This window comes from Jaculus jaculus, chromosome 1 (assembly GCF_020740685.1).
Source record: "Jaculus jaculus isolate mJacJac1 chromosome 1, mJacJac1.mat.Y.cur, whole genome shotgun sequence".
NCBI classification, from domain to species: Eukaryota; Metazoa; Chordata; class Mammalia; order Rodentia; family Dipodidae; genus Jaculus; species Jaculus jaculus.
In genome coordinates this window covers 69,953,157-70,241,514 of record NC_059102.1, presented here as the reverse complement: position 1 = coordinate 70,241,514, position 288,358 = coordinate 69,953,157, and the positions used below count along the sequence as shown (strand labels likewise).

The 288,358-nt window shown below is 39.7% G+C and overlaps 1 protein-coding gene and 1 pseudogene across 4 annotated transcripts; one reads left to right on the top strand and one right to left on the bottom strand.

Moving 5' to 3' along the window:
- LOC101605294 overlaps window positions 1–15,716 on the top strand; it is a 15,910-nt pseudogene extending 194 nt beyond the window's left edge.
- A 120,982-nt stretch (window positions 15,717–136,698) lies between these two features.
- Tle4 (TLE family member 4, transcriptional corepressor) lies at window positions 136,699–283,421 on the bottom strand. 4 transcript variants are annotated; one of them, XM_045153242.1, is made up of 21 exons: window positions 283,268–283,421; window positions 282,614–282,711; window positions 281,508–281,571; window positions 280,331–280,375; window positions 252,885–252,947; window positions 233,479–233,553; window positions 216,716–216,829; window positions 206,867–207,071; window positions 205,480–205,496; window positions 155,011–155,130; window positions 154,105–154,158; window positions 153,447–153,599; window positions 152,162–152,294; window positions 151,453–151,646; window positions 150,921–150,997; window positions 144,059–144,308; window positions 142,718–142,965; window positions 141,305–141,452; window positions 140,784–140,934; window positions 140,345–140,421; window positions 136,699–138,367 (listed from the first exon to the last, which is right to left on the bottom strand). In XM_045153242.1, the coding sequence occupies exons 1-21, from the start codon at window positions 283,310–283,312 to the stop codon at window positions 138,260–138,262; spliced, it is 2,439 nt and encodes an 812-aa protein (XP_045009177.1). In that variant the 5' UTR covers window positions 283,313–283,421; the 3' UTR covers window positions 136,699–138,259. The 4 variants fall into 4 exon arrangements, with proteins under 4 accessions (XP_045009177.1, XP_045009184.1, XP_045009189.1 ...); XM_045153249.1 differs by lacking the exon at window positions 216,716–216,829; XM_045153254.1 differs by lacking the exon at window positions 216,716–216,829 and having other exon boundaries at window positions 206,867–207,068.
- Between the last annotated feature and the right edge of the window lie 4,937 nt (window positions 283,422–288,358).

Genomic DNA, 288,358 nt, shown 5'->3' with positions numbered 1-288,358 from the left:
TGTCTTGCAGAGCTACATCTCCTTCACACCCTTCCTCCTCACCACAACATGCCTCCCTTTCCTGTATCTCAATCTCATAATGACCAGTTTCTCACCCTGATGCCATACTTCTCTTAGGACCAATGCATAGCTGGTCATGGTATTTCATTACCCTCCCTTGATCTCAACCCAGTATTTACACTCTACTCCGTATCAGAATGTTACTCTCCCTACTAAGTCACTGGACTGCCAGATGCACCTCTCACATCCATGCTTAATACTGTGCTCAGAGCACTTAATCCCAAACCCACTGCACCCTGTCCTGGGGTATGTTTGTCTATCCCAGCAGCTCTGGTTGGTTGGCCCCTTCTCTCACTGCAGTCCCAAGCATGGTCTACTCAGTCCGCCAGCTGCAACTTTCTCTCAAGCATAGCCTTACATGGAGGTGCCCACCCCGCCTGCCCCCTGCCATTGTCTTTCAAGGACATTTTCCTTTCCACCCACCACAGGATTCTTTCTAGTTGACCCTACAAGTTTGTGTGTGTAGAAGCTATGGGGTACAAAGTCTATGATGTCCAAGAGAAGCTGGAAATAAGATCTGTGCACATAGGGTGCCAAGATACTGGGACAAATGTAATTCTGGGTGTGTTTGAGGGTGTTTGAGATGTAATTAATATTTAAGTTAAGGGGCTTGGGAGATAGCTGAGCAGTTAGGGTTATTTGCTACTTAAGCAGAAGAGATACGTGGGCCTAAGACCACAAAGTCCAACTCCCTAGAGCTTACCAAAAAAGCTAGGTGTGGCTATGCACATCTTTAATCCCAGTCCACAGAGGTGAAGACAGGAGGGAGAATCATAAGGGACAGATGACCAAAAGAGCAGCTCTGGAATGGAGACCCCACCTAAAGGAAATATGCAGTTGAGCTGTACAGAAGTACACCCAACATTCTCCTCTGGCCTCCATGGGTACACACTCTTGCATAGACCAAGAGCCTTGGCAATGACCTGTAATGTTTGGGGGACATCAGTGACCTCCCTGGCCAACAATTCACCGGATGGTATCGCATCTCTGGCATTGAAATTTTTCCCAGTAACAATCTACGGCTTCTGGATGCATCATTGTCTGAAAGAGGAGGCTTCCATATGGCTTATTCATGCCCTCTTAAATTTTGACTAACCCTCTCCCCATCCTTCCTTTACTCAATTTCTTCTCCTGACCTCACTTAGGCCATTTTACCCCCAATAATCTGTTCGTCTACTTACATATATACAATACCATCTCCTTAAGTCCTCCCCTCTCCTTCGTTCCGTATAGCCCCTTTCTAGCTTGCTGGCCTCTGTTACCAATTTTTACCCCATCTCACATAAAAGTCTAAACAATTGTAACTAGGATCCACATATAAGAGAGAACATATGGTGTTTAGCTTTCTGGGCCTTAGTTACCTCACTTAGTTTAATTCTTTCCAGTTCCATCCATTTCCCTACAAATTTCATAATTGCATTTTTCTTTAGTGTTGAATAGAACGCCATTGTATAATCTTCATTATCCATTCATCAGATGAGGGACATCTAGGGTTATTTCATTTCTTAGCTATTGAGCAGCAATAAATATGTATGTACAAGAATCTCTAAGGTAGTGAGAAGAGTCCTTAGGATATATGTCTGGGAGTGGTATATCTGGGTCATATGGTAAATCTATTTTTATCAGTCTCAGGAACATCCACATTGATTTCCACAATGGCTGTACGAGTTTACATTCTCACCAACAGTGTAGAAGTGTTCCTCTTTTTCCACATTCTTGCCAGCATTTATTGTCATTTGTTTTCCTGATGATAGCCATTCTCACAGGAGTAAGATAGAATCTCATAGTAGGCTTGGTTTGCATTTATATTTGTTTTTACCACCACACACACACATGCACACACACATACACACACACGTGTTCACACACACTCACCATTAATTGATAATAACTCGCTACTATGTAGCATACTGCTGCTGCTGCTTCTATATATATTTTTTGAGGTAGTGTCTTACTCTAGTTCAGGCTGACCTGGAATTCACTATATAGTCTCAAGGTTTCTTTTTGTAAATGAAAAAAAGTTCCTATCCCCTATTCTTTAAAAGTACTGTTACATGTAATCCTTCACTTCCAGCTCTCCTGACTTGCACATCATTATGTACATCCTATTTCTGTAACCTTCAACCCTACTCATTAAACAATACTGTAGCAGACAGCTTCAGGTTCACTGAGATGAACTTTCAGACCAGACACAGTTATGGAGAAAGGGATATTTATTGAAGGTTACAGATCCAGGGGAAGTTCCACAATGGCAGAAGAAACTGGCCTGCCTTCACAGGTCCAAGCAGAGAGAGAGAAGTACAAACCTAAAGGTCAAAAACCAAATAGCACATTTTAGGAACTCCAGCTAGGCACACTTTGCATATCTTTAGATTGAAATGTGAAACCCACCACCACACCTTAAGATCCACCCAGTGACATTGCCTCCAACCAGGTGGCTGCAGACTACAAACAAATAAGCAACTGAATATATTGGGGGCCATCTATTCTATTCAAACCACCACAAATACCATGATTGCTCTACACCTCAATTATATCTAGGTATATTATTTCATTGTTCCTTTCTTGGAAAGATCAACTTTTAGGAAGTCCTTTTCAGTAAAAGTTTATTATTCCTAGTTTTTGACTCCCTAAAATCAAGTTTTAAATTCACTTTTACTCTAAGATATATTTTATCTGGAAACTCAATTTGGTATTAATAGAGAGGAGAGGTTTTTTTTTTGGTTCACAGTTTCAGGTGGATTTCAGTCCCTTGTGGCAGGAGGGCAAGGTAACCAGGGCACTTTTGTCCTTGATAGTGGGAGCACAACCACAGACTTCTTCCATAGCAGGAGCTAGGAGCAAGTATAACTTTCAAGGCCAGACCCTAGTGCCTTACTTCCACCAGCTATGCTTCACGGCCTCTGAACTAGTGCCACAGGCTATGGACTGAGCATTCCGAGCATGGCTCTATGAGGGGCATCTCAGATAGATTCATCCTACGTATTCCTCCTCAAATTTCCGTCATTGCTTCTGAACCATTAGCTCTTGTGCAACCCTTGTCATTTGAAGAGTTAGCTGTAATTTTTTTTCTCTGAATGCTTTAAATTTTCTTTCTTTCTTTATGTGTATGTTTGTATGTGTATGGGTGCATGCATGACACAGCATATGGGGAGGTCAGAGGACCACTAGATGTTTGTGCTTCTGTGCCCCCTTCTTTGAAACAGGGTGTCTTGTCATTCCAAATGAATGCCAGACTCTGCCCCACAAGCTTCTCCTGGCACCTTCTTCCAATATTGTAGGTACATTAGAACCACACATGCATCTGGCTTTATGTGGATGTTGAAAAACTGAACTCTTGTCATCAGACTGCAAGCAAGTGCCTTTAACTGCTGAGCCATATCTTCAGCCCTTCTCTGTGTGTTTGTAACATTGTCTCTTTGTCTTTGCTGTTTTTACATTTCTTCTGTAGCAACAAGACTGTGGTTTCTTGTTACTTGTTTAAAATTTTTATTATTTTAAAATCTTTTGCTTCTCATTGGAAGCATTATGATACTCTATATTGAAATGTTTAATTTCAAAACTATTTTTATTCAAATGTTCTCCCTTAGTAGCTTATTTTGATGTCTTTTGATGACTTTTGGTTGTGAATATTAATCTGTGTTTTCCCTTTGTTTTTATTGGAAATGAGGTGATTTTCTGTTTGGGACAATTTTTTTCCTTTTCATGTGTTGGTTTTATAAAGGGGTGGGTCAGATTTATTACTTTGCCAGTAACCTGATATTAATTCAACTTATCTGATGTTGTTAGTCTTTTCCCATCTAAAGCTTACCTTATATTTGGTTGTCCTTCATTGTTCTAGTCTCAATCTTGTTTGGGGGGGGGGGTTGTCTACTTTTAGATGTTTAAAAATTCCTCTATTTCCTGGAAGCCCAGGGATGACTCCACAAGTAGATTTAATGCAGAGTCCAAGTGACAGCTCACTAAATAGCCTGGAGGATTCTTGCTCCACTCCACCTCACTGCAACACCTGATCCCTTCTGAGTCTTCAGTCTATGGATATCATTACTAAGGTACCTCCTGGCCATAAACTACCGAGGTTCTGACACTAAACTCCTAGAAGCACCTTATATCATTACTCTGACTCCACATCATGTGATCATTTCTGTTCTTTTCTAGTCTGGAAGTACATTCACGGTAAGTATGCCATTGAAAAAGCCCCCTCTGCCAGGCATGGTGATGCACGCCTTTAATCCCAGCGCTGGGGAGGCAAAGGTAGGAGGATTGCCATGAGTGCAAGACCACTCTGAGACTACATAGTGAATTCCAGGTCAGCCTCAGCTACAGCAAGACCCTCAAAAAACAACAAAAAAAAAAAAAAGGAAAATAAAGCCCCCCTCCACCCGCTGTACCACCTGGAAAGATCTCTGGTGGAATGACTCAGGCCTGCAGTGCCACATGATTAAAGTTTTACTACAAAGCACTTTTAACCAGTTTTCAGTCAGCCTAGCAGGAAATAGTGTGCAGTGCATTCAGTCAAAGCCCAGTGCTCCCCAGTTGTGGTTCTTCTGAAAGTAGGTCTGATTCTGAGGCAGCACCTGTGGCCTGATCTCGTCCACACCCATAGGTGTGCTGCCACTTCTTATGCTGAGCACCAACTTCCAGCATGGCTGTGCAGTGCTCTGTTTGGTCTGAATCTTAGCTGTGACAGTGTCCAAGTTCTTTATCTTGAGGGTCCTGATTGTTGCAAATACCAAATAGTGTAGCTTTAGCATTTAGTAGACAGTAAATATTGGAGGAGATGAGAATGGTCCACGATATGTATTTATTACAATGTAATATTGAAACCCATTAGCTTATATGTGGAATTAAAGACATAATTGATTCATTTTTGAAAGCCACTAGCACTACTACTTTCCCAGTCCTGTGGAAGATCTTAGTAGAGAGAGGGCTGATACATAGGCAGGGACTTCCTGTCCCCTCAAGCATTGTGTTTACTCCCAACAGCAGCCAGGAAACTGAGCAATGCATATGAGTATATCATCTGAGGATTTTTAAGCCAAATTGATTGATAGGGGACATATTGCCACATGACATATGTGTAGATTAATTATATGATGACATATTTATCTGCCCTTGTTAAGACACTTTTAGATATGACAGTAAAATAAGGCTTGTTTTTTAAAAAGGAGTACCTCCAATTCAGAGAAACTGTGTGCACATAAATATTCCAAAGTGAGCAATTAACCCTGAAAATGAACTGAGCAGTTGTTGCAGAGTATTTTCATAATGGATAAAAAAACCTCACATACCAGTGCTCTTCTTTTTCTCTGAAATCAGAAAACTGGATACATAGAAATGTCAGTCATTACATCTTCAACAATTCATAAGCATGATTCAGATCATTACAAGTTTCTTGCTTTTTACAAATCCAAATTCAGAGAAAAATATCATTACATATTTATTTACAACTTTTATTGTAGCTTCATATTGGTGAAAAGAGTTTTAGAAAGGAATGAGACCCATGTTTTGGTGATGTCGTTAGCAGGACTTAGAAGGCTTCATTGGGATGATATTTCCATGTAAATTCCTCTGTCTCAGCTATGAGAATTTTTTTTTCCCCACAAATCAAACTGACTTAGTACTTTTGGTACTTAGTACTTTTAGGAAGATGTTTTCTCTCTTCTTTTTCCTTTGTGCACCAATGCTCTTTGTGATAAACACAAAATAGAAAAATGAATTTTTTAAGTGCTATTTTTGTCTTTTATCAGTTCTTAGGTAGGTTGTAAATAAGGCAGTTGTAAGGCCAGTATTGGCATGCATTTTTAAGGTTGTGCCTGTAAATAATGCCAAATATACAATGGCTAAGTTTTATATTTTCAAACTTTAACAAAAAATTTTAAGTACAAAAGCAAAGCTAATTTGATTTTGTATCTTTGTAATTCTTTTATATAAGCAAATTCCCTAGGTAAAAACCATCCTTTGACATATCACATTCATTAACTTAGACACTGTGACCATCTTCTGCAACAGGGCTAATTCTAGTCTCTTGTCATCATTTAGCAAAGAATACTCCTGCGATGCTCATGTAAGTCTTGATGAAAATTCAAGAACTTCAAATTTAACTGGGAAACCAAGTTTGAGAATGAACATTCAAGAGTCATGCCAGGTACTCAAGAGACTTCCTGTGGCTCCTTCAGTCAATGCAATGGATGGTTATGATATTTTCTGTGAGTGTAATAAAGTGTAGATATTATTCTGTGGCTGGCTTTTATTAAACTTGTCACAAAGGTTAGACATAGATTCACATTATGTGATTTGTATTGATTGTCAACCTGACAGTATAGGGCCTGGCATCCCTCATGAAATGACATGCTTGTAAGGAGCTATCTTGAGTGGATTAACTGAGGTGGGGACCACTTTGTGGTGGTGCTGCTCCTCAGGCTGGGGTACTGGGCTGTGAAAGCTGGTGGAGCGGCAGCGTTTATTGCTCTCTGCTTCTTCAGTACGCTGAATGTGACCAGTTGCCTCAAGCTCCTGCCACCATGACCTGCCCCACTTGATGGACTGTAACTTTGAACTGTGATCCAAAGTAAACTGTTCTTTCCTTAAGTTTCTTTTTTCAGATATTAGTTGTAGCAACCAGAAGAGTAACTAATACAGTTCAGCTTTCCTTCAGCTATATAGCAGGCCTTTGTGTAAATGTGGCTCACTGGATCTATTATCCCCTTTAGATGAATTCATTTAGATCACATTCATGCTTAAAGAAGCATCTATGTACAAGTGGTTTGCAGGTCAAAATGGAAAGAACAGGTCTTGCCCAAAAGACATGGAAGTCAAAATGAAGAGAATAAATAAGTAAAAACTTGTTCTAAGTAAACAAAGCCATTATGACAATCATGTTGTATAGAAAAATCTCCCCCATTACATTCCAGTTTACAAGCAGGGACATGAGAATCCTGAACTGGCACTGAGAAGCAATGCCCTTCTTAAAGACATATTCTGTGTTCTTTGGTACTAATGGGCTCAGGAGACAGGCTGTGGGGGAAATGTACAGGGAGAAACAGGTCAAATACACAGGAGAGAATAGAATGGGATAAGAGAGCAAGTATTATTCGGGGTCAGATTTAACTTTGGTTTGAAGTTCAGCTGAGTAAACATTAATACTTCAAACTTGGTGAGCCTTAGTCTCTCCATCTGTAAAATGGGGATATTTTATACCCACTTCACTTTACTGAAGAGGTCCAATAACCATGATGCATCCCAAACTTGCTACAAAGTAAGACAGTTAATGAGCATTCTTGGCAAGTTCTCTAAGTCTCAAAGCAAGTCTCTCACTCAACAGAGAATTTTAACAGTCTTAAATTAAAGAAGTTGAATAAGTCACCCAGAATCACACATCTAAGAGTGGTATTAGGATTAAAGTCACAGTTATCTGCTACTCTAACAATTGAGGAAGACATTAAAGGAAATTTAATACATATGCCACAAAATACATCATTTTAAAGCATACATCTCCATGTTCTTAATATATTCAACACCCTGTGCTTGTCAAGCATAGTGGCACATGCCTTTAATCGCAGCCCTTGGAAGGCAGAGGTAGAAGGATTGCTGTGAGCTCAAGGCTATCCTGGGAATACAGAGTGAGCTACAGGTCAGCCTGGGCTAGAGTGAGACCCTGCCCCAAAGAAAAACAACACCAAATAAATAATCCTGTGCACACATCACTAATGTCTAATTTCCAATGTTTCTAATCCCTAAAAGTAACATTTTTCTATGACCAGTCATTTTCACATCACCTTCTCTCCCATCTAATCCACTTTCTGTCTCTAGGGATTTCCCCATATGGATAATTTTTATAATGGGATTTTACAATTATGTGAACTTTATGCTTAGTTTTTTACATATAATGCTTTCAACATTTATCCCTTCTAGTTGCTAAATAATATTCCATTGTATGGTTATAATACATCTTGGCTATTTGGCTATCCACTCATCTGTTGGTAGATATCAGAATTATTTTCACTTTTGGTGGTTAAAACAATGAAGCCATGAACTTGCATGTTTTGAAATGACAGGGTTTTTACTTTTCTTGGGTATATGCCTCAGAGTGACATTTCTGGGTCATATGGTACAATATATCTGAAAGGTCCATGTGTTGCAGGCTTGGTTCCTAGCTTGTGATGCTATTTGGAGACTGTGGAGGTCTTTGAGGACATGTCCTCAAATAGGATTGTATGACCAGGGTCTCTTTGTCCCTGGCTTGCTCAGCTGCCAGAAGCAGCTTGCTCCACTTGCTCCCCACCTGTGCACCCCACCTGTGCTCCCCACTATGACACACTCAGTGCCTCACTGCAGGCTAAAAAGCAGTGGGTTAAGCCAAACGTCCAGAACTCACAGCCATAGTAAACCTTTCCCCATTTGAAGTTGGCTGCCTAAGAACTTTGTTCCAGTTAGAGAAAGCCAACCTGTTGCAGTAATTGTGTTGAATGCTTTGAAGAAGCTTCTGCTGTATTTCTGAATAAGCAGTGTATAAGGCTCTGGTGTTGCACTTAATTTCTATCATAGGAATCCCAGCAAGTGTGTCTTGTTTTTAATCAGGACAGGTGATGGTCAGTCCCATTTTAGGTGCTGATTTACCATTGGTATAGTGTCAGAGAATTGTGTGTTCATATCTGCAGTACATTGAAATTGGTTTTCTTTCTGGTGTTACATTGTCAGAGTTAATTGTTTGTTCCATTGGTCCCTTATCTGATACATGATGTATGACATTTTCTCCATTTTTTTGCATTCCTTCTTGCTTTCCTGGTACTGTCACCTGTGGCCAAATGACTTTCCCCATGATCTACTTGTCATTACATCTGTTTTCTCTCTGATTTCTTATGCTCCTAGAGCCATCTAATTTTTTTCAGTTCTTTTCATACTACCCATAATCTAAACAAGATTAGCTGTGCCAGGCACTTGCTACTGCATCTGACATATCATAGAGTATCTATGAATCTAACTTCCTTCTTTCCTTGCTCAGAAAGCCAGGGAGAAGAGGAGGAAAAGATCATGACATCAAAATAAAAGAGAGACTGATTGAGATGGGGAGGGGATATGATGGAGAATGGAGTTTCAAAGGGGAAAGTACGGGGAGGGGTATTACCATAGGTTATTTTTTATAATCATGGAACTTGTTAATAAAAATTTGGGGAAAAAAAAGAAAGCCAGGGAGAAAAGGAGCTTTGGTGAACAAATATCTGAACTCAGAAAATTAAGAGAAAATGTAAGTGAGGAGAAAGGAGAAGGTTGTAGAGTGAAGTGAAAAACCATGACAATGATCAGATGCAGGGCCAAGGTACACACAGCTCTCACCATTTCCCAGATCTGATCCTTTGCAGAATAGAGCGAGGAGCAAGACAAGTCAACTTGTGATACAGCTGGGGACCAGTCACATATTTGACAAGGGACTAATAGAACAATTAAAGGACTCTTACACCTTAACTTTAAAAGAACTAACCAATTGCAAAATGGGACAGATGTGAACATCTATTTCTCTGAAGCTATAGGAATGGCCAGTACATCAAAATAAGTAGACCAGGACAAAGGAAATTAGAGATTTTCTTAGGATTTTGAATCTGCAAGGTTTTAAACTGTAAAATGATGAGATATGGATGAAAACATGAATAAAGTTGCACCATTGTTTTTCCACCACAGTAAAAACACAACCAGTCATGATTCCTCAAGTCTGCATGCCAGATATTCCCACAGAAAAGTCAAAGGTGAGCAGGCATCAATGAGATTGTGTGGCCCCTGCAGGTGCCAGCATACAGTGAGATGTCCTGGAGTGGCTATTTGGCTTCTGACATCCAAAATCGGTGTTGAGTGGAGGCTGCAACAAGTACTAGAATGCTCTCACATTTCCAGAGTGATCCTGAGGGTGGCTTGGGTATGTTTTTGGCTGCTCTGATTCTGCCTGTGTTCCTCCTAGCTGTCTCCCAAAAGTTTCAAAGTTCCCCAGGACACCTTTCCTAGAAATACATATCATAAATTTCTGGTGAAATACCAAGAATAGATTCTGTTATTTGCCACTAATATTGTGACCCACATTTAACCTCGAACATGTGGTGAAATAACTTTTCTCCTTGTGCATCTGTTTCTGACAGACTTGAAAACAGTGGTTGCTTTGGCCTCAGACATTTGTTACTACAATCAGAGGGGAGGGTGCTACTGACACCCCCACTGGATAGGGTCAGGGATGCAGCAAAATGGCCTAGGAGCACAGGAGAGTCCTCCTCAACAAAGGATCAGCTGACCCAATGGCACTCAGAGTGCACAGAGTCAATAGAGCTGCTCTGGGGTAACTGCAGTCAGAATTCCCAACTTGGTTGTCACCCACCATGTATCCAAAATTGTAACTGGCAAGAGGGAATTTGATGAAGGAATGGATGATGAGAAAAAGCAGTATGCATTGCTAAATGCTGCCATGCAGAAGTGGGTGGAAAGAAAATTCCCCTTCCTGTGAATTTGTCCTTCATAGGATTTCTTGCCTTCCCAATCCACTGAATGTTAGAGACAGATGGTTGTCTCTTTGGCCTTTTTCCTTTCTTCTCTTTGATAGCATGCACATCACAGTGACTAACAGGGGCATACACACCACAGACGCTTCCCAGCCCACACTACATACCTGGACTCCCACTTGCCTCCAGCCCCATTGTCATGGCCTGCTTGACTGTTCTTCAAATTCTGTCAGGTCATAGCGCACTCTGCCTGAAAAATTTCAAGACCATGCAGATGAAATCCAAGCTTGTTATGCTTATAATGCAAGGGGACTTGGGAGTTTGCCTCTACCTGGCACCCAACCCAGCTGTGTAAACTTTTCCTTGATCACTGCGTTTCTCTGGGTATGCTGCTTGCTTCCTGCACCTGAAAAGCCCTCCCACTCACTCTCCTCTTGCTGTGGGAGGAGGTATGCTTCTCCTCACTGGTTGTTATGGACAGTGTCCCCTTAATTGAACATCAAGAGCTAGTTATTCAATAAAGCACTAATATGGGGGTTACCATGGAGATACTTTGCAGATGTGGTTAACATCTAGAGACAGTTGATTTTCATGAGGATGATTATCTTATACAATATGGCTGGGCCACATCCAAGCCTTTGAAAGACTGTAAGTGCAAAACAGAGGCTTCCACAAGGTTGATGTTTTCCTGTGAACCGGATACCAGCACAAAGGGGAAGGAGATCAACGCAGAGAAAAATCAACTCCTACCAAATCAGAGAGCCAGAGCCTCAGAGGCCCCCAACACCTCAGCACTGAAGCAGACCAAAAATGAACCCAACATGGCTCAGGGAAATTTTGCGGAAGAGGAGGCGGAAAGAATGTCAGAGTCACATGTTGGGTCATGATTTGCAGAGACATTTATCATACCAATAACTGGGGGCTAACGCCACAATGCACGACCCATTTTCATTAAAAAGGAGAGTCTAATGGGAAGGGGTAGATCACAGATGAGCCTAAATAATGGGACCAAACTGCCTGTATTTACTGAAAAGAAAACTAATAAATTAAATTAAAAAAAAAAAAAAAACAGAGGCTTCCAAAGAACAGAAATGTCCCCTGTGGCCTGTAGCAGTATTGCCCACTAGTGCCCAGTTGCCCTCCTGATAGCCATACCCAAGACACTTCTAGAACTGTGGGATTCTCATTCGAAACACATGGTGCTGGTTCTATGTCATTATTGGAATCTTATTGTATGTACTAGTCCTGCTCCTGACACTCTCTGGCATTCTACACAAAGGAGGAATTATTATAGTGTATATTTTCTCTCTCAAACACATACTCAAACTTCTATATCTTACTCTTTCCTGAGGGAGAAGTAAGACCAATTTAAATAATCAAAGTCCAATATTTAATAGTCTACCTTTTACTTGGGTGGAGTTACTGTATATTGTTTTATAATTTGATATAAGATTGTCATTTTCTTTTGAATCCATACTGAGCATGCACTCATGTTTATAAGTTACCTTTCTCATTGCTGAAACAAAATGCCAGACAAGAAACAACTAAAAAAGGCTTTATATTAGCTCACAGTTGGCAGGAAGAGAGGCCAAGCTTACCCCCCAACATGACCTCTTTTCCTCAGCCAGGCCTTACCTCCTAAAGGTTCTACAGCCTCCCACCCGAACCAAATAGTGCCACCATCTGGAGATGGTGTTCATACCTATGAGACTGTATGGGACATTCCACATTCAAACCACAATAACATGGATGGAACCTTCACCTGCCTTCTCAGGCAAGCTGCTAGTCCTTGCATATGGAGCTGGTTGACTCAAAAGACCTACATTCATTGACCACGTTAGCATTGGCAGGATTGTCATGCCTCTGCAGCAAAGCTGAGACAACATCTTCCTTTTTCACTTCCTAAAATGCTTCTTCCTAGATTTAAACGTTCTAGTGAATAGGATGCAGGCCATGCTCCTCTGTAGTTCACTCACTACTCAGGGTGGAGAGTTAAGGCAACAGGCCCAGGCTGAAGAATCTGATCATAGCAACCAAAGGTCCCAGCAACTGAGAGCCATTTACAACTGAAATGTGGCCACAGGTGGCACCTCAAGTGAGCAGGGGTCTGGTGTGGAGCCAAGGTAAAGTTCTTGTTTGAGAAGGGTCATCTCATTTCTTCAAGAGTTCAGGACCTTCCAGACTCTTCCAAAGCCCAAGGGCAGCAAAGAATTTCCTAAAACTAAGGAAGATACACTGCAAGAAAACCCAGAGATATGTGTGGAAAACTCATATCATGCGATTTTTGGAAGCTGGAAGTGTGACGTATGAAAGAAGGTGACCTGCTTGGTTTCCCCTTCGCCTGCTGTTGATGGTCCTGATATAGTGAGAAAGAGAAGGTTAATAAGGGATTTTGTTCCACTTCTTGGATCATTTATAACTCACTCAAAGCTGGGAAAAATAAGAAAATGTACAGAAAGTAAAGCTTTGGAGGTCATTTGTTCTCAGGAGTCTTTAAGGCCCAGGTTTTCAGGATTCCAGTGGGAAAAATAAGCTAACAAAAATCAAACCACTGGGAGAGGTGTGTGCTTCTCCTTAGGCTTCAGAAGTGGGATTCTTCACAGCACCTCAGAGGAAGCTCTGGCCATATGAAAGGTTCGGGGAGGAACATATGGGAGTATGTTGAGCCTCATAATGGAAAATTTCCCCAACTGAGTTTAAGTGAACATGTTGTATACTCCAGAAAGCTGGCAGAGAGTAACTGGCATACAGGCAAATCCAAAGACAAGATGATTTTTTTTCTCTTCATACTTTTTTCTCTGTGCTACTTCCTCCACAGAATAACACCATCTCTTTGCTTTGCTTCACTGCTGGCTCACAGGGGGTGGTGGTGGGGGAGGCACATGGCTTCTATTTGTGGCAGTCCATTGCTATACAGATCACATGTTTGATCAATCATCTTATGAATCAGGGTGACTATTTGACTTTTGGGGAACCTGGAGCCATCAGATCTCTGAGATGTGATGAGTTCACCTACAGGCGGAGGTAGCAGCTGGCCTGTTTGCTAACAAGATGGCACAGCCTGCAGGAATGGGATACCACTGAGTCTGGGAGCAAAATGAGGAAAGGGGTTATTTTAGAAATAAGTTTCTTTACAAGAAAAAGAGGGCTTCTTTTAAATTTCCTTTTTTAAGCTCTAATTTCTTCTAGGATTTTAGTAGTGGGAATAGCTCACGGATCATATACCAACAATACATGAGTCTGAGCTGCTCTATCACATCAGGCTAGATATTTTGGATAAAGTGCTTGAGTATAGTTTGAGGAAAGGTTTCAACAGAAAGTTCAACTCAACCTTGGAAACAACTTGATGTCCTTGCACGATCCTTCCCTATCCTATCTGGGTAAAAGCTGAAGCACACAGCTCACTGATGCCAGGAGAGGATCTGATTCTCAGAGCAGATCAGGAGCTGGACAATGGCCCTAAAGCAGAAACTGACATCCTGATGAGCCACTGGCTGCTCCTCTCCTGGGACACCTCATTCTTGGCTGACCACAGGCATAACCACTGGTACAAAGACTTGAGTGACAACAGAAAGCTGAGGAGGATTTGGGAATACTGGGTACCTAGAGATATCTTGCAATGTGGAGAAGGGCTGGCAGGTTCTCTTTCTCTCTCCCTACACCTTTAGTTACTGGGCATTCAGGAATGTGCAGGCTGTTAGCTGCCTAAAGGGCGAATATCTGAGATTACACATTTGATCTTTTGCATTGGGAGTCAGAGACTGCAATTACTGGGCCAATATTTCCTCTCCCCAGGAATGGGGTGACAGAGCAGGTGGTGGGAGATGGTAAGAGCATCCATGATCACTATGAGGAATGTTCTATCACTATATTTGTGGAGATGAACTATAAGAACAAACTGAGGGAATGAACTATAGGATGAAATATGTGAATAAATATGGGAAAGAACTATGGGAATATTTCTTGTAGACCTTACAAATAACCTTTTTGAGATTGTTGCAACAACATGCTAAATTTCTTACTTGTAACTTGCCCTGAAGTTGATCTTACAACTGTGTAATTCTCTTGCTTAAAGCAATGTGATTAGGTTTCCTCTGCCATTGTGTACCTTTGGCCTGAACAGCACAGATGACCAATATTGAAAAGAAATGTTTAGAGATGCTGACTGGTCTTAAAATATGCTCTTTGCTCTGTTTCTCCAAGGCCTGGTGGGAGTCTTGACTTTAAGAAAATATACATGCATAAGAAGTGCTGATTGCTCTCACCAACTCTTGGATAATTATCCAAAATACTTCATATGGGTGCAGACGGTGGAGCTCCAAGCAGATGCAGCAGATCTGCATGTCCCTTTGAGGGAAGGCCATGGTGCTGATGGGCAAGAACACTATGATGCCCAAAGCCATCTGAGAACACCTGGAGAACCACCCAGCTCTGGAGAAACTGTTGCCTGATGTCCAGGGGAGTGTGGGCTTTATGTTCAGCAAGAAGGACCTCACTGAGATCAGGGGCATACTGCTGGCCAATAAGGTGCCAGCTTCCACCCACGCTGGTGCCATTGCCCCATGCTAAGTCACTGTGTCTGCCCAGAGCACCAAGCTGGGGCCTGAGAAGACCTCCTTCTTTCAGGCTTTGGGCATTACCACCAAAATCTCCAGTGGCACCAATGAAATTCTGAGTGATGTGCAGCTCATCAAGACTGGAGATAAAGTGGGAGCCAGCAAGACCACCCAGCTGAACATGCTAAACATACCCCCCACCCCCGTCTCCTTTGGGCTGATCATCCAGCAGGTGTTTGACAATGGCAGCATCTACAAACCCGAAGTGCTAGACATCACAGACCATACCCTGCATTCTCGCTTCTTGGTAGGTATCCGCAATGTTGCCAGTGTTTGTCTGCAAATTGGTTACATCAGTTATCCTACCATTGCCTCAGTGCCTCATTCTATCATCGGTGGGTCCACATGAGACCTGGCTTTGTCTGGGGAGATTGAGCACACCTTCCCACTTGCTGAGAAGGTCAAGGCCTTCTTGGCTGACCCATCGGCATTTGTGGCTGCTGCCACTGTGGCCGCCACCACTGCTGTTCCTACTGGCCCTGTGGCCCCAGCCAAGGTGGACACCAAAGAAGAGCTGGAGGAGCCAGATGAGGATATGGAAGCCAGTCTCTTCAACTAATCACCAGAAAGTAACCAAAAGGCCGGCTTTATTTGGAAAACATGGAAATAAAGGCTTACTTCTCCTTTTTTTCAGTACTGATCATAACATTGAAGTCAATGCAGTCAGTAACAATGAGCCCACATATCTGTTGAAGGCAACAAGTGGGTTTAATGTGATTGCTCTTGTGATCAGAGTGCCTGTGTGTTCTGCATCAGCAGAATCCAGCAGGTCATACCCTTAAATCCTTTCATTTAATAAATGTTTAAGGATTAGCCAAAGTCAGAAATTGCTTACTCTTTGCTAATACAAGGTACTACTTATTTACATATTACTAGCTCTTGGATGTTCAATACAAATGCCAATGAAGAAGCCATATATTACCAACACACTACATAATAACATCAGAACAGCAGTGATGTCAGATGCAGCAGGCCTTACTAATGGCTTAAACTAAACTACTCTTCAGTTTTGTTTTGTTTTGTTTTCCTTCAGGAAGTTGCTAGAGGCAGCTAGACCACTCATTGGCTGTGTATACCAGGAGTTAGCTCCCTCACCTCCCAGGCTCTGCTCCTAGAAGCAGCTTGCCCACTTCTGGATCGGAAAGTACTGAGTTTAGTCTTATCTAAATCCAGGATTGTGCCCCCAAACAGGGCAAATGGTGCTCCAGTCATCAGCATATGGTAAACATAGAAGCAGAGGACTTTGGGTGGTCCTTTATTTTATTAATTTATTGTCATACATGTGAAGCATGCGTGGTGTGGTGTGGATATTTGGTGTGCTTTGTAAAATGTATAGCATGTACATGTATATGTACAGATACGTGACACTGCACACATCTGAGGCCAGAGTAGAATATTGGGTATCTTCCACTGTCATTTTTTCATATTGTTTTTTTGAGACAGTGTCTCTCATTGAAACTGGAACTTTCATTTTCAGTTAGACTTTCATTTAATAAATATGTAGCTGGCCAGTAAAGCCCAGTAATTGTCCTACCTGCAGCCCCCATAGGATTTGAGTTGCAGCTATACATAGTCACAATTCAGCTTTTTATATGGCTGGAGATCAAACTCAAACCCTATTAAGCCCTCACCATTGTCAAGGCAGGAAATTCACAGTGAAGGGACCCTCAGGTTTGGTTTGAGCATTCTCTCTCTCTCTCTCTCTCTCATCCCCTCTCTTCTTGGCTTACAGGTGGCTACCTTCCCATTATGTCATCATGTGGCTTTTTATCTGTACACAAACCCTTAGCTTCTCTTCATCTTTGTTCTTGTTTTCTGGAATTTTTAGAATTATAATTATTAATATATGTTAATTGTACAGAACAGTGGGAGACACTGTGTTATTTCCATACAGGTACACTTTGTCCAGCAGTGGTAGGTGAGAACTTGCTACAGTTTGAATATGACTTGAATGTGCTCCTGTAACTCATACATGGAAACCTTTTGTCCAGTGTGATATATTAGGAAGGAGAAATGATCCAACATGTTTAGAGAGGACCTTTGGGCAGTGGTTAGGATTAGATAAGGTTGGAGTAGAGCCCCAAAGATAGAAGCCTGGTTGCTTCATAAGAAAGGGGGATAAGGATATCAGAAGAAATATAAGGTTTTCCTGTGTATTATCTGGGATACCTTATGTTAGCCCAGGACTTAGCAACAAGAAAGCCATCACCAAAGGCCACACCACGGAACTGTCCAATCTTGAACTTAAACCTTCAAAAACACAAGCTAAATAGATGTCTTTCTCTTGTAGGGATATGTTACTAGTAACAGAAAATGGACTGATAAAGAGTGAGTCCAGCCATTATGACTTCTTAATTGCCTCTTTAAAGATCCTACCTACCAATACGGTCATAGTAAGGATTAAGGTTAGTCAATTTTCAGTGAGATTTCCAAATTGAAAAATAAACTGTAAGACATTCTTCCTCCAATCAGAGTGTAGCATGAGCCAAGCTTCAAGGCATGAGGGAGTTAAAATACTGGCAAAAGTGTTACTGAAGTGCCTTTCAAAACAAGGCATATAGCTGCCTTGAATACTAAATCAATCTGTTAAACTGCTTTCCTTGTCAGTTGTTCAAGACCAGGGAACACCTCCTATGACATTTTAGGCATTCTCTATCCAGGTGCTCTTCTTTTGAAAGTTTACATTCTCAGAAGTTAGAGCCCTCAATGACTATGGTCTTACCCTATGCATCTTTTTTAAAAAGTATGTTGTTTTCATTTATATATATATTTAAGAGACTGATAGAGCGAGAGTGAAAGAATGGGCACACAAATGAACTCCATATGCATATGCCACCATATGCATCCAGCTTAAGTGGGTCCAGGGGAATTAAACCTGGGTCCTTCAACCTTACAGGCAAGTGCTCATTAACTGCCCCTGAGCACCCTTTTAATATTGTTCAAGTACAGTGCACAAGATTTCTCTTTAACAGTTCCAGGTGTTTCCTTAGCATGCCTCTTGTGGGAATTTTTAAATTTCCTCATATTCTCTTTCTTGCTAATCTTCACATTTTTCACATCTTTTTACTCCACTTGTCTCTTTCTGTCCCCTCGGCCCCATTATAGATCTGAGTAAGGGAAGTCAACAATAGCCATCTTTATCTTGACTGTTATCCTGCCTTGAATTTCCCTTTGCCCCTAAAAAGAAAAAGATGAGTCCATTACCCTTCAATTCAACCTCAGGCAAGTTCTCAGAACATGGCAGAGTACAGTTCAATTTTTTTTCTACAAAATATCGTACCAATGGCTTCTAGCCCAATTCCTGATAGAGTCCTTGTTCCCTTATGGAGCCCCATAATGACTAATAACATCATACTCAAAATAGAGGACTTTTCTTTGTTCTTGTGCTGAAAAGGAAGACAGTAAAGTGACAATTTTAAGAAATAAGGATTCCAGGTGCAGTTCAAAAGTTAGCAGGTGTTAATGAAATTTCATTTTTCCATTTTTAACAATCAGAAGTGAAAAAGAAAAATAAAGGCCTATCTTCTACATATCAAAACAGCCAAATTTGCATCCATTTATCTGATTGTCAAGAGTTTCAGTAATGGCACCTCAAGCACATTCACTGGGATCATTCTCTTTGGGGAGGAGGCAATCCTTTTGTCCAAGTGAGCCATTCACCTTCCTTGATGCTCCATGTGAGGAAGTGGTGGGTTTGCAGGTACACTCTTAGGAACCAGCATGGTGTGATGGCTTTGAGCACAGGCCTTGGCTGTGGATTGTGTTGGATGCTGGGGCTGTACCCCTGAAATGCTGAGATGGGACTAACAAAATGCAGGGTTTTTTATGCCAAATATTTTCACCATGGCTAAGTGCAGTGCACACCTCTTCAACTCCATCAAAAATTCCAAAGACTGCAAGCAATGCACTCAGTTTCCACACTGTGAGCCACTGTGTTGTGTTGAAATGCTTGAATGCAGGTGCAATTCTTGTAATGTGACTTTAGTGGCATAATATTATATGCAGAATGACAAGCCTTAATATACTATGTCTCTCACAGCCAGGCTTAATGTGTGACAAAGGAGTGGACTAATGCAAAAACAATAGCTCCTGATGAGTCTAGACCAATTCTAGAAGAATTTAATGAAAAAGGTGCTTTCAGGGAAATAGGTAAAGTAGAAAAGTGGGCAGTTGCTGGCATCTTTGAACATCCGCAGAGAGCAGGAGTGTTGAAAGAAGGAAATTTGCTTCCTTAAGGCTTATAGTGGGAAACAATAGAGCATAACTACTAAAGGTCATTTTGGAAAAGACACAACTATGGAGACTGTAACAAGAGTGGGGGGAAGGGGTTGGGAAAATAGGACTGAACAGGCAGAACACAGACACAGAGGTTTCTTAGGACAGTGTAGGATACCACTAGAGGACATCACAGTGGAGATTATGTGTAACTGTAAATTTGTTCACACTCATGGAATGTATGGTGCTAGAGAGAACATTAATATAAACTGTAGACTTTGAGTGACTTTGATGTGTAATTGTAGGGCCATCCGTCCTATCCAATATACTACTCTGGTGGGGAATGCATAAAGGGGGAGGCTATGCATGTCTGAGAAGGCAGAGTCAGTTTTTCCAGGAATATAAAAACTTATCTAAAATAAAGTTAAAGCACTAAAAATAAACCAAAAAAATGATCCTTTAAGGAAGATTAACCTTTCCAGTGGAATAGAAAACTCCCTTTCCAACCCTTTTCCCTTTTTTATTAGTACCTACTGTTAGCATTTTCCCCCTAGATACTTGCTAGGCATAGAAGATATAGTTAGTATACAACAGACATAAAGATTTACTATCATCCAGGCTTAAGGCTTGGTGGAGGCTCACAGAAATCACTGGCTAGCCAGCTTTTGAACCTGAGTTTGTGCCCTGCCTACCACCTGAAGAGTGGGAAGAAGGGGGAACACAGAAGATTTATGACTATCACTTTTTCTGGTGGTTTCTAGTTTCATATATATATATATATATATATATATATATATATATATATATATATACATCTTCACTGCATTCTCATTAATGAATACCACATGGATTTTATTTAAGGCTGTTAAAGCCAGGCTGCAGTGATGGTCCCTGTGAAGGTACTTTTTTTGTGCAGAGACAAGCTTATCTGTGAGCTAACTTCTTAAAAGAAAATTCCTGGAGTGAAACTTGCACATATGTATTTTTTATTTGAATAATCAGGCCTCTTTTAGGTTCGAAGTGCTCTCACAAATCAATTAGTAAATTGTAAATAAGAAAATATTAAAGTAAAAGAGCTGGTAATTGGCAGGAAAAAGCATAATTGGCTAATAAGCAAATGAAATGATAGAATAGTATTGTTAAAGAAATAAAATTTTTAAAAAAAGAAATAAAATTTAAACCTAGCATTTTGGTATATACCTTTAATCCCAGTACTTGGGAGGCAGAGGTAGGAGGATCTCCATGAGTTTGAGGCCACCCTGAGACTACATAGTGAATTCCAGGTCAGCCTGGATAGATAGAGACCCTACTTGGAAAAAAGAAAATAAATAAATAAATATTAAAACAAGATAAAATTTTTGCACAAAATTTGTGTATATATATATATATATATATATATATATATATATATACACACACACACACACACACAGACACACACACACACACACATATAGAGAGAGAGACAAGATTCAACTTTTCTGCTGAGTTTGAACAGGACTAAATTGATTTCAGACCGGAACTAAAACACTAAAAAGTCTTCAAACATGTCTAATATGTTTAAGGTCTTTCTAAACAAAACACACTTCTGATGTTTCTTTGTGGACCTTAAGTATGGCAGAGTTCTCCTAAAAGGGTGTGTGTGTGTGTGTGTGTGTGTGTGTGTGTGTGTGTGCGTGTGTGTGTGTGTGTGTTCTCAGTGCTGATGTTACAACCTAGGGCCTTATTCATACTCAGCCAGTGATCTCCCATTGAGCTTTATGCTCAAACCCAGGAATATTCCATATGTCTATGACTAATTTAAACCCAGGATCCATGAAGTCTACCTCATATTCTCATTTATCTACTCATCCATCTCTACTATAAATCCTACCTGATCTGTATAAGCCAAGAAACAAGAAAGAAGAAAGACAGTGGCCTAAACCTGCACTGAAAGCATCTCTTAAGTGTGATGTCAGAGGAATTCTCTTGACACTCAGAGATGCTCAAATATTCTTCCAAAGCCCAGCCTTGGCTGCAAGTGAGTTTTCTGGTACAGCACACAACTTCCAATACAATGAACCAGAAGGGATGAATTTAGCTGAGCCTAGCAATAAACATGATGCATAGTGCCCAGAAAAGAAAGATAAGACAAATAGGTCCACCTTAAAATAGAAAGATATGCAGTTTCTCCCCTGCTCAATGTTTAGATAAGAGGGGTCATGCAAAATTCTAATAATTAAAGAATGAAAAAAATACAATTAAAATATGTGTAGACTTTTGTTGCTATAACATTACTGTTTTGGTTTGTGGGGTTAATGTGGATCAACAATAATGAAAATGAAATCTGTGTTTAAAGGGTTAAAAATTAGATTTTAAATATCCTTGTTTCTCTACAAGAGTGATCTAAAAAAGTAACAATTAAGTACTTACTTTATGTGCTGCTAGAACCCCATTCCCAAAAAGATGTATGTATGTAGTCTATCAATGATATGTCATGTCACTGAAGATGCCAGGGGAAGAGAGAATTGCATCTCTCCCTTCATGCTAGCAGAGGCGTCAGAAATGTGTGCTCAAAATGAAATAATCAACCCCTCAGAGTAGAAGAAACAACACTGGAGTACTTCAGTCTTTCAGTTCCTTATGTTCAAATAGGATAAAAGCACAAAATTAGAGAAGGAAGGGAAAGAGAAAATGCTAATATAATTTGATTGTGATGACAAACATGGTATGGTCCTTGCAGTGGTTTGATTCAGGTGTCCCCCACAAATTTAGGATTATGAATGCTAGTTTCCTATCTGATGGATATTTGGGAATTAACTCCTCCTGTGGCAGTGTATTGTTGGGAGCAGGCTTGTGGGTGTTATAGCCAGTGTCCCCTTGTCAGTGTTTGGCACACTCTCCTGTTGCTGCTGTCCACCTGATGTGGGCCAGGACGTGATGTACACCTTCTGCTCATGCCATCATTTTCCTCTGCCATCATGGAGCTTCCCCTTGAGTCTATAAGCCAAAATTAACCTCCCCAACCCCGTCAAGCTGCTCTTGGTCAGGTGATTTCTGCCAGAAATGCAAACCTGACTTCAACAGTCCCCTCTGTCCATGGCTTGGCTTGGTATACTGGGGTAGAAAGCAGGGCAATTTTTTTCCAGTTCTTTTCTAGAAAGGAACACACATTTCCCAGCACACAGGAGAATCACCTGGTCTTCCCACAGTAGCAAATTCTACATTGAAATTCTGATATTGTTGCTTGTAGGAAAATTTCTGTTCTGTTATTGCATGAAATGAGCTCTGGGGTAATCAGAACCTCTTGGGAAAGGCTGAAAAATTCCATTCCCTAGAGCAAGTATCTGAGCTGCTTTAAACTGCATTACAGGATTGATGTAAATCATGAGATGTCATAATCCATATGGGCCACAAAGCCTTCTTCTAATAGAATATTTACCATGTTTATCCTAAGAAATGAAACAAACAATTTTTGATGAGTATATTGGGCTCCAAGTGATGTTTTACTGTTGTTCAAGGTAAAGCATAAGTTTCATCTTAAGCAAAATGACAATATGTAGACTACTACTTTTGCTTAGTATTGTTCATAATAGCTGGGAAGAGGAACCAGCCTATATGTCCCTCAACTGATTAGTGGATACAGAAGATGTGGCACATTTATACAATGGAGTTCTACTCAGACCGTTGTTAGAAAATTTTTGGCATGTGATATTTTTAAGTAAAATAATAATATATCAAAAATGCTTTCTTGAAAGTTTAACTACCAGAAGCATTCATCCAGGTAGCTTTGCCCCAGCTTGATTGGAGTACTTGTTTGCTTCTAGACCATTGCAAGTGCTTTTGATAAAAGAAGCCCTTTGCAAGCAGCATTTTCCTCCTGTCCTTATAAATCAAATAAATAAAAATAAAAACTTCTGGCAAGCCATATGCTTCTGTGCCTGTCCTTCAGTTGGCCTAAAATAAAATAAGATTATCCTTCTGTGATTTTTTTCCTATCCCTCTTCTTGAAGAGTAGGGGGCAGCTAGAGAAAGGAAGGGAGAAATCAAACAACTGTCTAAACAAATCAATCCAACATTTCCAGTGCTTTTGACCTGCAGCAATGTCAGTCTTGTTCTTCTTTTTCTTTTTCTTCCTTTGAATCAACATAACCTATCATTCTGATCACTCCAATATGTCAGTGCCTGATGAGGGCACACTTTATTGTTCATAAAGCCCTAGATAGTAATGAAAAATGAGCAAGAAAATGATAAATTCATCAAAGTTGCAAGAATATTTGAGGAAAAAGAGAATTTCCCAAGGTAACTGTCCTTGACCTGGCTCTTTAATCGAGTGAAATTTCATCACTTTATCTAATATCATGCTTCATGCTTCAGGCTTCAAGCAGTTCTATTTTAGTGCGGTCTGATGGGCAGCTGACACAGCCAGTCAGCAGCACACTGCGCAGTTGGAGTTGGCCTGGCATTCTATGTGCAAGCAGCCTGGGGGGACAGGGTGCTTCCTGCCTCACCAGGGAAAGCACCCTGACTGTGGATTCAGCTTCCCACACAGAGAACTTCACAGGTGACCAAGCCTAGGGGTCTTTAAGTCAGTGATTTGGGTGGCAGTGCATCTGTGACTTGGTGAAGGGTTGGGAAAGCCCTGGTTATGGTTGTCTGAGATCTGAATCTAGCTAGTGTAATGGGGAGTGTCATTCTAACTGCTTTGCAGACAGCTCTTCTCAGAACCCCTGACTCAATTTGATATTCTGAGGTTAACGTACTGTATTGGGCTTGAAAATAGGAATGCACACCAAAAGCTTTTATACTTACTCAGTTCAGTAAGCATGGCAAACTCATCAACAGCTATTTGTACACTGTCGGCTCAGTGGGAATTACTTTGATGTTCTGATTTATGCTTGCTTTTCCCCACCCCCAGTATGACTTTGGAGTTGAAAGAACCTAAAAAAAGCTGGCTTTTCATATAATAGCTGAGGATTAATTATAAATGAAGCAACACACATATACACATCACCCACCCCCCCCACACACACACACACGCACAGAGAGAGAGAGAGAGAAATATTAGTCTTTGGCTTGAAATTTCCAACAGACACCTACTTCAAATTTTCCTAGAAATACAAAAGACACAAAAGAGATATAATAGCTATGAAAAAATGTGACCCTGGTTTGAATTTAGTGCTAAAGAATGAAGAATACTATAAAAGGTCTTATTAGGATATCTGATAAAACAGGAGGCTGTAGATTGGAGAAAAGCCTTGTATCAACGTTAAGTTTCTTGAGTTAAAGAACTGTTCTGCTTATGTAACAGAATGTGTTTTCTTAAATAGTTCATACCAAATTAAAGGTATTAAAGGCTCTATGGGCATGGCGCATACAAATTACTCTCCGAAGGTTCAGAAAAATTTAATTAGAGAAAGAGGAAACGATAAAGGATATGTGGCTAAATATTAAACAGTCAGTGAACCACCCAAGCAATGCAAAATAATTCTTGGTTCGAGAGAGCAAATAAATTCTGCCACACTCAGGTTCATGTCATCCTTTGCCCACTTGGGAAGAAGCAACTTCTGCAAACATTTGCAAATTTGCTTCAATATTTCTGATCAATAAGTGAACCTTTGAGCTCAAAATAATACTCACTAGTCTCTTTCATTTAATGATGAGATGAAATCCTTCACACATGTTCATTCTAAACAAGATGGATGAATTGGACCAAATAGTAAAGACTGTACAATTTTTAAACCAGTCTTGTGACATTTCTCTAAGCTTAAAATTATGGCAGATTTTTAAAAAATCTAACATTATTATAGACAGTAATAACAGAATAACAGTGGATGGGTACAAGTATAAAATTGAAAACATGTCATATGTACATATTATACAGAAATGTGCATTGCAGGAGACATTGTGATCAGCCTAGAATCCCAACAATAATGACACTGAGTCATAATAAGTCTGACACTTCCATGGCTCTGATCACAACGAAGTTTTATGGTTTATGGCCTCATAGCACCCTCAGATATCTACCTAGCTCTGTCTAAATACTACGTCTTGCTTCTGCTCCCATCCTTTGTACTGAAGAAACTGGAGTGCAGCTACTTTACAACTCAAAGAGATTGAATTTGATTTCCAATTGTCTGGGATGGTTGTCTTTGGGGAAAGAAGAGACATCACAAAGGGTCTGGCCTAGGAATCCCCATCAAGAGAGGGTGTCTTTAATCAGAAAACACTAGTGGTTGAAGCACTTAGAGAACAAAATGAAGAGCTGAGATTTTATTGTCTCACAGACAGAAACAAGGACATTTTATCACTGAGGAAACAAGGGCATTCTTCTGTCTTAAATGCCAACAACAATACCACAATTTTTTTATTGTTAAATATGTCCTTACGAATAGTCCACTCCAGGGCTGGAGAGATGGCTTAGCGGTTAAGCGCTTGCCTGTGAAGCCTAAGGACCCGGGTTGGAGGCTCAGTTCCCCAGGTCCCACGTTAGCCAGATGCACAAGGGGGCGCACGCATCTGGAGTTCGTTTGCAGAGGCTGGAAGCCCTGGTGCGCCCATTCTCTCTCTCTCCCTCTATCTGTCTTTCTCTCTGTGTCTGTCGCTCTCAAATAAATAAATAAATAAATAAATAAATAAATAAAAACTTAAAAAAAAAAAAAAAGAATAGTCCACTCCAGGGCTGGAGAGATGGCTTAGCAGTTAAGTGCTTGCCTGTGAAGCCTAAGAACCCCGGTTCTAGGCTTGATTCCCCAGGACCCACATTAGCCAGATGCACAAGGGGATTCACGCATCTGGAGTTCATTTGCAGTGGCTGGAGGCCCTGGCACGCCCATTCTCTCTCTCTCTCTCTCTCTCTCTCTCTCTCTCTCTCTCTCTCCCTCTTTCTCTGTCTGTCACTCTCAAATAAATGAAAACAAAAAAAATTTAAAAATATAGTCCACACCATAGTCTCCCTTTAGTATCCAGCTTTGCTTTCTCTGGAAAGTGATTGTGACCAGCATTCACATCATAATAGTTATACTGAATTGTGGACATGTTTTTCACCTCCCGATTTTCAACACAAGGTACCACAAGCTCCATTTGACAGGTAGGTACAGTCAGGTGCATGGAGGGCAAGCAGCAGGTCCAAAGACAAATGTACCCAGCAGTGGCATAGATGAACTTGCTGTAGGGGAAATCTGAATCTGCATTCATGATGCTTAATCCCCCCACTGAAAAATCACTAGAACTGACGAGACAAGCTTATAAATTACTCTGTTCAAAGATTGAAGGAAACATTACACATTAAGTGCTCACAATTTGGCACCATCCATGCTTGAAGCCACATGTGATCTGAGGCTGGTGCTTCGTCCTGCCCACAGAATAGCTGGTTCAAATAAAGCCCATGGGCTATTTAGAGCAAAGAGTGAAAAAAAGGGATATTTACGTAAAATAGGTAAAGTTACTAAGAAAAGGAAAGAATAAAAGGAGCTACTTCATTTTCCATTTGGAAGACTTTTTTAAACTCCTTGGCAAGACCAATACTTTCTTAGACTATAAAACAAAACTGGCTGCCAAATTCTAATACACTTCAAAATGAAAGCTTTAAGTGTTGTTTTAGCAATAGTAATAAACCAGATTAACACCTTTTCAAATAAATAAATAATTTTATAAGTGAAAAATTAATTTACAGTGATTTTTGCCAGTCAAATCATAGTTTAAATATTTGAGTCTGCTATTATAAATTATTTGACTATGTCTGAAACATTAACTCTGCCCACCATTTGCTGTGAACTCCAATTTCCTTTAGTCACTGGAAAATATCTAGTCTCATTAATGAGAAATCTGAAAAGAATATTAGTGAAATAAAATCTATAAAAAATCAACTTTAGGGTTCTATTTTGTCTCCTGTCCTGGTAGTTTCCTCAGTCAGCTAATGTTTATTGACTTCAGCTCAGATTTATTGACTGTATTGATATGTTCCTCCAGACACCTGGAATTAAAAGGTAAGGTATATATGAATAGTTAGCTCTAAACTAAGTAGCACACAATTATAATAAAAATCACATCCTCTAGAAAACTGTGTATTTCTCACTCTATATGATTCTTCCATGTGGAACCCTACTCCTTTACCACAGGAACAACCGTGTGACCTACACTAGCCAGTGAGAAAATCCAAAGTCACAAAAAGAACAAGAAAGCCAAAGTAAATATATGCCACAGACCCAGACACTCAAGTCCTGTGTTAGGTTGATGTAAGAGCCATAAAACAGAATTTCTCTTCTAAGACTATAAACCTAGGGCTCCTGAGGACCACGATCCTACCATGCACAAGTGGAGAGATTCCTAAGACTGAGATCAACACAGAGAATCTAGGTCCAAGAGATACAAGGTGAGACAGATCCTTGAGAATACTTTCCCTCTGTTCAGCATTCATCCAGTTCACCTCACATTTACTTTGTTCTTTTATCATGATGTGTTTCTTTCTGAAAGCAAAATTATCTAAGATGATAATGCCTGGAATAAAACTTGGTGTGAGTAAGGATTTCCAAAACTGGAGAAGAATAGGATTATTCAGGACGAGGAATGAACACAAAAAAAGCCAGAAATCTGAAGGCACTGGTACTTTTGGGTGACTCATTGGTGCAGAAACACAATGTCCCTAGTGGCACGAAAGAAAAGGTGACACTGGGATGCACACAGTCAAAGGGCTGGAATGTTGGCCAAATGGCTCAGAGTTTATTATGTTAGCAGATAAACAGCACCAAAGGCTTTGGAAGAAACAAGCATCATTTGGGAGGAAATAGTCCTGCTAACAGAAGTATTTAAAGATACAATTAAATTATGAACGACTAGGACAGAAGACAGCTCAGGACTTGGTGACAGGCTTGGTGGGAAGTGTTAAAAAAAAATAAAGTGCCTAAAAGAAAGGATTAAAAAAGATATTATAGAACTAAAATAACAGGCTAAGGTAACGAATGTGGACCCTTTTGAATAGTAATGCCTTTGGACAGAGAATTTTTACAAAGAAATCATGATCAGATAAGGTTTTGATGAAACAGTTTTTCATGGTTTCAAAACACAATCTTGTAAAGTGAGCTAACCTTTGAGAAATGCCTAGAAATGCTCCAAACCAGGCAGATGCACTGTGCTCGCTCCAGTATCAGGAAGTGGAAGAATTCTACTTATAAGTTTTGACTTGATAACACATTCTAAACTACAGACAACTGCGCTGGCATGGAAGAGTCACAAGATGAATTGCAAGTTGGATGGTAAGTGATTCTTGCTTCCTCTGGGTTGTTATGAGGTCAGGCCTGGACTGGGGACAGTAACCAAATGTGGATGCAGGCTGTCTCTCTCTCTCTCTCCCTCTCTCTCTCTCTCTCTCTCTCTCTCTCTCTCTCTCTCTCTCTCTCTTTCTCTCCTTCCTCCAACTTTCCTCTTACTCTCACTACAATTAAATTTTCAGTTAGATTTAGAAAACAAACCTTCTTTTCTGAATGGGAATAAATCATTATATTATTTAGAAACAGCAAGGGAAAATTTAAAAATATGTTTTAGAACTCAGTATGCTTTTCAATTTTAATTGCACAAGAATTGCAGAACACAACATATAGCAGACACAGCTCAGGACATCCTTTTCCACTAAAAGTTGCCATTTTTGAAACTATATGCCTCCAAATTTCACATAGAGTTGTGATTTTTCTAATTTAAAAATTGTGATATTTTTCTTTTTTCCTTTCAGGAAGATTATCCTTCTAATCATAATAGGAAATTTTAGGTTGACTTCTTTCCTGGATTGATCATGTATGCATCTCCTTCATTATATACAAATGTTGATTTCAACTATAACCTCTCAGAGAAAGGATATAGTTAGGTTTTGCCTGTCAGCTGCATCTCAATTATTGGTTACTGATACTTAATTAGATACTGTACTTAATAGTACACTGCAGTAGTCAATGATGTGTGTTTTTGACAGAGGAAGAGCAGCAAGTGGTGCATGCAGCATGATGGTCTTTGAAGATGAAGAAAAGAAAGGCTGCCATAAATCAGAAGGCACTCCCATTTTATCCAAAGAGCTTCCTCAGTTACTTTTTGTCAATTTTATTATTACTCTTTTAATTAGCTTATGAAGAAGCAGACTTCCCTATGGCATTTCATACTTAGTTTGGGTTGCTCCTCCCTCATCTCCCTCCTTTCCTCCCCCATTACCCTGTTCCCCATGCCCCCTAAAGCCCTTTCACCCCCAGTATACCTGTTCCATTTTCAAATCGCATGTGTCCTGCTCCCCTCCCACCCTGCTCCCTTAAGATCTCTTTTTCCTCCTCTCATGAGTCCCTTTCTAGTTTCCGGGTCTCTATACACACTCACTCCTACTTAAGTAAAATTATATAAAAATTAAAAATTAGAACATAGGATCCATATAGGTGAGAGTGCTATTTGTCTTTTTAATCCTGGATTACCTCACATAATATAATATTTTCCAGTTCCGTACATTTTCCTCCAAGTTTCATTTCTTATAGCTGAATAAAATTCCATTGTGTATATGTACCATATTTTCATTATCCATTAATCTATTGATAGATATCTAGGCTAATTCCATTTTCTAGCTGTTTTAAATTATCTCCAGGGTATACCATAGATGCCTATTGGGATGTGCCCAGGAGTGGAATAACTGGATGATATTGTAGTTCTATTTAATTTTTTAAGAAACTTCCACATGAATCCCATAATGGCTCTATACTAATTAACACTCCAACTAACAGAATAAGGGTTTCTTTTTCTCCCACATCCTTTCTAGAATTTATTGTTATTTGCTTTCCTTGTTATGTTATTTGTTTTCTTGATGATAGTCATTCTGACTGGCATTCTGGTGGCACATACCTATAATCCTAGCACTTGGGAAGTAGAAGCAAGAGGATCAGGAGTTCAATATCCACTTCAGCTATAGTAAGTTCAAGGCCAGCCTGGGTTGCATGAGACTCTGTCTAAGAGAACAAATTATTTCACTACATATCTAGGGGATATCTTCTATCTATTACACTGGGCATATCTCTTAGAGGTAGAGCATTTGCTACCCTGCACAAGACCCTGGAATCCATCTCCAGCACCCTCCCCACCAAAAGAAATATGACTGGGGTAAAATGGAATCTGAGTAGTTTTAGTTTACATTTCCTTGGTAGATAAAGATGTTGAACACTTCTTAAAATATTTACTGTCCATTACTATATATGTATATGGAGAACTCTCTACTCAGGTCCTTAGCCCATTTTTTGCTCAAGTCGTCATTTTCTTGTTTGAGTTCTCTTTAAGATTTTTTTTTTTTTTGTATATTCTAGATATCAATTCTTTGGAAGGTGTATAGCTACCAAAGATTTGGTCCCATTTCAAAGGTTACTTCTTCACTAGGTCAGCTGTTTCCTGTCCTGTACAGATGCATTTTAACTTCATGAGGTCCCTTTTGTCCATTATTGGCCTTATTTCCTGAGTAATCAAAGTACTTACCTATGTATATATCTTGAATGGTTTCCCAACTTTTTTTAATAGCAGTCTCAGAGTTTCAGGACTGATATTCAGCTCTTTAATCTATTTGTAGTTTATTTTTGTGTGAGGTAAGAAATCAGGGTAGTTTCATTAGCCAACTTGTAGGTGCCAGTTTTTACAGCAACATTTGTTAAGGAGGATACCTTCTTGCAGCAATTCCAAATGTGATTATTTCCCCAGTTTCTTCCTTAGCAGGTTTGTTATTGGTATATAGAAAGCCTACTGGCTTTTATGTGTTAATTTTGCATCCCGTCAATTTTAGTATATATAAGTTCTAAGAGTCTTCTGGTGGAGTCTTTGGGGTATCTTTTAAATAAAATCATACCATCTGAAAATAAAGATATTTTGATTTCTTCCATATTTATCTCCTTTTCTTGTTTCATTGCTCTAGCTAATACTTCTAGTACAATAATGATGGAGAAAATGTACATCCTTGTCTTATTCCTGATTTTAATGGAAATGCCTTGAGTTTCCACTGATTTAGCATGACATGGGCTATCAATTTGTTATAAAAATTTCATTGTACTTAGATATGACCCTTCTATTATAAGTTCCTTTGGGACTTTTTTATGCCCTCTCTTTTTAATTTTTTTTTTTTTTTTTTGAGACAGAGTGGGAGAGAAAGACAGAACAGGCATGTCAAAACTTCCAACCACTACAAACGAACTCCAGATATATGTGCCACCTTGTTACATGGGACCTGGGGAATGTCCTTAGGATTCTCAAGCAAGCACCTTAACCACTAAGCCATCTCTCCAGACCTCTTTCAGACTTTTATCATGAAAAGATGTTGGATTTTTGTCAAAAGCCTTTTCTGTCTTTATTGTTATAATCATGTTGATTTATGTCCATGAGCCCCTTTTGTGATGCATTACATCTGTTCATTTGCATGTGTTGATTTCCCTTTATCTCTGGAATGAAGCCAACTTGATCATGATGAATGCTGTTTTTTTTTATACAAAGAACTGGAGAAAAAAATAATTCAATCTATTAATGGACCAGTGAAATAGAAAGACAGCTCTGAAAAGATGAAATACAAATGGCCAGCTTGTCTTCAGAGAAATGCAAATTAAAATTAACTGCAACTCCATTTCATCCCATTTAAACGGAAGTCATTAAAACATTGAATAACAAATTTGGTGAGGATATAGGCAAAAGGAAATCCTGATACACTGCTAGTTAGAGTGTAAACTAGACCAGTCACTATGGAAGACATTACAGAGGTTTCAGGAAAAAAACTAAGGAGATTTTCCATATGACTCATCTATACCAGTCCTGGGTATTTACCCAAAGGGCTTTAAGTCAACATATCACAGAGACTCCTGCACATCAATGTTTAGTGGAGCACAATTCACAATAGCTATTTGTGCCTAGGGGTTCAACCAAAGAAAAACGAATAAAAAAAATGTGGTATATATGCACAATGAAATTTTTTAGCCACAAAGAATAATGAAATCATGTTATTTGAAGAAAATGGATACAAATGGGGATAAATTTATTGAAAACAATAAATCAGTTTCAGGACAAATATATGCTTTCTTTCATATGTAGTTGCTAATTTTCTATAGGTATATAAAATCATGTATATAGATAAAACATGAAAGTAGAAATAAAACTGTCTAGGAAGATAAGGGAAACTAATAGGGGAGAGGGGAGAAAAGGGAGGATGAAAGGATGAAGAGAATGTGTTTGACATATATTTGTATAAAACTTAAAAAATAAATAATCTTTTTTAAATGAAAGATGTATTGCAGTTAATTAAGCATAACTAACTTTTCTAATCTTTAAAATGAATATGTTCTCATAATTTCCTTCTTAAGTTTGATTAGCCACTAAACCTTCAACAGACAGGAAATGGAAAGAGTAATCTGTAATGTTTATTGAGCTTTCATTTTGTTAACAAAACAAGCATGGAATGGATGTGTTTTTCACGATTACTTAACCTGAAGACTCAATATTTTGTTCACTCATCTTCTGAAAGTTTTAAGTGGCAAAAACATTCCTGGTTTCATTTGCAGTATGGAGGAGTAATTCACTGATAACAGTGACATTTGAAATATTTGAAATATTTGTGGTTTTGTGCAGCATTTCCACTGAAGATTATAAATAAGCAAAAAAAAAAAAAAGTGAATAATGCAAAGAGGACCTTCCTTAAGGACCACAGAGGAAACAAGATCCAGTGAAAAAGGCCATTTATTTTGGCAGTGTTGCCTCATTTATATGACTCATATTACCTGGGCCTGGGATTTTTGCCAATTAATTCACTAATAATAAATTTAATTAAACATCAATGAATCAGTTTCTAAGTCTCCATTTCTGAGCTAATAACCTTGTCTGGCAATAGTAAGATTCTGGGTCATTTCTTTTTTAAAAAAAATATTAGACTTGCATAGTTTCTATATGTTCACAGAATATAAAATGAATATCAAATAGCTTCTACATTTTTAAAAACTTTTTCCTTCTGTTAGCCAACGTTTCAGCGTGGGAATTGGGAGTTGGTGTAACATATCCTAGTTGAAAGAACTTTCATCCTAACTCCACTTACATCCACTCTGACTACACATAGGTATATTTAAAAGGTATAAACACAGTATAACTTGATTTCTGAAACTAGACATTTTTAGAAGAGAAGCATTTATTCTAAACTCCTTTACAAATTAACTAGACCACTAACCATATTGTCAAAATACTTTAAAGGACTCTTTGTAAAAGTACTAGCATTAAGTTCTCTCCTTTACTTATAGCTGCATGAATTAAACAACAAAAAAAAAAATTCCCAAGCCAATACATAAAGTGAAAGACTTCAGAATTCCAAGAGAAATGATCCACATTTTAAAACAATACTAGATTTGAAATTAAAGTCTTAGCTAATGGTGGTTTTGAAAATTGATGTGTTCTGCTTAAAGGCAAGCACAATATTTGTAACACAGTTCTGAAAACACAGTGCATGCTCAATAAATTGTGTTGACAAAATTTGTATTTTTCTAGGGCTTTCCTTCAATCTTTAGAGTATTCCTATTCCAGAGTGGGTTACATTAAAGGGCAAGGAAATAAGAAAAAGATATGTATGAAAGGATGTGAATGAGGGAAGTTAGAATTGGCAAAGACAGGAATCACATTTTCATTTCTATACTCCTTCAGGAAAGGTCAGAGAGGACCACTTTGTCCCCTGATTTTAATGAAGAATCTGATCTAGGTGAGCTCAGTAAAGGACACCATGTACACAATAGACACCATCTAGTGCATTCTAAGTTGTTTTTCAATGTTTCTTAATACTGTTTCTTTAATCTTCCCCATGATATGGAGGAAAATCAAAGAAGAACCAAAGATCTCTCTAATTGTTCTACTTGGTCTAGGAAGTAGATGGATGAAAGATCAATTCCTTCCAGATTTGCATAATTATTGACTCATTCAGTCCCTTCACATCTCTAGATCCTTAGATGTAACAGGAAATAGCATGAGAAGACAGAAGAGCTATCTGGGAAACTCTTCCCTGTTACTTAATTTCAATACAAATGGCCCCTTCATGGCAAACAGATTGTACCATACATGAACTTTCTTGGTAGGTGCAAAAGGTGTAACCCTGAGGAAACAAAAGCACAGAGAAACTCCATGATTACTGAACAAGATGAAACAGAATCAGGCGCTTCCCTAGAAATCAAGGACTCCACTCTCCAAGACAGCTGCACAAGCAGGTAGATATTGCATGCACATTCCCTGCACTCCATACCTTAACCTATTAGCTTCCATAGCTTTTTAAGCATTACCATTAAGCAGGAATGCCACTGCTTATGAAAGAAAGCTGTGAGTATTTAACTTGAAAGCAAGATTTAACAAGGTGACCATGTGATTTACTTTCCCCCCTTAATTACCAAAGGAATTACCCAGGGAGGAATTGGTATTATGATGATCATTTTCTCTGTTCACATGACCACATTGAAGGATTAGAGCTGGTGCAAATGTCTTGCCCTTTAGCTACATGCCCCATTCCTCCACAGAGTACTTGGAAAGAATACCAAGCCACAGCTAAAAACTTCCCCTGGGAGGGTATGTACTCCAGTAGATGACACCTCACTCCACCTGCTCCTATGGAACTTCCTCCCTCCAGTCTGAGTTTCTATCATGAGGATTTCTTTGTTTTTAAAATAAGACATGTTTGCATCCATGAATGAAAAAACTTCTTATAATGGCAAACAAAACACTCTAAGCAAATCACATGATCTGCCTGAGTAAGTCTTCCTTTCTGTCAAAGGGTAATAGATAAAATTGTTTGGCCTTAGCCAAACATATGGTTAGAAATGGCTCAGAATAGTACATATAATGTAAGCAAATGACATAAGGTTCCTGGTGTCTAGTCACTTTTCTTATGACTGGTATAAAATATCCATGAAGATGTGGAATGAGAGCAGAGAGACAAGAATGGGCTTTCTCTGAACAAAGTATGTAGAGAGCAGACTTTCCCTAAATTATGTATGGTACAGAGGGGCTGCCCCAGAATAAAGTGTGTTGCGTCCCCCAGCTCCACGGGATATTCTTTGAACTTTTCTGCACCTGGCTGTGAAGCTCAGACTCTAGAACACCAATAGTTGGCATAACAAACAAAATCAAACCCCCAGATTAGGGAAGTTTTATAAAGTAAAACTTATAAAACTGGTGCCAAAATGTATTTTACAAATGCAGAGAATTAGTGACACCAATAAAATAAGGCAGCAGCAGACCATCTAGGATATATCTATAGCATGAGCAACAGGAAGATACATTTTCTTCTCAATACTTTTTTTCAACAAGGCTCTGCTGACCAGCTTCCAAAAAAGCCACAAAAAGAATCCAATTGAGTCTTCAGCAATAGGGTCTTACCACTGGCCTTTGGTGGGTCATCAAGTACTCTGACAGAAGTCTGTCATTGTTTTGGGAAACCTTGTAGGTTTCTCTGATCAAAAGCTCATTGTGGATGGTAGCCCTAAGCTGGAAGTGGGGTTACAGGTCAGTGCCCACTAAGAAATTGAGGAAAAACATAACTAATATACAAGAGTTAGAGAGAGGGGAGAGGGGAGAGGAGGAGAGGGAGGGAGGGAAGATGTAGAAGATTTAGGTTAGTCTTGATCCTAGCCTCTACAGTGTCTTGTGGTTCAGGTGTTTCCTGTAAGGGTCCAGTGAAGGTTCAGCCATTTGGTCTGTCTTTTAGGAAGTAGAATTTTATGGTACCATTGCCATTTGGGTCCAGCTGACACGTAAAATGTAATGGCATGGCTGAAAGCCAGGAGAGAGTCAGTCCCCAGACAGTCAGTGTGTCTAGCGCCAGAAGGTCTGTCCAAGCAACTCATTGTCTATCCTAATTAGCAACTAATAACCTGATGTGATGCCCACACAAGTGCAATAGTGGCACACAGCTATGGTGGGGAACCAACTGCTCTTGATTTGGCTAACTGATCCCCTCAGTGGTACGAGACCCATAGCTGGAGCTGGGAAACAAGTCAGAACCATACCCAAACATAAGCCCACTCTCCAATATCAAGCTACCATCAATCATGGGGTACAAGAGGGCCTACACCTATCAAACTCTCTATCAAAAAAGTAAGTGTTATCTCAATTTTCGGGGTGCTAACTTACTCTCCGTTGGAGAATCTGCTTCTCTTTTTCAGATAGATGCAGATCCTAAGGACAGAGCTGCCCCAACATACATCAAAAGGGGCCCAACCGAAGCTAAGGACAGTTGGCAAAACAACCAAGGGTGATGTTTTCCTGATGAACTGGATACCAGCCCAAAGGGGAAGGAGACCAACAAAGAGAAAAATCAATTCCTACCAAATCAGAGAGCCAGAGCCTCAGAGGCCCCCAACACCTCATCACTGAAGCAGACCGAAAATGAACCCAACATGGCTCAGGGAAATTTTGCGGAAGAGAGGGCGGAAAGAATGTCAGAGTCACATGTTGGGTCATGATATGCAGAGACATTTATCATACCAATAACTGGGCTAACTACACAATGCACGACCCATTTACATCAACAAGGAGGGTCCAATGGGAGGGGGTAGATCATGGATGAGCCTAAACAATGGTACCAAACTGCCTGTATTTGCTGAAAAGAAAACTAATAAATTAAATTTAAAAAAAAAAAAAAAGAATCCAATTGTCCCGGAGAGTAATTACTTCAGAATATTTGTACTTGTGTAGACATGAGTTTTGTCAGAGCAAAATCTGAATGCTGTGTTCTTTAGCTGCTTGGATATTTTCCTGAGAATGTACTGGCCTTTGTTATAGTGCTGCATAAATGGATAATGAATGCATAATATACCTAATTAATGTTAAAGTAATTAAAATTAAATAAAATTAAGTTGTGTGTCATTTGGTCACACTTATCTCATGAGAAGGATCTAATGGGTTCAAATGGCTAGTGGATACCTGAGTAGACTAGACAGGTAGGGGATTTTCCATCATAGACAGTTTTACCAAACGTTTTTAAAAATAAAGCTTTACTGGACTGGAAGTAGGTCAGTGAAGGGAGCAGACACTATCAGTCTTAAGCTTGGACTCAATTCTGCTTTTTATTTGAATAACATGATTTAATTCCCTAAGACTCTATTTCTTCATCACTAAAGTGAAACCAATAACCATGCCACTACCTTGGGTAATTATGAAGATGAATACGGACAATGAAAGTAAAGTTGCTGGAATATTGCATGTACTCAATAAATGTTATTTACTATGGTATTTCATCAAGTTGAAGATGAGAACTTTTCACATTTTAACATATCTCAAGTTCATATGTAATTTCTGATCAGTGCCAAGAGAAACTTGGCAGAGGGGGAAGTAGTGACATAGAAGTCAGTACGGCACATGTGCCATTCAGCATGTGTGTGGAAGGTTAGAGATGAAGTGAGTCTCACCTAAGCTGAGATACAAGCTTTGCTAGCATGGAGTTAAAATATGTTAAATTTGTATCATAATTGTCATTTTAAATGTCTTTAGAAAGGGTATATTAAATTTAACCCAGAAATAAATGATCATTATTTTTACAGAATATTGTGACATCCTATGCAATACTATTAAAAGCACTAGACATTGTCAAATCTTCTGAAATGGTCAAGTGTTTCTCAAAACTAAGAAAGTTTGATGATGTCCATTTTCCCATTTTAAGTAACTGTTATAGTGATTATACATATTTATGGAGTACAGTAAGACATTTCAATATATGTGAACAGTGCAATGATCAAATAAGGTAATTGGCATATGCATCACGTGAAATATTATTAGTTTACATTGAGAACATGTAATATCCTCTCTACTTGCTATTTTGAAATGTACTAGTGACCACTGTCAATGGTAGTTATCTTACTGTGCTATAGATGTTATCCCTTCTGTACAGTTGCACCTGAATCATGTTAAAGGATGTCTATTCTTAAATGCCCAATGACTCAATCTGATATCATCATCAACTTACCAGAAACTTCTCTCTAACTTTTAAAAACTGTTCAATGTCCATCAATAGGTAATTCAGCCAAAAAGAAGAAACATAGGAATGAAGAGAGTCTCAGAGTCCATGTAGGTGGGGTGTTCCCAAAGCAGGGAGTGCCCACCTTAAAACTGCAGGTCTCCACAGTCAAGGAATACCACCCCTCAGTCACAAGCCAGACATCCCACAGACATCCAGCTTCTCTCACACGAGCCATCCCACCATCCAATATGACTGTTCTGACATGGTTCACTTATAAAAATATAACCACAACATTGCACATATGCACAAGTTGGAGCATGGTCTGAAATTTGGTTGCAGTGGCTGGAGACCCTGATGTACCAGTTCTTTCTCTTTCCCAATCTGTCACTCTCTCACTCTCTCTCATAAAGAAAAAAAAAACTGTACTAAGTTTGCTTTTTGTTTGTCTGTTTGCAAGATGCATTTGCTCATTGTAAAGAATTTAAGGAATAAGATAAAAATTAAAAATATAAAATAAGTCTCCTAAAATCTCATCATTGGGGCTGGAGAGATGGCTTTGTGGTTAAGGAGCTTATCTGTGAAATCTAAGGAACTAGGTTCCACTTAAGCCAGATGTAAAAGGTGGTGGTGTGTGTCTGGAGTTTGTGTGCAATGGCTAGAGGCCCTGGTGCACCCATTCTCTCTCTATCTCTGTCTCTCTCTATCTCTCTGTCTGTCTCTCTGCCTTTTCACTTTCTCTCAAATAAATAAATAAATAAATAAAATGTTTTTAAAAATCTCATCATTGGCTGGGCTTGGTGGCACACACCTTTAATCCCAGCACTCTGGAGGCAGAGGTAGGAGGATTGACAAGAGTTTGAGGCCACCCTGAGACTACATAGTGAATTCCAGGTCAGCCTGGACTAGAGTGAAACCCTACCTCAAAAAAAAAAAAAAAAAAATCTCATCATTTCCAGCAATTTGATATATTTCTTTTGAATCTTTTTATGTTTATTCATTGAGTTCATATTGTATATGAAATAGTTATTCCTGTTTTCACTTGATATTTTCCAAAACCATTAAATATTCTACAAAAAAAGAAATAATCCATTAGGAATCACTTTTATATTCAAATACCTTGATTTCCATACTATTTTATTAGAAGGAATATATATACTCTGCCACAGTTCACTGTGGAGATTTCTTCCAAAGGGCTGATTGTCAATTTCCAGTATTATGCTATAAGTTCTTTGATCTTTCCAGAAAACATCAGAGGATATATGTGGGTTTTGTTGTTGTTGTTGTTTTTTTTTTTTTTTTTTTTGATATTCTTCCATGGATGGCCATTGTAATTATCAGGAGATTATGGCTAAAAGTGTAAAAATGAATTAATCATGTGTCCAGCTCTCCATTGTTTTTGTATGTCTTTCTGCACTATGACTTCTCTCAGTGTACAATCATAATAGAATCTTTTTAATAGAAAAATGAAATAAAACAAAGCAGCAATGAACGTGACTCAACTACATGATGATGTGGATATCCAAAGCAAGGTTGCATGTGTTGAAGTAATGACAACAGTGTCATAGCTACCTGCTTAGAAATTTTTCAATGCCTTTGGTGATAAAAGGTATCCTGAATTCAACTTGAGAAAGATGTTATTAAAAAAATATATTGTAAGCCTAATGTGGTGGCACATACCTGTTTGTGAAGTCTGCCAGCCCAGGTTCAATTCCCTGGTAGTAGCATAAATTCAGATGCAAGGAAAGTGGCCCACGCCATTGGCAAGATGCCCTGGTACACCCATTCATATCCTTTCTCCCTCTCTTACCTCCCCCCCGCCTCTCTCTCTCTCTCTCTCTCTCTCTCTCTCACACACACACACACACACACACACACATTCTCTCTTTGCATAAACAAATAAATTAATTAATAATTTTTTTAAAATAAAGAAGCTGGGCATGGTGGCGCACACCTTTAATCCCAGCACTAGGGAGGGAGAGTAGGAGTATTACCAAGGCTTCAAGGCCACCCTGAGACTACATAGTAAATTCTAAGTCAGCCTGGGCTAGAGTGAGACCCTACCTCCAAAAAAATAAGTAAATAAAATAAGGAAGGAGGAAAGGCACTTTAGCATTATGCTAATTAAACATATATGAGACAACATTTATTCCTTCATTTTTCAGGCTATAGATTAATTACAGTCTGTGTTCATTTTATTTTGTTTTGCTCTGTCCAATCTTGAGTATTGTCCATGTCACTTATAAACCTCCACTAGCAGAGTGAGAAAGTGAGACAGATGTTTCTCCTTGTCAACAGATATGTAGATTGTGGAAACAAACAGCAGAAATTAAATATTGAGTTAATTAACACAAAGAGAGCAGTGTGTGGGAATTTGGTTTCCTACATAGCATGCATCTTGCCCATACATTATAGGCCTAAGTTCATAAGGTCTCAGCTTGATAAAATGTAACAAGTGTTTTAGGAAGATATAAAATGTTTTTTTTTTTTCCTTTTATCAAACCCACACGTAATTTTCTTATCTTCTTTTGACAAGGATAATTTTAAATTAGCTATTTGCTACTTTGTTCTCATAAAAGCGATTATAGGATGTGACTCACTGAGGCCTAAATTATATGAAAGTGCTAGAAAGAACTCTGCTGAGCATCACTGATCACTGTTGGGGATCAGTGGCATTTCAACCACAGGAGCAGGTTTCCTTCTACTATGGTCCAGCCCAGGGAAGGCAAAACTGTGTAAGCAACAGACAGGCTGTGAGCTAATGGAGCCATTGATTTAAATGCAAACCCAGCCACTTACTAAAGACACAAGCTTGGGAAAACCTTCCCTGTTCCAACCTGCAAGCTCCAGTGTGTTCAGCTGACAAGTGTGTAAGTTGATGATGCAGTTAACTTCTGCATTTGTTAAGGATCAAAGGAAATAACACACTAAGAGACTTAACATAGTGCAAAGTCCCTTAGCAAATAAGAGCTATTCAGCTCTGTCTGTCTGCTCTTAATACCAAAACCAACAGTAAATAATAGTACCTGAGCCCACTCTTTTAGGATGTATGGATTTGAATTATGGCATGGGGTGCAGTAGACCCCCACTCTTTTTCAATTGATTTCCTGATGTTAACATTTAGGAGGTGAAGTTGGGAGGATGGACTTATGTATATGGTCTTATTCTTTGTTAAATATATCTTTATGAGAAAGGGGTGGGTGTTCCAGGGCATCCTTCCAGTGTACATTAGTTTAAGAGGCATTCACCACCTTATGCATTTGGCTTTATGTAGGTACTAAGGAAATTGAACCTGGACTGTCAGGCTTTGTATGCAAATGCCTTTCACCACTGAACCATCTCTCCAGCCCATGCTTTGCTAATTTATAACATTGTAATGTAATGTGCTTCAAGGATCCTAGTATCCCCCTCACTTAGTAATTCTCAACTGGGGACAATTTTGTCCCCATAATGGTTCTGAGGAGACATTTGGAAATTTTACATAATGTGGAGTATGGAAATACATAGTATGCACCATTTTATAGTTCTCTGTACCTAAGTTGTGGCCCACCCACTTGACCCAACACCACTGAAGTCAAAGGCAAGTAGCAGAGAGCTGGAGTGAGCATAGCTCAGATTCCTTCAGTAGTTCAGCAATAGCAGCAGATCCCCTTTTCCACTCTAGTCAAAACACTAGGAGCTGCCTCACTGGCTGTTTCTACAGCACAAGCCAACAGCAGAATCGACCCCCACCACCACCAACTACCACATATTTCACAACCCTTATTATTTGAAGAGCTTGAAATCGGAAGCCGTTTTTCCACACTGAAAATATTTGAATGGGCTGTCAAAAAGCCTCTCAGAAATGTACCCGTCCAACAGCAACAAACCCTGTGCAAACAAATCAAGTAGTGCAGAAATCCTCCACATGAGATGGGGGAGGACTCCATGCTGACACTGTAGGCGAGCCAAGTTTTCATGTACTTGGATGGCTGACCTCCAACTTCTGACATATTCATTATATTCCAGCATGTCGGCTGCGGGATGCATTGAAGTGATGACAGCTACAAGACAGCCGACGAGGAATATGGCCACTCTGGCAACAGGTGGCCTTTCACTTGTACAGGCAAAGCTAATCTAGTTTATCATCAAAGTATATTATGTCCGAAGAGTGTCATGTTTTGAGAGCTGTGGTGACAGATCAAATAGAGAAAGCATTCTTCCATAGAACCTGACATTGTGGGGAGACCAAGGCTTTCAAACCACCTCATTGTTTATGCTTGATTCTGATCTGTTTAGTTACTCAGTTGTTTAAAGGTTTACATTCCAGGTTCCAAATTATGGTTTGTGTCCTCTGTCAAAGGCTGTCAGAGGTAACCACAATCTCACCTTCCACAATCCACTCCCTCTCCTGCTCAAGAGTTTTAAATGCTCATCACTTGTCAGCAAAAAAAGACAGGGAGGAAAAGACCAGCATAAAAGTATGTTTATATCCGTGCTACATATCTCACATTTCATGATGAATTTTCAAATTATGGGTGTTTAAAATCAACTCTGGTTAACTCCATTCAAAAGGCAATTTAAGCCGAGCATAGTGGCACATACCTTTAATCCCAGCACTCGGGAGGCAGAGGTAGGAGGATTGCCATGAGTTCAAGGCCACCCTGAGACTACATAGTGAATTCCAGGTCAGCCTGAACCAGAGTGAGACCCTACCTCAAAAATCCCAAACTAAAATAAAATACATAAAGTAAATAAAGTCTCCTTTAATCCCCAAAGGCAATTAAAAAAATCAACGAAATCAGATTATATCTAAGGCTCACAATGGGGTAGTAGTGGCTCCTGGAAAGTACTGACTTCTCTTTGGGTCTAACCTTGGATTTTGGTAAGATACCCTTCTTTAGTATCTTACTTTCTGAAGCCTGAGATTTTTGATACTAGATAGAGATATTTATCCACTCATTCTACTGTGTGGCTGCCTTCCAAACTGGATAATTATGTTTTATTGTACTTTAGCCTTCATTTGAAGATCTCTTAATAGTTCTAAAACTCTGGAAGGCAATCAAAATCCTCCTTTCCCTTATAAAAAATAATTTTCAGTTGCTTAAAAGTCTCAGTCATTGCCTCATCCTTTATATCAAGAATTTGGATGTTGGAAGAATATTTTCATTTCTTTAACTCCATTTTGTCTAGACTAACCTAAGACATTGATCTCTAAGAGCAAATGTATCTTGATAACACACAACCACTTTTCAGCATTTGTCAGGATGCACCAGTCATTTAGCATATAGACAGAAGGCCACCTATCTATGGTACTTCTCTTTATTTATTGGAATAGCCTGAAGAATCTAAGAGCAATTATCAGCTGACTCATTTTAGGTGTTAATGATTCTAAAGTAAGAATTAACCTCCCACCTAACAATCCCATAATGCCTCATTGGGCATTGGCCAAGTTGAGGACCCTTCAGGCCCACAATCTCAGATCACACAGTTCTCTGGTTACTGAATGCTTCAGAGTAAAAGACATATTGACACATAAGGAAACAAAGATGTCATGACTTAGTTTCATTCTATAATTGCCACATTCATTTTTTCTTAAATTATTTATTAGTCACTTTATTTCATTTATGCAAATATGAGAATATGACATATATATAAGCATGGAATAGATGCTATATCATTTTGACAAATGAGAAAACTGAGGAACCAGAGTTAATATAGCTACTAAAGGTGACAGACCTAGTAGATAGAAAGCTGTGTTTGAACCTACCTAGTTTTATGAGTCTATAGTACTATAATATGCTCTCTCCAATAGCAGATTAATACTATCTAAAACTTACTGAGCTAGAATATCTACTGCACATGATATATGTAATTCTAATCACAACCTAGTAAGTACTATGTAGTAATTATCCACATCTTATTGGTAAGAAAACTGAGGATTAGAAACTTTTCAAAAATCTCACACCCAGCTAATGAATAGCTAGTACTAAATATTACAAAGGTGAAGTGGTAAAACAGAAAGTTATGTACTTTCCTAAATGTCTAGTAATTTATAAAAGGCATTCACTAGTCTAAAATCACTGAGAGACATTTTTAGAAGGATGATCTTTATTATGCTTAGAATCTCCAGATATGACTGTCCTTCTTCAAACTTTTGAAGTCTTCTCTCGAAAGAACTTAGAGATTGACATTATAAGATTCGGAGCTAATTCACATTTATCAAAAACTCAGAATAAATGAATCCTTTCATGAAAGTGAATTATCTTTCCCTTAAGTCCAATGTTTACAATTATTTAGTTCCAAAAATAATTAGAAATGGAAGAAATTGGCTTTAGCAGCCATGGCAGATGCAATAAATAAGCCATGCTATAAAGGTCATTATTTCATCAAGAAGAAAACAGACCTTACAGGAACAAAATAAAACACACTGGTAATAAAATACTAAATTTAAAGACCACACATGCTAGAATACTATGCAAAAATTAAAAATTGTGTTGAGGCATTGGAGATTGGGTTCAGTGGTAGAGCACTTGCCTAGTAAGCACAAGGCTCTGGATTTAGTCTCTGGCACCAAAAATTAATGTAGCTAAAAAATTATGTTTCTAAGAATGTTATTGCTTACAGTAATAATCATTTCTGTTCAGAAAAAAGTGCAAACATTATAACATTGTGAATATTCTTACAAAATCCTACTTAGTACTTTAAATAAATAGATATTTCAAGTCAAAAATGAATCAAAATTCACCCTTGAAAATTAGGATTAAAAGGTAGTATTCATTTTATTCTTTTTGCCCTTTGTATTTTTTTTCAAACTTTGTGCATTCCAGCACAGTGTTTTGCTAGTATGAAAGCCATGGACAACCTTGTGCTATACAGTTCCCTATCTTTGGCCATCTATTGTGAAGTCTGTGCTTTGGCAGTCCATACCATGACTTTTTAGTTAACCTCTGTTCCTTGACATTTGTGGTAGTTTTAATGGATACTCCCAATAAATTTAGGAGTTTATTAAAGCTTTAGGTCTCCAGCTTCTTGGCTATAGGAGGTGTCACTATGAGTGAATCCTAGTGTCAACTCCTAAGTAATGTTTGGGGCTGGATCTGGAATTCCCAACATAAAGTATTCAGGATGTTTGAGCTCTGCCTGGGGCTTCTAGAGGGGGCCTGCTTATGGTTCTGGTAGCTGGTGGTGGTATTTCTATCTGTGTGGACCTATGAAAGGGGGCCAGCCTCTTCAGCCCTTATCGAACTTCCCCTGGATCTGTAAGCTTCAACAAATCCCTTCATTCCATGTTGGTTTGTAGGATTATCCCAGCAACATGAAGCTGACTATAACAGAATTGGTACCAGAGAGTGGGGTGTTGTGTCACATTCTGACCATGTGGATTTCGGTTTTCTTGAACATTTGTTTTGTAGGAATGAGCATGGACTTGGTACTTGCAACTTAAGATGCCATCCAGAGTGATAAGCCATGATTTATGGACTATTATGGCTAGAGTTTAAAAATGCTAGAGAATTATATTTAGAGACTTTGCTTATGATCTTTCTAAGGGGAAAGTTGCATTCTGCTCTAGTATCTAGGGTTTAATCAAGTTTAAATTTGTAATAGACTGAGAATTAAAGAGTTAACATTCAAAACAGTCAAATAAGTTTAAAATTACTGATACTGAGACTGGTTGCTAAAGCTGCTATTAAGGAGATATTGTCATGACTTGAAATAATGAAAAGGATGCCTGAAGAAAGACTGAGTGGTAAGAACACATTCTCTTAAAAAGAGTACACTAAAAGAAAGGAACCTGCTCTTCAAGATCATGTTCTATTTCATCCCTGAATAAACAACAAAGCTTTATCTTATACACCTGGTATTAGTTTCAAAAACATAAAAAAATACATGGTTTCAGGAATCACTGCTAAAACAATAAGTCAGGGTGTGGCAACTATGATGAAGAGACTAACAAAGCCATTTAAAAATGAACCCATATGGGGCTTCCAGTGAAGATGGCATCCACCTAACCGCACTACAGCTACTGAGAAGGTGAGGCAAGGAATTAAAGGGTATTGGGGAGAGCAATCTCTAATAGGTCACCAGTGAGAGGGTACATAAGGGGAAAAACGAGAATTAACTGATTTCCACGCTCTCAGGTAACCCACCAGTCCCCAAATCCCCCCAAGCAGCCCTTCTAGCCAGAGCCCCAGCCTCAGGCTACTCTCACACTAACTGCAGGCAAGGAGACCCAGGACAGTAGTTCCAACTATGTCCCTTGCCACCCCCTCACCCACGCTTTCTCATATCCCCACTACCACCTCCCACTTTGGTCTCTCTTCACTCCACACCCACCTGCTGAGACATCAGAACTGCTCCAATCTGCCCTGCCCCCTTTGACTTTGAATTCTACCAGGCCCACTTGGCCCTGCCCCCTGCAAATTCAGACCTGCCCTGATTGACCTCCACTGCAGAACACTCTTCTCCACCCCTCACACCCCCCCATGACTCCACCAGCTCTACTCTGCTCTGACCCCCCCACAACTTCAGAACTGCCCCACACAGGCCCACCCTTCTGAGTCTTCAACCCACTCTGCTTGACTCCACCCCTGCCCCAGTGACTTCAGGCCTCTGCTCCACCCCACTCTCCCCACACAGAAAGCAGACCTTCAATTTTCTGCTCCAACCCCTAGCAACTTCAGGTCCATTGCACACCTTCCCGCCCCCCCCCCATGCCCCATCTCTGCCCCCATGAAGCAGCAGAACCTCCTCCAACCATCAGGACCACAGTCCCACTCTGCCTGCTCCCACACTGTGATGGGTAGACCACAATGCAAAAGGAATAACATAGAAAATCAAATGCAAGTAAATCAAATAAGATCTCCCAGTCCTAAAATGGGTGCCTCTAGTCAAAACATAGAAGAGAAAATAGTGTATCAGAACCCCAAAATGAAGTTATGAGCAATGCAACCCTGACCAATCTACTGGTAGAACTTACAGAAAAGCAGCAAAGGATGTATAATCATGTGGATGCTGCCATCACTAAACTAGACCTAATAGATAAGAAAATGGAAGGGGTGTGAAAACAGATACATGATATAAAGGAAAGTGGGAAGAAAGAGGACCTATAAAACCAGCTGGCTATTCTAAATGAAGACATAAAGAATGTAAGGATGACTTCCAAGAAGCATCAAGAAAATCAGAAAATGATAAGGGAGCTTGACAGAGGGATAGAAACCATACATAGAAAAGTAGTGGAAAATGAAAACCTAATTGAACAAGCACAAAACCCCTTAGAGGCTCTCAAGAACAGAGTAAGCCATGTGGAGGATAGAAAGTTAGATCTGGAAGGCAAAACAGAAGAAACAATTCAAGAGTGCAAAAGCTTCAATAAGTTCAAAAATTTCTGTAAACAGAACTTGAGGGAAATGTGGGATACCCTTAAACATCCTCACATTTGGATCATGGAAATACTAGATGAGGAAGAAATTCAGACCAAAGGCATGAAGAACTTATTTAATAAAATAATTGAAGAATTCCCACTCTCTCAAAAGAAAGGCCCATCAAGATACAAGAAGATAACAGAACTCCAAACAGATTGGACTAAAGGGTAAACTCTCAAAGACATATTTTCATTAAGACTCTAAACATTGAGATCAAAAAGAAAGTCCTAAAAGCAGCTAGGGAAAACAACACATCACATTTAAAAGTAACCCCATCAGAATCACTTCAGACTTCTCAGTGGAAACCCTGAATGCCACAAGGGTCTGGAATGGAACACTGAAAACTCTAAGAATGTATGGCTTCCAACCCAAACTACTCTACCCAACAAAAGTACCCCTCATAATAGATGGTTAAATAAAAACCATCCATGATAAAACTAAGCTTTACAACTATATGAACACAAAACTATACCTGCAGAGAGTATTTCAGGAAATTCTCCACACAGAAGAATCAAATAATCAACCTCAAGTGCCTACAAGAAGTAGATCATAATAACTAAACTCAGAGAAGACACAAAATCTTCAAGTCCATGAAAACACCAAACCACATAAACCAACATAAAATGGCAGGGATCAAATCAAAACTCACAGTCAATACCCTAGACATCAATGGCCTTACTTCACCCATCGAAAGACATAGCTAACAGGGTGGATCAGAACATTAGACCCCTCAATCTGTTGTCTTCTAGAAACCCACATCACCAATAAAAAAACACATCTACTCAGGGTGAAAGGATATGAAATGGTAATTCAGGCAAATGGGAATAAGAAACAAGCAGTCATAGTCAGGCTAATACCACATAAAATAGACTTCAAACAAAAAATAGTCAAAAACGACAAAGAAGGGAACTTCCTACTGATCAAGGAAACAATCCAGCAAGATGACATTACAATCATCAATCTTTATGCACCAAATACAGGTGCACTACAATTCATAAAACAAAATCTACTTGATAATAAAACAGAAATAACCACAAATACCATCATAGTTGGGGACTTCAATACAACATTATCAGCAATAGATAAATCATCCAAACAGAAATTCAACCAGAAAGTGAGAGATTTAAACAAAACCATAGAAGATTTAGACCTAACAGACATCTACCAAACATTCCACCCCAAATCCACGGAGTAGACATTCTTCTCAGCAGCCCATGTAACCTTCTGTAAAATAGATCATATGCTGGGTCACAAAGCCTGCCTCCACAGATTTAGGAAGCTTGACATAATTCCCTGCATGATATCAGATCACAATGCTATATTGCAAAAAATTAACAGCAAAACAGCCACCAAAAATCCCATAGGCTCCTGGAAACTTTTAAACAATAAATGGGTAGTGGATAAAATAAAAAAATGAAATTGAGAAATTTCTAGAAATAAATGACAATGAGAACACATCATACCAAAACTTATGGGACACATGAAGGTGGTCCTCAGAGGAAAATTCATAGCATGAAATGCCTTCATAACAAAGACAGAGAGATCCCAAATCAATACCCTAACCATCCATTTAAAGGCACTGGAAAAACAAGGAGAATATAACCCAAAAAGCTCTAGACAAAAGAAATAATTAAGATCAGAGCAGAAGTTAATGAATTGGAAACTAAGAAAACAATTAACAAAATTGATGAAATAAAGAGTTGGTTCTTTGAAAAAATGAACAAGATTGACTAACCCCTGACCAATTTGAACAAGAGAGAAAAAAAAAAGTCACTTCAAATTAAAAAAATTAGAAATGAAAAAGGAGAGAGCACAACAGAGAAGTGAAATTGGGAGAATCATCAGGTCTACAAAACTGGAAAATATGGAGGAAATGGATAAATTCCTAGACACATACCATCTACTAAAGCTAAACTCAGAGCAGATTAATCTCCTAAACAAACCTATCACACCCATTGAAATTGAAAAGGTAATAAAAGAAAAAAAAAACTCCCCAAAGTAAGAATCCAGGAACAGATGGCTTCTCAGCTGAATTCTATCAAAACTTCATGGAAGAACTCAAACCAACCTTTCTCAAACTATGCCACACAATTGGAGAATAGGAAAAGCTCCCCAACTCCTTCTATGAAGCTACTATCACACTAATACCAAAACCAGGCAGAGATGCCACAAGAAAAGAAAACCACAGGCCCATTTCCCTGATGAACTTAGACACAAAGATCCTGAACAAAATCCCCACAAACCAGACCCAACAACACATCAAATCCATTATCCTCCTTGATCAAGTGGGCTTCAACCCAGGAACAAAGGGGTAGTTCAACATATGGAAAACTGTCAATGTAACACACCACCACATAAACAAGGTTAAACACAAAGAACACATGATCATTTTGATAGATGCAGAAAAGGGCTTTGACAAAATGCAACATCAATTCATGATCAAAACATTGGAGAGAATCGGCTTGGTTGGTTTATATCTTAACACAATAAAGGCTATATACAAAGCTCCTAAAGGTCAAATAATACTTAATGGAGTGACACTGAAGGAATTTCCATTGAGATCAGGAACAAGACAGGGATGTCCACTCCCACCTCTGATCTTCAATATAGTAGTGGAGGTCCTAGCTCAAGCAATAAGACAGGAGAAGAAATAAAGGGGATACAATTTGGAAAGGAAGAATTTAAGTTAGTGCTATTCACATATGACATGATTCTATATGTAAGAGACCCAAGAACCTCCATTCCAAAACTCTTAAAGGTGATAAACACCTTCGGCAAAGTATCAGGATACAAAATCAATGCACAAAAATCAGTAGCCTTTCTATATGCAAATGAGAAAGAAATAAGGGACATTGTCCCACTTTCAATAGCAACAAAAAAAAAAATGTCTTGGAATAATGTCAACCAAGGAAGTGAAAGATCTATAAAATGAAAACATAAAAACACTCAAAAAAAATTGTGGAGGACTTGAGAAAATGGAAAGACCTCCCATGCTCCTGGATAGGCAGAATTGATATTGTGAAAATGGCAATCCTACCAAAGGCAATCTACAGACTTAATGCAATTCACATCTAAATCCCAACATTGTTATTCACAAAGAGAGAAAAATAGATCTCAAAATTCATATTGAAAAGCAGAAGGCGTCAGATACCCAAGCATATCCTCAGCAAAAGAAATACCTCTGGATGCATCATCATACTTGATATAAAGCTATATTACAAAGCTATAATAATAAAAAGAGCATGATACTGGCATAAAACAGGAGTATAGACCAATGGAATAGAATTGAGAACCCAGACTTTGGGTCAAATAACTACAGCTACTTCTTGATCTATGACAAAGGCCATAACAATATAGGCTGAAAAAAAAGACAGCATCTTCAACAAATGGTACTGGACAAACTGGATAACCATATGCAAGAAACTGAAACTTGATCCACTCATCTTGCCATGCGCAACAATCAAGTCCAAATGGATCAAAGACCTCAATATAATACCAGAAACTCAAGCTACTACTGGAAGAAAAGGTAGGAGTTACATTCCATGATTTACGAATGAGAAAAGACTTCCTGAACAAAGCCCCAGTAGCACAGGATCTTAAACAATCACTCAACCAATGGGATCTTATGAAGCTGAAAAGTTTCTTCACAGACAAACATATAATAAGCAGAGCCAATAGATGACCCATAGAATGGTAGAAAACTTTTGCTGGCTATACAACTGACAGAGCCTTAATTTCTAGAATCTGCAAAGAACTCAAAAACCTACACAATAAAAAGTCAAACAACCCATTCACAAAATGAGACAAAGAATTAGACAGGCAGTTCATAGAGGAAGAAATACAAATGGCAAACACACACTTAAAGAACTGTTCATCATCCTTAATTGTCAGGGAAATTCAAATTAAAACAACTATGTGATTCTACCTTACCCCAGTAAGGATAGCAAACATCAAAAAATCAAATGCAAATAAATGATGGTGAGGATGTAGAGAAATAGGAACCCTCATCCACTGTTGGTGGGAAGGCAAGATGGTACAACCACTTTGGAAAGCAATATGGAGACTCCTAAAAAAGCTGACTACAGAGTTACCAACAGACCCAGTGATTCCCTTACTGGGCATGTACCCTAAAAGCTCCATGTTTCAGCTAAGAGAGACTTGCTCAACCATCTTTATAGCTGCTCAATTTGTAATAGCTAAAAGCTGGAATCTACCCATGGATAACTAAAATGTGATATGTCTACATGATGGAATCCTACACAGCAGTAAGGAAAATGGTCAAACCTGGAACAGATCATTCTCAGTGAATTCACTCAATCACAGAAAGATAATTGCTGTATAGTGTCACTCATCTACAGCTTTTGTCCTGAATCTATCCAGGTTGCCAACATACCTAGCAAGCATCTCAGGACTGGACAATAGGGAGGGGAGGAAGGGAGGGGAGAACAAGGAAGGTGGTGGGGGATATCTATCTCTTTTATATCACTTACCCTTTTCTTCCTTCTCTTCTTCGGTGCTGACCTGTAACTTCCAATACCAGAAGGTGGATATCATCCACAATGAGATTTTGATCATAGAGACCTACAAGGTCTTCCAAAAGAAGACAGATTTATGTCAGAGTGCCTGATGACCAACCAAAGGTTAGTGGTAAGACCCTACTACTGAAGACACCACATACTGTTGGCACATATTATGAAGTGACATGGCTGGAAGCTCAAAGAGAGTCAGTCTTCAGACAGTGCATCTAGTGCCAGAAGGTGCTGTATGAGCGACTGGGGGAAAATGACCAACACCTGTCCAAGCAGTGCATGGTCTAACCTACTTAGCAGCAAACAACCTGACATGATGCTCATACAAGTGCAATAATGGTGCATAGCCATGGTGGGAAACCAATTGCTCTCAATTTGGCTAAATGATCTGCTCAGTGGATCAGAACCCATAGTTGGAGTTGGGAAACAAGTCAGAACCATACGCAGCAATGAGCCTACTCTCCATTAAATTCTCTCTTAAAAATAATGGTTATTACATTTACTTGGTGCTAACTTTACTTCCCATTGGAAAAATCTGCTTCCTTGTTCCAGATAGATCCAGATCCTAAGGAGAGAACCATCCCATCATACTTCAAAAGAGCCCCAGCTGAAACTAAGAATAAGTGGGTAAACCTGCTAGAATGCTGTTTTCTTGGTGAACTGAGAACCAGCACAACAGTGAAGGAGATAGACACAGAGAACAATCAACCCCTACCAAACCAGATATCCAAGATACAGAGGCTCCCAAGATCTCTCATCACTGAACCAGACCTAATATGAACCCAACATGGCTCAGGGAAGTTTGCAGAAGAGGTGGGTGGAAAAAATTTCAGAGCCACATGTTGACACGCAGAAACATTTCCTCCTACCCAAACTAAAGGCTAAACCAACAATGCACGACCAATATACTCCAACAAGGAGTGTCCCTGTGGAGGGGGGAGAACAGAAAGGGGGCTACCAACTTGACTGTATTCACTGACTACAACAAAAAAGGGAGTATATGAGAAACAGTGAATTAAAATGTCAGAAAAAAAAATGGGCCATGGTTTACATGGAGAACCAAAAATGCCAGCTGTTCGCCACACCAATTTTTCTTACTCCCTCTCTTCCTTTGGGCCTCAGTTCAAATGCCACTTGATTTTTAAAGTTTCTCTTTACTTCCCTGTCAAAAGCACTGCCCTCATAGTCTCTTTTTCTCCTTACTTTATGTCATTATTTTTCACAGCATATATTACCTCCTTAGTGTTTTCAGTTGCTTCATGCTTATTCATTAATCTTCCTCTGGTTGCAGAGATATGCTCTCATACTCTACCAGCAGCCTCCTGTTCTTATGCTTCCAGATGAAAGAGCACAACAGTAACGAGAGCAACCAGTAAATGAGTTTAACCAAAGGAAGCGAGGAAGCAAAACTACACTCTTTAGAAAAAGAGCTAGTGGGTTGATCGAAGCCGTAACCACCATGACCTTTGCAGGCAAGAGTTTATATTCTTTTCTCATTGTTAACTCCTTCCCTGTGCATCCCCTAGGGTTGACACGTCTAAGAAAGGGGCATTTTTTTCTTAGAAGTCCATTTTACACAGAATTTAATCTCTTATAAGTATATTTGTGTGTGTGTGTGTGTGTGTGTGTGTGTGTAAAATTTTATGTCTGCCTCTCTTTGATATCTTTCTGCTCACAAATAAATATTTTTTTTTTAATTGGGCTGGAGAGAAGTGTCACCAGTTAAGGATCTTGCCTACAGAGTCTAACAACCTGAGTTCAATTCCCCAGCACCCACATAAATCCAGGTGCACACAAAAATCAAGTCCAAATGGATCAAAAACATCAATATAAGACTGGAAACTCAGCTACAACTGAAAGAAAATATAGAAGGAACTTTCCATGATAGAGGAATGGGAAAAGACTTCCTGAACAAAACCCCTGTAGCTTAGGAACTCAAACAATCATTCAACCATTGGGATCTTATGAAGCTGAAAAGTTTCTTCACAAACAAACACACAATAAACAGAACCAATAGATTACCCACAGAATGGGAGAAAACATTTGCTGACTATAAACTGACAGAGGCCTAATTTCTAGAATATACAAAGAACTCAAAAACCTAAACAACAAAAAGCTAAAAAAAAAAAAAACCACTCACAAAATGGGGCAAAGAACTGGACAAGCAGTTCTCAGAGGAAAAAACACAAATGGCAAACACACACTTAAGAAAATATTCATCATCCCTACTCATTAGGGAAATGCAAATTAAAACATCCCAGTAAGGATAACAAACATTAAAAAAAATCAAGTGAAAACACATGCTGGTGAGGATGTGGAGAAATAGGGACCCTCACTCACTGTTGGTGGGAATGTAAGATGGTACAACCACTATGGAAAGCAATATGGAGACTCCTAAAAAGGTTGACTATAGAGTTACCAACAGACCCAATTATACCCTTACTGGACATTTATCTTAAAAGCTCCATTCCTCAGTTCACACAGATTTTCTCAACCATGTTCATAGCTACACAATTCATAATAGTTAAGAGCTGGAATCAACCCAGATGTTCATAATTAGATGATTGGATAACCAAGATGTGGAATATCTATAAAATGGAATTCTACACAGCAGTAAGGAAAAAGACAGAATGAAATTTGAAGAAAAATGGTTGAATCTGGGACAGATCTTTCTCAGCAAATTCACCAAGTCACAGAATGTAATCAGCACATGATATCACTCATCTGTGGCTCCTAACCTGTATCACCCCAAAATGCTGATATACCTAATAAGAATCTTGAGGACCAGACAATAGAGTGAGTGGTGGAGCTAGGGAACACAAAACTGGACCCAAATGGCAATGGTACCATAAAATTCTACATCCTAAAAGGCAGACTGAATGGTTGAATCTTCATCAGGTCCTTATGGGGAACACCTGAATCATAGGGCCCTGGGCAGGTTAAGATGAAGACTAGCCTTAATCTTCTCCTGTTTCTCTCTCTCTCTCCCTCTTCTTTCTCTTGTCTCAACCTCTTTTATATTACCTATCTTTTTCTTTCTTCTTTTCCTTGGTGCTGACCTATAACTCCCAGTAATAACATGTGGTTAACATCCACAATGAGCTGTTGATCAGAAAGATCTACAAAGTTTCCCAAAAGAAGACAGATTTCTGTCAGAGTACTTGATGAGCCACCAAACGTAAGGACCCTACTGCTGAAGACACCATATGCTGTTGGTATGGAACATGGAGTGACATGGATGAAAGATGGAAGAGAGTATAAGTCCCCAGAGAGCTCTGTCTAGTGCCAGAAGATGCTACATGAACGGCTTGGGGAAAATGACCAACATCTATCCAAGAAACTCATGGTCTACACTACTCAGCAGCAAACAACCTGATGTGATGCTCACACAAGTACAATAGTGGCACACAGCCATAGTGGGTAACCAACAGCTCTTGATTTTACTAATTGATCCACTCAGTGGAACAGAACCCATAGCTGGAGCTGGGAAACAAGTCAGAACCATATCCAAAAAATGAGCCCACTCTCCACTAGCAAGCACACATCAATTGTGGGCTACAAGAGGGTCTACACCTATTAAATTCTCTAATATGATATTTGTATGTATATGCTATATATACATATATATATATCACATGGTTATCCCATTTATCTGGTGTTGACTTCACTCTGTTGGAGAATTTGCTTCTCTTTTTCAGATGGACACAAATCCTGAGGAAAGAATCAGCCCATTGCACCTCAACAAGGCTCCAGCTGAAACCAAGAGTAATTTCGGAAATGAGTAAGAGTGCTGCTTTCTTGGTGAACCTAGTACCAGCACAAGGGTGAAGGAGATATACACAGATAACACTCAACTCCTACCAAACCCGATATCCAGAGACACAGAGGCTCCCAAGACCTCTTCAGTGAAGTAGACCCAAAGTGAACCCTACATGGCTCAGGGAAATTTGTGAAAGAGTGGACAGAAAGATTGTTAGAGCTATAAGTTGGGTCATTATGCTTAGAGATTTTGCCTCTTTCCCATAACTGATGGCTAACCCTGCAATGCACAACCCATATTCCCCAACAAGCAGGGTCCCTGTGGAGGGGGGAAGACAGGGAGGATGCTAACAATGGTACCAACATGACTGTATATATACTGTATACATAACTAATACGATAAAATAAAATTTAAAAAGCCAAGTGCACAAAGTGTCACATATAGCTTGAGTTCATTTGCAGTGGCTGGAGGCCCTGATGTGGCCCATTCTCTCTCTGTCTGTCTTCTATCACTCTCTGCTTGCAAATAAATAAATAAAAATATTTTAAAATATAATAATATGTATAGGGGTTTAAGTGACCCCAAATTTGATAAGTTCACTATGGGAAAGGGACATAGCACTCTGCACATGCTCCTTAGTGGGGAAGTCCCCAAAGCCAGTTTGACATGACCCATCTATCCTCTCTCTCATATAATATATCAACCCAAAATGAAGTTAAAGGTTAAACTGTAAAGCTACTAGTAAAAAACATGAAGGAAAAACTATGTGATATTTGGTCAGGGTAGTAATATTTAGATGTGGCCACAAAATCTTAGGTAACAAAAGCAAAATAGACAAATCAGATTAAATAAAAATAAAATGCATTTGTACATCAAAGGAAACAATAACTAGAAAAACAACCTGTGGATTGGGAAGAAATATCTGCACTACATACATCTACTGGAAATTAATATGTAAATTATAAAAGAAACTCAACTGAGTAGAAACAAAACAAATAGTCCAGTTTAAAATGGGAAAAGGGACTTGAGTAGTAATTTCTCAAAAATAGCACATACAAATGTTTAATAAAAATATGTACAAATGCTCATCATTACCTATAACTAGGGAGATGCAAATTAAAACCACCATGAGGTATCAGCCCCAAGAGAACACAGACCCTTTTGCCTGGCTGCCCTTGCTACTCACTGATACATCCGTCTACCCTGTGGCTGACATCTTTTGTGGACACTGGGATCCAGCTTCATTGGCCTTCCAGAAAGGACTGAAAAAGAACAGATCTTCAGGAATCATCCAAGCCTTCAGTTCCCGATTAGAACTACTGAAGCATCTCACCTTGTGAACTGAGCAGCTACCAAATTCTCAGACTGTCCAACCTGCAGATGGCCATTATTGGACTGTCCAGCCTGTATCCTGTAAGCTAATCATAACAGTCCATTTATAATACATATTCAGTCTATCAGTTCTGTTGTTCTAGAGGACCCTGACTAGTACAGTAAAAGAATAAATTTCTAATGTTATTATTATAAAAATGTTAAATATTTAAGGTGATTGAGATTCAAGCTAGCTTTATTTAATCATTCCATATTATATTTAAAAGTCATAGCACAACTTTGTACCCCCTAACATATATACAGTTGTGAATCTATAAGTAAATTGATAAAAATAATTATTAAGAAATAGACAAATGGGCTATGTGATATGAAAATGACTAAAAATTAATATCTGGGAAATTCAAATGTTAGCCATTATGGAGCAATCCTATTATCCCTAAAGATGCTTTTGTCTTGACACTTTGTCTGGATTAGTTGAACTCCACTGGCTTAGTTTAAGTTAATATTTCTATGACATATATTTATTCACTCCTCTTCCCAAATCTTTTTATTTTGAATGTCAGTTACAAAAAGTGTTTACCTAATTTTGTAATTTGAATGCAATTATGTCATGTTTGTTATTTTATTTGTACTTATTTTGTTCTTTGCATTTGCAATATTTCTCCCAAATCTCTTTGGTGCTTTCAAGAGGTATACTTGCTAAGTGTCATTCCCTTTCGGGTCCTGTGTCTTTTCTTTCTGGCTGCTTTTAAGATTGCTCCTATGAAGTTGTTTTCTGGGGGATGTATGTTTCACTATGAAGACCAATGATGTAGATTATAATTTAGTCATATTGAAGTCACTTATTTTAAAAGTTAATTTTATTAATACTCTCAAATTATTTTTAATTCAATTATTTACTGATTTTATTAATTCTTGCTGGGATATGTTTTTCCCTTGTATGTGTTATAACCTTGGAATATAAAATTATGTTCTTCTGGACTTTAGAGCAAGATTACTAAAGACGTTAGTTGATATCATGTCCCACAATAATCAATGCTACCAAGCAATTTTACTATAAATTCTTAGCTCACAGGTTACAAATTATACAACTATTATGATAAACCCATATGACAATACTCATAATAATAAATATTCACTTTTTTCCCATCCAGGGTCCAGCTCAAAAAGAGGTATTTTTATGTTTTTATTTTTAGTTATTTATTAGAGACAGAGAGAGCAAGCAAGAGAGAGAGAGAGAGTGGACACAGCAGGATCTCTAGCCACTGCAAATGAACTCCAGACACATGTGCCATCTTGTGTATCTGGCTTACATGGGACCTGGAGAATCAAACCTGGGTCCTTAGGCTTTGCAGGCAAGTGTCTTAACCCCTAAACCATCTCTGTAGCCCAGGCATGGTTTGTCTGTCAGACTTCTTCCTGGGCTGCCAGGGGCTTGGTTCACATTCCTATAGTTCCCAAGACTGTTGTTACCTAGGTGGTTCCTGCTAGACTCCTGCACATGGAGAGTACAGCAAAACCAGTCCCCATCAGACCCTGCCCTACACAGTTTCAATTCATCTCCCACCTTCTTCTCAGTGGTCATTAAGGTATCTGCGCAGTGTTTTCAGAACCAGCACCCCATCTCCATGCCAGGCAGACAAAACTTAACTTCCATGCTGAGTTCAATTTCTTCATCATTGGTCCCTACTATTTCTTGAATACTAGATCTTCACTTAGAAATGTGTTTATTGAATTTTGTCAGGTACAACTAGCTGTTTTATTGCCCAACATGTTTTTGTTTTCTTAATGTCATCTAGCCTTTCACATATTGCCAGAAATTGTAATCCCAGTCAATTATCTTTAAAATATATTATTTCTTCTAGCAATTTTTTTGCTTCTATACAATAAATTGTCTGTTCATATGTAACTTACTTTCACTCTTACTAGACATGTCTTCATTCATTATGGCTGGAGTGTTCCAGTCTACCTCTGCCTGACTTTACTGTGCCTGGCTGAAATTTTCTCTAAATTGTGCTACACTGCTCTTTCAATCTTCTTTTCTCCTTTGTCTGCTTTTTTGTGGATGTCAAGCCTTTCCCACGAACTTAAGGCTCTCTCCTGAACCCCCTTTCGATTAATTTTCTCTTTCAGAGACATTTCCCAAGAATTTTTCCAATATGACTAATTCTGTCTTGGTAACTTCTCAGAGCATTCAAACAAGCATACTCAATAAAATTGAGGTATGCCTTTTATAGTTACATATCCCACTCTCATAAATGGCCTGGTACCCTTGCTTAAATTACAATAACTTCTCCTTGATTTCCATATTTCTGTAAAGATGGTTTACCACCATTGAGACTCTTTGCCACACTTGTGTGTTCCATACTCTGACTTAACAAAACTGTAGGTCATAAACCAATTGCTATTATTAGTGTTTTGTGGAAAAGTCCATGTAGAATTATTTACTCCAGAAGCCCTGGCTTGGTAGAATGATCAAAGTAAAGATTATGAATTCACATTGAATGAACTAAAAGTACTGAGAAGGAAGAAAGAAAAATTCTGCAGACCATAAGAGAAGTTTCAAAAGTTAAATAAGTTCCAGCCATACGACAGATAGCAAACTTCTTCTCCCATCACCATCCTACCCCAAGACCTCTGCAGAGACATCAGTACAGGCATGGAAAGGAAGCTTAGACATTCAAGGAGAGATAGACTGTGTAGAGCTGGCACAATTAAGAGCTCTTTCCTCTATAGATGACTTAAAATAGAATTTTAATTTTCTTTTCCATAAATTGATTCATATTTCCAAACTACCCATGTATGTTATGTCTGGAAAAATAATGTAATATCTATTCATTTATAAGTGGTTCCAAAAGTATATTTCAATGATGTAATCATGTAATTTGATTTATTTCTCCAAATTAAAGTATTTAAATATTAAACTGTCATATCAGCTAATTATTTTTTCCTTGAAAGAATACACTTTTAATTGAATAAACAATAACTTAAATATCATCAATATGGTCTCTTAAAAACTAATAAAATACACAGAATAGGTAGGTAAGATGGAAGGAATAAACACAGTGTTCATTAAACTTTGGTATTATAATGAAGCAAATATTTGCTGGAGTACTTTTACTTTTATGCCACCAAAAAAGGCATTATGTATATTTTTTTAAATTCAATGAAAAGAAAAAAGTTAAATGTACTATGTATGTGCTTGTAAAGCTTCTCTTTATAAATTAAAAAGAAAAAGACTTTCCACTTGGTGTTGTTTTAATCTAAATTCAGGAAAATGATATACCAAGATGTTCTTAGCAGTCTTACTTAGAATAATTTAGTTGGCTGCAACCTAAATGTCAGACATGGTTGAAATGTTCAGTAAATTATTTAACATAGATAGAATGTGGTTTAATCTACAAAAAGATGCTAATCATAATCTAACATAGGAAATACTTGTAATTTTCCTAACTACTCATGAACTTTCAGAATCACCAGGATAGGCAGCATTCTCAAACTACCCAGGACTTTGTGAACCTTGGTGATTTAGGCAAGACATCCTTCATGATCTGTTGGGGCTGTAGAGGAGCTTTATGCGACATTCCCAGCTTTACCTTACCACATGATCAAAATAATGATTATGAATTCACATTGACCAAGGTAAAATGTGGAGAAGAAAAAATTAAAATTCTCATGTCCATAAAAGAAGTATCAAAAATGAAATAATTGAAATTATACTCCAGATGTTCCCTTGTCATCATCTCACTCCTAAAGACATCTACAGAGATGACAGTCCCTAGCAAAAGATAAGCAAGCTCTGACATTCAAGTTCACATAGATTATAGAATTGGCAAAGTACAAGAATCTTCTGGATACCATGATGACATTTATACTTTAATTTTTTATTTATTTGTGACAATCAAATACTTGTATTTGATGTAGCTTGGTTATATTCACCCTCTATTACCCTTTATTATCCTCCTCCCATACCCGCTGAACTCCTTTCCAGTAATAGCCTTTTGTATTAAGACCATATATTTACTAATGATTGAAACCTAACTCAGACAGTCCAGTTGAATTCCCTTGCCATGGCAACTGATGATATCCACACCCTTATAAATGACTAAGGATGTCCATCTGGGGAAAGTTTTGGGTGTTGAGAAGTGTCAATCTATGGACAATGGACAAACTCCCAGTAAACACAATAATTTCAACATTTCTAGACTCCTCCTTACCAGTCAATCATATCCTGGAGTGGCTAGAATTCTGAAGGACAAAGGGTGCCAAAGGAATACATATGTGAGCTAGAACAACAAACACTAAATCCACAAAGTATTCAGTGATTTTATGTTGGAGTTAAATAATAAACTGTGTTTACTTATAAGCATACTATGTCTTCCTGTTGCAGTCCGGTTCGCATTGCTGGTAGAAATCACCCAACTAAGAGCAGCTTCTGGGAAAAAGCGATTTATTTTGGCTTACAGTCTCGAGGGGAAGCTCCACAATGGCAGGGGAAAACAATGGCATGAGCAGAGGGTGGACATCACCCCCTGGCCAACATAAGGTGGACCACAGCAACAGGAGGGTGTGCCAAACACTGGCATGGGGAAACTGGCTATAAAGCCCTTAAGCCCGCCCCCAACAATACACTCCCTCCAGGAGGCATTAATTCCCAAATATCCATCAGCTGGGGAGCTAGCATTCAGAACACCTAAGTTTATGGGGGACACCTGAATCAAACCACCACACTTCCCATATAATAGAAACACTTTCAGATACACCCTTCCTCAATTAATGCACAACCCTTTTCTTTTATGTAATGTCAAGACATTCAATTCATGGTCAATGCCCTGGAGAAATGCTGGGAAAGACACAGAATAGGAAAGTCTTAGTAAAACATATATGCAGCCAATCCTTTTTATCTATGGGTTATATGCATGGATCTGACCTAATTCAAATTGAACATTTATTTAAGAAAAAAATCTGCCTCTACTGAAGTTTTCTGGACAGTTTTTTTCTTTTCATGATTCTCTAAATAATGCAGTATAACTACTGTCTGTATACCATTTACATTGTACTTGGTAACTGTAAATAATCTATAGATGATTTAAAGGGCAGGAGAGGCTGGGTGTCAGTTATATGCAAACCATCTGCCAGTTTCTATAAGAGACTCCAGCATAAATGGGTTTTAGTATCTGGGTGAGGGGGTGGGGGTAGTTCCCAGAACCAATAACTCTCAGATCCTGAGGGACAATTATTTATCTTTGTGGGCTTATATAGCCAAATGATAAGTCAGGCACGTTCCACTAAAAACCTCCTCCATATTCACCAGCTGACCAGAAAGCTAGAAAAGGCCACGATGCATGCAGTTCAAAGGGAGAGAGTGAAATCACCAGTGAAGATACTCAACAGTGGACACTGCAAGTCTTATATTTGGTCAGCCAGGCCAAATGAGTCAACAGGTGTGATAGTGGCACATCTGTTATGGGAGAAGCCAACTGCCCTCTAATTTGACTGGAGGTCTGCTCCATGGGAGGGACTATATCCTTGATACTGAAAATCTACAATACGGGTAGTCATGAGCCCTAAGGGTGTAATGTCTGCTGTTGTCTGGCTAAATGTATATACTGTGCTCACCAAAGTGCCCAGTAAGCACTTCTTTTAATGTTCATACACATATATTAATGCTACTCTCACATTTGGTTAGAGAAGCTTCTCTTTTCAGATGGCGTTGACCTTGGGATGACTCAGAAAACACCATGATGCCATGAAGTGACAGAGGAGTGCTTAGCACTGAAATATCTCTATCACACCTTCCAAGGTTCAGGGTCCATTGTGGAAGAAGTGGTGGAAGGAATGTAAGAGCCAAAGGCAGGGTAGAACTCCTTATAACGCATTCCTCCAGACACAGAATGGCCTGGATATCCATGACCTCACAGTGCCTGACACTACCTACAAAAGACTATCACAATAGGAGGAAAAGATAATGACATCAAAATAAAAGAGAGACTGATTGAGACGGGGCAGGGATATGATGGAGAGTGGAGTTTCAAAGGGGCAAGTGGAGGGGTGGAGGGACTTAACATGGGTTATTGTCTACAATTATGGAAATTGTTAATAAAAATAAATTTTAAAAATGTAGTCCAACTGGTTCTGGTTTTGGAAGTATGACAAGTGCAGGAAAGATGGATCAAGAAATGCACATGGTTTTGAAAATGAACAATGGGCAATGTGGAGTATGGTTGAAGTGCCTGAATGAAGGCCCTGTAAGTATTAACCATGGGTTACAGTGAAGAACCCAGTATTTTTGGGATGCAGGGCTATAGGATGACCACACAGCAAAGCTTCTCACTCTTGTTTGGGAGGATCTACTTGGAAAAAAAGTGCACAGCTGGAGGAGAAGAGCTACTGAAACCTTTAGGAGTACTTTATCATGGGTTCTAGATACTGGGCATGAAGTTTCAGGATTTGATGTTGGCCTGGCTGTTTTGTTTTTTTTTGTTTTGTGTTTTGTTTTTTCAAGGTCGGGTCCCACTGCAGCTCAGGCTGACCTGAAATTTACTATGTAGTCTCAAGCTGGCCTCAAACTCATGGCGATCCTCCTACCTCTGCCTCCCAAGTGCTGGGATTAAAAGCGTATGCCACCACGCCTGGCCTAGCCCTGCTTGTTTTTGATCTAGCATTCATCCAGTCTTTCCCTACTATGCCCCCTTTTCACAATGGGAATGTTTACTCAGTGCCAACCTATGTTGGAACAACTTATGCTGACTTTGTAGTTGCACAGTTAAGACACTGTCTTCACATTCAGAAAAGACTTTGAACTTTTGAGCAGTATTTGGTATGGTAACAACTATGAGGATTTTTAAAATTTTTTTTTTGTTGTTTATTGTTATTTATTTACTTGAGAGCAACAGACAGAGAGAGAAAGAGGCAGATAGAGAGAAAGAGAGAATGGGCGCGCCAGGGCCTCCAGCCACTGCAAATGAACTGCAGATGCATGCTCCCCCTTGTGCATCTGGCTAACATGGGACCTGGGGAATAGAGCCTCAAACAGGGATCCTTAGGCTTCACAGGCAAGTGCCTAACTGCTAAGCCATCTCTCCTGCCCGGATTTTTAATGTTGTACTGAATGCATTTTGCATCATGAAATGGCCAACAATCTGTGGAAGCAGGGGCAGAATATGGTGATTTGAATGCACAATATCCTCTATAACATTAAATGCTTTTGATTAGGCCTCATTATCAATCCCCAGTTGTTCAAACCTTTGAAGGGGGTAGAACCTTGCTGACTGAGGTTACAAAATATGGACCTAAAACTTTGTTAGCCCAGCCCTACTGGGTACTCACTAGCTATTTCACTCTTGACGCTACCTCCCAGTTTCTGTGACAAGATATGATCCCTAGTGTCCATGATGAAATGTTTCATGTAAGCTGAAAATATACTTCCCTCCCATCAGCTGCTTTTGGTCAGGTGTTTTGTCTCAGCAATGAGAAAGTAGCTGAAACACTGGGTAGAAAGAAGAGAGATTGAAAAGAAACACCTAGAAAACACAATTTCTTTGGATTTTGGGATTTTTGAGTGAGACTAAGGTCTTTTTAATTTTGGTTTCATTGTTCTGTTTATTCCTGATTCCCTATAATAAGAAAATGTCACTCAAAAATTTTTATGTAATTTTAAAATTTAATAAATACTTGTTTAGAAACTGGATTATGTAGTGATTTCAATAGACTTTAATTTGATGTTCCAAAAACTTATCTTTCTTAATAAAGAATGTAATTTTCATTTTAATTTCATACATTTGTTCCAAGAACAAGAGAAAGATGTTGCCTCTTAGAATGAACATTGTATTAGTCAGTATTCTCTAGAGGAACAGAACAGATAAAATGAATTGTATTTTGAAAGGATATTTATTGGATTAGTTTATGGCAGTCCAACAATAGCAGTCTGTAGGCCCAGGAGTCAAGGTTAGCACTGAAGGCCTGAAGGCTTCCTGCGTAGCCATTGGTCTTGAGTCTGTGCTGGTCTTTTGACCACACTGGAAGGCAGCAAGCAGCACCAGAAGCCAGGTGAGAGGAAGGGTTCTTTTCCCCCAGAGCTTCTTTAGATAAAGCCCTCCTGTGAGAGGGACTACACACTCTGGGGGAAGGACTTTCTTTTTCAGTTCATCCTTCCTGGAAGCAACCTCAGAGTCCCACCCACATTCAAGTAAGAAAATGTGAAGTGAGATTAACATAGAACAGAATCCCTTTGCTTCCCCCCCAACTTTTTTTCTTTTTACTTACTATGTCATACACAGCATTCTATCTTAAAAGAAAAAATATAGTTTTGTAAAGCATCTCTTTTAATTCCATCCCACTTATGCTTACCATCTGCCTTGTGTGAGGATAAGGGAGAAGGCAGCAAGCAGTTCACCTACATGCAATCATGCACGATAGAGAAATACAAACAGAAAAAGATGTCAAGGGCTGGAGAGATGGCTTAGCAGTTAAGCGCTTGCCTGTGAAGCCTAAGGACCCCAGTTCAACGCTCGATTCCCCAGGACTCACCTTAGCCAGATGCACAAGGAGGCACACACATCTGGAGTTCCTTTGCAGTGGCTGGAGGCCCTGGCATGCCCATTCCTTTCTCTCTAGCTGCCTGCCTCTTTCTCTCTGTCTGTCACTCTCAAATAAATAAGTAGAAATAAACAAAATATTTTTTTTAAAAATATGAAGATGTCAAACTAGAACTACTTGGAAAAAATAAGAGGTTATGTAGAAGGAATATAGATGAAGAGAAGCAAAAAATAATGGGAAGGGATTATGATCAAAATACATTACATACATGAATCAAAATTGTCAATAGAAAAGATTTGAAAGTGGATATACAAACACAATAATATCTACCAAACAACTTGAAAAGTTGATTGTAAAATCTTATAGCATGGAGCTGAGGAGATGGCTCAGTGTGTAAGATGCTTGCTATCCAAACATGAGGACTGGTGAAACATTTAAAAGCCAGACATAGTAGCCAGTGTCTGTAATGTCAGTCCTTCTATAGTGAGATGGAAGGCAGAGACAGGAGAATCAGGGAAGCTCACAGGCCAGCCAATTTGACATATGCAGCAATTATCAAGAGACCTTCCTCAGTCAAGGTGGAAGGTTAAGACTGACACCTGAAGTAGTCCTTTGACCTGTAGCTTCACTTCATGTCATGCAAATACCTGCATTACATACATGCACATACATATACACATAAACTAAAAAAGAAAGAGTTGAAAAATGTAGAAGGCAAACAACCTTCTGTCACCATCTCCTTTTTTTTTTTTTTTGTTAAATTTACTTGAGAGAGAGAGAGAGAGAGAGAAAGGAATAGGCACACCAGGACCTCCAACTGCTGCAAATGAACTCCAGACACATACAACACCTTGTGCATCTGGCTTATGTGGGTCCTGGAGAATTGAATGTAGGTCCTTTGGCTTCACAGGCAAGCACTTTAACCACTAAGCCATCTGCCCAGCCCATCCCTCTCCTCTTAATAGCATGCTTAAATCAGGGTGACAGTGCTGACTCATAAATTAAATATTAGTAAATATTTATATAGCATATTACACACAGAAAATAGAATCTCTCCTATTATTGTCCCAATATCTTGACAGAGCCTTTAATGGATATCTCCTTTAAAGGATATTATTTCCTTGACTTTAAAAATAGAAGTTTCCTCCCCTTTATAACATAAAGGTGAGAGGAAATAAGAAGAAAAATATGATGACATATTGTAATTCTAAATTTACATTAAATAAGGAAATCTGTAAAATCTTTTCTGAGCAATGACTTTCTGATCTAGTGGGAGTAATGAGCCCAAAGAAGGAAACAATAGAACAAACTTTCAAATATTTGTTTCTCCTCTTTTCCTGCAGAGTTCAATGATTTACATATGTAGATCATGTTGAGTCAATACAATTGTTTACAAAAATTATGCCTCACAAGTGATTTAGTAAACACATTAGCTATTTCTTATATTACTCAAGGGGACTCCTGTCAAACCAGATGTGCTGAAATATCTAAGTTCAAATTTCCAAGTTCTGACAGTCATTTATCTCTTTCTTAATAGCCATGTTTGCAATTTTCTTCAATATTCATCAATATCTAAACTTACTTGTTCATTTCTCTGATAATCTCAGAAGTTAAACACGGGCATTGCAGCCATTGTAGAGTCCTTTATGCCCATGTCTACATATTATTGGACTTTTTTTCAAAAGGGATAAAATTTTTCATCTACATCTTTCTTGATATATTTGTTCAAGTCCCATCATCATCATCACTTTGTGCTAACAAATTCCATTTGCTTTTTGGCTATTATCTTTTCCTTGTCAGTCATAACTAATGGGGCAGAATCTTGTTTAATTTTCCTATCTATTCTATTCATGTCATACTTTTATTTCTCCCCTACATGCAGATCTTAAAAATAAGTCAAAGAAATCAGTTCATTAAAAAATTATTTGAATGCTTCTCACAGCACACAGGCTTTCATTTTGGTGTCATTTTAAATGCCTTGTCTCATTCTTATTCTCCCAATTGGCTCTTTCTCCTAGAACAGAACACAAGGAAACTTTAAAACAAGCTTTCTGAAAGTCTGATACCCAGTGTTATGATCTGTGAAACCAATTTGTATGACAGTCAGCTTTGAATTAGCCATGGTAACAGGGGAAACATTGGCTGAATTAACTAAATATTGGCTGAATTAACTGAATGCTCATTAAAAAAAAGAAATAAAAATTCACATAGGGTATGGCTCTTTACCCTCTAAAAATCTTGCTTTAATATTCTCACAAATATCTTCATATAACTTTTAACATCCTAAACATGTTGAAGTAATTGTAGAGAGATTATAAAGAATCATCAAAAAGGGTATAAGACCACTGATCCTAATTTAAAAAAAAAATACTTTAGGGGCTGGAGAGATAGCTTAGCAGTTAAGGTGTTTGCCTACAAAACCAAAGAATCCCAGTTTGACTCTCCAGCACCCATGTAAGCCAGATGCACAAGGGTGTGCATGCATCTGGAATTAATTTACAGTGGCTGGTGCCCCTGGCATGCCCATTTTCTCAATTTCTCCCTCTCTCTCTTCCTCTCTCTCTCTCTCTCTCTCTCTCTCTCTCTCTCTCTCTCTTTCTCCCTCCCTGTGCCTCTTTCTCTCTCTCAAACAAATAAATAAAATATATAAACTATTTTTATTTTATTTTATTTACTTATTTACTTGTTTTATATATATATAAAGAGAGAGGCAGGTAGAGAGAGAAAATGGGCACACCAGGGCTTCCAGCCATTGAAAATGGACTTCAGACAAATGTGCCACCTTGTGCATCTGGCTTACCTAGGTACTGGGTAAATGACCCTGAGTCCTTAGACTTCACAGGCAAGTGCCTTAAATGACTAAGTTATCTCTCCAGACCATGACCCTAATTCTTACAAAGGATTTGTTCCAGGAAGGAGTGGCTAATGAGTAAGAGAAAAGTAAAAGGGGATATTCAATGTCTACTGTGTTCCCTCTGTATCTATTTAAAAATTTGCAGGAAGTGTGTATTTTCTATGATTTAAAATAATAAAATGAAAAAAAGTAATTACCTGTTAAAGTTAATTGCATGTAGATGATATTGCAATCATTAGCTAGTCCAATAAATAATATACCACTATGACACTACAAATAGTCTAAATTAAAGGCTTAGCATCTATGGAATGATGAGTCACCATGAGCAGCTTAGGACAGGTGGCAGTCAAGTTACCCTCTAAGCTAAACTCACCAAAGCTAAAATAACCAAAACGTATCTGAGCCAAACTTTTGTGCCTTGGTATTTTGCTCAAAATTAAGCTGACTCGAGATTCATTACTAAATATATTTCCACATAAGTCTTCCAACGACATATCACTTCCTGGACTTCCCTTCCTCTGGGGGACAGCATGTATTTGGAGGAAGCCTGTAGGGAGATAAGATACTGCTTACATAAGATCCTACACAATCATGGAATTCAATGCAGGATTCCAGAGTTCCTCTGTGAATGATTTATAGATCCCTTATATACTCAACCAGTACCTTAGAAGCAATTTTAGTTTATGATGCCCAAAATGAGGCTATATTTTTCCTCAAGACTCAGATTTGCTGTATAGCCTATGCTGGCATTGAAATCAAGATCCTCCTGATTCAGCCTTCTGAACATTATCACTATGGCACATGCCACCTTGCCATATGTTTCCTGGGAAAACAAATTTTATAAAGTAAATTTAGATGCAGGAGACTGTGGTAAGAAGGGAACAAATACAGTCCTGTTGCTGACTTGTTAAAAGACAATCTTAAGTTATATTTGGACATAATTTCCTGAGAAAATACTTTGTTGCACATATTTCTCAAAATGAAACCTAAATAAGAAGTATTACAGTCAGAGAATGAGACATATCTTATTGTCTCAACAAAATTGGGTTCTGAAAATTCTGTAAATTCATCTAAAATGACATTTTTATTTTGATTGGGTGACAAATAATACCTTATGAATTAAAGCAGAAACTTATGTATATGTCTCCAGAATTAAATTGCTCCAGGTAAAACATTTGAGAAATAAAACTGCATCTCAGCTTCATGCACCTTACGAATAATGTTGCTAACATGATGGAAATGTTCTTAGGTAACAATGGGGAAATTACACAGGGAAAGCATCAAAGAGAAATGATAGGAAAGTGTTCAGATGTTCCGATGGATATGAAGTAGAAATGGGAACAAGATACAATCAAAAAGTAAAATATCCCTTCTACTCAACTAAAGAAAATATCCCTTCTACTCAACCTAAAGAAAAGGCACTTAGACTGGGATAGCATTGAAAATGTGAGTGACCTAAAGCCTTGGCAGGAGACAACACTTGATAATTATGATGAGTTTGAGAGCCACTCCAGGAGTGCATATGCCTGTCCCATGGCATAAATCATCACATTAAAAGCAACCTGAGATGGTTCCATCCCTTCGTTCTCTCTTTTGGTAACTCAGTAACTCTCTTTTGGTAATGTGGTAAGTACACCACACCCAGTGTTCCATTCCATCTTTTTGTGTTAGTTGACATGTTGCTATGAGCAAAACCTAACAAAAAGTAACCTAAGGAAGAAAGGGTTTATTTTGGCTTATAGTTCAAGGTTACAGGCCAGTGTGATAGGGAAGGCACAGCAGCATGATCATGAGGTAGCTGGTCACATTCATTCCATAGTAAGGAAGTAGAAAGTGACAAATGCTGCTGCTCGGCTTGCTTTCTGTTTTTACCTAGTCCAGGACCCCTAGGATGGGTCCTGTCTTCTCAATTAGCCTAATCTAGCAACATTTGCACAGACATCCCCAGAAATTTGTTACAGTGGGGATGCTGAATCCTGTCAACTGACAACCAGGGATTAATAATCACACAGATTGATTCAGAATATCCACTTTAAAGGTAAGTAAAATAAAACTAGAGAAGCTAAATAACTGTAACTAGCTTATTAAGTGGGATAAACTTAAGACCTCTTAAATATTGCCAGCGTTCCTGTCCCTTGACAATATCTGAGACAGGTTCTACAGGTTTTTTTAAAGCTTTCCATTTTTAAATTTTTGTTTTATTTATTTATTTCTTTATTTGAGAGCAACAGAGAGAGAAAGAGAGAGAGAATGGGTACACCATGGCCTCTAGCCACGGCAAACAAACTCCAGATACTCTCACCACCTTGTGAATTAGGCTTACGTGGGTACTGAGGAATCAAGCCTTGAACCAGGGTCCTTAGGCTTCAAAGGCAAGCATTTAACCACTTAGCCATATCTCCAGCCCTGGATTCTCCAGTTTTATAGTCACTTTTAGGCATTAGAAGGCACTTATTTTCCAGTATTATAAAGTTCAGTCCAGGGCTGGAGAGATGGCTTAGCGGTTAAACGCTTGCCTATGAATCCTAAGGACCCCAGTTCAAGGCACGATTCCCCAAGACCCACATTAGTCAGATGCACAAGGGGGCACAAGCATCTGGAGTTCATTTGCAGTGGCTGGAGGCCCTGGCATGCCCATTCCCTCTCTTTCTATCTGCCTCTTTCTCTCTCTGTCTGTTGCTCTCAAATAAATAAATTTAAAAAGTCATCTGCTTTCCAACTCATGATAAAAAATATAAGCTCATACTCTCTCTCTTTCAAATAAATAAATAAAATACTAAAAAAAAAAACTTCAGTCCAGGTGACATATGAGGTTAACCCAATGGAAATGTGATCAATCTGAAATATGTTCATATATTTGTTAGGTAGAAATGGGCTTCCCAAAGGGGAGTCACCAAAAGAAAAACAGGTTGGCTATAAGAAGATATAAAGAAATGGATCATCCACATTCTTCAAGAATGATACCCCAACAACAGGATTTACTGCCCCTCCTTATCTCTCACCAGGTCACTTCTGGTCTTACCCTGAGATCAGAGATTTACTGTCCCCCTATCTCTCACCAGGCCACTCCTGGTCTCTCCGTATAGCTAATGTAAAAGAACAGAGATTTACTGCCCTAACAAGAAAATTCCTTCCCCTTTCTCACCTTCCCCCAACTGAAAAACCTATAAAGCCCACTATCTGTAACCTCAGACTGACTGCTCCCACTTCTAAGAATCAGTGCTGGCAGCTTGTGTTTTTCCCAAAAAAACTTCCATCTTTGCCTCAAAGTGCTCTCCGTGGTCCTCGGTCTCTCCTGAACCTTACAATATTAACGTTCTTAATAAAACTTAAATTTAAAAATCCACTGAATTCTAAATAAAAATTTAAATATCTTATCCAATCAAGAACTTGTGCCCTCTGTACCCCTAAGTTAAACTCACAGTCTATGAAGCAGAGCAGAAGTGATCTAGTCTCTTCCTTTCCTTTGCTTTCATCTACTCATTCAGATGGTTCTGGATCCTCCACGGTCAAGAACATGTTTTCTTGTTTGTTTTCTTTGTTGTTTTCTTGGCTGATATGCTTTATAGTTATTTTCTACCTGTCTAGCAGACCTTGTAAAGTTGACATTCAAATTCAGTCTCTTTTCTGGGAGTCATCACAGAGTTTTCCAATATCTCTGCCTCAACTCCCAACTTGCCCTTTGTATACCCCATGGAATTCTTCTCTCTTCTCTTTGCCCCCAACTCCCCTTTCTCTCTTTCTTCTCCCAGAGCAAACCTTTTCCCAGGACAAGATTGTTCCAAGAATTACCTCTTGGCTGTTCTGCTTCTGGTGAACTTTGCTTCCAAGAAACAATGTAGATGTCTGTCCTAGCATATAATTAAAGTTCAGTTCTTTTCCTGATATAGACTGTGTTCTTTAAAGTACAGGGCCCAGGCAAGAGGCTTATAGACAGTTCCTTCTTAGAGCTAAGATACTAGGAAATGGTAGCAGGCAAGAAAGAGAGAGGTCAAAGCCAGGACAAGAATGTTTTAAGTTGGTCCTGATGAAGGTCATAGAGTTTATCCTGTCCAGGCATTTCGGCTAAAAAGAAGTCCAGGTGAAGTACTCTGGCACCTTCTCATCCTGCTGTTACCTACCTAGTGCCTCTTCTAGACTGTAATCTAAAGGAATGGTGCAGGGCAACACAAACAAGAATCAGAAAACTAGTTTCACCACTCCCTGATAAAATCTATCACCTGTCTGGCAAATAGTACACATTTAATGGCCATATTAGTGAACCTTAAATGAACTCCCAAGATTAAATCCCCCATAACTACCCAAAGATAAAGGTGCTCCGAAGACATAAGAGCTGAAATTCAATTCTAAGTCTGAACTGGTCCAAAGTTTGCCTGTCAGAATGGGCACGACACACAAGTTCAGAGCCCCACTGCGCCTATCGCAAGCTAACATCTTCTCTTTCAGAGCCATTTGCTGCTATTTTTAAAGACTTTAGCTGTGACAAGAGCACTGGGGAGAAAAAGGTTTGGGGCAGAATGTTCTTCGCCTCCTTGATGCTTCCCCCAGCGTCCAGATGGAAGAGGAAACACGGGTCGGCTTCCACACCAGCCTGGCAGAGGAAACAGACATCTGTCTCAGAATAGTATTTCTTATTCTCGATAGCAGCCAGCAATGCTTTCTGATCCAAAGGAAAAACATGTGCCTCAGCTAAGAAATGTGAGATTAAAATCCAACCATATTGAAACTAAACTTTGAATTAAGTTTCTCTCCCCCCACCCCCGCCCCCTCTCTTTCTCTCGCCCTTTTTCCTTCATCCTCTTTCTCTGCGATAAAAAGAATCCTCACAGCTAAAGTGTCAGGGAGGTTGTTTCTTCCTGAGACCTGCCGGGAAAGCATTCAGAAGTCAGTTGGAGTAAGGTAAGAGAGAAGGGTACCGCCATCAGGGCACACCATCTTCACAACCATTCACCTTATCTCTTCCTGCCAACACAAAGAAAAATCAGATCAATGATTCTTTTTATTTGGCTACAGTAGAACAAATAAAAGACTTGAGTTTTGCATGGATTAATTTCTGGCCTAGGTACGGATTTTCAATATGATTGTCAAGACCAGATTTGAGGCAAGTGGTTGGAGTCCTTAACGTGTTTCCCTTATTTGCTATGAAGGAATGTCATGTCGTTTTCATGTAGGAATGTCAAATGTCACATCTGAAGCAATCATGGTGTTCCCGTGACACACTCTTTCTTGAGGTATTGCTAAGCATATTCATCACTGAACATCATATAGTGTATGTACACAATATACAAGAAAAAAAGGCAAACTGTGGGGTCTCAAATCCTGGCTCTGATGTTAGCAACTTGTGTGATTTGGCACAAATCATTTCAGTTCTTTGTAAGCTTCTCATTTGTAGAGTTCTTCCTTATTGTGTTCACAATTAAATGAGAACTATTTGGAGACTTCTCATGGACATTGGTAGGTATTTCTATTTGTCTGCTCCTTTCCTCTCTGCTCTACTCAGCAGTTACATTGCTATAATTATGTATTTTAATGCCATCACTAACCAAAAGTACACACCACTCTTTTGCTTCTTTGTGATATATTCTGTCCCAACCCATTTCACAGATGCCCTTGTGTTTCTTCTAGGTTTAGATGATGACTTCTTGATCAAGTGAAACAAACTGTCTAGTAAAATCTACCATCACTAGAGTTAAGTCTCATATAAAGTTTTATAAAAACAGTTATTTCAAAAAAGAGTATATCTCATCAACCAGTGTATGAATAATGAAGATGTGATAGTTGCACAATGAAGTTTTATTTTACTCAAAATAGCTCACACTTTTATGATGTAACCCAAGCTCAGAAAGTAAAATAGTACATGTTGTCTCTATTCAAATGTTTAGATTTGTATGTGAGTTGAATAAAAGCCAGTAGTGGAGGCCAGGAAGCTAGAAAGGTACCATAAGGAAACATGGAGAGCAGAGAGCTTAAGGGGTAATGGGGGATATAATAGATAAGTAAGTAGAGGAACAGAATACTGAGGGTAAAATGGTCAAAGTGGTATCAGGGGAGGGGATGGAATACAGAAGCAGATAAGAAAAGGGTTAATCAAAAGTAAAGATATTGGGCTGGAGAGATTGCTCAGTGGTTAAGGTTCTTGCCTGCAAAGGCTAATGACCCAAGTTCAATTTCCCAGTACCCAGGTGCACAAAGTGGTTCATGAATCTGGAGTTCATTTACAGTGGCTAGAGGACCTGGCATGCCCATTCTCTCTGTCTGTCTTTTCTCTCTCTTCTCTCTCTCTCTGCTTCAAATAAATAGATAAAAATTAAAAATTTTTATAAATAAGTCATATGAAAACCTAATTCTTCTCTGGCTAAATAATATATATGTTAAAAAAAATTAGCCAGGCATGGTGGCACACTCCTTTAATCTCTGTACTAGGGAAGCAGTGGTAGGAGGATCATTGTGAGTTTAATGTCACCCTGAGACTACAGAGTGAATTCTAGGTCAGCTTAGGCTAGAGTGAAATGCTACATCAAAAAAAAAAAAAAAATTGAGCAGAAGTACCATGTGGCCGGGGCAGGGGGGGGGGATGGTAATAATGTTGTGCCCAGAGCCATAGGTTGTTATAAGAAAATTTCAGTGTCAGAAGTAGGATATCTTCCAGTGGGCTGTTAGTAAGGGAGGCCCTTGATGCCCACAAAACATTACAGGGTATTGACAAGGCAGTTGGCCATCCAACACAAGTAGAGGGTAAGACCCTATTGTTGAAGGCTCCACATCATGCTTGAGCTGCAGGTCACTGAGGAATCAAGTTAGAGCTGAGCTGCAAGCCTCCTTCCTGTTATGGTGCCTAAAAAAAAAAAAAAAAAAAAAAAAAAGTTATTCAAAGCTGGGCGTGGTGGTGCATGCCTTTAATCCTACTGCTAGAGAGGCAGAGGTAGGAGGATCACCATGAGTTCAAGGCCACCCTGAGACTACATAGTGAATTCCAGGTCAGCCTGGACCAGAGTGAAACCCCTCAAAAAGAAGAAAAAAAAAAAAAAGCTATTCAGCCTGTTGAGGGAGAAAAGCCATAGACAGTCTTAAGCAACAGTGTATCTGCAAGTTTTACAGCTGGATACCCAGGACAAATACGCCAACTGGTACAACGGTGGCATGTCTGTTGTGGGGAAAATCAACTGCTCTGTGTTTGAACTGCTCCATAGGAGGCAGAAACTTCTATCTGGTTCTTGCACAAAAGCCTATGGCTAGGGAGGCCATAAACTCTAGGAAGGAAATTGCTACTGTTTCCTGGCTAAATGGGTATATTATACCCACAAAACTGCCTACTAAATATCAATGTTTATGCTATATACTGATACCACTCTCACTTTTGGTTATGGGAGCTTCTCTTCACATGTCAGTGACCACCAAAATTCATATAAGTGTGAGAAGCAACAGTGGAGTGAGTGTACATCACTAAGTGAGACATCCCTATCATATCCTCAAAAACTCAGAAACTTTTGAGAAAAACATGGCAAAAGAATGTCAGATCCAAAGGAAGGGGGGGTGCTTTGCAACACTGTCTTTCAGATACAAAGTGGTCATGGTATTTATGATATCATGGTGTCTGATGCTACCTACACAAGATCTACATAGTAGGAGGAAAAAATGATGATATCAAAATAGATGGCATACTAATTGGAAAGAAGAAATGATTCAGTGAAGGGGGGGAATCAGCAGTGAGAAAATGGAGAGGGATGGGAGTGTATTGCAATCATGGTATATTGTTTATAAGTATACAGGTTATCAATTAAATATTTTAAAACAAAGAAAGAGTAAGGTGACTGGAAAAATGGCTCAGTGGTTAAAGATACTTACTTACAAAGCCAGCTGACCTCAGTTAAATTCCCAAGCTATCTATGTAAGCCAGATGCAAAAAGTGCCACAAATGTTTAATGCTAGTTTGCAGTGGCAAGAGATGTGACACATCCATACATTCATACACATACACACAGATACTTGCAAATAAAAATTTTCTGTAAGAAAGAATATGACACAATTAGAGATGCAATAAGTTAGGAAACATAGTGTAATAAGAGGATGCTAAGCTTCATGAAGTCAATTGTTCTTCTGTGTAACAGGCCACCCACTATTTTCAGAGCAAAAGCCTTTATGCTGACTTGAATGCAAAAGAAAATGCAATCTTAATCAACACAGTCACAATGACACCAAGAAATTCTAGAAGCAATTTTTGAAAAGATGTTAGCTATTTATTTTGGTTTACATGGACTTTTCCTGAAGTAATGTCATCACTAAATAAATAGTGAATGGTGAGTTATGGGTTTATGTTTATTTTTAAGCCCTTCAGTGGATTATAAATGAAAGCTACAAGACAATTTAAAATGTGCTTTTTCACATCTTTCTAACCAAATAAATTTACAAATTACACTAGGAGTGGAATTTCATGGATGCCAAGAAGGTCCTCATATGTAATCCAAATAAGGCATAGCCTATGCCCAATATAAATAACACCAAAGACGTCTGCTTTTATGTGCATGAATGGTTTTATATTTTCCCCAGTTATTACTCCAAAAAGTCTCTATCAAGATTATCAAATAGCTCTAGTCCAAGAATAAAATAAAATAAAAGTCAGTCAAGAGAACTCAAAGTCTGGGGAGCTGGCTCAATTGGCAACATGGGAGAGCCAAATAGACAGGAGAAGGGGGATACCTCCTGGTTCTTTCACTTGGCACCTGACATTAGCATATTTTCTCCCATCAACAACTCTCCTGCCAGAGGACCCCCTCCTTTGCACCTGATCCAGCGTAACATGTGTCAAAGGGAAAGATGATTTTCTTATCAAATGTGCTATCTTAACCCCAAGGATGAACAGATGTTGTCTCCAAGTTGAAAGGGGTAGGGAAAAGTTTGCTGGCTCAAGCCTTCAATAAGCAACTCACTCTTCACTAAACACTCACCATCTTCAAAACACATATTTTATGTTAATTTAAACTTACAGAATAATATTTGAATTTCTGCAGTAATTACTGCCAGTTGAAGATAAAATTCACAAGCATAAAACCCCTAAATAGGGTAAGTATAACTGTATCCTTAGCTCATAAAAAGAGTACTCAACACTGAGATGGCTCAGTGGAAAAAATGCTTGCTGTGAAAGTGTGAGGACCTGCATTTGGATCCCCTGACCGCACATAGAAGCTAGAAGCTGACACAGGCTTCTGTAATCCCAGCATGCTTATAAGTACATGGGAGGCAGAGACAGGACAGCTAGCCTGGTGAATGCAGAGGTGACCAGCAACAAGAGTGAGTTTACCTCAAAACAAGGTAGAAGGCTAGGACTAACACCAAAAGTTGACCCCTGATTTCCATACACATGCACTGTAGTGCATGTGTGCCTGTACTAACACACATGAACATATACATATACAGACATTTAAAAAAATCTGGTGTTATAAAAATCATTCAACATGTTTTCAGAATTAATGATTGTTCACAATAAATAGAAATTTAGCAAAGGAGAGAGGCAAGATCATTCATGGAATAGGGAGGAGAAAGGAAGGAAAATGTAGGGAGAAAAAGAAAAGGAAAAGAAACAGAACCTCAGAAGTATCAGAAACAAGGGGTCAATACAGCAAAAAGATATTTCAAATAAAACTGAGTAGGAGAAGCCAAAGACACGGAGAAAGCCCTCACCAAAAGAAGAGGCATGGGGTAGTAAACAGACTATTTTGGAGTTTTGGTACTGTGTTTTTCTTCTTTCTTTTTTTTCTTCCTTAACCAGCCTTTCCCTAATGTCTTCTCAATAAGCAAATACATTCTTTTTCAAATTCAGCTTTCATTTTCATCTTTTGTATAAATTTTCATGTATCTATATTTTTCTACTAATAACATAAGTAATAAAAGTGAATTCATTATGATAGAAGCATTTTCTCTTACATCAAGGTGGGAGTAGAGAGAGGGTTTGGCTCATCCTTGATAGTATCATAATCATATCTATAGAAAGCACAGGAGTTAAGCAAGTATATTCTAGAATTGAAACAAAAGCTACCTTCACCTTATATGGCCAGCCTTGGAACTCAGAGAGCATCCCTCCTACATAATTCAAGCAGTCACAAAGCCACTGTAGTGGTTTGTCTATAAAATGTCCCCCATGGATGCGTGTGATTGAATATTTGATTCCCACTTGGTGGCACAGTTTGTGAAGTTTTTGGAATCTTTAGGAGGTGGAGCTTGGCAGGAGGAAGTGTGACACTGGAGACAAGCCTGAGGTGTTCTAGTCCAGCCATGACTGGTGCTCTTTAGCTTATCTGCTTCCTGCCTGATGAAGATGTGATACCAGCTACCTGATCTGCCATGTCTTTTTTTGACATGATAACACTTACTTTTCCTCCCATAAGCTGCTGCTAGTTGGGTTTTTGGCTCAGCAATGAGAAAGTAAATGATAGAGCCAGCTCAGTTCAGAAGGAGAAGAATGAGACCCAGATTCTGTTGTTGTTTTTTTCATTGCTAGATATGGACATATTTTGTATGTAAATATCACATGTTAGAACCATTATTTCCCTCCTCCTTCCTCATTGGGGATGCAGGTCAACCCCATAGGGATTGTGGGTCATGTATTATGGGGACACAGTGGCTGTCCATGAACTGATCCAAGAAATGTTTAGAGTGCCCTCACTATTTTTCTTGGTGTTTTGCATTTAGTAATCATCTTCTGAAAGGTACTTGTTAGGAAAATACATTATCATCCATTACTCATAACATACTATATTCTTTTCAGATAAATACAGCAACTCACCCTAAATCAATTGATATTTTCTACTTGAAAAGCAATAAAATTAAATCATGATAATAACTGCCCTTCTTTCAATCTTCAAATCTTATTATTTTATACAACAAGAATTCATATATTATAAAAATGTAAGTTTCTGCATTTAACTAAAGTAGGAATCAGAGTCTGATTACCACAGAGTACTTTTCTGGAATATTTCTATTGAGAGGGATTTGCAACTCAAACTGCAAGAGGATATATGATGGGTCAGAGTTATCTTACCCATGATAGCACATACCTCAGCTTCTAAAGGAACTGCCCAAGGATCTGGTTTATTGTCCTTAAAACTGATGTGGACCATGAATTTTCCCCCATCCTTCCAGAGAACTCAGGAACTGAGAATAATCAAAAAGTGACATAGAAAAACATAGACTTAGAAATCATGACCTGAGTTATATTCTGTTTGTCAACTTTTTCCTGATGTTTCTTGTGTCATGTCTTTCCAACCATTCATCACCATTTGGTTATTTGGCTCTGTGCTTCTTTCCACAGCCTCTCCTTTCCTCTCCTGTCTCCCTTCCTTTGTTCTTCTCTACTTCCCCCTTCCGACTCTTATCCTACTCCTACCCCTTCCTTTTCTTCCCCTTCCTTTCTCTTTCTCCATTTTCCCTTCTAAATATTGGTACCATAATACCCCTCTGTTTTGAGTTAGCACTTACATTTTAGAACCCTGTAGAGCTAAAAGGTGGAGAGATGTGTCATGTTACTAAAGCAAGAACTTAGACTCTCTGTGTCACAATGGTGAATAAGGTGATCTACCTTGCCCTCTCAGGTTCAATTACATGGATTTTTTTGGGGGGGGGGCAATGAAATGAATTATGAAATTGTAAAGTTTAGCAAATAAAAAACCAGGGTGGGGCTGGAGAGATGGCTTAGCAGTTAAGCGCTTGCCTGTGAAGCCTAAGGACCCCGGCTCGAGGCTCAATTCCCCAGGACCCACGTTAGCCAGATGCACAAGGGGGCGTACGCATCTGGAGTTCGTATGTAGTGGCTGGAAGCCCTGGTGCACCCATTCTCTCTCTCTCTCTCTCTCCTTTTCTCTGTCTGTCGCTCTCAAATAAATAAATGAAACAAACAAAAATTAAAAAGAAAAACCAGGGTACCTAAGGGAAGTAATGTACATTATAAGACTAGACCCCAAGAATCCTTGTATGTTTCTATTCACTGTTGTCCCTCTCTCTGCCTAATTAGCCTTCTCTAGGAGATATATACAGAACTGAGTCAAATCTCCTATATTTAGCTTGGGTCCATCTGGATCAGACAATATCCATCCAATCTTCATTCAAGTGAGAAAGTCCAGCCAGACCAATAGAACTACTTCACTGAATCTCTCCATATATCTCTGAGTCATGAACAATGCACATTGTTTATATGCCACTGAATCTATAGTTGCTCATAATATACATTAATTATATTAGTATATCAATATATTATGAATACATTAGCTATATATCAATATAGCCCTTAAGGTGAAATATGCTATAGTGGAACTTGTAAACATATTGGTTACAGAAAGAATCCAGTAATTTCTCTCTAAATGTCTATGATATGAATTTGTCTCTTTTTACCTCATTCTGTGCATTGAAGCACTATAGGATGGGAAATACTTTTGTTGTATATTCCTTCTCTTACCAGAACAGCTCAACCCTTTCCAATATGTCTACTGCCCTCTATACCTCTATCTCCAAGAGTTTTGTAGATATACCAGAATTTTCTAGTGATCCAAGAACTGATCATGACAAGCTTGTTCTGCGTGGCTTCTGAAGATGACAGGCCCAAGTAGCTTACTTAATATTCCAGAGTGGAGATAAATTAAAGGTACATAATTATCTAATCAGAGCTGCTTTGAGTAACATGTGCAGCACCATGTGAGAAGTGAACTCTGTCAGCCTCAGCTTCAACTGGATAAGGGAACTGATGCCACATATCAAAGTCAGTAAGACAAGACTTTTGCCTTCAAATACAATGGGTAAAGAGAAGGGATTCACAACCTTGTTCCTACAAGCTTGAAATTTCTAAAGAGATCAAAAATATATTTTAAATAAATAAAAAATAAGATCTTTTAAATATATATATATGTTTTAAATATATATATATATATTTAAAAGAAAAATAAAACAACCACAGTAAATACAGAAAAGAAACTAGCAAAAGTTTATTGATGTGTTATGTTCAAATATTGTTATATTGGCAGTTCCTATCTTCCCTCTTGTGAAAGGAAAAGGGAGCTTCAAGGGTAAAGTGTGATCCATGGTAAAGGAAATTTCACGATGTCTCTTATATTTTTGACATAATTCGCATACACTTAAGAACTGGCTCTTCATTCATGACTGAGAAAGATTTAATGAAGTGTTGTCTGAAAGTCTCCCTTCTAAGGGAAGCAAAATACTGCTGAAGTCACTACCTTCATGTGGCTGCAGAACGCACCTGACCAAAAACATCTTATGGGAGGAAAGGGATTATTTTGGCTTACAGACCTGAGAGGAAGTATCAGGATGGCAGGGGAAAATGAAACATGAGCAGAGACTGGACATCATCTCCTCAGAGGTGGACAACAGCACAACAGGAATGCCAAACATGGCAAGGGGGAAGCTGGCTATAACACCCATAAACTCACCCCGAACAACACACCTCCAATAAGGTTCCAATTCCCAAAGTGCCATCAGCTGGGAATTAAACATTCAAAACCCATAAATTTATGGGGGACACCTGACTTAAACCACCACAGCCACTTAAGCAACAATCTGTTTTGTTCTTTCCTGGATAGAGCCAGGAGAGTGATCTGGCAGTGAGCTCATCCATACTCTCAAGGCCTTTTTGATAAAGGATGTTGGGACTGATGTGAGACTTGCCAGAGAGAGATGAAGTTCATCTTTCCTGGCCAATGTGCAAACACAGAAAGGAAAACCTCATCAGATGAACTAAGGAAAGGGGTCACTAGATCATAAGCTGAGAACTGCAAATGGCACCTGAACTAGAGGTAAAGTCACCTGGGTGAAGGAAGCTGCAGGGGAAGGAGCTCAGCATTATATCTCAGAAAGCCCAAGGAAGAAGTGTTCATTAGAAAGGGTTTAACCATTAGCAGTATAATGAGGGACAGCAGCAGATCAAGACATAACCTTGTGAAAGCCATAATGTTCCCCATATCTTCTTCTCCCATCTCCTACCTTAACAAGGAACCAGAAGAGGAGGTAAAAAACATGGAGAAGAAGAGTAGGCAAGGAAAGGCAGCAGAAATGACTGAAGAAAGGAAATGAGTGAATGTAACATATCCAAAGCTTTGACCAACATCTTTATTGTGACATTCTAATTACAACTAATTACAATTAGATTGGCGTTTGCAAACTAAAGTGGCCTTGGAGTGCATTATGTGCAAGAATAGAAGGAAAATGGTAAGATCTGTCAGAGTGGGCATTCCAGGACAGTGAAAGTTAGCTCCATTAAAAGCAGATATAGAAGAAAGCAATGAGAAATATCAGTTGTTCAGGGGAGATATAGATCTATACAGGCTGGGTGCACAAACTCAAACTGACATGTCTCCCTTCCCTTGAAGGGCTCAGCTACCAGACACCAACCTGCACATTTTCCAAATGTTTCATGTCCTCACTTCAACCTGGAATACAGGAGATGTTTAATCTACTTTAACAAGAAGTTATTAAGCATCCACATTGTACAAGGCACTGTGTAGGGTGGTATAGATATAGAAATGATAAAGAAGACTTCCAGCCAAGATGGCAACCTCCTAGCTGTGACACAGATCCCAGGAAAAGAAAGGCAAGACATTAAAGGTTCACTGGGCCTTTTAGGGGAGAGAAATCTCCATAGATTGCCAGTGGGAGGGCACAGAGGGGGAAAAAACAGGGAATCTCTGATTCCCTCACAGGCAGGTAGCCCAGCCCTTCTCCCCCAAAGTAACCGCTATATCCATGGTGCCACCATACCAATCGATCCCTGTGTGTGGAAGTTTACACTCCTTCACCCACTTGCTCACTTACTGCTCCAGCCAATGCACATTCACCAAGCCCAGGCCCAGCGCACCTGCCACACAAGTTCAGACTGTGTCTGTCACTTGCACCAGCTCAGGTGCCACACCGGCAGTCCACCATTGTCCTGTTGTGGGGGAGCACAGACTGCTTCTGGGTCCCAGTGTTCCCCTGCCAGAGTTTGGGCTGCTTCAGTGCTTGGTGCCTCAGTGTCCTCCTAGAGCGATCGCAGGCAGCTTTGGCACATTACCACATGAGGACTCACGCAACTTTGGCACCCTGGCCAGGCAGTAGATCAGGAAGTTTTGGCAAATGAAGGCCAAAGTGCAGGCTGCTTGGCAACTGCCTCAGGCTGCCTCAGATTCCCATTCTGCTTGAACCCAGGCTGATACACCCACTACCTGCCCATACACTGTGATGGGTAGACCACAGCACAAAAGAAATAACATGAAAAATCAAATGGAAGAAAATCCTGTTAGAAGAGTCATTAGGATCAAAATACCAAAATGAAGCTATGAGGAATGCAACCCTGACCAAGCTACTGGTAGGACTTGCAGAAAAGCAACAAATGACCAATAATTGTGTGGATGCTGCCATCACTAGACTAGACCTAATAGACAAGAAAATGGAAGTAGTTCAATTACAGTTAAGAGATATGAGGGAGAGTGGAAAAAAAAAAAAAAAGAAGACCTCAAAAATCAGCTGGCCATGCTAAATGAAGACATAAATAAATGTAAGGATGAAGTCCAAGAAGCATCAAGAAAATCAGAAAATGATGTGAAAAGGGAGCTTGACAGAGGGATGGAAAATATACATAGAGAAGTAGTAGAAAATGCAAACTTAATTGAACAAGTCCAGAAATCTCTAGAGGCTCTGTAGAATAGAGTCAGCGAAGTGGAGGATAGAAACACTGATCTGGAAGACAGGATGGAAGAAACAGTTCAAGAGTCCAAAAATTTCAGTAAGTTCAAAAGTTCCTGTGAACAGAACATGAGGGAATTGTGGGATACACTTAAACATCCTAATATCAGAATCATTGGAATACCAAAAGGAGAAGAATTTCAGACCAAAGGCATGGAGAACTTATTTAACAAAATAATTGAAGAAAACGTCCCCAGTATCTTAAAAGAAAGGCCCATCAAGATACAAGAAATGAACAGAACTCCAAACAGACTGGACCAAAGGAGAAACTCCCCAAGACATATTATCATTAAGACTCTAAACGCTGACAGCAAAGAGAAAATCCTAAAAGCAGCTAAGGAAAAACAGCATACCACTTTCAAAGGAAACCCCATCAGAATTACTTCAGATTTCTCAATGGAAACCCTGAAAGCTAGAAGGGCTTGGAATGAAACTCTACAAACTTGAAGAAACTATGGCTTCCAACCCAAACTACTCTACCCGGCAAAAGTCTCCCTTATAATAGATGGTAAAAGAAAAACTTTCCATGACAAAACTCAGCTTTACAATTATATGAACACAAAACCAAACCTACAGAAAGTATTCCAGAAATTTCTCCACAGAGAAGAAACAAATAACCAAACACAAATGCCTACAAGAAGCAGATCACAACAAGCAAACTCAGAATAGAAACAAAAAATTTTAAATTCCATGAAAACACCAACACACCTCTACCACCACAATATGGCAGGGATCAAATCAAATCTCACAGTCATTACCCTAAATATTAGTGGCCTTAATTCACCCATCAAGAGACACAAGCTAACAGAATGTATCAAAAAATTAGACCCCTCAATCTGCTGCCTTCACGAAATCCACCTTACCACTAAATACAGAAACCTACTCTGGGTGAAAGGGTGGAAAACAATATTCCAAGCAAATGGGAGTCAGAAACAAGCAGGTCTAGCTTTATTAATATTGGATAAAATAGGCTTCAAACCAAAAATAATCAAAAAAGACAAAGAAGGCTGCTTCCTACTTATCAAGGGAACAATCCATCAAGAGGATACTACAATCATAGATCTGTATGCACCAAACACAGGGGCACCACAGTTCATAAAACAAAACCTACCTGACAATAAGACACAAATAACTACCAACACCATCATAGCTGGGGACTTCAATACACCATTATCAGTAATAGACAGATCATCCAAACCTCAACAGGGAAGTAAGAGAGCTCAACAAAACCATAGATCATTTAGACCTAACAGAAATCTAAAGAACTTCCCATCCCAAATCCCCAGACTATACATTCTTCTCAGCAGCCCATGTAACATTCTCTAAAATAGACCATATACTGGGTTACAAAGACTGCCTCCATATATTTAGGAAGACTGACATAATTCCCTGCATGATATCAGATCACAATGTTATATTGCTAGAAATCAACAACAAAAGACCCACCAAGAATCCCAACAGCACCTAGAATCTGAACAGCACACTTTTAAACAATAAATGGATAGCGGATGAAATAAAAAATGAAATTGCAAAATTTCTAGAATTGAATGACAATGAGAAAACATCATACCAAAATTTAAGTGAAACAATGAAGGTGGTCCTCAAGGGAAAATTCATAGCACTCAATGCCTTCATAAAAAAGAGAGAGAGATCCCAACTCAATAACCTAAATGCACTGGAAAAACAAGAAAAATCCAACCTCCAGAAGGAAAAAAAAATTAAAATCAGAGCAGGAATTAATGAATTGGAAACCAAGGAAACAATTAAGACAATTGACAAAACAAAGAGCTGATTCTTTGAAAAAATAAACAAGATTGACAAACCCCTGGCCAATTTGATAAAGCAAAAAAAAAAAAAAAAAAAGAGAGAGAGAGAAAGGCTTCAAATTAACAAAATTCAAAATGACAAAGGAGAGATCACATCAAACATAAGTGAAATTGGGAGAATCATCAGGACTTATTTCCAAAACCTCTACTCCACAAAACTGGATAATGTGGAGGAGATGGACAAATTCCAGAATGCATACCATCTATCAAAGCTAAAGTCAAAGCAGATTAATCTGCTCAATGAACCCATCACACTCATTGAAATTGAAAATGTAATAAAAAAAACCTTCCCAAAACAAAGTCTCCAGTACCACATGGCTTCTCTGGTGAATTCTATCAAACCTTAATGGAAGAACTGAAACCAATCTTCCAAAAACTGTGCCATACTATTGGAGAATAGGGAAAGCTACCCAACTCCTCTTCTGAAGCTAGTATCACCCTAATTCTAAAACCAGGCAGAGATACCACAAGAAAAGAAAACTTCCAGCCTCTTACCCTGATGAACTTAGATGCAAAGATCCTGAACAAAATCCTCGCAAACCGAATCCAACAACACATCAAAAGCATTATCCACCTTGACCAAGTGGGATTCATCCCAGGAACACAAGGGTGGTTCAACATATGGAAATCTGTCAAAGTAGTACACCATGTAAACAAGGTTAAACATAAAAAACACATGATCATTTCAATAGATGCAGAAAAGGCCTTTGACAAGATACAGCATCACTTCATGATCAAAACATTGGAGAGAATTGGCATGGTTGGTTAATAACTTATAATAAAGACAATATACAAAACTCCTAAGGCCCAAATAATACTTAGTGAAGAGAGACTGAAGGAATTCCCATTAAGATCGGGAGCAAGACAGGGGTGTCCACTCTTACCTCTGCTTTTCAATGTAGCACTAGAAGTCCTAGCTCAAGCAATAAGACAGGAGAAGAAAATAAAAGGGATAGAATTTGGAAAGGAAAAAGTTAAGTTAGCTCTATTCACTGATAACATGATTGTATATGTAAGAGACACAAGAGACTCCATCCCAAAACTCCTGAAGGTGATTAACTCCTATAGTAAAGTAGCAGGATACAAAATCATTGCACAAAAATCAGTAGCCTTTCTATATGCAAATGACAAAGATACAGAGAAAGAAATAAGGGACATGGTCCCATTTTCAATAGCAACAAAAAATATATATATCTTGGAATAACGTTAACCAAGGAAGTGAAAGATCTGTACAACAAAAACATAAAAACACTCAATAAAGAAATTAAGGAGGATTTGAGAAAATGGAAAGACCTCTCATGCTTCTGGATAGGCAGAATTAACATTATGAAGATGGCAATCCTACCAAAGGCAATATATAGATTTAATACAATTCCAATTAAAATCCCTTCAGTGTTCTTCACAGAGATAGAAAAAATGATCTCAAATTTTATATGGAAAGAAAGAAGGCCTCGCATATCCAAATATATCCTCAGCAAAAGAAATGCCTCTGGAGGCATCACCATACCTGATCTAAAGCTATATTACAAACCATAGCAATAAAAACAGCATGGTACTGGCATAAAAACAGGAGTGTAGACCAATGCAATAGACTTGAGGACCCGGACTTTGGGTCAAGCAACTATAGCTACTTGATATTTGACAAAGGCCCTAACAACATAGGCTGGAAAAAAGACAGCATCTTCAACAAATGGTACTGGACAAACTGGATAACCATATACAAGAAACTGAAACTTGATCAATACATTTCACCATGCACTATACTCAAGTCCAAATGGATCAAAGACCTCAATATAAGACCAGAACCTCAACTACTACTTGAAGAAAATTTAGGAAGTACTTTCCATGATATAGGAATGGAAAAAGACTTCCTGAACAAATCCCCAGTAGCTCATAATCTAACAGTCACTCAACCAATGGGATCACATGAAACTGAAGAGTTTCTTTACAGACAAGCATACAATAAGCAAAGTCAGTAGATTACATGCAGAATGGGAGAAAATATTTGTGGATTATCCAACTGACAGAGGCCTAATCTCTAGAATCTACAAAGAACTCAAAAATCTAAACAGTAAAAAGTCAAACACCCCACTCACAAAACGGAGCAAAGAGATGAATAGGCAGTTCACAGAGGAAGAACTACAAATGGCAAAATCACAGTTAAGAAAATGTTCATCATCCCTAATCATCAGAGAAATGTAAATTAAAACAACTATGAGATTCTACCTTACCCCAATAAGGATAGCAAGCATCAAAAAATCAAATGAAAACAAATGCTGGCAAGAATGTGGAGAAGTAGGAACACTCATCCACTGTTGGTGGGAATGTAAGTTGGTACAACCACTTTGGAAAGCAATATGAAGACTCCTGAAAAAGCTGACTATAGAGATACCAACCGACCCAGTTATTCCCTTACTGGGCATCTGCCCTAAAACCTTCAAACCACAGGCCAGAGAGATTTGCTCAACCATGTTTGTAGTAGCTCAATTTTTAATGGCTAAGAGCTAGAATCAACCCAGATGTCCATCACTAGAAGAATGGATAACTAAGATGTGGTATATCTACACACACACACCAAAAAAAAAAAAAAAAGGAATTTTACACAGCAGTAAGAAAAAATGACACACTGAAATTTGAGGAAAAATGGTTGAACCTGGAACAGATCATTCTCAGTGAACTTACCCAATCACAGAAAGAATAAAAAAAGTGCCACATAGTCTCACTCATCTACAGCACCTAACTTAATCTACCCAAGATGCCTTACATACCCAGCAAGCATTTCATGGACTAGACACTAGGAGAGATGGGGAGGGAGGGAAGGGCAATGGAGGAGGTGGGAAACACAAATCTAGACCCAAATGGCAATGGGTACCATAAAGTTCTACTTCCTAAAAGGCAGACCAAATGGCTGAACCTTCACCAGGCTCTTAGAGAGAACACATGAACCACAAGACACTGGAGAGGGTAGGATCAAGTCTAACCTAAGTCCTCTACATCTTCCCTCCCTCCCTCTCCTTCTCTGTCTATCTCTTTCCTCCCTAACTATTTTATGTTATCTTTTTCTTCCTTTTCTTAGTGGGCACTGACCTTTAACTCCCAGTACCAGCATGTAGCTATCATCCACAATGAGCTTTTGATCAGAGAGACCTACAAGCTTTCCTAAAAAAAAGAGAGATTTCAGTCCGAGTACTTGATGACCCACCAAAGGTTAGCAGTAAGACCCAACTGCTGAAGACACTGTATGTGGTCAACCAGTAAAATGGAACGGCATGGCTGGAAGCTAAAATAGAGTCAGTCCCCAGACAGTCAACATGTCTAGTGCCAGAAGGTGCTACATGGGCGACTGGGGGAAAATGTCCAATATCTGTCCAAGCAACTCATGGTCGAACCTACTTAACAGCAAATAACCTGTTGTGATGCCCACACAAGTGCAATAGTGGCGCACAGCCATGGTGGAGAGCCAACTGCTCTTGATTCAGCTAAATGATCCCCTCAGTGGTAGGGGACCCATAGCTGGAGCTGGGAAAAAAGTCAGAACCATATCCAAACATAAGTCCTCTCTCCATTATCTAACTACCATCAATCATGGGCTCCAGGAGGGCCTACACCTATTAAATTCTCTATGAAAAAAGTAAGGGTTATCTCATTTGTCCTGGTGCTAACTTACTCTCTATTGGAGAATCTGCTTCTCTTTTTCAGATAGATGTACATCCTAAGGAGAGAGCCACCCCATGATACCTCAAAAGAGCCCTGGCTGAAACTAAGAAAAATTGGCGAAACAAGCAAGGGTGCTGTTTTCCTGGTGAACTGGGTACCAGCACAAGGGTGAAGGAGATCAACACAGAATAAAGTCAACTCCTACCTAATCAGAGAGCCAGAAACTTAGAGGCCCCCAACACCTCATCACTAAAGCAGAACAGAAATGAACCCAACATGGCTCAGGGAAATTTTGCGGAAGAGGGGGCAGAAAGAATGTAAGAGCCACATGTTGGGTCTTGATATGCAGAGACATTTATCCTACCTCTAACTCTGGGCTAACTCCACAATGCATGACCCATATACCTCAACAAGGAGGGGGCCAAGAGGAGGGGGTAGGTCATGGATGAGCCTAATAATGATACAAAACTGACTGTATTTGCTGAATACAAAACTAATTAATAAGTAATTTAAATTAAATAAAGAAGTGATAGAGAAAACATGAGTACTATCCTCAGGGAGTTTGTGGTCAAAGTAAGAAATAAGCAGAAATATTAAAGACAACTACAAGATGGTCTTTGGTGCATACTATGATATAGGAAACACAAAAGAGAAAGATTAAATCCAGGTGAGATGGAAAGAAAGATAATGCTATAACAGGAGGCCGTATAGACCCAATGGCCTGTGAGTTGTACCCTGAAGGGTATGAAGGATTCCAATAGGTTAGAGATGAGAGTAAGACATAACAGCCTGTTAAACTGCCTGAATATAACAAACTACTTACATTTCCATTTGTATTACACTAACCTATTGTAAGATCCCAAATGTGTGGAATTTCAAAAGATAATGGCACTGGGGAGAAATTGCAAACACACAAAGTGTCTAGTTCCTTTGTGGCCCTCGCCTATGCTAGCCATTATTTTTTTTAAAAAACCTTGGTGACAAAGGTTGGGATTAACAGCTTAACTTTTGAACTACTTGACTTAACTTGTTTTATCTTTCTTCCACATCCTTTCTTATCTACTTTACTCCAATTTTCAAATATTGTCTGCAAACATCTGACAGTAATCTTGTATGCATTGTTAAACTGTCCTGACTCAACTGGCCTCTACCTCTGGGCATGCTGTATTTCTCATGTTTACAGTCCCATTTGAGTCAGATTCTTCTGAGTTAAAGGGGTCTATCTGGAATGCAGTGTGAGAGCTCTTAGTATTATGCTCAAATTGTTGCTGATTGCCAATAGAATAATTGGGTATTGAACTCCATTTTTTAAAATCTCATTTAATTTAAGGTAACAATAGCAGAAGATAAAATAGGCAACTTGGAATTTGCCCCACAATTATATTCAAACTGAATATGCTATCAGGACTCCTTTAAAAAGTCACCTGTCAAGTGCATGTTAAGAAGTGTGAACTCTTTCACAAAATCATGGTGTAAGCCAGAGACTGAGGAAAAGGCCTGACAAGTGGTAGGTGTGTTCTGCAAGCAGGTCCATCCAGGCCACCTGCTGTATGGCATATAAGGCTAAAATACCAAAAAGGCCTTCCCGCTGTAGTCCCCGACCAGCTGGGTTGTCTATCATTATGTGAAACAATAATTATAATTGCTTAGTGAGCAACAGGTTCTGGCTGAAACATTTAGGAAACATTCTCTGGAAACTGCTATTTTCCAGTCAATACCTGCAAAACTAAAACAATTCCTAGCAACTGAAGAGCATTAAAGAAATATGTATCTCACCCTGCCTCAGTTTCTTTGTGCAATGGGGATAAAAATGGTGCCTGTCTCATGGCAGGTTCTATGAGGAATGAATCAATACAGAGCACAGAGTGCTTGAAAAACACTACATGGACATGGTGAGTGCCCAGAGTATGTGCACAGTAAGAAAAATGACTGTGGGGGCCTTGCTGTCAGAATCAATTAGAACATGCAGTTTTGGACATTTTTCTAAAGGCAAAACTCTTATTAGGAAGAGTCTGAGCACTTCCCTTCACATCCCAGCCCAAGCCTCTGATCCCCTCAGCCTTGCTCACAAGTGGGTCGTTTGGCTTTTCTGACAGGCAGACTCAGGCTCCGCCACCACCACTCACAGTCAATAAGGAGATGGCAGAAGTTTAGACACGTCACCTTCAGCCACGTTCCAACCTTCAGTCTGCCACTCCATGGCAGAGCACCTGGGTGGGGTGGCATTGACAGTTGCCCTGTTTTAAGTACATGTCAACAAACCAGCTCCAGAAAAGAAAAGCCAACCCCACCCACACTATACAATGCGAATATGATTCTTTTTGATTCTTCACAATTCCTGGGGACCTCTGTGCAGACTTTGGAGAAGAAAGCACCTTCATCAGCATCGGTGGAGGCCTGCTGGGTGTGGGGAGGAAAGGGAAGGAAGAGCTTGTCAGGTTTGTGCTGTAAACCGTCCTGAGCTGAGAATGTGCCTAGTAATTAACAAGAGCATGCAATTAGAAAGTCACCAAGTTTTGATGCTGCTTTCTTAATAAAATCTGCTTTTCATAACACTTGTTACTCCATCCTTACAAATACATATGGTCTGCAGGTCAGGGAGGGGTTTCTGTTGGCCACTCCTATTCCAGCAGGTGTTTTCTTTACCCATTTCACAGATAAAGAAACTGGATCTAAATAAAGTTAAAACTTGGGGTCACACCACCACTATGTCCACCATAGAGAAGGCAAAAATATCCTTGACTTCCAGTTCATGCTCATTCTTCATCCCACTCCACTGAATCCATGGTTCAAAAAGAAACAAAACAAAAGACAGAACAGGAAATGGTCACCAGAATTTTCCTGCAGAGGTGTGTAATATAAAACACAGGCTGGAAGCAACTGGCCAGTGGTTAGGTACTGCTCTGGTAGTCATTTTTGAGGCAGAGGTTGGAAGTGTGAGCATATGCATGTGTGTGTGTGTGTGTGTGTGTGTGTGTGTGCATGTGCACGTGCTTTGTCCAGCATGGAGAAACATAGAGACAGAAACACCAGCACCACAGTGGTGGGAAGCAAACGTGAGGTAAAGCCTTGAGAATGAATGAGGAGTTTTCTGCTTCTCTCCTCCAAGTAACTATATTTTAAGGACAACATGGATAACCCTAAAAGTAAAGAAAATAAATCTCCTAAAGCAGTCCCTACACTGGAAACTCACAGAGGCCCTGGAGGTGCTTTGGGTAGGGAAGGTGATCACAGAACTGACCGCTGAGGAAACTTCAAGCCAAAGCAGCATTGTAAGAGGAGACCAAGAACTGGAACCAGGGCACAGTCTCATACACATGGCACCCAACACTTTCCAAACTTTGGTTTCTAATCCAGATTGGAATTGGATCCCTCTCCTCCCATGAAGTGACAGCAAACTGCAAGAGGAACTGGGCCATCAAGCTGGTAAGCTATCTAGCTGTTCATAAAAAGTGAATTTCTTGGGCTGCAGGAATGGCTTAGTGGTTAAGGCGCTTGCTTGCAAAGCCCAAGTACCCAGGTTCAATTCCCCAGGACCCATGTTAGCCAGATGCACAAGGGAGCACATGGGTCTAGAATTTGTTTGCAGTGGCTGGAGGCCCTGGTGCACCCATTCTCTTGCTCTCTCGCTCTCTCCTTCTCTGTCAAATAAATAAATAAATAAAAATTTTTAAAAAGTGGACTTCTTCATAAATCCACAGTTAAAAGAAGATGTCACATTCAAAAGCAAGAGATTTTCTTCCTGTTAAGACAAGCAAAAGAATAGATCATTAAACCAGGGCTTTTCTTAAGGAAACAGAATGAAAGGATAGCCCAGATGAAAGACTGGCTTCTCATTGTAGCCTCTTTTTCAAGCTCTCCATGCTATGAGAGGTTAAAAACATTGCACCTAATGTCTGGCTTACTTCAAAAGCTGGAGATTTTGCCTTAAGACAAGAATCATAATTATTTAGTCCCAAATTTTTATAGTATCATAGCTATCCTGTAAGTAGTCAAAATGCCTAAGGTTGAAAATTTTTAATGACATTAAATATATATATATATATATATATCATATCTATCTATCTCTATATATATATATCTATACATATATATAGATACATATATATATAGTATAAATCCATATACAAAACATGAACTCTGAAGTGTGTGTGGAAGAGGGAAAGGATATGCTAGAGAAAATATGTGATGGGGAAGAAATAGACAACTTGATCTTGTACAAACTGGAATACCATCTTTATTCCTTTACTCTTTCTTTAGGAAACACTACTATTCCTTCAGGATATTCATGCCGACTTTGATTTTGCTTTATTTTAATTTTGGTTTTGTGGGGCTGGAGATTGAACTTACAGTCTCACGCATACTGGGCAAGCACCCTACCACTAAGCTATATATCCCCACCTCATTCCACTAATTGCATTGATAAAATCCCATCTATTTGATTCAGATCTGGGACAGATGTTTGAGCCCACATATCTCATTTTATGTAACAGATGATTTATATGAAATTTTAAGGTGGAAAGAACTTGGACACAGTAGTATAAATATGTAAAGAACAGTCCCTGATTAAGGAACTTAGGTTTTTAGCAAGCTATTAGGCATAAAGTAAATTATTTTATAAAAGGATCAATCTTTTATAAATATATTTGGATTTTCACATGCTGGGATTTCCTCATGAGGCAGGGCTGAGCTTTCTTGTCTTATTACTTCTGATTGGCTTGATTTTTTTTTTTTTTTTTTAGAGTCGTGTACAATTTGAACTGCTAGTGTGAAGCATAAGTATATGGGGCCTGACCCTTGAAGTGAGAAGAGAACAAATTGAAGGCCACTGGGGTACGGTTTGGCATATTAACTTACTCTTGGTTTAAATTCCAGACTAATCAAATGAAGTCACAGCTGGGTGGAGAAAAGACTGCTTTCCTGCCAGTTGATGTAGCTGCCGAGTCAGGAGAGAAAAGGGTTAGTTGCTCTCTAGTGGGTGATAACATAAGGCTGAATACAGACCAAAAAAAAAAAAAAAAAAAAAAAAGGAAAAAAGAAAGTAAAGAAAATTTCCTCACCTCACATTTATGCACACAGGCACACAGGCACACCATACCTATTGTGTCATTTAGAATATGTTGAGTAATAGATAACAAAGGTCCAAAATGATAGAGGTTTTAAGACAAGTGTTTTAGCTCATACATAAAATGGATTCTAAGACTATCAAGTGGCTTCTTAGTAATATGGAGGTTGGGATGTTTCTAGAATTTTCCTCTAACAATGGGAAGTAGTTATCATTCTCATAGTCCCAGCACATGGTCCCAGATGGGTAATAGAAATCATTTCCCTTTCCAAACTAATGGAAGCCACTTGGAATAAAAATCACATTCCCAGTCTCCATTTTAATCAGAACTTGTGACTAAAAGGATTTAAGAAAAAGAGCTATGCACAACTTCCTCATCATGTCATTGAATGCAATGCCATTATTATGCTTTTGCCCATTTTTTGCCATCTTGGACCTTAATGTCAATGACCAGTGGGACCTCCACTATACCAACTCTGCCCTGCATACATAAAGGCTTTTATAAAAGAGAGAAATCAACTTCTGTCTTGTCAGCCGCTGTAATTTGGGTCTTTATAGAAACTAAATCCTGTCTAATGTATTACCCATATTAAAGAAAGTTTTCTGAGGGAAAATATCAACATTTTAAGTGGTTATCCTCCACTTCTCACCATTAACTTTTTTCATTTGTGCATTTAATTCACATTTTTCCAGTATCTGCAACATTTCCCCTAGCTGTCAGGTTCTTAGAACACTGCAAAATGAATGTGTGTTGACCCCTTCTCTCAGTGAACATCACATAGGGCAAAGAAAGAAGAAAGTGATGTGGCTGAATGCTAGCAGCCCACCAGACACCACTGTGGAGGTTTTCACATATTCTACATCATGTGGATCTCACATCTGTCCCATAGGTTTATTATGCTTCATATATCCTGAAGCATAAGTAGTCCATCTAGACTTTTATCAGCTTATTATGTCATCCCTTAAATGCTATCATACTTTCTTCAAATTACCTGGCTCTTAGCATATCATTTTCAAAGATGAACCAGTATTCAAAATTCTTAATAGAGCTGAATGCTGAAGTTCCAGGGCATTACAGAATTTGCAGAGGGCTACCTCTACTGAAAAAGATGGAATCAGGGTTTAGGTATAAATTTCTGAGGCATGAGTCAACTATTATAGCCAAGTTGTTTCACATATAGTATACATGAAAGATAAAATGCAAAGCTCTGTGTGTCATGTGCTTCAGCTGGCATGTAACTAATTCCTCTTGAAAGACTGCCCTATCAAAATTCTCTCAGTGTCATTGTGTGTCCTAGGCCAAGCACTTGCTTATCCCTCTTCCTACTGTAAGTGTAAGACCCCCAAAACGAGGACCCCACGCTCTGCCCGGATATGGTGACACCCCAAATCACTCACGAGAAGCGGTCTTGATGCAAACTGCAAGAGGACTTTATTCCAAGCGCGCTGGGGCCCACAGTCGTACACCACACAGGGGTAGAGGACTGCAGAGCCCCGAATGCAGGAACAGGACAGTTTTTATAGGGGTTCTAACAAAGCCTGTGCATTAGACCAATCATTTTTTTAATATCAGGAGCCCGCGGGGTGCGAGCCAGTCAGTTTGTGCCACTCCATAGTTTCTAAGCCAATTAGTTTAATTTGTTCAAGCCCCTCGTGGACCAATCAGTCTCTTATGACCTTGGTGGTCAACATTTGCGCAGGTCCTTGGGTGGGGGTAGCAGAGTGTGGTATCAGTCTACTATGACCTTGGTGGTCTGAGGCAGGCTGCTACAGCTTATGGTGCGAGCTACTAAGGCTTACGGTGTGGGCTATTAAGGCTTATGGTGCAGGATATTTACAGAAACCAAATAAGTGGTTCACTTCATTACTCATTTCCCATCCTTGAGGGCTATCTCATGCCCTTTTTACCTAGTTTTATATTAGTAGCGGGCTCTGATATAATGAGAAGAGGGATTCTTTACTTGCTTTCAACAGAGAGTAAAGCCTGGAGTTTGAGGTATGCAGGGGTCCGCTTAAGCTCCCTTTGGAGCGTGATAGTATTTCTGGGCTTCTGAATTCTTGGGCCTTTCATAAGGATAAATAATTCCAGTGAGGGTCACCACATGTACATCATGAGGGCAAAAGAGTCACCTTTTCATGTTCTAATGTTATGACTGTAACTTGCATTTTTTCTTGTTCTCACTTCCAAAACAGAGAGAAATTACTATTCTGAGCATCAGTTGTGTCTGTCCATCTGCTTTGGACTCTAATATGCTATTCATTGTCTACTTCTCTCTACATAAAATAACACCTGAAGCCTTTCTTCCCCTATATCCAAAGATAAGATAAGAATTCTGAACTTTCTAATAGATTCGTAGGGAAAGGGAGATCTTGACAATGAATTTCCAACCTCCAGTTGTGTTTCCTTATACCACCACAACATACCTTTCTGGGAAGGGGAAGAGTAAATCTTTGATCTTCATGGGTAAAAGAAAAAGCCCAAGAACACTTACCCTAATTAGAAGATTTTACTCCATGCATACAGTTTTCTTTGGCATAAGAGAGCTCTTTCTCCAGGAGGGATTCCCTTGTAAGGCCATTAAGAAGGAAGCCTGCCCCAGGCAGCACTGTGTATTGTATCAGAGTTGAGTTGGCAAATAGCCTAAGTAGGCTGTTTTCTGGAACTTGGGTTAGAAAACACAGTTGTGGACTCAATATTTTGCTATGGCTGTACAGTAGTCATTATGGCCTCTTCACAAATACTGTTTTTCTTTCCAGAGAAATAGCAAGATTGGACCGTAATACCTTTGAAGTTAAGTGAGCATTGAGGATTGACTTGGCCAATTAAATGTGAGTAGAAGTGATATATTCTTTCCAGATATAAACTTGAGGAGCCACCGCTGATTGTGTGTCTCCCACCATCACCATGTGATGATGTCCTGATTCTTCTTTCAACATTAGTAATTGCAACAGCTCTTCACCCCTAGCAGCTCTGCCTGCCTGGGCCCTAGTGGCCACAAGAACTAGTGGCTCCCCATCACATGTTAGACATATATAGCATGTGAGAAAAGCAAACTTTACTTCATGAGGCCATTGAGAAAGAACAACTTAAAATGACCTAACAGACATGCAACTGTATCTATAAAACTTCAGAAATTTACTATGTGACTCCCTTGCATCATTTGCTCCTTTGTTCTCCCCAAAATATAACTACCATCCTTTTTTTAGTAAATAACCCACTTGCATTTATAAATCATTTTATATCATATGTATTTCATAGCTGTGCACATTAACTTTATACAAATAAAAACTTCTACTGTATATTCTTTTAGAACTTTATTTTTTACAATTTGTTTTTAAGATTCCTCCATGTTGATTAATATAGCTGTATTTTGTTCACTTTTGCTACAGCATATCATTCCATCATATAAATATAACAACATGAATTTATTCATTTTATGAGTCATTTGGAGTTTCTGTTTGGGAATTTTGCAATTAGAAAGTAGATTACTAAAAAGATGCATTTATTAAACTAGTATTCATATGTAATTTTCTCCTTAAAATATGTGTCTTGGAGAAGAAATGCCAAGTTATATTAAATAACATTAATAATAACTTTAATGTGCTTTACTTTATAAGATCAAGTTCTTTTGAAAAGTGGCAATACTAAGTCACACTGCCTCCAGCTTGTAGGAGACTTCTCTTTGTAATGTAGCCTCATCAACACTTGATGTGGTTGCCCTCCCCCTCCTCCCTGCCTCAGTCTGGTGGTTATACAATGGTATCTCATTGTGATTTTTTAAATTTGCATTTTCTGTAGGGTAGACTTTAATCATATGAATTTCAGAAACCAAGTTGTAAAACCATTCAAAACAATTTGCCATGGGTACCCTTAAGAACCAGGAAAACTTCACACACTGACCCTTTCTTCTTAGGGAACAGACCAAAAACCTGGAAAATGTATTATTCTTTAGACATTAGAAAATACCAAAGGCCTTAGGCTACCGTTTGTGTTGTAGTTTAAGCAGCTGTTTCTTAAATGGTTCATTTTAGGAGATTACATTATTATCAAAAAGCCATGGGAAAAACAAACACATTTCAGAGAAATCATACACATTCCTTTTATCTCACAAGATAAAGACATTTGGTATAAGTCCTAATGCACTGACTTAGCTGTACACAATTTATAGCATAAGAAGAGTTTGAAACATTTTTGTATAAACAACCATAGATTTTTTTTTTTGAAGGTTGCTAAAAAGCTGTTTGACACTTTCAGGGAAGGGGGAGCATCTCAGTTCTGGTTAATTTCAGGACTCATTTCCCTCCAGCAAAGCAGCTCCATTAAGCACTGTTTTCATCTCCGTGGCCCTTATGCAATGTTTACATCATTGGCACCTCCTCTCAGTGAGTCCCTAATATAAACAAAGAGTGTAATAAACTCTAATGTATTTTAACAAGATTTTAAAAGATGAGGCTATGGAACAAGGACGGCCAAATGGAGTAGAGATTAAAGAAACATTTTTACAGCAACTCAATCCCTTGTGACAGAGACAACTACATAATTTAAGTCTGGGAGAGAAATAGTCTCCATGTGTTTACTCATCAATTACAATTTGATGGACTCCAAATGTTTTCTGACCAGCTAAATTCAGCAGTGCAGCCTTTTAGCAAAACATTACAAACTTGGAAGAGAGACATGAGGATAAATTTGCTTTACTCCATAGAATCTCCAGACCCACAGGGGCTGTACATTTCAGGAACCACAGCAGTGATGCACAGGAACAAATTTTTGCCCTCTTAATGCAGTGAGAGGTGAACCATCCGCAGCTAAAATTGTGATTGCTCTATTTCAGCTAAAAGGGTCATCTGCAAATGTGTTAACTTTCTGACCAATTTGAATAGAAGAGGTGGTTTCTAGAGGAAGCTGGGTGGTGGATGATCTGTGAGTTCCAATGTCAGCACTGTCCACCCTGGGTCAGAAAGTCCAGGCTTCTGTAGACCCACAGGCATGCCAACCTTCAGTAAGAAAGGTACACAAGTTACTAGTGGGTATAGGCCAGTGAGTTGAGCCATCACAGGATTTGTCTTGACGAATCGGATGTTTTGCAAAAGAATGGGCCAGTAGTAAGGTTTTAAAAAATAAAAAAAAATAAAAAAAAAGAAAATTTGTTCCTTTTCCCACACATAGTTTGGAAACAGCTCAGGTTCTTGTTAAGATACAGATGTATTTGTTTTCAATTGACAAATAATTGTATATATTTATGGGGTACAATATGTTGTTTTGATGTTTGCATTGTGGAATGGTTAAATTAAACAAACTAACATAGCCACTTCTCACTGATTATTCTACTGACAACATTTAAAATCTATTCTTAGCAGTTTCAAAGCAAGTTCTAAGCTATGATCTGTAGACATGCTGGTATGCAGTAGATCTCTAGTTTGTTCCTCCTGTCTCACTGAGAAGTGTGCCTTCTGAACAACAGCTCTCAGTCCCCCATGTCTCCCCTAACTACTGCTAAGTACAAGTCTTCTACAATTTGGTCTTTTCAGTTTCCACATGGATGTGAGTTGCATGTTGCATGACTCATTTTTCTGTGCCTGGCTTGTTTCACTTAGAGTAATGCCCTGCAAGTTGTCACAAAGGCAAAAAAAGATTGCAGTCTTCTTAAAGGCTGAATACTATTCCATTGTGTGTATATACCATATCTTCTCTATCCATTCACCCGTTGGTGGACATTTCAGTTAATTACCTAGCTTGGCACTTGTGAATGGGACTGCAATGAGAATGAGAATACAAATGTGAATTTGCATATCTTCGAAGACATACATATGGCTGATGGTGGTGGTCAGGACCACAGGCCTAGACTCAACAAAGCTCAGGCTTTTGTCACTGATAATTTAACAAACCTGGGTATTTTATTTTTGTGGTCCCAGATCATAACACCTTCAAGTATGTGTAACAACAGCTTTGGCTTTGGAGAGAATGCAGGTGTTAACATTTGCCATCCCCAATGTCGGGCTCTCAGAATTTTTTCTACCTTATCACTTTCTACCCTTAAAATCAGCCCTGAATTTATAGCATTCTCTTATTCACTGTTTGAAAGTCTTGCCAGTATGTTCTCATTACAGAGCATGCCGGGACTTATGACCTGAGCAGGCAGTGCCTTCAGGAATAGACTTGGGTTTTGACTAGCACTAGTACTGACCTCTGCTTTCAAAACAGTCTCCTCAAAGGGGAGATTCTTGGTCTCCAGTAGCTATCCAAGCAGCTCATGTAACTTTGGAGGATCCACCTGTGATTTTACATTGTGGCTTCTAGTACAGTAGCTAACTTAAGTTTTCATCAAAATGAACAAAGCCCAGCATCTAAGAAATTAAAAGCTCCTGATGGCAGGAGTTACCTTCCCTTTTTTGTGACTGTCTGGGAAGAGCAAACCAGTGGTTCTAAGATTTCTAAGCTCTAGAGTCCAAGCCTTATCTCTGCCAGGGGATGCAAGAGCTCTGTGGGAGAGCAGTTTCGTTGCTAAGTGCCTGTCCACTGGGAAAGGAGGGCTTTCGGAGAAATTAACCCACCCTTCTCCTGAAAGAAATTCTCCTGAAATATTTTGCAAGAGGCATTCCTCCACAAGATGCATTTGTCCTGCTACAAGTGTTTCTCTGTTGGCCAATTATCTAGTTTATTTTATCTACACAATTTTAGTGGAGCCTTACAATTCCGGGAAGGGATATATGATTCTGAGAGCTTCTTATATAGAAAGCCAGGTGCCCTGGGTGAGAACATTCTTAGGAGGCTGCTTGATTAAATACAAATCTCCATATTGAAGCCATTTAAAGAAAGCTTCAAAAGACTAAACTTTAAATTCCAAGAATTTTCCAGTTACAAACATTCCTTAATTTGATGTATATGTCTTGGTTTGTCACATGTAAAATGATGATAATTCCTATTTATAGGGTTGTAGTAAGGACAAAAGTAATTAATTCATGCAGAGTCTCAAATGTAGTTCCTAATAAAGAGTGTGTCATGAGGTTTCCTAGTACCTTAGTTACACAAACTTAGTGACTTAGCACATCACTGTTCCCCACTCTACCCCACATCCATTCCTAGTCACTTACAGGGACATGAACTATACTGAGTACACTGGAATGAGTACTTACCAACTCAGTTCAATAGAAATATAATATGTGTCATGAATACAATACTAAGATATCTTAAACGTGAAGAGGTAAAACTATACTTGGGTTGCAAGGACACTGAGAAATCCTGCTGGAGCTGAGCTAAAAACCTCCTCCATGTAAGACCAGATGGAAAAAGCGATGCTGTGTGCAGTTCAATGGGAGAAAGAGAAATCACCAGTGAAGATACTCTGTAAAACCCATGGAAAAATACCAGGAGCCAAAAACAGTCCCCAGATGCAGACAGGCAAACAATCTTGTGACCATAGCATGACCATTGACCCCGCCTAATGTACTATAGATAACCCTGACAGGATGTTTCCGAGAAGAAAACAAAAAAAGGATCCCCACCGACCCCAAGTCTATTAATAAGTAACCAGTGCTGGGACTGTAACCATGCTCCTGCTTCTGTAAACCTGCTTCTGCTCTCCCTAACCCTATAAAAAGAGACCCTTCCCCTTGCCTGGTGCACTCAGCCTCTCAAAGGACTGGAGTGCCCGCAGGCGCCTGCGTGAACAATAAAGCTGCCTCTTGCCTTTGCATCCAGTGGCTCGGTCTTGGTTCTTGGGCGTGGGTCTCCCACCACGGAAGATTCCCCCTCCCCCGGGAATCTTACAGCTGGGGGCTCGTCCGGGATTTGGGGACCCCCGCCCAACCCAACTACTGCCCACCAGAAGGTAAGCGTTTGATTTGGTGCACCATTCTGTCTGTCCACGTCTGGTTTCATTTTGACTGTTTGCGCTGCGTTAGAAAATCGGCTCGGATCCGATGTCGTTTTGTATCTGGGCGGCCTGAGAAGGAGCTGACGGGCTCGGACTTCTCCCCCGCCACCCTGGAGGACGCTCCAGGGAATTTGGGAGCCCGATTTTTCGGAGCTCAACAAGTATCCGAGGGATACGTTAGTCTGTTGGGTGGACGAATAGTCTTCCTGTCTGAGTCTGCATTTTCAGTCTGTTACCTAAGCCGCGCTGCGTGTCTCTGTGCCGGCTGTCTCTCTGTTGTCTTAGTCCTTGGTGTTTGTTTAGTGTTGTCTCTTGACAAAATGGGTCAAAAAAATGGTGACCCCCCTAAGTTTAACCCTAGATCATTGGAAAGACGTTCGAAAGATCGCTTCCAACCAATCAGTAGACGTCAAAAAGGAAAAATGACAAACTTTCTGCTCCGCAGAATGGCCCACTTTCAATGTGGGCTAGCCAAGGGATGGAACTTTTAACCTCTCTACTATTTTACAGGTGAAAGCTAAAGTGTTTGATCGTGGCCCACACGGACATCCAGATCAGGTCCCCTATATAGTTACCTGGGAAAGCCTGACAGTCGACCCGCCACCCTGGGTTATTCCTTTCATTCCTCCTCAACCTACCCCACCGCTGCCTATCCCTGCCCCTACCTCCTCCTCCTCTTGTTGTCCAGTTGATACCAAGAAGCAGCCCCTGAAACCGGTACTTCCCCCGGACCCCAATACCCCCCTTATAGATCTCCTCTCGGAAGGACCCCCTCCCTATGGATCCCAAACCCAGGCACCAGCCGCACTGCCGCACCCTCCACCCGCGCAGGCGCAGAGCACCCCCCCTTAAGCCAACCGCCCCTTCGCCCCCCCCCCCTTGCACTCCCTTCCCCAGTGGCTGGACGCCTATGGAGCCACCAAGAGCAGCCACCACAGGGGGAGACTTCACAAGCCTTTCCCTTGAGGCAAGGGCCAGGGGACCAGATTCAATACTGGCCTTTCTCTGCTTCAGATTTATATAATTGGCAGACCCACAACCCGCCTTTCTCTAAGGACCCTACCACATTAACTAACCTGATTGAGTCTATTTTAGTCACCCATCAACCCACTTGGGATGACTGCCAACAGCTCCTACAGGCTCTTCTCACATCAGAAGAAAAGCAGAGGGTCTTCCTGGAAGCCCGAAAGAATGTACCGGGCGACGATGGGAGACCTACCCAGATACTAGCTGAGATCAATAACGCTTTCCCTTTGACTCGCCCTAAATGGGATCATGCCTCAGCAGACGGTAAGGGGCACCTACGCCTTTATCGCCAGTTGCTCATAGCGGGCCTCCGTGGCGCTGGGCGCCACCCTACTAATTTGGCCAAGGTAAAGCAAGTTTTGCAAAAACCAGATGAGTCTCCTGCTGCCTTTCTAGAGAGAATTAAAGAAGCCTATCGCATGTACACCCCCTATGATCCGGAAGATCCAGATCAGGGGGTAAATGTATCCATGACTTTTATTTGGCAGTTTGCCCCAGATATTAAAAATAAGCTCCAGAGATTAGACAATTTACAGGGACAGACTCTCTAGGATTTATTAAAGAAAGCAGAGAGGATTTTTAATAAACGGGAGACAGCAGAAAAGAGAAAGGACCACCTACGCAGGGAGGCAGAGGATAGAGAAGACAAGCATTAAAAAAAAAAAAAAGCAGAAAAAAGAAAAAATGCTAGGGAATGCAAGAGAAGCAGAAAATTGAGCCGCCTCTTGGCCACTGTAGTACAGAACAATGATAGGACTAATAGGTTGGGAGACCAAAGGAGACCCAGACCCAGAGTGGACCAGGGACTATCGCCCTGACCAAGACCTTAGGGAAGTTAACAAAAGGGTGGAAGATATCCACCCCACTGTGCCTAATCCTTATAACCTGCTGAGTTCTTTACCTCCCTCTCATCAGTGGTATTCAATCTTGGATTTAAAGGATGCCTTTTTCTGCCTGAGACTGGCTCCCCAGAGTCAGCCACTGTTTGCATTTGAATGGAAGGACCCTGACTTCGGAATCTCAGGGCAATTAACATGGACAAGACTTCCCCAGGGATTTAAAAACAGTCCCACCCTCTTCGATGAGGCCTTACACCGGGACCTGGCTGACTTTCGAGTCCAGCACCCATCTTTAATTCTGCTCCAATATGTGGATGACCTCCTGCTCGCGGCCTCCTCACATCAGGACTGTCATACAGGTACCGGGGCCCTGCTTGAGACTCTGGGATGCTTGGGCTATAGAGCTTCTGCTAAGAAGGCCCAAATCTGTCAATAAGAGGTCACCTACTTGGGGTACAAATTAAGAAATGGCCAACGCTGGTTAACACTGGCCCGCAGAGACACTGTAGCTCACATTCCTGTCCCCCAGAACCATAGACAACTCAGAGAGTTCTTGGGGACCGCCGGGTTCTGTCGCCTATGGATACCAGGGTTTGCTGAAATGGCAGCCCCCCTTTACCCCTTGACTAAACAAGGAACCCCCTTCAATTGGACTGAGCCACAACAAGAGGCTTTTGACAAAATTAAACACTCTCTCCTCTCTCCTCCGGTTTTGGGCTTGCCTGACATCACCAAGCCCTTCGAGCTATTCATAGATGAAAGACAGGGGTTTGCGAAGGGGGTGCTAACTCAGAGGCTTGGACCATGGAGGCGCCCGGTTGCATATCTCTCAAAAAAGTTAGACCCAGTGGCCTCAGGCTGGCCACCATGCCTAAGGATGATCGCTGCAGTTGCAGTCTTAACCAAGGATGCAAGTAAACTAACCCTGGGGCAACCTCTGACTGTGCTAACGCCACATGCCATTGAGTCTATCGTGAGACAGCCCCCAGATCGCTGGCTGTCTAATACATGAATGACTCATTACCAATCCTTGCTTCTTGACAAAGACCATGTGCAATTTGGTCCAATAGTGGCCCTAAACCCGGCCACCCTGTTGCCCCTCCCTGAGGGGCCAGAGACTCATAATTGCCAGCAGATTCTTGCAGAGGTACACGGAACCAGAAAGGATCTCACTGACCAGCCGCTGCAGGATGCAGATTTCACCTGGTACACGGATGGTAGCAGCTTCCTACTGAATGGTGAGAGGCGGGCCAGGGCCGCAGTGACCACCAGAGACCAAGTAGTCTGGGCTAGCGCCCTGCCTGGAGGGACCTCAGCACAAAAAGCGGAACTCATTGCCTTGATTCAAGCCCTCCAGCAGGCTAAAGGTAAAAGACTCAACGTGTACACTGATAGCTGGTATGCATTCGCCACCGCCCACATACATGGAGAAATTTACAAAAGAAGGGGCCTGCTGACTTCAGAGGGAAAAGAAATCAAAAATAAGACTGAGATATTGGCCCTCCTCAAGGATCTGTACCTACCCCAGAAGCTCAGCATTATACACTGTTCAGGCCACCAGAAAGGAAACAGCCCCGAGGCCATAGGGAACAGGTTCGCTGATAAAGCCGCCCGTGAGGCAGCTCTGGGACCCCAACTCTTGATTTTGATGGCCACTGAGGAGGGGACTCCTAAAGCAGCATCTCCAACTCCGGGATGGGAATACACGAATGAGGACTTGGACTTAATTCAGAAACTGGGGCATCATATGATGCTGCCCACGACAAATGGACTTACCTAGAAAAGACTATTGTACCTTTGGATGTGAGGGCGATCTGGCTGCGACATCTGTCACCCCATTGATCGCCAGGGTTGATTCGGCTGATCTGGCTGGCTAGGCGGGTGTCCCCTTCCTCCCTCACCGCTCCATGTGCGTCCCTCCCGAAGCTGCGCGCTCGGTCGAAGAGGACGACCTTCCCCGAATAGAGGAGGACCGGTCTTCGGTCAAGGGTATACGAGTAGCTGCGCTCCCCTGCTAGAACCTCCAAACAAGCTCTCAAGACTATTGTACCTCAAAAGATTATAGCCCTCCTCATTAAGCAACTTCACAGGCTAACCCACATGAGTGCTCAGAAGATGAATACTCCACTAGAACAAAAGGAAACAGAACATCTTTTTCTAAACAAAGGTTCAATCCTAAAAAAATTGCAAACACTTGCAAAGTGTGTGCTCAGGTAAATGCTGGACGAGCCCAGATGGCCCTTGGGTCCCGCCTGAGGGGACACCAACCCGGGGCTTGCTGGGAGCTCGATTTCACTGAGGTAAAACCGAGTATGTATGGTTACAAATATCTCCTAGTTTTTATAGACACTTTTTCAGGATGGGTAGAAGCATTTCCCACCAAGCATGAAACCGCCAGGATGGTAACCAAAAAATTACTAGATAATATCTTTCCTCGGTATGGAATGCCACGGGCACTCGGGTCAGATAATGGGCCTGCCTTTGTCTCCCAGGTAAGTCAGTCAGTGGCCAAGGCACTGGGGATCAATTGGAAGTTACATTGTGCATACAGACCCCAAAATTCAGGTCAGGTAAAAAAGATAAATAAAACAATTAAAGAGGCTTTATCTAAATTAACGCTTGCAACTGGCTCAAAGGATTGGGTACAACTCCTACCCCTGACCCTCTACAAGGCCCGAAACACCCCAGGTCCTCATGGCCTAACCCCCTTTGAAATCCTCTATGGCAGTACCCCGCCAGCTGTCACTTTCATGCTTACAGAAATTTCTAATTTTACTGATACCCCCTCCTTACAGGCTCACTTGAAGGCCCTACAGTTGGTACACCAGGAAGTTTGGAAACCTCTAGCAGCTGCCTATAAAGAGGCAACTAATAAACCACTAATCCCCCATTCATTCCAGATAGGGGACTCTGTTTGGGTCCGTCGCCATCAGACCAAGAATCTGGAACCTCGCTGGAAAGGACCTTACACCGTGCTCCTGACAACTCCCACGGCCTTAAAGGTAGACGGAATCGCCACTTGGATCCATGCCTCTCACGTCAAAGCTGCCCTGACAGAATACCCAGACAGCACACCACCAAACCCTGCATCATGGAAAGCACATCGCACTCCAAATCCCCTAAAGATAAGACTCTCTCGATCTTAACATGCCTCTTCTTAACTTTCAGTTTTGTGAGTAACGTCTCTGCTAGTCCTCACCTTCCCTTATCCTTGACCTGGCTAGTCATTTCTGAGAAAGGACAAGTTATTTGGTCTACTACCTCCCCTGCCCCATTATGGACATGGTGGCCCTCCTTAACCCCCAATCTGTGCGCCTTGACCACCCATAGAAAACCTTTTAAAGAGACTCTAAAAAGGGCCCATTGGAGGAGACACAACCCTCCTGTTAGCCCAGGATGTTACTCCAAACCTGCCAAGCAGTTGTTAAACTCCACTCTATATGTTTGCCCCCAACATGCCCAGGCATCAGACTGTGGGACTAGATTAGACTATTATTATAAAAACTGGGAATGTAAAACCACTGGAAATGTATACTGGCAACCCAAATCCCCCTGGTTCACCACTCTTTTATCCACCCTCCTAGGTCCCCTACTCATTCTTGCACTCTTACTAACCTTTGGCCCATGCATTTTCAACAGACTAGTGCAGTTTATGTGGGACAGGCTCTCAGTTATCCAGGCGTTCGTCCTCACTAGTCAGTATCAGTCATTAAGCCAAAATGATATAGGATTATAAGTAAAAGATTTTACTTAGTTCCAAGAGAAATGGGGGAATGTAAAACCATGGAAAATAAAATAAAAGCATGGAAAAATACCAGGAGCCAAAAACAGCCCCCAGATGCAGACAGGCAAACAATCTTGTGACCATAGCATGACCATTGACCCCACCTAATGTACTATAGATAACCCTGACAGGATGTTTCCGAGAAGAAAACAAAAAAAGGATCCCCACCGACCCCAAGTCTATTAATAAGTAACCAGTGCTGGGACTGTAACCATGCTTCTGCTTCTGTAAACCTGCTTCTGCTCTCCCTAACCCTATAAAAAGAGACCCTTCCCCTTGCCCGGTGTGTTCAGCCTCTCGAAGGACTGGAGTGCCCGCAGGTGCCTGCGTGAACAATAAAGCTGCCTCTTGCCTTTGCATCCAGTGGCTCGGTCTTGGTTCTTGGGCGTGGGTCTCCCACCACGGAAGATTCCCCCTCCCCTGGGAATCTTACAACTCAACAGTGAACGTTGCAAGTCTTATATTTGGCCAGTCAGGCCAAATGAGCCAACGGGTACAATAGTGGCATGTCTGTTATGGGGGCAACTGCCCTTTAATTTGACTAGAGGTCTGCTCCATGGAAGGGGCTACATCCCTGATACTGAAAACATACAACAGGGGTAGTCATGAGCCCTAGGGGTGTAACATCTGCTGCTGTCTGGCTAAATGTATATACTATGCTCACCAAACTGCCCAGTAAGCATTTCTCTTAATGTTCATACCCACATATTAATGCTACTTTCACTTTTGGTTAGAGAAGCTTCTCTTTTCAGATTGTGTTGACCTTGGGATGACTCAGAAGACACCACAATGCCAAAAAAAAGTGACAGAGTAGTACTCAGCACTGAAATATCTCTATTACACCTTCTAAGGCTCAGGGTCCATTGTGGAGGAGGTGACATAAAGACTGTAAGAGCTAAAGGCAGTGTAGGACTCCTTATAACGCTTTCCTCCAGACACAAAATGACCTGGATATCCATGATCTTACAGTGTCTGACACTACCTACAAAAGACCATCATAATAGGAGGAAAAGACAATGACATCAAAATTAAAAAAAAAAAAAAAGACTGATTGAGAGGGGGTGGGAATATGATAGAGAGTGGAGTTTCAAAGGGGAAGGTGTGAGGAGGGAATTACCATGGAGTATTATTTACAATCATGGAAGTTGCCAATTAAAAAATATTTTAATTTTTGAAAGTGTAACCCAACATATCCAAAATGTTAAAAACTTCATCAATATAAATAGAAACTGGCTCAGTAGTTAAACATACGTCTTACAAAAGCATGAGGGCCTGAGGGGGTCTAAAACTGCCAGGGATTGAACCACTAGATACCATTTGTAGTAGTTTGGTTCAGGTGTCCCTCATAAACTTATGTGTTCTGAATGCTAGGTCCCCAGCTAGTGGCAATTTGGGAATTGGAGCCTCCTGGAGATGATGTATTGTTGGGGGTTCAGCTTATGTGTGTTGTAGCCATCTTCCCCTTGACAGCATTTGGCACCCTCTCCTGATGCTGTTGCTCACCAGATGGTAACCAGGAGGTGAAGTCCACCCTCTGCTCATGCCATTGTTTTACTCTGCCATCATGGAACTTCCCCTTCAGTCTGTAAACTAATATAAACCTTTTCTTCCCACAAGCTGCTCTTGGTCAAGTATTTCTGTCAGCAATTCGAATCTAACTGCAACACCATATAAACATCTGGGCATGACCACATGTGCCTATAACCCCAGTCCTGCAAAAAGAAGCACAGACCAGGGATTTGCCTGTGCTTGTGAAAAACTGCAAGCTCTGGAGCCATGAAGCAAAACAGCTGACATTCTGCTCTGGCTAGCACAAGCATGTGTCCCTGTTGCAGACAGGTGCTGCAAAGGCAAATAGATGTTAATATACAACACACAGCATCCCCCCCCCACACCACACACACACACACACACACACACACACACACACACTTATACACAAAGCAGGCAAAATATCATTAATCTGGAACTTCATTCCTTTATACTATCAAATGCACATATTTTACACTTATAGCACAGCACAGTGCAGACGTTATTTTCAATAAAAATACTTGTATTCAGTTTAAATACAAAAGTATCATTAAAAAGTAGTTTTACTTCCTGTGGTGGTTCACATGTGTTTTTAATTAAGCTGCTGATGTGGAAATGTGATGCCTGGCTGTCTGCTTTGCCATGCTTTCTCTGCCATGATGAAAATTCCTCTCAAAACAGTAAGTTGGGAGAGGTGACTCAGTGGTTAAAGTGCTTGCCTGCCAAGCCTAAAGACCTGGGTTTGATTCCCTAGCATCATGTAAAACATATGTATAAAATGGTGTCTACATTCTCTCTCTCTCTCATTCTCTCTCTCTCCACTTGCAAATTAAATAAGATAAAAATCAAGCAACTCAGATTAGCAGGCATGTTGGCATATGTTTTTAATCCTGGCACTCAGGAGGCAGAGGTAGGAGGATTGCCATGAGTTCAAGGCCACCCTGAGACTACATAGTGAATTCTAGGTCAGTCTGGGCTAGAGTGAGACCCTACCTTGAAAAAGAAAAAAAAAAAAACAAAAAACTATAAACTGGAACTATACCCTTTCCTCCCATAAACTGCTCATGGTCAGGTGTTTTGTGTTTATTTTATTGCTTAATAGAAAATTAGTACTATTCATTCTGATATTTTCAAATAGTTTGTTTTGCTTCTCATCCCCCTCATCCATCAATAATTTCCCTCTCCCCCAAATTCCTTCTCCTTCTCTGGTATCCTTTCCCCTTCTATTTAAGTATGTCTTTTTGTCCTTCCCTCTTCTAGCTCATTGAACCATTGGTCAGGTGAACTATCCCAGTTATTACAGACCTACCGAAACGTTTCCAATATATTAGTGTTTTCCATTGAATAAATGAATGAACTCTCAGTTTTTCAATTCAATTTGAATTACATTATAAATACAGTTCTTTTACAATACCACCACATTCCAAGTGACTAAGAGCCACATATGTCTAGTGAGCACGAAATAGCATAGGTGTAGACTTTGCAAACAGGCTAGGAAGGAAGCTCAGCAGTTAGAGGCAATTGCTTGGAAACAGACAGGCCTACCACTTAAGCAAATAGTCGTATAGAAATTGACTCCCTAGCTCAAATTTCTGAATTATAAAAGGAGAAAAAAATTACCATAAATTATTTTCTTCAGATTCAAGGTAATACATTAGTTATTCATTGCTGTGAACAAATACCTAACAGGAAACAGATTATAAAGGAATGGGCTTATCCTGGTTTACAGTTTTGAGGGTGATATATTTCATTATGGTGTGGAAGGCATGGTATCAGGACAGCTGTTCATATGCATTCAGAATCAGGAAGAGAGGAAGAGCAGGAAGTAGGGCCAGGCTATAAAATCTCAAGTTCTTCCTCAAAGGTCTACTTTGTTCCACAAGGATCTACCTACTAACAGTTCCACAACATTTTCCCAAACAGTGCCATCAACTGGAGGCAAAGTATTCAAAACATGAGTCTATGGGGGATGTGTTACATCCAAAACAATATTACATGACTTTTCATGGAGAAAAGTGAACACATTTTTATTCATTCCAGATAGAGTACCGATAAAATGCCAAATGATTTCACTCAAGTCTAGCTTGCTGAACCATTGGGTTTACTGAGGTTTTTTACAGCAGTATGAATAAGCTGTTACTGTAGGAATATGGGGAATTCGAAGTCAGTTGCATCATTACAAAGACTATGCCAGTGTGGGTGATAATTCATGAAAGCTGCATCCATGGAGTTCCCTGAATAACTAGCAAGAAGCTGAGCTTGTTAGAGCAGCAATTGTTTCTGCTTATATAGTATTGGTGGGAGTAGGTGTGGCTTGTGAATCAATTTTTAGGAGCTTCTTGATACATATAAGCTTTGTTGGCTTCCATATGAGAGTTAATCTTTATTTTAACTTGATTGGATCAGGAATCAACCAAGAGACATCTCTCTTGAACAGGTCTATAAAGGCTTTTCCAGGAAAGATTGACTGAGTGAGCAGACCCTTCTCCAGAGTGAGTAGCCCTTCTCACAGCAATATGGAAGGCATCTATCCCTGATAGTCTGGCTCATACAAGCCACTAGAGACATATGTGGTCATTGGCGGAGATCCTTGTAAACGTCTAGGATTGGAAAAAACAATAGAAAGGGAAGCATGACTGAGAGAACTAGGCATCAGAGAAGTGGTATCTGATGCCAATTCACCATGCCCAATAGGAATGTATCAATGAGATAGAGTTATAAAAAAATAAAATAAAATAATTCAGCAGTGACCTCAGGATTGGTATGGAGCTTCAGTGATTGCTTAGTCCCATGTGGGACATGATCTTTTTCAGATAGGATAATCTCTGGCAAATCTAGATGACCTTAGACAGCATGTAAGTCATGCTTGTAAAATGGAAAAGCAACCAAGGGTGAATGAGAATGGCAAAACAAACAAAGGGGTGTGTCTCAGTCACTCTGTCCAAGGTTTTGGAAGCTAGTGAAGGCTCTTTAACACAGATCTAACTTGTACTCTCTTTCTCTTGCATGATACTGGTTGTGAAAAACAAACAAACAAAAAGCCAACACTTCGTCTCATAATTTTTCCACTTAATCTGCCAAATAAGAGGCAGCATGTATCTTCCATGTGCCTTTTTTCTATTGCAATTCATCCCTTTTAAGTTTTCTCTGGGAAGACAGGCAAGCCTTTGTTGCATGTCTTACAGCCCACCTCAATGGGCAAAGACTGCTTATGATGCCATCCCATATATGTTACTTACAGGGGTAGTAACATATTCTCTAGTCAACCACTGGTTTGGGGAGCATCCCTATACTCACATTCATTAAGGAGCCATGTCCCCTTATCAAGTAGAGGAAACAGGAAGATGCTCAGCTTGGGATTCTCTCCAAGGACACTCCACTTTCAGATGGCTTTGCTTCAGTTGATGTCCCATTACTTATCACAGGAACCATGCAGCCACCACTAGAGCAATGAGGCTCGTCATCTCATACTACATGAGGAAAGTTGGCCATATTGGGATTGCTTCTGTGGGTGCTCCATCCTTCCATGGATCAGTCTCAGTTGCATGTATTGTCACTCATTGCAGGGACTATGCAAATACTCATTGCCAGCTCATTTTTGGTTCTGTCAGTTCCTGTTTGTTATTGTGTTATGAGACTTTTTCCAGGTGGTATGAAAAATTCTCTAGACACCCCAGATAGGGCACTAACGACAGTCCAAAAATAATTCCACCCCAATCAAGCTTAGTGAGCCAGTGAGTTTTCTGAAGTGACTTAAAGAAGTATGAGTGAAAGGTTACTTCCAAGTCTCAGCTGCATCACTGAAATGCCCACGGCAGTGTGGGTAATGATTCAAAACAGCAGCATCCATGCAGTTCCTTACATGATTTCTATGCAGCTTGGCTGCTCTGAGAATCTTCTCCAGAACTGCTACTGCTTATGTAATCTTTACTTCCTGAGTCTTAAGACCCTCCTTCCAGGAAGGAATGCCACAATTAGGAGGAAATAGTGACACAATTTTAAATTCTTTCAACTTCCCGGCCATCCTCTGTTTTTGTTCTCTGAGCACACTTTAAAATTTATATTTATATCTCTTCTTGGTCATTTAATATAGGAATAAAAGACAAGCTAAAAAGCTACTAGGTAATAAATAACACTTATTCTACCCCTTTCATTCAAATACACACACACATTTCAATGATAGGAAGTAAAAAATTATATTTAATGTTACAGTTTTGCATGATTGAAACTTAACCAACTGTCAAAAGAGACTGGCCTTAATTATATTGTACACATTTGCTTGTTTGATGGGCAAGTGATGCTTGATAGTAATGAAATAGCTCTCATTAATCTACAGATATAGTCCATAAAATTTAATTTCTTACCTTTGTTTCAGCAAAACACTAATTATGTTATAAAATATTTCACATATTTTATTTCTACTTACAACTTAAAAATGGACATGGTTGGAAATGTTATTGTTTTGAATTATTTTTATTTATAATTTTTATTTGGAATTTACTCTTTTAAGGCAGTACTAACTAGACTTGCCCATAAAATTCTTTTATATTCTATATTTAAACAGTGAATGTGGATCACAAAGAATAGATCACTTTTGCCAGTGACAATATCACAAAATATTCTCATCTTAAATATAAAAATAGAGATTTTCAACATCTTATAAAAGTAATGTTCAGAGCTATGTACAGAAAACTACAACTTCTCACCTTTTTTCTAGATCTACAGATTTAGGAATGATTTGAAGCATTTAATTTTAGGAACTTTTCCTCATACTTTATGCACTAAGGTTCTGAGCACTAAATGATATTTAAATACTTCTGGAACCATAAAGTAAATAAGAAAGCAATGCTAGGCACAACTGGGAAATGATACTTGACTATACAAGATTCTCTTGCATTCATGCTATCAGAGCAAGATGACTTGACAAGCTAATTAGTTTATCTTTTATCTAAGCTCTTCTGCTATGCAAATCTGTTGACACACTATGAAGCAGGTTCATCTCTGACATAATAGTAGCAGTATAGTCCCTAAGTCCTCATAGCACCTTGATGGAGAGTAAGGATGAAGAAAGTCTGTAATGATGGTAGTCATGAGAGTAGATGCTGAGGGTTACCTGGTCCCAGCAGTGAATGCTATAGATCTCAAGTCACAGGGATCTCTGTGATAAGTAAGTCTTTCCTAAGATGCAAGAACAGCCATCCTTGCCTGGGCTTAGTACTGAGGAGCAGGACAATGAAGAGAAGGGAGGAGATAAGAAAAAAGAAAGATGATGAGAAAGAACCTGAATCTGCTTTGCACAAGCCAAAAAAATTAAAACCTCTCATCTTAACATTCTGTCAAAACAACCTCTAAGCACTAGAATGCATGCAAAACTTCAGTTCACCTGCATACCAATACTTTCCATGCATACATATATAAATAGTAAGGATCCATCTAATTATATATTTCAATAAAGTATACATTGATGATATAAACATACATATCCATGTCTATATTCTATCTGCTATTGTTTTATTCTGTAGCAAATCATATCATTTTCTTCTTTCCAGTTCTTTCTGTTTTTGCATGTAGAATTTGTCCACTGGTGACTGGAGTGATGGTGAGCCAATAAGCATCATTTTTGTGGTTTATTATGTGTAGAGGAGGAAGGTAAAAGAAATCATTTAAAACAACCAATAACCACCTACAATCTCCATTAACTCATGACAAAAACATTTCTAATATGCACATATATAATCATGAAACATAAAGACTCTTCCTTGAAAACGTTTTTAAAACTTTATTGAATTTCTTTTTTTATTGGCTTATGTGCTCATTTGTTGGTCACAACAATCTGGAGAAATTCCCCAGGGGCACAATCCTGTCCTTGGTCTCGCTTAGATCCAGGCTCAACCCAGACAAACTGTGTGGGAGAGCAAGTTTGTGAGAAATTTGTTACAAAAACTGAAAGGTGTCTAGAAATCATGGATTATTACTACTGTTTTATCAGCTTCAAAACATCCCTCAGATGGTGGTCCTGGAGCATTAAGCCAGCTATCAAGAAGTTTCTGGTTTAATCAAGATAGCAAGCATAAGATAAACAGTGGTATGTCCCTCTAAACTGAATCAGATACTAGGGCAGGAAAGAGGGAGAAACACATGTCACATAAGAAATATGGCTATATGAACAGCACAGTCTCTTGTTCTCCGACGGCCCAAGTGACAGCTGCATGACCACCATCCCTGGAGGAATGCAGAAGGACTTTTGCTCCTGGAGGCTCAAGGGCTCACAGAGTGCTGACAAATGGCTGATAACACCATCTGTAAACCAGTCTCTGTGTAAAACTACAATATGGAGTCTCTTGACAGAACTGCTAGAGAATGGCCAGACAGTGCTGTTCTTTCCACTCCTCTTCGGAAGTGCACCCAGGCTGTCAGCAAGGGCACACTTCCCTTTTCCTCGTCAGAGCCCCTCAAGAGTGTGCCTTTCCTAAGGGAGGAGGTGTGCTGTAGACCATGAGCAGTGCAGCTGGGGAGACATGTAACCGTTACAGGCATAGACTTGGGCCTGACTCTGCTTTCCCAAGCTCTCCTTTCCCTGCATTGAAGCAGGATAATACTAACCCCATACAGACTTGGGTGTCTTTGTGTCAAGGATATGTTCTGAGGACTGTATATCTAGGTGATTTCACCACTTAGTGAATATCTCAGAGTGCATCTTCACAAACCAAGACAGCCACAGGAATACTGGGCAATATGACATGATGGGACCATGGTAACATATGTGATCTGTCATTGACCAGAATGTAAATTGTACAATGCATGTCAGTAATCATGTCATTGTAGGATTTCAGTAAAAGTTTGCAAATATAATATCATCCTTAGCAGACATAGCTATTCCTCCTTTTTGTTTATAAAAATATTTTAATTGACAAAAATGTTAATTTATGATGTGCAACATAATATTTTGATACATGTATACATCTTAGAATGCCTCAATTTAGCTAATAAAGTATGTATTACTTCCTATAATTGAAATTTTGTGGCCAGAACATCTAAAATCTATTTCAATAGCAATTATAAAGTATATACCATTATTAGCTATAATCATGTTAAGACAGAGGATTCACTGTACTTCTTCCTGCTGTGTGTATGTATGTGTGTGTGTGTGTGTGTGTGTATGTATATGTTTAGGACAGAGTTTCACTATGTAGCTCAGGCTGGCCTTGAAGTACTGATCTATCTTGTTTCTAACCCCCAAGGACTGGGATTACAGACAGGTATACCACACCCACCTTTAAGCTTGGATTATTTTATTTGACATAATGCCCTCTGGGTTTATCCATGTTGTTGCAAATAACAAAGAACTCACATTTTTTTTTTTTCACAGCTGGTGGTGTTCCCTTGTGCAGAGATAGCACATTTTCTTTATCCATTCATCTACTAAATTGATACCCTATTTTGACCATTGTGACTAAGTCGGCAATGAAGACAGAAATGTAAGTCTTCCTTTAAGGCAAATTTCATTTCACTTGGATGTAGACTTACTAGTGGAAAAACTAGTTCAAATGGCAATTCTAATTTTCATTTTTGGAAGAACCTCCATTCTGTTTTCATATTGGCTATACCTTTTTATTGCTAGTATTTTTTTCTACCTGTACATGGTGATAATATAATACTCTCAAATTTTCTATAGGCCTACAGTCCTGTAAAATGGCTATTATCATTAAAACAAGAGGATGGAAAAAGAATGCTCATCATTTGGGAGAGTGAGTGATCTTCCAAAAAGTTGAGTAGATCTGGTAGTCTCTGACATCCCAGAGCTCCTCTCCCTCTGTGCAGAACTTTAAGACTACTTGTCAGCCCCTAAGACCTGACCCAACTATCAGGATTTTTGTTCCTGTAAGCATCTCTACTCTTCCATAAGGTTCAGTGGAGAGTGGCTATTTTCTGGGCCCGTTCATTCTGTCAGTACTTGCTGGCTCACAACTGCCAAACTAGTCCATCAAATACACACTAGCTGTCTTCACACACATGAAAAAATCAAATGGAAGCTCCCTTTCTATGGCATGAGCCAAATCCTTCTATTTATAAGCAGCAGCCCAACAGGCAGACTTGGTTCTGTAACTTGCAGTTAGTTCTGAGCGAGCTACACCAGAATAGAGATGTGTTCATACTTTCCCATCACCCAGATTGCCACTTCACAAAAAGGGTGACAGACAAATACGATGCAATCCGTTTAGAACATTTTCCTATGTTTAACTTCCAAATTTGAGAGTTTTAAGCATGATTGCCAAAACTAAGTTTTTCTAAATGTAGTATTTTTTTTTTCTTGGTCTCTTGGTAAATGGTAACTGAATATTTCCCCCCTACTGTTTCTTTTCAGAGGCCAAGAGTTTTTTCACTCTGGTCTGCAGTACCCTGCCTGGGCTGTCACCCAAGTGGCTTTCACACCTAAAGTGAGAAAGAATTAAGTGCTTCTGCAATTGAGAAATGATTCTGTCTGCCTTGGAGCTGCAAGGCTCTCTTGACTGAACTATTCCGTTTGCACTCCAAAGCTATGTGCACCAAGGAGCCTACAACAATGCCAAGAAAGAAACTGGAGAAAGAAGATCATCTCATTATTTGTCTATCCAACACATGATTGGAAGGGCTCATAGCTGTCCTCTGCTTTTCATACAGTGTATCTCAAACAACCTCGGAGACTATTGTCTTTTCATACTTTCTACACAATGATGTCTAAGCTGGTTGCTGATCAATTTTCATAATGAATACTAATTCATTTATATAGGAGTGGTCACCTACTAATTCAATACTGAGCTTGTGTTAATGACAGGAAAAACAGGTAAGCTGGTGTCAATGATTATTCTCTTTGGGGCAAAATGTCTCTTTATATCTCAAAAGTGTACCATATCTTATTATCTAGATATAGCTCAGTAAAAACAGGCTTTCCAAGAGGAAGAAATATTTAAATAAATTTGACTTGAACATTGAAATATCTTGCTAAACATTTACCTGTTTTTATAGGTAAATTCTGCTGAACACAATAACCATTGTATACATCCCAGACAATGTTTAAGAACAACCTTTGAGCTGTGGGTGGTGGCCTCATGAAGCTTTCAGGTGTCTTCCTTTTCTTTTCTTTTATAAAGTTAACTGTACATTTTAGCCTCTCATCATTTCCTCTCCGTGTTTGTCCTTACATAACCCAAAGCAATGCCAACAGTGTCTTTCACAAGCAATTTAAAAATTTTGACAAGCACCAGTGAGGATACTAAAAACTAGTACAAAATGAATGTAGAGAGATTTATATTTAAAACCCAGAACAGGACAGCCCTGAAAATCATAGAGCAGTCATTTCAGTTTCATACCTGGAAAATACTAGAACAAATCATCTAAAAATCAATTTGCAAACACCCATACCATCACAGAATACTAGGTAATAATCAACATTGCTTTGTGAAGAACAATCTTGTCAGAACCATCTAATTTCCTTCTAAAACAGAGTGACAGGTCTAGTGGATTAGAGGGATAAAACAGATATAATAGAGCTTGCATTTTACAAAGCACCTGATATTCTTTTTTCCATGATATGCTCATCAGTAGCTCACTTCTGATGAGAAGAAACATGCAGTAGGAGTTTACTATAGAGCCCTGCTCTTGTGCTTCTGCACTGATTTGGCAGGTGGGTGTTTGGGGAAGAGAAGACTTAGTATGGAGCTTGACATAGACCTTTTAAGATGCCCATTGGTCCCAAGAAGAGTACTAGCACAAGATACATAATCAATATTTGTTCAATGAAAGACTAAACAATAGGGCAGGAATGGATCTTTCAACTTTGTAATGAATGGTTGGGCAGATCTTATTCATCACCTCCAAAATTTGTCCCTCCTTTATGAAAAACCAGCTTAGCTTCCCAAGTTCCCAAGGAGCTGAAATTGTATTAGGTAAGGGCTTCACACCATTTGGGATAGATTCCGTTATAGTTTATCTTTATAGATTTCTAAATACGCAGATATAATGGTATAACACTTCTACAAGAAAATCAACCCCACAATCTCAAGCTTTATAAATGCAAAGAGAATAGTATATGTCAAAGAACAGGCCAATATATTCTCAATATATCTTGGAAGAAAACTTTTAAAAAGATTCAGTGATATAGTGGAGCCAAGGCATTTAAATCAGGGCTTGAAAACTAGCTTAGTTGCTTACCAGTTATACAATATTGGTGGAAGATTTTACTTTCCTGAGCTTGTGTGACTCCTTTTCATTGAGGTTCTCTGATTCTTGGACAGTGTAGTTTATAAATCATATTTAGGGCTAATCACAAACTAGGTGTTTATTCTTGGAGATTTGGCCATCTATGCATCTCTATAATCATACTTTACATAAAGAAACTTATGTCTTTGAGATTGTGAACAATACCAATCTATAGGATCACACATAGCTATTTAGAATGTAGTTTGGTATGCTGTACAATTACTATAACCACAGCATTGAGGCCTCCTCTTTGCCCACAGGGCTTAGCTCTCTAGTCACAGACTTGTCCAGATTTACAGTATGAAATATGATTTTCCTCCTGTCGAGTGGGATTGAAATCCAATCAGAGAGCAATTGGTTACTCTTATAACTCTCCTGCCAGTAGTGCACCTGTGGACATCTTGCCTTGTAGGTCTTTTGTGAATTCATAGGTTCCGCAGCTGGTCTTTTCTTCTGCAGTGGCTTGCATAGCACCTTTTGGCATGAAGTAGGGAGTTACCTTTTGGGTCAGTTCCAGCTGGTTCCTTTACTTTGTACCTAAAGCTTGTGGTGTTTAGAGGATCTAGCTTTAGCAGGCAGTAGCTAATATTTTCTTGGGGCCCCTGTGGCCTTTATGGGGAATGTATCTGATTCCTGTCCCTGGGATTTTAATATCAAATTTTAATTTTAATACTTTATGGCTTCTGGGGAAAGCAGCTTTATCCATCCATATAGGGGACCTTCATTTAAACACTTTAAAAAATCGTTACACTTTAAGGTTGCTTAGATTTCCATATGGCTTATTCACATATCCTTAGTTTTGCTTCATCGTCCCACCACCTCCATTTCTCCTCATTCCCCCGTCATTGTCCCCTGTCAAACACCCTCTACTACTCCCATCTGCCTTCATGTTCCATTTGTTCTACTATCCTCCTCAATAATCCCACCCATACTATAGCCCATTTCTAACTTCCCATTCTCTTACACTCATTTTGACTTATACCCAGTAATCAAAAAACTGGAAGGTAAAACCTGGATATGAGAGAGAACATGTAGTATTTGAGTCTGGGTTACCTCACTCAGTATGATTCTTTCCACCACCATTCATTTTTCCTGTAAATTTCATTTTTCTATATAGCTGATTAAAACTGCATTGTGGGTCAGGCAATGTGGCATACAGCTTTAATACTAGCTCTTAGGAGGCAGAGGTAGGAGGATCATCATGAATTTGAGGCCAGCCTGAGACTACACAGTCAATTGAAGATCAGCCTAAGCTAGAGTTAGACCCTACCTTGAAAAACCAATAAAATAAAATGAACCTCATTGTGCATATTTACTATGTCTTCATAATTTGTTTCCCAGTATTTTAAATAGAGCAGCGATAAGCATGGATGAATAAGTATTTCTGAAGTAAAATGTAGAGTACTTGGCATACATGTTCATGAGTGGTCTAGCAGAATCATAAGGTACATCTATTTTTGTCTTTTTGAGAAGCCTCCACCACACTGATTTCCACAATATCTGTACCCACTTGCATTTTCACCAACAGTGAAGAAGGATTCCCCTTCCCCCACATCCTCTCCAGCATTTGTCTTATTGATATTAGCCATTCTGGCTGGAATGAAGTAGACTCTCAGGGTGTTTTTTTTTTTTTTTTCTGGTTCTTTGAAGTAGGATCTCACTCTAGACAAGGCTGCTGTTAATTTTCTGGGTGTTAAGTTTTTGATTTCTTTGCATATTCTACGTAGTAATCCTCTATCAGATGTATGGTTGGTAAAGCTTTCCTTCCATTCTGCAGGCTATTTCTTTACTCAGTTGACAATTTCTTGTGCTCAACAAATGCTTTCTAGTTTGCTGTGGTCCCATTTGTCTGTTGTTGACTTTATTTCCTGAGTGACTAGAGTCCTTTTCAGAAAATCCTTACACCTATATCTTGTATTATGCTCCAAACTTATTTTAGCAGTCTCATGGTTTCAAGGTCTTACATTAAGGTCTTTGCTCCATTTTGAGTTGGTTTTGGTGCAGGGTGAGAGATAAGTTCTAACTCCATTCTTCTACATGAAGATGTCCAGTTTTCCCAGCACTATTTGTTGAAGTTACTGCCTTTTCTTCAATTTGTATTTTGACATCTTTGTCAAAAATCAGGTAGCTACAGTTGCATGATTGACATCTTGATCTTTTGTTCTATTCCACTGATTCCCGTGCCTGATTTATACCAGTACCATGCTATTTTTATTACGATGGCTTTTTTAGTATGACTTGAAGTCAGAAAAGGTGACACTTCCAGCAGTATTCTTTACGTTCAGAATAGCTTTAGTTATCTTGGGTATTTTATGCTTTCATATGAATTTTAGGATTGTTTTTTCAATTTATGTGAAAAATGGGCTAGCAGTTTGTGTGAGAAGCTTGCTGTTATGCTCCTGTCCTGAGAAATTGTGCAGGGTTGCTTTGAATAGAAATGAAGTGGTGTGAGCAGAGAGATACAGCACAGAAAATACAAAAAACAAATCTTTGGGCCTAAACTGCTGCTCACTCAGGTGCAAAGTGTTTGAGAGATAACAACTATTGAGATTGGGCCAGCTGACCTGCACTGGGGCAACAGGAAGAATGTAGACTCTTTTGAAGGGGCCTGAGTGCTCAAGGAGTGTCCTGTTCTTCAAAGTCTGCTTTATTTCCCCCTGGATTAACAAATTGGCACCTTAATTGATATTGTGGAGTATAAGAAATGCAGGAAAGAGAGGGTCATTGGGTTTGCAACATGATCCTGTGTTTTGGAAATGGTCATGGGCAGTATGAAGCAGTTTGCTGGATGCCTGCATGGAGACTCCGTCAGGCCATGAGGATGAACCATGGATTGCAGTGGAGACCAGTGGAGATCCAGGGCCACAAGATGGCTGCTAAGGGAAGCTGCTGGCCCCAGTGAAGTTTTCCAGGACTGTGAGTAGCCTACCTGGAGGGGCAAAATTGGAATTTCTGAGACTTGTTGTTGGTTAGAAATAACAGACTTGGAGATTTGTCACTAACTAGAGTTGTTGGACTTGGAATTACAGTTTGGTATCTGCCTTGTTTAAATCATGTATTGCTTCAGTGTTTCTTTGCTATAGCCATCTTTTGCAGTGTGAATGTTTATTCTGTGCCATTATGGGTTTGGGGGGGATTTTTTTTGGTATTATGGCTCAGTTAAAAGACTTTACGACTATGGGGATGTTTGATCATCATTGGGACTGATAAAAACTATGGGGACTTTTAAAATTGAACTGAATGCATTGTATTTTACATCATGTATGGATATCAGCTTATGGGGGCCAGGGGCAGAATGTGGTGGTTTGATTTAGGTGTCCCCCATAAACTTAGGTGTTCTGAATGCTAGCTTCCCCAGCTGATGGAGATTTGGGAACTAATGCTTCCTGGAGGTAGTGTATTGTTTGGGGTGGGCTTATGGGTGTTATAACCAGTTTCCCCATGCCAGTGTGGGGCACACTCTCCTATTGCTATTGTCTGCCTTATGTTGGCCAGGGGGTGATGCCCACACTCTGCTCATGTCTTCATTTTCTCTGCCATCATGGTGCTTCCCCCTCAAGCCTATAAGTCAAAATCAACCCCTTTTTTTCCCAGAAGCTGCTCCTGGTTGGGTGATTTCTACCAGAAACGTGAATCTGACTGCAACACTCAGTATTAGTTCTTTTAATCCATGGGAATGGGGCGTCTTTCCATCTTTTAGTGTCTTCAATTCCTTTCTTCAGTCTATTCAATCTTTCATCATAAGTCTTTTACTCCCTTACTTCATTCCAAGTTGTGTATGGTGTGTATATGTGTGTGTGTGTGTATCTTTTTCTGTATGTTATTGATATATAAGAAGGCTATTGGGCTGGAGAGATGGCTTAGCAGTTAAGCGCTTGCCTGTGAAGCCTAAGGACCCCAGTTCCGGGCTTGATTCTCCAGGACCCATGTTAGCCAGATGCACAAGGGGGCGCACTGGTCTGGAGTTCATTTGCAGTGGCTAGAAGTCCTGGCGTGCCCATTCTCTCTCTCTGTCTCTTCCTCTCTCTGTCTGTCGCTGTCAAATAAATAAAAAAACAAACAAAAAAACCTTAAAGGCCATTGATGTTTGTGTGGTAATTTTATATCATGTCACTTTGCTAAAAGATTTTTTAATCAACTCTAAGAGTTTTTGGTGGACTCTTTACAGTCACTTATGTGTAGAATCATATTGTCTGCAAATAAGGATGCTTTCACTTCATTCTTTGCTGTGTGTATCCATTTATTTTTCCTTCTCTTGTCTCTACAACCACATTTAAATGGCGATGGAGAGAATGGACACTTTTGTCTTCATTCTGAGTTCCATTTAGCACAATGTTGGGTTTTGTCACAGGCCTTTAGCACAGGATTTCTCTCCTTGAGTCTAGTTATGTGATGCATTACATTTATTGATTTGTGCATGTTGAGCCATCCCTGCATCCTTGAAATGAAGCCTACTTCGTAATGGTGTATGATCTTTAAGTGCTCTTGAATTTTGTTTGCAAGCACTTCATTGAGATATTTTTGCATTTTCATTGAAGATGATGGCATATAATTTTCTTTTTTGATTGCTTCTTTATCTGGTTTTGGTATCAGCAACACTGTCTTCATAGAAATAATTTAGAAGTACTCCTTCCATTTTAATTTTATAAATAGTTTAAGTATTGGTTTTAGTTCTTTAAATTTCTGGTAGAATTCTATTGTGAATCCATCTGAACCTAGCCTTTTTTTCAGTTTGGAGATTTTTATTACTGCTTCAATTACATTACTTGCTATAGATCTGTTTAAACTATCTCAGCATTGGTAAGTCTTTTTCATCAATAAATTCATCCATTTCTTTTAAATTATCCAATTTTGTAGTTTTTAAAAGTTTGTCCTTATGATATGAAATTTTATTAGTGTCTGTTGTAAGGCTCCATTTTTGTTTCATTTTATGACTTTGAGTCTTTCTGTCTCTCCTCTCTCTTGATTAGTATGGCGAAGAGCTTGTCAGAAGTCACTGAGGATCAAGCACTCACCAGGAATTTGGAGGCAAAGATTAGGGATGGCACATGGAGTCATGTAAGGGAACTTCACTTTCTTGATCTCACATGATTCGAATCACTTCCCAATGGCCCTGCTTCCAGAGTAGATATTTGGTGTAGCTGCGGAGGTCTTAAGGACCTCACACATGCTAGGCAAGTGTTCTGCCATGGAGAGATGTTCCAAACCTTCTTTCCAATTTTTGTTTTCAGTCAGGGTCTCATTAAGTCTCCCAAGCTGGCCTTGAAGTTGTGATTGGATCTTCCTGCCTCCATCCTCCACAATAGCCAGGATTATAGGACTGTGCCACCACCAGGTCTACCTGTGCCAATATCAGTAACATATGAATGAGAGATTAAGCATTCAATCCATAAACTTTTGGAGGGCTGGAGAGATGGCTTAGCAGTTAAGCGCTTGCCTGTGAAGCCTAAGGACCCCGGTTCGAGGCTCGGTTCCCCAGGTCCCATGTTAGCCAGATGCACAAGGGGGCGCACGCGTCTGGAGTTCGTTTGCAGAGGCTGGAAGCCCTGGCGCGCCCATTCTCTCTCTCCCTCTATCCGTCTTTCTCTCTGTGTCTGTTGCTCTCAAATAAATAAATAAATAAAAATTAAAAAAATATTAAAAAAATAAAAATAAAAAAAAACACATAAATTTTTGGAGAATGCATTCAACTGATAAAGGTAAAGGCAGTCAGTCATCTGATCTAGAATGCACCTCCAGAATCTCTTCAAAGGTTTTTTGTTTGTTTGGTTGGTTGGTAGGTTGGTTTTTCGAGGAAGGGTCTCACTCTGGCCCAGGCTGACCTAGAATTCACTATGTAGTCTCAGGGTGGCCTTGAACTGATGGCAATCCTCCTACCTCTGCCTCCTGAGCGCTGGGATTAAAGGCATGTGCCCTCACACCCGACCATAGAATTGTTTTTGAATTTGATCACAGCAAATTTCAGATGTTGGGCCCTACCATTTGCTGATAGTGTCCATTGTATCAATATTTCCCACTGTGAGGAAATATCCATTTGTTTTAATGTAAGTAGGCTAAGAGAACAGCCCATAAGAAAATGGGATACGATTTAGCAACACTCAATCCCTATTTTTCAACTGTTATGAGACCATTTCCTCTGACCCCTGTACTCATGGAGGTCAGCTTTTTAAGCCTTTGCCATCCCTGTCAAGCTATGTTTTTTGTAAGCCTTTCAATCATTTGTATCTAAATCTATTATTTTTCAATTAAAATCTTCTAAAAACACTTTGACTATGCCCTCAAACATACCAATACAAATAATTGGTATGTTTGGTGTACCAAAGCTCATGTACACTATTGTGATTAAAATACATTTCGAAAATTTTTCAGAGAAGTGTTATCCATTTCAATCTTATCTGCAGTAGTTGAGAGTTCCAGTATTTATTCCTTCTTAACAGTGGATTAAACTTTTCTATTTTAATCAGGAAAAATACTGTTTTAATTTGTATTTATTCAGTTATAGATTCTAACAGAATTTTCATCTTGCATTCATTTGCATCTTTTGCTCCATTCTCTATTGATACACTTTCTTATTGATCTCTAAAAGCAATTTACATATAAAATATTAAAACTACCATATATTTCAAATATTTCATACGATTTTGTTATTTGCTTGGATGCTATGCCCTTCAATGTAAGAATAATGTAGGGGCTGAACAAATAATTATAATCCTACCTTTTAAGAAATAGTACTAAAATTGCCTGTAGGGATTTCTCCAAAGCTCCACTATGGACTAATTCTTACATATCACTAAACAATTTGATATTATCTGCATGCAATGAACATTTTTTAAAAATTATTTATTTATTTATTTGAGAGCAACAGACACAGAGATAAAGACAGATAGAGGGAGAATGGGCACGCCAGGGCTTCCAGCCTCTGCAAACGAACTTCAGACGCATGCGCCCCCTTGTGCATCTGGCTAACGTGGGACCTGGGGAACCGAGCCTCGAACCAGGGTCCTTAGGCTTCTCAGGCAAGCGCTTAACCACTAAGCCATCTCTCCAGCCCGCAATGAACATTTTAATGGCTTCACTAACCACTAAAAACTTCCAGATTTCATTTAATGTCCCATCCTTTCAGGGGAAAGTAATGAGTTGCCCATTGAGTTGATTACTTTGGGATGGAGGGAAATCTCAAGTGCCAAGAGTTCTGTCCAGGTTTAAGCTTTTTCATCTCAACAACTTTTCTCTTTGCTGGCAGGTCAAGTTTAGTATCCTTTCTCCACTCTAACTATGTAACTACAGAAGTCTTCTTTGTATTTGTAGAGCTTATGGGTGATACACATACACACACCTTTAAGAAGTTAATGTAACTACTAAAGTAGCAGATAAAAATAAAAAAAGATAGCTGGACATGATGACTTTAGTCCCAAGACTTGTGAGAAGTGAGAGGATTGCTGTGAGTTCAAGGCCACCCTGAGACTACATAGTAAATTTCAGATCAGCCTGGACTACAGGAAGACTCTACCTAAAAAAAAAAAGAAAAAAAGAAAAGAAAAAGAACAGGCTTGGGTAGAAATAACCATATGTGCCACATGTGTGACCATTGAATGTCATTACTCGTTTAATAATTTGGTAGACTAAACACTGATGCAAAAATAACTAGAAAACAGATTTACCCTTTAGTTTTTTGGGGAAAAACACTGATAAAATCCTACTTACAAGAAACCTGTATATTAACTGCTATTGATTTACTCTTGATATTACTTCCAAATGCAGTAGCTTAAAACAGCAATATTATCTCAGTTCCTATGGAGTCAGAAATGCTGGTGGTTAGGCAGCTGTGTTTTAGGAATCCTCATGAAGTGACAAGCAAGCCGTGATTCAGGGTTGGAGGGCTTGTGTCTGAGTTCACTCATGGTGACTGGACAAATGCTCCAGTTCTCCATCACAGGAGTGTCTTCACAAGAGGCTCACATGTCAGAGGCTTCACCGGATTGAGTGACGAGGCAGAGTAGAGAGGCTGTGGTGTCTTCTATAATCCAGCGTGGCCCAGTGTGCCATCCCTTCTGCCACACTCTATTGGTGCATAGCACTGATTAGTTCTGGGGCTGATGCAGATATATGGCAGGAGGTGGGGATCATAGCCTCCTGAATGCTAGTGACAGATCCTACACCCACTTACTTTGGCTGCTTTGTTCAGATTTGCCCATCCTCTCTCTTCTAGATATGCAGTAAGGCCACCACCTTTTAACGACTGTCACCTCAGCCTAGGTATTTCTCTCAGTTCCAGACCTGCATTTCCTCTAATAAATGCCATTCTCAGGGCTGGAGAGGTTACTCAGCAGTTAAAGGTGCTTGCTTGCAAAGTCTGAAGTCCTGGGTTTCATCCCCCAATGCCCACGTAAAGCCAGATGAACAAAATGGCACATGTGTCTGTAGCTCATTTGCAGTAGCAAGAGGCCCTAGTATAACCATTCTGTCTCGTTACTTGCAAATAAGGAAAATTGTTTTAAAAAAAAAGTCATTGTCCACTCATCACTTCAACTGCAGTCTCTATCCATTTTAGAGGATGAACCACCATCCACCAAGTTGACCAAGCCAGTGATTTGGGCCTAAAACTTGAGATTAATATTGGAGGACACATATATCAGGTTGTTAGGTACAGTTAGTTAGATCGGAAGATATGGTTTTTCTTAGAAAATATGAAAATGAAAATAAATTTTCTTTGTTTTGTTAAAAAAAATCTTAAGTTTCTTCCACCTGCACTATAAAATGAGTTGTGCTTTTCAGCAGAGTTGTCAACCTGTTTCATTATTGGCACATTTGACACAGCAACTTTTATCCACATAAGGCAAAAAGTTCCAAGAATAAATATCCACTGAAGATGTTGTCTTACCTAATAGCATGAGAGGACTGGAAAAATTAAGGGAAGAGTGAGCATGCATTATTGCCTGCCATAGGCACATCATTATCTCCAAAGGGAAAGTGAAGTGAACAAGGGATTAGCATTCAATTTGGGATGTGAGTGACCCCTCACTAGACTGCTTATTTCTGAAATGATTTTTCAGTGACCACAATAAATAGGATTATAGGTTTGCAACATTCCTAAAAGATGCACCTACATAACGCACACATTGCTGCCCAATTGTCCTGTAGGGAGCCTATTATGCACTCCAAATAGTCTAAATAGCTGAGTGCTGCATCCATGCTGCAGCTCTGGATCTTCACAGGAAAGCAATACTGAGTTCTGTTATGCCATCTCAATTCAACCTCCACAAAGTTTGGCTGGAGATGTGGCTCAATGGTTAAAGGCACTTACTTGCAAAGCCTGATGGACCAGGTTCTAATTCCCAGTACCCATGTAAAGCCAGGCACAAAAAGTGGCACATGCATGTGGAATTCATTCACAGTGACATGAGGCCCTAGCATGCCTTTCTTTGAAGTCTCTTTCTCTGCTTGAAAACAAATCTTAAAAACAAAACAAATCAAAACAAACTCTGCCAAGTTACCTCTGAACTGAAGATCCTTTCTGGCTAGTAGAATCAGTCACCTTTATCTAACCTAAGGGTGCGATAGTAAACTCTTAGTAGCTCCTAACCTTGAGCAATAGATAAAAATGCTTTTGTGCACCCAGAATAGTGGCATTCATGCTTGTGAGCAGTCTATGTCCTTTGCCTTGAAGCCCTATACTTCTCTGAGCAGGGCCTCTGTTATCTCAGTGCAATTTTGCTGTGACTAAACAATCTGCTTTAACCACCATGGTGGGGCCTTTATGAGCTCATGAATCAAAACCCACAGTAGTCATCAAAGAAAAGCTTCCCATGTGACCCATCTCTGAAGCATGAGTATTATACATGTGACAAAGTGCCTTTTCAAAAAGAGAAACAGGCACAGAACAAAACACACCATTTATCGAAAGACTGATACGATGAGTTTAAAGTGAAGCTTCCATATTTTGAAAATTGAAAAACACATTCCCCACTAGGAAATGTAAAAAATATCTTTGATGTCCCATCAACTTTTTTTGTTAGCAATGTTTTCATCACTATTAAAGTATATGGCTTTTACTGAAGAGATGGCTTAGCAGTTTAAGGCACCTCCTTGAAAAACTTGCCAGGCTAGGTTCAATTTCCCAGTACCTAGGAAAAGCTAGGTATGCATAAGTACATGGCTTTAAAAAAATGCCACTTGTGTAAATACATGACTTTAGTCATAGACTTTGGTATTTAGTCCAAAAAGCCAATCTCTCAGGGTTAAAGGCAAAAGACTATCATACTCTCTCTCTTTTTTAAAATATTTGATATTTTCACTTCTATTTTCCTAAGGTAAAAAAAAAAAGTGGAATTTTGTTTGGGTATAGTGTAAAATAATTTTCGCTAATGGACTTGGAGATTCAGAAAACATACAGAAATAGTATATAGGAGAGAGAACACAAAAAGAGGAAGCCAGGAATCTTCTAGCCAACTTGCTGGTCATGGAGGCTAAAGAGAGCTCATGCAGAGGCCACTGCCACCAGCATGGACTGCACACAGGAAAGCTTCCATTATTTCCAGGAACCTGATCTGCAAAATTAACTGAAAATCGCTTCTCTTCAATTCCAAAATTAAGACTTCAAAAATAACTGTTATTTTTCATGATGCACAGGGTCCCAAAAGTAACCTGCACTTAGCTGTCAGTTTATAGTCCATGCACTCCATTTGGTATAAGCACTCAGGGGTTCTGCCCAGAACATGAATGTACTTGGCACTGGTGGCTGCGATATAATGCAAGGTCAGTGTGCTCCATTAGGTCATCTTCATTTTTCAGGCAGGGTGTCACGTAGCTCAGGTTGTTCTTAAACTTCTGATCAGGGCTAGAGAGATGGTTTAGTGGTTAAGGTGTTTGCCTGCAAAGTTAAAGGATCCTGGTTTGACTCTCCAGGACCCATGTAAGCCAGATGTACAAGGGGGCATACATGTCTGGAGTTTGTCTGCAGTGGCTGGAGGCCCTGACATGGCTATTCTCTCTCTGCCTCTTTCTCTCTCTCAAATACATACATACTTCTGATCAAGTGCTGGGATTACAGGTGCCTGCTACCATGTCCTACCCATATATTTCAAAATCCTAAACCAAATTATTCCTAAATATTTGTAGACCTAAAGATTTCAAATGCATTCCACAGGGTTAGAATGGCAATGAAAATGAGATTCTGTGAGTAAAGCATTTAGGTAATAACTCTACCGCTTAACTACATCCTCAACCTAACACATTTGGGATTGGTATGTGGCAAGATATGAATGCATTTTACTTGTTTTATAAACATTGAGAATATTAACAAAAACATAGCAGATACATAGAGTGCAATCACATAACTTACTTTGGCTTTCTGCCATGGGGACAGCTCCACATAACTTTTAAATGGAATTAAAGGAAGAGGACAGTTAATACAATTGGCCACTTTTTTGAGGGGGGGGGGGAGGTAAAGTTTAAGCTTTGGTTCTTGTGTCCAGGCGTATGTTCTTGTTCACACAAACTTTGATGCCCCACTGTGCCCATGCATAGGGCTATAAAGGGACAAACGATAACTGAATTTCCTGACTCATAAACCTGAAATTACTTTTCAGTAACACTGATTGCCTACTTATAGGAAACACAAATGAGGCTGTGAATATCTGATGGTGGTTTAATAACCAGGCTTAACAGCTGGTTTCTTCAATGAATCCCCAAAGTCTTGCTTTCATTACATAGGAAGGACATGCAAATTTTGGGGGTGCTTCTTTATTCCTAGCATCACGTGCCTTGTCTGCAATTGGTGAATGATGTTACTGAAAGTGACGAACAGTTGTTTAAGACAATAGGTGTTTGCTTAAGCTACTCTCTTCTGGGACTGGAGTTCTCCAAATAATGGGAAGTTAGCATAACTTAAGGGACATTTTTCTGCTTGCCAGACAGTGGTCCCAGAGTCTCTCTCTATTCCTCATGGTGTTTCCTGCTGGGCTCTTCCCTGGTTCCTGTGCTGCTAGCTTAAGATAGGAATAAGGCACAAACTCAACTTGGAGCACTCATGCTCACAATGTCTGTAGTGTTTTAGCCTTGGCTTACCTTCCCATCACTCACTCAGTCCTCCCACAATCCTGCAGTCTCCTAAGAAACAAAATCTCACTCAAATCATACTGATTTTATAAGACAAGGCCAAGGTACCAAGCATAGGGATTCTTTTATTTAGAACAGGAGGTGGACGTTTCCAAAAGACTGGAAAATAGCCAAATGCTTGCTGGTAGTCACCTCCCCTCACACAAGCAAGGATCTGCTCTGTAGGACAGTGTTCAGCCCAGGAATGAACACAGAACCCGAGTTATGAAGGGCCATTGAAGAGGTTTTCAAGAGGTGGCAGTTCACTTGCATGAGCCTAGAGGAAAGTGCAACAAGGTGGGAAGCATTTTGAACCCCTTCCTACTTCTGCTTTGATCCTGCCATGCTAGCTGTAATTCTGGCCTTGAAACCTAGGTTCCAGGTCAGCTTGTGCCCTTGGTGGCAGGGTGGTGGTGGTGTTTTGGTAAATAGCATTTCTTTTCTGACCCTCTGTTCTCTTTTTTTTTTAAAAAATATTTTTTGTTCATTTTTTATTTATTTATTTGAGAGTGACAGACACAGGGAGAAAGACAGATAGAGGGAGAGAGAGAGAATGGGCGCGCCAGGGCCTCCAGCCTCTGCAAACAAACTCCAGATGCGTGCGCCCCCTTGTGCATCTGGCTAACGTGGGACCTGGGGAACCGAGCCTCGAACCGGGGTCCTTAGGCTTCACAGGCAAGCGCTTAACCGCTAAGCCATCTCTCCAGCCCGTCTCTGTTCTCTTCTGTGTAAGCTGAGGATTACAGCATCCCATCTAGGCCTGTTGTCAAGTCAAATGGCACCATTGTGCCCATAGCTTTCTTTTTTCTGGACTATGGTTAGCCAAGTGGGGATTCTACCTCTGCAGATTAAATACTAAGGCCCAGCTGAAAATTCCCTGCCCCTGGGAATACCCCCCTACCCCTGGCTTCCCTTGTAACTTCTATCAGGGAGTTACAAGATTTTGCAATCTATTCCACCTACTGTCAAAAATCTCAGCACTCAGGAAGCAGGGGTCAGAGAATCACTGCTGAGTTCAGAACCAGCTTGACTACATAGCAAAGTATAGACAGCCTGGGCTATTGTGAGATCCTACCTCAACAAACCAAAAAGAAAAAAAAAAAATTCCCCAAAACATAAAATGGAAACTGCAGTTTATCAGGAGAGCTTTTCCTGGCCGTATGTTGATACTGCTGTTGCAAAATGCTCTTCTACAAGGTTTTCTGATGTGCTCACATTTGTAAAAAGTGAGCCACTTTCCATCGCCAACTTGCAAAATGTTAGAACCCAAGGGCAGGTAAATGCATTTAGCTCACAAGAATGGTGACGGCTGCTGATTTACTGGTGATCCCAGTGGGGACCCAAGGTCACTTGTGAAATTCAAGTTGTTTAGGAATGAGGTGGCTTCAGATGAATCAGTTGCAGAATATTGAAGAAATAACATTTTGAAACTCTTCTTTACCATTTCATGACTGCTTTCTCAACAGTGGACAAAGCATCTCCGAACTACTTTTCTTACAAAGGTCACAAATCAGTCAACTCTAAAACCAGGCAATTTGTTTTCTGAACAGTGTCAGTGCAAGATATTGGCTGTGGTACTCAAGCGGCAGCCAAACCACCAGCTGAGGGTGTAGCCAGCAGTCAGGCTGCACGAGACTAGCATGCACGTCACATCTGTCCAGAGTGCCACCCTTGGCTGAGGAGCATCAATTTCTTGTCCTCGGCTGCAGAAGCCCAGAGCTTGGTAGCTGTTTGCCATGGCTTCAAACTTGCTTCTGGATCACACAGTGTAACTGCCACCTCTTGCAGGTGCTGCAAGGTGCACACAATATTCCACCTGGATTTTCTACAGCTCACTGCCATGAAACCACCTTGCAAAGTACTGACCCAAAGTGAGGCATCTAGCTGTAAAGTCGTAAAGTCTTGTTCTTCATCTGACCCAGTCTCAGGAAGAGCTCGATGGCTTCTTTAGTTTGGGTTTCCTTCACTGTATCCATAGCTTGCTTAGCTGTCTTCTGCACCCAAGTTCTCCCTGGTTCAGGATTATCCAGATCTTGGCTGTTCTTCAGACTCTACTAGACCATACTTGCAACAAAACCCATGATAAACCCAAGAACTGAGTTTAAGCAACTGACATTTTTCTTTAGTTGGGAGGTTAGATCCAGAGCTTCAAGTATACTAAGTACTTGTCCTACTACTGACCCATATCCCCAGCTCCCAAATAATACCTTTTACACACTGACAATTATAATTACATCAAGACTTCTGTATACTCAAGCCAGACCTCTGATTTGTAGATATAAAGATCTTATCTCATAAAACAAGATACCCACTTATTTTGAAAAGTAGGATCTATTTATGTATTCATCTCTTTGGGTAGTTCGTAGAATGAGGGACATCACAGACTTAATTCAGGAATCTTGACTCTTTACAGAACCAGTCCTCATCTGGTGGTGTAAAACACTATACCCAAGTATTTGGGCCAAAGTTTTATTCCAAAGGTCTATTAATCTTAAAAAAATTCAAAACAAATGTAATAAACATACACAAAGTAATGAATCCTTTCGATAAACAAGAAAGACTCACATTTCTATACCCAGTATCCTCTATACTCAATTCAGCAAGCATTACTTACTGTAATTTGAATCTGGATTGTCTCCCACAGGCTCATGTTTTAACTGCTTATTCTCCAGGTGGTGACAGGTTTAGGAAAGTTTAGGAATGGTGCCTGTTAGATGTGGTCTCTAAGGGCTGGACTCTGAAGGTTTCAGATTGAAATCTTTGCTTCCTGATCAGCACCACTCCTTCTCTTTGATGTACTGACATCTACATCTCTCTGAAATGAAGGAGGCAGACATAACCTTTTTTCCCTTACAGCATTTCTGCCAGGTATTTTGTCACTAAATAAGAAAAGCTACTAAACAACTTCTAAAAGCCTAGTACTAGCTTGGGAGGGGAATGCAGTGTCTCATGTGAGGAAGTGTAAAATGAAGATCTTAGGGCGATTCCTTAGGGATGCTACCAAGTGACTACTACCTTCTCTTCAAAGCCACCCAGAATGAGATGCTCTCCAATTAGGACATCTGTGTTTAAGGGCAGGTTTGTTCTTCATGTTATTCTCAGATATCCTCACTCCATTTCCTAGATGCCATGTTTTCTAGTGTGCACAGACCTTCCTCCCTTCTGATTTTCTATTTTGAAATCATACTAATAAGTGACAGACATGGAACAAAGCCAGCCCAGGTCTGTACACAGTAGTCAACACTATTTTTTCCACCTGGCCAATAAAAACAGGGCTGCCCTATGTAGACAGAGCTGCATCTTTGACGGTACATTTCCCTACCCCGACTCACTCCCTCAGTGGCCTGGACAGACTGTGTGCTGCCCTACGAGGAAGCAAAGTAAATGGTGCTCCATTAGAGTGTCTGCTTCTAATGCTGCCTATGGTAGACCATAACAGACCACACTAGGGCTCCAACTCCCAGGCTGTGGATCTTGAAAAAGTCAATTTTTTTCTCTCCTACCACATTAAGAATTTGGGATTAATTTCTTCAGGGGCCAATTCCTTTTTTTAAATTAGTATTTTCTTATTTATTTGCAAGCAGAGATAGATAAAGACAGAAAATGGGCACGATAGGGCCGCCTTAGAGGTGGCAAACAAACTCCAGATACATGCATCTGGCTTTATGTGGGTAATAGGGAATCAAACCCAGGCTGTCAGGCTTTGTAGGCAAGAGCCTTACCTTTTGAGCCATCTCTCTAGCCCCATGGCCAAGTCTTTACACATCTATCTAGCCTAAAGATACTTCCTAAGATGTCTGTGTGTACTCAGTGAGAGTTCTTAAGCCCAAAGGCTGGCAGTGCTATACAGTACTAATTCTGGAAGCAGTCTTGATTCCCCAGAACATTCAGCAATGAGGGAAATGTTCTGCAGTTTTGAGAGGTTTGGTACAACAGCCATTAGCCACACATGGGTACTGAGCTACTGAAATATAGTTAAGGTTACTGGCAAAGAGGATTTCTAATTTTATTCACCTTTAACAGAATTAAATTTAAATACCCAAGAGTGGCTAGTATAACTTCACTGAACAATGCAGGTCCAAGTGGAGCAGGTTTTGAGCAAGGTAGCAGTTTACATCCAGAAAGTATCCCAACAAAGGACAGGTTTCCAGCAAATAGGTGATAACCACTTTGATAACTTTTATAATTGGCTTATCTCAAGTGAAAATTACAACTTAAAACCCACACTACTTAACAATATATCTTGAATATAGTGATTTTTAATGTAAGGAGTGGCATAAAGAAAGTAGCTAGTAAACAAAGAATTAGAAAAATAAGCATACCAGAAGTTATTTATGTTTAATGCTTAAAAGTCTGAATGCACAAACAATCTACCATCATAGAAGTACTGGTGGTCCACACAATGCATTAGAACTATGTACAACACACACTTTAGTATCAAAATCTTTCTACACTGTAGTCTTACGAAACTGTTAATGACATCAAACACTAAGCACTTAAGACACCATTTTTTTCTGCTACCACACAAGGAACGTCAATGGACAGTCCATTTCAACTTGCAGCATCCATTCATTTCTAGTATGAAATTCAGATTTTCTACGTGTACAGTAAATTTATCTACATGGGTCTCTTGATTTTGATTCATAGCAGCAAAGGCACTGTACATCAGCAGATCCACAGACTTAAAAGGTTTTTCTTAAAGCATTCGAACAAAAATAATAATAAAAAAGGAGTCACATATTATAGTTTAACAGCAACAACAACATAAAAGGTAACACGATGTTTCTGGCACAATGGCACAGCCTGTGTCCATTTCAGGGACATCCAACTAAGACATGGAAAGAACTGGAGGTAAAGAAAGCACGTGCTCATCCCAGAAGAGTCTGTTCTTTGTGTCTTATCAAGCAGGGCTCTGCAAAGCCTCCTCTGCTGACCTTGCTTTCTGAGACTTGCCTTGCACAGTGGTAGATGTCATTCCCGACTCTGTGCAGCTCTAAAAGAGCATGTCACAGAATGGCCCACCAATCCTTGTAACAACCCAAATGCCCAAGGACATACATCTCCCTTTGCAAAGAAATGTGGCAAAAAAAATCCGGAAGGGATTAAGTTCGCTCTTTGAGGCCCAATTTAATTTGTTCATCTGTCTATAATACAATAAAAAGGGAATTAAAAATATATTACAGACACTTGTTGACAAGTCAAATAAAAAGAAATATGTCCAATTACTTTTATCGAATATAGTTATAGATATATCCGTTAAAGTGGCCCAAATAGACTCAAATGAATAGTACTTGGCCTGTCATGTTCTACTTGCTCAGCCAAATTTCCAAAGTCTATAAAAAAATAGAAAACAAAAGAAACACTTATAACAACACAGCAACATATTGCTTCCATGTGTAATTATACATTTCACATCTCTATACAGTCAACTCTACATTTAGTGACATTTTGAATCAATTATTTTAAACCTTCCTTTCCCCTTCTTTACCAAAAAGGGGGTGAGAAAGGTATCATACAACGCGCCGTCAATATCAATGCAGGAGCAGACAGCTTTATTTAGTCAGTCATTGTTAGAAAGCCCTCTTTAAACAAAATAAATATATTACAGATATAATACATAATTAACGGTTCAATTCACTGTTAAATATGCTTATTCCATGTTCTTCCAAGTAGACAGCTGAAGATTTGGTATCACAGGTTCTTAATGAGTATTCACAATTCAATAGCAAGGAGGCAGTGGGCTTAAGGAAGGGGTTAAACTCCACAACTGCAATGAGTATATGAAATCCTTGGTTTGAAACGCATGAGAGGGGATGAACTAAAAAGGATGATGGGGCAAAGTGCTACAAGAGGGAGTCCAGTTTGCATGAAGATTTGTCCTTAATAAATAACTTCATAAACTGTGGCTTTCTTATCCCCAGAGCCAGTGACAATGTATTTGTCATCCACAGAGATGTCACAGCTAAGCACCGATGAAGATTCTTTGGACTAGGAAGAAAAATACCAAAATGTTAATCATGAACAATGAGAAGCTGGACTTGAAGCAGACACAATGGCAGCAGCTTTCGAGCAACACCCAAGGGGAGGGAGAGGCAGTCATTTCTAGAAGCCCTGGGCAGGCACTCAAAACATTTCTAGAAGTAACCAAACTGGAGTCCATCTACTTGAGTGACCCTCCCAGTTTAGAGGCTCTTGCCCTGAGGACATTAATGAGGCAGGCAAGTTGTATAAGCACCTATGCTGATGAATAAGTCAAACCCTGTTCTCCAGAAAGTGAACAGCAGGGTACCGTTGTTATGAGAAGGTCTCCACTTGTGCCGCCAGGTGGCCTGGATCTAGGTGGTGCTGCATGATGCAGACATAAGCCACTTCCCCTTAACCTATCTGAGCCTCAGTTTCCTTCAGAGGCAAAGGAGTATAGACAGTGGACCTGTCCTTCCACCTCTGAGGAGTCACATTGTTCAAATGAAGTTGAAAGAGATGGAAAATGCAATAATATTCCAAGAAAAAGCCTAAAGTTCCTAGAGCAAAACCACAATACAAACATGTAAGAGTAGTACAGTAACTGGAGAGAAATACACCAAGCCTAGGTGAGTGGCATATAGTGCTCAAGTATGCTTCAGAGGAGGCAAGGTTACCTTTTTAACCAATCACACTGTACTAACAGAAGGAAGGTGAGGGAGGAAGGGGAGAGTAAGACAAGGAAGAACATAAACACAGGATTTAAGCTGACTCCAAACACTTGGAACAATAAGCTTAAGTCACATTGGCTAACCCACCGCATGCTTCTCAAACTTCTTTTAATTGCAATTAGTAATAATTTAAATTCACAACCTAGTATACACAAAAGAGATACTTGTGTCCAGTATAAAAGGTACACTAATATTTTTTTCATTTTCTTAAGGAAGCTTTGGTTGGGAACGAAAGGGCGTGAAAACCCTTGCATTAACATATAACCTTCAGGAGCTGGAGAGATGGCTTAGCGATTAAGGTGCTTGCCTGCAAAGCCAAAGAATCCAAGTTCAATTAGCCAGGAACCACGTCATCCAGATGCACAAGGTATAAACACATCTGGAGTTTGTTTTCAAAGGCAGTAGGCCCTGGCATGCTCACATTCTCTCTCTTTCAAATAATTAAAAAAAATAAAAATTAAAAAATGTATACCTTCATGACAAGATCAGCTGTTTTTGTCCTACTATTCTGCATGACACTATTTTGGACTCAACTAAATTAATGTACTCTATGATGACTTCATATCATTTGGTCAAAGAAACTGCAAGTCTGTTATATTGTTCCTAAAAAAAGAAACACTAGATAGTAACATCCAGAGTACAGAAGGTTAAGAGGAAATTTGCTGACTTGTCCATAAAACTCTCACAAACCCCTAAGACAGGAGAGAGATTGTATTTGTGTGTGTGTGTGTTAGTACTCTATCTACAAATTGGTCCTTTTACAAATAATTTCATAATTGTATTATGAAATTGCTGAGCTATTCAGAAGAACCAAAGTTTGTAAATCAATCTAGACTTAGGGATTTTTCTGGAACAATCTGGCAAAAAGTCTTTAAAGATCTGGTAATACTCATGAAGGTACTTGGGTACAATGGTCAAGTTAAAAAAAACAAAACTTAAAAAGGCACATGTATACAATAAAAAAAGACACAAAAGGCCTAAAATATCCACTTTAACATATAAAATGAGATTCAGGCATGATGAGGTGGTACCCTGGGGTTGTAGGCTCTGAAAGCCATGAAGAGGACTCTAGTTCCGGCTCACGGCTGTGCTGGCAAATTGAGTCCCTCGCGTGCCTGAGGGTCTACTTGGCTGGAATGACACTAGTTGTCCCTGTGGTAATCTTAGCACTTGGGTAAACACCACTAGTCATCTGAGAGGACACATGGAAACAGTGTGACTAAACCATTACAGGGAGCACACAACCCTTCTGAGGAAGCAAGCTTGGTGTTACCTGGAATATGCTGGCCCCATAAGGTGTCCTCCATGCATTCAGAAGGTTGTCCTTTCCAGTGCTGACAAACCATTTGCCTATAAGAGAGTTTTAAAAGGTGTAGTATTTCTGCTACTAAATAATGCCAAGATTTGCTTTAGAGACCACCAAATTAATCACAGAAATTCATTCCACTAATAATAAGAGTGTCTTATCACTCAAAACTAAGCCCTGCCCCATTCATAGATTTTATGAGTCATTTATTTATTCTCATAATAAGAATAAAGTGGATTAAGGCAGCAAATTACAAAGTGCTAGGGAGGCAGACATGGATAACGAAGCTATATGTTTCTGAAGCGGGACACATAATAAGATATAGGACCCAACTTACAATGAGTCAGTAGAAAGACAGGAGGAGAAATTCTGGTTGACAGAAAATGAACAAAAGAGACTTGCTTACCACAGTGGGCAAATTTGAGTGACAGCACACAGCTCTCATGAAGATGCAACTGGTATTTGTCTGGCTTGGTGACATGCAACACTTCCACATTACTGTTCTCCATCCCCACTGCAAGCCATTCTCCAGTTGGGCAGTAGCCCAAAGAAAAGATCTAGAATTAAAACCGGAAATGGTGGGCTACGGAGATTGTTCAGTGGTGAAAGGTGCTTGCTTACAAAGCCTGTCAGCCTAGTTTAATCCTTCAGTACTCATGTAATGCCAGATGCACACAACGGTGCATATATCTGGAGTTCATTTGTTGCAGCGAGAGGCCCTGGTACACCCATATCCCCCCACCAACTTTCATTACCCCTCCCCTTCATCTCTCTCCTTTCTGCTCACAAATAAATAAATCTAAGCTGTGCAGGAAGAGAACAAATTCATCAGATGATCCCCAAGTGAGCCACACTCAACTGTGCCTCTTCTTTCCATAGGTAATGCTTCATAAACTTCATCTACAGTGTCACGGGCACAGTCCATACCTGTGAGGTGAAGTCATGCTGCTGCAGCTGCCGCCCTTCACGCAGGTCCCAGGACCTGACTGTGTTGTCCAAACCGCCTGTCCACAGCTTGGTGCCATCATTAGAAATGTCGATACAGCTGGCGCCATCTGTGTGGCCTTGGAATTGCCTGAAATGTCAAATATAAGAAATGTCCTTGAAAGTTAGCATTTGCTTCAGCTCACTTTGGAACTCTTTGGTGATCAATTTGAGTGTGTGTTATCTATAGATTTCACTGTGGTTTATGTTTTCTAATTGTTCAAAATGATAACAAAACATATCATGCAGGAGGAAAGGCCACTCAATGAAAGGCTACTGAGTAGTCACTGAGTTAATGTATATGGGACATAAAGGGGTAGTTCAAAGCAGCTCCTCACCTGAACCTTAGCCTAGTGACAAGAGTGACATTTGCTTTTTGAACTGTGTTCAGAGTTCAGTCCTTCAAAGTAAGAGACAGACAGGAAAAGGCTCTTCTCCTGGCACTCACCAGACTCAAAGCTATTATTCACAACCTTCTCCTAGCCATTCCTCTTGCTCTCATTTGCAAATATACATTTATATTATGTATACCTGTCCTTAAATAGGAGGGCATACATGATCTAGACCATTCCAGCATAAGTAGCATACAACAGCTCTCGGGCCTTTTACAAGTGCTGAAAAATAATGTGGTAAACAGTGACTGTGGGCCAGGGACCACACCCAAGGCAACAACACAGAGAGTCTTCTTAGCATGCAGTGTTGGGAGCTAGGGCTTGTCAGCAAGCAAAAAGTAGACTCCTACTAATGAACCCATGAGGTCACAGGAATCTTATGCACACTATCTATGTCAAACTGATTTCCATTTAAAAAAAATCTGAGTTGGTAATGCTTAGTACTGTCAAGAAGGAAAAAAAAGGGCTGGAGAGATGGCTTAGTGGTTAAGCGCTTGCCTGTGAAGCTTAAGGACCACGGTTCGAGGCTCGGTTCCCCAGGACCCATGTTAGCCAGATGCACAAGGGGGCGCAGGCATCTGGACTTTGTTTGCAGTGGCTGGAAGCCCTGGAGCGCCCATTCTCTCTCCCTCTTTCTCTCTCTGCCTCTTTCTCTCTCTCTGTCACACTCAAATAAATAAATGAAAATGAACAAAAAAAATTAAACAAAAAGAAGGAAAAAAAACTTTAAGTATAATATAGAAAATGATATTTCACATTTCTACGTTGTTGCCACCTTACAATGGAGTTGATCTTAATAATTTTTAGAAAGTAAACACATTCCACCCCAGCTCCCTTCCCATTCCCCCCCCTTCCCCTACACACACACACACAAACACACACACACACACACACACACACACAGAGCACAGTGTGGTAAAATTAGCTCTTCCTCATGACCTAGAAATAGATTGTGCTGACCTACCTCACCAGGGTCTGGTTGTGCAGGTCCCACACGGCGATGTTGCCATCACTGCAGCATGAGAAGCAGACCTTGGAGTCAGGACTAATGGCCAGGGCGTAGCAGGCGGGGGCTGAGGAAGTCAGCTCCGCCTTGATGCGAGGAGTTGGAGCAGCCAGGTCCCAGATGGACAGAGTACTGGCTTCGCCTCCAACAATTAGGGTGCGACCATCAGGGAGCAATCTGCAGGAACGGATGTAGTTATCCCTGTTCTATGGAGACAAAAATCATGATATTACTCATGAGGAAAGGAAAGCAGCATTAACACGAGAGCAGAAATCCATAAAAGTATTGTGTTTCCTTCTGGTTTAATGAGCCATTTATACTTATGACAATGATAAAGTAGATTAATGCTAGAAAATTACATGAAATTAAGGAAGTACTTAAACGTGATCTACAAAATTTAGTACTGAAATATTTAATCTTAATTAGCATCAAAATGCAAAGATCTAGACACACTCCCACCACCAAATTAACCAACTGCGGGTATCATTTGAGCACACAGATCCACGTGAACACCAACTGTAGGAGCTCTCCAAGCCCCAGACTAGCTAACCCTGGGGCTCTAGTATGTTCTGCTGAGGATAAAGGGCCCTGCTTCGGCAGCTACAGGGGTAGAGAATCTGAGCAAACTGCTCCTTTTTGTGTGGCCCTGTTGTGCATGAATAAAGGGCGTTGTAGATTCAACAAAGCATCATAAACTGGAGGAATGACTGTTAATGGCTGTTAAGTGACAGGAAAAAATAAATTCTCTTAGTCTAGGTTATGAGAATCATATGCACTATTTAATTATGCCAAATTAAATGAGGGAAAAAAATTCTGCTGGTGTTAAGGAAACTAAGCTACAATTTTTTGTACAAACCAAAATGAAATGGTAATATGCCATCTAAAGGAGTTTCTATAGCCATTGCCAAATTAATATATGAGCAGGTTCTCAGTTACACTCTCACAGAAACCAATCATTCTATAGCTCAGGCTGACCTGGAGCCCACTCTGTAGTCTAAGCTGGACTCAAATTCATGGACATCTTTCTGCCTCAGCCTCTTGAGTGCTGAGATTATAAGCATGAACCAGCCTCATACATGACTGAACCCCTCCATTGTATAGGAAGACAAGTTGTTTACCTTTGACCCTAGCAACGGGATGAATACCAAATGCGTGTGTGAGTGCCACCCATGAAGAGTTGGGTCACTATGCTGGAGGAAATGACCCTAGCCTAGCTACCATTTTGGAACTGACACTTTCTTCCCATTACTGTTTCCTGCATGACAGAAGGTTCGAGTCTCAGTCACCCTGCTCACTCACCAGACAGTCCAGCTGAGAGACGGGGCTCTTGTTGCCAGGGTGGCTGATGTCCCAGACCTTGACGCAGCCCTTGCCTCCTGTGTACACGTGCCTCGTGGGGTTGCTGATGGTCACTGCACACACCACCTCCCCGTGGTTGAGGGTGTTGATCTGCCGGGCATGTCGGGGGATCCCAGGTCCAATGAGGGCATCCGGGGGAAAGGGGACAGGTTGCATCTGGCCGTCTGCACTGACGTGGAAAGAGTATGCTCTAAGATAGCAGAGGGAATGAATAATGATGAGAGCAACGTAGAAACTTTTTTTGTTTCTTTTTGGTTTTAAACATGGCATCATGTAGCCCAGCCTGGCCAAAAACTTGCTAAGTAGCTGAGAATGACTTTGGATTTAGGATCCTCCTGTCTCTACCTCTCCAGTGCTGGGATTACAGGCACATACCACTGAACTTGGCTTATATGGCCCTGGGCTTGAACTCAGAGCTTTGTGCCTGCTAGGCAAGCACTCTCCCAACCTCAGCCCTATGAAGTTTTATTAACCCACCCAATGTAACAAGAAGATGAATAAAATTCTTTCAATGCCATTGTTATGTACAAACAAGTTTAAAGGACTGGGAATAGCTGGATATCACAAGCTTCGAAGTCACAGAGCTACTGGCATAATTATCAGGCTGGCTGCTTAATAATTTCTATGTGGTACCAGTAGTTACCAGTGGCCTCTAAACATAGTTCTAACTTCTAAAAGGGAGAGACTATATGTGCATCACACAAAAGGACTACGTAAGACAACTGTAAGTCAAGAGAGCTTAGGAAAATTCTAGAACTTAGAACTCAGTGACTCAGACCACAAAAAATGGTGAAGCTAGCAAGAAAATGTAACTTTACTGTGTAAATATGGGGAGATCATCAATTTGGTTTTCCTAAACTTGAGGTATGGTGAAATCTCACACCTTCTCTTTCAGAGACACTATAAATTGGTATTGCCTTCTTTCTACCCTGGGGGTGGGAGGAGGAGGTTCCTGTCAAGTATAGGACCTACTCTTTTGGAGCACTCTATGAACCTGCATTGCAGTCTACTCGGGGGATTCTAAAGCTTGGAATCAGACTTTGACAATAGCTCAATTCATACCAAACTGAAGACTTACTACTAGATAGAAATCATGAAGCTAAAATTACAAAGCTATTGGGAGTTCAGAGCCCCTAGCTGAAAATGTTGAAATGGCAGATATGCCAACTAATATACAAACGAATTGAAAAAACAAAAGCCTTATTTTTCTTTTTGGTTTATTTTTATTTATTTATTTGAGAGCAACAGACAGAGAACGAGGCAGAGAGAGAGAGAGAGAGAGAGAGAGAGAGAGAGAGAGAGAGAGAGAGAGAGGGAGAGAATGGGAGTGCCAGGGCTACCAGCCACTGCAAACGAACTCCAGACATGTGCGCCCCCTTGTGCATCTGGCTAACGTGGGACCTGGGGAACCGAGTCTTGAACCGGGGTCCTTAGGCTTCACAGGCAAGCGCTTAACTGATAAGCCATCTCTCCAGCGCACAAAAGCCTTATTTTTAACACCGTGGCCATACTTGAGAATCATAACTACTAGCAAACCCAAAAGGAATAAGGGCCTGAAGAAATGTCCGGCGTAGCCCTGAGACCCAAATCTGATTATTCAGGGTGGCTCTAGCTCCAGTTCATACACTCAAAAGACCTGTGGTGTGAAAACATCGGGTTCTAAACGGTAGCTGAGTTACAGCATCTTGTTCAATGGACTCATCGACTTTTAGAGCATGGTCTTTAGTGTGCAAGGGAACAAGTGAGGCTCTTGGGACACAGGTCAAGTTTTGGGAGGCTTGAGATGCTTGCGGCAGGTTGGAGGGAGCAGGATCGTGAGGACTGTCATGGGTCACTGGCCACTTTGGGAATTATGTGCCAAGAGAAAGAAGTTGAGTACACAAAAACACAGCAGCTTGGACTAAAGCACAAAGTTAAAGTGGGATGGTTTATGATCCCTTCCTACAACAATCTATAGGCTAGTCACAGTTCCATAAGTTTAGCTCATCACTAAGGAGCAATTATCAACCACCAGAATATTCCCAGCCATATAGTAGAGGGCCCTTACTTCACTGGAGACTGTGGAGAGTGCTGAGGAGAAGGACTAGGAAGCAAGGAAGACAACAGACAGAAAGTATTTCTTAGATTAAGGTAACAGGTCTTAAAGTCACAGTTTGTGTGTGACTTGAGAAGAGTATTTAGGAGAAATGCAGAATTTAGACCCTAGTGACTCAGAAGAGCACAAAAATTGCTGAAGGCAGCAGGAAAGTGTAACTCAACTATACAAATGTGGGGAGATCATGAATTTAGTTTTCCTAAACTTGAAGTCTGATGAAAACTCATATAGCCATGACTCAGTACAGAGGTAGGCTTAGAAAGGTTAATGTGGGTCTGAGGAGATGTTTCAGTGGTGCTTGTTTATAGCATGAGGACCTGAATTCAGATACCTAGCACCCACATAAAAAGCTAAGCATAGTGATATACGCCTATAATTCCTTAGCTGGAGAGGTAAAGATTGCAGAATCTCTGTGTCTTGCTGTCACTAGTCGAGCTGAATTTGTTAGCTCTGGGTTCAATGAAAAACTGTCTCAATAAAACATGGTGGTGAGCAACTGAGGAAGACACCTAGTGCCAACTTCTGGCCTCCTCACACATGCAAACACACACACACACACACACACACACACACACACTAAAATAATTAGTAAGTGACCAAAAGACTCATCCATTTTACATACGTTTCTTGAGTACCCTAAGTGTGCCAAGCATGATGTTAGGATCGCAGCAAGAAGAAAACCCGCACATGCTGGCTGTTACAGCTGGCAGTGGAAAGCATGCTCATCAGTGGATGCTTACCTAAACAACTGCAAGGATTGCAGTGTTACAAACAGGAGAGCTTCTGTGCTACTCTTGGAGTCTCAAAACAGTATAATGAGGAACATGAGAACACAGAGGCCAGAGTAAGACAATATGCTTATTATAAATAAATAAGCAAAACCCCACAGTTGTAACAGAGGTTGACCTAAAAATATTTATGTAGGACTGGGGAAATGGCTCAATGGGTAAAGGGTCTGATATGAAAGCATGAAGAGTCAGTAAATGCTGCTAAACACCTTACAGATGGCAGAGAGTACACATGCAAGGCAGGGATCCCTCTCAAAGGCAGTGGCAAGGCATCAGACTAAGCCCAGAAGGAAGGAAGCAGGCATTCCACGTATCTGGTGGTAGTGGGGGTAGCAAAACAATAGTACCTACCCTAGACTAAAAGGCCAGTGAGTACCATGTGGAGTGTGATGAGAAACCAGGCTGAAGAAAGCAGGGGCATATAACACGACCATGTGCATTGTGAGAATTACAGTGAAGGCACTGGAAGTGACATGGCAGTTGAGATTTTTCAATGAGCATTGGAATGGATGGGAGACGGTAGGATCAGGGAGGATAACTTCTCAGGGAGTTACTGCAGGGGAAAGCTACTGCAAAGGGGTTGGAAGATAGTAGCAATATTGGGAACAGAAGTCACAGTTCATAGAATCTGGTTACCAAGGACAGACAGGGCTGTACTGGATCACATGCTTGCATTCTGGAGTGGCAGGAGTGATGACTAATGCTTTTTGATGAGCTTCTTAATATGGTAGCTGAGGTTGAGTAGGACCAACATTTCCTACAGATTAAGCAAAGGAATGTGGTCCTGTGGCTTATAGGATGTGAGAGAAAAAAGGGCACCCCCTCAGAGGTTGCAGGAAAAAGGGTGACCTTAAGAGAGCCAGATTTCAGTTCAGGCTCATAAAGAAAGGCCAGGCTTCTGAGGGCAAATGACCAAGAAAAGGCTAATTAATTTAGCAATTAAGGTCATGAAGACTAAATCCTAAAGGAAGGAAAAAGAAGGTTATTTCAAGTTCAGATGGTAATATATATGTCCTCAGTGTCAAATTCTATGAAAAGACAACCCTTTCTCCCCACTAAGCTCCCTAAATGGGTTTTAAAGAGCTTTGAGAATTTAAATAGCTAAGAAAGCAATCACACACATTACTTTCAGGTCTTCAATAACATATTCTTCAGTACAATAACACTCTCTGAGTGTCTAATAGGTGACCTTCAGGAGCCCAAAGCATGCAGACATAATAGGGCTATATTTCTGCTATTAGTGTTTATACAGATTTCACACATACATAGTATCAGAAGAGGCAAGTATCAGTTCACACTTGTGGGGAAGGCATGGTGGCTAAAATAGTTCTATCCAGTCATGGTAGCAATGGAAGCCTGTGGTGCCTTTAGTTTCATGTGATTAGTAAAGACTGAAGAGGACATTCTGTCACAAAGCTCAGAAGCATGGCAAGAAAGAAAAACTTGAACTCTACATTGGTTAAACAACTGGTATGACTCCCAAACCAAGATAGCTATTGCCTCTTTAAATATACACACCTTACAACCCTGTGTCCTCAGGGCAGCAGCAGGTGCAGGAAACCTCACCTCACTTGACATCGCTCTACTTTCTTCAAACAGGACAGCATCTCTTTCCTACAGGAGCCTGTCTATCTCTTCTATAGTTCACGGAACTTGTGGGTATTTGAGTTGTTATTTGATTAATCCTGTGATCTTGTTATTTAGTCACTGCTTGAAATAGACCAAACTTTGACCTTTAAATAGATCAGAGTTCTTGGTCAACAAAATTTGTCAGTCAGTTGACCACTATTTGCAGAACACACACAGGTACACAGAATTTTTATGGTAATTGATATTTATACCTTTAACTCTCAAGGAACTCAAAAGTGTAATTTGCCTTGTTTCCCTTATTAATCAGTCAAATATTTACTAAGCAATGTGGCTATAGAGTCTAGCATTGTTTGATTTAACAGGGAAGGGGGCTGAATAGTATGCTGTAAACTTAGTTACAGAAGTAAGAACAAAGACTGATTTAGCAGGTGGAAATCAGAGAGGTCAAGGTCACACATGTGAATACTGAGGCAATGGGTAAAAAATAAGGAGTAAAAGAACAATCAACTCCCTCTGTCATAGTGAAAAAACAAGCAATGGGAAGTTAGAGGAAACACTAAGGTGACAAGTCCCTGTGTTGCAGTGAAATGACAAGCAATGGGAAGTTAGAGGAGGAGGAAACTGGCATATATTCACTGAACAAACTTACATGTTGAGCACAACTATGAGTTACTTCTGTACTTAAAGAGAAAAGTTCTGTTCTGCTCTCATAGAACTTATTCAAGTGAGATCAGGCAGATAAATAATGGCTATAAGCAAGCATTACAAAGCTGGGTGTGATGGTGTACCCCTGTAACTCCAACATAGGGAAGCAGAAGCAAAAACAAGGATTACAAGTTCAAGGCTAGTTTGTGTTACATAGCTCCGAAAAAAGAGGTAAAGTACAATAGGAAAGAAGGAAGGGAAAGATGATATTTTAAGACAGTGTTATCAGGGCAGATGCTCAGTTAAGATGGCATCTAACAGACACTTGAAGTGAGTTACAGAAAAGGTGATACTGGAAGAAGGAATAGCAGTGAATGCCCTAATAGGAAAGTCACCAAGGAAACCTCTGGGAGAGGGAAACTTCAGCACCTACTGAGGGTCAAATCTGAATTGTGCAGGAGATTGAAGATACCGTGTATATATAGCACTTATAGTTTTGAAGAACATTCCAATCAAAAAGTGATGAGGGGCTAAGGAGATGGCTCAGTGTGTAAAGCACTTGCAGCTCAAGGTCGGTGCGTGCCTGCATTCCTGGTGCTGGGGAAGCGAGATAGTAAGATCTCTAGGCCTTGATGGCTAGCTTGCCTAGTCTAATCAGTGAGCTCTGGGTTCACTGAGAGACTATGCCTCAAAAAGCAAGGCAAAGACATTGATGGCTGGCCTCCATCCTCATTTGCATACATATGCTTGTTGCTTGCATACTCACACATACAAACATGCATGCACAGAGTGATGAGAATCAACATGGCTAGGAATGTAAGGAGAGTCTACAGGGATTGCTTTCATAGAGTAAGGAGAAAACCACCAGAATATGTTCTGTAAAAAAGGGCCAATGTGGGCTGGAGAGTTGGCTTAGCAGTCAAGGCACTTGCCCATGAAGCCTAAGGACCTCGGTTCGAGGCTTGATTCCCCAGGACCCATGTTAGCCAGATGCACAAGGGGGCTGACACATCTGGAGTTCTTTTGCAGTGGCTGGAGGCCCTGGTGTGCCCATTCTCACCCTCTCTCTGCCTCTTTCTCTCTCTGCCTCTCTCAAATAAATGAATAAATAAATGAACAACAACAACAAAAAGAGCCAATGCAAATTTCTAGTGAAATCTCCCTATTTGAAAAAAAAATCAAAGATACAGAGAGAACTGTTTTTGGTAGTGATAAAAGGTGCATTCATATTGAAATTAGGAATGTGAAAGAGAAGGTGAGAAATTAGAATGTGTAAGGAGAGGCTGGAAGAATGTGTATGCTGTCTTTAGTCTGCTGTAACTCCAGAGCAGTGTGAACAGATAGTAAAGATACCAAGTGAGTAAGCCATCATTTCCAGAAGTGAACCAAACATAGGATTGTCCTCACTTCTCATCAGCCTTTGAAGCTGGGCATGTCCTTTCCCTACATGTTCAAATGCTGAGTACCCAAGTTTGCACATACTCAGAAGACACTCTGAACAAATGTCTGTCTTCATATCAGAAGTGGATTTGGATATGAAGAAGTCTGGGGTTGCACTTAAAGCTTCACTTTAAACTGAGAACATGCCCCCCCCCCCATCCCTTATGTCTTTTCTTGTGCTAAGAGAAAATTAAACATACTAGAGCTCAAATTCTAAAGGCAAGCAAGGAAAAAAGATACTCACGGTTTTCCTCCTGGAATGCCTGTCAGGTTGGGAGGTATTGCTGGCACACGCATATGATGGTGTGGATCAAATCCCACCTAGAAGTTTTCCCAAGCAAAACAACAAACAGAAACAGATTTACTTTGTCTTGCTTGTATCTTTTCTGAAACCTGAGAAAAGAGACCCTTTGGAAATAAAATTTTAGAGACATGTATACAAGTATTTATTGATGAAAGGATAATACATTAAATCCTAAAGTGGAACATACAAAGAAAAATTACACTAAATAATTATTGAGGTTCTGAATGAAGCAGAGTTAGTTCTACTTATTATACTATGTGGTTTAATTGTATAGACCTAAAAATGTCAATTTTTTATAGACTTAAAAACTTTCCCATTTTCAAAGAAGAAAAACACCAGGTCAAGACAAAAATCACATATAACTTAATTCATAAATACACCCCCAAACTTCTGTAGACACTCCCTCATTATACAAACTACATTCAAGAGCAGCATGGCTCAGTGGCCCTTGTGTAGAAGCCCAGGAGCATACCACTGGTGATCTTCCATAGGCGGCGGCAGCAGCGGCGGCGGCGGCAGCAGCGCTCATCTGGGGGGAGATGTTGTGTAGCCCAGCATAGGCGGCTCCGGGGCTGGTCAGCTCCCCATTCATGCCAGCATGGGGCACAATTCCAAATGGGGCTGGATATGGACAAGGTACAGCCATCGGGGTCCTCAGGCTGGATGCTACCAACCAAAATGGAAGAAAAAAAACCAAGATCAAAGAAAACAGTATTAAAGACATACGTAAATTTGTTTAAAAGAACATAATTCTAGTCCAAACCACCTGATCCTAGCACTCAGAAGTCATCCAAGGGGCTTCTCAAACCCCTTCTTGACTCTTGGCAAGAGCATTGCATTTTTTTTTTTTCCTTTTGTTCAGTTCTGGGCTTTCCTATTTTTCTGGAATACTGTTCATGTCTTCTTGGGAATAAGTTGTCTTCTCCTCTTAAATTCTAACAATAATCTGAAATCTTCCTGAACCTTAGAAAACAAACTATTCAAGGTGATTCATTCATTCACTCTATCTTACTGAACACCTACCATATGCAAGACATAGCCAGGTGATTGGTTTGGAAGAAAGAAAAAATACCTTCTAGTTAGTCAGTGCTGGTCAACAGTAGTTTTAAACAAATCACTTTCACTGTAAACACTTTAAAAACACAGCATAAATACAATAAGAAAAATACTGTCTTACTAACCCAAGGGGTCCACTCCTGGTGGCTTTCCAGGAACAGGCCTCAGGCCAGGAGTAGAGTTGCTGCCAGGTGTAGGTGCATCAGTGCGCGGAGTAGGTGTATTGGACTTTGAAACAGGAGTAGTGGATTTTTCATTCTAACAAGAGATGGAGTGTATGAGACATGAAAACATGGTTTTAATAGTTGTCAGTATTAAAAAGGTAAACAAAACAAGGAAAACAGAAAGAATTAGATAAAAGAGTTCCTTTGGTCCTTTTCCTTGCATCAATTATAGAGTTGGTGAAGATCAGAAGACCAAAGTTTAGGAAGAAATGTATGAAAGCTGACTTTAGAGTAGATCACTTCTAGGAAAATGGTCTGAGTTAGAGGCCAAATAATGGCTATGAACTACGGAGCCCTGACAGGCCACAGGCTGGTACCCTCATTTAAGTTGGTCCCCCAGTAGATAGTCCTTGCCCTAAGAGGCTCCCTGGCTGACAGGTACTCTCAAAAAACACTGAGGCATGAATTATTACAGAAACTTGGTTCACAGGAGGGGCTTTGAAAAGAAGACCAGAAGGCAAGAAGAAAATATGAGGGGGGAAACCCCAAACCTTAATCTAGCCTTCTATATATCCCATAGATATATCTCTTTAATTTGTACATGAACTGTAGATTGCCTTTTATTTTTTCTGTGAATTTAAAAGTTCAATTGAAAACTGAATAAACTTGGCATTTTTAAAAAATGGAAATAAATGGTAAGGAAAAAAGATGTACAACACTCAAACACAATTAACAGCCACAGAGGAAGGTGCAGAGGGATTATCCTGACTTGTGAGTTCATTTATGCATCTGTGGTATGAGCCAAGATGAAGTTTTATAAAAATTACCTTTTAGGTAGGAAGGAAAAATTGTTGTAGTTGTATGTAGCTTGGTAATTCAAGCAAAGTAAGTAAGAAAATGTCATTAAATCCCAAACCAAGTTTAGCACAGACCACAGGGTGAAAAAAAAAAAAATCTTCTCCGTACCTCAGTGTATGCTCTTCATCTTCAGTAAAATGTGTTTCACTTAGTTAATCATACCTCTCTTCTAACCTTACAAGACTCACAAGGCAAACACTTATTACCAAGTAAGCACTTCTGTTCCAAAAATAAAGTTAGCTAATTAAATCCTAAACACACACATCATTTGGAATATAAGACCTTTAACCAAAATGTAAAATACACAAAAATATAAAAAATTAAAAGTCCAAGCAAACTCAAGTATCTGGGAAGTAGCAGTTTTGACAAAGGTGGTGCAGCTGCTTACAAGGCTCAGCTCTTTGGATTTGGAGGAAGGAGTGCTGCTAGAGGATGCAACTGAGGCAGGGCTGATCGGGGCATCTTTCTTGAGCAGGCGTGTCTTGTCCAGGCCATTCTCCCTCGGGGAATGTGCTGGGCTCCCTCGAGGGGAAGATGGATCCTACAAAGGAATACCATGGGTTGTAGGTCTCACAGGGCACCCACAGCACTGGAATCCTTCACTCTGGACACTTCTAGCTGAAAACATTTCATAGCTTAGAAGAAAAAAATTTTCTGGAATAGATTAAGATTCACTGAAATTGCCAAAGAAAACATCTAGCAGGAAGGACAACTACTATAGTAATTTCAGTATTTATTCTAAACAAAAATCAAAGCCCCACCAACTTGCCATTCGTCAGTCACAGTAAGACCAGTAGGCTGGCTACTTATACCTGGAGTGTATTTTTCTTGTGGTAAGAAGGGCAATTGTACTTGATAAAAGGAAAGACAATAAAAATAAAAACCAATAACGTATAAAGTAAATAATAATTCTCATATAAGCAAAAGTTGTGTCTATAAGTGAAGACAACATTTTGGATAATAGTCTTGTTAGCTGCATATGAGTAGGAAGTTAAACCAGCCATAAACATACCTCGAGTAGGAAGTTAAACCAGCCATAAACGTACCTCGTTGGACACGTCAACTACCAAGTTGTCATCACTCTTCTCACCATCACTGTCCTGCACAGACAAATGACAAGTATTATCTACCTCAGCCTCTTGAACTCAGTAGATTTATAACACTCAAGCTCATAACTGATATAATGTACCAAACAGAGCTGAACACTTTACAATGTACCAATACTTTTTTACTCTTCATACTGATGAGAGGTGGGTAATGATTTAATTTTCCAATAAAAAATGGGAGGACAAAGCTTGTTTATCACTCTAGAAAACAGGCTGCAAACTTGCAAACCCAGCCCACACGTAAGTGGAGGTTGTTTGGTCTTCCAGTGTCTTAAAAATCTGAAGCAGTAGCTGTGCCAGCAGTAGAGGCGGAGTAGCAGCCACCTGCTCCACACTGTTCCCATATGGACCGTTCCTGTCTCTGACATGCCCTGCCCAGTCACTACAGAAAAATGAGCTTCAAGTCACATTAAGGAGAACCTGGATATGGGTGCATGCTATCATCCACAAAACCTGATGCAACATACCAGTTCATCTGAGTATTTAAGCAGATTCCTAGGATTTTATGTAATTCCATAACATCTCTCCACTATGCACAATATTCAACTACCTTGATTACATTAAGGGAATCAATTACCCTATAGATAAAATTACTACAGAATACCTAAATATTTGATTAGCTGCTATAGGAAGCACTGTGTTTTCACACACATGTTCTTCCACTCACACATATACAAAACACAATTTCAGTTAGCTGACAGAGACAGTTATAAATGTAGTATATTTTTTTCTCACAAAAGATGTTGTTATCTGTTTTGTAGAATTGGCTGGTAATAGTTGCTGGTTAAAAAATATATATATATATGGTAAAATGGCTTCCTCCAAAGCAAAGGTGAATGAACTTACATAACGAGCTGCAATTTCCTTTTCTTCTGTTTTCTGCTTTTTGCTCTCTGAGGAGTAGTCTGTAGAATTTCTGTGCTTCTCAGCACCTCTGAAACTGGCTGATGGGGATACTGAGGAGCTCTGGGTGTAGAAAGAGAAGTAGAGCTGAGAAATAGTCACTCACTTAACAGAATATTTTTTTTTTCCCTTTTGTTCTGTAGTATATACCTGGAAAGCTGTTAAGGGGAAATGGTGAGGGGGGAAGGAGATGAAAGGAAAAATAATGGAGGTATACAGGTAGAGACAGACAGGAGAAAAAGTGATGGGAGAAAAGGAAAGAAAGAACAAGGAGAAGGCAGAGCAGAATGACACAGGGAGCGAGGAATAAAAAGGACAATAGCACCAAGTATAAACTCAAGAATGGTGGCTGTGGTCTTTACTGCTTACAACATTTTTAAAAAGTTAGGAAAGGAAGCAGACAGTAGACACAAGAGAGAAGGGAAGAAAAGGCAAGCAGGGTTCTCTTTGTTTTAATTTGTTTGCTAATCAGTTGTAGTTCAAGATCCACAAAGAAATCAAGCAGAGGTAAGCTTCAGGGATAAGTAATAATTCTTCAACTAAGAAAAAAAAAAAAAGAAGAGAAAGGAAGAAAAAAAAGTCAACAGGGATTTGAACACCTAAAACAGGTGGCCATGTGACACACAGATCATATTTGCACCATTTTGCTCAGGTTTGCTGTTTGCTTGCAGGGGTGGGGGGGGTGTTTTGAGGTAGGCTTTTCACTCAAGTGCAGGCTGACCTGGAATTCACTATGTAGTCTCAGGGTGGCCTTGAACTTACCATGATCCTCCTACCTCTGCCTCCCAAGTGATGGTATTAAAGGCATGCACCACCGTGCCTGGTTCAGCTCTACATTTTAAGGGCTTGGAAGATGTAGAGGTAGGAAAACCACCACCTGACAACACCTAACAACTCCTGTTGTTTCAAAAGCCTGTTCCTTTTCTGTGTCTGGAAATCCACACTCACTGTGGCCACAGCAGAGAGAAGGTACACCTCTGGAAATTACAGTGAGTCGCCTTACACACAAGCTCAAGTGATGCTCTTTCAGCAAGTCCTCAAACAGAGGCAGCCCCATGATGGTGAGAGCTGAAGCCAGGGCAGGTGACTCTGCTATAAAGCCAGGTGGCTACTGACCATATATGGATGACAGGCAAAGCTAGTACCATGAAAGCTACCATAAGAATAGCCAATAACTGTTAGACATTGACCTAAAAGAAGAACTAAGGATGAGGTATGAAAGGGAACAGGTCCAGGCCAGGTCTGTGCTGTAGAGGGATGATAAACATCTGACGAGTTGCAAAGTCCTTTATAGGGGTATCAGAGCAAGATTCTCAGTTTCCTAAGGGTTAAGTAAATGCAGCTTGATTACGAGGCAGGCTAATTTCATAAGGCAGCAGGAAGACTATCTGGAAAGGAAACATCTAAGGAAAAAGGTTCTAGGAAGATCAAAGAATCACCGTAAGGCCTATCATCCAAAATAAATTCAGCAAACTGTTAGTGAGGCTCTCCTCCTTACTCATAACTTTACTCAGCTCATATAAAACAAACTGACTTGTTTGGTTCTTTTTTTTTTTTTTTTACTTTTGGGCAGTCTATAGGTGACAATCAATTATTTATAGACACATAAACCCTACAAGTACCTTTATGTTAAATGTAGGAGGCAATTATGATACCCAGAACTTAGCTCTAAATTCCACTTTATTCATTTATTTTTATTTATGCCTACTTTTCCATAGCATGTCTAAATAGTCACAGCAAGTTTCAGGGTGAGTGACTGGCATGACAGAAAGAAAGGACTGGGATCAGTGAGTAGGTGGTCACTGTTAGAAGCTGGGTACCACTAACCCTGTCCTTGTTCTACAAGTGGTGCTGGAAGTTTTAGATGCATACCTATCAATTGTGAGCACCAAGCCCTGGACCAACTACCACTCAAACACATAACTTGAGACCGAAACATTATTCAGCAAAACTGAGGACTGAAATAAGACATTAATAACACAAAGATTTTCTTTTATCTTTATGATAGTGGTGGTGATGTAACCAAGGATCTCAGGGGAAGCACTCTAGCACTGAGCTATATTGCCAGGCCCCAAATGATTTTTTTTTAAATTTTTTTTTTTATTATTTATTTATTTGAGAGCGACAGACATAGAGAGAAAGACAGATAGAGGGAGAGAGAGAGAATGGGCGCGCCAGGGCTTCCAGCCTCTGCAAACGAACTCCAGACGCGTGCGCCCCCTTGTGCATCTGGCTAACGTGGGACCTGGGGAACCGAGCCTCGAACTGGGGTCCTTAGGCTTCACAGGCAAGCGCTCAACCGCTAAGCCATCTCTCCAGCCCCCAAATGATTTTTAAAAGTAGACTACATGACTTAGCCTCCACTGAGTTCCAAACATCATGTCTAAGCCACAAGACTTGGCTCAGTGCTCCTGCTTGCATTTGCACCATGGTCCAATGCATTCTGGGCTTGATAACCACTGAAACCACACACAGACATCATCTGTTTCTGTCCCATGCTTATTGCCTGTTGCCATTAGGTCCATATTGCTGGCAGAAAACACCTGACCAAGAGCAGCTTGTGGGGAAAAAAGTTTATTTTGGCTTATGGACTTGAAGGGAAGCTCCATGATGACAGGGGAAAATGATGGCATGAGCAGAGGATGGACATTGCCTCCTGGCCAACATCAGATGGAAAGCAGCAACAGGAAAGTGTACCAAACACTGGCAATAGGAAGCTGGCTATAATACTCATAAGCCTATCCCCAACAGGCGCTTATTCCCAAATTGCCATCAGCTGGGGACCTAGCATTCAAAACACCTAAGTTTATGGGGGACACCAGAATCAAACCACCACACTGTAAGAACTGTTTATCTAGCTTTTCCCTTTCCAGTCTATTCTCCATACTTACAGAATTTCTATTTCCCAAAGATAGATCAAGCCACTTATTTTTACTCCTCTTTATAAAGGACAACTGGTTTCTTACTGTGGTGGTTTGATTTAGGTGTCCCCCATAAACTTAGGTGCTGTGAATGCTAGCTCCCCAGCTGATGGATATTTGGGAATTAATGCCTCCTGGAGGGAGTGTATTGTTGGGGGCGGGCTTATGGGCTTTATAGCCAGTTTTGCCATGCCAGTGTTTGGCATACCCTCCTGTTGCTGTAGTCCACCTTATGTTGGCCAGGGGGTGATGTCCACCCTCTGCTCATGCCATCATTTTCCCCTGCCATTGTAGAGCTTCCCCTCAAGCCTGTAAGCCAAAATAAATATTTTTCCCAGAAGCTGCTCTTGGTTGGGTGATTTCTACCAGCAATGCGAACTGGACTGCAACACCTACCATCCACAGAAAAGAAGTCTGAACTCTTGTGTTTGGCCCTCATTTCCTATACCAACCAATATCAGCCCTGTCTCCCATATCAGTGCTCTGGCCTGTGTTCCCCAGAGGTCTGTGTTTTTACTACATGGTAGCCTTTCTCCCCTTGCTCATGGAAATATAAATCTTAAAACCCCCTTCCAGCACAAGAACCAAGTCTACGACCACATTGCAAAGCTTCCTCAGATGGTTCCAGATAGACGTAACCACTCATTTCCCTTTATTAACACTTTGTTCACCCAAGAATGGAGCATATGAAACAAATAAATTGCCATTTATTTACAAGCCATGACCCATTTTTGGCTGAGGCTTCCCAGAAGGTGGGGGGCACCCAACACAGTTTGCAGTGAAAAACTGGCTAGAAATGTTTCTGAATACACCTAGCTTGGGCCCCTCCACACATCCCATAATATACTGCACAATATGTGCCTCAGTCTATTCAAAACCCATGAGATACACTACAGAAGGCTACCAGATGTCTAATTCTACAGGAAGCCATTGGAGTACACAGTGTGGCATGTGCTTTGGAACTGGTACATGGGGAGTGTGGCCCTTCAAGCTTTACCCCTTTATTGACCCAAATGCCTCATTCTTACTAAATCACTATTTTACAGAGGGATAAAACAAGTCAAATGTATGTGTATATGATTAACAACTATCTGAGCCTTTTGACTCTGACATACACTATTTCAGGTCATTTCCACTCTGCTCAAAAGGAAAAGCTGATGTCTAAATAAATAGTGATGACACATGTTCTTAAAAATTAATACTAAAAGGGGCCTTCCAGGTAAGATGATGGCACAGGAGCCACGTCAAACCAGCACAGGGAGGGATTTAAGCAAAACCACAGCAAAATACACTCTTCTGAAAAGTGAGGGTATAGGTTATTCTTAGACACAGAAGCCGGAGAGACCAAGATCCACCAGAAATGAGAAAAATGGCCAGAATCCCACTGAGGCACTTGCAGATCCACACACCTGCAAGGCACCACACCACCAGGCACACAAGCGGCAGCAGCAGAAACCAAGTAAGGCAATTTTTCAACTTCATTAGTCTTCTTACAAAGTTAAGAAACTGGAAGATCAACTAAGGAGCTACTGAAAGGGATAAAAGTGGAACCGCATGAACAACTCCAAGAGCGTGCACTCTTCCCATCCCTCAACCATTAGAACTGCGCACCTCCACCATTCAGCCCCCACTGGCAGCGCAGCCAGCATAGCTGATCAGACATCCAGCTTGGCAGCACAACATGGAGTGACCAGGGTGGACACTCAGCACTGGTGAGACTGGAAGCCACCCCAAAAGGTAACAAGGCTGACAAAAACAAACCCAGGTACATAGGCCTGCATTAGAAGAGCTAATCTCTTTTTTCATGTCAGGTTATGGGTTATATATTCTTAGTTGGCTTTACCATTTTCAAATAAGCTATATTTGAGGGTTGAATATTGTTGCCTTTGATGCTTTCATACTTATAAGGCCGGTGTCATTTGCTTCTGTCACTATTGGGGGCAGGGTCTGATCCAGATACAGGCTGACCTGGAACCCAATACAAAACAGAAATCTCTTATCTCCCAGCTGACAAAATTGAGGGTGTAGAACAACACGCACCCTTAGGGATTTTGCCTTTAGAAGACTGTTTGTTTTAATCTCCATAACTGCATACTCTATGCTGGTTTTTACTGAATGTGTATATTGCTCATTTGAAGTTTAGAATTTGCCAGTAAATTATTCTACCCAGACCACTAGAATACTTGATTAGCAAGCAAACTTAACGCCTAGGATTACTTCTGCGGCTGGATTGGGGTACAAGAGCTACACCTGACACCTTTTAACTCATATGCTCAAAGTATATAAAGGTGGATTGCCACATCTAAGAGCACTGCAGATAAGTAGAAAACCTAAGCATCAAATCAACTAAGGATGCAAAAGTCACTACATTACAATATAAGAAACACAAAGAATTAAGACAATACAATCCCACCCCAAATTACAAATCCATCAGAAATGATCACCAATGAAACTGTTTTAGATGAAATACAAGAGAAAGATTTCAAAAAAAATGACTATCTATACTCAAAAAAATCAAATAATAAATGATAGGAATCAAAGAAAAAAACAAACAAATTAAAGTAGAAAACAAACATCTGAAAGAAAACACAAGAAAGTAGCTTAATGAAATAAGGAGGTCATTATAAGACATGAGTAAGAAAATAATATTGAAGAAAAACCAGGATGAAATCCTAGCTCTGAAGAACAAAGTCAGTGAAATAAAAAACTTTGTGGAAAGTCTCACCATTAGAACAGATGAAGTAAAGAACAAAATATCTAAACTAGAAAAGCAGGTGGCAGACCTATTACAGTCCAACAAAGAGAAAGACAAGCTAATAGGAAGGTATGATGAATAGGAATTTCAAGATATACGGGACACTATGAAAAGATCAAACATAAGAATTCAGGGTATAACAGAAGGAGAAGAAACTCAATCTACTAAACATACAAACCAAAGGAAATATATTGAAAGTAGTTGGAGAGAAAAAGCAAACCACCTACAAAGGTAAGTCCATTAGAATAACTACAGATTACTCAACACAAATTTTAAAAGCCAGAAGGGCTTGGAATGATATATTCCCAGTTCTGAAAGATAGCAATTGTCAACTAAGATTACTTTATCCTGCAAAGCTATCTATTCAAATTGATGGAGAAATCAGGTTAATCCACAATAAAAACTGGTTAAATGGCAACTAAACCAGCTCTACAGAAAATCCTTGAAGGAATCCTTCATGCTGAAGAGAAAGCAAAACACACACAGGAGGCAATAGGAAAAAATAAAGCAAACTCAAGTAATAGTTAAAACAAGTGAGTAAAGGGAAAACAGGAAACACTACAAAATAAAAAGAATGGCAAGAACTGAGCTCGCGGGATGGCTTAGCGGTTAAGGCACTTGCCTGCAAAGCCAGAAGACCTAGGTTCAATTTCCCAGGGCCCACGTTAGCCAGATGCACAATGGGGTGCACACATCTGGAGTTCGTTTGCAGTGGCTGGAAGCCTTGGCATGCCCATTGTCACTCTTGCTCTCGCTCTGACTCAAATAAATAAATTAATTAAAAGGAATGGCGAGAATGAATGCATACCTTTCAATAATAACTCCTAATATCAGTAGTCTCAAACGTACCTACCAAAACACACAGACTTGCAGACTGGATTAAAAGACAGGATACTGCCATTTGTTACCTCCAGGAAACTCATCTCTCAATAGAAGACACTGTCTTAGGGGGAAAGGAAGGCAAACGGTATTTCAAGCAAATAGGCATAGGAAACAAGCAAAGGTTGCTATCCTAATATCTGACAGGACAGACTTCAACAATAGTAAAGAAAGATAAAGGTCATTTTATACTGATTAAAGGAAAACAACAGGAGGAGATTACAATCCTAAACATATATGCACATAAAATGGGGGCTCCCAATTTTATCAGACAAACACTATCAGACTTAAGGTCACAGATAACAACAAACACAATTTAGTGGGTGGCTTAAATATCCCACTCCCATAAATTGACAGGTCATCCTGGCAAAAAGTAAACAGACATCTGGAGCAAATGAACCTAACAGATATCTACAGAACATTCTACCCAAATGCTGCAGAATATGCATTTTTCTCAGCAGCACATGGAACATTCTCTAAAATAGACCATATATTAGGACACAAAGGAAATCTCAACAAATACAGGAAAATGAAATAATCCCTTGTACTCTATCTGACCATATGGGATTAAACTTCAACTCAGCAACAAACAAAGCTACAGAGCTTACAGAAATCAGACAACCCAATTAAAAAATAGGCTATGGAACTGTGATAGTTTAAATAGATGATCCACAATATATTGAGTTTTTTTGTTAGTTTGTAGTTTGCATCGGCAGCCACCTGGCTGGAGGCGGTGCCACTGGGCAGATATTAAGGTGTGGTGGTGGGATTCAGATTTCAACCTAAAGATATGTAAAGTGTACCTAGCTGGAGTTCCTGAAGTATGCTGTGCTATGTGGCTTTTGGCCTGTGCGTCTCTGTGTGTGTGTTTGGTCCTGTGAAAGCAGGACTTGGTACTTGCAACTGAAGATGCCTTCTAAAGTGTTAAACCAAGTTTTATGGACTATTATGATGAAAGCTTGAGAATACTAAGTGCAAATAACACTGAGTTCTGAGGACTGGCTTATGAGCTTTCTAAGGGGAAGGCAAGACTTCAGAGAACTTTGTTGGAACTGGGCTACTGGCATAAGGACTTGCTACTTCCTGCTACCCAGGCCCAGAGAGTTTGATCAAGGTTACACTTGTAATTGACTGATGTGCTTGACTAAAGATATTGGACTGAGAGTTTTAAGATCTTAAGTTGTGAAACCTCAAGCAATTTAAAATTGCAGAAACTGAGACTGGTCTTAGGTTACTGAACCTGCTATTTTCAAACACATTAGCAATCTTAAAGAAGATGACTGAACTCCTTTACATTAAAACAACGGAAAGAATGCCTGATGAAAGATTATCATAGAAATGCAAACTCTTTGGGAAAGAGTTGACTAGAGAAGGAAACTGCTTTTCAATATTAGGATTTATTTCTTCCCTGAATTAAGAATATGGCTGTGTCCTGCACACCTGGTATTGGTTTCCGAAGCATGAAAAATGTAAGGAGTGGATATGAATGGCACATGGTTCCAGGAGCTGCTGCTGAGATGCGGCATGAGGCAGGGCCTGATGCCCTGATAGGCTGAAAAAACCTTTGGAAAATGGAGCATGGTTTGTATGAAGACCTGAAGACATTTTGGATATTCCAGGACTATGCAAGTGCTACCATAGAGTGCACTGTTGGCCTAGGATGGAAGTGTTCCTTGGCTACTCTGGCCGGCTGGAGGGATGGAATTAGAAAATCTGGAGACTAGCAGTCTCTGGTTGTACTAGACTTGAGCTACAAACGTTTGATGTTTGTTTGATGGTGGCTGAGTTTGCATTGTTTTAGTCTCTCCTTACTATGCATTATACCAGTTGAAAATTTTTACTCTGTGCCTTTATATGTTAGAAGCCTTTAACTTGTTTGATTTTACAGGACTTACTATCTTAAATTGGTCAAGACTGTGAGGACCTTTGAAATTGAATTGAGTATAATTTACAATGTATGGTTATAAATGTTTTGTAGCCCAGGAGCAGAATGTGGTAGTTTGAATAGATACTGAGTTTTTTTTTTTTTTTTTATTATTAGTTTGTAGGTTGCATCTGAAGCCACCTGGCTGGAGGCAGTGTCACTGGGCAGATATTAAAGTGTGGTGGTAGGTCTTAGATTTCAATCTAAAGATATGCAAAGTGTGTCTAGCTGGAGTTCCTGAAGTGTGCTGTGCTGTGTGGCTTTTTGGCTTGTGCATCTATCTGTGTGTGCTTGGTCCTGTGAAAGCAGGCCAGCTTCTTCTGCCATTATGGAACTTTCTCTGGATCTGTAATCTTCAATAAATCCCTTCCTCCCTAGTTGTGCCTGGTCTGGAGGTTCATCTCAGTGAACCTGATGCTATCTGCTACAGGAACTAAATAGAATTCTCACTAGGATAAATACAGATGGCATATAAACATAAAAAAGTGTTCCATATCCGTAGCCATCAGGGAAACTACTTCGAGATTCTATCTCTTTCTTGTCAGAATGGCTACCATTAAGAAAACAAATGACAATAAATGTCGGAGAGGATGTGGTAAAAGGGGAACCCTTCTACACTGTTGGTGGGAATGTAATCTGGTACAGCCATTGTGGAAATCAGTGAGGAGGCTCTTAAGACAGCTATAAATAGATTTACTAAATGATCCAGCCATAGTACTCCTAGACATATATCCTAATGACTCTTCTCACTACCTTAGAGATACCTGCACAACCATGTTTATTGCTGCTCTATTTACAACAGCTAGGAAATAGAACCGGCCTACATGTCCATCTACAGATGAATGGATAATAAAGATGAGGTACATTTATACAATGGAGGTCTATTCAGCAGTAAAGAAAAATCAAATTATGAAATTTGCGGGGAAATGGATGGATCTGGAAAGGATTATACTAAATGAGGTAACCCAAGCCCAGAGAGCCAAACATATGTGGAGCCAAAACGTATGTGGAACCTAGCTACAAATGTATAGACTTGTGTGTGATCTGGAACCAAAACTCAGTAGCAGAGGCCTATAACCTAGAAAAAGGTGTAAGGGAGGGAGGAGAGGGATGGTCTTAAGGAGATGGCATTGTAGATATGTAAGTAGAAGAACAGATTACAGGAGGGGAAAGGCCTAAGCGAGGTCAGGGGAAGAGATTGCATAAAACAAGGGGGTAAAGGGGAGGGTCAATCAAAATTCAAGCTGTTTGGAATAAGACATATGAAAATCTACTTTCTTGAATAATGGCACATCCAGAAGCCACAGACTGTTACTAGAAAATATTCAGTGCCAGGGATGAGATGCTTTCCAGTGAGGTGTTGGTCAGGGAGGTCCCGGTTGCCTTGAAAACATTATAGGCTATCACACTTGGTTTCCCATGAGCAAAAGAGATGGTGAGACCCTACTGCTGAAGACTTCACTTGCCTGAGTGGCAAAGTCACTGAGAAATCAAGTTGGTGCTGAACAGAAAACCTTCTCCCTGTAGCCTAGCCAACTGAAAGCTGGGAAAAGCTGCACTGTATGCACCTTTTGGGAGACAGAAGACATCAGCGGTAAAAACAGTGGACACTGGAAGCCTCAAGGTTGGCCAGACAGGTCCAATGACTGAACAAGTGCAATACTGGCATGTCTGCTCTGGGGAAAACCAACTTCTCTTTACTTGGACTGAAGGTTTGCTCTATGGGAGGGAACATATGCCTGGTACTGAAAACCTAATCAAAAGCATATGGCAGTGGAGGTCATGAGCCTTAGGAGTATAAACCCTGCTCTTGTCTGGATAAATGCATATATTATTCCCACCAAAATGCCCTGAAAGCACTACACTTAGTGTTCATATTCATATATTAATGCTACTCTCACTTCTGGTTAGAAAACCTTCTCTTTTCAGATGGTGATAACCCAAAAGGCAACATAGTGCTGAGAAGAAGGGATGGTGGAGCTACAGAACTATTAAGTATAAAACTCCAGATTTGCCTTTATACTTAATAGTTCTGTAGCTTTAGGAGTGTTGCTTAGCCTTAGTGGCTTTGTAGTCTGGGATAACAAGATCCTATCTTCTCCCACTATGAACTGCTTTGAAGACTCAAGAAAAACAATTTATATAACATACAAGAAATAGTCCTAGGCACATAGCCTAGCCTTGGAGCAACCACATTCTGGTAGTCATTTTATACTGCAATCAGGTCCATTCTCTGCCAGACTGGGATGGTGAACTAGTAGGGAGCCTTGAAATAGGCTCATATAAGGACTACTCTAGATAATTCTACAGTACCTCCCCCTTCAGTAGATACTCAAATGTCCATAAACACAGGGCTTCACTAAGCTGCTATTAATCTAAATATATCTCCTTTCAACAATTACAGTAAGATTTTGAAACAACATCTTCACAGGGGACTTGGGGACTTTCTAATTTGATTTCAAGTGAACATCAAGCTAATTCTGCTTTCCATTCATATAGGTGCTATGCTAAGACATCCCTGCCCACATCCAAGATGACAACAGAAATTATGCAAAGGTTGAATAGAAAACCAAGATCAAGACTTATAAAGTTCGCTGACCATGCTTGTTTGTATATCCGTTATGACTCAACAATTCTACCTGTGACAGTTAAGGTGTTGTCAACGTGATCTCTTTAATAATCCACAGTAATCCCTCTGTGGTGGGTCTCAAAGGTTGCTTCCAGGAAGGATCAACTAAAGGAGGAGGTCCTTTCCCCAGAGTGAGCCCTTCCCTCAGAGTGGGCAGCCCCAGTCAGAGGGAGACTTGATATAAGGAAGCTCTGGGTAAACAGGACCCCTTCTTTCTTTCCTTCCTTCCTTCCACTTGGCTGCCAGAGCTGCTTGCTACCTTCCAGCATGGATTGAAGCCCAGTGCAGACTGAAGACCAGCATCAACTGAAGATCCGTGTGGATCGAAACCCAGCGGCTCCTCAGGAAGCCCCGGGCTTTCTGGCTCCATCTTCAGTGCCAGGTCGGGACTGCCGAGGCATCTGGCCACGTGGACTGAGTGGTTACCAGGTTCGGTGATTCTCAGGTCTGCAACTGCTGTTGGACTAATCCAATAAATTCCCTTTTTAAAATAATTCATTCTAGCAGTTCTCTTTCTCTAGAGAACCCTGACTAATACACTGCCTATTTGATACTAAAAGTCAGCTTTCAGGCAGATAATGAAGAACCAGAGGGCACTGTGAGAAACCACCTGGGGTGGGTGGTTCTTTGTTTTCCAGACTTCATTTTTGCTAACCAATAGGTGACACCGTCTCCTGCTCCTTTAACAGAGGTGTATTCAGTATGGGAATTCTCAAACCTTCGTGTGGGTAGGTCAGTCAAGCTAATGTTGAAGACAGAGAAGGAAGGCTGAAGATGCCTGTAGCTCCCTTATTGGTGCCAAACCCAAAATCTGGAGCTATAGTTTTCTTTGTAATCTGTAAGAAGAACTAAAACCTAAAATCTAGAGTAGAAATAAACCTTGGTAACCTGACTCCAGAAAGGCCACCATATTGTTGCAATTGGGACTGAAGACATAATTCTTACTGAGTCAAACTAACTTTTAGGAGAATGTAGCCTGTATCACAAATCATTCAGAGTCCCCAAAGCCCTGCCCACTCTAGGAATACTTTTAACAAGTCTTAAAGTGATGGCCTTAATAAAATTAGGTATATCAAAATGATATGGTACCATATCCCAGCAGTGTTTCTGATTGAGATTTAATTAAACAGAGCTGTGCAAAATGTTTATAGTCTCTCGGAAAGTTCTACATAACCAACAAGACATGTTAACATATATCATCTCATTTATCAATAACTAGAGCACATGGAGGAAACAAATCCTCAGTTGTAAAAAATATAAAAACCTAAAATTATTTGATACACAAGTCTCACATACCAAGCCCAATCACACTTATTTATGTAAATTAATTTCAAATTTTCATCATGCTACTTATTAAGCATGGCAGGACCCTGTGCCCGTCTCTGGTATCACTTTACTGCTCATTACAACAAGACTTTTCTTTTGTAAAACCTGCTTGATTGAAGATGTCATTAAAAGCACAATCTGTAGCTAACCCTCACAGAACTTTTGTTTTGTCAAATTAACATAAATCAAAACTCACTTGCAAAAATGCCTAGAACTTTCTGAAGACCTGCCATTGTTAAAAGAAGATTTAATATAATCTCTACATAACGAGCCTATTGTTAAAAAAAATGTTTCACCTCTGTAACATTTCATGAACAATATGCTCTTAAAATAATGATCTATTATTGTCTAGCTTTCTTCTCTTCCAGCAAGGCAAACTTGGGTAAAGATAAACTTCTTTTGCAAATAATCAAAATATCAAGCAAGAGGAGCTAGCAGCAAGAGGAGCTAGTAGTAAGAGGGATGATTTGAAAGGCAAGATTTTCAATTCTCGCAAGCATGGATTAGAGCCAGACATCCCTAGGTTCAAGACTAACCTATACCACTAGCTGTACTGCTTTGCATAAGTTACTGAAATTCTTTCAGTTCAGATCATAGAGAATGAAATGAGGACAGTACTCTAAGATCACAGTGGAGACTGAAATTCATGTTGTGACCACAATTCCAACCTAAGAAGTATTCTTCTTTGGCAAACATAGAAAGTACTGAACATCACTTTCCACTTATAGGTTCTGTCAATAAGGATTTACTGAACATGTACTAAGTGCAGAGACAAAGAGATAAAGGAAGTATCCACTTCTGCCTCCACCAGGAGTCAAAATTATGCAGAATGCAAAGACTTGCACATTTTTTCTTTCACACAGTACAAAAGACAGTGCTTCAATATTTCATGTTGTTTGCATGGTCTCAGGATTATATATTACTTGGTCAGGATAAAATGCCCTAATAATTTATAAAGACTCAATAAAATTGATTTTAAATTAGAATATTATCTTAATGTCCTCTTGGGGCTTCTTGATTGTTATTTCAACTCTTCCTAGAATAAAGTTGTTGGCTCTGCCTTAGAATTTCATTAAACACAATTACTTTAGCTGGCTATAGGCCATGAGAACATGATGTTTTGATGCCAAACATACAGGCATGATTCTTGTATAGCTGACTTACCTTCCTTCCCTTGACAGTCACTCTGTATGTCAGAGTGGCCACAGTAACCATACTCCTGATTATCACAGGTTATAACTGCAACAGCCTACTAGAAACTGTGATAAAAGTTTGTCATGTGCACACGACTTTATAATGTATACACTTTCTCAATCATCTAGTAGCACCAGAGTTATTTTATTGACTTTCAATCTAATAGCCATTCTTGTGAAGAGTTTAAACCATACTGCTGGCTACTTTCTTCTGGAATATGCAGTGTGCATGTGTGATCTATCTAGTATCTACAAAATATACCATAGTCTATTCTTTAACCTACTGCCTTATAATCAATTTTACTAAGCCTCACTATATATGTTTGATTGGCCTAAAAACCAAAGTATAAGGTGGCTGGCAAAACTTTCCTTTGTGAAATTTTCTGGGAAGGTGAATTGGCTTTATACCTACCCTGTATTGTGCTCTATTTTTGAGTCAAAATCTCAACACAATTTTAACTGTGGCTTTGAAAAAAGGTAAGTATGGTAGAGGCTCAGAGAAAATAAGTGACTAAACTTAAGGTTTGTCAAGCTATATCTTAATGGACTAGAATCTCTAGTAACTATGAAAATTTACTGGAAAGGAAAGATTTTTCATGTTGCTAATTTTTCCAGTAAACTCTTAATCTATTTTAAAGGCTAAACATTCTTTCCAAGGAATGTAAACTCCAAAGAGTCTCATAATATATTCCCATTAATTATGCACTTAAACTCCCTATACAGTATCTGAGAGCAATTCATCAAAAATATGGAAAGAAGTAACGATAAATCGTTTAAAGAGAGATCACTGAGCTGACTTCAAAGTTGTTCAACAGGATCCTACTCCAGGCTGCTACAGAATGGCTAATTTTCAACAACTAAATGCCTGATTTTGTCTTTAGGACTTTCAATAAGATATTAAAGTGAGTTGTTCTTTAGAGTAACATTAACAAATATGATAGAGCTACACATGTATTTCATATTTTTTCTAGTAGATAGGTCTTTTTTAATGTAAAATTAACAGGCAAAGTTAATGTCAATCATATATTTACCTAACCCAAGGTATAAAAATACCATGCCAATACATATGCAGCACCAACATTACTGGTTTACATTTTCCACCTACAGTTCATCTCAATTTGGACTGACATTTCTGCTGCTTGAAAGCCACACAGGGCTCATGGCTACCATACTAGAAAGCTCAAATCCTAAAGTTCCCCCAGGTTGCAAGAGAAATAAATAGCCCTTAATGCAATATCTAGCAATTCCAGAAGCCCAGGCTTGACCTGTTGTTGTTCCCTGCTGACTTTCTTTGTCATGTCCAAAGCTAGTCTCAGAATGTTGGGCACACCCATGCCTTTTTACTCCACAGTCTTTGTGCAAATTCTGCTTACAGTTGTTTTCTCTGGTGTGTAGTCACTTTTTCAGCTTTTGCCTATCAGCTTACCTGTCCCACTTTGAAAGGCCTCACAAGTGGGCTAACCAGGAGTCCCTCATGTAAACCTGTCTCACTCTGTGTCTGCTCCTCTCCTGGCATTTGCATCACTGTTCATTCTGATCACCATGGGACACAGACTGTTGTTTAATGCCACAATTAACAGCTGCTGTACAAACAAATGAGAACATACATCTTATTCCTATGTTATTTTCATTAGAGATTGATGATTGTGCATACCTAGCAGGCATTTACTGTTTTATCCTATTTTTGTATCTTTGGCATTCACTATATGTCAATGTCTCAGTAGCTCTGTATGTGTCTGGGGGCTGGGGGGAGGCAATATGTAGGTACACCAAAGAAGGGAGGCTTTTAAAGATGCTGATTTTGAAAGTAATATGGAAACAATATTCTGAACTATGCCAAAGACAATAAAAAGACAATGGAGTGGTGTCAGTACTGGGTAAAGCACAGTCCAAAGTGATGACTTCCTGTTGTCTCTCCACTAAGTTAGGGTGCAGCCTAACTCCCTCCATTCAGGGTCAGTGCCCCCCTGCCTCTGGCTGGGTATGCGATGAGTATTTATTGAAGAAATGGATCAAAGCTTCCATTTTTCTTTATTCTAAAAAGTATAAATCTTTAACAGAAGAGGGGTTATTCTCAATTATCTCTTTCTTGTCAGTTATCATGCATTCATAAGCTGTGACCAGGGAAAAGTCTGACCACTGAAAAGGTAAGACTTAAGGCATCAGGCCTGAGAGGCCCATTATAGGAAGACTGCAGCTACCAACAGTTAGAGAATGGTGACCCCTGAGGACTTCCATCTAATGTTTATCACACCAAAAAGGTAGAAATAAAAGAAAAATAATACTTATAACCCACTCTTCACTTTCCTTTTCTAGTCAGTAAATTGTCACATATAAGTGATGAAATAAAAAAAAAGTCAAATATAAGACAGCTATAAGACTTGCTAACAAGAAACAAAAAAAGAGGTTTCCATTGGTTGATTTTTAAGTCATGGACTGCCTAGTGTTTATGTGGCATTTTAGTGTGTAAAGGCATTAATAGCAGGATTGACTGACAGTGGCTCCAGTATATCAAGGGATGAAAGCAAATGGATACAGATACTTGTTTAAAGTGTTCAAGAGAATTTATGTTCAAGTTGTAGCTTTCAGCAAATAGATTTGAAGATGCAATGATTTAACAAACTATACCAAACACTGGAAGAATAGCTGATTCACCAATGTGAGTCAAGATTATTCTGGTTTCGCTAGAAAAGAGCCTACTACTAAACAGTGCTGAAATGTTGGCAGGGAAGTCAAGTGTAACACATAGTTTTTCCTACCCTCTCTCCACACACTGAAAGACCACAGAACTAAATTACAATGAATATGAGGAAAAGCTTTTGGTTCCTCATTCTCCTTGTGATGCCAGACAAGCCTGAGTAATCCTCTAGCCCTCCAGCCCTCACTTTACCTTCTATCCCTACTCATACCGCACACTCCCTCACTCAGACACACAGGCACACACTGTCTTGTCAGCAACACCTCTGTCAATACTTAAGTCTCGCTGGTAGCAGTGTGGGATAAAGAGGTTGTTGACATTTATTCTAACTTGTCTGTTTTAGGTAATTACTTTTGTATACTTGGTGTACCCTGTGACATTTAATCACTATAGTGCTACTCAGTAAACACGACTGAACGGAACTGTGATTCTGCGTTGAACTAAATGAATTGATAATAGCAGTGTGCTCAAAATGGACTGGACGAAAATACTCTCACCACAAGAAAAAACTAAGTGAATGAATATATTCAATCAATAATCACTATTTTATTAAAAAGAAAGAACACTAGGTCAGCAATATGTTTTTGCTATTAAATACTAACTGTGGCTTACTGTACACCCTTCATTTTGTAGCACAAGGACAACACTCTGTTAGCTGAACAGGTGAATGAAGATAAAAACAAGTCTTGACACAAGTATGGACCTTTACACTGTTTACTCCTCATAGCATGCATCTATGTTCCCACGGCTCTTTGCAAGTATGGCCAGCAGTCTGCTATCTTGCAGGTGGCTTAGGAGCACCCAAGGAGTAGAGACTAGATATAGGAGATCCCACAGTGTATAAAATAAAGCCGCCAAGAGACTCATGAAAGGATGAAAACGGAGCTATCAACTGACCTGGCTATTCCTCTATTGGCTAAAGGCTCCACTCTTCAGTGCAGAGATATTTGCTCAACCATTACAGCTGCTCAATTCACAATACCTAAGAACTGGAATCAATCCATATGTCCATTGTTTGGTGATTGGATAATGAAGATGTAGTACATACATGCACACAATGGAATTCTACTCAGCAGTAAGGAAAATGATATAATGAAATTTGTAGGAAAATGAACAGACTTGAACAGATCATACTAAGTCAACTCACACAGGCATGGAAAGACAAACTCCACATATTCTCCCTTATCTGGGTTCCTAACATGGAACAGCTTGAATTGAATACATATTGCCAGGCAACTCAAGGGTCACATAATAGTGACCGGAATGTTTGGGAAAAGGGAATAGGAGGATGTGTGTGTGTGTGTGTGGGGGAGGATACCCATAAAACTAAATGCAAAATGAATTGGTACCATAGAAACCTTTCTCTTGGATAGCAGAGTAAAAGATATAACCTTCAGCAGGAATCTTCAGGGATTGTTTGGTAAGAAGGGTCCTGAAGAGAGTGGATGAAGCCTAATCCTTAAATATGTGGCTCTGGCTTGTAACTCCTAGTACCAGAAACTGGTTATGACCCACATTGAAATGTTGATCTGAGAGACCTATGAGATCCTCAAAATAAGACAGGCTTGTGTCAAAACACTTGATTACCTCCCTGAGGTAAAAAGTAAGACTACTGCTGAAGATACCACATTCTTCCAATGCAGAACACTGAGAGATCCTGCTGGAATCTGGAAGGAAGCCAGTTCCCAAATGGTCTGCCCATACAGTGCTGGAAAGCACTAAATGAGCTTCTGGGGGAAAATGGCCCCAACAATCTGTGTGCTAGCAGGGGACACTGCTATATGAATGCAACCAGCCTGACAAGATGGACACACCTGTGCAACAGTGGCACCCAGCTTAGGTGAGTAACCAAAGGCTCTGATTGGCTAAGAAATCCACTCAGTGGAAAGGAACCCATGGCTGGAATTGGAATATGAGTCAGAATCCTATGGACTCCAATGAGAAGCTGCCACTGTCTGTGGTTGAAAGAGAGGCTACAAGCACCAACATCTCTCTTAATTAGCAATGCTTATCTCATTTTAACCTATGCTGACCTCATTCCCCATTGGAAAATCTGTTTTCTTTTTCAGAAAGCAGAAAGAATGGAGGAGATAAACCACCCTCCTCATATATCAGCCAGGACCCAGGTGAAATGACAGAGGAATCGGCAAGATAACCAAGGGTGCTGCTCCAAGCACAAGCCTGACAATAAGCACCATGGTGATGGAAACAGTGAGGATACTGAAAAACGCACCAAAGCAGAAATTCAGAAGTTTCTGAGACCTCAACACTGAAGTAGACCTAAAACACACCCACCATGGCTCAGGGAATTTTGTGGAAAAGGAGGGTGGGAAGACTGTAAGAGCCATAGGATGGAAGGGAATATCCAGAGGCATTGGTCCATTTTCAGTGACTGACAGCTGCCTCTAGTCTCATAACCTACAACCCCATGGAGAATACCAGCAATCCGACTGTGGAAGGCTTTTAGCAGAATAGGGACAGAGAGGAAAGAAATTATGGTACCAATGCCTAATGTGTCCATACAGAGTGTCCACTTAATAAAAATATTTATTGAGTCTGGTCAAAAAAGGAAAAAGAAGAAGAAAGCCTCCAAGAACATGGTGCTCTTCAATGTCATGACCCCCATGTTTTAGCCACTGACTTCCTTCTAGTGGGAACTGAGTGGGTAGAGCACTGGGACAAGGAGGTTGTGTTAGCAGAGCTTTGGTCCTATATGGTGAATGAAAAAAGATGTCTCGAGTCTCTGTGAGAAGGAACAGACAACAAGCAGGCTTGTATCAGCTGATCACTGCGACTTAAGCTGAATGACTTATCCTGTGCTGTCAATGTATCCTTACACTTAGGACTCAGTAGTGAACAAGGCACAGCCCAGAACCTAGAAGGAGGAGCACAGCATGCAACAGGCTATGGGGTGATAACTCTCATCTGAGGTCTTAGCTCTAGCATTTACCAGCTGAGTGACTGGGTTAGGCAGCTTCTCTGGTTTCTTTCATATTTATTTGGCCTGCAGGGATTGTCCCTATTACAGTGTGAATGTCTGTGTCCCAACAAAATTCCTATATTGAGTACTAAACTCCAGTATGATTATATTTGAAAGTGGAGCCTGTGAAAGGTGAGCTAACAAAGAATGGAGCCTTATAAGGTGAACAACTGTATAAAAAAGAGCCAAAACAGCTTCAAGACCAGGAAAGAGACACCCCCATCACCACCCTTTTCCCAGATATAAACATTTCAGAAGCATGCTCCCAGCCCTAGCCTCTTCCCTTAATGTCATCTTCAGAAGTTCTGCTCTTTCTCTCATTTATAGAATCCAAAGCAAACATGCCTCTATGACAACTGTGACCTACAGTGGCAGGAGTGTGGAAAAGACCTGCATCTGACAAGCAAGGATGATACCATACTCATGTTTTAAAGGATCAGTTCCAGATCTTTGTAAAGCTCAACATTAGAGGGAGGTTAAAATCAGAGTAAGAATTTTAAAAGATCTAGGAATAGAAATGATTAGCTTGTTTAACTTCATCCTTTGTGATTTAAAGTAAGAGTGGCACAATATGAATCACACATATATGGTAAATTAAATTAGCAAAGTTCGGTAGAACTTGCATCACTCTTGGTGCCTTGTACAGGAAGCAGGAGCATGTCAGGAGCTGCTGGAGTGGTGAGAAAGGGAAGATATATCTGAGGAAGATGTTGAAGGTATAGCTGAGTGACTCCATTACACACTAAGTATACGCATGTGTAAAATTCTTCCAGTGACTTTGCCAGCCATGTCATTTTCATGTATCTGGAACTGTTCACAGATTTGTAATTCAAAAAGGGCTGAAGTACTCGGAACTCTATGAGCTTACTAGTAAATTTAAGAGGCTTGCATAGGTACAGATAAATTACATACTGCAAGTATATCCAAGAAAGAAAACTCAACTGGGAGGTTTATGAGTATACTGATGTAGCCAAGCAGAATGTAATTTTTATAGTGGTATCCTACATATTTCAGATGCTACTGCTCATCCTTATACAGAGAAACATATACAAAGAACTTAGAAAATGGTTAAGAAATATACATCCATGTGATCAACAGTAAACATAACACCACAGTAAGAAATGATATTCACAGGTTTCTGAAATAGTATTTATGCACTGAGACTTCCTATGGACAATGCTTATCTACAAGTAATTGGGAAGAAGCCAAGGACCCAAGTGTGGACTGAAGCCACTTTGGGTATATGGTACAGCTGGTCCGAGTGTGAGGGAAGAGAATGAGGGTACAGCACAGAGCAGCTAAGATTTCTAAAGGTATTCTGTTGTCTGGGATGGGATTATGATTAGGATGAGACTAACCAACAAGGAATACACAATCCACAATCTGTGTACTGGTTCTCAGCCATGGTTACCCATCAGAATTACATGAGTAGAGTGTGTGCATATGGTTTTCCCCATCTGGGTCCAACCCTAGGGCAGTTAAATCAGACTCTACAAAGAGAGCAAAGTTTAAGCATGGGGAATTTTAAAAGCTCCTGGGTAATTTTACAGTTCATAACCTTTGGCCCAGGGAACAGTGAACCAGCTTATGGACAAGCCACAGATAGCTGGTATCAATTAATTTCTAGTCACTTAGAATTGTTTGCCTACTGATACTGAAACATCTTAGAGACTACCCAAGGGCATAATTAGTTCAGCATAGGTTCTAGATTTTACTGCCCTGCTGTGATCATGTCACAATGAACAGTAGGTAAGAAAGGACCATAGCTGGGGGAGAAAAAAACTTCAATCATAACCTGGTCCTAAGATAAGGCTAGAACTCTACATATTTTGGAATGGCTAAATGTACTGCTTCCATGTGATTCCACAATACTGAATGCAATGTTCTCACATGTGATTTTACATGCTTAATGCAGTGTTCCCATGTGTGATTCTACAATGTTGAAGAGTGTTGTCACATGTGATTCCACAATGATGAATGCAGTGTTCCCAAGTGTGATTCCACAATGCCACATGCATTGTTCACATGTATGATTCCACAATTCTTAATGTAGTGTTCCCAATTGTGATTCCACAAAGTTGAATGAAGTGTTCCCGTGTGTGATTCTACACTGTTGAATGTGTTCTGTGATTTCACAATGCTGACAAAGTGGTATGTTCTGACTGACAATTAAAACAATAATCACAATAAAATGGGCAATATGAGGAAATTAACCATACTCAGGATTCAAGTAAACTGTGATAAAAGATAAGGACATGCATCACCAAGGTCAATTACAATAATTGCTTATCTGAATTACATTATTGCTATTGTAAACCTTGCTTGCTTTTAACAAATTTAATAGACACATATCACAGGGAAATGAACTGAGAAGGTGGAATTCCTGCTCAACTACAGGTCACATTTAAGAATTCCTACAACCAACTTTTCAGAGCCCTCATATCCCATGCTTGTAAATATAGGGATCTTTACCTTGCTAAGAAAATATTGCCACTAGACATGTTAGAGAGGCTCTGAGTTAGTAACACTGAATCATACAGAAGAAAACAAATGTCCACATTATGGTTATATGGTCCCTGTGTTCTCATGATTCTGTACAAAAAACTGATGGATACCGTGCTGAAAGGTGGCTGAGCCTTCAAGAAATGAGGCATACTTCCCAGGGGATTACTGTCATTCTCGCACATGGGAGTTCTACAACAGGCCCCTGGATTCTCTGTCTTCCTACCTCACCATGTGCATACATACAGTTGTGATGTCACACAACATGAAGACCTTGTCAATGGCCAACAAATCAATCTGTCTCACCTCCCACCTAGGACTTTCTGCCTCTATCACTATGAGCCAAGACAAAGGTTTTCTTTATAAAATACTCAGCCTTAAGTATTTTGAGACAGCAGAGAAATCAAGGTTAATATAACCCACTGCTATGTCAACTTCCATCATCTCCACTAATACACTGAGGCAGAATTCATGGCTATCCTTCACAGATACGGAGTCTCCCAGTTATACTGTATTGTGGCACGCAGGAAGAGATCTTTGTCCTCTTGTGCCACCATTAGCTTCTCTGATTATTTAGCCTCAAGTACCAACTGCCAACCAGAAAAGAAACTAGCAGAGCTTTGAAAACCAGAGGAAGAAACAGAAATTTTGACCTTCTTTTAGCTAATTGGAATGTGTTTGGCAACAGAAGATTTAAGACTTCTTTTAAAGTTGTGATTAAACATCACGACTTTGATGTTTTATAAGGCATTCTTCTCCACTAATTAACTTCATTAGTGTAGTTAATTAGTGGGGAAGAATACCATATAAAAACATCAAAGTCGTGATGTTTAGTGTCACCATCAGTTCAACTAAACAGCAATAAAGAAGTAATTTCTTAAAATGCATTAGTGCATGCTCAGCACTTCTACTCACACTGTATGATAAGAATATTTTTCAAAATAACCCAAAGATGTTATCTACACTGCTATCCAATGGAACATGCCATTTAATGTACTATAATTAAGTGGTCAAAAAATGCCACAAAAAGCAGAAAACGGAGATATTTAATCATGGTTATGAGGGTGGTTGTAAGTCTACAATGAATAGGGATGAACAGAAGAAACCTAAGGCAAACATCCACAAAAACTGGGCAGCTAAAGGATACTCTAATTCTGTGCTAAGCAGTGGTCTGGGCTTCATTGTGTAAACAAAACAAACAAGCAAACATCAAAAAAACAAACAAAATAAATGGTCAACCCATTAAACAAGAACTGCAAGCTTAAGTTCTTTTCACACACTGTCATATGGACTACTCTATGACCTTTCTTTGGTGCAGTACAAAGGGACAATGAGTCTACTAGAACTTGACAATCAGCAGGGTATGTCTTACCACCATGAATAAAAGTCATGGCTCCAATGTGCTCCACTAAATGGGGTACAAAAGTCCCCATCTTTAGATGGCTCCTTGTTACTCAGCGTAATGCAGGGCTACAACCCAGACAACTCAGGAAAGGCAGGAGGCATATATATAGTAAGCTCGAGGAGTCCCTGGGCTACTGAGAAAACCCAAGCCCAGTTTGGACAACTTAGTAAGACCTATTCAAACAAGTAAAAACAAGCAAGCAAACAAACAAACAAACAAAAAATAAGGGCTGGGGAAGAGTTCAGTGGTAAACCACTTTCTATTCCCATGTAAAGCAAAGCTTTGGATTCAATCCCCAACCTTGGGGAAGGAGTGTAGACTTTCAGCCTTATGGCCTCAAACCAGCCAAATTAGAACTTCTGTTGTAACCAAAGTGTTGTCTAACTTCATATTCACAGAACTGTCTAGTAAGCTTCTCATTTTATATAGAAGGAAACCTGAATCCCTGAGGATGAAGGAAGTCACAGGGGCCATAAATGCTCATAAGGGAAGACAGTTCTCTAGTTTTATAGACCTGATTCTGCCAAACTGTAGAAAGGAAATGATGTCTACCTAGTACTAAGTACTTAGTACCTAGTACTAAGAAGATAAATCTGTACATAGAGCACATGACATCATCAAGAAACAAGAACAAAGAAGGGGCCTAGAACCGGAGGGCCCTTGCTTAATCAGGGCTGACAGACTGGAATTCAAATCCAGTTGACCTAGCAAAGAACTCTTACCAAACATAAATGAAATGAGGGCTTCTATATTGTATAAATATGAAAGATGTAAAGAACATTAAAATGATAACAGAAGGGAGAGAAGGGAAGGAGGAAGAGAAGAAGGGGAAGGGGAGAAGAAAAAAGAAGGAAAAAGAGAATGGGGAACAGGAAGGAAAGGAAATGGGGGAGAGAAGGGGAAGGAGAGAAAGGGAAGGTGAGGGGAGGTAAGAAGAGAAGGGGGAAGGGAAAAGGGAGAGGGGAAAAGGGGGAAGGGAAGGGAAAGAGGAAGGGGGAAGAAAGGAGAGGGGAGAAGGGGGAAGGGAAGGGAAAGAGGAAGGGGGAAGAAAGAAGAGGGGAGAAAGAGGAAGAGAGAAAGGGGAGGGGAGGAGAAGAGAAGGGGAAGGGGGAGGATAAACAGGGAGGAAAAAGAGGAAAAGATGAAATTTTGGCATTCACAAGGCCATCACAGATGAGGGCACAGTCTGTGGAAAGCAGGAGTAGCATAAATGTTAGCATCATGGTCTGTGTGAACTGTGTTCTGCTCAGTAGCTCAGATCCAAAAGGAAGTGAGGCACACAGATGAGATCCCTGAATTACTGATAGTTGAATCTAGCAGTCAGGAAAGATTCTGGACTATAACAAGGATACATAAACATTGGAATTATTAACTGAGTGATTAATGTTATCTCTCCAAATGAAGAATGAGCTATTAACAAGCAAACACTACTTCAATCTTTTTTTTACCACTAAATCCCCAATACTAAGTACAGAGTCTGCAGCTAATTCAGTACTAAATGACAAAACCTTAAAATTAGATGTAGGTGCACACATAGCAATCACTATAAGGATGAAATAAAACCAAAGGATAAACTTCACTCTGAAAGGTGTATGGACTTCCTAGAGCTACCATAACAAATGATCACATCCTAGGTGTCTTATAATAACATTTATCCCTTGTATTTCCAGAGGATAGCACCTAATTCCAGTGTTCCCTTCATGTTAACTTGATTATATTTGTCAAGATCATACTTCCAAGTAAAGTCACATTTGTAGACAACAGTATCAAAACTCTATTCCATCTTTTTTGAGGGGTACAATTCAATCCACATTAGGAGCCAACAGAAATGCCAGGATATTCAGAGACTGGTTGGCTCAAAGATTTGAACCAGCCTCTGCTCTTGACCACAAAGACATACAACTAGGAAACTATTCTGTTAGCACCTGTAGTAACACCAGGTGACATACCACTAAAAAGTCTCAGTAATCACATTCAAGCCAACCTTCTCACCTCATGCATACTCAGCTTCAGTGTCATGGCAGTCAATAATAGAGTCCCCTACTCCCATTCACAGTTTTGTATTTATTTGTAAGGGAGGGAGGGAGGGAGGGAGGGAGGGAGGTAGGTTGGGAGGGAGGGAGGGAGGGAGGGAGGGAGGGAGGGGGAGAGAGAGAGAGAGAGAGAGAGAGAGAGAGAGAGAGAGAATGAATATATGAGAATGAATGGGCATGCTAGGGCCTTTTGCCACTGAAAATGAGCTCCAGATGAAGTGCCACTTTGTGCATCTGGCTTTACATGGGTACTGGGGAATCAAACTAGGGTCATCTCTCCAGAACCCATTCTCATTTCTTCTAGCTGACTTGCCTCACACCTTCCTCCAAAAATATTAACAAATGATGTTAGTTCTGCAAAGAAGTAACATTAACTTTGTGTGCATGCAAAGGTCAGAGGACAACTTCAAGGTATCTGTGGTCCATCTTCTCTGAGACAGAAACACTTGCTGCTGAAAGACTACAAATGAACTTCAGACTAGCTAGCTCTGGAGCTTCGGATTCTCCTGGCTCCATCTCCCAACCCAGTAGGCACACTTTGTATCCAGTTTTACATGGATGCTGGGGAATTGAACCTGGGATGCAGGCTTTGCAAACAAGTACTTTTAAACACTATGCCATTGCCCTAGCCCCCACCAAAAAATTTTTAAAAGAGTATAATACATCTAAATTATATGATTGATATTCAAGTTTTCTTCATTACTTGGGAGTCAGTTCCTGAAATCAAAATTGTCTCATCCATATAGTTACTTTTGATTAGATAGCATTTTTTTTAGATACTAAGCAAACACAAAACATTTTTAATTCAAGACAAAGCAGGTACAAAAGAGGTTATGCTTTCTTAAATCCTAATATTTTGCCAAGAAGTATGACAGCTGACTTTCAGACATATGGCGCCTTCCATTCAATTCATATAAATTATCTTGCGATAGTCCTATGATGCAAGTATCTCATAACAAAATCTCTCTTTCACTTTGCTTCGGTTTAGGAAAGGTTTGAATAAACTCCGACAGCAGTGTCCTCTTAGCAAACATTCTTAAAAGCAATGTGCCACATTTAACTTAGCCACTACAATCACTTTCAAAGAAGATGATTATAATACATTATCATTACAGCTATATATCCAAGCTGAATTTTCCTTGGCTGAATCCCTAACATCTTAATGCTGAAATTGATGTTTTAAAAACATCAAGTAAAGGTTTTTTAAATACCACACAGGTCCAACATCTTTATTTTAAATGCTTTAGAAATGAGACTGCAGAAACAGGAAAAGAAATATGTTCTCTAATCTAGCATTAAGCATATTTTAAAGAACAACAGGCATGTTTCCAAACAAACCACTGCAGTGTACAAATTACCCAGCATGAAGGAGGATAACAATGCTACAAATATGGGTTTAAAGTCTGGAAAATGCTGACACTTCACCAAGTTGTCATGGAAATTGTGTTCTTTGTGTTATCCTGAACATGAGAAGTGCATATGTGGGCATGGACTACTTATATGAAGTAGTCAAATGGCAAGACTGCCAAAGTTCCAGTGTTGAGGAATGGGAGGGAATAGGCACTGAAATTACAGCAGACATTCACATGGATATGGGACCACTTTGGTTCACACACCAAGCTGCAAGCTGGTTCCCACTGTGGCAATGGGCTGTACTAGCATGCACAATTTCTCATGTGCCCTGTACTCTATAGCTGATAGCGCCCTCTTACACTGATGCTAGCCTTGGCCCTACCAAGTTGCTTTGGTCAATAGTCCGATAGCAAGGAAAGAAAGGATCTCCTGAATGCCCATGACTAGCATGCTGTGAGGGGTGGGTGACAAAGATACATGGAAGTCAAGACATTCCAGACTACCCATTGCTGACTATAGGAACATGGACAAGTTCAAGTACATTCTGCCTAGATGGAACCTCCCACTCAAAGCCGTCATGAAAACTGATGAGATAAAGCTAATTTTAAAAAATTTTATCCTGAATTAGAAAGGATTATTACATGATTGCTAGCTGATTAACCATATAATCAAGTATAAGCACTATAGGAATGTCTGCCCACCCCCTTATAAAACATCTATATTTGGAAGAGATGAAAAGATGAACTCAGCCAAGCATGGCTGCACACACCTTTAATCCTAGTACTTGGAAGGCATAAGTAGAAGGATCACTGTGAGTTTGAGGCCAGCCTAAGACTCCATACATAGCGTGGGCTAGAGCGAGATCCTATATTGAAAACAAATAAAAGATAAACTAGCATAACAGATTCACTATTGTTTCATAACTTCTACATGTATCACTATATATAAGCCCATATAATGTGCGTGCGTGCGTGCGTGTGTGTTTCATCATATAGTAACTTATAATCTCTAGGTTCAAAAGAAACTGAGTGGTCACACACACTGAGCTCCTCATTTATGGATAGGAACTGAAGCTTAGAAAACAGTGAGAGCAGGTACAAGCTCACTGGTGGTAAATTCTCCAGATCCAAGTCCAGGACTCTTTCTAAAATATCCCTAGTTAACTTTTCTCTACTTTTACATATTTTATTTTAAAAGCTAAAAATATGCTCAATGAGTTTCAATCATAACCAAAGCAATAATTTATTTACTTATCTCTTGTGCCCTTTTGCCAGAAAATGCTTATTAGGGAGCAAAAACAGAAGGATCTCATTAATTAGAGCACCTAAAACAAAAATCAGTAGCAATGAACAGAACATGGAGTATGGCAGTCACAGTAAATGAACACGAATAGTTTCTTTTACTTTCACTGTCCCAGGGAGTTCCTTCTTCAAATGTCAATCAGGAGCCTGCTATGCTACTCAGCTGGATCAATGGGAATGGTTCTAAGACAATATCTTTCCTCTCTCTGTATCATATACTTGAGAATTCTGATCAACAGAAAAGCACATACAATTAGCCAAAGTGGTACTAACAGTACTCAGTGAACAAAAGAGGGATCTTGAAAAGTGATTGAGCCCCAGTCATACACAAAACAAATATAAATCAGTATAAATTGTTATTTTAAAAGGTACTCAATTTCATACCTTATTTTTGTTTTAAATAAAGTTGATTGATAACATGAACCCTCCTTCCTTTTATTTCTTGTGGTATTGAGCCCAGGTTCTTGCACATGCTAGCCAAGCCAGTAAGCTAAATGTTCAACCCTCACCTCATTTTATTAAAAAAAAAATTGAGATAGGATCTTGCTAAATTGATCAGGCTGGACTTGAATTCACTGTGTAGCCCAGGTACGCACGCCTTTCAGCAAATGGGATTGCAATCCTATATTACCAGGCCTAGTGTGAGATGTCTTCATTCTTTTCCGCTAGATTCATAAATTAACTCCTAAAGTCCTTTTGTCAAGTTATGGACTCCAATTTGGTACACTTGAAGTATAGTGAATCATAATATGTAGCCTTCAATATCATTCCTCAAGGCATCCTCAATAAATTGATATGTCACTGGAATCAAGCATTTCTCAGTGGCTGCCGCCTAACTACCCTGTTTGCTCTAGTCGAACCTAAGATGTCCTGTTTTGAAGAGGCAGAGGAGAAAGCATTAGGAGGAGGAAATGAAGAGATGAAAAGGAATACAACACTAATATGAAATACAAGTAAGTGGTTGCTACTTGTCTTTTAAGTTTCCAAAAGTCAGCTGATAGGGAAAGAAACACAAAATACTGAAAGCATAAAGATTTGATCATCAGTTAATATAAAAAAAAAGGATTTGAAAATTATGTACTAAGAGTCTACTAAATTCATCTAGTGGTTATACTTTAAAAACAAACCAAACAAACAACTATCCCTGCTTGTACATGAAAGGGAAATCAGTAAGCTATATAATCCAAATCAAGGAATTCTGTTATAAAAATATTGCATTTATTTATTTTTAAAGTATTTTTATTTATTTGCAAGCAGAAAGAGAGGAGTAGAAAGAAGAGACACATAGAGAGCATGGGCGCACCAGGGCTTTCAGCTGCTAGAAGCAGAACTCTAAATGCATGTACCACATTTTGCATCTGGCTTTGTGTGGGCACTGTGGAACTGAACCTGGGTGGTTAGGCATTGCAGGCAAGCACCTTAACCACTGTGGCATCTCCCCAGCCCTATACAATATTTCTTTTAAGTATTTTGCCCATATCAAGTAACATACAGGAGTAGAGATGATGATGATGGATCCCACAGTCAAACTAGGTATTACTCAGCTGAGCAATCACATCCAGGAGACAGTGGATGTTACTTCATCTCATACAGAACAGAACAATGGTTATGGGCACCTGGCCAGCATGGAATAAATGCTCTCACCATACTAATTATTATTGTCCGAGGCCATAAACTAACAGGTATAGAGCTATCTCTAGAGCCCGTGGCCATGGCCACATAGAATTTCCTTTCCATGTTACACTAAGTAACTATCCAGATTTTTCTTAAGCATAGGAAAAGCAGTAGTTGGCCATTTCTCAGTTCTTCCCTATAAGGAGTGAAGCCTGAGGCATGGCTCATATGTAAAATGCCTAGGAAAGGTGAGCAACGTGGATAGATGAACCAGGGTGACGGACATGTGAACAGGCAGAGGCAGAAACCACTAACCCGATCACTACAATGTTACTCCCTGAGAAAGGCAGAAACATAAAGAGAGGAGACAACTGCCACTATGCCATGGGGCAAAACAAGCTCCTCTGAGGCAATGGCCATGCTTTCTGCACAGTATGTGGGTTTGGGCTGTTTCACTTTGATTTTGGTGGCTGACAATGACTAAAAAAACAAACAAATAATTGTAAATGCTACTGCTCTGGGATTTCTTAGTGGAAATTACTTTGTTAAGTATATGAAAATTTTCCAGGAATAAAAAGCATAGACTCTAAAATATGCAAAGTAGAGAATCCATAGCAACACTTCATGTGCAATGGACTTCACACATAAGCAAACACCTCTATATGAACCTATACAAAAGGTAAATGAGCTTTTAAAATAATATGTTGTATTTTTTTATCAACACATACCATAAATAACAATAAAAATGTTTTGAATCATACACTGCTATATACTTGTATGGACTGTAAAAGGCAAACTGTGAAAAGAAAATCTCTAACATTAACACACATGATTTTGCCTTAATGGAAATGGGTTATAATTAGTATTATTTTAAATAAGTAAGTGGACCATTGGTTAGGATCAGGAAACTTGTTACAGGGGTATTTCTGTTGTAATGACACTTGTTATAATCTGATTGATTTGTATTTCTCCCAAAATAAATATGACAATCACAAAAAATGTCAAGACCAAACAAATCTAGCTCTTTGAAAATTTCTTTCCTTGGGTAATGAACAGGCTCTACAATTCTCTTTACTATTTAATTTTGGTGAGGTATCTTCCATATTCTCAAAAGCCGAAACAATTTATTGATAGCATGATTTCTGAAACTATGCCCTTTTCATGAGTCTTTGGCATTTAGAGCATACTTTCACACATCTTGAAATGTTCAAAAACTATCCAAATTTATTGGAATTACATTTTAAAAGCATTTTTAGTTGAGTCCCTGAGCTGGAGTGTTTTCTCTAGCCCACCTGCCCTTACTCATTCTGTTTCTTTAACAGAACACTGATTACAGAAAGTTTCCATCCCATCTAGTTCTTCCTTAGTGTGTGTTGACCTTGTGGGGCTTATGTTCCTTGCTATTACCTTTTTATATAAAATAAAGACCTAAGACTCATGACAGGCAATTCACTCTAATGACTGCAGAAATGTGAATCCCTTTTCATCAAATTCCAAGCTTGAGCTAAGCATGTAGAAGGGGAATCCTCAAACAGGCAGAAAACCGAGTAACACAGCTCTCACATTCTGAAGCACAAATGGCCTTCAGAGCAGACCCCACTTTTCTAAAAACAAAGGTCTGGTGGTAGTAAAGAATGGACTGCCACGAATATGGCTCGGCTGTCCTCAGTGCTTGTCTCACCAAAACAGATCATCCAGGAAGGTGATTCTCCACTTACAGATGAGGAAATGCTCTAGAAAGCACCAGTTCCAGAGCAGCCCGGGCCATGCCAGAAGCTGGATCCTAGCAGTTCTGCAGCCCCAACAGTTTGCCCTTACAGGCAAGTGCAGTCATGCCAACCAGTTCCAGTTCCTGTATCTGAAAAGTGAGAGCGAGAGCAATGCTCTAAGCCCAGTGTGCATCTTGTTTTCTAGAAATCTTTAGCACTCCTGTTAAAAGAACAGGGCATTAGCTAGCCTCCTATTGGTCTAAACAATCTATTTTACCTTCTGGTCATATTCACCATGACAGAAAAGTTCCCTCATACTGTAGCTCTGAACAATAGCTATATAGCTGAACACTAATAACTGAAGGACACATACCAAAATCAACAAAAGAACAATTCATATACACTCTCTATTTGCTTTTTAACACAGACTTCTAATACATAAAATGAAGCTAGTCTCTATTAAAAATGCAACTTGGGCTGGAGAGATGGCTTAGCGGTTAAGCGCTTGCCTGTGAAGCCTAAGGACCCCGGTTCGAGGCTCGGTTCCCCAGGTCCCACGTTAGCCAGATGCACAAGGGGGCGCACGCGTCTGGAGTTTGTTTGCAGAGGCTGGAAGCCCTGGCACGCCCATTCTGTCTCTCTCCCTCTATCTGTCTTTCTCTCTGTGTCTGTCACTGTCAAATAAATAAATAAATAATTAAAAAAAATGCAACTAGGCAACTAGGGATACCACTTTTTGAAGCACTTAGTATTCAAGTAATGACAGGGGCAGTCTTAAGGCTTCCATGCTGGACTGAGTCAGCTGTCTGCCAAGCACCCTGAAAGCTGTAAAATGCCCTTTCCCTGCAAATGCACTTTGAAAAAGGCGCACACCAAAGCTGACTCTCAGTGCCTCATGAGAGTCCTATGCTAACTCAGCCTGAAGAAAAAGACCTACAAATAAATCGGTATTATAGTACAGGGATGTGTGTTCTTTCCCCGAACAGCCAACCTTATTGACAGGGATTATGTGTATGAGTAGTAAAATAATGACAAGAGGCAGCAGTCTCTTCTGCTCCACAGGCCTCTGCTGGGTATACTCCCTCCCCACACAATTAGAGGAAGGAGGCATTGTTATGGTTTACAGCACTGGAGGGAGAAGTCCATTTTACAGATAATCTGTTGTGAAAATAAAAAGGTTCTCTGTACAAGGTAAAGCACAGTCCTCAGCTGCTCGTTGGCTCTTGCAGGACTAGTTACTGGGTCTCCCAAAGCCAAAACACATGATTAACACCAAAAGTGAATGCTGTTTAAACCAAGATTTAGAATGAAAGACACCTACAAGTTTCTCCAAGATTGGTTTCTGGTCTCATCTATTATAAGTGCCAAGCAGTTTGTTCTAAAATACTTAAAAGTCACAGTCTTAACAGAGGCTGAACTACCCTGAAACACAAAATCCCCTTTGGAATTAATACCCTCAGATCAGCTCAAGTTAATTCTAAACCATCTGCATGTTTAAGATCTATTTTGTGGATTCTTTTTAACAGCAAAATTGTAATCCTGGAATAATTTCCCCCACAGCCTGGCACATTTCCCATTTGCTTCTCTCTTCTGTCAGTCTCGTGTTTGCCTGTGAACCACAAATTGGTTTAAACATTAACTCAAAAAGGATAAAGGAAATCAATCCTTCATATACATTAATAAAAGAAAACAAAAACATCGAAGTTCAGACACTCATACTTCCTCCATGTTATAGTCAACATTCCCTCACTGCCCTTTGTCTATGACCTGGCTACACATGCACCCAAGTGGACTGGCCCCAACACATGTCAGCCAGCTTCTCAACCTTCAGATCCAAACTTCAAACAGTGTGCAGACAAAGCTGCCTTGAGTCATCCTTTACAAGGGTATTATTTCAGCTTTAAGAGCAAAGTAAGCATGAATACTAGCCTGAGCAGTGGGAAAGGAGGAGGAGGAGGAGAGGCTGCGGATCTGTCAGCAAGAAAGCCTCTTTCAGAATATGCCCGAGGGTGCAGTGTCCCCATCTACATGTCCAGGCCCAAGTAGATTTCTTTTGAACCTATGTTTTTACTTATGAGTATGTCATTGTGACCTTCCCCAGAATCTCAAGAGTTTTGGAGTCATGCTGAGACGGGTAAGTGAGGTCTCACCCAACCCCTGCCCTTGTCTTAGCTTGTTAAGCATGATTAACTTCCTGCCTATCTTTCCGAGTTTTCTAACTTCTATGATTTCCTCACCTTTCTGAAGTGCTAGACCCTGAGAGAAATAGTCAGTTCCTAATCACAGAAGCACCTATCCTTGCTTAGTACATCCTATGCTTGGCCAACAGTGCTGAAACAAGCCAAGCCACCTGAGAACTAGAAAGCAAAACAGGGTAGAGGAAACCATAGCAACCCTACCTTTAACGTCCTTGTGATAGTACCCAAAACCCTCAGACCAAAATATGCCAAAAAATAAAAGCCTTAATTTTATTTTCAAATATTTCCAATATTTTTATTGAAGTCACTGTGTCACTGAAGTGCTTGGAAAGTATTATAACTGCCTGATACTTATTTTGTGTGTGTGCATGTGCCTATGGAGGCCAGATGTCTTCTTCAATCGCTCTCCCACTTATTCTTTGAAATAGGGTCTCTCATTGAACCTAGAATTCACTGATTCAGCTAGACTAGCTGGTCAGCAAGTTCCCGGAGCCCTCTTCTCTCTGATATTAAAGGAGTACAGTGCTATGGCCATCTTTTACATGGGTGCTGAGGATGCGAACTAGGCCCTCATGTTCATCAGAAACACTTTACTGACTGAACCATCTCCCAAGCCCATATAAAGATATTTTTGCCTCATTATTTATTCCAAATTCTTTACTTGCCCTCCCTCTCTCCCACAAAAGGCACATTTTGTCATAGTTTCTATGGACTGAACTGTGGTGAGTTTTGCCAGGCAAACCTTCTGAGATGAATCCACCAACATGGCCTTTCTCTGATGTCTCCCCAGACCCCACTGATCATTTATCCAAGTCAATGTTCAATGGGAATGTCACTTGGAGAAATGTATATGCACACTGTCCTTTTAGCCAACAAGATTATATTTTGGTCTGTGATAGGGAAAATACATGTGTAAATTAACATTAAGAATACTAAATGCAAAATGCACTCTTCAAATGAAGCGGGGCTTCTCTAACACAATCATTTCTAGTCACACCATGCTGTTCAGTTTCCTGTACTTAGTAATTCCTCATGAATACAACTGACCCTCCTTACCTTGACATTATACTTGTCATTCCACAATCCAGGATACATTCATTATTTTTAAAAAATAATAGTAAGTTTGTGATTTGCCTGGCCAGCAGTACACCTGACTGACAAGCATGGTAAGGTATAGTGTGTTTTCTTAAGGGCTGAAGCATGGGTAGTACCTGCATTCTCGGACCTCTAGAGCCAAGGTATACAATCAGCAAAGCATTTCTATAGTTTGGTATTTCAAAAGAAACACAGACACACACCACACCTTCTATTTCCCATCTAGATAAGCTCCGCCATCCTCCCTTTAAGTCAAAATGAAAACCAGTGCTCCTGCCAAGCCCTCCTGGCATCTCACCACTTTATTTGTTCCCATTTGTATCTAATGCTTTTGTCAACAGTTCAGCAAAAGTCAAAGCAAACAGCCTATTGCAAACACTGGGGTAACAGCAACAAGCATGAATCCTTCACAATTATCCAGCCCAGCTGCTCAGAGATCAGCAGGGCTGCTTTCATTTACAACAATGTCAACAAAAGACTGAAACCCAATAACTAGATGGGTCAATACCGCCACTGTAGACCCTCTGGAGGAGGATATGCTGTTCACCTTCTTAGCTGCTTCAGCAAACATGTAGAATAATTCAGTCAGATGGACAAGTGCTTGTCTAATCATTTGCTATGTGAATAATTCAACAACTTTTCACGTAAACTACTAAACAGGGCACTTCAAATAATACTGCAGCACTTCTAGCTGTCCAACCACAGAAATGCAGAAAAGGAAAAAGGCAGATGAAAACAGAAATTGTGTCCTGGGTTAGTTCTCAAAGGCAATCCCTGTTCCTTTAAGAAGCCCGTCTTCATGACTAATCCTTTTAAGTCTAACCTTTGCCTGGCATATTCACTATCACCTGAGCTTTACCTGGGACCAGAGTAGACATAAGGCCTAGATGACTAGAGATGGAGGTGTAGTGGACTAGAGCGGAGGCCTAGCAGACAAGAGATGGGGCAGAATGGAAAGCCCTCATTGAAGAGCTGGGGAGCCCCCTGTCCCTGGCCAGTGTCTCTCCCTTTCATCATGAGCACTTCTGGTGGGTACACCATGCTAGGGTTTTGAATAGAGTGATTTTAAGGTGTAGTTACACACTTGTAAACAAGCTACAGACAGTTTAAAAGCACCTGAGGCAGAAGGGATTTAAGAGTTCTCTGGCCTAGTTTTGATAAAAATGATGCTCATTCAACAAAACCATTTTAAGTTGTTATAACTCTCAGTTCCCAGTTTCTTCTCTGCTGTCTGAAGGGTATAGATGGTAAAATCTAATAAAAACCAAGCAGCCAGGCCATGAAAGGTTGTGATCCCACCCCAAGGCCCTCAGCCAGTTGAGTTCCTTCTTGGATGAAGCATGGCCATTCCACCTTTGTCTATCCATCTATACTATGAACCTGGGTCTGGTTACCCAGGGACCACTTTCAGGGATTTCCCAGTTCTCTTCTTGGGCTGCCCAGAGTTAGACCAAGATTCCTTCTGGCTTGAGCACACAGACCTAAGGGGAGTCCTTAGCATATGATGAAGCTATGATGAACTAAGGTGTCTCTAAGAAAATGGGGAAGAGTCCGCCAGCTTCCAGTATGAACTCTAAACAGCTGGAGAATTAAAAGCTAATCTATCAGGTCATGATGAAAGTACATTTGTTAATGAGATACATAAGCTTTAAGCACTTACACATGTGCAATTAAGACCTCCATTGGGTCTTGAAGCCTGACCCACAAGTGTCAAGGGTAGGCCCAAGAGGATAGTGAAAAATAATTTTCAGTAGCCTCTTAAAAATGTTGAAACCACTCTTCCACCAAGCCTTTTACCTACTGTAATACTGTATGCAGAAGAACATCATGAGAAAAAGCACTTACTGTTATATACCCACATGCTCATAACAGTAATTAAATTTGCATTGGATTTTACTTCTATAAAACGCTTTTAGATTAAAAAAGTAAAATAATTAAAATACAATACACTGGGCATGTTGCAACAGGCCTGTACTTCTCAGTTACTAGGAATGCTAAGGTGAAAGGACCGACCACAAGAGTTCAAGGCAAGCTTGGAAACTTAGTAAGATCTTATTTCAAAAACAAAGGACAGAATAATATATCTCAGGGGTATAGAATTTGCCTAGCATATTCAGGAGCCCTCCTTCCCAGTTTCAATTCCTAGAACTGCCATCAATCAATCATTAAAAGTGAAACTAAAATTCAAAAAATATTACTATTTGCCAAACTGGCACATGCAGTGGGGATAAAATATCGTAATGCTAGACAGTTTTCTCACTCTAAATTAGTGTTCCTTTTCTAGCCCTCAAACACATAACTACGAAATTACTGCTTTTAAGATACGCTGTCAAAGCTAAATGAAGAAAACAATCGAAATCCATACTCACTCAGATTCATTTCCTGTCCTCATCATACTCCTTAGCTACTTTATTCACTGTCACTTACTGCTGAGGAATTTTAGTACTCACAACAAAGGCCTACAAATCTCTCAGTTCTTGGCATAAAGAGTTATGACTTTAAAAAACACACAATAGTTAAGGATGTGAAAAACAATTTGAGAATTCCACTTCGTGCGAAAGGTCTCTCTTGATTCTCCTATAATTGGTCAATTTCTTGGGCTGGTTTGAAGTTAACAACTCAAGTTGCTAACTTTAAAATGCCTTGAAAAGTGAAAATACTGGAGTTAAATGGGAGAAGCTACAAATTTGTTCCTTTAAAAAATATATCACAGAAACCACCAGAAAAGCAAGTTCAAATTCTGTTAGGTCATGATCATTTCTTTTATCTTTTTCTTTTCTTTCTTTTTTGCCTAGTGATCCTATTGTTTTGATAATTCCTTTCAAAATGTTTTCTGAATTTGAGTAAAAGGCAAACATGATGATTGAAAGTCTACAGAATGTTGCTACTAGCATTACTGTATTTGCTAAAGGCTTCATAATTGCATGGATTTGCACATCGACATTGGCCGCTTTCTGGTATTGCCTTCATAGCTAGCTCTCCAATCATTATAAACTAGTTTTATATGCACATTTTAAAAAAAGAACTCAGGACTCAGAGGAAGCTCAGAGAAATGAAGAGGAACGATCTATTAATATATTTTTTTATTCTACTTTGAAAGCGGCACATCTCAGTTCTACACATTAGAAGAAAACTGATTTGAGAAAAGGGATTGCAGCTAACCTTTATTATACCTCCTCCCCTCAACAAACCTTGCAAGAAGCCATGTGCCTGCCAGCTGCCAAACCAATACCTACTAAGGAACTTGAAGTTCTTATGTGAGACTATATTGCTCAAATTTCATGTTCATCTGTTTATGAACAGGTTTTTAAGTTGAGAACAACTAAAATATTTTTTGGTCAGTTGGCTACCAGAAAGATCAGGAAATCATTCAGCTACAGAGGTATAGTTGTGCCTTTCTGATACTGGAGGAGGAACAGGAGCAAGATAGCTTTTTTATAAGCAGCCAGACAGGGAGTAAGGCCTAAGGAGATGCCACCTGGCAGGACTAGAACCCAGAACTGACCCAGTATTATCCAAAAAGGCTGCCAGCAACACTCCCCAGCCAGAAGCATCCTGCCTCTTCCTCAGCCTAGCAACACCTGGGTGGGCTGCCCTCCTTCACATTCTCCTGGCTCCTAACTCTCCTAGGTCCTTGCTTTGGTAAGCCTGGCTGGGAAGGGGAATGATTTCCTAGTTGCCTGGGCATTTTCCTATTGTTTTCTTCATGTATTTTGTTCTTGGATGCTGTCTTATTTTGCTACATGTGATCTCTCTTTAAGTCCCAAGAGTCCTTCACTATCTCCTAGTGCCTCCTAGCCCCCAATGTGAACAGGATCTTTTGACTTGGGCTCTCATGCTTTGCTTTCCATGTGCGTGTCCATGTCCAGAATTTTCCCAGTGTGTGGGAAACGTTCTCCAATTTCTCTCTTCTTTCCCAGCCAGACAAGAAAGGGGGAAGAGTAAATTTTTGGCTTGGGATTCCCTACTAGCCTTCCTGCTGGATTCTAACCTTCCCTAAAATAAGCTTTATTCTACATAATTTACCCTCCTTGGAGTCCATTTTTTTAAGTTCTTTGCTAATTGGATAAGAATCCAAAATCCAGGGTCCACCAGCCTGGTATCCCTGCATGTTTATGGAATAAATCCTGCATCACCATTGAAAGGACAAACATTTGAATTGATAGAACTGAGTAATTCTTCTCAAATGCCCTGCAGTATACCTAACAAACAAATCAAATGGATGACTGTGATGTGCAGATTTCTGTCTTCATAGTTCCTAAAGAAATGCTTTCTTCTAAATATTAAATATTATATCCATCATGAAATACTGCATATGGAATATTATTGTGTTTTCATTTCTCCCCAGGAAGAGACCCATAAGGAAGAATGAAAGGAAAGGGGTACAAGAAACAAATAAGGAAGAAAAAACTGAAAGGACCTGTAAATCACAGTGGTGGAAAAAAAAAAAACAAAAAACAATTTACAAGTGAGTACTTGTTATTGATAGAAGGAACTAAAAGGTCTGCAGAGTCATTCCAGTGTCAGGAGGAGGGTGACAGCTTGCAAAGGGAAAAGGATCAAGGAAGTCAACCCTCAAATGGCGGAGTGTTTTCCCTGTTGCTTATATAGTGACACAGTTTGTTCTATTTACTCAAGGGCAAAAGTGTCACCAGCCTTGTTTAAAATTCCACCAAATAAGGTCACATTAAGTAGTAGAGAGGAAACATGGGAGAGGTGTTAAGAGAAGGTAACAGGAGAAAAATTATCAAACTACATTATATACATATATGAAAAATTTCAATAAAAAAGTTAAAAAGCAAACAACAACAAAACCAGGCTCTAGACTAAGCAAGCAGTTCAGGACAGTGATTGTTCAATATGGTTTAGTTATAATCTCTTGGGCAAGGGATGAGCTAAATATGGCATAACTCAGAGCTTTCAAGTCCTGGTAAGTATGGTATACATACAAATGATTATTTCAGTTTTCTCTTTGTAGATTTTTTTCAGGCAACCACATAAACTCAATAATGTCCAGATTTACTAAAATATATATATATATATATGTATTTTCATTTCCCCGTGCTCCAAAAAGTAAGCTAATAATGTCCTACTGAGAGTGCTGTCAAGCTAAATCCCTCCACTACTGAATACGTTGTCCAGACAAAGCTCCCTTCACTTTTCATTCCACCACCCACTCAGGGCAAGGCCCCATGGGACTGCCCCAGGTAACCCTTCACACACAATGTCACAGACACAAGCTGGAGTGGTCCAATCAGTGCCAAGAAAAGAACAAACTAAGAAAGATTAATTCACAGATGTTCATGCATTTCACACACACAGTGCCCCATGGTCTGTTGCTAGGGCAACTGGAGACCACCAGTGTGAGCTTTATTGGCTTTATGAAGTGCATCTCAGGGACTATAGTCCGAGAAACACTGCATAATAATAGTGTGGCTTTTCTGAAGCCTTGTTTTGTGTTTATCCACGTTTAACCTTCTGAGTATTATAAAGAACACCCTCACATATAGCCTTCGCAACCTCTGCCCCAATGCCACAACTTTTTAAATTGAACCATTAAAATCTATCTTGTAGGGTTCCCTTCTGGAAAGACCCATGTTAACCAACCAGTCCCATGAGCCCCCCCCCCAAAAAAAGTGTACAACCATTTAGCATATTAACAGACATTATATTAGGTGCAGCCCACTATACCAGCACCAGTCACCCAAACCAAATAAACACACGCCTTCCTACCCTTCCTTCCTTTTGATACTAGAGATTAAATTTAGGGACTCAAGTATGATAGGTAAGTGCTCTACTAATGAGCTATAACCCCAGTCCAGCCTTCTTGTTCACGTTTTTATATTGATCCAGTCTCAATAAATTACTCAGACTAACCTTAACCTTGTGACCCTACCAACTCAGCCTCCTCAGTAACTGGCCGTCCCAGAATATTCCTTGTGTTGTACACATCTGGAGGGACCATGAGCTTAAATGTCAGGAACCTGTTATACCCACAGTGAAGAGCAGCCAGAACTAGCAAGCCTGATAAGGGCAATCTCTCAGTTCGTCTGGGGGAAAGGCTTCTGAAATGATGGGACATTCACTGTTAAGGCTTTGAACTTGACATGTGGCAAGTGCAACTGATAAACTGGGTTTTAAGTTTTTATTTCATTTTTAAAAAATAATTTTTATTTATTTATTTGAGAGTGATAGAGAAAGAGAGAGAGAGAGACAGAATGGGCGTGCCAGGGCCTCCAGCCACTGCAAACAAACTCCAGACGCATGTGCCCCCTTGTGCATTTGGCTAACGTGGGTCCTGGAGAATCAAGCCTCGAACCAGGGTCCTTAGGCTTCACAGGTAAACACTTAACCGCTAAGCCATCTCTCCAGCCCAAGTTTTTATTTCATTTTAAGTAATTTAGCTTTAAAAAGTTTTAAGTGGCTACTATATTGGTCATGACAACTTCACAGGCACTAAAAAAGTACAAATTTATTTTTTTTAAATTTTTTAATTTTTATTAACATTTTCCATGATTATAAAAAAAATCCCATGGTAATTCCCTCCCTCCCTCCCGACACTTTCCCCTTTGAAATTCCATTCTCCATCATATTACCTCCCCATCTTAATCATTGTACTTACATATATACAATATCAACCTATTAAGTACCCTCCTCCCTTCCTTTCTCTTCCCTTTATGTCTCCTTTTTAACTTACTGGCCTCTGCTACTAAGTATTTTCCTTCTCATGCAGAAGCCCAATCATCTGTAGCTAGGATCCACATATGAGGGAGAACATGTGGCGCTTGGCTTTCTGGGTCTGGGTTACCTCACTTAGTATAATCCTTTCCAGGTCCATCCATTTTTCTGCAAATTTCATAACTTAATTTTTCTTTACCACTGAGTAGAACTCCATTGTATAAATGTACCACATCTTCATTATCAACTCATCAGTTGAGGGACATCTTGGCTGGTTCCATTTCCCAGCTATTATAAATTGAACAGCAATAAACATGGTTGAGCATGTACTTCTAAGGAAATGAGATGAGTCCTTCAGATATACGCCTAGGAGAGCTATAGCTGGGTCATATGGAAGATCAATCTTTAGCTGTTTTAGGAACCTCCACACTGATTTCCACAATGGCTGGACCAGATTGCATTCCCACCAGCAGTGCAGAAGGGTTCCTTTTTTTCCACATCCCCGCCAGCATTATGATCATTTGTTTTCATGATGGTGGCCAATCTGACAGGAGTGAGATGGAATCTCAATGTAGTTTTAATCTGCATTTCCCTGATGACTAGTGATGTAGAACATTTTTTTAGATGTTTATATGCCATTTGTATTTCTTCCTTTGAGAATGCTCTATTTAGCTCCAGAGCCCATTTTTTGATTGGTTTGTTTGATTCCTTATTATTTAACTTTTTGAATTCTTTGTATATCCTAGATATTAATCCTCTATCAGATATATAGCTGGCAAAGATTTTTTCCATTCTGTAGATTGCCTCTTTGCTTTTTTCACTGTGTCCTTTGCAGTGCAAAATATTTGTAATTTCATGAGGTCCCAGTGATTAATCTGTGGTTTTATTGCCTGAGCAATTGGGGTTGTATTCAGAAAGTCTTTGCCAAGACCAATATGTTGAAGTGTTTCCCCTAATTTTTCCTCTAGGAGTTTCAGAGATTCAGGTCTGATGTTAAGGTCTTTCACAGGCACTAAACAAGTACAAATTTATTAAAAGTTCAAAAACTCTCTATGCTTCAAATTCCTAATTAAAAAAAAATCATGCAAATGTACAGTCTTCAGGACCACACAGCTCCTACAATAGTTCTGAACAGCTCTAAGCATAGGCCCAATTAGCCTGGCCCTTTGTAGAGCAGGCCCAGGGAGCAAGAAGCACTTCCTCCTCAAGTCCCTACCCCTCCTCCCATCCCACCCAGGTTGGGAGGTTAAAATCACAAATGTCAGAACTCCCATGGCAGCAGCACGGATCAAGTGCTAATCTACAGGGAAGAAAGGAAGGAGTGGGTAAGGGGGCAGGGGACTGGCAGGGGTGAGGGAAGGTCTGGGATAGAGAGAACAATGAAGCCAGTGAAGAGATCAACAGAACCAACAGCTTACATTCAGATTCACAGGAGAAAACCCTGCACAGACAATCATTTCCTGGGAAAAGCTCAAGCCTGATGAGAATTGACTCTGCTCCTTTATTCGACAACCAGTTCTTTTGTGGCACAGGCTTCCTGACTGACAGGAACCCAGGGCCCCTTAATAGGATTTCCATATTATTTCCAACACCTGCCCAGAAGTTATTTGTTTACATTGAAGGAGGCAAGATTCTCAAATCAGACATCTGCTTCTAGTTCAGGCATATCTTAGGAAACCATCTAGAAAGCAGCTTTGTTACCATGGTGACATTTTTATTTTCCTCCTTGAGTTGGCTCAAAACATTAGCATTTCCAATTTTATTTTGTTTTTGAAAAGGCCAAATGTCACTCAAGAAAACAGAAGTTTTAAAAAAGCTAAATAGAATTCTCAAATATTTCCAGAACAATTAAAATGATTCTAATGGAGGGGTAAATTAAAAATGAGGTGTTATACTGTGAGGGGGACTTCTCTCACAGGTGGTATCACTAACTTATTTTCTTCTCCTCCCCCAACCATCTCTGCTTCCCTTCAAGTTTGAACAGTCAGAAACTCAAAAAGTAACAATTTAAATAAGAAGATTCAAGAATCCTTCAGGATGAGATACAATTATATAATGAGTCCATTTCTATGAAAAAGAATTCTTCACACTCACCTATCACCATATATTGAAAAATCCACTTACAACAAGAATACTTAAGACATTTTAACTTCCACCTCACTGCCTGTAATTCAGTAAAGGGAGGGTGGTAAGAACAGTGTAAGCTTTTCACGAACACTTGGTGGTTGCAGTGGAGATGGAATATTAAGCAACTTGAGCACAGATGATGTCTACACAGGAGGCTACCTGGAGAAAACCGTGTGCTGTTCGGAAGCAAACTTAGGAGCATCCCTGACCTCAGGGCTACATGAAGAATAATACCAACACCATGGATAATATCCTCACGCAGGACTTTTTAAAATTAGAATACTCATTATTTGTTTGCTTACAAAGTTAATATATCTTTTTCAAATATAGAAACAGGAAACAAATGGGTTGGTTCTAAGTAACAAATTATCTGGTAAATTTAAATTGATGACTTATTTATTGAACTTTCATTTGAAATCAAAGAAAAACAGCTAAGTATCTGAGTATAACAGTTTTGACTCACCATATCTGCATTAATCTTAAAGTGACTTTATTTTCACTAACAGCATGCTTACTTAGAAGAATCAGAAGTTCTTTGAGAAGCCTCACCTCAGTAGATTTCCTTTCTAATATTCTTCTGGAGCTCAATAGTTCTGCTCAGCTCTGTCACAAGTCCATTGCCCCATGATGATTAGACATGATTCTTCAATCCCAAAATTATAATGCTTACTAGTGGTATCTCCCATATGCCTAACATTTCAGAAGCCAGAGATTTCTAAATGATTTCAAACCTCCACAGAACAAAATATGTAAGTTGAATAGAGGTAAGTGCTATAAAAATTAAAGAAAAAAAATTTTGAAAGTGAGAAAAGTGTTAAGCTTTCTTCTGGGTGATTTTATTTTCCTGCCCAAAGCAGATAAACATTTTAAGAGCACTAAAAAAGTGGTGAACAATTTCGGGGAATAACTGTATTGAAAAAATTATGCATACTTGGAGAAACAAATGTGTTTGAAACTCAAGTACCCATCGTAACACTTACATAAGCCCTGGGCTCCTCTGAAACATTATTTCACATTGTTAAAAATAAACTTACTTGGTAGTATTTTTGCCAGAGATGAAATGTACTCTATGAAAATTAGAGATAATAAACATTAAGATGAAAATGCCTAGTTGGTTTAAGGGGGAAAAGAATTAAACCACCTTTGCCAAAATCAGCTGGGGAAGGCAGACCTGACAATCAGCCCACCCTGTTAATTAATATTTGTTCTGCTTCAGCAGTCGGTGGAGGAGAGTGCAGCACAACAAGCGTGCCTCCCCCACCACATCATTAATCCATTCATGCTCACCACCTGAGGACCAGCTGTGCCCTAAAGACATTTATTCCACTGTTCCACAAACAAACAATTACAACACATTTTGTGGAATTAGGGCACCTGTTACATTTCACACAGCTTACATGCCTGGAGGCAGGGATCAATTAATACTGAACAAATTACTGCATCATGAACCAACAGAACAAAATTTCCTGATTGTTCTTTGATAATTGTTAATAATAAAATACAAGGAAATTGCCTTTTAAATATTTTAAAGGCTACATATAGTAATGCTAATCAATTTCAAACTGCTGTATTTTGGAAAACTGAAAATGCTGAAATGTTAAAGTATGTGATGCATACTTTAAACCTCATACTACCCTTATACCATTCAACCACTCATGAAATACAATGACCACTGTATTTACTTGGTCAATGGTAGGGCCAATTTTGTTGCCAAAACAAATATTGCTTATATACTATGATACTCCAAATTCATTTCTAGGAGGGTACTGAACACAACTTAGGAATTACATTCAAAATGGCTGAAAGATACCTAGAGCCTTCAGATCCATGGTTATACACAGCTTACTTCGCAGTAGAGAAAAGATGGTTCAAGAACCCGTGTTTGCTTCCTCGTACTGTGAAGAACACGTCAATCACACCAGAAAGAGTCTTTTACTTAAATGAAAGGACACAGAAAAATAACGTCTACATTTGAATGAATATGTTACAGATGAACAGAGAAGATTTTATCAAGAATCAAGGGAGTAAAAACAATATAGAATGTATGCTTTATAATGTTTCACTGATTTAATCTATTTCTCCCTTTTTCAGTTAGCCTTGTTATTTATGCTTTTGTCTTTTAATAATGTGTCTTTCTAAAGTTTATAGCAATGCAAATTGGCACACCAAGCTTTCTCCTATCTTAAAAGGGTGAGAAAAGGGGGCCATATAAGAACAACACTGCTGGGGCATAGAGCCATCACCTCCTGCCCTGGCCCTTTCTTCTTCAAGTATTTTCTTCTGTGCTTTCCCCACATACCACATTTCAAAGGGTTAGACATGTTCCCAGCACACACGTTTTAGGCAGATGGCCCTTTGAGACAGGAATAACAGGTGTGGTTGTTGGGAGTGTGGTATGCAAGCTACACAAGTTACAGGTGATCCTATAGCAAAAGATGCCCATTAAATCCTAATGTGCCAAGTGAAGTGGCAAACACAAGTAATCACTGCTAAAAACCTACTTTCACCTGCAACACCTAACTAATGAGGTAGACAGTGTTCTTGGCCTGTACCACACACTTCAATGTGAACATAAAAAACAACCTTATTCCAATTTCCAGTGATAAACCTTTACTGCCAACAGTGACAAACTGGGAAAGTAGTCAAATATATAGATGATTTAGTCATATGTGCAGAAAACATCAACATATTGATGAAGGAGAATAAACAGGAATTTCCTCAAGTATAACTAAGGCACAGATTAGAAAAACCTTTACACAAGCAGACAATTCACACTACATATAAACATAGCATAGGCTACATAAAAACATAGCATAGACTCCAAAAAACATTTAGTTTTAAAAATTTACATGGAAATGTTCAAAAATTAAGTTTAACATGTATCATCATCACAACAATACAATCTAAGCCCAATATGTGAAGACTGTATGAGAATGTACACAAACATTGCCTTCAGTCCTTTCAGCCAGTACAGTGCTTCTGGAGAACGGGTTGGCAATTTCTGTGGTGGTTGGGTTGTAATATTTCTCCCATAGGCTCTTGTGTTTGAACACTTACTCCTCAGCTGGTGATGCTGTTTAGGAAGGTTGTGGAACATTTAGGAGGGGAGCCTTGCTGGAGAAAGTAAGGCACTGGGGGCGGGGAGGTGGGCTTTAAGGTGCTCTAGTCCAGCCTCTCTCACTGTTCCCCTTTCAGCTTGCTTTATTTCCTGGATTATAATGTGTCAGGAGCTTCCCTCTCAGGCCTACCAAGCCTACCCCACCATAACAGACAACTCTGTGGAACTGTAAGCAGAATTAAATGCCTTTCCCTCCATAAGTAGCTTTTGGCCAGTTATTTCTTTTTCTCAGCAGTGGCAAAGTAACAGATACAATATCTAATTCTCTAAAATTCTTCTACTCCTTGACAAAGCATTCAGTACTCTGGGAAAGACATTCTGCTGAAACAGTAAAGTCATCACCACTTACAGGGGGAAATTTTTGCATTTTTGTTATTGTTTTTAGATTGAAAAAAATGGTAAATCTCTAACAGTTCTGATAGAGAAATATGTTTCATTCAACATAAATCACAAGAGGAATATGTAGACACACACAATGAATGTTAGTTTTAATTTGGGAGAAATCACAGAACTAACAACATTTGGTGATAGTGATTTTGATGTCTGTTTCATCTGGCCTTGACTTTAGTATCTGTTTTATTTATGTATTTCTAGACTGGTAGATACCGGGTAGGGATGGCAGGAAAAGTAATTTCTCAACCTGAGGTTCCTACCAAATGTAGCCAGTTTGTTGGTCACTATTCCCAGCATTTAGTTCAGGTGCTCAGATGAAACCCCAAGTGATGTGACACTTGCATTGCTTGGAGCAGCTGGGCAACTCTTCATGAAACTGACACCTCCAGAAACCTTGAGAAATTCCTGGCAGCATGTGGTCCCCTCTGGAGGACACTGTGAAACCTCCCTCTCAGCTAATCTACTCTTTTCCTAGGGGTAAGACACATGGAAGAGAATAGAGAGAAACATAACTGAAGATGGTAGACAGAGTTTTACCTAGACAATTTTTTTTATATTTTATTTTTTGGTTTTTCAAGGTAGAGTCTCACTCTAGCCCAGGCTGACCTAGAATTCACTATAGAGTCTCAGGGTGGCCTCAAACTCACGGCAATCCTCCTACCTCTGCCTCCCGAGTGGCTGGAATTAAAGGTGTGCGCCACCATGCCCGGCTCAACCTAGACAATTTTTTACAGAAGTGGGAGCCTGGTTTCGGGTAAGAATACAACATGGTCAAAGATGTTGCTATTTTCAGACATCACATATGACATGCAGTCACCAGATAGCTAATGATAAATAAGGAAGATGGCAAGTGCTATGGTCCCTTATTTCAACAGTCCTACTATACACAGTGTTTAGTTTCTCATCACCAGGGAAACTGACTCTTATAATCCTAGTGTTTTCTGTTTAGATTCATATTTACATTTTCTATCTGTGTTGAAAAAGTTCAGACAGAGGTATGCAAATAACAGGCTTAAGAATGAACTTGGCTACTGGGGCTACAGAATACAAAATCAATAAAGCCAAAAGCATGTGATTTTTGGCTCAAGAATTACTGAGAGAAAGAGGAAAAAAAAAAAAAAACAAACAGGAAGTGAGGAATAGGAGCCTAGCCATTTAACAAGTGTTATCTTTCACTTTACTTGGCATCCAAAGGTAAAGCTTCCATGCCTTAATCACCTGAATCTTTACGAGTTTCAACTTCTGTTTTATAAGCTATTCTGAAGTCTGCCCTGTTTAATAATCTGTAGTGTCAAGAAAACATTTTTAAAAGTGTCTCTCATAATTAAACCCATCCACAACCTGTATGCATCAAAATTTTGCTACCATATCAAAATGTTACAATGGGGCTATACAGCATTGCCCACACATCCTTATTACATGCAACACTAATTACTACCAGCAGATCCGGAATTTTCTGCATATTAGAGGCTTTTAGAGGAGCTATAAAAAATCTCAGGCATCATTAATTTAAATTTGTATTGAAAGTTCCCTTTGACAGATGGCCAAAAATTACTTATTATTTAGAGTACCAGAGCTGCCTGTTTGCACATTAGAAGAGGAAAGGGAAAAAAATTAAAAGCAAGAAGGAAATTTATGTTGCGTTCATTACCTGTTAACTGCTAAGGACCATCACCCTGCACGAATAAATAATTTCATACATGCCCAACCTAGCTGTAGGAAGCTGGAACATTCTGACAGATACAAACCACCACAAGCCACACAGCCAGCTGAGGACAGCCATAAAAAGCCCTTCTTAACCAGGAACACTAACAGGAGGATGAGGAAGATGGAGAGAATAAGCAACTGCTTCTTGCCCATCACAGAAGCTTCTAAGAAAATAAGCACGCAAATTCACCTTGCAAAACTACAGGACAGCCCCAGACTATACACAACACAAATCTGAAGGCTGAGAACAATACCCAACAAAGACAGCAGCTCAAGGCTAACTACTCTATAATGAATCAGAACAAAATTGTCAGCTTCTGATTTCCTCTTTGCTTCCCCATGGTTTCTAGCTACACAGACACTTTCTGGCTCATCCTGAATGATTACAGATGATTTGAAAATATACTCTTTTCTTGCATGAGGGAATATAACACATGATTGGCAAAGTGTGCAAGTGTTTTCATACTCTTCTGGAAGTGGAGCAGGAGAGGCTTCTTTAAGTTCACTGACCTCCCAAAAGGTGTGTTTGTCATAAACATCCAGGGATTGTCTATATTTTGGTCTCAGACAGGCTTCCCTAGAGCTGCTATCAATTAATCCAGGCCACTGTATTTATTTATTGCTTCTAAAGCACATGTGTGGGACACACCATATACTCTGACTAAGATATTTCTCAATCTAGGTACTGATACGCATCTGAAACAAAATACCCAACTGCAAGTGCATGATTACATACTTTAATGTGTGAAGTTCCAACTGTTAACATTTATTTGAAATTGTGGGTGCCCTTTCAAATTCAAAGATTCCTGAAGGGTAAAGTAGTTACACTTATTTTCCATTATTTAAGGACTCTGGGGGAAAAATGATTTCCTTTTGTTGTAAAAGGACAAAGTGAAACTCTTAAAATGATAGCACAGATCATTTCAGTGGAAGATTTTACTTCCATAAACATAGTTTTACAAAAAGCTGCAAAAGATTTATCTAGTTATAACCTTCAGCATTCATTTATTGTAAAGCACACACACAAAAGGAACTGAAAACATCTACTTTGACCAGTGTCCCTCGACTGTCCTTTCTAGTGGACAAATAGCATAATGGTATATGTTTCCACTGTACCTACTCAAAGGTGATCTAAGTAATTTTACAACTTACATCTTTCCTATATGGCAGCCTATTTTTCTTTGCGTACTAAGAAATTCAGGTATCCTTAGCACATTCCACTCTAGTATACACAAACCACTTTCTCTATAACTATCTGTAGAGATATACAGTTGAGACAGATGTACAACCTAAAATGACTTGCATACTACAAACCCAAGTGAAAAGAAAAGAAAACAACAAAAAAAAAAGCCTTTCTGATAAAGAAAAATGCTGTTACGAAGTGTCTGGGGTATCTGGCAATCTGGCAATGGATGGATGCCAGAGCCTTACACACACTGAGCACATGCTCTTCCCTTGAGCTACACCTCCTGCCCAAACAAATACTCTGATAGCTTGGTAAAGAACTTTGTAGGGCCAAACTGTTTTATAAGATATGAAACTACTATGTATTCCTTTACAAATCAATTTACTTACTTCATTTCACTATCTTAAAACCAAAGACTAAGAAAAACAGTCAATCTTTTTCACATGGTAAGAAAATATAGTGACAACAGCAACATGAACAATACAAATCATTCCACAATTCAGATCTGATTGTGATAGAAAAATAAGAACCATGTATCAAAAAGATCAATTACATATATGGCACCTAACCACAATTTAGAGAATAACCATATTATTCTCTAACTCTCAAAGAATTCAAGATTAGATTTATTCCAATCATTTACAAAGCCCCTTGAAGCCATTCTGTGTCTATGAATTTTGAGTCCTACCTTGATCGAGTCTCTGTCTGTAGGCAAAACAGCAGCAACACGAGCAGAAGTAGTGGTGAGGAGGGGGAAAAAAAAAAAGGACCAGTTAGTTTACACAAAATCACACATTATCAAACCTGACCCCAGCTGAGTAATAAATGACACAGAAGTCAACTTTGTTGTCAAGTTAATAATTAGTATTATTATAACTGACTCACAGAGCACCAAGGCACCTTTGACACAATTTAAGAAGAAGCAAAGTTAGGCATTCCTACTACTGATGTACCATATTGACTTTTCCACTTTTAAAATGTTTACAAGCATTACTCAAGTATTTACCACATCAGTCTGATAAAAGGAGGACAAATATTCCAGTATTTCTAACATCAGAGAAGGTAAATTTATGCTTATGTAATGAAGATAACTTATTGATACTGTAAACTCATGCTAATGACATTGAAATAGAAGAGATGAGTTTTGAATTACGAACCACACCTGCTCAAATCAATGAACCACCACTGTGCTAATTACAAGGAATCCTTACTTCATTTTTTATTAACTAGCAAATGATTAGTAGACTGCTAACATATAAACATACAGCCATACAAGATGCCTCTCACTATCACTTCTTTTTAGTTGGGAGATTTTTGATAACTGCTTGGATCTCCATACTTGTAGGTCTATTTAAGTGGTTACATCATATAAATCAAGGAAATCATTCATTTCTTTCAGATTTTCTTAGAGCAGGAGGAAGGAGACTAACCTTAAGAAAACACAACTGAATTTCAGAACAACTGTGTCACTCCTATTGGAAGATATCAATTGTTATCCATCTGAACAGCTGGGTGAGAGCACACGTAAACCAACAGACTTCATTAATTTGGATGAAATCATCTCAATTACTAAGGGTAACTGAACGTTTCCTTACCTGTGAGATAGGTTCTCACTGTATTGTACAGGTTCATCTAAGTTTGCAAATAATAACTTATTTGGTCAAGTAATCAAGTGAGCCCTTATAAAGCCTTTAAATTTTTCCCCAAAACAATCCGGTCAGAATTGGCTAATAATGCTACATATTGTTTCAAACTCGGAATTCACTAGTGATTTAAACTTGGGAAGTAGAGATTAACAAGAGATCAAAGGCAATAATTCAGAGAGTTGGAAAATGGTACAGTATTTGCCTAATGTGTGAAGTTCCCTAGAACCACCAGGAAAAAAGGCAATAACAATCCCTTGCTTTGAACAGTAATTTTACTCTTGCTGAATGGCTGATTCAAATGATAAATATGTCTTCCAATGGAAAATGTTTTCTTTAGACACTAGTAAAATGAATCCATATGGGCTTCTAGAAGATACACTAAGCAGTGGGCAGGTATAATCACACTGGAATCCCAGGATGGTGGCTCACCTCTTTGGTGATCATTGTCATGGTGCTTTTTCTCATCTTTAATGGGAAGGTGAGACTGACCTCCCAGGGCACTGGAGAGGGCCAGAAGTCCGGCACTGCTGCCAATGGGTGGAATGGCAGGAGGCTGAAGCCCTGAAGGGTGTGGTGTCAGAGGCACAGGCAGACCATGTCCATGTGATAAATGCTGAGCCTGGAGTTGTTGCTGCTGTGAAAAATCAGACACAGATATTGAATCTGTTCCCTGAACTCACCACAACAAAGAGGACGCACACATAGACACCCACGGAGGATCTGCCCTAGATTTATTGTTGATAAATGTTACCTTTCCTCTTAAGTCTAGGGATTCTACATATGCAGCATATGTAATTTTTAAATGGTATAACTGGCTAAGCAACTTTTAATAGTTGAAATTTCTTTAACAAAATCTCTGTATTCTTTGTGCTTAAAAAATGCCCAGCTATCATTTCTAATCAAAACATATATATGAGTAACAGTTAAGGAAATAATGTTGAAAAAATGCTGAAAATTGAGAAAATCAGTGTTAAACGGTTCTCCCAGACCACAGCATGCAGGGAGAGCTAATTTGAAAGAGAAAACCTGAATTAACAACCCAGAAAAGGAAACTGGTTGCAGCTACCGTTTTAAGCCCTTTAAGTGTCCTCAGCGGTACTTGAGCAAATTACTAAAGAAAATCTAATGTAGCAAGGCTTGGGTCCTCCTGTAGACTTGCTCAATAATGCTGAAATAATTGGGCACTCTGTGCACGTTTAGTGATGCTCGAATGAAAAGCTAGAGGCCTGCCCTTGTACTCTTCTCTAGCGGCCGACTCTGTGTTGTGACAGGTTTATTTGAGTGGGACTGTGATGCATGCACCAGTAACTGCGCTGACAAGAGTTTAAAGTCATTTTTACCAGCACACTGGCAACACAGAGAGAAAGCCCTGGAGAGGTTGGAATGGGAGTGCTTGACCTCAGCAGAGGCTGCATGAGGCTCACTCAGCCTTGGGAGCTACTGCAGGCCAGTCAGGCGGACTCTTCAGAGGAGGAAGGGGATGGGCAGGAGGCAATGAGAGGATGTTAACTTAAATGCATCCTTGAACAGGAATCTCTTCAACTCAAACACTGCAAACATGATTCTATCAGAACAAGTGCTGGGTAATTCTCAGACTAATGTTTGCAGTCATTAAATATTTATCACAGTCTTTAAATAAATCACTTTATAGGTCTAATCTATGATAGCCAGAGTTCTTCCTATAATTCCCTAAACAAAATTTCACAAAGTAACTTTTATCCACTCTGCCACTGGCCTGCTACAAAATAACTTTTAAAAGGCCTTTGAAATGTCTTTTTCCAAAATTTCCAAGAAGTTGGTAAATGTTTTTTTCTCTTCAAATTACTTTTATTTTTTTCTTCCTCTTCTTAGTGTCTTAATGTATTTGACTATCAAAACAAAGCTTATATTTGCTATTTTCTAACCTGAATGTACCCAGCTACATGCATTTTACATGTAGTAAATAAAATAAAGTTCAAACACCTAAGGCGATTTATGGGCATGAAATGGAAAATGGTAGTGGCATTCAGACACTTAACATCCAAGCCACAAACTTGACCTATTCCTTTCTGAATTGCAGTTTTAAAAACGAGATAGTTCCTCATTTGTGTGACTGAAATTATCTTCACAGTTCTTTACATACTATTATTTAGGATGGGCATGGTGGCACAAACTTTTAGTCCCAGCATTCAGGGGGCTGAGATAGATGGATCACCCTGAGTTCCACGCCAACCTACAGCTACAGTAACATCCAGGTCATCTTGAGCGAGAGTGAGAACCTACCTGAGAGTGGGTGGGGAAAAGAACACATATAGGGATTTGAGGTAAAAACATGTGAAATTCAAAACCTAGTTCAACTTATTGGCAGAAATTGTTCTCTTTTTTTCCTTTAAATTCCACTAGTACTTGTGTATAGTTTGGGCACATATACTTCTACTTCTGAGCTCACATTCAAGTGCCTGCTATGTCTCTCTTATGTCCTCAAAACTCTACAACTTTGTATCTTACACACACCCTATAGCCTTCTATAGCTGCAGAAACATTAGTTTTTGGACACATTCTCAGCCAAGCCAAAACCCTGCGATTCAGATGTTTTGTTATTCTCTCAAAGATTATATATACATACATTAACTGCCTCTATTTGATTAGAATATTTTCAAAGGCAGAAAATATACCCCAATCTGTCTCTTGCATATGACATTCACAATGAAGACTTTCCTAGATCTCCAATTTATTCTATTCTCCCTCAGAATAGCTCTGAAAAGAACCTTATCTCCTTTCTGCCATATTCAAAGAAGACAGTTATTTTTCCCTCTAAGGCTATCCCTTCTCTACCTGCAGGGCCACATCTTCTCTCTTTTATTGCTTCTTTAATTCTCTAATTCATTCCCTCGCATCTCCAAGGCATTCTGTCACTGATGGGATCATTCTGCTCAGTTGGAGGTTTTGTTTATTTTTGCATCTGTATGTGTGGGGGGTATATGTCTACAAGGGACATCATGCGTCTTTCTTGATCACTCATCTAATTTTATTGCAACAAAGTCACTCACTTGAAGCCAGAACTCCCTGATTCAGAGGGTCTAGCTAGCCAGCTTGCCTTGGGAAACGTGCCTCTGTCTTCTGAGCACTAGGATTACAGGCAGGTCACCATGGTCCACCAGCATTACATGAGTGCTGAGGATCCTAACTATGGTCCTTGCGCTTGTGTGGCAAGCCTTTATCCACTGTGCCATCTTCCCTCCTTAGAGGCTCAACACCAGAATTTCTAACACTTTACAAGAACTGCCCATGTAAAGTAAAAGAGCTTGAAGTAGCACTTTTTATTTTTGGGGGGAAGGAAATAATGAAAATAAATATCTCACTATACTTTAGTCAATTTTATGTCCTTCACTGTCCTTCACACAGTGCTTCCCATACAATTGGCCCTTGATAAATATTTTTTAAACACCTAAAATAAATTTATTTTGCCCATTTTAGCTACTACTCCACATAGCCAAAATTATTTTTAAAATTCATGTCAAGCTGCTGCTTCTGCTTCTCAGCAGGGCCCTCCTATACACACACACCAAATTAAATCCTGTAACTTGGACCCCAAGCCCATCATTCACAATAAAAACGAGGACCATCCAGACACAATGATTGAAGACATCAGTGCCACACATTCTTGCTGAAACTCTCCTCATCTTCCTATCATCCCTTTAAGCCCTGTAATGACCACCATGACCGTCTTTCTGTAGCTCTCTGAAGGTAACTAAATGTGCATCTTGACCTTTCCTTCTTGTACTCTTCTGTCCTTCTTTCCTGGCATTACCAAATTTTATTCAAACAACTCTCATATTACTGTTTCCCAAGTTCCCTTGCCCTCAATGTAACTACTTGCCAGCAATTCTACATGACAAGGCATCATTATGTCAAACTGAAAATTCATGATGCAAAATCAGTAGGCAACTTATACTGGCTTGAGTTACTGGTAACCATCATGGATTTGCTTCTATGTCCCTAATTCCATACATACTCCTTGAATCCTGCCAATTCTCCAAGGGTTCCTTATTTCTGTTTCACTGTGCATAGGATTCTCATCACTCCATATGCTAGTCACACTGTAACTCCATGAGCTCATTTCACGTCCAACATGGCTCTACTGCATCACCAACAGCAGTTTCTACCCCTAAGTTCACATCATCTCACATTTTCTCAAACCCCCATATTACTTATCTACATTGTACTCACTCAGCTTGGTCATGCTTCACCTGTTCTCAATGGCCTCACCAGTCATCTTTGCATCTATCACAGGAGTCCTTGTAGCATTTGTTGACACTGTGTTGCCTCACAAAGATGTCATAATTCACCTTTTAATGGATAAGAAGACCTTGACTTTCCACACAAGATGATACCTGGGACAGAAGAGACCAGCCCTCAGGCCTCTTTTATATCCTATAACCTAGTCAATTCTCCCCATATAGTAGAGATTCAAAAGAAAAAAAAAAAATCCAGATACTACTACTACTAATAAAATGCCTCTCTGGAAGTTATTTCATTCTAAACACCACAGCTCACCTATAAAGTTTCAAATGTTTTAACACTGAAGACCTTCTATAAAGTAGCATGAGTCTAACTGTACACTACTTACTTTACAACCCCAGCCACAGACCGTTTCCCTAGTAGCAGGTCTATTCAAGTCAGTCATCTAAACCATTATATTTCTACTAGTCATCAACACACACACATACTCAATCTCTGTATATTTAAATTCTTATATTTCTATGTTTAAGTTTCTTAATGAGGAGGGGGTGCCCTCATCCCAATTACCCTTAGCACTGTGACCAAAAGTATGCTAGAACTGCCTTTCAATTCTGGCAGAACTTGAGGTCAAAACCATTCATATGACATTCAACAACACAAGAAAATAAAGGTCTTTTAAACAGGAATAGCAAGGTACAGACATGTGCATATTCTTTAACTCTTTAATTAGATCTACATTTTAAATTTCTCAAACTACTAGACATTTCTTATTTTAGTCATATGTTCATACAGATTATTAAATAATGGTAGCAGCCATTTTATAGCAAGATTAATTTGGCTTTATTTTCTCCTAGGTAATAATTTAATCTTCAGAATTTAAAATGAAGTCAGAAGAAAACAAAGCTGCTTCTACTATAATCCTTCACCTGTCCAATTTAATGCCACAGTGTAAAATGAGCAAAACTGATGGCCAAATGATCAAACTTGAAGCTAGTCCCTTCCCACATGAGAATATGTACTAATTATTTTATTGTTGGACTTTTATATTTTTAATTCTTAATAATAAAAATTATAAATATCACAAACACAACCACCTCTAAATTTAACCTCAACAAATAAACTCAAGCTACTGAGTTGTGTGTCAAATATATAAAGCATTTAGTTTAGTACAGTAATAGGAACTCTTGTATACTCTTTGCCTGGAACCCACTAATGATAAATTTCTAAGATTTTTAATTATTGTTTTATTTTAGAGATAGACACACACACACACACAGAGAGAGAGAGAGGGAGGGAGGGAGGGAGGGAGGGAGGGAGGGAGGGAGAGAAATTGGTGCGCCAGGGCCTCAGCCAGTGCAGTCAAGCTTCAGATGCTTTTGCCACCTAGTAGTGTAGTCATGTGTGACCTTGTGCTTGCCTCACCTTTGTGCATCTGGCTTATGTGGGATCTGGAGAGTTGAACATAGGTCCTTAACCTTCATAGGCAAGTGCCTTAACCTCTAATGCCATCTCTCTATCCCTTTCTTAGATTTTTCAATGTCATCCACAATGGCAACCTTAGAACATTACTATTAACCAAAGTACTTTATTCAGATTTCCCTGGCAAACACACTAATGTCATTTTCTTTTGTACCCAAATTGGAACCAGTATCCCACATCACATAATTATAAGTGGTTTTACTATTATACTTATTATAAAAATACTTATAGAAAGATTTTATAAATGAAAGACCAAGTTATAGCTATACTGATTAATAGAATAGGCTTTAAACTTACGGGAGAAATGAAAATGAGAAAAGCATCATAACTTTTGTCATAAGTGACTCACACAAAAATATCAAATAATAAAAATATATTTATTGTATCCAGCAAAAAGGGGCAATTTTTAAAACTTTTTATTGACAATTTTCATGCAAAATGTATTTTGATCATCACTCCCTCCCATTACTTTCTTTTGTTTCCCTCCTTTATCCCAACCCCCTTCTTTCTTTTACTTTGCTGTATTTTGGATTTTGACCTCCTCCAGTAGGCCTGATAAATGTTGATGGGTCCCTAATTATGCAGGTCTTAGGCAGGTAACAACAGCTATTGTTAGATGATGAATACAGCAGCCATTTTGTGTCCAGAAGACAGCAAGATAGCATTCCAAACCATTCCTCTCCATCATCTGGCTCTAATATATATATTTTATTTTTTTATCCCCCCCCCCTTCTGCAATGTTCCCTGAGCTTTGGAGCATGTGATAAAAATGTTGCACTTAGTGCTGAGCACTCAAGACTCACTTACTATCAACAGAAAGGAACATTTTTATCATGGTTTCAAAATATAAAACCATAGATAAAATGACATTTAACACATCGCCAAATGGCATATGTTAAAAACAAGAGATGTTGATATATTACAGCTGATGTTCAAATATTGTCATCAATACAACTGTTTCCCTATTGCAAGTTGTAATCACTTAAAATTCTCTGAGTTCTTTGCCTTAGCAACTATACTGCAAACTTAGTTAAATTAGAGACCACTTTGTTTAAATACAAGCTTGCAAATGGCTAAGCTGAACTTCAATCCTTTTTTTCATTAAACAAACAAAAAAGTGGTTCTGTTTGATCAAATAACAAACAATATTTAAATTTTTTTTTTTTTAAACTTTCTATCAAGTGTCCTTGTCAACAGAGGAAAATTCCACATACAGTCCATGGAAAAGAAGTAAGGTTTTGGAAGATGCTACATAAGGACAAAGGATAGGACAATCTATTTGAGTCCTATACACTGTGATAGCTGATGGTCCTCTCATCTCTGCCCCACTGTGCTCAATACTCAACAGTTAATGTGAAGGTTATTATCCTCTTATCTCATGAAAAATAGAAAACCTACCTCCTTTTAAAGACCAAAGGAAGAGAAATATGCATGAGAAGTCCCTAGCATGGCATAGATTTGTTATTGAAACAATTTAAGATTAGTCATCATTAGGGTAATTACAAATCAGCAAATTAAAAAACTGCCTTTTCAAGAAACAGAAAGTTCAAGTAATAATTAAAAAAAAAAAAAGAATCTCAGGCTACAAACTGTAGTGCCAATTGACATTTTAAAACATGTATTCTCTATAACTACAACCAAGGAAAATCCTACCAAGAAAAGTGAGGATTGTGGAAACTCTGTAGACATTACTTTATTTACACACCTTATTTCATTAAAAAGGAAACCAACAAGAAACTTCATATCTCAGCAATATTAAATCAACTATTTCTTCTGTCACTTGACAGGCCATCCAAGGAAATAAACATTAAAGTGGAGTGAACTTTAAACTCAAGCTAGTAAGTACTTTACAAGATAATTAATGTAATTCTGAAAACTCACCAACAATTATGATTGAAAATACACTGCTATGAGGTGGGGGAAATAGCCTCAATTTTATTAACAGATTTTTCCTGGGTTTCCTTAACAAATAATTATTTCCTTGTAATTTCAACATGGGCAAGTAGAGCAAAAAAGGACTATTGAAAAATCAAATTTACAAGAAGTATCTTTTGAAATGTTATCTTCTTGCCAGCAAAAAAGAAAAATAAATAAAGAATTTCTTTGAATCAAAGGTTTCCAACTTCTTGATCACCTAGGCTGACTGGCCAACAGCTAGGGAGGATAGAGCAGCTGCCCTGCCCCACACCTGCCCACCAAATCTGCTAATTTCTCCAGCTGGAAGTCAGTCATAAGCTTCCTGGCTCAAGACTCCACCCCTTATCTCTAACAAATTCTCAAAAACCAAAGACTTCTCAAATAACATGTTTCTCACTAGAAGCAATAAAAGCTTTGTGGCAATTTAGTGACTGCATCTTAGTTTCTAAAAAAACAAAGTATAAGGTAAGCCTATTAATGGCTTTTGTCAGACAGCAAGAGAGCCACCAAGCAAATGGACAGTGTCTAAAGAACAATGAGCCTTCTTAAGAAGAGTCTGCTGGCAAAGAAAAAAAAAAAAAAAATCAAAGCATAATAAAAGTAACTACCTTGCCAGGCATGGTGGTGCATGCCTTTAATCCCAGCACTAGGGAGGCAGAGGTAGGAGGCCGCCCTGAGACTACATAGTGAATTCCAGGTCAGCCTGGGCTAGAGTGACACTCTACCTGGAAAAATCAAAATATATGTGTGTGTGTGTGTGTGTGTGTGTGTCTGTAATTACCATAATAGATTATAAAGTTTTTTTTTTATTTATTTGCAAGAGACAAGAAGCAGTTTATGGGTACACAGGGACTCTTGTGACTGTTAATTAAATTCCAGGTGCATATGCCACCTAAAGGACATCTGGCTTTACATGACCGGGAATGGAACCAAGGCTGGCAGCCTTTGCAAGAAGTGCCTTTAACTGCTAAGTGATCTCCCCAGCCCACATATAGTTTTTTTAAAGTGACCAAGTTTTTGGTGTCCTAAGAAAACATGTGAAGCTAGGGACATATTGGTGGCAAGGACTGGAGAATAGCTCCCAAGTCAGGGGCAGCTCATTAACTCTAAGCCTGCTGGTTCCAAGCACATGACTACTCTTCTACCAGCTAGCCAAGCTGGGCACACTAACTAAAAATATATGCTGTAATCCAAATGGGAGACATAATTCCAAGAGAGAAGGTGGACCCAAGCAGAACTTGAGAAGCCAAGAGGAGGAGACAACACTACCGACTGGAGTATAAGCTCAAGATGGAGCTGTAACATAGACCTGCTAACCCAGATCCTGGCTGTACAGTGGTTGGGCTGAGTGTGAAAGGGAAGGTCCTAGATAGCTTCAAGAAGTTCCACAAAGTAAGAGTATCAATCAGAGCCATTCAACAGAGGCCTTATACACTCAGAAGCAAGAGACAGCCATCTGATATCTCTAACTTTCTGTATCTTTTTTTAAAGTAAGGTCTCACTCTAGCCCAGGCTAACCTGGAACTCACTCTGCAGTCCCAGACTAGCCTTGAACTCACAGCTTTTCTCCTATCTCTGCCTCCTGCATGCTGGGATTAAAGGCATGAGTCATTACACAAGGCTGCTAAATTTCCATTTCTTGATGCATAAGTGGGTACTATACTAAAATCTACTTCCCATGGTGAGTGTGAACATTACATGACCTGTGGTAATATTACTAGGAAACAGTATGTATGATGGAGGGAAGGAGAAAGTAGAGGAAATTCTTCACAGGATATTAATTTTAAAGGAAACAACTTAAAAATGACCATGTTTTCATTCTGAATTTCTAACTGATCTGAAAAAGTTAAAATGGAGTACAAAGTTGTTAGGAAACAGGTTATTCATGATGTCAGAGTATCAACCCACAGTAACTTTGCTTCAGCAAGGATAGGACACAATTAGAAATATTTAGCATTACCTTGGTGGCACTTCCCCTAAAAGCACTTACCCTGAATCTAAATATAAAAACATTAGGAACTACCAAATCTAGACTCTGGGATTCCACAAGAGTAGACTCTTGAAAATGTCAAAAATATAAAGCAAAACTAGCCAACTATTAATGAGTAGAGAAGAATACAGAGACATGACAAGAAAGGTGATTTTTAGTCATGAATCCTGGAATGGAGAGAAAATGCTCTGAGAAAAAATGTGCTAACAATGAAATTTTGTGGACAAATGGAAAAATATGGTTGTAAACTGCAATGCTAAAATGCAGGAAGGTATTAATTGCATTGCCCCTGCATAGGAAAATACCCTTGTTTATAGAAAGGACACACTGAAATACTACTGGTAAAATACTGTGTGTCATTTTCAAAAGTGCATGTGTATGTGTGTACAGAGACGTACGTACAAGTGACACAAGTTCACCTGGTAAAAACCTAGGCAATAATAGATAAGCATACAGTGATCGTTTTACTATTCACACTCAAACTCCCCATAGTAGCAAGAAGAGAAAAAAAAGTGACAGTCTTGCCATGAGATGAAAATTCTTGCTTTCAGTAAACTTCCATAGCAAAGGTTAAAGATTAAGTGAATATATGGCAAGAAGAAAAAGCAAAAAGAATAAAGGCAGAGGCTTTCAAGGTAAGCAAGGCAGAGGACATACTACATGGGACTTACTGTGGGAGAAAGACAGGATGCAGCCCAACCCAAGAGAGATGGTCGCTTAAAGATCACATTTCTCCTCCTAAACAAGCCACAGATCTCGGGATTCCTCACAACATCTGGACTGATCTTAAAGGCAAGACAGATAACAAGCAAAGCTAGTAAATCCCATGAGATGTGTGTCAAGGTTCGACTCCTTCAACTTAAAGTTCTATTTACAAAATAAAGGCCAAAAGGGGGGGGGGGATTTTAACAGCTTTATTTGTTGTTTCCCAATGATAATTTTGACAGCATTTTTTTTTTCTGAGTTGGCCTAAGGTTACTAAGAAATCTATTTCTAAGCAAATTAATAATGGAGCCTTAAGATACTCAAGGAAAACTTTTAGACTTTAATACCTTACTGGAAGTGACGTTTACGTCACAGACTTCCCTAGTGAAGGAACTGTGCTCAGAAAGCTTCCTGCACTGGATTCAGGGGATTCATTTTTAAAGACCAAACACTCTACCTTCCCTGATTTGGATTTGCAAATGTGAGAGGTAGAAGGAACCTCAGATATCATCTACATAAGTTGTTTTCCAACAATGTGAAAGTTCATGTGTGTTGCACATGTATGTATGTGGATACAGCTGTACAGAACATACCTACAGATCAAAAAATTTGCTAAATGCCAAACACTGTAATGTATAACATATGGTAGTAGTTTTGATTTTGCATCTTTAATAAATTCAAAAAAGAAAGGCTGAATCTGGACACTGAACTGAGTGCACTGTATACCATCCCTTGAGGTGGATGATGCAGTCTAATATCTTTCATGTGTTGTCCAAATTGTGAGTCTGTAGAGGATGGTATCAGCATCAAGAAATGGGGCCCATCCAGTCCAGTGGTGTGCCTGCTATCCATCAGCACAGACCCTAGAGAGGTCAATCATTCACTCATAATGAGAAAATAGTGGTAGCCCCTCTCAAGAAGTGACCTCTGAACAGAGACCTAGTGGATGCTCATAACAGCCCTTGATCTGGAGCTAAGAGAACAGAATCAGTGCAAAAGTGAACAGTTGTTAGGACTGGACCAAGTGCCTACTAGGACCAGAGGGAAGGAAGCCTGGCAGGATGCCACTGAACACAGAGGAAGTTAGGCCAAGGGAGTATACACAGCACACACTAAAGGGCTATAACATTTCTTCTTTTTTATATTCACATTTTTATATGTGTATATATTTTAAAATATTTTTATTAATTAAAAAGAGTAAGATAGACAGATGAAAGAGACAGAGAGTGGGTATGGGTGTGCAAGGGCCTCCTGCCACAGTAAATGAATTCCAGATGCATGGTGTCATTTTGAGCATCTGGCTATACATGGATACTGTGGAAATCAAACTCAAGCCTTCAGGCTTTACAGGCCAGCACCTTTAGCCTTTGAGCTATCTCTCTAGGCCATATATATTTTGATCATAATCCCCTTCCATCACCTTTCCTTGTTCCCCCTTCACATCCTCCTCCCACTGAACCCTTCTTCCCAAGTAGTCCCTCTTCTATTTTGATGTTTCCCTCCCACTTGAATATTTATGTGACTCACTGTGCTTAAATATTAAATAGAGTTGTTTGCATGAGCATAGGTAGGAGATTATTTACCAGAGCACATGCAACTCACCAGTGACTGCACCACTGCAGAGAATGTGGCCTGTTCCTCCTGCAACTATTAACTGTCAGTAATTGCTCAAGGAGGAATGGGGGCAGGCTTAAAATTTTAGAACAGTAAGACCTCTAAGAAGTGTGGGGAAGTGTTTTTGTTCTGTTGTTTTCTAAGTGGTGTGATCAGGATCCTAAGCATTTTTGGGTCTGAGTCACAGATACCTCCTTGCAGTTTATGGCTTGTCTTCTGTACTATAAGTAGTTTTGAGGAACAAATGTCTTTCACTTCAACCTAGTAAGAAGTGCTATCAATCTTTTTCTAATGGTTGAGTTCTCTGTGACCCATCTAAAAATCTTAGACAAAATACATTTAAGGATTTTTTTTGGCTGCAGAGAGGGGTCAAGTTTTTTTTTTTTTTAAATGATTCTAGAATTGACTACTGCATATGATAAGATACATGAATCTAATTTCCATTTTCCTTGCAAGAATAATTAACTATCCCTGCAGTAATAGCTGTGGCATCCAGCGCTTTCTCCCCTAATCCACTTACCCTTTCTGACATATATGAGTAGATCTATGTTTGAGTACTTTCAATCTTAAAGGAAGATTTCTTTAATGGGTCACAGGGAGTTTGCACCATAAGAAAAAGATTGATAGCATTTATTACTCAGTTGAAATGAAAACCATCTGTTCTTCAAAGATACCTACAAAAAGTGAGAAGACAAGCCAGGAGCTGTTAAGAGGTATTTGTAACAGGTATCAGCAAGTGATCCAGTTCTGGACCATGCCACTTATAAAGCAGCTAGAAATGCAGCCTGCAAAAAAACTTGGCTTAAAAAACATCACTTTGGGGATGAAAGAGATGGTTTAGAGGTAAGGGCTTCCATTGTGGCCTGGTCTTAATTCCCCAGCACCCACACAAAGTGAGACACAAAGAGTGGTATATTATGTCTGGCATTCACATGCACACACACACATACACACCTACGCCCCCACACAAAAATATTATTTAAAAACTTAAAGGCTAGAATTTTAAGCTGGAACGTAAAAGTACTTAATATGTGCTTATTTTCTAAAGATTAGCCATAAAAAAGAGCAGCTGAGATATATTTTTGGAGAAAACTTAGTAGGGTGGTTATATAAAGAGAAAAGATTAGAGAATTGCTTGGAGAGTTCAGGATAACCTGTAACATTGGACCTCAAGTAATTGGGTGGTTGGCTGAACCATTTATTCACATGGGGAAGAAGAGAAGAGGAATGCAATTTTGTCTTGTACTTTTTTCCTGATTAGAAATAGTATAGATAAAATGAAGAGTAAAAAAGAAAAAAAAAGTTTTTTTAAAATAAAACATACTACTATCATCCAAAGGAAACATTAGTGGATCTATTTTTTTCAATGTATGTGTAAGGATTTTAAAGTAAAAATAACATGTTATTATTAATGCCTGGTTCCTTCTCTCCCTATGTAATGTATATCAAAAGCATTCTACCATATCCTTAAGTAATGCTGCTGCCAGCCATGAGTAATGACTGATAGTTTGCCATTACATAGATATGTAATCCCCAGTCACTTGATGTTCCGGTTATTCCTGGTTTCCTATAGGAAAGAATCAATGTGGTGTTACAATGTAAACATAAGCCAGTTAATATAATTCTTCTTCAAGTTATACAATACCCAAACAAAAGTGACCTAAATCATAAGGGTTTTGATTTCTCATATAACAAGACCAAGGAGAGGGTACATGATTTGGTTCTTGGAGGCTCTGGTTCAAATTCTGTCTAGTTTTTGGATCATCTCTCCAACACAAGTTCTCTATCACAAGAAGCTTGCAGATTCACATATATGTTAGAATCCTCATACAACTATGTTAAAATTCAGAAAGGACAACTTTCCACAGGAGAAAAAAGCAGAACTCCTTCTGTTAAAGAGAAAAACATATCTCCTTATATCTCACCGACTTTGATAGTGCCCGCACTTATCTGTAAGAAAAACTGGAGAAGGTTGTTTTAGTCTTCATAGTAGAAGGCAGGCTCTGGCTTCAAGGGAGAGTCAGACAAAGAAAGCCTGCCTCAACATCAACCTCTGCTCAGACAAGATTCCAGCCTTACCAGCTGTTAATGCCAGGAAACACTTTTTAGCTTTCAACCCACATCTACAGCAAGCAACTGGCTTTTTGTTCTTATTCTTTATTTAGGCCCACTGGTTTCTCATCCTAAACATTAATTTGTGCTGATCTATGCTTACAAAATGCTTCAAGTCAACAAATAAACCAGAGAATTTCAAGTGGGAAAAAAAAAACAAAAACACATGGTATGACTACCATTTTGCTTTGGCACTGTCCTGCTGGTCAGAGAAAACAAATCAGAACCAAGTTATTGCCCCTTTTGATGACTCTCTTCAGGGAAAAAAAAGGGGGGGGGGAGAATTCTAACAATGACATGGGGTTGCCTTCAAAAAGGTTCAAGAATGCGTTAATTTTAGTGTTAAGTGGTTGAGGAGGCAGCTCTTGCTCTTCCTAGGTCATCACTGCAATACTATTAATATGTCTTACAAACCAGTCGCTACTTGTAATCAGTATAGACAAGATTTCGGTAAGGTGAAATGGGAAGCAGAGAATAAGAACAGAGCTTATAATTAAGTAAGGGTGTAAGTTCAAGCACAGAAGACTCCAGAAGATAAATTTCCTCAACTGTCCACTGGCCTACCATATGCTAGATGCTGTCCTCCTCCAGGAAGCCACCTCCTCACTCACCTCAGCCATAGCTGTCTGCAATTATCTAACCACCAACAGTTTGTAATCAAGAAGCCCTTCTACCTCCAAGTCCCTGACAATATTTAGCAACAGATTCATTGTATACTTTTGGTTAGCAGGTTTCCCAACAACCACCTACTAATGCCTCTTTAAACCAACAGAGACAAATACTCTGTCTATATAGACTCTACTATATAAGTTTACTGGAATTTTTACCCAGTCCTATTCTTAGCACAGGCTCAAAGCTTTGTTTTTCTTTTTCTTCTTTTTAATTCTGAGATGCTGTGTATGGTTCGTCTATGTAAGAATAAGATGTAGCAAACAGGAAGAGATGGGTATGCATGAAGACCATCCACAGAAGGTAACACTCATGCAAGTCAGGCTAACCAGTTAGCACCAGGTACACCACTTTCCAGTTCCCTCCCAGCACTGAGCACTGGACAATCTTAACTGTATTTTAGGATAAAGACAGTATGATCTCAGCATTAAAAGGAAGAAGAAAACAGTCATGAGAACAAATAAGAGACAAAATGATTCTAACAAATGATGTACCAACTCCAAATTCTATGCAAGTTCAGACTCCATTTCTGCCACTTCTTCCTAGAGGTGTGTGGGGAGTACTCTTTGGGAATTTGCTTCCTGATTCTGAGCCTTGGTTCACTTTTTGTAATGCTGGAAGAATATTTCCTTCCACACAGTGTTGGTGTGGAAGGTAAAATTATGCACTACACATGCTTAACATTGGGCTTTACATACCCACAAAGCATCTGTTCTCCTTGGTTACCAATGTAGGGGAAAAAAAACCTTAGAAATATGACACATTTAGAGAAATAATGGACACAAAAGGACCCTGATTTTTAAAATGAAAGTTCCATAATCATCAAAACGAACAGGCTTGCAAAGTTATACAGTGTTGAACTAGACAGTAATTTAGTCACTATCAGCTCTAGCCATGAATGTTATAGAGGACTCAAATGACATTCACAAGATCACAATACACTTTGTGTTATTTTTTACTAGTCCACATTTCCTTTCCACCCTGGCTCAACACTGGGTAGTGGTGGTGGGTTTCAAATAAGAAAATAGCTCAAAACACAGTATTTGTTTATCTGATGAACAATATTACAAATAATTATCCATATATATACTGAAAAGTAGTACTTAATATTTATTGCATAAATATTTGTCAAAAACAACTAATTATTGTCCTAACAGCAGGGATAGAAAATAAGCAAAATTTCACCAGCGAGGCATGGGAAAGTGATACATTAATCAATGGTAGGTACAATGAAGAAAATAGACAGGATGATAGTTAAGAGAACAGAGGCAATGATGCTTACATACAAAGGGCTGCCAGCCAGGGAGGCCCTTGCTGAGGAGAGGCCACCTGAGCTGAGACTTAGAAGATAGCACTAGAAATATCCTGTCAGGATGTGGAGAAAGGAACTCTGAAGGACGGAAGACCTGTTTCACAGACCCCAGTCAAGAGCATGCTGGGAGTCATCTGACCAGTCACAGATAAATGAAGCATATGTGGGGACAAGAAGTCAGAAAGGGAGTGAAGGTCACCTCACGCTGAGTCTGTAGGTCAGGCTGAAACATTCAGACACTTCTAAGCAAAACAGACAACCACCAGAAAGGCTTACGAAGAGGAGCAATAGGACTGGATTCATGTTTTAGACAAAGATCACAGGAACCTCTGTGTGCAGACTGAAGTACAGAAAGGTAAATGCAGAAGTCAGCACAGCCTACCATGAGGCAGCTGTGAGACTAGCTGGGTATAGCGTGGCCCAGAGGAAATAAAGAAGGTACACACTCAGGGGAGGAAAGCTGGCAGGTACAAAAAAGACCATTTTTGAGAAATTTTTATGCTAAACTTGGGTTTTTCCCCACCATCCTCAGCGTTCAGTATACTCATAACAAAGATATAAATTTCTGAGTACTAGAAAGGACAAATCAGACTCACACACATATGGTTAACTGATTTTCAGAAAAAGCAATTTAATGGAGAAAAGATAAAGACTTTTCAAAAAAATTATGCCAGACTTGGCATAGTGGTGCAGACCTTTAATCCCAGCACTTGGGAGGCAGAGATAGGATTGCCGTGAGTTCAAGGCCACCCTGAGCCTATGTAGTAAATTCCAGATCAGCCTGATCTAGAACAAGAGCCTACCTCGGAAAACAAAACTAAACAAAAAATAAAAAAGAAAGTGCCAAATCAATTTAATTTCATGTCTAGAGAAAAGCAAACAAAGCAAAAAAGAAAAATAATCCTAAAATCCCCAATACCTATATCTCAAATCTTAACAAAAATAAACTCGGGCTGGGCATGGTGGCACACGTCTTTAATCCCAGCACTCAGAAGACAAAGGTAGAAGGATTGTAAGAGTCTGAAACCAGCCTTAACTGCACAGTGGCACCCTCACTCAGACAACAGAAGCAAACAAAAAGATATTCTTCAAAAGATACTAAAAGTGAATGAAAAGATGAACTATAAATTGGTGAATATATTTGAAAAATACATAAAGATTTATACAGAAAATACTAAAGTACCTTTAAAATTCAGTAATAAAAATATAGTAAGATAAAGGCAGGTAAGGATTTCAGTACCTGCATCCTCAGAAGATGACACAGATGTCACCTACCAGGATCATCAGCTGCCATGGGAAAGAAATGTGACAACACAAGGACAAACACTATATATCCGTGAGAATAGCTGGAAGAATCTTAATCCACAAATCCCAGTGCTGGTGAGGACACAGATCAAGATCTCCCTCAGATAGATTATGGACAGTGCAGGGCAATACGATAATGCTGAGAAACAGTCTGGTAGTTAGTGCAATATTCACACACTCACCATTTCCACTTTTAAGTAGTAACTCAAAAGAAAAAGATACATTCTCTTTCAAAAGCATGCTATGTGAATATTTCTTGTAACATTTTCTCATTCACTCAGAACTGGAGATAATCCTACTGTCCTCTGAGGAGTGAATAAATAAATAGACTGGCTTATCCTCACAATGGAGTATCGTTCAGCCATACAAAGGACCTAGCTACTGACATGGGCAAGCACATGAACAAGGCCCAAATGTCTTTCAGGCATGTCTAGGCTTTTGACATGGCAACATGGGATGCTGCCATCTACAAAGTTCACTCTTAAGAACATGCCACGAGTTTAAAAAAAAAAAGAAAGATCACACGCATGAGAAATCTCATGTTTTAATGAAATTTATTATTTGTGTTGGACAGCATAGCTACCTTTGGCACCATATAAATTAGACCCACTAAGCTGAAGGAAAAAAAGAACATCAAAAGGCTATATAATAGACAACCCCTCTGACAGTATATTCTACAAGCTTACTGCAGGGGGAAAAAACTCAGTGGCTGCTAGAGAAGGTACAAAAAAGAAACGTCTACAAAACAGAAACAAGGGAATCAAATTGAAGGATAGCTTGTACCTGAATTGAGGTGTTATAGTTAAACAACTGTTTTCAGTTGTCAAATTCATACAACTGTATGTCACTTAGGGTAAGTTGTGGCTTTTAGAAGCTATACCTCAACAAATTTAAACTTAAGGAATAGAAACTATCAATAATCAATATATATTTCTAGATTCCTAATTTCAGACATCTAAAAAGGTATCTGCAAATATAAATATAAAAAGTATATAAACTTACAAATGTCTACAGCTTCATTCTTACCATGTTTCTATTTTTCTGTACTTTGATATCCTTCCAAACAACTTTCATTGAAATCAAAATGTGTTAGTTAGAAGTTGATTATATGCAATAAAATATAAACCTAGAAAGCTTTTAACTACCAAAACCTAAATGATTTAAATGTAATTTCAGGATATGCATCAGAATACATGTCAAAAAACATGCTAAAATATTTTTGAAATGAAAACACACAATGTGCCTCTTGAACAGGATTTGGTGAAGGCGTTAAAAGCGTTGCTGAGTTAATGCACATGTATATGTGACAACTAAATCATTCTTACTACTCACTAAGGTAAAGGCTTCTAACCTTTTCACAAAGTTCTTGAATAAAACACTTAAGACCACAAATGTATTTTTGTATAGAATGAGCCCTGTGTTGATTTCCTAGACAGCGTTGGTAAACCCAGTGAAGCCCCAAGAGTAGCAGCTGCCTGTGTGAGGGAGCATACCTCTTTCAGAGCTAATTTTGCTCTGCCCTCTCAACTTGGAGGGACACAAAAGCCAGGCTGGGTCTACAAGAGTAAAGGCCTTTAAAAATGCTCATCAGAAGTCATCAGAGAGTGAGAAAAGTAGAATTAACCAAAAAAAAAAAGGATGAAAAGGGATAAAACTTGTCAACTGCAGGCGGAAACCACTTCTGAGTAACAGTTCACCCAACTCATGCACAGCTTGTACAAGCTCAGCCTTGCGGATGTGGAAACCTTTGGTCCCAGTCCCAGCAGATGCCCCATGCCCACATTCCTTAAGCTAAATCAGATGCACACACCCAAATTCTGGATTCTTATAACTCTTGTGTGCTCACTTTACCTCAAGCTGTGAAGTGCATTTATGGTTGAAAAGGTGAGGAGGAAGGTTCTGTACTAAACAGAAAGAAATAATCATGCTTCAGGTTAGCAACAATTTGGTGAGGGTGGGGGGAGAGTTGGCTAGCTTCTAGAAATTTCTTCCACAGAAGTTTTTTTTTTTTTTAACATAAATTAACTACATGCACACCACAAGCAGAAAATTAGAAATCAATTATATGACTTACCTAGTATTTGAGGGGCAGGGGGAAGAGTTCTGAAATGGAATTGAGCTAAAAATTATTTAATTATATGAGAGCCTTTGTTCTAAGAGAAATCACTGCCTCTAAGAGCCCCATCGAACTGCAGCAGATTACAACTATATACATACATACATGCCCCTGCTCCAAAACTACATCACTCAATAATGTAGACTGAACATATTACTCACTAATGTAGGTCCCTGCTCCAAGGGAAAAAAAGGGAGGGGTGTAAACATCCTAATTGTAGATAAAGAGGGATGTGATGCAAAACTTTGGTTTTAAGTAGCATCACAGCTGTATGTGAGCACTTGAGCAGAGGCATGAAAGTACCAAAAAAAAAAAGACCAACTCAGGGGACAGCTTCATACCAACACCTTCCCCAGCATAGTTGATAACCAAGCTTCTTAAACCATAGATAAGACTGGAGAAAAATCTGTCCATATTAAAAAGTTTCTGAATGCAACAACCAAAAATTCAAAATCAAATGTGTAATGAATCTGAGGTGTTTCTTGTATTATGTGAGTTCACTATAGCCTTGGTTGTAGATACACACATGTTCCATCCAATACCCAAGCAGGATGTCCAAAAGACTTCAGCTCAGATTTGAGACTACTAGATTCCACAAATTATAGTATTTTCACTATTCACATAAATACTTCTGCTCTTATATTAATACAATGACTCTATGAAAGAAATAATGATTTTAAATATTTCTCCACTATAGTTCTTGATGAAGAATATCTTTAGATGTATTGCATAAAAATGTCTCATTTTAAAAAGTGGCATTTGCATTGCTGATCTGAGTTTTGGTAATCAATGAATGGATTTGAGGTTGGAATTGGATAGAATTACCAACAATTTCTGAAACAGCACAAAAAATACACTTACTATTTTGTACTATGAATGTGGAGTGGTGTCCATAGTACTTTGTAAGATCAAAACAGTGATTAAATAAATAACGTTGAAGATGTTCTAGATCCTGCCAAGATTTAATTCTTTGTGTAAAAATAAATAAACAAGCCAGGAATGGTGGCACATACCTTTAATCCCAGCACTTGGGAGGCAGAGGTAGGTGCACTGCCATGAGTTTGAGGCCACCTTGAGACTAAAATAGTGAACTCCAGGTCAGCCTAGGTGATAGAACAAGACCCTACCTCAAAGCTAAATAAATAAACAAGCAAACACATTTTACTTTTATGGAAATTTGCATGCATCTTCAATAGATGGTGAGATTATACATATGCCAAAGAATTATTCTGGGATATATTTATTAATTTGGTTTGTTTATTTTATATTCCTATAAACCCAGGGCTAAATAAAATCTTGGGCAAAAAGAGGACATTACTAGAAAAAAATTTAAGAAACTGTGGTCTATGAAGACTTTGAACTACAAGGAACATACATGACTGCTCAGTGAAGATAGTAACCATGCTAGAATAACAATCTCTAAGAAAATACAAATCTAGGGCTAGGCCGAAGTTCAAATCTTGAGAACTTACTGCAAAGAATCTCTGGAATTCTTAACCAGCAAGCTCTAGAATCAGTAGTCACAGGGAAAAACAGGGGGAGTGAGTGATGGAGAAGAACACCCAGTATTCTTCACCCAATCACTTCAGGTACGCTTAGCAGTTAAGTATAGCAGATGTCACATCAGCAAAGACACCATACATACTATGCACATGCAAAAAATAAAATAAGAAAGCAAGCACATTATTTTTAAGATCACATCATAATCTATACACTTAGAAAGTTACAGTTGTAGTGAGCTGAGAGAAGTACAAAACATACTCTCCATTACACTTCCTTCTATTTTAAAGTAATGTGAACCGTAAGCAGTAAAAGCTGTGATGTTAAAGAGTATGTTATACACAGAACTGATGCTTAAAAAGAAGTGCCGATGCTAGCCTGTGAGCCTGATTACCTACCAGGGTAGTACATAAAGGCTCTTCACAAGCCAGGGGCCTATGAAGCTAAATCCTGAGAGAAAGTTAGGGTGTGGCTGCAGCAGCTTTTAAATGATCACAGAACAGGAGACAGAGCCTAGGGAAAGTGAACCAAGAAAGAAGGAATGTCAAAGAAGAAGGTGCTCTTGAATCCATCACTGTGGTGGGTACTGAGGCTCCATCCTGCTTTGTCCCTTTGAAGGGTATATTCCACAGAGACACACAGAGCACTGGAGGAAAGCAAACTCTTCAAAAGTGTTGCTTAGGCTGGGCGTGGTGGTGCATGTCTTTAATCCCAGCACTAGGGAGGCAAAGGTAGGAGGATCACCATGAGTTCGAGGCCACCCTGAGACTACATAGTGATTTCCAGGTCAGCCTGAGCTACAGTGAGACTGTACCTCGGAAAACAACAAGTGTTGCTCAAACTTGTTCAATGACTACAGGCAGAGAGAAAAAGTGTAAGAGGAATGAGGTGGGCTGGGAAGGATAACTGCTTCAAATCAGGCCAAGAATAGAACAAAACTAACAAGACCTTTGAAAGGCTTGTTACTGAACAGAAAGGAATGAAACATTTTCTTGGATACTTACTGCGTTTTTCACTTCATTTCAAGCTTTTCCTCATAGAGGCTATGTGTCCCACAGGGAGATATAGACAGACAGACAGATAGATACACATGCACACAAACACACACACACACTTGGACTCACAATGATCCTCTTAGCACAGCTCCTGAGTGCTGGGATGAAAGGTATGAGTCACCATACCCAGCTTATCAAACACTTATATGAAGGAGGTGAAAACACACACAAACTTCTATATATGTAATACACTCATTCTTTCAGATTTTTGCTTATAGCTAATTTGTTTTAAAATACTTGAGAAATAGCCATGATGGTTTTCAAAGCTAAAATGGCAGTTGTGAAATCTATGGAAACAGAGGAACATGTTTCCTAAATCATCATACTGGAAGACCAGATTCCTCCAGAATGTCAATCTGGGATAAACACACCACACCACCCCCACATCCTCACACACAATCTACACAATTGAAAAGCCCCCTGATAAATAAATACACACCCATATCTAAATAATTTAATGGTCGATCATATGACATGGACAATAAAACAAAATGCTAAGAATGGAAAAAATACCAAAAGATATTATCTTTTTTTAATAATTCAAACTCATAGGATGGTAAAGGCAAAACCATTTAAATCATTTCTTTAGTAATACAAGTAATATTTAAATAGATTTAATAGTGCTGCTCCAAACCAATGAATTATGGGTTTAAAACCTATTAAAATGTAATGTTTTTTTCCCGAACTGAGAGGAGAGAGATTTAAATCCACTGAATTTTAATATTTCAGCTTGAGCTGCAGGAGGTAGAGAAAGTCCAAATGAACTATTCCATCAGCACCATTCAAGCATGAACATTTTAATCAGTTTTCCTTCCTTGGAGTTCTCTAACACAGTTTACGCTGTCATTCTGAAAGCACTTAACACAGAGAGTGTGAAAAACCACCAAGGCTTGTTATTGCCTTCACAATTGATGGCAAATAATTTTGCAGACTTCCTATCATTAAAATGTCACTGCTAAAAAATTGAGGTTCAGCATTTCTAGTGCTAAACTGCATTTTTCTACAACACCCTGGCATACCTGTTCATAAAGGTTATTTGGGTGGGGGGAATTTAAATGCATACATTTTTATCATTTTTTTTTCTTAAAGAGTTAGGTTAAAAAAGAGGGTGAGGGAGTTTTTTTTAATACATTTTTGTATTTTTACAAGCCAAATTTCTTCTTTTCCCATGCTCTAACAAAACTTTTTCTTAATAGCTGTTTCTTTGTTGAAATTCTTAAGAGGTTTCAAGTTAGCCTCCTGTATTAAACATGCCCACATTCACCCAGCATGTACTGATTATACAGTGGAATAGATTTAAAGAGCATTTTAAGATTGTCAGATGACTCAATCTAATAATACAGGAAATGAAAACATCATTTCTAATTAGATCATGTTACTGCTTTAAAACTACAATTTGTGTGTTGTTCCAACAGTGCAATCTCACTGAGATTCTAATTTAAAAACACAGTGGCTTATAGGACACATGGCAGGATGGAACCACATACATCACATTCCCCCCAACAATCTGAGGGAGTTCAGGGAAGGCTTCAAGGGCATATGAAATCAAAACACAAGATATTAGCTGCAAAAAAAAGAATGTTTCCTGGTTTTCTTCCTCATAAATAAAAGACAAATGATATTTAACTTATTTCAATCTATCAACAGTTTTAAACTGAACATGACCTGTGAAAGAAATCATTATAGCTGTGTTTCATTCCATTAAACACAACTAGCTTATTGTCAGGAGAACAGCACCTCTCCAGGTTGCAGGCTCACTTCAGCATTTTGCATTTAAACTACACGGATCACTGGTTTGGCTCATTTACCAATGAAGGTAGAATAATATTGCAGAGTTAAAAAGGTGCTTCATCAGATTTCATTAAATCTGAAAACATTTATTCTTGTCTGGATGGCATCCACACATATGAAGCAGATGCATATACAGTGATAAATAAGGAAGGTCTGCAGGGGCTGAGCTGTGCCTTTGACTCTTGGAAGAAATGCTGTCATTCCCTCAGTGCAGACAATCACTGGCAGCTACATTTGAAAATGCAAGTAAGAAAAATCTAAACTGAGCTGGCCCGTATCATTTTGATAGGCCAAAATGCTACCGCCTCCTGATGTGGTAATGACCAAGAGCATGCATACGTGCATACATACACACACATACATCTTTTACCATCACGACAACTACAACAGAGGTCTCAGCAGCACACTCATCAGGGAATTCTGTGGTTCCTTAAAATGGCGGGCTTCCTTTCCCATTTCTATAATTTGCTATTTAGAACAATCATGTGATATGATTTTGACTCCATTCTCTGTCCAAACACAGTCTGAAACTCCACAAGATCCACTAACCATAACAAGCAGCTGTATTTAGTTATTCAAATACATTTTTACATTTTTAGATCACAAAATCCAATTAGTTTTAATAATTAAATCCATATATATCCAATATGTATATCAGTAACTCAACTACAATCTAATATATTATTTCCCAGAAAAAAGGCAATCTGTCATCCCATTCAAAACCAAGTATATAAAAGTGAAATAGATAGGAAACAGCCATAAGAATCTATTTAATGTGGGCTGGAGAGATGGCTTAGCGGTTAAGCGCTTGCCTGTGAAGCCTAAGGACCCCGGTTCGAGTCTTGGCTCCCCAGGTCCCACATTAGCCAGATGCACAAGGGGGCGCACGCGTCTGGAGTTCGTTAGCAGAGGCTGGAAGCCCTGGCGTGCCCATTCTCTCTCTCTCCCTCTATCTGTCTTTCTCTCTGTGTCTGTCGTTCTCAAACAAATAAAAAAAAAAAATTTTTTTTTAAAAAGATTCTATTTAATGGGATGAAGGCAAGGGAATTGTTCTGATCTTCTATCTTTTCTCATTTTCAAGTAATATCTAAAACAATGTGCTTTTATTTAGCCTAATTTCTTCATTATAATGTTAGTCACTAAAAACAGGGAAAAATAAATTTTAAAAAGAGCCAGCTGTTATCCCAAGAAAGGCTGGTAATCAAAGGTAGGATGGCTAATATCCATATATAGGGCAAGCACCAAGATAAACATGAAAATACTGAAAGGTCTCCCTAAGGTCCACTCCATGTACTGTCATTATAAACATGAGACCATAAAAGGTGGCAATCTATCACTTCCAACCTGTTCAATGATGTAACAAAAACATCCTAACCTGATAACACATTGACATGTACAAACAGGAATGGCATACACACTCAAAACTGAAATTCCTCTTAAGTTAAAAAAATAGACTAATGTGTTCAAGAGTTTGAAGAACTAAAAACTAATCATGAAATGTATTCTTCTCTAAGACCCTTTACTCTCACCTAGCATAGTAAGGTGTGACAAATGTACCTGAGTCTGGCCTTTCTGACACCTTCAAAGAAATAAAGGTTACTCTTTTCCATTTTAATGTCTGTTAATTTACTACTTTTTTCCCCCTGGTGGTCTGAGGGACACAAAATAGAGTTTCCAATAGCCCATTAAAGAACAAGCCACAATCAGACCACTGCATACAGTTCTGCATCATCCACAGTGGCAGTGATCATACAGTTCTGATTTCCTTGCTAAAAGACAGAGGCATAATAGAAGCAAGATCTTCACTTCAGATTGATTATCAGGCAGCATCTCCACTCAGCAATTTGAATTTTAATGAAAGTAAATGGAATAATTAGCATTTCAAAGTGTGTTTGATACACTGAGGAGGAAAGGAGAAAAGACTTTTGTGTATAACTTATACACAAAAGAAAGTACTTGAGAGGGAGCAGAAAGAGAAAAGTACAGTGGTAGTGTCTTCATTAGAAACAGTGAGGAACCCACAGGATTACCTACATAAATAAAGTGAATACTGTACTCATTTCAAGGAAGGTTGCATTCCTTTATATTATTTTTATATTTGAACACATCATTTTATTATTTCTTGCTTTAGGAGAACTTAAAAAAATAAGTGCAATTAGACTCTTCAAACCTCTGGATTCAAGCAGCACATCTATGAAAATATCACTGTTGCAGGAAGGAACTTCTAAATGAGCCACTGGCTTTTTTGTTAAGTGTGTATATAAAAAAGTATAGTTCATCTTTTAATGAAGGCATAAGAGGAGCGTAATCAGCCTGGGACAGAGGCCCAAGGAGATGCCACCTTGTCTGCTTGTGGCTGGACTAGAATCTGCATCTGACCCAGTCTCCTGCAAGAGAGATGACTGCAACCAATACTCCCAAGCAGTAGCTTCCTGCTTCCCCCTCAGTTTAGCACGCCTATGGGCTGGCACCTCCTGAGTCAGCCACTTGGGTCAGGGAGAGCTCCTGGGAAGAAGCCTGTGTGAGGGAAGTTTTTTCCTCCATCTCCCCTTCTCCTCTTCCTCCTCCATAAACTGGGAAGGGAAACATTTTAGCTTGGGGCTTTCTGGTGGTCCTTCCTTCTGGATCTTAACTCTCCCTAAAATTAGCCACATGATTCATAATTTACCCTTTTTTGGAGTTTGTGTTTTCAATTCTTTGCTAATTTGCAAAAAAGACCTAAAAGTTGGGGTCTTCAGGCCAAGGATCTCCTGCATCTTTATGGAATTTGATCCTTCTCTGGATCCACAATCCTGTATCATTATTTCTCCCACAAATGGACACTAGTCCATAAGAACCACACACCACGGGGGAGATGTGAAGATATACTTTCACTAAAAATGATATTAAGATACTCTGTATCATTTAAGGAAACAAAAAGATATTGGATCATTTTAATATTAGGGTACTCTAACTGTAATTTTCCTGGCCTCAGTTTGCAACAGAAGCTGATTGTAAAGGAAAGAAATATGAAGAACTATCTGGTCTCCTCAGGGAAAATCTGTCAGGAATACATCAACTTAAGTTAATAAGGATGTGATCCGAAGTGTCCGAGGCAGCTCTCAAATTCCACATGAGACTGAAGGGCAAGTGCTCAATTTCAATTAGTGATCATTTTACCAGATGCCCCTTTGGTGGGACAAAATTTAAAAAGAGAAGAGCAAGAAAGCTGAGGACAAACACTAAGATTAGAGCTAAAATGGAAAGGCCACATACCCCAATGATGGCGTTCAGTTCTGCCATGGTCACCTGCTTGGCCCGTTCCACAGCCTGCACCACTTGTTGCTGGTGCTATAAATGAAGATCAGAAACAGAATATAATTATTTGTTTTCTACTCACTCATTACAGCTTTTTCTAATATGTCATCTAACTTTTATTACATGCAAAACAGCACTTGGGGGGTGTTCAGATTTCCAAATAAAATCCCCAGGTAGTAGATGAGTAGATGAAATATCTAGAGTTCACTAGCTCCATAATTTGGAGGAGTAACTGGGCATCCAAGTGCCAGTGTGATCTATGTGCACCATGACCGATGCCCCTTATATCTGGTAGAATCAGTTCAAATTTCACTCTCAAACCAGCGGGGTACTTGGACCAAGTATCGTCTACTAGTACTAACAAAGTCCAACTCATCCTATGTGGTCTTGGTCCTCCCTTTTTCTCTATGCCATCTAAATTAGTACCTGCAAGTACTTATTTTTAAAATTTTCTCCTAACATTTGTATGATTAGGTACTAGAAGGTCATTTCAAATTCAATGTTATATTTCTTCTGGGAATGTGAAATGTGTCCATATTTTTATTTCTGTCACAAAAGAGTGTGTATTTAAAAGACTTTAAAAAAATACAACAAGGGCTGGAAAAATGGCTTAGTAGTTAAGGCGCTTGTCTGCTGAGCCTAAGGACCCAGGTTCAATTACCCAGTGCCCACATAAGCCAGATGCACATGGTAGCACATACATCTGGAATTTGTTTACAGAGGCTAGAGGCCCTGGTGCATCTATTCTCTCCTCCTCCTCCTCTCTCTGCTCCTTTCAAATAAATAAGTGAAAATAAAATATTTTTAAAAATACAGCAAAAGTTAAGAACTTCAAGCACTTCTTTTAAATGTGATATAAAAATGAAAAGTTAGGTGTTTCAATTATTTTTCTTTAGAAAAACCAGCATCATTAATACTAGAAAATGCCTCCATCCATGATTTTGTTCTACAGAGAATGAAAAATAACTGGTGTTAATAACTGTTGTGATACTGGAAAATTAAGTCTTACCCAGAAATCTCCGCTATTGGGCCAGGCACTCACATCTGGACATATACAAGTGCTCATACCAGTACCTCCAAATATAAATATTATTCTGAACTAAATACACATGAGCACTCTAGTATCTACAGACTCAAATCCAGACTAAAATGGTCTCTTTGGACTTCTTTCAACCAGGTTTAGTAATGAAGAACCAGAAGACTGTGCTAGGAAACAAGCCTTCCTCTGTGTGGCTAGAAGAGGCAAGCTTTAGTCAGTATGTGATGAGAAATAGCCAATGTTCTACAGTAATATGAAGTGTAACTATGCTACTGTTCAATGCATACGAAGAGCTCTCCAACATACATGGAATTGCCCTTAGCTATCTAGTTCTCATTCTAACACTCACACATGTGTTTACTGAGATTAAATATGGTGAGCATACTCTCCACCTCTGGCCCATGAAAGGGTGGAATAAGGAGGTGATAAGAGGAAAGAAATCTGGTTTAAATTAGTTACCTGCAATGTAACATGTGGTTTTCACTGCTTCCTAATAGAATTGTGCTTCATGCTTATGGCTAAAATGTTAAATATCAGATCAAATGAAAACATTTTAAGCTTTACTAGAAACTAAACATTAAACTATACACACACACACACACACACACACACACACACATATACATATATATACATGGTTGTTGACATGTCAGTTTCAAAACTTGGGCTTAAAAAGCAACCCTAGTCTGTTAGATATCTCTCTATTCACTCAATAAAATACTTGCCAAAATGAAAAACTAAATTTTCTTTCTCTGAAGTCAAAATCCCTACATAAAACTAGAAGGAACAGAGAGTGAGTCAATAAAATGGCCAAGGCTAACTCCAGCTTCCCTTAAAGACAGTCTAACATGTTGCTAATTTACTGAGCACTTAGTATGTGCAAGCCAAGCTCATGTATAAATTTAAGATAATCTGGTTCTCCTCAGAGTAAAACCAGCAGAACTTGTAAAGCAGGCTTTCCACATGAGATTATGGACAAAATTATTTTAAGATTTTCTACCTTGTACTTTTGGCATTGAAACATGGCAGTTTGAAATGTCCAAAACATGGAAACAAACTATCAAATGTACACATCCTTCTTCACATCATTCATTCTAGTCAAGCATCATTAATGCCACGAATGTTTAAACTCTTACTCTGCCATTTCAGCATCTACTGAAACAGCTCCATCCTACTGAAATATTATCTCCTTTAAGTATTCAAAGAATAATTACTTAGAGTACAGATATGAAAAACACATCTAGTTAAGGCCTCTCTACCACGAAGATTCTTCAACTCCTGCTTCATGGACTGGATTCCAATTGTTAAGATGGACAAAGAAGCCTCAGGCAGCAAGACGCTGGCTCAGCATGCAAAAACCAAATATGGGGCTGGAAAGATGGCTCAGCAGTTAAGGCATTTGCCTACAAAGCCCAGTGGATTCAATACCCAGATAAAACCAGATACACAAAGTGACGCATATGTCTGGAGTTTGTTTGCAGCAGCTAGAGGCCCTGGTGGGCCGCATTCTTTCTCCTTCTCTCTGACTCTCTCACTCTTGCAAATACATACATACATACATACATACATATATATATATATATATATATATATATATATATATATATATATATATAAAATATCAAATGCATTTCTTACAAAGCTAGAAGCTCACCCCAATGAATCATAACTCTGACAACAAATGCTTGTATTAAAATCTGTTAAAAGGTTATACTAAAAATGTAAGCCACGTTGATTCAGTTTGTATGTTATAATGGAAATGACTATAGACTAATATAGTATCTGTACTTTGCCTGCAGTTCAGAATTCCACATCCCTATTTCTGCTCACAACAAATCATTGATTCCCTGTTCAAGCACCTTTTGTGAAGTTTCCTATGGCAAACAATGTCCCCTCTCCTGTGAGCACCAGAAACACCATAGCATTACTCACTATACTGCACCATAAACACATTACAGCACAGACAACAGAAGCACCAAAGGAAGGCGTGAAAATGAAAACTCAGGAAGAAGGGGCAAAGGATTACAAGAGAAGAATGAATGACACTTGAGGCAAAATCCCAAAGTACTCCCAAAAACTGACCCAAGATTTTTTTTTCCTTTCTGTTTTTAACTAATAAGCCTCTGACTCAGAAAGCACAAGCATTCTACATGTTCCTAGAACATTGATGGCTTTCCCATTAATGTCAGCCGTCTCTTCTGCTTTTCTACCCCTCCCCAACTGACATCTACTCCCACTCCACCCTCATCTCATTTCCTGTCCTATTTCCTGCTTGTCTCTTGTGGCATCCAAAGCCACTCAACCCCAGCTGTCTGCAGAAGGCATCCCAGTTCTGTTTGCACTGGTCCCTCAGAGAAACCTGAAGGATGTCCCACAGAGCTACTAATAAAACCATGAGGAACATAGTAACTAGTATATGAAGGCATCAAAAGACAACTAATTGTACTTTTTGAAATGTTTTTATGATTTTAATCATTAAAAAATAAAACAGTAAGAGCATTAACTTGAGCACACAGGAGGCAGAGGTAGGAGGATTGCCATGAGTTTGAGGCCACCCTGAGACTAAATAGTTAATTCCAGGTCAGCCTGGGCCAGGACCTCAAAAAAAAAAAAGCAAACAAACAAAAAATCCTTAAATTATGCAAATAATTTCTTAACTATAAGTTAACTGAAAATTACTGAACTACACACGAGATAAGTAAATTTTTATGTTATATAAGTTGTCTTTTCAGACTGATTTAAAAAAAAACACTGTGATTTAAGGAATACAGTATCAGTGAGGGAAAGACTAGTCAATAAAATCTTGTACAATAAATCACTTCTCTACTTACTGTCATCAACATAAAATTATTTAGTATTTGCTCAAGAAAGGCACTGAATTGCTTTTCCTACAAGAAAAGATAAGTCTAACACAGCCAAATAAATAAAAATATTAATTTTTTTTTTTTTTTTTTTTTTTTTACAAAGGGAGGTGTTTCAAGTTTGCTTTTCAGAAGGAATGATAATGTCAAGAGCTGCCATATCAGTACTGGAATGACAAAAGATGTGGTACTAACAAAAACAGAAAGAAAACTACAACTTATTTTTTAAAAAACCTGCCCCCTACTGACAGGGAAAGTCAGGGCAAGCAGGAAATGGAATAGGATTCTTAGAATGAAAACATTCCAAGGTTAGGTAGATTGATGTTTAGCAGTTAAAGGCACTTGCCTGCAAAGGCTGCCAGCTTAGATTCCTTCCTCCTGAACCCATGTTAAAGAAAGATGAAAAAAGTGGCATAAGCACCCGGTGTTCGTTTGCAGTGGCAAGAGATACTGGTGCACCTATACTCACAAAACACACCAGTGTAAATAAATTAATAATGTTTTTTTAAGAAAACAAAACATCTCTGGCTGTGAAGACACAAAAGTAAGATATGCCCAGCCCAACTTTCATAGAACTCTGACACAGGGCACACAGGAAAATACTAGAAGAGGATTTATGAGGAAATGGCTGCACACTTGCTTGGTGAATCAGAAGTCGTTATATCTTTCATTCATTCATTCAAGTATCTGCTGTGTACTTCACGTGCAGCAAGCACTAAGGTTGCGATCATGCACAAGATGAACCACAGCCCTTGATCTCAGAGTTCAGAAAAGATGAAGAAAGATAGCAGTGAATCAAGAGGACATCAAAGGGGTGGGAAACACTAATCTAGACCCAAACAGCAATGGTACCATAAAATTCTACTTCCTAAAAGGCAGACCAAATGGCTGAACCTTCACCAGGCCCTTACAGGAAACACCTGAACCACAAGACACTGGAGAGGGTTGGATCAAGTCTAACCTAAATCTTCTATATCTTCCCTTCCCTCTCTCTCTCCCTCCCTCCCTCCTCTCTCTCCTTCCTTCCCTCCCTCCCTCCCTCCCTCCCTCCCTCCCTCCCTCCCTCCCTCCCTCCCACCCCCTCTCCTCTCTAACTCTTGTATATTAGTTATATTTTTCCTCATTTTCTTAGTGGGCACTGCCCTGTAACTCCCAGTACCAGCATGGGGCTATCATCCACAATGAGCTTTTGATCAGAGAGACCTACAAGGTTTCCTAAAAGAATGACAGATTTCTGTCAGAGTACTTGATGACCCACCAAAGGCCAGTGGTAAGACCCTATTGCTGAAGACTCCATATGCAGCTGACACATAAAATGGAACGGCATGGCTGGAGGCCAGGAGAGAGTCAGTCCCCAGACAGTCAGCGTCTCTAGTGCCAGAAGGTGCTACATGGGTGACTGGGGGAAATGACCAATATCTGTCCAAGCAACTCATGGTCTAACCTACTTAGCAACAAATAACCTGTTGTGATACCCACACAAGTGCAATAATGGCACACAGCCATGGTGGGGAACCAACTGCTCTTGATTTGGCTAACTGATCCCCTCAGTGGTGTGGGACCCATAGCTGGAGCTGGGAAACAAGTCAGAACCATATCCAAACATAAGCCCACTCTCCAACATCAAGCTACCATCAATCATGGGGTACAAGAGGGCCTACACCTATTAAACTCTCTACTAAAAAAGTAAGGGTTATCTCATTTGTCCTGGTGCTAACTCACTCTCCATTGGAGATTCTGCTTCTCTTTTTCAGATAGATACAGATTGTAAGGAGAGAGCTACCCCATCATACCTCAAAAAGGACCCGACTGAAACTAAGGAAAATTGGCAAAACAAGCAAGGGTGCTGTTTTCCTGATGAACCAGATACCAGCACAAGAGGGAAGGAGACCAACACAAAGAAAAATCCACTCCTACCAAATCAGAGAGCCAGAGCCTCAGAGGCCCCCAAACCTCATCACTGAAGCAGACCAAAAATGAACCCAACATAGCTCAGGGAAATTTTGAGCAAGAAGGGGCGGAAAGAATGTCAGAGCCACATGTTGGGTCATAATATGCTGAGACATTTGTCGTACCAATAACTGTGGGCTAACTCTGCAATGCACGACCCATATACATCAACAACGACGGGCCATTGGGGAGGGGGTAGGTCACGGATGAGCCTAATAATGGTACCAAACTGCCTGTATTCACTGAATAGAAAACTAATAAAAAAATTTAAAAAAAAAGAATGCTCATAAGGCTCTATGATTATAAGTAAGGGATAATTTCCATGAGAAAAATCATAGGATTCTATGTAATTAGACTAAGGAAATATCTTAATCTAATCTTGGAGTTAGGAGAAAATTCCCTAAGGAAGCTGACCTGACAAGTGAAACCTGAAGAATCTATAGGAGTTCCCAGGTATCAGAATGAGGAGAAGAGCTCTGGGCAGAAGGAGGGTTGGGAAAGGGCTGTATGGGAAAAGTTAAGCATATCCCTGTCAAGAATCAAATATGCTCTGTGTGGCTGGAGGAAGAGATAGGAAACAGTGGAGGAGGCAGGCATGGTAGGATTTTGTGGGGCCTTCTGGATAGGTAAAACACATGCAAAAAGTCTTTTGAGTGGAAAAAGTATTCATAAAAAAGAAAACAGGGCTGGAGAGGTGGCTTAGCAGTTAAGACACATGCCTGCGAAGCCTAAGGACCCAGGATTGATTCTCTGGGCCCCACGTAAGCCAGATGAACATGGAGGCATATGTGTCTGGAGTTCATTTGCAGTGGCTAGAGGCCCTGGAATGCCCATTCATATTCTTTCTCCCTCCCTCCCTCCCTCCCCTCTCTCTCACTGTCTGTCTCTTATCTCTAATAAACAAAAATAAATTTAAAAAAAAAAGAAAACAAAACAAAGGCAAACATAGGAGCTGTGGGAGCATGGGAAGGTATACTCTAAGAAACCACCCACTAGTGGAAATGAAAGCCAACGAGGCAGAAAGAAACCAAACAGGAAGGGCACTGCATGACAAGAAAAAATACTATAGGGAAGAGACTGAGTAAATGAAGGGTGGGGATAGGATTAAATAAAATTTAAAAGGGTATGAATAAGTCATATGGACACCTATTTTTTTGGACAATGGTGTGTTCAAAAGCCACATATTGTCACTAGAAAATTTTGAGTGCCAGGGATGGGATACCTCCCAGTGAGTTGTTGGCTAGGGAGGTGCCTGATGCCCCCAAAACATTACAGGCCATTGCTGAGGCTCTTGGTTTCCCATACAGAATAGATGGTTAGACCCTGTTGCTGAAGACTCCATATGCTTGGGCTGCAGGTCACTGAGAAATCTTGCTGGAGCTGAGCTGAAAACCTCCTCTGTAGGCCATCTAACAGAAAGTGCATGCAACTCCTTGCATCTTAGAGAAATCATCAGTAGAAATAAACAAGAGAGGACATTGCAAGCCTTAAGATGGGCCAGCGAGGCCAAATGAGCTGAAAGACACAATAGTGGCATGTCTGTCATGGGGGAAACCAACCTTTCTCTAATTAGACTGGAGGTATGCTCCACAGGAGGGAGTAACAGCCTGATACTGGAAACACTGAGTAGGTCATGAGCCCAAGGGGTGTAACACCTGCTGGTGTCTGGCTAAATGCATGAATTATACTCACCAAAGTGCCTGGTAAGCATACCCATATATAAATGCCACTCTCCCTTTTGCTTATAGAAGCTTCTCTCTTCAGATGGTGGTGACCTCTAGGATAACTGAAAAGGCACCATAGTGCTGAGGAGAAGTGATGGAGGAGCGCTCAGCACAGAAACATTTCTATTGCACCTTCCAAGGCTCAGGGTCCATTGTAGAGGAGGTGGTGAAAAGAATGTAAAAGCCAAGGCTCCTTACAGTGCACTCTTCTAGACACAAATTGGACTTGATAATCATGACCTTGCAGTGCCTGGCACAACCTAAACAAGACCATTATAACAGGACAAAAAGATGACGACATCAAAATAAAAGAGACTGATTGAGAGGAGGAGGGGATATAATGGAGAGTAGAGTTGTGAGGGGGAAAGTGTGTGGGGGAGTTATCATGGTTTACTGTCTATGAGAGTTGTCAATAATAAAAATAAATAAATAAAAAATCTTAAAAACCCTGGAGAAAGAAAAACCACTGCACTTTATCCTGGTAGAAAATGAGACATTGTTAAAATATTTTAAATAGCTGAGTACTGTCACCAGAGCTGGATTTTAGTAATATGACATGAAAATGGTGATTAGAGGAGGAGCGTGGCAAAGTTTTCTAAGGTGAAAGATATTTATGGCTGCACATGGATCTTTCCTGCTAATAGAAATCATTAGCCTCATGTATTTAAATGGCCACTCATTTCCAGAAACTCAGACCTGCAAGGAAGGGGCCTTTAGCAATCATAGGATATTGGGCTTTGTTAGTCATTAGCCAACGAAAACCTCTCTATTTCCAAACGCATATAAACCTCCACACGCTCCCAGACTGCAGGACCAACCACAGGCTGTAGGCCATTTCCCTACCAATGAATGAATCTCCTCTGTAGCATTTAGATCAGCTGGCAGTCTCTGCCTGCACACTTTTTAAGGAAAAACAAAAACAAACAAACAAACAAAAAAACTCACTATACCTTACAAGCAATCTTTTCTTACTGGATGATGAGTCCTAAAATAACTTGAAAGCTGCTTCCCTACTTCTTCCCACTGGATCATTTTGTCTCTAAATTCTCTGCCATAGGACTAATACTTCAAACATTTGAAAATGGCCACAATTCATGTTTTCAACTTCCTTTCTTCCTGGCTAAACATCCCCAGGTCATTCTCTAATCGCTGTGTTACTGGATCTCAAGCCACTCATCCTTTAGGTCATTTTTCAGTTTGGTAAGAACACAGCACTCCAGGTGCAACTGGCAGATAGGTGAGGTGTCACCCCATATCTGATAGGTCTGGCAAAAGTCCTATTATACCGACTAAGTAAGTCTTAGCAAGTTTACTGGTACATATCACTTTAAATTTAATCCTAAACCCCAAATTACCCTGACCTAAATAGTATTTCAACAAATGGTTTTACAAAAAAACTTAGACATTATAAAACATATAAATAATACTAGTAACCCCAAAATACTTGATGATGAACTGAAGAAGGTCTCAAAGGACACTAGCCACAGAAGGGTGGATACTGAGCACTCAGTATGTGGCTGAGAAAGAAGTTTAATTTTTCTACAACTTTGATAATAATTTAAATTGGCACAGCCACTTCTGTTCTGGACAAAGCAACTTTAGGAGATCAGAGTACTTTGAAGTTTATCAAAAGCAAAGAAATGAGCAGGTCTCATTAATTTTTGACCCACACGCACACAAGGGTTACTAATGCTGCCTTTGGAGGTAGGCCCACATTCGTATCTACAAGAGAGAAAGTTCTACATCTTAAAAATCATTTTTCACTTCCTGAGGTCAGCAGATCAAAATGCCATTATGTCACTCCATTGTCACTAAAACATATGCTTAAGTGAAACAAGATAATGATCAACTATGAAACACAGGAGAGAATTATGTTCTCTGATGGCTCACTCAGTGTTAGGAGAGGAGAAATAATGAAATGAAAGCTCACCCTGTCCAGACCAAATTTTTGTTTTGTTTTGTTTTGATCAGAAATCTGGACCAAATCTCCTGAAACTGCAATGCATACATTAGTCACTTCAGGACATTCTTGCCATAAGACAGCTGTCATAACACACTGCCTAGACGGATAAAACAGCCCCCACTGGAAAACAGATGTGTATTGTGCAGGCAATTGGCACTGTATCTAAAGATGGTCTTAGATGTGTCATGACATGCCTATTAGCAGAGCTCTGGTGACTTCAGCGAAGTTCATCTTCATCAAACCAAGTTATCACAAGCCACTGACTCCTTACAAAGCTAACAAGCAGTAAGAAGAATTAACCTGGCACTATTATAAGATGACAGTACTGCCACCAGTGCATGTATCCATGGCATTTTGTTCATTTCCTCCATAAAGCACAAGATGAAGATGACTGATCACATTTCTCAACTTCCATTCCACAATTATTCTATACATGCAAAATGTGGCTCAAAGAAAGCCAGTGCCCTACTAACCCACACACCAAAATAAATGGCATGTGATATTTGGTTTTCCATGCAATTATAAAGGATCAAATTTATAGATGTCTGAAACAGAAATGTATCTTTTGATTTGATTATTCTAGTCTATTGGAATTACCGTTAGTGTTATGTTAACTGTGTGATGCTTTTTATCCTTTTGAATGCAAGTAGGGGGTCAAAATAAACCTCAGAAATTTCTGGTTAAAAAGAAAAAAATTTGCTGCTCAATTCACAATAGCTGGGAAATGGAACCAGCTTAGATGCCCCTCAACTGATGAGTAGATAATGAAGATATGGCACATTTATACAATGGAGTTCTACTTAACAATAAAGAAAAATGAAGTTATGAAATTTGCAGGAAAATGGATGGATCTGGAAAGGATTATACTAAGTGAGGTAACCCAGTCTCAGAAAGCCAAGCACCACATGTTCTCTCACATATGTAGATCCTAGCTACAGATGACTGGGCTTCTGTGTGAACAGGAAGAAAACTCAGTACCAAAGGCCAATAAGCTAGAAAAGAGATATAAAAGGAAGACAAAAAAGGGTGGCACTTAATAGGATGGTATCGCATGTATGTATGTAGAAGAATAGATTAATGGGGATAAAAAGGCCCAAAGGGAGGTCAGGGGAAGAGATTGAGTAAAGGAAAGGTGGAGGGAGGACTAATCAAAAACTAAGAGGATATAAATAAATCATATGGAAACCTGCTTGTTTAGGCAATGGAACACTCAAGAGCCATAGATTGTTGCTAGAAAATTTTTAGTGCCAGGGATGGAATACCTTCCAGTGAGTTGTTGGCCAGGGAGGTCAGTGATGCCCCCAAAACCTTATAAGACATTGCTGAGGCTCTTGGTTTCCCACCAGGAATAGATGGTAAGACCTTATTGCTGAAGACTCCACATACGTGGGCTGCAAGGCCACTGAGAAATCCTGCTGGAACTGAGCTGAGAACCTTCATGTTGACCAGCTGACAGAAAGCTGAAAGAAGCCATTCTGCATGCAGTTCAATGGGAAAAAGAGAAATCACCAGTGAAGATACTCCACAGTGGACACTGCAAGCCTTATATTTGGCCAAACAGGCCAAATGAGACAACAGGTGCAATAGTGGCACATCTGTCATGATGGAAATGTACTGCCCTCTGATTGGACTGGAGGCCTGCTCCATGGGAAAGAATACTTCAAAAAAAAAAAAAAAATATATATATATATATATATATATATATATATATATATATATATAGAGAGAGAGAGAGAGAGAGAGAGAGAGAGAGAAAAGCACTACTTGGACCTATTCATTAGAAAATGTAAAGAGAGGGCTGGAGAGATGGCTTAGCGATTAAGTGCTTGCCTGTAAAGCCTAAGGACCCCGGTTCAAGGCTTGATTCTCCAGGACCCACGTTAGCCAGATGCACAAGGGGGCGCACACATCTGGAGTTCGTTTGCAGTGGCCAGAGGCCCTGGCGCGTCAGTCTGTCTCTCTCTATCTGCCTCTTTCTCTCTCTGTGTCCATCGCTTTCAAATAAATAGAAATAAACAACAAAAAAAATTTAAAAAAAAAAAGAAAAAGAAAATGTAAAGGGAGTATAGGACAAGCTCTAAGTTGAAATTAAATTTGGACAAGAGAGCATTTAAGTTGAAAAGTTACCTTTTCCATAAGTACGCTTTAGATTAACATCAAAAGGCTAAATTTTTTCACTCGTTTCCATTTTATGGTCAGACTAATATGAATTACTTCATTTGTTAAACCAGTATTTATTCAATATAACAGATATATGGAAAATAAAACAGCTCTGCTCACTTGTAAGCTCAGACCCCAAATGTGTTCATTCTCATAGTCACTGGGAAGACCACCCTCCAGGGCTCTTCCATCATCTCCTAAGGCCCCAATTCTGTCATCATTGTCACTGAGAGAATCAGCCTCCAGGGCTCCTCGGTTTTAAGTAACTTATGGAACAAAATACACAGCTATGAAATTATGGATGGATAGAAGGAGGAGTCAGAATCCATCTTCTGTGGGACTGAAGAAAAAAAGCTGCAACAATCGGGTGGTGAGAAGGTAAAAACGAAGACCACTGCAGCAAGAACAGGGACCATGGGCTTTAGAAATGGGAAATGGGGCTGGAGAGATATTCAGTGGTTAAGAGTACTTGTTGTACAAGCATGAGAACCCAAGTTCAATCCCCAGCACCCACATAAACAGCCAGTAAGGACTGCATTTGCCTGTAACCCCAGCACTGAAGTGAATCAAGATAGAAAAATCACTGAGGCTTTATGGTCATCCACTGTGACAGAAAAACAGCATGAACTCCAGGTTCTGTGACTCTGTCTCAAGAAAATACGGCAAGAGTGCTACAGGAGGTCGGTCACCTGATGTCCTCTAGCCTCTGCACATGTAGCACTGATTACACATATCTGCAGACACTCTTACATAAACCACACACACATACACATACTATGCAACACACACACACACACACCCCACTTAAAAAAAAGAAAGGGAGAATTACATAGATGAGGGTGTAAGGAACCACTTTCTCTCCTCTCACTGCAGTAAGATACACATATTTCAAGTTACTTGGACTATGGTGCAGTCCAAGCCATTAAAACAAACAAATCAATTCTGCAAAACAACAACCTTGCACTGACTTTCCAAAGGAATCTCAAAAATCCACAAAACTAATCATCTATGCTGTCATGACTTGTGTGTGTGTGTGTGTGTATCCGTAATATGTGGAATGGTGTTTGTGGGTGTGGTGCATGCTGGTGTGTGTGTATACACATGGGCCTATGTGCACATATAGATGCCAGACTATCTCAGCCACATGGTTCCTTGAGACAAAATCTCAGCAGCTACCTTTTTTTGTTATTACTATTAATTAGTTTTGTACTCAGCAAATACAGTCAATTTGGTACCATTATTCAGCTCATCCATTACCTATCCCTTTCCCTTGGCCCCTCCTTGTTGAAGTATATGGGTCATGCATTCTGGAGTTAGCACACAGTTATGGGTAGGATAAATGTCTGCATATCATGACCCAACATGTGGATCTGACATTCTTTCCGACCCTCTTCTGTAAAATTTCCCTGAGCCATGTTGGGTTCATTTTTGGTCTGCTTCAGTGATGAGGTGTTGGGGGCCTCTCTGGCTCTCTGATTTGGTAGGAGTTGACTTTTCTCTGTGTTGATTTCCTTCACCCTTGCACTGGTACCCAGTTCACCAAGAAAACAACACCCTTGCTTGTTTCACCAATTGTTCTTAGTTTCATCTGGGGCTCTTTTGAGGTATGATGGGGTGACTCTCTCCTTAGGATCTACATCCATCTGAAAAAGAGAAGCTGCCATTTTTGTGAGCCTCAGAGACTGCCCAGCCTCTTTTCCCCACAAGACTATGGTTGCAGCATGCATGCCATTCCCAACTGTCTACATGGGACAGTGGAGTCAAACTTAAATGGTCTCAGGCCTCCTCAGACCCTCCTGCTTGGATGGCAAGCACTATTACCCATGGAACCATCTCCTTAGGCCCTCTTTCATGACTTAAGTGGGGAAAACTCAATTTTTTGATCCCAATGCCTCCACTTGAAGGGTAATATATATTTCAAATCAATATGTGAGAAATACCCGAGGAATGAATTACCCTCAAATAGAGAGAGATTTTTTTAAACAAGTCTTTTCTATCAAATAGCACTGACTTTCCAGCAAATCTACAAAAATATGGCAGGCTAAATATAATCTCCTATAATGCATCCTTTAAGAATCTCAGTACTTTTTATTTAATAGGCAAAAATACAAAGGGTTATGTACCCTATGAACTGCTTAGGTTGCGCACATGGCCCTTAATTCATGTATATTCCTTCCTATCCTCTGTCAATCATAAACTACTTGATGGGAAATTCTTCACCAAGATTTGAACTACAGGAAAATGACTGATATATCATACATTATTTTATATATTAAGAGATAAATTGAGCCAGGCGTGGTGGTGCACACCTTTAATCCCAGCACTCAGGAGGCAGAGGTAGGAGGATCACCACGAGTTCGGGGTCACCCTGAGACTACAAAGTGAATTCCAGGTCAACCTGGGCCAGAGTGAGACCGAAAAACAAAAAACAAACTAACAAAAAAGACATAAAATTGAATTCTGCTAAATATATGGTCACATCAAATATCTGTCAAACCACTGATGATGATGATAGGCATTGCTTTTAAACACAGAACTATGACTAAAAGTGACTGCTGGCTGTCCCTGGATTCCTCTTCTTTCACAACAGTTGAAATTGTCGGTGGCCACAATGGTCACTCTGCTAAGACTACATTTCCAAGTCTTCTGGCTAGATGGGGACAGGTAACTAGATGTTGACATTCATTCTAAGAAGGCAAAAAAAGAACAACATTCATATCATGCCTTTGAAGGAATGAAATATGTCCTCTCCTTCCTCCTTCCCATTGGATAGGACAGACCACAATGGTATAAAGAATAATAAACATGAATATAGAAAGTTCATATCCTAGAGTCACCAAATTTGCTACAGCCGCCTCCAGACAAACTGTTACCTGACAGAAGCAAGCTTTTCATCTTAAACAAATCACTGTTCCACTGAACTCTGATAAAGCCACCAACTATCTAAGTAGGTCTTTTTATCACCAATGTTCAAATAAGCTGTACTGCGCAGGTAGCCTAGGAGCCCATCATAGGGAACAGAGAACTGCAGCCCAACAAAGCTAAGTATTCTTCTCAACATCATAAAGGAAACAAGTAGCTGAGCCAGGATTTGGTCCCAAGTCTGGCCTACTTATGGTTCTTATCACACTCTCTCTCCTCTATCGTAACCTAACTCTTCCAATGAACTCAGCAACTTGTTATCAGCATACATGCCTGCAAAATACAATTGCACTAGAAAGTTTCAACTAGAATGGAATAATATGTTCTCCTACTGACCTGCAGCCTAATAAATCTGAAATTCTCAAAGGCCTAAGAATATCATGTTTACCACAAAACAAATAAATGCCTGTCTCAAAACAAGGCTGATAGAGAAATCAGGGCATCCCAAATACAACTGCCCTTCAAATCAAGTCCACAACTACACTTAATAGGTAAAGACACACACACACACACACACACACACACACACACACAAAATCAAACTTCCTTTTGAAAGACAATCACTGGTGAGGCTGTGAGGCCGAGTAGACCTCCAATAAGACTCAGTCAGTTTTCCAGGCTTTACTAAGTTTTTCCCAAGTGTCTCAGCAACCAAAATAACCTAGAATAGAAGCAATGCCCTGCAAGTACACTAAGAAAGGAGGGAAGAAAGCAGTATTTACTTTGTTCAGTACTTTTAAATTCAATGTATACAATGTATAGTATAAAGATGGAGTTCCTCTCCATAAGGTTTACATGTACTTTCCCAACATGAAGCCAGAGATGAGGCCAAATCCTATGGTTCCAAATTAGCAGAAATGCTGTTGGTGGGTAACTGTGAGGTAGAGTTCTCAATTCACTATAGAATCACCTTAAACACACATTTGCAGAGAGAGGGAGCACCAAGAAAGCATTTAACGGCATCCTTCAATTTGAGTGAAAACTCACAGGACTGAGATTCTACTACAGTTTCAATTTTTAAATTGCTGGTGAAAAATTATCAGATGTTCAGATAGATTTAGAGCAATGAGTTTACTTTTAATTTGTAGGGGGAGATAACCAACTCACATTCCTCCAAAATGTAGTGGCTCAAATAGAGAGGGAGATCTGGTTCCAGATTTTCCTGACAGGAAAGAGAACTCTGTTTTTGTTGCTTCTTTAGCTAGAACGACTGTTAGTCAATACAGGAAGTGCTTAGTATGTACTACATGGCCTGGATATAATACCAAGGAATCCTCACAGCCTCCATGCAATCAACCCATGCTATTACAACTCCCCACCCCCACAGATGAGGAGAGACTCGGGGTAGAGGCAAAACACTTGTGAAAGGTCATGCAGCTTGACTCAGGGAGAGAAAGCCACATGATTTCAACAGGAAGCCAGGACTCCACCCACATCCCACTGTCATCATTTAGCATTTCTGGTTTATGGAACTACCAGAACTGCTCAGAGTTGATCATTCATAGTGCTTCACCTGCAAATAAGGCACAACTTGGGAGAGAGAAGAGTTTCCCACACTCATTACCTTGAGATGTGCTTTGTGTAGAAAAACATAATACAGATCATTCTTCCCACTGCTAGCAGCAAAATGCAGGCAGAAGAACAGCTTCAGATTGATGAAGTTTCACAAAGTTCCTCTCAATTCTGATACTAGGGTTCCTGTGAAATTCTCATAGCTCTTAACAGGAGGTGGCAGTATTTTTGTCTAATATGTAGGACTTTAGAAATAATTATATATACATTGACTATAATTTTTAAATGTTGTAGTGTAATGTATTTAAAATATTGTCTGATTTTTAAAACAAACTCAGTTTGGGTACTTTTCAGCAATAACTCATTTTTAGAAGAAAAAAAGTCTTACAGCTAAAATTAAATTTAATAGTTATTATTCAGTACTATTTTTTAAGTTTGATAAAAATGGTAAAGGTGATGGTTAATCTAGTTGTCAAGTTGACAAGATTTACAATCACCATAGAAACAAATTGCTAGGCATGTCATTGAAGGGTTTTCTAAATTAGATTAGATTACTCAAGTGGGAAGGCCCACCCTAACTAAATATGGGTGGCACCATTCCATGGGCTGAGACATTAAACTGAATAAAAAGTAGATAGGGGACTAGCACTTCCTGATTATGGGTACAATGTGATCAGCCACCTTTTTCCCTTGCCACCATGTCTTCTTCACCATGGACTATAAACTTAAACTGTAAGCCAAAATAAACTTTTCCTCTCTTAAGTTGCATTAGTCAGATAGTGTGTTGCAGTAACCAGAAAGGTAACTAATACAGTAACCTATACACAAAACATATTAATCAGTACATGAGGCTAAATGAAAAGCAGACATCATTTAGTTGTACATAAACTTATCTCTTGTTCTATCAAACTCCAAACGACTTCTTGATGCTAAATACTTCCAGACAGTTCTACCGCTAATGGGCTAGATTTCCTTTTCCAAGGTGGAATAATTTTTAAGTATAAATATTTTAAAATAAATTTTAATGCCACAGCTGCTGTTTTGGCAGTAAGACTGTCACACAGAGAGCTGGTGTTAAAAGATCAGACTACAGGCCTTCAGTCCTGGCACCAAGTGCTGTCCACAGTCATGCAAAAGTGATTCTCCATGCTTCTGAAGAAATGGGATATAGAAATTCCTCTTCCACTAATAAATGCCTCCTCCCCACCAACCAGATTAAAGTTCATCTGATTGGTGGGTGGGGGGAGTCTGATGATGCTCACAGATGCTAAAGAGGAAAACAGGTGGTTAGTCACTGTTTGACCTCAAAACATCAGCAAGACCCTGAATTGATGAGAATGAACAATTTATAAGCTACATATTAAGAGATATAAACACATCTCAGGAAATCAGAAAAAGAAGAACCAAAAAAGAAAAGATCTATCCAGAATTAGGATTCAGGGAGCTTCCGTGTAAAGGATTTTAGCAAAAATTGGCAAAGCAGTAGGAAAATAGTTAATTGGTAAAAAGAATGACATATACACTCCCTGCCTAGAGCAAAAGACAAAGAGTTGTAGTATCTCCCTGTGGTTTTCCTCTTCAGGGTACAACTTCCTTAGCCAATTAATTCCAATCCAGTCTTGCTCAGCCCCACTACCATTACACATTCAGTTTCTACTGGGCCTGTTCACACAAACAACAGAACTCAAGTGGAAAAATGACTTACAGGTAAATCAGTGCCAACATCTCCAGAACCACGTTCCACTTCCCAACATAGTCCATAGACCCTGCAGAAATGCCATGGGAACTAAGCTGCCCCATAATTGCATGAGGGGTCTGTGACTGAGGAAACCCAAAGATTAACAACTTTGGGGGATAATTCCAACTTTTTTCTGCTATTTTGGAGTATCACATTCCAGCCTGGGCACAGCACTGGATCACACATTCCTCCCCTTCTCTATTTCCACAAAGCAGAGCTTCTTAAAGAAACACACAACTGGCTTGTATCATCAGGCTTGGGCAGTCAAGCCTCCTAAAGAAATGCAAATGTGCTCCTTGACTCTAATTCAAATCCTAAGTAACTAAGCAAATGAGGATAATGGTGGTGGTTTAAAGGTCACAGCTACAGGGGAAAAGACAACATATTCTTTGTTTTTTGTGATCCAGAACAGCAAGTGAATGAGGCAAGCAAGTTTGTAAATAGAAATGTGCCCTTCCTCAAGATAAATCTCAACTAGTTTAGATAAAATTATCAGATAGCTGTCCACACAGGCTCCAATGCTAGCAAATACTAACACCAGAACATGCCCACTCAAAGGTAAAGCCTCCACACCCTAAAAAAAGTAGCAAACCTACTTACACTTACTTACAAACCAGCTTAAGAGTTAAGGAAAGTGATCCAAAGCCTTCTGGGCCTATAATACCATGTATTGCGGCTGCAAGGTATGCAGACATTTCATTAGAATGAGCTTTTCTTCCTCACTGCTGATGTTACCTGAGCAAATAAAGGATTTGGTAATCCAGAAATAAAAATTTCTCATTTCAATATTCTCATCTAAACTTTCTACCTATCAAAAGCAAGAGGCTGGGGGGAGCGGGCACAATAAAGGCATCAACCACTAGAAATGCACATACTCACTACAACGTGTATGGACTGCTGAGAGTGTACATTACCCCAGCGAGCAAGAAAAAACTAATGAGCCACATGTCAGGTACCAGCCCTGTGTAATCCTATAGAAAGAGCCCACGGAATCTATCTTATCTACCTTCCTCAGATACATGGGCAATATAAAGATTTAATCAGATAATAATAATTAACTTTTACAAAGAGCCAGCCACAGCTACATTAGTTTATTTACTATGTAAAGCCTTTCTATCTTGTATGTCTTCTGCTGGGTCCAAGCATTCATTGACAGAAGCACAGAAGAAGCTCTTGTCCTGCTGGTAACTGTGCATGCACTATTCCTGATTAGACAACAGTATGACAAACAGGCATCATTCTGGGCAACACAGTATCAAATCACAGCATCAAAATATTTTAACAACTGACTCTTGGTTACCACATTAGAATACAAACATTTAAATTGTATTACACTGAATGTTAATCAGATGTAAAAGCTGAAATGAGAACCCTGTATCTTAGAAATATGAAAAACAAACACCTTGAGTGTGAAAGGCCCAGACTCAGTGCCACAGACCCTTTTCTGCAAAATGACTAAAGTGGCCTCTTCTAGCCCACAAAGCCACTGACTTACCTCTTGAGACAGGAAAGGAATAACTTGTGCGCAGATAGCATTTAGCCTCTTGACTATCTCTGCCTGCAAAAAACAGAGAGCAGTTAGCTGGTTGCAGATCCCAAAATATTAGCATGATTTATATTAAAACACACTTAATATTCCCACTGTTGCTATTTCCTACAGAAGGGGAAAATATCTTATCAGCAAGCCCGGTGTGGTGGTTTGACTCAGGTGTCCCTCATAAACTTAGGTGTTCTGACTGCTAGGTTCCCAGCTGATGGAGATTTGGGAATTAATGTCTCCTGCAGGAAGTGTATTGTTGGGGGCAAACTTTTGGGTGTTATAGCCAGCTTCCCCTTGCCAGTGTTTGGTAAACTCTCCTGTTGCTATCGTCCACCCTCTGCTCATGCCATCGTTTTCCCGCTATCATGGAGCTTCCTCTTGAGCCTGTGAGCCAAAATGAATCTCCATTTCCCACAAGCTGCTCTTGGTCAGGTGATTTCTACAAGCAGTATGAATCTGAATGCAACAGTAAAGTGGTACCAAGGAGTGGATTGCTGCTAAACACCTGACTGTGTGACTTTGGCCTTTTGGAGCAGATTTTCAATAGGATTGTGGAAAGATTTGAAACCTTGGCCTAAGAGACGCCTTGCAGTGCTGTAAGTACAGCTTGATGGAATACTCTGGTCAGAGTTGAAAGACATGAATGTGGTAAGAACTATGGACTGTAAGGTTTGGCTTCTGAGGGTGAGAAAAAGCTTTGCTTGGACTGGGCTAGCAGTTTGTATGAGACTCTCTGTAATGCCCATGTCCTGATAAGTTGTGCAGGGTTGCATTGCGTAGAAATGGACTAGTGTGAGCAGAATATGGCAAAGGAAAAATGAAATTGTTGGGCTGAAATTGCTGCCCATTCACCTACAAAATTCTTTGAGAGATTACTATCTTTCAGATTGAGCCAGCTGACCTGCACTGGGGCAACAGGAAAAATGTAGACTCTTTTGAAGGGACCTGAATGCTCAAGGAGTGTCCTGTTCTTCAAAGTCTGCTTTACTCTCCCCTGGCTTAACAAACTGGCACCCTACCTGGTATTGTGGAGTTTAAGAAATGGAGGAAAGAGTCACTGAGTTTGCAACACAATCTTGTGTTTTGGAAATGTTCATTGGCAGTGTAAATGAAGCAGGTTTTCTGGATGCCTGCATAGAGACCCACTGGGGACATGAGGATGAACTGTGGATTGCAGTAGAGACCCAGTAGAGATGCCAGGACCATGAGATGGCTGCTAAGGAAAGCTGCCAGCCCGGTAAGTTTTCCAGAATTGTGAGTAGCCTAGCTGGAGGGGAAGAATTGGAATGTGAGAGACTTGCTGCTGGTTGGAATTACCAGACTTAGAGATTTGTCACTGACGAGAATTGTTGGACTTGGAGTTAAAGAGTTTGATGTTTGTCATGGTTTTAAATCTTGTATTTGCTGAATGTTTCTTTGCTACATTGCCATCTTTTGCAGTGTGAATGTTGATTTTGTGCCATTATAAGATTTTTAGATTATATTTTGGTATTATGGCTCAATTAAAAGACCTTGGACTATAAGGATGTGTGAACATCACTGGAATTGATAAAAACTATGGGGACTTTTAAAGTTGGACTGAATGCATTTTATTTTACATCATGTATCAATATCAGTTTATGGAGGCCAGGGGCAGAATGTGGTGGTTTGATTCAGGTGTCCCCATAAACTTAAGTGTTCTGAATGCTACGTTCCCGGCTAATGCAGATTTGGGAATTAATGTCTACTGGAGGGAGTGTATTGTTGGGGGCAGGCTTATGGGTGTTATAGCCAGCTTCCTCTTGCCAGTGTTTGGCACACTTTCCTGTTGCTATTTTCCGGTGGCCAGGGGGCGATGTCTGCCCTCTGCTCATGCCACTGTTTTCCCTTGCCATCATAGAGCCTCCCCTCAAACCTATAAGCCAAAATAAACCTCTTTTTCCCACAAGCTGCTCTTGGTCAGGTGATTTCTACCAGCAATGCCAACCTGACTGCAACACCTATTAACAAACAGGAGACTGCGACAATAGTGCCACATTAACAGCAGGATTAATTAACCAGCATGCATCTTAGAAAGTTAACCTTCAAGCACCAGGACAATTAAAAAAAGAAATGTAACCTCCATGACTAGAAATCAGTTTTCAAAAGCTTTCATCCAGACTTTTACCCATTCTACCATTGTTTTTCATAAAATCTGAATCATTACGAGGGTGGATGGATGACAAGGATACATTCTTCTCTACATATCTCTACTCTTTCCACTACTAACTCATTGGATTTTGACAGCTATATGGTCTTTTTCCTTTCTCCTCCCTGCCCCACTGGATCTTTTGCAAAGCCCAAGCCAGCCAAAAATTTGTGATACCCCCAGCCTCGCTACCAGAGTGCTAGGTGTTGTTTGAAATCACTAACACTGGAATTTTATTCTTAAATTCTCAGTGTCCTGAAAGAACAGGACCCAACCAACCAAGCAAACTGATTTAACTATGAGTATATATACACACACATATAAATAACTTTTAAAGTAAGTTCTCAGTAAGTAGCCCAGCCTTGCCAGAAACATGAAATCCTCCTGCTTCAGGACAGGTGGCTTTAAAACCAGGAAGAAAGAAAAATGCTCTGTTCCATGTTTGCTTTAAAAAGTTGCTCAGAACATTACTGTTCTCCTTAGTATGTGTTTTCAGAAGATGTTATGTACTTGGTGATGAGCAGATGAAGGTTTTTATGCATGCATATACTTACATACAAAGTGGCTCACATTTTAATGATGGAGTGGTAGAAAAAAGTGAGAAGTATTAAAAGACAAAATGTCAAGCAACTAATATTTCTGAGACCTTCTTTCAATAAATTCCAAACAGTGTTAGTTCTTCAGAACTATTCTCTCTGGCTATATCATGACCAGAATGACAGCAATACTTGCTTATGTGATGCAGGCTTCCTTCTTTCATTAACAGCCCATCTGATTTTGTAGCAGCTATGTAATCTTTTAAATTCCAGCACCTTAAAACTTTACCAGCCAACAGAAACCTCACACTCCTCACAGGATGGACAAAACCCCAGCACCAGTAAGCGGCAGTGACTACAACTCAACTGTGCTGACCTGGTTTAATTTATTGTCTTGGGCCCCATGGAGTATTTAGCCATCCTTTAAGAATGCTTAACCTACCATGAAAAGCTGCAGTGGGAACCACCAAACCACTCTCCACCTGGACGAACATACCACAGTGGTTATGGGGTGAAATTCCAGGGTGAGCTAAGAAAACAGAGTAGCATTCAGAAGGCTGAAAGCAGAGTGTCTCAAAGGCCTTTGGTGGTTTAAGCTTTTCCTAGCAAGAGGCAGAGGGTGTTGGATAAAAGATAATGAGATACTTTGGGGCATACCAGGCAGACCAAACTGATGATTCCAATGCTTAGAACCATCTGCCAAGCATATTTTCCTCATGATGTTGTTTACATAAATAAAATAGACCCTTGCTAGAAGGGTTGAAAATTGTGTGGGCATGTAAGAAAACTGAGTTCTTTAGTTTGCCTACACTATGTAGGCAGTAAAAACTACTCAGGAAACTCACTCATCTGGTAAAATTAAGACCAAAAGATATGCAGTGCCTTAGTTTTTGATCCAGGCTATTTTAAGGCTGAGGACCTGTTTAAAGAAAAAGTTCAACACTGTTCTAAAAGCAAATATAAAAACAAAAGTCTTAGAATGTGTGTTAACATGCTAACTTTTAATACTAACAGAAAAAAAAGAAGGCCCAATCTTCAAAGTTCTTCTTTAAAGGTCTCCTATTTAAAAGACTTCTTAATTTCTTTAAGCTGTCATGCCAATAGATTTTCATGGACAGGCTAATTGGCAGCAGAGGGGCGGGTGAGTGGGGGTGCGTGTGTGTATGTGTCATTTCATAAAATTAAGCAGGTCATTCCTCACTTTGAAAGCTAGAGTTGCCTCGGAAACACTGCTGCTTCCATGGTCATCTAATTTTGCCTCTTTTGTCCCACAAGACCAGGCTTTAGGGAGGCATCATTTATTTTCAAGACCTTCCACTGGGCTTCAGTGATCAGCCAGTAATGCCATGGACACAGAGTTCTAATGGCCTGTGTTTTGAAACTGAGTCTAATCTAATGGCGTGGGGCCCAAACTCCTTTTCTAGCACAGCCATTAAAGGATGTAGGTTATTGCTGTTGTCACCATTGATATTTGTCATTGTAATGTAATTAGGGCCCTAAAATGATGCATTACAGCCCTTGGCACAGCTTCTATTAAAATCTTTTCTTCTGCTCACTGAACTGCGACCTGCTTTCTGATGAATAACAGACGGACAGCTTTAGGGTAAGGAGCAGATTCATCAAAGAAGTATTTTTCAGCTTTGGGGAAAGAAGGGAAAAAGGCAACCAAGAGGGAAAGCACTAAAGGAGAAAAGCCACAGTACACATGTGAACTTCATCTGACCACTTGAGATTCTGATTGCATCTGATGAAGCTGACTGAGACAATATATTCCCAGCCTTCGACTCACATGGTTAATCAGGGCTCTAATCTGCTATCCATCAGCCTATGCCAGCTCTTTGGCTTCCAATCAAATTTATAGGTGATGTGGGTCATGCATCCCTGAGCAAGCACATTCACAGATAGCCCATTTAAACAGGCAGAGATGCTGAAATGATGTTAGGGTGACTGGATGTTGTTAGGGTATTTGATGCTTTAGGGATAATGCCTTAAGATAGCCATGACACTCCAAAACAGCACTAATGGCCCCGATAAACAGACAACTGTTCATATCCAAACAACAAAAACATCATTTGGGAAGCTACGTTTTGTCAAACACATTAACAATATTTGATACTTCTATTACATATTCACCTATTCACCAAAATGCACATTTAAGAAAAAGAAGTTGCACACATATTTTCCTACCTTCAACTCACCATCATTCTATTTCTGTAAGTTTCCAACCTTTATATATGCCAATAAAATTATAGCCCAATAAAAATCAGTAAGTAAACATCCTTGCTTTTAAAAAAAGGTCTAGGCAAAATAATTTAGAAAAAGGTTAATAACCAAAAAAAAAAAAAAAGTATTTAATGAAAATCCATCGTAACTTCTGCCCTCAGATAATGACACATGAATGTTATTAGGCTAGTTCCGAATTGGAATGACTGGAGAGATGGGTCAGAAATTAAGACACTTTCCTACAGAGCCTAATGACCCGGGATCAATTCCTCAGTACCCACATAAAGCCAGATGCAAAGTGGCACATGCATCTGAAGTTCATTTGCAGTGGCTAGAGGCCCTGGTGCAGCCATTCTCTTCCTCTCTCTTGCAAACAAATAAAATATTTTAAAAGGAAGGTGAAGTGAAATACAGTTCTGGTATTGACCTCTGAGCCCACATGATTACACACATGTGAACATGCAGCCACACACAAATATGTAACCACACATATATGAGTAAACACATGCACATGCTACACACATACACATGCCAAAATAAAAAGAAATGTTAGACAGGATGTTAGCTTAGTGAATTAGACCAAGGAATTAAGAGAAATGTTAGCTTAGAGAATCAGACCAAGGAAACTAATCTAGCTAGCATTGCCAGCAAGAAGGTAAACCAGCCTGTATTTTATTTTGATTCAGGGAAATAATTTTTTGCAAAATATTTAAATCTTCAAAATAAAACAGTAAAATAAAGTGATACTACAATAATTAATTAGATAGAGCATCTACCAGTTTCCTAAAGAGCTGACCAATTACCAAGGTTCTTTTTTGCTACTGTTTTGGTGAGTTTTTTTTTTGTTTGTTTCAAAGTAATAATGCTATTTTTAAAATGTGTCTATCCTTCTTCCTCTAATAAGATGAATTGTCTTATGGGGTAATAAAGTCATATTCTTGCATAATATGAAAGTGCCAATTATCTAACCATTCTTTACTTTTTTTTTTCAACTGAAATAATGACCACAGCAATTCCACAGCAGTTCCATCCTGGTTCAAGTTCTGAACACACACAACACCTTATTGCAGACAAGGTGTACTACCAAGTACCGCTACACAACTCAGTTAAACACACTCAAATTTCCCAGGAAACACAGTGCTACTATTTATGATGCATATGTAGTAACATGCAAGACAATGTCCACAAGGGAGCCAGTCTGTTTCATGAAGCTACTCCTATCCACCCACAAAAGAAAAGCAGTGCTTTATATACTTTTTTTTTTTTTTACAATGGTTAAAATATAGTGTCTCTCACCTTTTAAGCATTCTAAAAGGTACTTCTTTAAGGGAGATCTTAGTTGTCTATTATCCTTTATATATCTGTGTTTGATGATTGTATTTAATACTGTTTCAATGTTAAGAGAGATCAAAAGAATGACATTATCAAGGCTGAGATTAACAATCACTGTGCCTTACATCAAATCATTTGTGCAAGGTCAAATCGTTGCAGTTCTCAAGTCTGGAAGAAAACATTATAACTAAAGTTATCATGGTTGTGCTCAGCTCCACCAGGAGGGAAGGACAAGGAATACAGAAAAAAAAAAAAAAAAAAAGGACGGCAGAAGGGTCAGGAGTAGGGAAACAAAAATATTTTGACGATTTAAGCTCCACCTTTACAAAATGGTGGATGGGGCTGCTCAGAGAACCTAAATCGTCTGTGATCACAGAAACACAAGGCCTGCAAAAGCCTCTCCCCTCAGCACTCCACTGCCAGTACCTTTTATCCTTTCTCCAAATATGTAAGGGCCTTTGAATATTTATATTTAAGCATTGTTATACCTAACTACAAGGAAGGTGACAACTACTCCTATGACCACCAGAGGTGGAGATAATTCTCAATGTGACTGGTGTGATCAAAATGATGTGAGAAATATACACAGATGAAGAACATGGAGATAGGAATAAAACAAAACCAACAAAGGGTACATAGTGAGTTGCCCTCAAAGACTCTATCTATCCAGGAAAGCAACAAGCCACACCCCTTAGAGCTGAGAGCCATGCCAGGGGTATTGAACATTTTGTCTTGTGTTATGCTAAAGGTTTCTTATCTGTTTTCTTCCTGCTTAAATTTTTCAATAAATCTCCATCTACAGCCATTCTGTTGTTCCACATGCCTTTCTTTTCTTTTTTCTCTGTTCTTCTGAGGAAGTCTGATTCTAGCCCAGCCTGGCCTAGTACTCACAGGGATCCTCCTCAGCCTCCCAAACACTGGGATTCAAGATGTGAGCCACCACACGCAGCTTCTCAAGTCTTTCATTAGTCTGACCTCTTGCAGCCACAGAAAGCAGAGGACAGAGGCAAGAGTCCTTCCTAGACTCTACACTTGTCCACCCCACTGACTCTAGATATCAAAAGGCACATTCTTTACCCATACCCACTATTTAAGTCTAAGTCCATAACATATACTTCCCAACTCTCCACCTCTTCTCCCAACCCATGGCCCATTATAGTCTTGACTTTTCTTGACAGCACTTGTCATCATTTGAAATTATCTCACATATGTTTGCAAGGACTAGTGTTTCTAAAGCATTAATTTCTGTACCAAGAGTATGGAATAGGGCCTGAAGGGCCATACTCTAAACAAGGTGATGCTGTTGGGAACTACTGATCTACACAGCATAAGCCTCAAGTAGAGTAACAGAGCTTCGGGTACCATGGGTTTAATGAGTATATAGGATGAACAAAAGCAATTCCAGGTCAGGTGAAATGACTGGATTTCATGAATTCTTCTGTCAGCATGCTATAATTGTTTGGGGGTTACAATAAATCAATATATAAACCATAAATCACTATCCATCTGGAAGACCTGCAAATGTGCTAATTTGGTTAGTTTAGTGTCCTGCCACACATCAGAATGTCATGCTGTTCAAAACAGTAAGTACTTTCAGTGGACAACAAAGGAATGTAAATTAATTCTGGACAGTTTCTGATTGATGAGTGAATGAGATAAAGCTTCTATTCTGAATCCTTGGCAGGAAACACAATTTAAAAAATGATTTTGGAAAGCCAATGAAGGAAATAAAAGCTTAGCCTCCTAACATTGCTTACTTACCATATTACTGGTTACCCAAGCTTCTGGAATCTAGTACATTTGTTAGGTGCACTCACTGGGAGAGCAATACTTACAGAGTTCAAGGTAAATATCTAGAATGGTACTTTGAATGAATCAGTTGGATGACAACAGCCCAAGAACCTACTGATGCTACTACATCATCACTGATTTCACAAGAGTAAAAAAGCTGGTAATTCAGTATGGAGTGCTCACAGGATATGACATCACTGAGCTCACAGGAATAAAAAAGTGCAAAAGTTGAGTGTGTGGAGTATTCACAGGAGTGTCATATGCTACAGTATACACAGATCCAGTTAATACCAATTAGTGCTGTTCAAAGCATGAGCCATGACAGCCAGGCCTGAAAAGCTCTGGACACATCTGAGAACAGACCATCTGAATGCCTTCTCAACATCATTACTTGCTGCATCCTTCCTGGTCACCAGGTAACCTGACTTTGAAATCTAATAAGCACTTGAAATCTAATAACTGTGCTCCTCACTATCCTAGGCATACCAATTTGAATAATCTCGTTAACTGGTCTAATAATTAAAATGTGGGCAAGAGTAAGCAAATATTTTGTCAATTTTTTGGCTTTTTGTTATTGTAATGGTGTATTTTCACACAAAAATGGGCCCTCATTCACTGACTCCTCATCCAAGCTGCTTCCAATGGCTCATACAAGCATGATCCCTGTATGCAGATTAGTCAAGAAATTAAACAGGAAAAAGAAGCCCCATATCACAGATTGAGACCTTCCCATAACCATAAAAATTGTAGCACTTTCTGTACAGTGAGATTTACTTCTATTTTTGCTTGCTTTCTTTTTTAATAGTCTATTAAGAAAGATGATAAAGTTAAAGGTATTCTTAAGTATATGTAAATTGCAGCCATCCCTCAATGTCCATGGAGGACTGGCTCCAGGACACCCCTATGCACACGCTAAAATCTGAGGGTGCCCAAGTCACTCAGAAAACATCACAGAACATGAACAGAACCTAAACACAGCATCCTGTATTCTTTTAACTCACCTCAAGATTACACATAACACCTACTTAAGGTTCTGTTAGGGGCTATATAAGTAGCTGTCATAGACTGTACTGTTTAGGAAATAATGATGAGTAAATAATTCACAAATAATTTCTTTCCTCCAGAAAATTCCTTTGCATTACTCAAAAAAAAAGGGGGGGGGGAGAAACAGTTCAGTGTGGTCACATTGTGTAGTATATGAATGCCACACTCAGTAGCTTGAACTTTACTTGGTAGGCAACAAGGTCCTACCACAGACAATTCCAAAGAAAGCAATGGTAAATTCCACCAAACAGGTTAAGACACTTCAATATATTTCTACTCTTATCTCTCTTCTTCCAAGGATTATAATTGAATGGCTATTGAAGGAAAGAAGGGATTTATAACCACAAAACAAAAAAGAGGAAAGATGGAGGGTGAAAGATAACTTCAGAATAGGGAGAAAAATGAATTTTAGAGCAACACTAATTTAGGAAATTCAACAAGATGCTTTCAGGTACTGGTTTCTCCTAAGCTAGAGCTGTGGTATACAGTGTAGTGGGTACAGAATGCTTTGAACCTGTGAGGTGTTCACAATCCATCCAGGGAGAAGATCACATAGAAATCAACAGAATGAGCTGGCTTGGTGGTAGAGAAATCACACAGAAATAAAAATAATAAACAGCCTGGTGGTTCCAGCCTGTAATATTAAGCTACTCAGGAGACCGAAGCAGAAGGATCTCTACTTCTAGGTCTGCCTAGTCTGCAGAGGCAGTTCGAGGCCTGCCTGGGAAACTTAGTGAAACACTGTCTCAAAATAAAAAGTAAAAAGAGGGCTTTAGTTATTGTTTCATAGTAGAGCATTTGCCTAGCATGTGGTAGATCCAATCCCCAGTGGGAAAAAGAAGATAGAGAGAAAAAGAGAGTAGGAGATGAGAGAGGGAAGGGAAGGGAAGGGAAGGCAAAGAGGAGAAGGGAAGGATGAATATAACACCATGTGGTAAGTATCCTGGATGGAATCTATAATACAGCAGATGAGACAGACTGATAAGCTGGGTATCTTCATGATTAACTATAAGACTATTACTATGAGTGAGTAAGGGTGAAGTGAGAATGAAAAATAAAGAGTGAGAAAAGGGCAGGGCAAGGAGGAACCATTCCAAAAAGAGTTGTCCTGCTGCTCCAGCATGGAGTATTTAAAACAGGAAAAGTGAAGGAAGCAGCAGAGCCAAGACAATGCTGGAGAAGTAGCTCCAAAGCCAGGATTGCTTCACACCAGGTGAAGACTAGGAGATACCACCTTATTCACAGTGAGTCACTCAAACAGCCACAAGCAGTGTTAAATCACCATCACTGACCATCCTAACAATCATGGAGAGCTTGCCCTTTCCCAGAAATGTTACTTAATGCTCAGAGCAATATAAGAGGATTACTCTGGTCCCTATTTTACAGATAAGTAGATTGTTAAAGAAGTCACTATGATCAGAAAGATAGCTAGAGAGAAGGAAATACATACAGAAGTAACAGGGAGCAGATTCCAGAAAATCTGATGCCTGGCTAGGTGGTATGGCTAGAGAGTAAGAAGCAGTGAACCCTGGCCTCCTCCTACACATTTCTTGCCTAGAGAAACTAGGTGGACAGGTTTTCTGATCTCCTCATGCAGGATTACTGGACCTCAAACAAGTATATGGATAATGGTACTTGCAGACTATTGAGTTTAACTAAATATAAGACATTCAAGTAAAAAGAAGAGACACAGAAGGACTGGGCTACAGGCAAAAAAAAAAAAAAAAAAAAAAGGTGGGTAAGGGTGACTGGCAGAAAGAGCAGAGAAAAGGATAGAGAGCCATGCTGGGAATATTGACAGAATTTTCAGATGTAGAGAAGAGCTCCTAAGAAATGACCCTACTAGAGAATACAGAGAAGGTAAAGGCTAAGGGCACCAAAGAGACAAGGGTCTGTTGGACAGTGGTGGTAAGTGGAGTGACAGTAAAGAGACAAATTACACATGGAGAGCCAGCAACATGTGGCTGGACTGGATATGGACAATAAATGTTAGGAACCCATGACATGGTACTACTGTACATTACATTAGGAAAGCCCAAAGTGGTATCAAGGTTTGTTTGAAAGAACAGTTATGGGAAGAAATGTTAAGAATCAGACAAGTGATTAAACATTCTGAAAAGCTTAACAGATATTCTAAGTGACAGGGTTGTGGATTCCCAGATGCCCAGGTGACTTTTAGCCACCTACTAGTTCAGCTACAACTGAACAAACCATAGGGGATTCCAAACGCCATTTCTACAACCATGAAATGGGAAGAAGCTCCCCAAATATGACTAATAGAAATGTTTGTGAGGGCTGACATATGAATAAAATCCCTGAAGGTAAGTAGTTGATTTATAAGAAATAAATTAGATAGTGCTACAAACTGAGTGGCTGTATTGTTAGGTATTAGTTGAAGCTCAGGCTCTATCTCTAAATTAAGAAAGCATTCCTCAGTAATATGCGCTGCACAGGGGAAGAGCATTGGAACTCAACAAGAAGCTGGAGACAGATTTGAGGGATAGGAGGGATGAAAGACTCACAAGTACAAGAAGACTTTCTTACTGATTAGAAAGAGTGAGGTCATAGGCAAAGTCGCAGGAAATTTGCTGTTTCTCCACTTTCATGCACTGTGACCCAGAAAAGACTTTCTTGGTTATTTATTCTTTTACTACTGGCAAAGGATGTCTCTTCCTTTCTTCACAGTAAACAGATACTTGCCACAGATGCAGCAAATCTTACATATAGTAGTAAAAAGTAAAGCATATCAGCAGGCCTGGGAGAGCAGGAGAGAGCACCACACTTAATTTTAAAGCTTCTACAATACCAGGTACCTAAAATTTAAGGCTACAGAATAGTTATGTAAAATTTATAGGAATATGATCTTTTCAACAGGTAAGTAGTTTAAAAAAGGGGGTGGAGTGGGGTTGGAAGTTAGAACCAGAATGACTCCATGTTTGGACTCTGACTGCCATTTCACTGTAATTCTGCTGGTTTCCAAGTTACCCAATCACCCCTCCCCATCATCACTTTCCTGGAATGCTTTAAACCACATGTCTACTTATCACTTTCCTGTGGTGGCCAAGCCCTGAGGCAAGGTGGACTACCCTGCACCCACAGAATTCCAATGACCCCACTGTACCTAGTCTGTAAGGGAAGGAGCTCCTGACAAGTCTGTCAGAGCCCTTCTCTCAGGCCTTCCCTGAATAAAGCCTGTCTCTGCTGTTGAGCAGAATCTTCTCTCCTTTCATTCCTCACTTTCTCTAAGGGGGTTAAATATGAAAGAACTTACAAGTACTTAGAAGAATGTCAATGAGTTTTACATTCACAACCTATAGCAGCTTCTTACAGCTTCCAACTTGTAAATCTGTATCAAAAGCCATATGTTGCACATGTCCATAAACCTGGTTTTTGATCCTACTTTTAACCTAACTTGCTTTTAAAGGTTCTTTCTTAGGTTACTTTAAGACTTTCAGTCTAGCCTTAACTTAATAAGTAACCCTAATAAACCTTATTACACAGTCTAAAGCAGTGCTAAAGAAAATCGACTGTCTCCAAATTGTTACCATTAAGCAAAACAGAGGACTCATGGCTAGGATATATATTAACTATTTTGTTTGGGTTGGTGGATTTTTCTTGCTTTCTGTTTTTATAGATAGACACTGTCCATAAGTGATGTGCCATTTTGATTTATACTTCAGGACAAACTCCTCATCTCACTGCCAATCTTTAACAAACAGCCACAGAGCGGCACCAGTCCATGGACCACTGTCTGGGTAACACGGTTTTCAAAGCAGAAGTCTGAAATCACAATAATAAATGTAACACCTGAATTTACCCCTGGCTTAGAGAAGCTGACTGGTCACCATTACCACAATATTTCTGAAGTAGGCTAGTACAGCCTGAGAATCGTCTTCCAACTAGACCCCACTGCCTACTAGTCTGAGGCTCTGCTATAGCAAACCAAAGTAAAAGTTCACAAACTGAAAGTATTTTCTTATCTCTACTGACTGACAAAGGGTCAATGAGGGCTGGAGACATGGCTTACCAATTAAGCACTTGCCTGTGAAGCCTAAGGACCCCAGTTTGAGGCTCTTTGAGGCTTGATTCCGCAGTACCCACGTAAGCCAGATGCACAGGTGGTGAATGAATCTGGTGCTCCATTTGCAGTGGCTGGAGGCCCTGGTGCGCACTCACTCTCGCTTGCTCGCGCGCTAGCGTGCTCTCTCTCCCCCACCCCCCTCTGTCTCTTTATCAGTCTGTTGGTCGCAAATAAATACAAATAATTTTTAAAAAGTCAATGAAAGGGTAAGGTTAACAGCAGGAAAGTGTTACTGTTTAAGTATGTTTGAGCGTCTTCCACAATATATACTTCTAAATTGGTATTTTTGATTTAACTTATATCTAGTAAATTCCCAAAGATAAATGTGCTCACATGAGAAATCAAAATGGAACAAAATGATTCTTTCTGTCTATTTACCACAAATGCTGCTAAGAATAAGAAGTCAATCTAGGAATGTACCACTGGAGGTTAAAAAAGGAGAATGGATTTGAAAGTATAATTTAGCTAGCATGAGGTGTTGAAGAACAAAAGAAGGGAAAGGAAAAACCTCTCTTCTCTCCAGAATGGACAACAGCCCTTGTATCATTAAGGGAGAGTTACCCAGCCTCAATATCCACAGGGGACTGTCTTCTAGGACCCAAGGGTACCAACAATGGCTACTCAAGTCCCTTATATAAAATGGCCAAGTTCTTATATATCACCTATGCACTCTCTGTAATCAAGTCATCTCTAGATTACTTACAATACCTGGTACAATGTAAGTGCTATGTAAATAGTTGTTACACTTCATTGTTTCAGGAACAGACAAGATAGAGCCTAGCATGACCATCACAGACACACACATTCATTTTCTCAAATTATATTGATGTCCATTGATGAGCCTTTAGATACAGAAGGCTACCTGTACTAGAAAAATGACTTCAATATGCACAACTGTCTCAAAGCATGACTCGGGAACATATCTAGTACAAGGTTATGCAGACACTACAATGTTGATCTTCCCAATCTGGGGTCATACCCAAGCAGCACATGGGATCCCATGACTACACAGGATGTAATAATACAGAAGTAGAAATAAACTTGAGATACTTTGGGTCCTGACTACTCAAAATATGGGCAGAGGACTAATAATATCAGCATTACCTGAGCTTGTATAAGAACAGGGACAGCAAGCCCACAGCAGCCCAGACCTGCAGAAGCAAGATCTGATTTAAGCATGGTCACCCTCAGCCCCAGAAATTTGCTTGCACATTAAAGATGTGCCCTCAAGCTCCCTGTCCTCAACCTGCTGCACAGTGGGATCATTCTGGAGTTTTCTGAGCAATCCTAAGCACAAGTCCCAGGATAAGGAACACTGGGCCAAGCACTTTGCATACTGATCCTACCCCCCCCCCTTTTTTTTAAAGAATGAGAACCTGAGACCTAGAAAAGTTAAATAATTGGCCAAGTTTACAAGACGCTCATAGTTGAATTAGGCTTAGCTCCTAAAAGACATTTAAGTTTGTATTATCCATTTAAAAAATCAACAAAGAACCATAGTGAACTTTAACATTTCACCTTATCATACATTGCTTTTAATTTAAAAGGACATAAAAATGAACTGTTTATTTTAGGCATCACCCTCTGGACGTTGACCAATATTGCTGGCTAAAGAGCCATGGTATCTATCAACCACAGCACAAATGAAGAAGACAGTATGTGAACTGTGTTTTTGGCTGTAGCCTGAGTCACACTTAGAGATGCAGGGATGAATTTATTGTTTCTTTGGCTTTCTAAAATATCTTTATGCTTAATTTTCTTTTAATATAATTATAAGCAAAAGCAAAACATTTAAAACCCTATTTTAAAGACTTCAGTGATAGAGTGAAAATAACCAGATAATTCTTTTGTCCAGAGAGGGTATCCAAAAGGATAGAACTAATAATGAGCACACCCAAGAAAGAAACACTGGCCACAATTGCTGTTCTTTTCACTAGGTGATTATTATGTCATTATATTTGAATGGGCCATAAATTAGCTGTTAGATACTTGGTGGCGGTATGGTTGGTGGGAGGTGTGAGTAGAATGAAGGAAATTAAAAGTTGTGGTCAGGCTTGAAGAAAACATCCCATAAAGCAAGGTATGTTTCTGACAGTTTAACCAGACTATGTAAAACCACATTTCCTCATACCCTCCCCCCTTATGAACTAGATCTGTGGCTTAATGCCACTAAGCAGTATTTTGGTTTACCTAAATATACTCTATGGCCTTTTAATTTCATGTTTCCTAAACTTTTCTTACTATCACTGCTGTTCTCACTCAATCTAAGTGTCGGAAAAGAGTACAGTAATACTTTAAAATTGGGGGGACAGAAAGAATTAGTTCACACTGACTAAAGGATTCACTGTAATTTTGGTGTACAGCTCATCAAGGAGATCACGAATAATGGAAAAGATTATTTCTTTTGCAACATAATAGTTTCTCAAGACAATTGAGACTCAGCCTCACATTTATATGAAATTTCAACACAAAAAGTTTAGAATTACTAATTTACCCAGATTTGTTTGTCAAGTAATACAAGAATTAAAAAGAAATAAATGAAAAAAAGGATGACTAGAAAAGTCTCAAAGACAGATCAATAACCAGATGATACTGCACCTATATGTATCAACATCTCTCTAAAAAGGAAAAGGCCAACTGAAGACACTTACAAACTCCATTTCATCAACATAAAGATAATGGTAATAATCGCACAAAATAATTCACAGAAACTCTCTCATATACTCACCCAGTGGTCAAAAGCTTTCCTTAAAAGAAGCATTCCCCTAACCACTGCCCACAAAAGCCTGGCAAACTGTCTATGGTCTTGGTATAGAATACAGGCACAAATACAGAACACTCAAGAGGAATCCTTGAGGTTCTTGGCAAGAACACAAATTTAGCAAAAGATGTGAAAAACCAAACTCTTTGTTTTCCCTTCTTCCTTCTTTCATGCCTTCTTCGCTGGATACACACACAATGCAGCATAACTAAAGCCAGGTTCTCCCCATCCAATGTTTCTCTATCAATGATACCATGTTTCGGCCACCTTGCAGAGGACAATCACCTCAGAGCCAGAAAAATGTCCTGCTCTCCAGTTTATGACACAACGGCATTCTCATCACACATATCCTGCATTGCTCACACTGGTTCAAATGATGCAAAAAGATGGGGTTGTCTAGGAAGGCAAGCCTTCTACTGCTTCAAACCCTGTATGAGAAAACACCTTGGATACAGTGAAGTAACATTTGCTGAATAAAAAAATAAAAGCGATCATTACTTTACTGTGTACAAGACTACAATCTCTTAGCCCAGGTAAGCAGCCCTTCCCACAAAGAAATGATGGAACTCACAAAGGCAAGTTACTTTTTTATTTTTGAGAGTTACCATTTTCACTTTTAAAAGTACAATCCTAGGCACTTAAATTTAAGAAGCTAAATATTTCAGTTTAGAAAGTGAATTTCTAAAAATAAAAAAAATGAATAAAAAAGAAAGAAAAGAAAAAGAAAGTGAATTTCTGAGTGAAACTCAACTAATTTCAAAGAACATGTCAAATCATGACTTCCAAATGTCAAATCAGGGGCTAGTAAGATAGCTCAATTGGCAAAGTGCTTGCTTTGCAAGCAGTGAGGACCCCAGTTCAGCCCCTAAAGCCCACATTAACAACAAAAAGGGAACAGGAGGGGGGTCAGGTAAGGTGGTATGCATTTAAAATCCCAGTGCTTGCGAGGTGGAGACAAGCAGAACCCATTCCTTGAGTTCACAGGCTAACCAGTCTAGCCTAATCAGCTGAGTTCTAGGCCAAGGAGAGACGTAATCTCCCAATGGCAAATATCACCTGCCTCTTTCTCTATTAATGGTCCTGTGTTTCTGCCATCTTACAGAGGATAATGTATCAGAGACATCCAAGGTTGTTATCTGGCCTCTACAAATATATGCACAAAAATAGCTACAGGCCTGCAATCATTAAAGAGCCAGCCATAGAATCTGCAATTAAAAAATACTAAGTTAGTCCATTTGTTTACAAAACTAAAATCATACACCCTGATCAAAGCCTCTATCACTCATGATACTGAAGTTGGACACAACAAACAATTAAGCATTCCCTAATTCTTTTATTTACTATTAAGTCATGTATTTATAATAAGCTCATTCTAAACCAAGTTGAAAAGTAAAAACCTGCCCTAAGTAAAGGATTCTGATAGGATGAGGCAAGAAAACTCTAAGGACTTCAGAAGCCAAGTTCATTGTAAGCCATAGTTCACAGGTACACTTGATCTCTAATGCCATGAGATAAACTTTAACTAGAGAAACTGACATCTACATTGGCTTCTGGTAAAATAGGTGATCCCAGATAATTACATAACGGTTAACTACTATATACTCTCTGTGCACAAACTTCCTTGGAAGAGAAGTATTGTACCACACTGTAATTCATACAATTTTGAAAGTCATAAGGTATATGTCAAAGGATAAATACAAAACCTGATCACTTTAAAGAAGCACTTGGATGTTTTATTAAATCTACACATTCTTACAGCTTCCCTGGTTCTGAGCGAACATCACTTCAGCCTGAATGCTAGTTCTAGGAGAATTAGTGGATTCTGACCGTCTACTAAGTAAGTATAATACTTAGTTATGTACCACCTGTGTCTCATTCACCTATAGGGTAGGGATGATTTACAGATATCATTGAGGCTTAGGTGAATATGGATAGGAAAATATCTTTTAAATACTTTCTTACTTACAAACACACATCTGCACACCTACCTCTATCAGGTATTCATGGATTTTAAAAACAGAAAGAAAATTTTACAAAAAACTTTCTGGGTTGTAGGGTAGCTCAGTGGCACAGCACTTGCCTATAATATGTGAAAATATAGATTCTATCTTTAGCACTAGGATGGACGGCCGTGGTGGCACACACCTTTAATCCCAGCACTTGAGAGCCAGAGGTAGGAGGATCGCCGTGAGTTCGAGGCCACCCTGAAATTATATAGTAAATTCCAGGTCAGCCTGAGCTAGAGGGAAAAGCCAAAAAAAATGGATGGCTGATTTTACTTAAACTATCTCAGCTCCTCCCCACATGTTGTAAAATAGAAGCAAATAATGCTAAAATTTTATTATGATAAGTACAAGATTACCTGCATAATAAATGCTTTGAAAACGCTTATTATTACAATTATTGCTCATCCAACACTACATGCTACCAGTACTGGAAAAAAAATTCTTTAAAGTTCCTCACCTCTGTATTTTTCAGATTTAGAGGAAAATTAACTAAGTGCACAATAGTAAAGATTGGTCTCTCCCCTCACTCATTCAAACCACACATACACAGACCTGTTAATAGTAAATCTTCAGATACATACTAAGAAGTAATAGAATTATGTTTAAACTGAATTTTTAAAATTTATTTACTTGAGAGAGAGAAAAAAAGAGGCACAGAGGGAATGATGGGTGTGCCAGTGCCTCTAGCCACTGCAAATGTGTTCCAGACACGTGTCATTTTGTGCATCTGGATTTACCTGGGTACTGGGGTCTCGAACCTGAGTCCTTAGGCTTTACAGGCAAGCACCTTAAGTGCTGAGCATCTCTTCAGCCCTAACCTGACTTTTTTTTTTTATTTCAGTTAGAAAGGATCCTTGTTTCCAACTTTCAAAAAGATGAAACATACCAAAATGCATATATTCTACTTATTCTCATGTCTGAGCTCCAGTCACTTCCTCGTTCTATGTGTCACTTTCCAACAACCTGACTAGTAAAAATAAGCACTGCTTGTCTACCCTGAGAAAACATTCAACCACATGGATTCTTAACTAACTGTAGCTGAATGCAGGTATTCCCTCCTTTATCACATAGTCCGTGAATGCACCCACTATGTGATGCACACACCCTCACTGACCAGGATACAACAGAAAGCAGTAACAAACGCCTTGTTCTAGTGCAGCTTACGACGGAGCTGAGGAGGCAAGACAGACAATAACTGAACGTTTACCTTGTATAGCGTGTTTGTATGTTTCAGGAATGAGGGAGTTGCAGTTTTGAAACACTTTGCTAAATGTGAATCTTGGCTTTACATTTCAATTTGCTGATGCCAGACTCCCTCTGAGCTGGGCACTGGCACTGGAGGGTAGAGGGAAGAGTAAGGAATTCAGCTTCAAGCATAATCACACAGGCTAGATGTCTCAAATGATATGGTAGTGCCATGATTTTGGACCACTACCTGTATTTACCTTCTTCCTTGGAATATCACATGTTATTTGCTATTTGGAATAAACCTGACCAGCCAGTGATGTATTTCTGAAAGAAAAGTTAAGAAACATACTATTTCCTCTTTTGCCAGTGACTCTCACTATGCAATCCTGGGCACATTCACTGACCTGCCTGAACTCTGGTGTCTCCACCTACACACTGGTCCTCCAGGACTGTGACACTGGGTTAGTCTTTTAAGCCCTTAAGCCCCAGTGTCATCTGTTAAAAGAGGCCAATGGAATGGCACAGCTTGGCAAACTGTAGGGCACTCCACGGACAGAAGCTATTTAAATAAATACACAGATCCAAGCTTGCTAGCTGCTTTACAGAAACATAAACAAGACTGAGTCCAACATAAAATGCCTTAAGTGCTCTGTTAAAAAAAAAAAAAAAAAAAAAAAAAAAAAAGGGTGTTACGTAGTACTAGCACTTGTAATTTCCTATATCACTATTCTTGCTGGTTGTATTTCCTTGCTTTTCCAAATTCTATAACCAAAGAATCTACGAAGCTTCCAACACAGAGGATGTAGCTAGAAAACCAGAACAAGGAAGCCAGGTATGGTGTGGCACATGAGCGCTTAGGAGGCTGCAGCAAGAATTCAAGGGCAGCTTCAGCTATCTAGCAAGACCTTGCTTCAAAAACACAACAACAACAACAAAATGAAATAAAGCAAAACAATTAAAGAAAAGGAAAAACAAAAAAAAAAAAAAAAGAAAAGGAAAAACAGAAAAGCAGCAAAATTCTAAACATGACAAAGTTAAACAAGCTTACTAAGACACTGGAAAGCCAGTATTACTCTCCTTTCCTCCAACCTCTTTCAGGCCTAGGTGACTATACCCAAAAGGAAGGTCTCTGCAGCAGAGTTCCAAGCACAGCCAGTCAAGGTTGGGATAGAGCCTGGGACCACCCAAGGACAGAAGTTATCCTTTCACGGTTGGGAATGCAGAGGTTCTTTCCACAGTCCAAACCTTGAGGTGCAGAATCCTCATGAAGAACAAAGAGATAACCCACTCACTAGACAAAGTACATAAAGGGAGTCCTGGAGTTTGACCGTTCTGCTTCTCTGATAAACCAGCTAGGAAAATCCATACTTTGCCCATCTGTCTCCCTGGATGGAATACAGGTTACACATGGAAGCTCTCTGTGATATAGAAATAGCCAAGAGCTAGGCATCAACACTGGATCGATTCCAATGAAAACAGAGAGGGTATATAGATTTGTGGTGATGAAGGCCAGCTAAATCCCTCTTTACAGACAGAAAGCAACTCCCCCTGACAGCTGTTACTAAGGCAAAATCAAAACACTGACGAAGACGTCTAAGGCCCTTCCCCTTATCCAATAATTTCATAAACTGTTTGCAGTGACTTGGAACAAGTCCTAAACCTCATGGAACTGTCATCGCCAGTGAAAGTCAGAGTGCAGTCCAAATGGGCTGATCCTGCTTTTCTCCAGAAACCCACCTTGCACAAATGATAGCCTGATTTGCAGGAGGCCAATGGGTCAGCCTACGCAGCTGGAATGAGGTGGAGCTTTTGTAGAGGGTGTGGGGAATGATAACGTATCTTCTAGAAATGACATCTCTTTCACCCCTCTCTTAGGTAGCAAATGTAGTACTATTCCAAAGTCACAAGAGTCACAAACCAGATTAACAAGTGACATCAAAGATAATAAAGCTTTTCTCATTAAAAACAAACACAAATGTATGTGTTTAGAATAGAATCCCCACTTTTACCTATCCTGTAGTACAAAGAAAAGGAACATTCCATGAAAGAGCAAATGAAAAACTGAATGACAATGGGCCTGTACTGCCTGTTTACTGAGCCTGCAGGAGAACCTGAAGATGCTCTCCTTTCTTGTCTAGTTCAACACAGTGGAGCAACACTACCTAGATAACAAGAACCCTGCCAATCAAAATGAGAAACAACGTGAATGTGAGAAAATACCCCCTGAATGCTGCTAAGAATGTCTTTTAGTATAAAAGGCAGAACATCTGCCTTCATTTAAAAGTTTGAGTTGTGTGCAATTTCCTGCATCTAAGAACCTCTTTCTGAACTACAAAGAGGCCACCAAACATCACATGTTCCCTCCTTGCTTCCCTCTTCACAAACCCACAAGATGGTGATTAACAAACAGCCCCTTGTCTTTAGACAGTCTTAGAAGCCACAAGGAAAAGATAAGTCAAACAGAAGAACCAGTTTGTAAACAAATAAGAAACAGGTTGCCTAGGGAGGAAACATTCTCTCTTGATAAGCAGATCTCCTCTCCCACATATGGGAGACCAAAAAAAAAAAAAAAAAGACAGTTGTCCTCTAACCCACTGAGGTGGCCTGGACAGAGATCAGCTAGATTCAGGCAGCCACAGAGAGGCCTCTTACATTCAAGGGGCTCTGGGCATAACCCTAATCAACTATTCAGCAGCCCAGGCTTTCTCCATCTCAGAAGTGAGCTGGGATTTGAATTTGGAACTCACGGCAGACCCACTTATTAACAGGTCAGTCCTCCAGACAAATGCATCTGAATCCTGAATCTAACACCCATTATATATTACCTTGTGCAAATCTGGCCCTGTTAAATCACATTTTGATTGGACATAATCCCTTTCTTAGGATCTTCGGAAGAATGAAAAGGGAAGAATTTTGGCAGTATGCCCAGATCTGTGGTAAGCACAGGCCTGATATACAATAAATGCTCACCCCATAGGAAGGAACATTAATTCCACTCATAACACTACTTCAGTTGTGACATATACACTCTCTTTCAGAGCATCAAAAGTAAGAATCAAAGCCTGGTGTGGAGGTGCATGCCTTTAATCCCAGCACTTGGGAGGCAGAGGTAGGAGGGATCACCATGAGTTCAAGGACCCCCTAAGACTATATAGTGAATTCCAAGTCAGCCTGGGCTACAGCGAGACCCTACATTGAAAAGCAAACAAACAACAAAAATTAAGAATCTAATATGAGAAAGGAAAAAGGAGAAAGTGTTCAGAGCATGTTTTTCCTACACACATACACACACACACACCCCTAAAGGGTTCAATTTCATTCCCCAGACCTGCTTCTCTTGCAAATCAAAGACAGCTTACTGAATCCTGCTCAAGAAGCTGTCACCTGGTAGTAATTGTCTCAGTGCTACATTTGACAATTTGGGGGAAAAAAGAATTTAAGATTTATGTGCATCTGTATTTACTCCACAGGAGTAAAGCTGGCCCCTTATATACCAAAACATCCAAATAAAAGAAGGGAAAGAAGTGCAACAGAGACCCTCCACTGCATTAATTTTAAGTGTAGAGTACTAGCAGCTATCAATAATCTGAAATCAGAAAAAGTATTCTTAAGCCTCAGAGATAGACAAATAACCACTCTCTTCTCTCACCCCCTCCTTCTAATCATCTAAAGTTAATACAGATTTTATTTTTATATCTCTGAGATTTTGCATTTAAAAGTATCCAACCCTGAGCTCAGCCCCTCAAGATCACCTCCTAAAAGCTACAATAAAGCACGAGAAAGCTGCCAGCAGAATTTTGTTAGTTATTTTCAGCTAGAACATCACCTGCAGATAATGGTTCCATCACCCCCTTCAGTTCAATCACACCCATTTTGGAGAAAAAGAAAAGGGTCACCATATGTACAAAGCTTACTTTTGTCTGTATACTCAAACACCTGCTTAGTCAGGTCTTTCCAACGTGAGCACATATAATACAAGATGTGCAAGAAATTGGCAGTACTCCCCTCAAACAAAGTTATCTTCAGGGAAATCTGGTCTAAACAGAACTTTAGGCAAATCGAGTACCACTGCAAAACACAGTCGCCAAATAAACAGCATCATAGAATCAAGAACTCATGGCTGGAATGTCAGACTATTCATGTGTTACTTCAACCTCACTAAATCTCTTCTTATTCTCTGAATCCAAGGCTGCTTTCTAAAATAGTTCACTAAAAAGCAGCAACCTAATTAACAGCTTCCTCTGCAACAGTGGCCTTGATTTCACTTATTTACACATTAACTGCAGCCTCCTTTTGGCCAAGTCGGTCTATTCTCTACCATGCCAAGCCTTTTATCTGCCCTGGACAGCATTTTCTCCAGCAGATGAAGTAGATGCCGATTGATTTGCTGTCGAGCATGGTAAATTAATAGCAACAAATTGCTGAGGGCCCGTCTCGCTGCTCCACCATGCTTCGGCAGTTTTGCTTTATTTGCTCCATGATGGGCAGCAGTCGGCCTCTTCAAGTCAATTTCTTCTTAACAACCTGCAATACTTTTCAATGGTGAAAATAGAGCTGTTCCTTCTAAGTCAGAAATCAATATCCTATTGCCCTTAGAAAATGCTAAACAAGCAGTATTGGCAATCCACTTGGTACTAGAGGGTATCAGATATAATGCAAATCCATACTGCTTCCCTCCCTGTAGTTATTACAGTTTGCTAAAAGGTTCCTAATGTCATTTATCATCATTTACCATCGACCAAAGAGGCTATGATTATGATATCCTATCAGCTGGCAAGGCCCTTTCATTTCTATTCAATTAATATTTTAGCAGCACTCAAACAGTTGTGGCCAAAGTCTTGTAACAAAATTTATGTAGCTTGGAATGAAACAGTTTTGTTGCTTTAAAGAAAAAAATACATATATACACACATATGCATATATATGAGTGGGAACATATGAAGGATGCATATTTGTATATAAATGTGGCATTCTCACTTGTAGATTCTAAGTGTCACTGATCACTAAGATTTCTAAAATCCAAGTACTAAACAAAAATATTTTGAGCTGCAAATAAATCTTCAGATTACAAAATACTTTGTGGAAGTCATACGCGATTTTCATTCTCCTGGTTTCAAACAATAGCATGCTTACGTAGTTTCTATAGTTGGATTCATAAAACTATGGCTCCTAAGCAACATCAAAGATCCGCATTTCAAGGATTTTTTTTTCTTCCAATTACAGCATTTCAGAGGAAGGACTTGAACAAGTGGCATTTAGTAATGGCATCACTTGCATCTGCCACCCCAATCTGCCCAGGACCACTAACCTAATGGAAGTCAAACCTTACTTATAAAGAACAATCACCACAAAAGAGTACCAGGAGCTCTGGACCAAAAGTCTTAGCCCAGAACAAAGCCACATACTTGGAGAGCTCCTTGGGGAATCGATACTCTTTCCTTCTCAAAATCCATTTTGAAAACCTCACAATGAAAAATATGCCATTTCTTACTATGTCCTATTTTGTATCTTAATTTTGACACTGGAACCAAGACAGTGGAGAAGCATTAATTCCAATATAGCCTAGAACTCTAATTTTTCTGGGATTTTTTTCCCCAGCTTTCTCGGCTCAACTCTTATCAGTCCTACTAAATATTACCTGAGATAGATTAGATTCATATTTCATGCTTCAATTCCATGTCATGTCACTGAGTTCCCCATTTAAAAAAATCCACTAATTCTACCAGACTAATGCTATTTACTCAGTTACCAAAATTTAAATTAATTATGTTCTCAAACATAATTGTTAAAAATTGGCAACATTACGCAGGCTTAATTAAGATTAAATCCAATTTACTAAATGTACTTTAATTGGTACTAATTACATTAGCTTTCATTTCAGAATGACAAATTCCCCATAGGTTTCACTTTATAGTTCTCTATCGGAATCAACCCAGGGTGACTGATGAGCAACACATGAGAAGGGGAGGGGAGAACGCAGATCCCCACCCTGCCTGTCACCACTTCATCCTTTCAGCAGTTGGCTAAGTCAAAGGCATCAAAACCCTCCTTCAAAACCAGCATTTTCTGTTCTGTTCCAATGAAAAATTTCTCTAAAAACATTCTGTGGCTGGGTGCAGCCAATAAAAATAGGACCGTTAACCAAGAAATACACAAAGGTTTCAAATATCAGGGCCACCAATTACTAAGGTACTTCCAAGGACTCCAGGGACTCCTACTCTTGAACCCTTTGAGACACAAATCTAATAAGTGAATAAGCCTAACCTGATCTTGAGAAATAGGCCCAATTATGCCTCAGGGCACCTTCCCTGCATTATTGCTGCTTTCCATTACAAGGGTATCCAGCAAGTGCATCTGGAAGAGAGGCTAAGAGGAACTAAGGCTGTCTGCCTAGGAAAACAAATAAAGACAGATATGCCTCTGAGCTTAAGGGGGAGAAAGAAAGAAAATATAATAAGTAGGTGGTTTGCAGGGCTGTCTGTATTTTATAATGTGATAAACTGCCCTCAGGATTCTTGATATGATTGAATTTAAAAGCAAGAGGGGGAAAAAAAGGCAAAATGTACTCTTCTCAATTTTAAATGGATGGTATTTGAGGCCAGCTGGATGAGATGGCAGAATTACAGAGGCATACAAGTGTAAAATTAAGGAATTTCTCATACACCCAACAAATAAAAACATACAATCAAATACAAGCATTGTGCTACTCATACATGTAGATGATACAAGGAGATCCAGACACCAAGTAGGGTAAACAAGGTACAGAAAAAGAAGATATAAAGAGGCATTAATATTCTGTTCCAAGCTTTAAAAGGCACTAACTCACCTTGGGAGGGGAATATGGACCAAAAAAGTAAAACCCAAGTATGTATAAAATTCAGACATACAATGATTATATGTAAAAAAGACACTGAATTTATTGTAATCTATTCTTGGTAAGCAGAGCTAAGGGAAGTCCACCCATAAGCTTGAACACATTTTAAGGAGATATTTGTTATTAAGTGAACAGAACTGGCAAAGGTGCCAAAATAAAATTTTAAGCATGTGTCAATGAAACTGTACTATAATATGTAAATATTACTATATAATATATATACACTATGATTATACTAACATAACCAAATAGTTTACAAAGTACAGCAATGCTTGAAGTTTAAAAAAAAAAAAAAACCTTAATATATATAATGTCTCATTTCTTTCCCAACTTTTTGTTTCCAAATACTATCTGGTCATCTTTATTGTCTAACAGTCATCTCATAATGACCTACTACTATGTAGGGTATGTTCTAAACATGTGGTTAATAATTATATCCAGAAAAAAAAACCCAAAATAGTAAAAGCCTAATAACATGTGGCCAGGTAACAACATCCACCCTAACCAAAAATTAGACATAAACCATGAAGTTTTCTTTCACCTTCTCTTTGGCAGGCAAGCACACAGGTACCTATTCTGAAATAGTTGATGAGATCTGAAGTGCTTTCTACTAGAACACTAAAAACAAATGCATACTGTAGGAATTATTGCCAAAGTTTATTTTATTGATATATGCTATTTTTGAACTTAAGCCAAATTATTTAATTTGGTCCCTTGGGGGGGGGGTATAAAAAAAAGTCTATTTGAATCATACACACCTCTCAGTGCTTTCACACTAACCATGTTCTTTCTCCTTCCTTTCCTCCTCCTCTCCTGAGCTAATTGTTAGATTGTAAGGCCCAGTATTGAATTTTATCATGTCCTCCTATCAGGTTCATTTGCTCTGTACAAACTTTGGAAGTAACAGAGTTCCTGGTAAGACCCAACTAACTAGCCTCCAGAGACCAGTATAAGGGTTTTATACCAATTTCTTTTGTAGTTCTGCAGATTCCATTTTCATCCTTCCAGCTCACCCTCTCTCTAGCCATCCTTTCGGTAAGCCAAGGGAAGCTCCACATGATTTACATTTTTTTCTTATTACTATTTTATAAGAAAAGCTCTTTCACAAGACAAGTTGGTAATGCCTAACATATATAAGAGAACTCTTTTTAAAGAAAAACAAGATTGTAAATTTTAGCATGTAGCTTTTCAAAGGTCATTCTGATTTTTTTTTTTAGTAACATTTTAAGGGACTAAGGATAATAAGGAAAAAAAGATGAGGAATCAGACATTTAAAAAAAGAAAGCATTCTCATTAGGCTAGTCTTTTAAAATATAGGGGGACAAAATAAGTAGTTTTCAAAGTAGATGAGTATTACCGACTTTCATTCTAAATGGATATTAAAAAGAAAAAACTTACCTGCTTATGCATTTCTATATTCAACCCATAGGACATTTCATAATACTGTCAAAGAAGGAAACGCAATTAAAGTTGTGCCTTTCAAATAATCATTTCAGTTTGTTCAAAAACATAGAAACCTCACCCTGATCAAAACATCCACAATATCCATGCCAATAAAACAAAAAGGATGACCAATTGCCATCTTTAAGAGACTAGAAGGTACTTTAAGATAAAGATTCCAAGAAAATAACTCACAGGAATGAAGAAAAATAATGTTCAAACCCAGCATGCTCATCATCTCCAACTATCTTTCTACATCACAAGCAGATGAATCAAAAATGTGTAATGACCCTTTTTTCCTAAGCACAGTGGAAACACATCTTGTACAAATGCTGATGCTTGAGAATGGTTAGAAAAGGTGGTATTACTGAAGAGTTCAGTTTCCTATTTCTAGCATACTAGTCATATTAACACATTCAGAGCAAAAAAAGCTTGAGAGAAAATGAATTAATGAGTTTCTCTGAAAGCTTTCTGAGCATAAAATATACTTTGCAATCATAAAAATGTTCTTCATAATGATTCTGTAAACACACATCTCATTTTTTGAACATGTAGCAGAACTGGCATTACAGAAATGCTGGCACTACAAACCAACACTCCTTAGAAACCAATGTCACACTATATAAACTGAAAACACACACACAAATATCAACAGAACATGAAGAATGGGAAGAATTTTGAAACGAAGATTTGTGTTTTTATCCTATCCATCATTAATTAAAAGAAATAAGACACATTAAAATCTTAAGAGTATATAGGAAAACTGTCTGGTTCGAATTGAAGCAAGAGCAATAAAACAACAAAGAAAGCCACTAACAAAAACATTTTGCCTGTGACTAAACAAAACATAAATGAGGTAGGTCTTTTTTTTTTTTTTTCAATCTGTAAAAACAAAGCAGAGAAGATTATACCCCACACAGCTGAACTTTTTGAAAATTTAAATCAAAGCTGGTTGTCAAAGGCAAGTTATAACATCGTAGAATTACAGGTTGCTAATGGACATATTCTTACAACCTTAACAACACTGGAAGAGCCACTGTAATCTATCCTGCAGCCTCCAGCAATTTGAAATGTATTATTGCTTTCAGTATCCCAAACTAATGGGCACTCTTTGAATCTGTGACAGTTTTCTTACCATGACATAATGCCGCTGCATCTCTGTCTTCTCACTGGCAAGTTTCTCACATTCCAGCTTCAAACTGTTCAAGACATAGAATAATCTAAGTACAGTGTAGAATTTAACTTATATCCATCAATCCATAAATCCAAATACACATTCCTTCCTCTATCATCACCTACACATGTCAAATTAAAGATCTTAACTACCACCTCATTAGGGAGAGGGAGGAGAAAAAATGAGTGACTAAAACCAGCCTGGACTTGTCCCTTCAATAAGGACTGACTGGGGGGGGGGGGGGGGAGGTGAAGACAGGGTGCTGTATGTTTAAAGAAGTAAACCCTCTAGTCAATTTAATCTTGGAACTTCATCTGGAATTTAATATTCAGTAAATTCACTTCATAAAAAGAACAAGGAAATAAACAGCTATAATAACTACATATATAAGCACAAGTAAGGCCTCCAAAATGTCACTATGAAATTAATGAAAACAAGAATCAAAACAAGTCTGATGAACGATGTTTTGTTTTGTTTCCCTCCAAAACCCACAGACAAGTTGAATACCACCACCCAGGGGCAAAGTGTTGATTGAGTTCGGTAGTTTTGGTTTTTGCATTTATTAAATAAGAATTAAAAAACCCAGTGACACAGAAATGTTTCAAACGCACGCTAAGTCTAATAAGAACCTCAAAGATGAAAACATTTTCTTTCAGCATGAAAGTAATGAAATGGCTCACTGGCTACTTCACGTGGCTCTCGGCTATTTTGTGGAATTGACAGAAGGGAGTCAAGCACAGAGTTATACAGAACCAAGAAGTCAAAGGCCCCAGGATCTTCCCAACCTTCCCCTCTCTTGCCCCAATAAATCAATATAGGAAGTTTGGCCTCAGCGTTTTTCCAAGTCTCCAGTTTCGATTGTTCTGCTTCCCTTTTTGTATACGAGAAAAAAGAAATGCTTTACACCTGCCTAAAGGGTAAGGGACAGGAGGCCTTGACTTGCCCTTTCTGCCCACAGGGGGGAAAATGGTTATATCATTGGGGGGGGGGCGTGTTGGGGGGGGGTTGTGTGTGGAAGGGAGACAAGAGCAAAGCAAACAAGGGTCAGCTAAAGTCAATATCGTTACCTGTGGTATTGAGCCTGTAAAAACTGAAACTCTTCCTTAATCCGATCACAGGATTCGGAAATTGTAAATTTAAAGGGCTGGGCAGGCTGATGCGGAGCCTAAGGAACAACAATAAAAGATTTAATTAGCCCACATCGCAGGGCCGGCAGAGAGCGAGAAAACCCAGCACGCGGCGCTGGCGGGGGCCGGCGTCGCAACTCTCCTCCCGCCCCGCCGGCTCGGGCTCGAGCTCGGGCTCGGCCGCGGCCCGCTCCCTCGGCGCCCTGCGCACCCGGAATCGAAAGCGGCCCGTCGGGGGGACCCGCGCCATGGCCGCCCCGCTCGCTCGCTCGCTCGCTCGGCCGCACGCCCGCCGGGACCCCGCACGCCCGCGCGGGCCCAGCGCCGCCGCCGCCGCCGCCACCGCGGGCGCCCTCCCCGCCCGGCGCGCAGCCGCGCCTCCCGCATCGCTCGCCGCCCCCCGGGGAGACGCGGCCCGCCAAGGCGAGCGGCTTCCAAGACAACAATAAGAAAATGGCCACAAGTCCACGGCGGCTCGCGCCCCACGGAGACGGCCCCCCGCCGGGCAGGGTGCGCGGCCAGGCGGCGGCGGCGGCCCCCCGCTCTCCACGCCCCTCCGCGGGGGACCCCGAGGCCGCCGCCGCGCGCACTCACCGGGTGTCGGGTTTGCGGGTACATCTTGCTCAGGTCACGAATCATCCAAGCCGATTTAGTTGGCTGCGCTGGGCAGAGGCGCGCGGCTCATTGGCTTTAATGGCCCCGTGGAGGAGGAGGCGGCGGCGGCGGCGGCGGCTGGGTCCGAGGGGCGGCTCGGGCGGTCCCGGCCCCCGGCGGGTCTCGCGTGACGCGGGCGGCTGCGAGGCGCGGAGGCTGGGTGCCGGCGGCTGGGCTCCGCATGCATTCCCCGCGGGCGTCACTGGCCGGCCGCGGGCATTGTCCGGCGCGCGTCTCCAGCGGCAACGCTCCGACGTCGGCTCCGCCGGGCGCCGCTGCCCGGGCCGGGCCGGGAAAGTGCGGGCTCGAGCCCACCGCGCGCCCGAGCGCCGCCCGCTCCTTCGCGCCGCGTCCCACTCCAAACTTTTTTTTTATTTGTCTTTTAATTGGCTGTTATTCCTCCGAATGAATGATCTCTCTTCTTCCCTAAAAGCAAACACAAACTCCTTTGGTTCGGAAGAAGTCTCGGCCGTGCTTTTGGTTTCTTTGGAGATTTTTTTTTTTTTTCACTTCACAGCAACGATCTCTTAAAAGGCACCTTTTAGCTTCTTTTGCCACATCTCGTTTCCTTATTTTTTTCTTCCTTCCTGTTTTTTGTAAAAACCCCAAATTGAAGGGGATTATAAAAATAAAGAGTGAAACGGTTGCGGCTTTTTTTAATTCTCTCTTTCAAACTCTGCAAACACCACCTCAAAATAATATACAAGTGTGTAAGAGAGGGGGAAGTAAGCAGCCAACAGCCCAAACACCCGCTCGGAACAGCTCTAACAACACGCTCCGTGTAGGTGACTTCTTTGACCAAATTTAGCAGCAGCTAATCATTAACATTCTGATACATATTCACCACCGTCCACAGAGGGAGCGCGAAGCATCCCGGGAGATGTAGTCCGCCCCGAGCCACCGTCGCTGAGGATCGCGCCATATTGACTACAATCACCGGCCAGCCAAGCGACCGCTCTGGGGCTCTCTCTAAGCAGCCCGCCCGCCCCCGACGCGGTAGGCGTCTCCATCAACCAATCGGAGAGGGATGAACATTAATCGCCGTTCTGTGTTACTGCCCATCATTTCACTGCTGACAAATGGTAAGCCAGGAGGGAGGAGCCAGGTACTCGGCACCCCACGTGGGGCCCTGGCGTAAGGGACGGCTCTGACCAATGAATGCACGGGGTTGGGTTCGGCGGGGGCGGGGCATACACGTCCCGCCCAAGGCGGAGCTTCGCTTGGCTGACGTTCCCTAGCGCGAGCTTTCGAACCGGGGAAACATTTGTTCAGCTGTCAATCAAAGTAACGTGGGGCTGGAAGAAGCGGCGGAGGCGGCGGCGGCTGTTGCTGCTGCCCGAGCTGCATCTTTAGGAGGAGGTTTTGGTGGCGATGGTGGCGGCGAAATAAGGAGGGTGGATGGGCGTTGAGACTGGATGGAGGCTGGTCTGAAGATGATCTTCCGAGTCTCGTCCTCCCACCCGCCCCCTCCCAACCCGGACAGTCGGCTCGGCCCCGGGCTCGGCGGCTTCGCCAGGAATGCCGACTAATTAGGGTCCAATGTCTTCTTAAAGAGACAAGCTCGGCCTTGTGCAACGCGCCGAAACCCCTGTTGAGACAGGAGAGGGAGGATCATGCTGATCCTACTTCGTTCGGTTCACATCAATTTTACGCGCCGCTGGAGCCGGCATCATTTTCCGTGTGAATGCTGACTCGGGCCGGTCTATGGTGGCGGTCGGCGGGGGTCGGCCTGCCCTAAGGCACTCCCTGAGCCTGCGGCCCGGTGCAGGGGCCTGGGTAGTGCTCCGACCCCAGAGGGCACTGGGCGGGGCCCAAGGCTCGTGGGCGGAGTCACCTGTTCTGAAGAAGGAGGCCCTGGGGTCGTGGAATCCTGCACACAGTTGGTTCTACACCTAAGCAGGTCCACAGCCAGCCAGCCAGCCCTGACGCTGTGCAGTCCGCAACGCTCCCTCCCACTAACCTATTCCTCTTTCTTTGGAAGGATACCTTAAGTTCATTCCTGGTTGAAATAGGACAGGGGACCACGTGGTCCCCGAGAGTGGATGGTCTGCCCTTCGGGGGTGGGAACCGCTGGCACAATTAGAAGAATTCAGAAGAAAAAAAAAAAGTCACTAAGGATTTTAACTGAAGTAACTAAGTTTGGGACACTCATTTCCGAGTAGTCTTTGCCTGCTCCAACTTAAGGGATTTATTGGACAAGATAGTGCTGTTCAGGAGAAGTAGAAAGCCGTTTTTTGATGCCCTTTTCCCAGCAGATGAATCAAGGAACCCAACACATTCTGTAGACTTCCTTGGTCTGCTAGCCCTTGAGATCCATTGAGGCAATGGAAGTCTGTGGTGCTTTTTTGTTTCTTACTAAAAGTCACAGAATGTATCCGTTCTCCTTCATTCCCAGAAAAAGAGGATAGAGGACTTCTTAGATAGTTTTCTGAACCTTCTCTGTCCCATATGCAGCCATCTGTGGCTACTAAAATGTGGCCAGTCCAAAATAAGATGACCATACATACACATAAATAATGGGATATTGAGCAAGTATTGGGTGGGGGTTGCCTGGAGGGGGGAGGAAGGACTTGATAATTACAATTAATGCATGTTGAAGTTACAATAGTTTGAATATATGTTAAGCAAAATATATTTCCAAACTCATCTTGTATTTTATTTGTACTGTTTAGACCTGGCTTCTACAGAGTTTTAAGTTACTTTCTATAGCACACATATTGCCATTGTACAGCAGTGTTCTGAAGCAGCCCCAAGAATACATACAGAAAAGATTTCAATGATACAGTTTCTACATTAGGACACAATTCTACCTCAACCACCATGGGGTTTTTTTTGTTTGTTTGTTTTTGTTTTTGTTTTTGTTTTTTTCCTGAGGCTGATTATTTGCTTTACCTAGAACACTATCACCACAGTGCCTCTGTAGAAAGTTCCATGCTCTTTCTCTATTTCAGTCACAACTTAGGAAGTTCTGTGAGAACAGGGACTTGGTTATAGTCAGGACTATTCTCCAAATGTCCAGACTGATGTCTGGCACATACTTGGTGCTCAGTAAGTATTTGTTGATGTCTTTGACAAATACAAACCATGTTTGTCAGTATAGAAAGCTGCTGTATCGTTTGGGCCTTGCTTATTGAAATTCCATGCAGTCATTTCCCAGGACAGGAAACGCGAAGTCTAATATACTAGAGCTTGAAGAGCTATTGAAAGGGTCAGTGGAAATATGAGCTTGTAGTAGAGACCTTTCTCTTAACCTCTCTACAGTTTGTGTCAACAGAAAAAGTGGCTGGAGAAATGTGAATGTTTCTGTATTTTTTTAGTACAGTTTCAAACTGCAGCCCTTGGCTGTGTTTCACATTTAGGCCATGTGGCAGAACTACCTCATTCATAGCACAATTGTGCATTTTGCAGCCCTGGCCCCAATGAGCAAAGTGAGCGGAGTTCTTGGTTGCTTTCCTCTTTACCCCTGTCTTCTCCTGTTTGTCCCATTATTCTCAGACTCTTGAGCCAAGCTGGGAAGTACTTTAGGCCCTAGCACAGAGTAAAGAACTCCCCAGTTTTTGTGGGAGAGGTGTTTGGGTAGCAGCATTCATGTGTGACGATAAGCTTGGCAGGGTCCAATCTCAAATCATACTTTTTACTTGGTTTCGAGTCAGTCATTTAGTACTTGACCAAATACTTAGCGAGCATCTGTTAGGTAGCAAAATAAGGAACTTTTAACAATAAATATGACTGTTACTGATTTATTGTCATTTAGCTCTAAACTTATCCTCTTTGCTTGCCCAATGGAAGCAAATCTGGGCCCTTTCAGTCTTTTCTAGCTGACTGAAAAGGAGGAAAAGAACTGGGTGTGGTGGTGCATGCCTTTAATCCCAGCACTGGAGAGGATCACCATGAGTTTGAGGCCACCCTGAGACTACATAGTTAATTCCAGGTCTGCCTGGGCTAGAGTGAAACCCCACCTTAAAAAAATAAAAAAATAAAGCAAAGGGCTGGCTTTACTTTCAAGTTATATTTTGTGTTCATGGTGTTCCCAAAGAGCTGGTAGCAAGCAATAGTAACACCCCGCAGTCTGCTTCAGAATCCCCACTTATGTGGCTTTGAGGCAAATGTCTCTGATAGGTTACCTCCTTGAACAGTTTCCCCCTGACACTGCTGAAGGTGTATTTTCAGCAGTTCTGTTATGTGGACTCAGACAAGTTCCAGAAAGCAGGTTTTCATCAGGCTCTACCTGCTATTCCGAGAGCCACTGCTAGACTTATTCCAGTAACATCTGCATCTCAGCCCTGGAAATGTCCAGGTCTTAGAGGAGCTATTTTGCTGTTTTGGTCCTAGGGACTTACAGCCTAGCTTTTAAACTGGGTTGTGACCCATGTTGGGTCACACAACAATAGAGTGGTCATGAAAAAACTTGACAACCATAAAAGGTTTTTGAACATACAACAACCAAAAATTAATTTGCAATCAAATATGCAGTGAATGTATGGTGTTTCTGGAAGTGCTTCCCTGTTGCATGGTGTGACTTCACTGCAGTCTTGGTTCTTCTAGTGCTTTGAAAGTCAAATGCCAGGCCCTGCTCCCCCAGCCTCTGTGGTTTGAATACTTGGTCCCCACCTGCGTCACTTTGGGAGGTGGAGTCTTGCTGGTGGAGGTGTGTCATTGGAGGCAGACCTTGAGGTTTATTGGTCCAGTCTACTATGTTCAAAACCAGCTCACTCTTGCTGCTCCTTCCCAGCTTCTATGACAAGATGTGCTGCCTCTCTGAGATGCCACCATGATGGAACTTCCTCTCAAAACTATAGATTGAAATCAACCCTTTCCTTTCATATGCTGCTTTTAGTTGAGTGTTTTGCCCAGCTATGAGAAGCAAACTTGTATATTACTGAACACAACACTTGCATGCTGTCTGGTCACACAATGCCAACAAACACTGCCTTTAACACCTTAGCTCAGATTTGAAGCTGTTGTATGTTATGAATCATGGTGTTTTTACTCTACATACAAAGTATTTTGCCCTTATAGAAACAATAATTT

What these genes read in the sequence shown, in the direction of transcription:
- Tle4 (XM_045153242.1), bottom strand. Translation starts at nt 283,312, where the DNA reads ATGATTCGTGACCTGAGCAAGATGTACCCGCAAACCCGACACCCG. An exon ending in AACTGAACGCCATCATTGGG is followed by an intron (nt 216,830 to 233,478) that starts GTATGTGGCCTT and finishes CTTGCCTTTAAG; the next exon opens with ATCAGTCCAGATGTTGTGAG. An exon ending in CCTATGGAAGATCACCAGTG is followed by an intron (nt 150,998 to 151,452) that starts GTATGCTCCTGG and finishes GAAAACTTCTAG; the next exon opens with GTGGGATTTGATCCACACCA.